The sequence below is a fragment of the Balaenoptera ricei genome, chromosome 1, assembly GCF_028023285.1.
Source record: "Balaenoptera ricei isolate mBalRic1 chromosome 1, mBalRic1.hap2, whole genome shotgun sequence".
NCBI lineage: Eukaryota > Metazoa > Chordata > Mammalia > Artiodactyla > Balaenopteridae > Balaenoptera > Balaenoptera ricei.
In genome coordinates, this window is record NC_082639.1 from 36,334,228 (window position 1) to 36,556,242 (window position 222,015).

At 46.8% G+C, this 222,015-nt stretch overlaps 3 protein-coding genes and 1 pseudogene across 12 annotated transcripts; 2 read left to right on the forward strand and 2 right to left on the reverse strand.

Moving 5' to 3' along the window:
* The first annotated feature begins 8,480 nt into the window (after positions 1–8,480).
* KLF17 (KLF transcription factor 17) lies at positions 8,481–9,922 on the forward strand. The gene is made up of 2 exons (XM_059897820.1): positions 8,481–9,345; positions 9,675–9,922. The coding sequence occupies exons 1-2, from the start codon at positions 8,499–8,501 to the stop codon at positions 9,920–9,922; spliced, it is 1,095 nt and encodes a 364-aa protein (XP_059753803.1). The 5' UTR covers positions 8,481–8,498.
* Positions 9,923–72,678: 62,756 nt separating this feature from the next.
* Positions 72,679–73,451, reverse strand: LOC132350213 (transcription initiation factor TFIID subunit 9-like; annotated as a pseudogene).
* Positions 73,452–81,449: 7,998 nt separating this feature from the next.
* DMAP1 (DNA methyltransferase 1 associated protein 1) lies at positions 81,450–90,337 on the forward strand. Its single transcript, XM_059921080.1, has 10 exons — positions 81,450–81,843; positions 82,391–82,482; positions 82,741–82,936; positions 88,069–88,227; positions 88,355–88,522; positions 88,811–88,996; positions 89,126–89,197; positions 89,479–89,551; positions 89,691–89,986; positions 90,225–90,337. Exons 1-10 carry the CDS (start codon positions 81,739–81,741, stop codon positions 90,282–90,284), a joined length of 1,407 nt encoding a protein of 468 aa, XP_059777063.1. The 5' UTR covers positions 81,450–81,738; the 3' UTR covers positions 90,285–90,337.
* A 422-nt stretch (positions 90,338–90,759) lies between these two features.
* Positions 90,760–221,684, reverse strand: ERI3 (ERI1 exoribonuclease family member 3). 10 transcript variants are annotated; one of them, XM_059921135.1, is made up of 11 exons: positions 221,660–221,684; positions 218,788–218,863; positions 206,895–207,166; positions 186,042–186,158; positions 179,530–179,589; positions 178,981–179,070; positions 175,173–175,264; positions 151,752–151,824; positions 130,606–130,758; positions 115,987–116,086; positions 90,760–91,285 (listed from the first exon to the last, which is right to left on the reverse strand). In XM_059921135.1, exons 3-11 carry the CDS (start codon positions 207,147–207,149, stop codon positions 91,203–91,205), a joined length of 1,023 nt encoding a protein of 340 aa, XP_059777118.1. In that variant the 5' UTR covers positions 207,150–207,166; positions 218,788–218,863; positions 221,660–221,684; the 3' UTR covers positions 90,760–91,202. The 10 variants fall into 10 exon arrangements, with proteins under 10 accessions (XP_059777118.1, XP_059777108.1, XP_059777147.1 ...); XM_059921125.1 differs by having other exon boundaries at positions 206,895–207,172; XM_059921164.1 differs by lacking the exon at positions 221,660–221,684 and adding an exon at positions 221,292–221,633 and having other exon boundaries at positions 206,895–207,172.
* Between the last annotated feature and the right edge of the window lie 331 nt (positions 221,685–222,015).

Below are 222,015 nucleotides of genomic sequence, written 5' to 3' on the forward strand. Positions count from 1 at the left end.
CTCCACATCTTGCCAACACTTTTTTAAAAAATAATAATCATTTTCGTGGGTGTGAAGTGATATTTCATTGTGGCTTTGATTTGCCTTTCCCTAATGGTTAATGATGTTGAGCATCTATGTCTTTGGAGAAAAGTCTATTTAAGTCCTTTGCCCATTTTTGAATTGGGTTTTTATGGTAAATTTTAGGAGTTCTCTATATAGTTTAGATATTAATCCCTTACCAGATATGCGATTTGCAAGTGTTTTCTCCCATTCTGTGTGTTGCCTTTACACTCTGTTGGTAGTGTCTTTTGATGCACAAAAGTTTTAAATGTTGATGAAGTCAATTTTGTCTATTTTTTCTTTTGTTACCTGTGCCTTATAGTAAGTTTTGAATCAGGAAGTGTGAATTTTCCAATTTTGTTCTTCCTTTTCAGGACTGCTTTTGGCTATTTGGGATTCCATATGAATTTCAGGGTGGATTTTTCTAGTTTTGCAAAAAATGAATTTTGATAGGGATTGCATTGAAACTGGATATTGCTTTGGGCAGATTATTTCTTCCCATTTTAAAAAAGTGTCTTTAATTTCCTTCAGCAGTGTTTTATAGTTTTCAGTGATATAGTTTCAGTTAAACTCTGGTTATTTCTGAGTGATTATTTTTGATGCTATTGTAAATTGAGTTGTTTTCCTATTTTCCTTTTTGGATTGTTCATTGCAGTGTATAGAAACACAATGGATTTTTGTGTCTTGAATTTGTATCCTGCTACTTTGCTTAATTTGTTTATTAGTTCTAACAGATCTGTGGGTCTGTGTATGTAATCTTTAGGATTTTCTACATATGAGTGTATCATCTGGGAACAGAGACAGTTTTACTTCTTTTCCAATTTGGATGCCTTGTACTTGTTTTTCTTGCCTAGTTGCTCTGGCTAGAACTTCCAATGCAATGTGAATAGAAGTTGTGGAGGCAGGCATCCTTGTCTTTTTTCTGATCTTAGAGGAAAAGCATTCAGTCTTTCACCATTGAGTGTGACGTTAGCAGTGGGTTTTTCATAAATGTCCTTTATCATGTTGGAAATTTCTTTCCATTCCTATGTTTTTTAGTGTTTTTTTTTTTAATCATGAAAAGGTATTGGATTTTTCAAATGCTTTTTTCTGCATCAATTGAGATGACGTGTTTTTTCACCTTTATTTTTCTTATGTAGTATGTTACATTGATTGATTTTTTTTTACATCTTTTTTTTTGTTTTTTGTTTTTTTTTTTTTGTTTTAAACATCTTTATTGAAGTATAGTTGCTTTACAATGGTGTGTTAGTTTCTGCTTTATAACAAAGTGAATCAGTTATACATATACATATGTTCCCATATCTCTTCCCTCTTGCATCTCCGTCCCTCCCACCCTCCCTATCCCACCCCTCTAGGTGGTCACAAAGCACCTAGCTGATCTCCCTGTGCTATGCGACTGCTTCCCACTAGCTATCTATTTTACATTTGGTAATGTATATATGTCCATGACACTCTCTCACCCTGTCACATCTCATCCCTCCCCCTCCCCATATCCTCAAGTCCATTCTCTAGTAGGTCTGTGTCTTTATTCCCGTCTTGCCAGTAGGTTCTTCATGACCTTTTTTTTTTTTTTTTTCCTTAGATTCCATATATATGTGTGATTTTTGTAGTTGAATCAGCCTTGCATTCCTGGGATAAATCCTACTTGGTCATGTTGTATAATCTGCTTAATATGCTGGTGGATCTGGTTTGCTTATTTTTTTTTTTTTTAAGGATTTTTGCATCTATATTCATAAAAGATGTTGGTCTATAGTTTTCTTTACTTGTGATGTCTTTGTCTGGCTTTGGTATCAGGGCAATGCCCAGCTCATGGAATGGATTAGGGAGTGTTCCCTTCTCTTCGATTTTTTGTTAGAATTCAAGAAGCATTGACATTCTTCTTTTAAGAGTTTAGTAGGATTCAACATGAAGCCATCAAGTAAAGAAACTTTCTCTGTCCTGGAAGCTTTCGATTACTGATTCAGTCTCCTTACTAGTTGTGGGTCTATTCAGATTTTCTATTTTTTCATGATTCAGTGTTGGTAGATATTGTTTTTCAATGATTTTATCCATTTCATTTAGGTTATCCAATTTGTTGGCATGCAACTGTTCATAGTACTCTCTTATAATTCTTTTCATTTCTATAGAATTGGTAGTAATGTCTTCACTTTCATTTCTGCTGTTAGTAATTTGAGTCCTCTTTTTCTTGGTCAGTCTAGCTAAAGGTTTGGCAATTTAGTTAATCTTTCCAAAGAACCAACTTTTGGTTTCATTAATATTTCTCTAATATTTCCTTCTGCTAACTTTGGGTTAGTTTGGTTTTTTTTCCTAGTTCCTTAAGGTGTAAAGCTAGGTCGTTGGTTTGAGATCTTTTTAAATTATAAGCATTTACAGTTATAAATTCCCTCAGCCCTACTTTTGCTGTACCTGGTAAGTTTTTTAATGTTGTTTTCATTTTCATTTGTCTCAAGTATTTTCTAATTTCCCTTGTGATTTCTTTTTTGACCTATTGGTTGTTTTATTATTTTTTTTTTGAGCTATTGGTTGTTTAAGAGTATGTTGTTTAATTCCACAGATTTGGAGATTTTCCAGCTTTCCTGCCATTATTGATTTTTAACTATCTTTCAAAATCTCTTAAGCCTTAATTTGTGACCTAACATATGATCTATTCTGGAGAAGAATGTACCATGTGCACTTGAGAAGAATGTGTATCCTGGTATTGTTGAGTACAGTGTTCTGTATATGTTTGTTATATCTAGTTGGTTTATGTGTTGTTCAAGTTCTCTGTTTCCCTACTTATCTTCTGTGTGGTTGTTCTAATCTTTATTTAAAGTGGGGTATTGACATCTCCAACTCTTACTTAGAACTGTTTATCTGTCCCTTCAATTCTGTCAGTTTTGGCTTCAGATATTTTGATGGTCTATTATTATGTGTAAATGTTTATAATTGTTTATCTTTTTGCTGTATTGAACCTTTTATTAATATATAATATCTTTTGTCTCTTGCAACTTTTTTTGATTTAAAGTCTGTTATGTTTGATAGCCACTACTATAGCCACGCCCACTCTTTTGTTTACTATTTCCATGGAATATCTTTTCACTTTCAGCCTATTTTTGTCTCTGGATCTAAAGTAATCTCTTGTAAACAACATATAATTAGATAATGTTTCTTTTACTCCATTCTTCCAATCTCTGTCTTGATTGAAGAGTTTAAACCATTTATATTTGAAGTAATTAATGATAAGGAGAGACTTCTGTCATTTTGCTCTTTGTTTTCAATATGGCTTTTAGCTTTTCTTGTCCCTTGTTTTCTGTATTATATCTTTTGTGTTTAGTTGATTTGGTTTTTTTGTAGTGAAACATTATTTCCCTTCTCATTTCCTTTTGTATATATTCTATAACTATTTTCTTTGTGTTTACTATGGGGATTACATTTAACATTCCCAAATTATAATATTCTAATTTGAATTTATACCACTTTAATAAGATAAAAAAATTCCCCATCCAGTTCTGTCCCCACTCCATTTCAGTTATTAATGTCACAAAATTACATCTTTATGCATTGAGTGTCCAAAAATATAGACTAATAATAGTTTTTTTAAATGCATTAGTGTCTAAGAAAACTGTTTTCCTTCATTCTCACACTCACACACTTAGGACATCATATATGTGGGTTTTCTGCACCAAGAAACTCTGACACTAACTGCTTGGAATTAGTGCCCAATTCCACGGGTTAAGGGCTTAATCCCACAGACTGCCCCCTACCCCCTGCTTCAGACGCCAATCATAAGTCCAGGTTGTCACCTGGGCTTCTGACCAACTAGCTGTAAATCGGGGCCAGTTTCTATGACCTCCTCCCCAGATTTGATAATTTTCTAGAGCAGCTCACAGAACCCAGGAAAAGTTTACTTACTATTGCTGATTTATTACAAATGATATTTTAAAGAATACAATTGAACAGCCAGATAAAGAGATACATAGGGGGTGAGGTATGGGAAAGGGGCACAGAGCTTCCATTCCATCTCTGGGCACAGTACCCTCCTAGCACCTCCATGTGTTCAACAACCCAGAAGCTCTCTGAACTCTGTACTTTGGGGATTTTTAGGGAGGCTTTATCATGTAGACATGATCAATTATTTTTTTTTTTTAACTTTGGGTTTGTTTATTTATTTATTTATTTATTTATTTATTTATTTATTTATGGCTGTGTTGGGTCTTCGTTTCTGTGCGAGGGCTTTCTCTAGTTGCAGCAAGTGGGGGCCACTCTTCATCGCGGTGCACGGGCCTCTCATTATCACGGCCTCTCTTGTTGCAGAGCACAGGCTCCAGACACGCAGGCTCAGTAATTGTGGCTCACGGGTCTAGTTGCTGATAATCTTATTTGGGAATCCCATATATGTGATGAGTTACTTCTTTCTTGCTGCCCTCAAGATTCTTTTTGTCTTTGGACAGTTTTGATTATAATGTGTCTCAGTGTGGATTTCTTTGATTTTATCCTATTTGAAGTTCATTGAGCTCCTTGGAGGTCTATATTCATGTCTTTCATCACATTTGAGATGTTTTCACCCACTATTTTTTCAAGCAATCTCTGCCCCTTTCTCTCTCTCTTCTAGGACTCCCACAATGCATATGTTGGTCTGCTTGAAGTTGCCCCACAGGTCATTTAAGCACTCTGTTCAGTTTTCTTCAATCTTTTTTCTTCTTGTTCCTTAGCTTGACAACTTCAATTGTCCTTTCTTCATATTAGCTGATTCTTCTGTCTACTCAATCTGCTTTTGAATCCCTCTAGTCAGTTTTTCATTTTAGTTATTATATTTTTCAGCTCCAGAATTTCTTTTTTTTGAAAATAAATTTATTTATTTATTTATTTTTGGCTGCATTCAGTCTTCATTGCTACACGCGGGCTTTCTCTAGTTGTGGCGAGTGGGGGTTACTCTTTGTTGTGGTGTGCTGACTTCTCATTGCGGTGGCTTCTCTTGTCGTGGAGCACAGGATCTAGGCGCACAGGCTTCAGTAGTTGTGGCACATAGGCTCAGTAGTTGTGGCTTGCGGGCTGTAGAGTGCAGGCTCAGCAGTTGTGGTGCACAGGTTTAGTTGCTCTGCAGCATGTGGGATCTTCCCAGACCAGGGCTCGAACCCGTGTCCCCTGCATTGGCAGGCGGATTCTTAACCACTGTGCCACCAGGGAAGCCCCCAGAATTTCTTTTTAGTTTCTTTTTAGGTTTTCTATCTCTTTATTAAAATTTCCATTTTGTTCATACATCATTTTTGTGACTTTGTCCACATCTTCTTTTAGCTGTTTGAGCATCTTTAAGACAGACAGTTGTTTTAAATTCTTTGTGAAGTAAGTTCATCATTTGGTCTTTCTTAGACATTTCTGTTTATTTTTTTCCCCCTTGAATGGGCCATACATTCCTGTCTTTTTATGACTTGTGATTTTTTTGTTGTTGTTGAAAACTGGACACTTGAATCTTATAATGTAGAAACTCTGGAAATCCAATTCTTCCTCTTCCTCAGGGTTTGCTGTTTTTGTTTTTTGTTTGTTTATAGCTTATTTAAATTGATGTATGTTGTCTCTGTGCCAGCATCAGCCTGAGAGGTAAACTTAAGGTTTTCTTAGATCTTTTATGAGCCTGCATCTTTTCTTGGGTATGTGTGGTGACTTTCCAAATTTTCTAGTATATGTGATTGCTTTTGAATATACTAGTTCTTAAATGTCTGGTTCCCAAAAGGTGAAAAAGGATAAATGAAGGGGGAAAGAAACAGGCACCAGGGACTTGCATGGCAGTCCAGTGGTTAAGACTCCGTGCTTCCACTTCAGGGGGCATGTGTTCCATCCCTAGTCAGGGGACTAAGATCCCACATGCCATGCAGCACAGCCAAAAAAAGAGAGAGAGAGAGAGAGAAACAGGTGCTAGTCCTTTTAAATACCCTGGAAGTCCTGTCATTTGGAGGAGGAGAGGTTTGTGACAATGGTAGTGGGAGATGCGACAATGGCTTCCCACCTCTCTCTGCTCATCATGATCAGAAGCAGCAATTAGTGATAACACAGATTACTCAATATTTGGAGCACAAGGTTTTCATTGCCCACTCTGGCTCCCACAGGTCCAGAAATGTGTGCACAGCTTCCTGGTATGGGACCCGGGGTGTCTTGGGATAGCCACTACCTACTTAAGAGCTGAAACCGACTGAAATTAACTGCAGTTTACCTTCCAAGCCTTCCCTTGGAAGTTACAAGCATTTAATTGACTCCATTGTTCCAAAGTAATTACAAAAGGCAAATTCTGCAGGTGTAATTGTTATCTTGGTGGGGACGTGGATTCCTGGTGCTTCCTACTCTATCATATTCCCTGGTGTCACTTCCTGTGTCCTTTTGACACAGTCCTAATAATCCTGGGAAGTTCCCTTATTTTCTGGCACAATAAGATGCACCAGGCTCACTTATTCATTCCTTCTTCCAGACTTGGAGTCAGGAAATACTCCAGGGATGATTCTTCCTTTTAGTAAGGAATGGAATTAAAGGCCAAAATCCGAGCATGAGGGGTTTGTGTTTGTATAAAATATTTCCTATTTAAATATAGCATTATTTTTTTTAATATAGCATTATTTTTATTTCTGATTTTTATAATTTCACTTATGCTGAAAATCCTGATTTCTCACAGTATTGTTTTAAAACCATTTAATTATGAAAAATAGCACTCAAACAGAAAAGTGAATATAAGTACACAGCTTAATGGATTATTACAAAATAAAGACCTTTGAAGCATTGTTAGCACTGCAGAAGCCCCTACAATTTCCCTTATTGCCTCCTTCCCTCCCCTCTAATATTACTCATGGCCTATTGTCTGGACATAACTTCTTTGAATTCCTCTATTTCTGCCCTTTGGTGTTCCTGTAATTGGTAAAAGCCGCAATTGCTTTCTTAAGTTTTGCTTTCTTTTCTTTTTTTTAAATTTGTGTTTGAATGTTGTTAAATTTTTCCTTGATCTTTTTTTAAAATAAATTTATTTATTTATTTGTCTATTTATTTATTTTTGGCTGCGTAGGGTCTTCGTTGCTGTGCTGTCTCTAGTTGTGGTGAGCAGGGGCTACTCTTCGTTGCAGTGCGCGGGCTTCTCATTGCTGTGGCTTCTCTTGTTGCGGAGCACAGGCTCTAGGCACACGGGCTTCAGTAGTTGTGGCACTCAGGCTCAGTAGTTGTGGCTTGTGGGCTGTAGAGTGCAGGCTCAGTAGTTGTGGTGCATGGGCTTAGTTGCTCAGCGGCATGTGGGATCTTTGATGTTTTAGTATCTTCTATGGATACTGTATTTTACTCATGTTTTGGTTTTCATATTTAAATGGATTGGTCTTTTCTGGATCCTCTCAGATGGGAAATTATAGGGTAGTGTTCCCAGTTTCTCAGCTCAAGAACTCTCTCTCTACTGCTACAGTAATTGACAACTTTAAAAAATATGATTCTTGGATCCTGTCCTGTTTCAAGAAGTTCTACCACCAATCTCTTCTTTTTTCCCTTGACTTCCAAGACAATCCCCCACCCTTTTTAAAAGTATGCCTTTTTCTTTACCTCCTCCAATGCTTGATCTCACACCTGCCCACAGCATTCCCACTCAGGTGAGAGCTTCTTCAGTAGGTAAATATTTGTGAATGGTTTCTAAGTTTTGCCAAAGCCAAGACTAACTGAACCCTCCATTCTTCTTACCTTTATGGCTTTCTGAACCTGTTCTCCTGGTTTGGGATGATCTTTCACCCTCACACTTAAACATAATCTGGAATTTGAGGGTTTTCTCAGTTTTGCTGAAAGTACAGGTTGTAGAATGTTTTATTTGCTCTTTGTGCTTTTTTTTTTTTTTTTTTAATATTTTATTTATTTTATTTATTTATTTATTTATGGCTGTGTTGGCTCTTCGTTTCTGTGTGAGGGCTTTCTCCAGTTGCGGCAAGTGGGGGCCATTCTTCATCGCGGTGCGCGGGCCTCTCACTATCGCGGCCTCTCTTGTTGCGGAGCACAGGCTCCAGACGCGCAGGCTCAGTAATTGTGGCTCACGGGCCCAGTGGCTCCGCGGCATGTGGGATCTTCCCAGACCAGGGCGCGAACCCGTGTCCCCTGCATTGGCAGGCAGATTCTCAACCACTGCGCCACCAGGGAAGCCCTCTTTGTGCTTTTTTTGAAATAAAACCAAAAACATGCACTGCTCGGCACGTGGGATCTTAGTTCCCCAACCAGGGATGGAACCTGCACCCCATGCAGTGGAAGCACAGAGTCTTAACCACTGGACAGCCAGGAAAATCCCCCAGGCTTGCATTTTAGAAAGCCCAAACTGGAGAATGGCCTGGTGATAATAGGATATTTAGGCAAGAGATGATAGAGGCCTGGATTAAGGTGGCGTCTGGAAATGGGGAGAAGGGACATGTGGAACTGGAATTTGAGCTATGGTGAATTTCACCTGACATTTTTTTTCTAAGGATACTGAGAAGTCAATGTCCATCTTGGACGTGTCTTCATCTCCCGGAAGCAGTGGAGTGCACACCTCTTGGAACCATGGCCCATCAGGCATTCAACACATCCCTCAGTGCATAGAGCTGGAGACGATCTCCTTGGTCTCTGCTGAGGCACCCAGGCAGAACGCCAGTGAAATGGGGCCACACTTCAGTATGTTGCTGCCTGATCACGGTGTGAGCTACTGCCCCCAAGTGACTTTCACTCCTTCCCAGATGATTTACACTGAGGGAATGTCTCCTTCCCAGACAGGAATGATGATGTTCAAGGGGCCCCAGGCGATGCCCTTAGGAGAGCCCGGTATTCCAGGGATGGCCACGACCTTTGGTGGGAATCTGAGGATGTCCCCCAATGGGCCGCCAGTCTCACCTGCCAGTGGAATCCCAATGATGTCCCACGTCCGAATGCGAACAATGCCTTATTCTGACCTCCCAACAGTAACTTCTAATGGAGGCCCTTTAACACCTAAAACATTATTGGATCCAACCATGCCTTCCACTGAGGCCCTGGAAATGCTCCGCTCTTTGGATCAGATGGTGCCCCCTAGAAACCCCCACAACTATGGGATGCCCCCAGCTGGATCGCCATTATTGCTGGCTTTGGAATCCCAGGGCTCTTTTGTGAGCCAGCCAGTCTCCCAGGAAGACCCCTTCCTACCTAAGCAGCCCTTACCTGCTCCACGGAGAGCGGAGCAGTACTCCGGGGCCCAGGAAAGGGCTCCTAGGAGGAGATCCCCAGTTTCAAGGCCTTACCGCTGCGACTATGAGAACTGTGAAAAAGCTTATACTAAGCGCTCCCACCTCGTGAGTCACCAACGCAAACACACAGGTAAATGAGGTGTCAGACGGGTGGGGTGGGTGGAGAAATCTCTGGGCTTTAGATTTGTGGGGGACCCCTGGTTTGTAATGGTTTGGGATTAGCCCATCATCCTTCAAGCTTGGGATCAAGCTCTGTTGGCCCCACCAGCTTGCTTTCCCACAGTCCAGTATGACTGTGCCAAGATGGAGACTGCTGATGTGCTGTCTCCTCACCACTGTCCTGTGTTTTTCCTTTTGCTTCCTCAACGTTGACTGCTCTGCTTCATAAAGTCAGACCCCTTCCTTCCTACCCGCTGGCCTATTCCTCTAAATTCCTTCTCTCCCTTGTCATTCCCCCAGGTGAAAGGCCCTATAAATGCATGTGGGAAGCCTGTACTTGGTCCTTCTTCCGTTCTGATGAACTTAGAAGACATACTCGGATACACACCAAATACCGACCACATAAATGTGACCAGTGCGGCCGACAGTTCATGAGATCTGACCATCTCAGGCAACACCAAAGGACTCATATGCGGGTGCCAACATCCCCAGACCCGCTGGCTGACAGTGGACATATGGCTGGTCCTCCTCCTGCTCCTGGTCTTTAGGTCAGTCTGCTCTTCCCCTCATTTTGGCTTCTCTGCCCAGATACTGCCTGCGTCTGACCAGCTAGTCTCTTTGGTAGGTGTAGGTTTAGATGAAGACAGAAAGATTATAAGACAGTGTGGAAGCCCATATGAGCTCTGGACCTAGTCGGGGCCCCTCAAAAACTATCTTGGATGTCCTCACATCTCTGGGGCTACATACTTTTGTGCCAAGTTCAGCCACATGGCAAGGTGGAGCAAAGTAGCGATTGGGAGCTTTATAAAAAGCTCTTTATCTTACATCACTCCCAGCTTGAAACCCTTTAGCGACTCTCCTTTGCCTGCTACATAAAATCAAAGTTCCTTATCTTGGTCTTTGACAGTTTCCAGAGACAGACTATGTTCAAATCCTGAATTTACCACTTACTAGCCATGTGACTTTGGGAAGGGTCTTTGATCATTATGCCAGGTTCCCTCTTCTGGTAAAAGAAAAACAGTATTGGACTGTTGTGAACACATCTTATGTACAAAATCAGATTCTGTCCGGCACTCACCAACCTCATGCCTAGAGTTTGTCTCCTCCCATCATTTCCAGACTTGGGTGGAATGCCCCCACAAGACATGGGATCTGGCACCTCAAGTAGCCACTAGGAACCCAGGAATGTGGAAGAGTTAGTGCTCCTGGGGTAACATTTGACTAATGGGAGATGGGAGAAATCCAGGCCAATAAATTCCCTCTTCTTCCCTCCCTTCCCTGAACTGGTCTGGTGCAAGACACCATTTCTCCCAATGGGGAGACCTCCCAAGTAGCCAGCGGACACACCTTCTGTGCCTCTTCCAAGCTTGTCATGAAGCAGACTCAACCTGCTATCACCTGGCATTGCCTCCCATTCTCTTGCGTCGAGTCCCTTTTCTCACTCTCAATGCCCTGTATTTGCATCACCCGAATAAAACACCGGTACTTAGTTCTTGTTCTAGGCTCTGTTTTCTAGGTAACTTGGGGTTGGAAGACATTAGACTGGGGCAGAGAAGGATGAACCGCACTGTAACCTTCCCTCTTCCCCCCACCAAGCCCAGGTACCTGGACTACTAAATATCAGCTATTAAAAGGCCTGTTCTGTCCTGCCCCTCTCCTAGGATTGAGGACCTAATGACTCCCCTGGAAACTCAGCCACAGGTAGTTCAGAACCTCATTCCTGGATTTCTCAGCCAGCTGTTTTACTGACCAGCAAACTAATAGAAAGGAACTTGCCTAAGTTCTCAAGTGGCAGAGTTGGGATCCCAACCAGGATCTGTCCACTTCAGAAGTAGATCTCTTACCTTAGAGATAATGTCTTCTACAGGTGTCTCCTGGGCCCAGTCTGGTGCCCAGCACTATCAGATGATGGCCACAGCGAAATGAATCACATCTGGTTCCTGTGGCCCAGGGACCATCTTGGTCTAGGGGTTGAGAGGTCCACCTTGGTGCAGTGGCCATGGAGAGGAGGAGCACCTGAAGGGGAAGGTCAGAATTTCTGGAGGAGGTGACCCTTGAGCTCAGTAAGCAAGGGTATGTAACATCTAGTAATCCCTTAATGTTGAAATAAACTGAGCAGATGAATCAAGAGAAAAGAGAATTCCAGGCAGAGAGAAGCTGGATCTGGCAATTGCTCCCAGGAGAGTCAGCCTGCAGACTTCCATTCATTCGACAAATGTTCTTCAACCCATGATACAGAGAACACCATGGCTGTCGGGACAACTCATGGTGAGGGGCACGGAGACAACGAAAGTGTGTGTCAGGGAAGAAAGACTTCTCAAGGAGGTGCCTGAGTCAGACCTAACGGGTTTATGGGGGTTAGCTGGACCTCCCATTTCCGGGACATCTACCTTTAGTCATGCCTTGTGCTGGACACTAAGCACTCAGAGAGCATGACAGTGCCTTGCTGCAGGGCAGAAAGATCACAACAAAAATTCTGAAAGTGCTCAATGCTGCCAAGGAGAAGAGCCAAACCTCTGTGGACTCAAACTTATTCTGGGTGTCTGGGGGAGTCTCATGGCCTTGGCTGTGACTGCCTGCCCCTCCCACCTCCACCCTAACCCTGTCCTGCAGGGCCACCTTGGTCCATTTCCTTAGTGGCCCCAGCATACCTGGGCCTGGCATCCCAGTGGCTTCCACCCAAATTGTGAGCCAGGGGAGTGGATATGATTAAAAAATGGGGGCAGGGGGCTCTCTTTTGTGACCCAATTACTGGCCCCAGGGACAGCAGTCTGAAGTACCCAAAGTCTCTTTCATTCCCACCTGAGCACTAGGTCCCTTCTACGGAGTGGGGGCATCTTAGGCTCAATGGGCCAGGGCTGGTCTCTGTCCGCCACCCATCTTGCTCACACGCAGCCCTGCTGGTAGGGTCAGCAGGCCAGGTTGCTTGTTGGGATGCAAGAGGGGTCTGTTGGTGACCCATCACTTTCACCGAGGAATGGAAGTGGGTAGGAGCCAGAGTGGGCAAGGGTGCGCCATGTATGCTGCAGTGGCAGGCAAAACAGGCCCCCACCCCTTGGAGGTCACAAACTAGTGGAGGAGGGACATAGGAAATGTACAGCACGCTGTGAGGACAAATATATCTATCTGGAGTTTACTATAGTAGGCCAAAGGAGTTAGGAAGGCATTTCTTAGGAAGAGTAATTTGAGCTCAGAGTTAAGGATTACCTAGGAGTTAGGCAGATAAAGGAGGTGAGGAAAGTCAGTCTATCCTTTATCCAGTGATTACCCTATGGCAGGCATGGCTAAACATTTCCCGTGTTATCTTGGTTTCAACACAAGGCAGGATAATGGGTGGGTAAGACATTGTGGGCTCTCAAGACTAGAAGATTTTAATTCTGCCTTTGCCATAAGTGACTGTGTGGCCTTGGGCAAATTAGTTATCTCTGCTTCAGATAGCAGTGGGGCCAGATTAGTAGATTCAAGCTCAAGAGAGATAGGATTAGTCCCATTCAAAAATGGTTTCTTTGACTTGTTTAAGGGAGAGGGAGGTGTTTTGGTATTCCAGGTGGGAGTGGAAGGTGGCTTGGACCAGGTTATGGAAGTAGAGGTGGAGGATAGTAGATTTAGGAGAGACAATTAACCCTAATCCAATGAATTAATCCAGTTAATTCATTGGATTAGGTCCGTGAGGGAGTAGTCAGGATGACACCCAGGTTTCTGGCTTGTGTGATAAATAAGGAGAACCAGATGAAATTCATTAACTTATTTATTTTTATTGTGATATCTAATGTGTGCAAAAAATCTTTTGTATATGTACAGCTTAATAATAAAAACACTTATTTGCCTTTTATAACACTTGAGAAGAACTTTGAGTTCCCTTCTCATCACATTCCTTGTCCTCAGCAGAGGTAACCACTATCTTGAATTTTTAATCTTGTCTTTGCTTTTCTTTGTTGTTTTTACCCTATATGTATCTATTCTTTTTTTTTTTTTAATTATTTATCTATTTATTTATTTATGGCTGTGTTGGGTCTTTGTTTCTGTGCAAGGGCTTTTCTCTAGTTGCGGCAAGCGGGGGCCACTCTTCATCACGGTGCGCGGGCCTCTCACTATTGCGGCCTCTCTTGTTGCGAAGCACAGGCTCCAGACGCGCAGGCTCAGTGGTTGTGGCTCACGGACCTAGTTGCTCTGTGGCATGTGGGATCTTCCCAGACCAGGGCTCGAACCCGTGTCCCCTGCATTGGCAGGCAGATTCTCAACCACTGTGCCACCAGGGAAGCCCCTATGTATCTATTCTTAAGCATATAATGATTGGTTTTATGTGGTTTTGAATTTTGTGTTTATTCTATTTGGGGTTTGTTGAACTCGTCAATCTGTAGTTTTATAGTCTTAATAAAATTTGGAAAAATTTTGGCCACGTTTTGTCAATTTTTTGTCCCCACCCCTTCTCCTTCTGACACACCATCTGTGCATATAAACAGAGCTCTTGATATTGTCCCATAGATCACTAATACTCAATATTTCTCTATCATTTTTTCCCCTGCTTCATTTTAGATGTCTTCAAGCTAACTGATCTTTTCTTCTGCAGATTAGAATTTGCTATCAGTTCCATCCAGTATGTTTTTCACATACCTATTTTTTTTTCTTCTTCTTCTTTTGGCTGCGCTGCACAGCTTGCAGGATCTTACTTCCCCCACCAGGGATTGAACCCGCACCCTTGGCAGTGAAAGCACGGAGTCCTAACCACCCGACCGCCAGGGAATTCCCTCAAATACTGTATTTTTCATTTCTAGAAATTCGATCTGGATCTTTTAAAATATCTTCCATTTCTCTTCTTAACATTCTCATGTTTGCCTCTACTTTCTTGAACATATGAAGCATAGATACAGTAGCTGTTTTAATGCCTTCAGATGTTAATTTCCGTTGTGTCTGTCCTTTCTGAGTCTGTATCAGTAGATTGATGTTTCTTCAGGTGACTGTCCTTATTTTTCTACTTCTTTGAATGGCTGATAATTTTTTACTGGGTGCCAGACAATTGTGAATTTACATTGTTGGTTGCTGGATTTTGTTTTATTCCTTTAAGTGGTGTTGGCTTTTATTTCTGGCTTGCATTCTACTTGGAATTAGTTGGATCTCTTTGAGGCTTACTTCCCCGCCCCTCGCCCCCAACTTAGGGAATTTTTATTTGTATGAGGCCTACTTTTAACCTTTTCTAGGACAGGCCCAGAGCTGCCTTTTTTTTCTAATTTGCCCCACTGCTAAGGCAATATCCCAAGGATTCTACCTTATCTGTATGTTATGTCTTTGCATTCTGGCTAGTGGAAACAAACTATTTCCAGCCCTGTGTGGGCTACAGGAATTGTTCTGCCTACTTTTTTTCAGTGATCTTTTTCTTAGTCTTGGGTAATTTCTTCTCGTGATTGATCAGTACTCAGAGACTCAAGGATACACCTTTCCAGCTCTCAAGCACTCTCTGCAAAACTCTTATCCTTTCAGGTACTCTGCCTGACAAACTCTAGATATCTTGGCCTTCCTAAACTTTAGTTTCTGTCTCCTCAGCTCAGACTTCCATGCTCTGTTTCGGTTTCCCTCCCTTGTCTCTGGGGTCACAGTCCTGTGCTGTCTATTGTACTTGGAGAAAACCACTGCTTCATATTTGATCTGATCATCTAGACAAAATCCAGTGTCTGTCGCTCCATCTTTAAAATGCATTCAAGTGGAATCATATTTTAATGAAGTCTGAATTTATTTTTTTCTCACATTTATGCTTTTGAGATTTAATCTATGACCTGCATGCAGATGGAGTTTATTTTCACTGTTGTGCAGAATTTTATTATCTGAATATATAATCTGTCTATTCTACTGGGTCATTTCCAGTTGTTTTTTTTTTGTTGTTGTTGTTATTAAGAACAGTGCTGCCCTGAATATTCCTGCCTAAATGCTTGCATTTATGATAAATCTCTCTTTGAGGCATTTCCAAAGGGTGGTTGTTAACTCATTAGTGGGTTGTGAGTGGACTAGAGAAACATAGTACGATTAAAGGGCAAGGTTGGCAAGGGCTGAGCTTGGTGACAATTTATTGAAGAGTCAGTCTATCCTGTTATGGAACTTTCTCCTGTGGCATCAGTTGCTTGCATAGTTGAGAAGAGAAGGAGTTGGTTAGAGTCAGCAGCAGTTGGAGCTTTGTCCGTTGAGTGCCACAGCAAGACAAAGGGACAAAGGAGTTTAGGAAAATGGCAGGAGAATCAAGGGGCCCTGGAAGCTAAGACGGGTTTGGGTAGGGGGAATGTCAAGTCTAGAGGACGCTGAGGAACAGACACAGTAGAGCTACCAACAGGTTCTAATGAGGTCACATAACTAGTAGATTAGCAATTGTTGAGTGAGGCTGGAAAGAGAAATGGTGGTGGAGATTAGGATGTTGAATAGGTATTTTTGCTGTTAGAATGATGATGAGATCCAGGATGTGGCCAAAGAAGTGGATGGCTGGGGTGGACTAGAGGTGAAGGTTTTTGGAAATGTAGAGAATTCAGGGTGTTATCTGGGTCATCCTTGGATGGTGCCAAGGACTATGGCTAAACCTTGGGTAAAGAAGGAGTACTCAAGGCAGGTGACAAATTCTAGGAGTGAGTGAAAGTGACCAGGGAGGTGAGTGGAAAATAGTGACCAGGAAAAGGATAAGGTATCCAAGGAAACAGGGTTTTGGTGGGGAAGTAGAATAATGATTTTTAAGTAGCACTGTGGTGAGAGATTCAAAGGTAGGTAGGATGGAGAGAATGAGAGGTCTCCATAAGACAGAGATGTAGCAAGGTGTGAAGGCAAGCAGAAGAGGGAGCTTCTTGGCAGAGGTGGAGGAGGTAGTGGAGTTCTGGATTCTGGAGCAGGAGTTCCAGAGTGTACGGGGGGGTACACTACTACAGTGGGGTAGTTTGGGAGCGAGCTTGGGAGAAGGATGGAAAATAAGACCTAGAAATGGGGAAGGCTTTCCAAAGATCTTTTGGACATTGACCCTGCACAGTGTTGGAACCCTCATTTTATTCATTCTCATTCATCATCAAAAATGTACTGGGTGTCTACTGGGTGCCCAGGGGCCTTGCTGTTTAGGAATACAGTGACCAAGGGGTCAACTGGATCTTAGCTCCTCCTGGAGATCTTAGTGGAGGAAAGGCTGACCCAGAGAGAGATGATTACAATTGCATTTGGGAAGCCCATCTTGGTTGCCTTGTATGGAGGATGGATGGAAGATTCTGGGCTGAAGAGTAGACAACTACTTATGGGGAAGGCAGCAGACAGTGGTCTGCACAGTCAAGTAGATTGTTAGTAGCAGTATTTGGGATGAAGTAGTTGAGCTGAGAAGAATTTCTCGTGTCTTCATTCTATAGGTCCCCTCCCAGCCCCCAGCCATAATCCCTGCTGGTGGGCTGTGCTGGCAACATACCCAGTGCCCTGTGCATATGATGATGATTGTGTTTTTTCAAGAAAGTGCTGGAGGCGGCTGCCTGGCTTGGGGTTCTGGGGCTGCAGCTAATGTCCTCCTGAACGCAACTTCCCTGGCCCAGCTGGGGTCCAGAGGAGGACACCCCCTCCTATGTCTGGGCCAGTGTAGAATTCAGCCACCCTCTACAGACTGGAGAAACAGTTCTTTTTTTTTTTGAAAGTAGTTAACATGCAGCTATTTATTTTGAAATTAATTAATTAATTATTTATTTTATTTACGGCTGTGTTAGGTCTTCGTTTCTGTGCGAGGGCTTTCTCTAGTTGCGGCAAGTGGGGACCACTCTTCATCGCAGAGCACGGGCCTTTCACTGTCGCAGCCTCTCTTGTTGGGGAGCACAGGCTCCAGACGCGCAGGCTCAGTAATTGTGGCTCACTGGCCTAGTTGCTCTGCGGCATGTGGGATCTTCCCAGACCAGGGCTCGAACCCGTGTGCCCTGCATTGGCAGGCAGATTCTCAACCACTGCGCCACCAGGGAAGCCCGGAGAAACAGTTCTTAAAGAGAATCTTACATTCTGGAGAAACAGGGGCATGGAAGCTGTCTTTATTTTAATTTTTATTATTTTTAAAATTTATTTTATTTATTTATTTGGCTGCATTGTGTCTTCATTGCTGCACGTGGGCTTTCTCTAGTTGCGGCAAGTGGGGGCTACTCTTTGTTGCAGTACGCCGGCTTCTCATTATGGTGGCTTCTCTTGTTGTGGAGCACAGGCTCTAGGCGCACAGGCTTCAGTAGTTGTGGCACACGGGCTCAGTAGTTGTGGCCCGTGGACTCTAGAGCGCAGGCTCAGTAGTTGTGGCGCACGGGCTTAGTTGCTCTGCGGCATGTGGGATCTTCCCAGACCAGGGATTGAACCCGTGCCCCCTGCGTTGGCTGATGGATTCTTAAACACTGCACCGCCAGGGAAGTCCCTGGAAGCTGCCTTTAGAATGAAGCCTTGGATGGTTGCAGAAAAGATGGGATGGGGGAGGGATAGGAGGGATGGCATGTCAAAAGGCTCTTAGAAAATACTGGTACATCTATTCCACTCCTACATATAAGATAGCAAGGAAATAATGCCCCTTTTCAATGTCTCTCCTCTGGCTTTCAGGTGTTCATTCATTCATTCATTCATTCAGTTCTCACTTGGTGAGAACCTCGGTCTATGAATCTTACTTGTACTGAGTGTTGAGTGCTGAGATAAAAGATAAGCCCTCTAACTTTCAGTTATTCTCTTCTCTCTTTCCTTTCCTTCCTCCTTTTCCTTTGCCTGCTTCATTAAAATCATCTTAAATAGATAATATGTACATATAGTACACAATCCAAAAGGTAGAACATATTGTTCAGTGACAAGTCCTCCTGCCACTCTTGAACTTCTCTCCTTGGAAGTGATGCTACTGTTTGTTATGTGCTTCCAGAACTATCTCTAATATGTAAATAGCATGGTATTCACACCATTGGGTCTCTTGCTGCTTTCACTTATCAGTACATCTTGAAGGCTGTTTTATGTCAGCAAATATAGAGCTACCAGAATCTTTTAAATTGATGCATATAACTCCGTCATATGGATGTACTGTATTTATTTCATCAACCTTCTATTGAAGGCCATTCAGTTCATTTGCTATTATCAAAGCTATAATCTTGAGAAAGTTGTTTTTCTTTTAATAGATGAGTTTATTTCCATTGCAGTTATAAATATTTAATCTTATTGATTTATTTTATTGCCTTTTGGGGGGCAGTTAAATAACTATTTTAGAGAAGTTTTGGAAAAATTGGGTTGATAGTACAGAGAGTTCTCATGTACTCCATACCCAATTCCCTTTATTATTAACATCTTACATTAGGATGGTGTATTTGTTACAATTAATAAACCAATATTGATACATTTTTATTAACTTAAGTCTATACTTTATTTAGATTTCCTTAGTTTTTACCTAATGTCCTCTTTCTGTTCCAGGATTCCATCCAGGATAGTACCTTATATTTAGTAATCATGTTTTCTTACTGCCTTTAGAATGAAGGCTCCTCTTGGCTGTGATAATTTCTCACTTTCCTTTTTTTTTTGATGACCTTCACAGTTTTGAGGAGTACTGGTCAGATATTTTGTAGAAAGTCTCTCAGTGGATTCGTCTGATGTTTTTCTCAAGATTTGGTTGGAGATATTTCCAGCACATCATATCATAGGTACTACATACTATTCACATGACTTATCATTGTTGATGTTAAGCTTGATTGCTTGGCTGTGGTTGTGTTTGTTAAGTTTCTCCACTGTAAAGTTGCTCCCCCCTCCCACCTTCTTTTTTTTTTTTAATTTTTAAATTTATTTTATTTTTGGCTGTGTTGGGTCTTCGTTGCGGTGCGTGAGCTTCTCATTGCGGTGGCTTCTCTTGTTGCGGAGCACAGGCTCTAGGCATGCAGGCTTCAGTAGTTGTGGCACACAGGCTCAGTAGTTGTGGCTCGTGGGTTCTAGAACTCAGGCTCAGTAGTTGTGGTGCACGGGCTTAGTTGCTCCGCGGCATGTGAGATCTTCCCAGACCAGGGCTTGAACCTGTGTCCCCTGCATTGGCAGGCAGGTTCTTAACCACTGGGCCACCAGGGAAGCTCCCTCCCACCTTCTATACTGTACTCTTTGGAAGGAAGTCACTATGTGCAGCCCACAATTAAGGAGTAGGGACTTGTGTTCCACCTCCCTGAAGGTGAAGTTTCTATGTAAATTATTTGGAATTCTTCTGCTTGAGAGATTTGTCTGTTATTCCCCCCTATTCATTTATTCATTGAATAATTAATTTGTATCTGAATAATATAATAATAATTCACATAACAAAATTCATCTTTTTAAAGTGTATATTCAGCATTTAAAAAATATATTCATGAAGTTGTGCAATCATTACCACTAATTCCAAGATGTTTTCATCACCCCAGAAAGAAACCCCATACCCACTAATAGTCACCTCCACATTCCCCCCCTTTCTCTACCCCTGGGCAGCCACTCATCTACTCTTGTGTCCTGGATTTGCCTATTCTGGGCCTTTCATGTTAATGAAATCATACTATATGTTGTCTTTTGTGACTGGCTTCTTTCACTTAGCTAAATGTTTTCAAGTTTCATCCACGCTGTAGCATGAATTAGGACTTCATTCCTTTTATGGATGAAGAATATTCCATTGTATGGATATGGCACACTTTGTTTATCCATTCATCAGTTGATGGACACTTGGGTTCTTTCCACTTTTTATTATTATTAATAATGCTGCTATGAACATTCATATACAGGTTTTTGTGTGGACATATGTTTTCAATTCTCTTAGTGTGAAAATGCTGAGTCACATGGTAACTAGTTTAACGTTTTGAGAAACTGCCAAACTATTTCTAAAGTGACCGTACCATTTTACACTCCCACTGGCAATGCATGAGGGTTCCAATTTCTCCATTTCATTAACACTTGTTATTTTCCATCTTTTTGATTATAGTCATCCTAGTGGGTGTGAAATCATATCTCACTGTGGTTTTAATTTGCATTTCCCTAATGACTAATAAAGTTGAATGTCTTTTCATGCACTTATTGGCATTTGTATATCTCTCTTGTATTTTTCTTACAAATATAGCTAATTGGCCATTTGTATTCTCTCTTTGGAGAAATGTCTTTTCAAATTGCTTGTTCATTTTTAAATTGGGTTATTTGTCTTTTTATTGGTGAATTGTAAGAGTTTTTATGTTCTGGATACTAGACCCTTATCAGATATATGATTTGCAAATACTTTCTCCCACTCTGTGAGTGGAATTTTCATATTCTTGATGGGGTCCTTTGAAGTACAAAAGTTTAAAATTTTTTTTTTATTTTATTTTTTTTATTTTTGGCTGTGTTGGGTCTTCATTGCTGCGCGCGGGCTTTCTCTAGTTGCGGTGAGCGGGGGCTACTCTTTGTTGCGGTGTGCAGGCTTCTCATTGCGGTGGCTTCTCTTATTGTGGAGCACGGGCTCTAGGGTGCGTGGGCTTCAGTAGTTGTGGCACGCGGGCTCAGTAGTTGTGGCGCACGGGCTTAGTTGCTCCGCGGCATGTGGGATCTTCCTGGACCAGGGCTCGAACCCGTGTCCCCTGCGTTGGCAGGAGGATTCGTAACCACTGCGCCACCAGGGAAGGCCAAAAGTTTTAAATTTTGATGAAGTTCAGTTCATTTATTTTTAATTTGGTTGCTTGTGCTTTTGGTGTCATATTTAAGAAACGATTGCCTAATTCATGGTCATAAATTTATTCCCTTATGTTTTCTTCTAGGAGTTTTCTAGTTTTAGCTCCTATATTTAGGTCTTTGATCGCTTTGAGTTAATTTTTGTCTATGCTGTGACTCCTTTCTTCTGCATGTGGATATCCCGTTGTTTTTGTATTATATTCTCCATTTGCTAAGACATCATTTTCATACTCTTTAAAGTTCTTTGGACATATTTAAATTAGCTGATTTGAATTTTTGTTCAGTAAGTCCAATGTCTGGGGTTCCTTAGGGACAGTTTCTATCGACTATCTTTTCCCTGTGTATGGGCCATACTTTTTTGTTTCTTTGCATGTCTCATCATTTTTTGTGTTGTTGAAAACTTGACATTTTAAAAATAATGTGGCAACTCTAGAAATCCAATTCTCCCCCTCCCCAGTGTTGGTTGTTGTATTTGTGGTTGTTATCTGCTTAGTGACTTTTCTGAAATAATTCTACAGAGATTGGATTTTTTGTTGTGTGTGACCAAAGTTTCTGCTTAGCTACTTTAATGGTCAGCTAATGATTGGACAGATATTTCTTTAGATGCCTGGAACCAATAAGTCTTACAGTCTTTGCCATGTGGCTCTGTGTGCACACTGGGGTAGTACATCTTTAATATTCAGCCAGGCACTTGACAACTCCATATTAGCTTTCACTTCCTGCTTGCACAAAACCTCAAAGTTAACCAGAGATGAGAAACTAAGACCGTCTCTTTCCTGAGCATGCATAGAGGCCTGGGCATGAGCCCAGCCCTATGTATGTGTGTGACCTTCTAGAATCCCAGTTATATGTTGGAGCTTTCCAGAGTCTCCTATGGATATCTTATTCCCCAGCTTTTCCATTTAACCTTTTTGGTTTGTTTGCTCCCAACTGTTATCTACTGCCTCAGGCAAGTGTGGTGTTCAACAATTGCCTATGGTCGTTTTGATAAACATCCCTGGAGAAAAGGCTGTTTGCACTGGGCAAGCTCTGAGGTTGGCCAAATATAGTCAGCCTTGCAAGTGGGTTCTTCCAGGGGACCACCAGACAGGTCAAATAATGACAGTTTTCTGGAAACAGTGCTTTACAGTAACTCCAGCCTTGTTCTGTCCCCTGCAGTGGCTGCCAGGCTGCTAGTTTTCACCGTGACTGCAGGCTGTTAGTTTTCAAGGCTACCATGGAGCTGGGGTGGACGGAAATAGGACAAGTTGAAATGTCACAGAGTTCGCTGTTCTTACTGGTATCAGCCATTTTTCTTGAATAAATTCTCCCCAGATAGCTGCAAGCCTTTAACTAATCTCCTGAATTATAAAATTGCTGAATTCTAACAATTTTTTCCAAGGTTCTCATTGCTTTTATGGAGGAGAGAATTTTTAGAGGTCTTTACCGCACCATTTTCACTGACTTCACTCTTTCATTGTAGTTTTATAATTTTTTTAAAAAATTTATTTATTTTAGGCTTCGTTGGGTCTTCATTGCTGCGTGCGGGGGCTTCTCATTGTGGTAGCTTCTCTTGCTGCAGAGCACGGGCTTCAGTAGTTGTAGCTCGAAGGCTCTAGAGCGCAGGCTCAGTAGTTGTGACTCGCGGGCTTAGTTGCTCCGCGGCATGTGGGATCTTCCCGGACCAGGGCTCGAACCCGAGTCCCCTGCATTGGCAGGCGGATTCTTAACCACTGCGCCACCAGGGAAGCCCCATTGTAGTTTTAATTTCTGCCTTTCAAATAATGAATAACAACTAGATTTCTTTTCATATTTTTATGGGCAATTGAAGTATTTTTTAGTGTGAATTATCTGTTCATGATTTTGTCTATTTTTTCCTCTCAGTTTTGGTGTATTTTCACCTCATTTTTAGAGTTTGCCAGTTGCCTTTTGATTTTATCTATCTACCTATCTATCTATCATCTACCTATCTATATATCATCTATCAATAATCTATCTATCTTTCTATATTTTGCCATGTGAAAGATTTTTGTTTTCACGCAATCAATTTTACTAACTCTCTTCTTTTATTGCATCTGGATTTGGGTCATACTTAGAACACTATGTCTAAATTCTGGTTATAGAGGAATTCACCTATTTCTTTTTCTAGTAATTGTATGGTTGCATATTTTACTTTTAGATTCCTGACCCATTTGAGTTTACTTTTACCTATGGAATGAGCTACAGATCTAATTTCAACTTTTGCTAGTAGGTTAAGCAGCTATCCCAGCACAATTTCTTTTTTTTTTTTCCGATCAAGGACCACACATTTCATTTAGTTATTAATATCATCATGTTTCATTCCTTTGTTGCTATTTGTTTTTTATGTAGGTATTTGCTTCTTTTGTACCCTTTTTGACTTAATTTATTTTTATTTATTTATTTATTTTTAAATTTTTTTTAGTCAGTCATCAATTTTATACACATCACTGTATACATGTCAATCCCAATCGCTCAATTCAGCACACCACCATGCCCACCCCATCGCAGTTTTCCCCCCTTGGTGTCCATACGTTTGTTCTCTACATCTGTGTCTCAACTTCTGCCCTGCAACCTGGTTCATCTGTACCATTTTTCTAGGCTCCACATACATGCGTTAATATATGATATTTGTTTTTCTCTTTCTGACTTACTTCATTCTGTATGACAGTCTCTAGATCCATCCACGTCTCAACAAATGACTCAATTTCGTTCCTTTTTATGGCTGAGTAATATTCCATTGTATATATGTACCACATCTTCTTTATCCATTCGTCTGTCGATGGGTATTTAGGTTGCTTCCATGACCTGGCTATTGTAAATAGTGCTGCAGTGAACATTGGGACCAGCACAATTTCTTAAAGATCATCTTTCTTCCAGTGATTTGTCACTTTTATACTTATTTCCCATATGTCCTTCTGTCTGTTTATGAGCTTTCTATTTTATCCCACTGATCTATCTGTGTCTTCATTCACCGCCTCCACATTAGTATTTGTTGACCTTGCAGCCAGAGCACAGCCTGGTGATCATCCTCCTGCAGCCCTGTCAATGCAGACACTGCACACTGCAGGCCTCCCACCCACACCAGTGTCCTCAGTCCCTCTGCTAACTCTCAAGGTTGTCTCCTCTAACCCTCCCAGCACCACAGCCCTCCCACCATGGGCACTGTGTGTTCTGTGCCTCGGGCCCACACTAGCACCTCCATTCCCGCTCATGCACCCAGCCCCTGTCTACAGCTGACCTGCACCCTGGAGGGTTCCTTCCTGCTTGAGCAGTGACTGTGGTCCAGCTCTGCTTCCGCAATGACTACAAACCTGCAAACTTCTTTGCCATCCACCTTCTGCAACTATACCTTCTTCAGTGAGATCAGAACCCCAACGTCAGAGAGAGGGCTCATCTTCCATGCTTGTCCTTACTCCTGAGCCTGTCCTCTTTCAGCCCTAGGGTCCCATATAATGTTCCCTTACATCTGAGAGTTACTCTTTTATCACAGTTTATTCATTCTGTTTAATGAATGTTTAAATCACTGTGTTTTCTGTCTCCTGATTGGACTCTGAATGATGCAATCACAGAGCATGTTTGCTGTGGTGCAAAAGGAGAATGCAATTAGTATCCCATACTGTAACAGTATCATTGCCTACTGCACACTGCCATGTCTACTAGTGAGTTTATTACATTATAAATAAATATGGAATTGGGGGTTTTAATTCTTTATATAATGGGAAATGCTTGGTGGATTAGTATATGAGTGTTTTAGTGAAATTTGAGGAAATTGGCTGAGATTTTCAGTGGGGTGGGAATGTGTTACTATTTTGCATATTTAAGTCAGTGTCTAAAAATTCACTGTCCAGGGCTTCCCTGGTGGCATAGTGGTTAAGAATCTGCCTGCCAATGCAGGGAACAGAGGTTCGAGCCCTGGTCTGGGAAGATCCCACATGCCACGGAGCAACTAAGCCCGTGCGCCACAGCTACTGAGCCTGTGCTCTACAGCCTGCGAGCCACAACTACCAAGCCCATGTGCCACAACTACTGAAGCCCGTGCGCCTAAAGCCCGTGCTCTGCAACAAGAGAAGCCACTGCAATGAGAAGCCCACGCACCGCAACAAAGAGTAGCCCCCGCTCGTCACAACTAGAGAAAGCCCGCATGCAGCAACAAAGACCAAAGGCAGCCAAAAATAATAAATAAATAAATTTAAAAAGAAATTCACTGTCCAGCAGATTAAATTTGGATAATAAGGGACGGTTGTATTATCTTTTCTCTTTCAGTTGGTTGCACTTGACACAAGACCCAAGTGCACTCTCATATCTCTTTGGTCTCCTTCCCACCCCAGTGTGTTGATAAGGCATTGAAATTTTCTTTGGCAGTTGTTAAGGATTTCTTTTCCTTTCCTTTCTTTTCATTTTTTTTTGGTCCAAGCAATAACACAAATGAATCTTAGAAATATCATTTTGAGTTGAGAATAAATCAGGTTCAGAACACTATGAGGAGCGTAATGTCATTTACATGAAGCACAAAATAAGAAAAACTATACATTTTTTGAATACATACATTTGTGATAAATTGATACAAGGAAAATCAGGGGACTTTATACATACAAAATTCAGAGTAGTTGTTAATTCTAGAGGCTAGACAGATGGTTGGATGGGGGAGAACACAAGTAGGTACAAAAGTATCAATAATATTCCAACTCTGAAACTGCGTGAGGAATCAGGTTCCAGTCTAAATCCTGTGTACGATTTTTCAGGGCTGACCATAAGGCTTTGCCTGACGGGTCTCCTGGGGGAAGCTGCCCTCCCCACGCCAGGCAGCCTGGCACAGCCAGGCCATTGCAGTTTTCTGAAGGGAGCTGCAAGGATCCCAGGGCCACTTGGACCAGATAAGCTGATGCATACTTGTGTTTCTTGCCTGGTCACCTCCATCCAGAGGCCTCCTTACCAGGGGTCTTGGTGAGGCATTTTTCTTCACTATGACTCAGTACTTTTCCAGTCTTAGCCCTTCCTCCTCTTCCTCCCCCAGATCCCCCAAGTGCATGAAAAGACAGGAAGTGTTTGTTTGAGGATCCTTGGCAGTGAGATCATTCCTGTCAGCCTGCATTATCTGACCCTTGCCTTGTGCTGTTCCAAGCGGGTGTCAAGCCAAACAATCAATAAACAATCTAAAATAAGGAATAGAAGAGAGTGTTATTCTAGCCATACTGAGGACTAGCCTTGGAGTGCAGTCTCCACCAAGGAAGAAAATGCTGCAGAGATGCATGACTTTCAGCACAGCTTCATATCTTCTCAGGACAAGAACGTACATCAAACATGACAAGGGTACATTCCTTCAAGGTTTCAGAAGAAACAGATTAGAGTGCATCAATACATGGCGAGTCAGGGGCTTCCCTGGTGGCGCAGTGGTTGAGAATCTGCCTGCTAATGCAGGGGACACGGGTTCGAGTCCTGGTCTGGGAAGATCCCACATGCCACGGAGCAGCTGGGCCCGTGAGCCACAACTACTGAGCCTGCGCGTCTGGAGCCTGTGCCCCGCGACGGGAGGGGCCGCGATAGTGAAAAGGCCCGCGCACCGCGATGAAGAGCGGTTCCCGCACCGCGATGAAGAGTGGCCCCCACTTGCCTCAACTAGAGAAAGCCCTCGCATGAACCGAAGACCCAACACAGCCAAAAATAAAATAAATAAATAAATAAATAAAGTAGCTATAAAAAAGAAAAAGTGCTTTAAAAAAAAAAAAAAAAAAAAAAAAAACATGGCGAGTCAGTATGGCCTTGGCATTTGGGAAAGAAATCTTCCAAGGAGTACTAACATTGGTGTCATAGGAAGGGAAGCATTGATTCTTATCCTCAAAGTAGACATTCTTTTTACTTCTAGATAATGCATTCTTCTATAGTTAAAGCAGATGTACAATGGTTGTTTGACAGGCCAAAAGCCAGGATGTTCTAGTTCACATAAAGTTTAGGCCAAACTTTGTATAAGCCAGAATTTCCTCATACCCCAACATGTGAAAATCTTTTCCCTTGTGGAAAACGGAGCATTAAGGAGCCAGCACCTCTTCATTTCACCTCTTGCTTGCAGTGACACAGTAAGTGAGGTTGGACTTTTACCTGCAATTTGGCTTGTTGTCTTAACCATCTTGGCACCTGGCAACTCAACAAACTGATGCAGCCAGCAGGGTGGCCAATCTAGCCCTAAGCCTATCTGGAAGAACAAAAAGGCTGAGGGTCCCCTGGGCACTCCATAGCCATGCAAATGGGCCTTGGGAGTGCTAGTGAATTATTTATGGAAACTTTTAGTTCTGAGAGGAACCATTGGTCTTCAACTCCCTGGCTGAGTTTCCTCATGGGTCAAATTAGAAATCCAACAGAGGGACTCCAGGAAAGCTAGGGTAGCAAGCAGTTCCCTGGCCACTGCTCATGGTCCTGCAGCAACGGGACCAACAGCTGTCAGAGACACTGCGTTGCATGCAGTAACTCTTGTTGGATCCAAGCAGGTTCCTGGTGCCAACAGAGGCCCTGCAACCCAGTGCGTTATTGAGATTCATACTGTCTGCAAAAGAGTATGGAGTCCTTCAGGATTGCTTTCTCCAGTAGCTCAAAGAGACCTAGAGACTTGGTTAGTTTGCCTCCACCATAACAAAGATCATCTTGTTAAACTTCATGATGGAGAGTCTGTTTGTGGGGTGCATTGCTACAGACCCTCTCTTTCAAAGTGCCCTGATGGTGTCCATTTTGGCTGGGGAGGAAGAGGAAGAGGGAAGGGAGAGGGGGCCCAACCATCTGAGACCTCCTTCCTCTACTGGGTACTCCCTCAGGTTTGGTTCACCCGTGACAGGTCCCTTGTTTAGACCACACCTGCAGAGGATATAGCCTCCCTGCACGCCATCCTTGTGGCCCCATGGGGACCTACAATGAGGGATTGAGGACAGTAGATGGTAAGACTTAGCCAGACTCAAATTTCCAGGTTTGTAGATGCTGCTTGAGTTGGCCCTGGTCATCAGGCTGTTACACCCTGTTGTGAAGTCAGGTCACTTGGTCCATGACACAGTTCAAATCTTAACTGACCAGTTCCTAGATATGGAAAAAGTGGCCACTGGCAAAATAGCAAAGACTGAGCGAGAGAGATAACGGATGTTAGAGTAATGACCTGGCGCCCTCTCCTGGGCAAACTGGGCTAAGGACTTCCTAGAAAGTTCTCTGAACTTGATTCTTAGCTGGCAGTCTCAAAGGCAACTGATAGGCCAAGGAAATCAGGACCAAATGCTGGGCCATGGGACACCTGATGGGGCTCCTGGGGAGCCTGGAAATGAAGAATACTGCCACTTTTACCTGGACCTCTTGGCATTCAAAAATAAATAAGACTAAAAAAATTAACAAGACTACGGGCCATGCTAAGGTCCCTCTGTCCCCACAGGGGACTGGAGGCCCTAAGCCAAGGTCAAGTTTCAACAAGGATGTGAGGGAGAATTGCACTTCTTGACTTTTTTTTAAAAACTGAAGTATAGTTGATTTACAATGTTGTGTTCGTTTCTGGTGAACAGCAAAGTTATTCAGATATCTATATGTGTATCTGTATCATCTGTATCTATGTTCTTTTTCAGATTCCTTTCCATTATAGGTTATTACAAGGTATTGAATATAGTTCCCTATGCTATACAGTAGGTCCTTGGTGTTTATTTGTTTTATATATAGTAGTGCGTATCTGCTAATCCCAAGCTCCTAATTTATCCCTCCCCAACACTTTCCCCTTTGGTAACCATAGTTTGTTTTCTATGTCTGTGAGTCTGTCTCTGTTTTGTAAATAAGTTCATTTGTATCATTTTTTTAGATGCCACATATAAGTGATATCATATGATATTTGTCTTTCTCTGTCTGACTTACTTCACTTAGTATGATAATCTCTAGTTCCATCCATGTAGCTGCAAATGGCATTATTTCATTCCTTTTTGTGGCTGAGTAGTATTCCATTGTATACATATACCACATCTTCCTTATCCATTCATCTGTCGATGCACACTTAGATTGCTTCCATGTCTTGGATATTGTAAATATGCACTTCTTGGCCTTTAACTGCTGGTACACAAGTGACTGTGATCCCTGAAATCCTTGCTCCAGGATGAGGGGGAATAGATAAAGCTCTCCAGTTTGGGGTTTGAGGTTTCTATCACTGGGAGTCTTGCCAAAACTGAGCTATGGGTAATTCCTTGTGGGTCCCTATAAACCTCCTTTGCCATGGCTCAGTACTGAACATATTATTGGTATAGATGGATTGTCTGTGTGTACTCCTACCTGCCTTTGCCCCAAATCCCTGATAAGAACTGCAAAATTTTAGTGGGTGGATGACTCATGAACCTACCCAATTTCCTACCAGTGCTGAGTAGCATGGTTTATCCAAAATAATATGGGCTGATTGAGCAAAAAAAGAAATAGCCACCCACGTTGCCAATCTCAAGGAAGTCAAAGTTCTCCATGAGAGAACTCTACATTCAATAGCCCCACCTGGACCATGCTCAAGGCCTTGGGTATCTGGAGACTCACCATTGCTTATAGGAGGCTCAATGCGATAGCTCCAGAGAGGTACATGATATTGTGTCACAGAGGTTATTGCCCAAGCTGAGGGAACTTGGTATGCTGCAATTGTTACTGAAAATGCTTTTTTAAGAATCCCCTCTCTACCCAGATGATAAAAATCAATTTGCCTTCATAAGGAAAGGGTTGCAGTATACCTTTAATATCTTACTTCCAGGCTACCTAATTCTCCAGCTATCGGTGATGAATGTGATTTGGAAAAAGTCCTGCTCCTGGAGGGAGCACTGGCCTTTGTTATATTGATGACATTCTCCTGGTGGACCTAGACAAGGGCACCACCTAACAAGGACTGGACCCCCAGTTGACTCACATGCAGCCACATAGCTGGGCCACTGACACAAGCAAGGCACAGGGACCTAGTATCCAGTGAAATTCCTCGGCATTATCTGGGAATGGGCATGGTATCTCATTCCAGACATGACAAACATAAAAGAGGTCCAGTGACTTGTTGGGGTCCTTAGCTACTGATGCCCTCATATAATCCATGTGGGGATCTTGAGGGATCTAGTATCTGGGACCTGTGTGAGGTGAGAGTGGGTGGGTCAAGTTGATCTTCAAATGTTGCAGGGCAAACTGAAGCCCTGGGATTTGTAGTCTGCTTCTTTTTTAAGTCTTGGTCTGGAAAGTGCTTTTCAGAGGGGCCCCCCTTGGAAATGAGCAGTGGGACAAATCACATCCTGGGTTTTACCCACACACTTTTCCAGGGGGAATATTATACAAGCTGGCATTTGGATGGGAGCCCAAGCCACACCTGAGAGGACAGGGCCTGCAAGAGCTGGGAGAAGGACCTAGCAGCAGGCGAAGATGGCTAAACTCCTCAGGAGCAGGTGTCCAGCCATGCCCAGGCCAAGAGAAGCAGACCCCAGGTCACTGCAGCTGCAGACATGTCAGCAGAAGCCATGATGGAAAGACCCTGAGGCCCCATGGAGAGGAAATGTCCTGCCCCTGGCAGCCAGCACTTGACTCCTCCTCCTCCAATACCACCACCCCGTGTCCTGACGGCATATAGAGAAGGCAGAGGGGGAAAGAGACACTTTGTCCGAGAGAAAAACAGCCAAGACAAGAGATTCAACTTTTTAATAGATTAAGTTCATCCAAATGAGTTTCATTTAATCTGAGGCCACTTGACACTGGAAGTGACCAAGTGTCCCTCCCAACTCCATTGAAATGAACCTCCAAAGAAACATGAGCTCAGATATGAAATGCTACATTCTTTATACATCTGAACTATGCTATGCTTACATTGCAATCATCTACATATAAACATCTTTACATGTACACATAGAAGTAAATACACAAGCAGCGATCTACAAGGATTCATACATAGCACACTGAAAACATTCACCACGTACAGGAAAGTGAATGAAGAGTGCTTCTGATTCTATTGAAATGCATACATGCATTCTTTATATGTTTCAGAAAAAAATAAATGAAAACCTTAAAAGTTTACAACTAATATTAAGCATCTACTATGTGCTGGCACACTGCTAGGTACTGAGCACCGAGCAAAGTTTTGCAGGGAGAATCTTTCAGCTCAACTCATTTTCTCAAAGGCTGATAGGTGTGTCATCATGGAAGAAATTTATCTGTGGACTCTCTGATGCTGCTTTAAGTGATCGGATCGTGCAAAGCTCCTGTTGCATTTAGTACACAGGTAGGGCCGCTCCCTGGTGTGCTTCCTCATGTGTCTGTTGAGCTCATCCAAACGGGAGAATGCCCACGTGCATCCCTTCACGTTGCATTTGTAGGGCTTCTCTCCTAGACCCAAGAAAGAAAGGAAGACTTGTCATGCTTCAGGGTAACATGGGACAGGGAAGTTGGAAATGAATGGAGAAGAAAAGGGAATTGGGCATGTTGCAGTGGGACAGGGAGAGACAGACAGGAGACTGGAAGGGGTGCATGGGAAAGGAAGAGAAGGAGGGCAGGATGGGCTAGAAGGCTGAGAGGAAAACTGTACAGGAGGGAGAGGAAAAGAAAAAGAAAACCAGGAGGGGAAGACGAAGGTCAGTGGTGGGTAAAGAAGGTTGAGGGAGAGGGGTTATCTGTTGGACCTATAGGAGTCATGAAGAGAAGTCCCAGGAGAGGTAAAGTCAAGACCATCCTAAGAGGTCAAACAAATCCCTCCACTTCTTCCATCATCCCAGGCATTCAATACCAGAAAAGGCTGCAGCCAGGTTGCCTCTGGCCCAGAACTAGAGTCTGTTCTTAGGACTGCTTTATATACCCTTCCAGATTTGCCAGCATTTTCTAGGGTCTTCTGGGTCCTAGACTTAGAGGGAGGTGGCAACAATCTCAAATGACCCCAAAGTCTTATAAAGGCAGAGATCTTTAGTCATTTTCCTGACACCCTTATACTTCAGTCTTCACTCACCAGTGTGTAGGCGCTCATGGATTCGCAGGTGGGAAGATTTTGAATATGATTTCCCACAGTCCTGGTATGTACAGATGTAGGGTTTCAAAATGTCAGAATTCTTCTGCAATGGACATCTCTGAATCTTGAGATTCCACTTCTGCTTTTCTAGGGGTTGTCCTTGGATCAAATGGGAACTAGAAATGTACAGAAATCTAGGATATGGCAATGATGATGAGGAATGTGGCACCATATGGACTTCATGGGGGGTGTTCTCATCATTGAGTGTCTTCATCGGACACCTATAGAGGGTTTGGTCCCCACTGAAGCTCATCTGGCCTCCACTGTGGGTCTGGTACACATGGATGGTTTTCATCTGACTTCCAGAGACAGCCTGGTCCCCAGGGAAGGTCATCTGGGCTCCACTGAGAATCTGGTATTCACTGGGGCTCTTCATCTGACCCCAATAGAGGGTCTGATCCCCACTGAAGGTCATCTGGCCTCCACTGAGGTTCTGGTCATCATCGAGGATCTTCATCTGGGTACCCTTAATGGGGATTGTCATCTTGTTTGCATTAACGGTTGTCACTTTACAATCAGTGATGAACGCCTTTGTGGTGTCAGTGACATCCATCAACTGGGATGCTGCTGCAGCGTTTCTCTCATCAAAGGAGGTCACCTTGGGGTCAAAAAGAAAGGCACTTTAGGTTCCCAGGGGGCAAATCAAGGGATTTAACATGGGTTGTTGTTAGATATGGACAAAAACTGTCCCAGGGATGTTAGAACATGCATAAATCATCATTGTGGGCATCAAAGCATTCATCACCTGGTTCTGCATTGACTCCTTTTGGCCGTCCTCATCACGGGCAGTCAGAGGTACATAGAGCTCTGGCTCTGGTGCAGCTGGGGTTCTTGCCTCATGTATCTCATTGATGTCCTGGAAAAACTCATCAATGTCCTCAAGTGTCGGAAAGAAAGAAGTCATGGAAGCCTCTTTGCTGTTGCCTGATAACTGAACTAGATATTCAGCTGTGGGATTCTGCAAAAAAAGTTAGAAGTCAGATGTCTTACCCAGCTCAAATCCTAACTCCACACGCCCTTCCTCTCCATCCCTGCTGACCCAGTCCTAGTCTAGCCCACCATCATTGCTTGCCTAAAAGCCTGCAATTGCCTCTTAATTGGCCTCTGTGAATCTGTAGTTGATTCCATCCGGTGTGCCCTCCATAAAGAGTAATATTTCTAAAATGAAAAGTCTTCCTATGCTACTCCTACCTATCAGTGGAGGTGGGATTCTAGATGAATGGAAACACCCCACTATCCCCTGCAGCGAGCTTGCCCCATAGACTTTTTAAAAATTGATGAACACTTGATGTAAACTATTATGTGTTATAGGTGTACTATATAGTGATTCACAATAGTTAAATGTTATACTCAATTTTTAGTTATTATAAAATATTGGCTATATTCCTTGTTTTGTACAATATATCCTTGTAGCTTGTTGTATACATAAGAGTTTGTACCTCTTAATCCCTTGTCTCTATATTGCCCCACCCCAACAGAGACTTTTCCACAGATGCCCCATCTTCCAGAAATCTACCAGAGATTTGGTGAATTTAATGAACTTCCAAACATATTATCTCATTTTATTCCAACCATGACCCCAGAAACAGGAGCCATGATAAAACCCTATTAAAGAAGAATTCACAGACGTCCAAAGAGGTGAAATGACATGGCCCAAGTAGAAGATTCTTAACTTGAATTGGACCTGTCTTGCTCTTGGTGCTCACAGACCTGATCCTCTGTGGATATTTCCCCCAGAGACCTCCTGGAGTTCCCCCTGGCATTCTAGCTTCCTGAGAACCATCCTGGAAAGCATCAGCCTCCAGGAATCATTCCAAGAAGAAGCTTCATTACAGGCAGAGGCTAATGTGCACATGGCCAAAGTCTATACTTCTGTTCTCATTGGCCATCCTTATGCTTCTAGGTTTCCTATACATCTGGTAGAAAGCTTACAATTAACTCCCCAAAGCCATCATGTCAGTGGCCTTACATCTTTTCACCCCGTGTGCCTCCTTGCAGCTCTTGTCCTGCTTTAGCCAGACCAGTCTGCTCAGTTTTGCCATATCCCTGTCCTGTCCTTTGCTCAGCCTGTCTCTCTCAGTAAAGTGTCTTAGTGACTATAGCCTGTCTTATCAAATATGACATCCATTCCTATCCCTGCCACCAAAGACTGGTCTCTCTGTCCTGTCCTGAATCTCAGAGCAGAGAGACAGCTAGGATAATTCCCCCAGGTTATATTAAAAATTTATGACTGTACAGCCATTGACTATGGTAGACTGAGGGCACTCCGAAGTCATCTTCTTCTACAAAAAAATCCATAGAAGTGATAGATGCCCTTAAATTTAATTGTTATCTATAATCACACTTGGAAATAAGTGGAATTTTCCAAGCCACAGTGTAGCAGAAGCCACTGTCACTTGGAGGTGTGGAAAAGGGTACCTCCATGAGGCCAATGTCACTGGGGAGACAATCCTCCAAGAAGGGCCATCAAAACCTAGGGATTCTCTGAGATGAAGCCTCACTGGAAGTCAACCTCTAATAACATCATACTAGGGCACTTCTTTTACTATCATTCCCACTCTTGAAATAGTGTCATGCCTGTCTTCTCCCCTTCCCCTACCACTGGACTGAAAACTCAAGACTAGAGAACTCTACTTCCACCTTATCAGGGTCTGACAGATCCAGCTGGGCAGACCTCAGAGAAAAGGAACCCAAAGAAAGACTTCTGATTTCTACTCCTCCAGCTCTAGGTCTGCATCCAGCCTCTAAAATCTCAGGATGTGTTTCGGGTGTCAGTGACATCTGTCATCTGGGATGTTACTTGGGTTTACTCTCATCAAAAGAGGTCACCTTGGGGTCAAAAAATGTCTCACTTAAGGTTTACAGGGGGCAAATCAAGGGCTTTAACATGGGGTGATCTTAGTTCTGGATAAGAACTGTCCCAGGGATGTTAAAACATGCAGAAATCATCACTGTGAGCCTCAAAAAATTCATCACCTGCTTCTGGATTGACTCCTTTTGGCTGTCCTCATCATGGGCAGTCAGAGGCACATAGAGCTCTGGCTCTGGTGCAGCTGGGGATCTTGCCTCATGTGTCCCATTGATGTCCTGGAGAAATGCCTCAATTTCCTCAATTGTCTGAAGGTAAGAGTCCCTCGACACCCCTTTGCTGTTGCCTGATAACTGAACTAGATCTTCAGTTGTGGGATTCTGCAAAAAAAGAAGTTCATGTGTCGTAACCAGCTCAAATCCCAATTTCACACATGCTTCCTCTCCATCCCTGCTGACCCAATCCTAGTCTAGCCCATCATCATTTCTTGCCCAAAGTTTGCAATTGCCTCTTAAGTGGCCTCTGTGAATCTGGAGTTGACTCCATATAGGGTAACCTCCAAAGGCCATCAGAGTAATATTTCTAAAATGAAAATTCTTCCTATGCAACTCCTGTCTATAAGTGAAGGTGGGAATCTCGATGAATGCATGAAAGCCCCACCATCTCCTGCAGAGATCTTGCCCCACAGACCTTTTTTAAATTGATGTATACTTAATGTATAGTATTATATGTTACAGGTATACAATAGAGTGATTCGTAATAAAGGTTATACTCAAATTTTAGTTATTATAAATAATTTTTATATTCCTTGTTTTATACAATATTTATTTGTAGCTTGTTGTATACATAAGAGTTTGTACTTCTTAATCCTCTATCTCTATATTGCCTGCCCCCACCCAGAGACTTTTCCAAAGATGTCCCATCTCCCAGACATCCTACTGGAGATTTGGTTAAATTAATGAACTTCCAAACATATTATCTCATTTTATTCCCACCATGACCCCAGAAACAGGAGCAATCCTTAATCCCTATTAAAGAAGAGTAAATAGGGGTCCAAAAAGGTGAAGTGACATGGCTTAAGTAGAAGACTTTTAACTTGAATTGGACCTATCTCACTCTGGGTGCTCACAGACCTGAACCACTGTGGACATTTCCCCCAGAAATGTACAGGGTTGTCCCTGGCATTCTAGCTTCCTGAGAACCATCCTGGAAAGCATCAGCCTCCAGGAACCATTCCAAGAAGAAGCCTCATTACAGGCAGCAGCCTAATGTGCACACGGCCAAAGTCTATACTTCTATTCGAAGTAGCTACCCCTATACTTCTAGGTTTCTTATACATCTGGTAGAAAGCTTACAATTAACTCCCCAAAGCCATCATGTCAGTAGCCTCATATCTTTTCACCCTGTGTGCTTCCTTGCAGCTCTTGTCCTGCTTTAGCCAGACCAGTCTGCTCAGTTTTGCCATATCCCTGTCCTGTCCTTTGCTCAGCCTGTCTCTCTCAGTAAAGTGTCTTAGTGACTATAGCCTGTCTTATCAAATATGACATCCATTCCTATCCCTGCCACCAAAGACTGGTCTCTCTGTCCTGTCCTGAATCTCAGAGCAGAGAGACAGCTAGGATAATTCCCCCAGGTTATATTAAAAATTTATGACTGTACAGCCATTGACTATGGTAGACTGAGGGCACTCCGAAGTCATCTTCTTCTACAAAAAAATCCATAGAAGTGATAGATGCCCTTAAATTTAATTGTTATCTATAATCACACTTGGAAATAAGTGGAATTTTCCAAGCCACGGTGTAGCAGAAGCCACTGTCACTTGGAGGTGTGGAAATGGGTACCCTCATGAGGCCAATGTCACTGTGGAGATACTCCAACAAAAAGGACCATCAAAACCTAGGGATTCTTGGGACTTCCCTGATGGGGCAGTGGTTAAGACTTCCCACTCCCAATGCTGGGGGCCTGGGTTTGATCCCTGGTCAGGAAACTAGATCCCACATGCATGCAGCAACTAAGAGTTCCCATGCCACAAATAAGGAGCCTGTGAGCCACAATTAAGGAGGCTGCCGGCCATAACTAAGACCCAGCACAAGCAAATAAATAAATAAATAAATATTTAAAAATATAAAAGCGCCACTTCAAAAAAAAAAAAAAACAACCTAGGGATTCTCTGAGATGAAGCCTCATTGGAAGTCAACCTCTAATAACATCATATTAGGGCACTTCCTTTCCTCTCATTTCCACTCTTGAAATACTGTTATGCCTGTCTATGCCCCTTCCCCCACCACTGGACTGAAAGCTCCTCAAGACTACAGAACTCTACTTCATCCTTAGCAGGGTGTGACAGATCCAGTTGGGAAGACCTCATGGAAAAAGGACCCAGTAAAGGACTTCTGATTTCCACTCCCCCAGTTCTAGGTCTGCAACCAGCCTTTAAAATCTCAGGATGTGTTTGGGGTGTCAGTAACATCTGTCATCTGGGATGTTACTGTGGGTTTGCTCTCATCAAAAGAGGTCACCTTGGGGTCAAAAAGGGTCTTGCTTAGGTTTCCAAGGGCAAATCAAGGGCTCTAACATGGGGTGATCTTAGTTCTGGATAAGAACTGTCCAGGGACGTTAGAACATGTAGAAATCATCACTGTGGGCTTCAAAGGATACATCACCTGGTTCTGGATTGACTCCTTTTGGCTGTTCTCATCATGGTCAGTCAGAGGTACATAGAGCTCTGGCTCTGGTGCAGCTGGAGTTCCTGCCTTATATTTCTCATTGAGGTATTGATAAAATGCCTCAATTTCTTCAATTGCTTGAAGGTAAGAGTCCCCTGAAGCCTCTTTGCCATTGCCTGATAACTGAACTTGGTCTTCATTTGTGAGATCCTGCAAAAAAAAGTTAGAATTTCATGTGCCTTACCTAGCTCAAATCCCAATTCCACACACCATGCTTCTCCATACCTATTGACCCAATCCTAGTCTAGTCCACCATCATTGCTTGCCTAAAAGCCTGCAACTGCCTCTTAATTGGCCTCTGTGAATTTGGGGTTGACTCCATCTTGTGTACCCTCCAAAGACAGTCAGGGTAATATTTCTAAAATATGAACTTTCCCTATGGTACTCTCATCTGTCAGTGGAGGTGGTATCTCGATAGATGCATGAATACCACACCATCCCCTGCAGAGATCTTGCCTCACAGACTTTTAAAAATTGTAATATAGTTGATGTTTAAGGTTTCAGGACACACGTAGGATGAAAGTGAAAAGATGACAAAATACATTCCATGCAAATGGAAACCAAAAGAGAGCAGGGTAGCTATACTGTATCAGAAAAGTTGATTAATCAAAAGCTGTTACATGAGAAAAAGAAGGTCATTATATAAGAAAAGGGAACAATTAATCAAGAGGATATAACAATTGTAAATTAATGGACTCAACATAAGAACACATAAATATGTTAAACAAATACTAACAGTTCTGAAGCCAGAAATAGACAGCAGCACAACAGTAGCTGGGGACTTCATTTCCCACTTTCAACAATAGATAGATCATTCAGACAGAAGATCAATATAGAAATATTGGACTTGAACTGCACATTAGATCAAATGAACCTAACAGACATATATACTACATTCCATCCAACAGCACAAGAATACACATTCTTCTCAGGTACACATAGAACATTCTCCAGGATAAATCATGATCATATGTTACATCACAAAAACAGTTTTAAAAATTTAATAAGATTAAGGTCATATCCAGTATCTTTTCTTACCAAAATGGTGTGAAAGTAGAAATCAAAAAAGAGAAAGGTTGGAAAATTCACAAATATGTGGAAATTAAACAGCACACTGCTGAGCAATCAATGGGTCAAAGAAGAAATCAAAAGAAAAGAAAATATTTTGAGACAAATGAAAATGGAAACACAAAATACCAAAACTTATGAGAGGCAGCAAAAGCAGTTCTAGAAAAGAAGTTTATAACAATTATGTGCTCACATTAAGAAACAAGAAAGATCTCAAATAAGCAATCAAAGTTCACATCTCAAGGAACTAGAAGAGAACAAATTACACCCAATGTTAGTGGAAGAAAAGAAGAAATGACAGAGACCATAGCAGAAATAAATGAAATAGAGACTAGAAAAATAATAGAAAAGGTTAATGACACAAAGAGCTGGATTTTGAAAAGACAAGCAAAATTGACGAAGCTTTAGCTAGACTATAGGTGAAAGAAAGAGAACAGTCTAACAAATAAAATCAAATATGAAAGAGGAAGGAGTATAACAGAGACTGCAGAAATATAAAGATCGTAAGAGATTACTATTAACAATTTTATGCCCCCAAATTGGATAGCCTAAAAATAATGGGTTAATTCCTAGAAACATACCACCTACCAAGACTGAACCATAAGGAGATGGAAATCTGAAGAGACGTATATCAGTCATCAAAAATCTTTCCAACAAGATTCCAACAGTGAAAGTGACTTCACTGATCAAGTCTACCAAAGCTTTAAAGAATTAATGTCCATCCTTCTCACATTCTTCCCAATAATTGAAGAGGAAGGATTAGTTCCAAATTCATTATGAGGCCAGCGTTATCCTGCCACCAAAGCTTATAAGAACACTACAAGAAAATAAAATTATAGGCCAGGGACTTCCCTGGTGGAGCAGTGGTTAAGAATCTGCCTGTCAATGCAGGGGACACGAGTTTGAGCCCTGGTCTGGGAAGATCCCATTTGCCGTGGAGCAACTAAGCCCGTGCGCCACAACTACCGAGCCTGCACTCTAGAGCCCGCGAGCCACAACTACTGAAGCCTGCACACCTAGAGCCATGCTCTGCAACAAGAGAAGCCACCGCAATGTGAAGTCTGTGCACCACAACGAAGAGTAGCCCCCGCTCACCACAACTAGAGATAGCCCACTCACAGCAATGAAGACCCAACCAAAAAGAAATATAAACAAATAAACAAAAAAATAATAAAATAAAATTATAGGTCAGTATTCCTGATGAACATAGATGTAAAAATCTTCAACAATACTCTAGCAAACCAAATTCAGAGCACATTAAATGGATTATACACCATCCTTAAATGGGGTTTTTCCTTGGGTTACAGGGATGTTCAATACACACAAATCAATAAATGTGTCTAATGAATTAATAAATGAAGTATGAAACTTATGTGGTTATTTTAGTAGCTGCAGACAAAACACTTGACAAAATTCAACACCTTTTCATGACAAAATCTACAAATTAGGTGTTGAAAAGCTGAAGATTTTTCTCTAAGTTTCAGAACAAGACAAAGGTGCCAGCTGTCACTTCTATTCAGCATAGTACTGGAATTCCTAGCCTGAGCAATTAATTAATAAAAGGAAATAAAAGGCATCCTAATCAGAAAGGGAGAAGCAAAAATGTCTGTTTGCAGATGTCATGATCTTATATACAGAAAACTCTAAAGGCTCCACAAAAACATGCCTAGAATAAGTGAATTCAGCAAAGTTGCAGGATACAAAGTCAACATACAAGAATCAGTAGTGTTTCTATACATAAACAACTCTCAGTAAGAGAAATTAAAAAAACAATCCCACTTGCAATAGCATCAAAACAATAAGGTACTTAGTAATATATTTAACCATAGAGGTGAAACACCTGAACAGTGAAAATTATATTGATGAAATTGAAGAAGACACAAATAGATGGAAAGATATCCCCTATTCTTAGATTGAAAGAGTTAATATTGTTAAAATGAGCAATTACCCAAATTGATCTAAAGATTCAAAGGAATTCTTATCAAAATTCCAATGGCATTTTTCACAAAAATAGAAAAAACAATTCTAAAGTTCAACTCAATCCACCAAAGACCGAAATTACAAAAGCAATCTGAGAAAGAAAAGAAAAAAGCTGGAGGCATAACACTTCCTGATTTCAAACTATATTATAAAACTATAGTAATCAAAATAGTATGGTACTGGCTGAAAAACAGACACATAGACTAATGGACCAGAATAGAGAGCCAGAAATAAATCTATGCATCTTTGACCAGGGTGCCAAGAAAACACAATGTAGAAAAGATAGTCGCTGCAATAAAGGGTGTTGGCAAAACTAGATACACACAGGTTTAAGAATGAAAGTGGATCCCCATCTTATAGAACTCACAAAAATTAACTTGAAATATACTAAAGAATTAAATATAAAACTTGAAACCATGAAGATTCTAGAAGAAAACATAGGGGAAAAATTTCCTTGACAGTGGTCTTGGTATTGATTATTTTGGATTTGACACCAAAAGCATGTGCAACAAAAGCCAAAATAAACAAGTGGGACTCCATCAAACTGAAGTTTCTGCACAGCAAAGGAAACAAGCAACAAAGTCAAAAAGCAGCCTGTGGATGGGAGAAAATCTCTGCAAACCATCTATCTGATAAGGGGTTCATATCTAAATATATACGGAACTCATACCACTCCATAGCAAAAAACAATCTGACTTAGAAATGGGCAAAGGACCTTCACAGACATTTTTGCAAAGGCATACAGATGGCCAATAGGTACACAAAAAAGTGCTGATCATCACTAATCATCAGGGAAATGCAAACAGAAACCACAGTAAAATAGCACCTCATAACTGTTAGAATACCTATTATCAAAAAGACAAGATATAAAACTGGGGGAGGATTTGGAGAAAAGGGAACCCTCATGCACTGCTGTTGGGAATGTAAATTGGCACAGCTGTTATGGAAAACAGTATGGAAGTTCCTGAAAAATTACATACTAGAACTACCATATGATCCAGCTATTCCACTTCTGGGTGTTCAAAGGAAATGAAATCCGTATCTCGAAAAGAGCTCCACACTCAGAGGTTCAATGCAGCCCTAGTCGCCATAGCCAAGATATGGAAACAACCCAAGTGTCTGTCCATGGGATGAAAGATAAAGAAAATGTGCTATTCAGGTATCCAGAGCTTTTGGACAGTTCGCATTATGCCACTTTGCTTTTATGGAACACCTACATTAATATCTGTTTTCAATAACCAAAAAAAACAAAAAACAAAAAACAAAAACAAAAAACCCAGAAGAGGATTTGCACTTTTACAAAAACAGGTGAAAGTGAAAACAGTGCTAATCATTTTTTTTTTTTTGGCCACGTCGTGTGGCATGTAGAATCTTAGTTAACCGACCAGGGATCAAACCCGCACCCTCTGCATTGGAAACGCAGACTCTTAACCACTGGACCACCAGGGAAGTCCCTCAACATTTGTTTTGCAGTGAACGTGAACAGAGTCAACGCACACCCAGAACAGGGAGAGTGGCAGCTCCTCCCAGGGGGACTACACTCAGCACCTCCTCAGCAAGCCGCCATACCCTTGAACTCTGTCTGTGAGCACCTGGGCTTTATCTCCATTTGTTTTGCCCATCCTTTAGCAAGAAGCGTCCTGAGGTATTTGCCTCATTGCTTTATGCCATTTCAGCTTACAAAAAGTTTCATAGGAATGCTCTGCTTTCTGAGAACAGAGAACATTATTCGGCCATCAAAAAGAAGGAAATCCTGACATTTGTGGCTACGTGGATGAACCTAGAGAGCATGGCATTATTCTATGTGAAATAAGTCAGAAAAAAACATAAACTTTATGTTATTATTTTTATGTAGAATGAGGAAAAAGAGTAGAATTCATAGAATCAGAGAGAAGAGTGGGAGCTCTTGGTCAAAGAGTACACAAGTCATAAGAGGAATAAGTTCTGAGGATCTAATGTACAGCATGGTGATGATAGTTAATAATGCTGTATTGGATACTAGAAATTTGGTAAGAGAGTAGATCTTAAGCATCGTCACCCAAAACAGAAAGGTAACCACGTCAGGTGATGATTGTGTTAACCACTTTGAGTGTGGTAATCATTTCACAACATATACATACATCAAATCAGCATGTTGTACACTTTAAATTTATGTGAGTTTGTCAATTATACCTCAATAAAGCTGGGTAAATAAAAATAAAATGTTTTCAAGGAAGGGAGAAATCGGTGCCCCCTGCCACGGGCTATATAACTCGTTCTCTTGATTGTCTAACTAATTTCTACCAGAGTCCACCCAGGCCCCTCCACACATGGCCACCCATTTTGCACATCCTTCCATCCTTTCCACACAGGTTGCAGCTGCCCAGTACCAGGTAGTGATCTGGGGACTGGGGGGGGGGGGGGGGTACCATCTAGGCAGCAGCCTTGCCCTCAAGGGGCCTTCGGGGACAGCAGCCAACTGGACAGGTCCCAACACTATCTCTTCTTCAGGAACTCGACTGTCTGCACGAGGGCACCCCCTGGACAGTGCAGACACGCAGGGGTGCTCAGTAAAGAAGGCCTCAAAGAAATTAATGTTTTGAATGTTTGGGTTCCTCTTCCACAAGAGTGTACCCCCTGCTAGGACTCACGGCTGTCCACCTGGGAGTTGCTGACCTTCCACCTCACTACCCAGACTTTGGCTGCTCTGTTTGAAGGGGCAGACTCACCATCAGTGGATCCATTGTGTGGCCGGGGACCTCAGCGTCGTGGGCCAAGAGTTGCCAAGACTGGGCTACAAGCTGAAGTAGCTGACCTCTTATATAGTCTCGGGGGCCAGATGTACTGGCGTCCCAGACCAGCATTCTTTGGTTGGCCACGCCCTCTGGGCGGATCCCAGCGCACCCAAATCAGACACTTGGGAATTCTCGACCTTTCAGGTTACCTACCTAATTGGGTTACCCACAAGGCACCTCGGGACGTTTTTACAGACATTTCCCAGGTGTTCAAATTGTGGTGGGGGGGGGGGGAGGGCGGGGGCGGAGGCGGGGGGGCGGGACGATTTACACAATTAGCCCATTTCATCCTCACCACAGTAGTATGAGGTGGAATTTATAACTGTCAACATAAGATGCAGAAAGTGAGGCTCAGAGAGGTTAAGCAGTTTGCTGGAGATCACACACAGAGTCAGTCATAGGTTCTAGATTTGAACTCAGAGGGCTTAGCGTTTGTAATCTGGGTCCTTGAACACATCAGAGGTGTCAGCCCAGGATCCAATCACCACTGAGTTCTGCAGATTCCATCTCTTGGCTGTAAACATAATCAGAAATACTTTCAGGGTGAAATCCTGGATTTGATGAGATCACCTAGAAATGATTTCCATCTCCCTTCTCCCACCCCCAAGTCCCACGGAGACTGTTTCATCCCAGCAGAGTGATACACCTCTGGGGTCGCATGAGTGACTTCTGACCCACTTCCAACTCTGCTCCAGGTCGTGTCTGGTCCCCATGGCCTATGGCTCGTCCATGACCAACAAGCCTCGGGGCTTTAACCATTTGTAGACCCGCCCGAGGGGAGCCCCGACAGCCTCCGGTCTCTAAAAATTTTAAAGCAAGGTGCTCATGCCCCTTCACCTGGGCCCCGACCTGGGTTGAGGGGTGAGGCGAGCGGGGCGGAAGGAGCCTGACGGGGTCCTTGGACGGACTCCCAGATCCTGGCTTCTGCTCTTGGCCGCTGGAAAGGCTGTCCTCGTCGGCATCTCCAGTCGTCTTGCTCTCTGCTCACTCAGAGGCAGTTGCTCTCATTTATAATCCAGACCATTTTCTCGATCAAACCCCTTCATCCCCAGGCAACCACTGTTGTGTTTTCTCTCACTATTCCACATATGTAAATGACAACGTATAGTGTTTCTATGTGCATTTAGACTCATATACCTGGCATTACTCAGCACTTACTCTTTTTTTTTTTTTCTATAAATTTATTTATTTAATTTATTTTTGGTTGCGTTGGGTCTTCATTGCTGCGGGCGGGCTTTCTCTAGTTGTGGTGAGCTGGGGCTGCTCTTCGTTGTGGTGTGCGGGTTTCTCATTGCAGTGGCTTCTCTTGTTGCAGAGCATGGGCTCTAGGCACGCGGGCCTCAGTAGTCGTGGCACACAGGCTCAGTAGTTGTGGCTCGTGGGCTCTAGGGCTCAGTAATTGTGGCGCACGGGCCCAGCCGCTCCGCGGCACGCGAGATCTTCCCGGACCAGGAATCAAACCCATGTCCCCTGCATTGGCAGGCGGGTTCCCAACCACTGTGCCACCAGGGAAGTCCAGCACTTCTTAAATTTGCCTTTTCTCCCTGGACCTTATGTCTTCATATCTATTCCTGTGGATAGACAGTGTAGTCTTTTTAGAGCAGCTTTTTTTCCTTTGTGTGAGTAGAGGAATGAGATGCCATCCCAGAAAATTCGGGGTCCTCAGGAGGGACTGGCTTTTCTGATTCTGAAGCAAGGCATGTGCGGGAAGCGCCTGGTGTGAGCACACCCTCAGGGCAAAGGAAAGCTGTTTCCTTTCCAGGTTACCTTTGGATAAGTTGGGAAATTCCCTTTGATTAAGGACTGAAGGCCCACCCACTTTCATAGATAAAACAAAGGGCGCAAGCCTCTCAAATCCAGTGTCACTGACGGAATTTGCATTGATTGATAAAAGAAATACAGTAAATAGTTTGAAGAAATGAGTAGTTTCAACCTTAAGGTGGTTTTGTATTTGAAAAAATAGGGCTGCCAAGTGGGAAAAGTAAAACTTTGGTTAAATGGTAAAGGTTACACTCATAAAAATTTAGAACGTCATGTGAATAACCAGGTAAACTACTAAGTTTTTGGCCAAAGTTTAAACAGTATCCTTCTAATGTAATTCCTTTTTCTAAACAGTTTGTTTGATGAGAAAGAGAAAAGCTACCTGTGGCTGTTGACTCGAGGGTCCCTGCTGAATTGAAGACAATGAACACATGCAAGTTGACATCAGGTCAACAATTCATAGTCATAAAAGGGGTTTTAAGAAACACTTTTGCATTAAGACTTTTCACTGAGATTTAGAAGGTAAACTAAATCCAGGAAATTAAAATTTCATCAAAGTAATTTTATATACCTAATCATGGCATACTCTTTGATGAATTAAATTTTGGGGGGAGTCTGGGGCTTCAAAGATGGCTATATGACTTCTTGATTTTACCACTGTGAGAAATAAACATGCAAATAGGTCATTTTAATTTATGTAGGATTTGGATTTGGTTTAAATAAATAAGCTAAATTAAAAGAATCTCCTAAATTCTTAAATTGCCTATAAGCTGTATAGTTTATTATTATTTACACTAATATTTAAGGATTCTAAGTGTAAACATGGTTGTCCAATTAAATTGAATCATAATTTAAATAACTAACATCTTTATAAATTTTGTCCTTATAAATCTCAGGCAAAAATGAAAATTATGTGAGCCTATGGAATTAGGCTAACTAAACTAACTGGGACATGTTTTCAGGGGTCTTGTTTCTCTGTCAGATTCTTATTATTAACAGTGATGGTATTATTCTTCAATGATAAATTAATTATGTCATGTGAAATTGCTAACTGACTTTAGGATCTTGGACTAATCCAATATTAAGATAATAGTAGTCATTGTTTACCTGGAAGCCTCCAAAGAAGTTCAGAGAGGGAGAGAAAATAAAATTCTTAATTGCCATACGATCTTCAAGTGAATTTTTAACCTATGTATTCTTGACCATATATGTCTTCTTCATAATGCTCAAACTAAGATGGAAAGTCATTCCACGTCTTTTAATCCTTCTTCCAAAATAGTGCGTCTTTTCATTAGATTTAGGGTTTATCAGAATCATCTGGGAAAGACCACAAATTACAAATGCTGGTGAGAATGTGGAGAAAAGGGAACCCTTGTACATTTTTTGTGGGGATGTAAATTGGTACAGCCACTGTGGAAAACAGTATGGAGGTTCCTCAAAAACTAAAAATAGAACCACCATATGACCCAGCAATTCCATTTCTGGGTATATATCTGAAGAAAATGAAAACTATAGTTTGAAAAGATACAGGCACCCCAATGTTCATAGCAGTATTATTTACAATAGCCTTGACTGTCTTGATATGGAAGGAACCCAAGAGTCCATCAACAGATGAATAGGTAGGAGATGTGGTATATAAATGTCTATCTCTCTCTCTCTCTCTCTCTCTCTCTCTCTCTCTCTCTCTATATATATATATATATATATATATATACAATGGAACACTACTCAACCATAAAAAAAAAATGAAATTTTGCCTTTTGCAACAACATGATGGACTTAGAGGGTATTATGCTTAGTGAAAGAAGTCAGACAGAAAAAGTGAAATATTGTATGATATCACTTATGTGTGGAATCTAAAAATTAAAACAAACTAGTGAATATAACAAAAAAGGAACAGACTCACAGATATAGAGAACAAACTAGTGGTTACCAGTGGAGAGAGGGAAGGGGAAAGGGGCAAGAGAGGGATAGGGGTTAAGAGGTGCAAACTACTATGTGTAAAATAGCTACAAGGATATATACACAGAATAGAGCCAGTTTCTTATACTAACTATAAATGGATATAACTTTTAAAAATTGTGAATCACTACGTTGTACATCTGAACTTACATAGTATTGTAAATCAACTATACCTCAATAAAAACAAAAACAACAAATAAGAGTCACCTGCCGAGCTTGTTAAAATACAGATTTCTGGGCCCCACCTCTGGAGATTCTGATTCATTCGGTCTGGAATAGGACTGGAGAATTGGAACTTAGCAATCTCTGAGGTGATGCTGCTTCTGCAGGTCAGTGGACTATTTCATGGAACTCTGCCCCAGAACTAGAGTGATTAGATTAATTTTTTAAAAAGTAGAGTTTAGGGCTTCCCTGGTGGCACAGTGGTTGGGAGTCTGCCTACCAATGCAGGGGACACGGGTTCGAGCCCTGGTCTGGGAGGATCCCACATGCCGCGGAGCAACTAGGCCCGTGAGCCACAGTTGCTGAGCCTGCGCGTCTGGAGCCTGTGGTCCGCAACAAGAGAGGCCGCGATAGTGAGAGGCCCGCGCACCGCGATGAAGAGTGGCCCCCGCTTGCCGCAACTAGAGAAAGCCCTCGCACGGAGACGAGGACCCAGCACAGCCATAAGTAAATGGATAAATGAATAAAATTAAAAAAAAAAAAAAAAGACCTTCCAATTGTTTAACTCATGCTCACAAAGGAGAATCTCCCTTTCAACTGGATAAGTCAGGCCCACACAAGAGAGTCTCCCAAACTTAAAAAGACAACTGATTAAAGACTTTGATTACATCTGCAAAATCCCTTCCCACCAGCAACTAGATTCGTTCCATTAAAAAAAAAAAAAAAAGTAGACTTTAAAGCTTTGAATAATACCATCAATTAAACATTGTTGATGTAAACTATTGTTGGATGTAACTATATAAACACATGTAGATGTACATACTTAACTATCAATGTACATATAATAAAGTTAGCAAAATAAGAAGTATATAAAAGAGAGACACTGGTAGCTCAGAGAAAATGGAATTGGGCTCTGGGTACATGATCTGTGCTTAAAACTAGGTGGTTTTCTCTTATCTCTTCTCCCCCTTAACATTGTTTTCACTGCATCCCTCAAGTTTCATATTTTCATTATTATGCAAATGAAAACAGTGTTTTTTCATTCCCATTTATTTCTAAATATTTTCTTATTTCTATTGACCCATTGGTTGGTTAAAAGTGTAGTGTTTAATTCACACAATTTTGTGAATTTTCCAGTTTTCCTTTTGTTATTGATTTTAGCTTCATTTTATTGTAATCAGAGAAAATACTTGTTATCCTTATATATCTTTTTAAAAATCTATTGAGAATTGAATTGTGGTATAATATATCATCTGTATTAGAGAATGTCTCATTTGCAGGTGAGAAGAATGTCTATTCTGTTGTTGGGTAGAACGTTCTCTTGTTAAAACCAGTTGGTTTTTTGTGTTGTTCAAGTTCTTACTTATCTTCTATCTGGTTGTATCCATTATGGAGAGTGGGGTGTTGACACCTCCAAGTATTATTGTAGGACTGTTTCTTCCTTCACTTTCTTCAGTTTTTGCTTTATATACTTTGGTGGCTTGTTATTATGTCTGTAAACGTTTGTAATTGTATTATCTTCTTGCTGTATTGAACCTTTTATTAATGTATAATATCATTCTTTGTCTATTGTAAACTGTTTTGATTTAAAGTCTGTTTTATCTGTTACAACTTAGCAACTCCTACTCTCTTTTGGCTACTATTTGCATGGACTATCTTTTCCATTTTTTCACTTTCAACCTATTTGTGTCCTTGGATCTAAACTGAGTCTCTTATAGACAGCATCTAGTTAGATCATGTTTTTTACTTCACTGTACTAATCTCTGTCTTTGGAGAGTTTAATCCCTGACAAGGAGGGATTCACTTCTACTGTTTTGCTATCTGTTTTCTTCTATATGCCTCATAGCTTTATTTGTCCCTCACTTCCCATATTACTATCTCCTTTTGCATTTAGTTGATTTTTTGCATGTTTTAATTTCTTTCTTGTTTCCTTTTGCATATATTGTATAGCCATTTACTTGTGCCTACCGTGGGGACTATGTCTAACATCTTAAAGTTTTAACACCCTAATTTGAAATTATACCAGCTTAACTTCAAAAACATACGAAAACTTTGCTCCTCTGAATCTCCATCCCTACCCCCTTTCAGGAAGGGATAATGGGAACAATATTCCCTGCATTCTGGCATGTTTAAAATTGCTTTCTTGCTGCCTCGATATTACAGGTAAACTGTTCCACACTTTCTTTACCTGGGTAGTTGCTATATTACTGTTTTCTTGTATTGAATGTTTATGTCACGAGCGTAATGCCAAACTGATTTTTTTCCTTTGTGAAATAACTTGGTCTTTCTGCTTGCAGTCCCTAAGAATTTTTTTTATTTTTAAAGTCTAATAATTCTATGAGGATATGTCTCAGAGTTGATTGTACTGAGTCAATTTCTCTAGGTAAATGTGGTACCTTTTAAATATATACAGATGGATCCCATTTAACTTCAAAATATTTTCTTGAATTAGAATTTTAAAGATTAGCTGCTTTCCCCTGTTCAGATTTTCTTTCTCAGAGACTCCAATTATACATTGGTTGACTCTTCCTTGTCTGTTTTCTGTATCTATCACTTTCTTCCTGATTTTTAAAAAATCTCTTTCTTTATTTTTGAAACACTTTCTTGGTTCTTTTCATTTCTGTTCTCTATATCCTTTATTGTATTTTCAGTTTATTTATTTTCTCTTGGACACCCTGTAATTTAGTCTTTCTTTCTGAGATAATTCTGTCTTTTTCAATCTCTTTCCTGAGTTAATAAGTAAGCTACAGTTTACATGATCCTCTGGTTTGGTCCATTTCTGTATTTTTGCATCTTTGTTTCTTGTGATCCCCTCCTCCCCATATTTACAATTGTTTAAGTATTTGAAATTCTGGTTGGATTCTTGTTTTGTAATTTTCCTCTGCTAAATGACAGGAAGTTTTCAGTGTGTTTTCATGTGATAAAAATAGTTGATTCTCATTCTGGTTTTTTTTTTTTTTTTTTTTTTTTTGAGGTGCCTGTTTATTTATTTATTTTTTAAAATTTTATTTATTTATTTATTTATTTATTTATTTATTTATTTATTTAGCTTCATTGGGTCTTTATTGCTGCACGTGGACTTTCTCTAGTTGTGGTGAGTGGGGGCTACTCTTTGTTGCGGTGTGGGGGCTTCTCATTGTGGTGGCTTCTCTCATTGCAGAGCACGGGCTCTAGGCACACGGGCTTCAGTAGCTGTGGCACACGGGCTCAGTAGTTGTGGTTCGTGGGCTCTAGAGCGTAGGCTCAGTAGTTGTGGTGCACAGGCTTAGTTGCTTCGCGGCATGTGGGATCTTCCCGGACCAGGGCTCGAACCCATGTCCCCTGCATTGGCAGGTGGATTCTTAACCACTGTGCCACCAGGGAAGTCCCTGATTCTTATTCTTAACAATCATTTTATCTCTGCATGTATGCTTTATTTTTATGTTTTTATTTTTTTATGTTCATGTTTAGAATGTATTGGGTTTTTCTGGACAATATATTTGAAGAAGGAATTTCTGGAGGGCAAGGAATGAAGGTGTAGGCATTTTTACCAATTTTCGGTTCAAGGGCTCCCTTTCTGTTGCCAAAATGTAGAGCTGTTTCTTTAATACACGGTACCTTTATTTCTGGTTTTCTCTGATCCTTAGATCTTATCTATTTAAGTAGAATCTTTATTATAAGCTACTTCTTTCCTTCTCTTCACATCTACTGAGGCCTCTTCTAGACACTGCTGTCTTCTAGGGTGACTCTCTTTTTCTCCCTTAGAATTGGTACCTTTCAAACACTTTACAACTTTGGTCACAGGCACTTTTGAGCCACTTCCTTTTGAATCTTCTATTGTTAGTGTTCTGACACATCAGTCTCCGACCTGCTCTCAGTAGTTCCCTTCAGGACGGATTCCTCTCTGTCTGAGGATGAACCCTTGTTCTGCCACTGCTAGGACCTATCCACATTCTCACTCTTGCATGCAACTCCTTCTGCCCTCCCACACCTATGTGGGCTCAAGCACAAATTCTGCTAGTCCCTGGTGTTTCTCTCCCTCACTTTCTATTAAATTGGAATGTGTAGTCTCTTCTGTCTCAGAGTTAGACTATGAGGATAAGTTCTGAGTATTTTTATTTATTCTCAATTCTCTGTTTGATTTTTAGGAGGAGGTGTGGGAGGTATCAGATCTAGGCAACATCCACTATCATACTATAAGATTCTACAGGTTATGGGCTTCAGAGTTTTCTTCCCTTGTCAGAACTGAAATTAAGCTGCCATGTCAGAGGGCTTTTCCAGACTTCGGACAAACCACCGTGGACCTTTGATCTATGTTAGAGGGAAAGCTGTTGGCAAGAAATACATTGCTTTTCCTCATCAATAGGAAACTACCTATTCTGGAGGAGAATCACATGTACAATATATCAGTTTTTTAAAAGTTCAGGATGGGATATATGATTATATTTCTATTCTGAGTGTATCTTTTAAAATTGTGGGTGAATTGGGTCTGATTATTTGAAGCTTGTTCCAAATGTTTGAATCTCTCTTTTCTTCATTTTCTTTAGAAGAAATGTGGAAATCTATAAAAAATCAAATGATTTATATTAGTCAGCTATTATTTTAATAATAGCTCATTATAAACAACCCCCAAAATCTCAGTGGTTCACAACAGCATACAGGCTTACCTTTGTTTCATCATGCTTCATTTTATTGTACTTCACAGATACTGTGCTTTTTACAAATTGAAGGTTTGTGGCAACCCTGTGTTGAGCAAACCTATCAGCCCCATTTTCCCAACAGTATTTGCTCACTTTGTGTCTCTGTGTCACAGTTTGGTAACCCTTGCAATATTTCAAACATTTTCATTATTATTATATTAGTTATGATGATCTGTGATCAGTGATTTTTGATGTTACTGTTACAAAAAGATTACTACTCATGGATGGCTCAGGTGATGGTTAGCATATTTTAGCCATAAAATATTTTTTAATTAAACAAAGTACATTGCTTTTTTAGACATAACGCTATTGCACACTTAATAGACTCCAGTATAGTGTAAATATAACCTTTATATGCACTTGGAAACCAAAAAAATTTGTGTGACTTGCTTTATTATGATACTCGCTTTATTGTGGTGGTCTGGAGTCGAGCCCAAAATATCTCTGAGGTATGCCTGTACATTTCTTTTTCTTGTTTATAAATCTGTAGGTCAGCTGGGGCATCTGCTTCACTTTGGATTGGCTGGGCTTGTCTGTAGGCCATGACCTTTGCTCAGGTCTGCTCCTCATGTTTTCTTTCTGGGGCCCACCTTGAAGAGGCAGTGGCTACCTGGACATTCTCTTCTTATGTTGGATCATAGGAGTGTAAGAGTGGAGAGTGGGAAAACATGCACTGTTTCTCTGGGAGATTGGGATTGACATATATACACTAATACGTATAAAATAGATAACTAATGAGAACCTGCTGTATAGCACAGGGAACTCCACTTCGCTGTACAGTAGAAACTAATACAACATTATAAAACAACTATACCCCAATTAAAAAAAAATGCACTGTTTCTCAAATTCTCAGCTAAAAACTTCAGTTACTTTTGCTCACATGTCACTGGCCAAAGCAAACCATGTGGCCAAGCCCAACATCAGTGCGGAAGACAGTTATGGCTCTGCCTCCTTTAGTGGGAGGTACTGCAAAATACATGACAGACCTCATGCACGTATAACTTTTGTACAGGAAGAGAGTGAAGAACTGGAAGCATTGATCCAATCTATTACAGAAGCCAAATAAGGAAGTGGACAAAAACTTACGTGACAGAAAAAAGGCATTTTATCCGTGGATATTAGATACTGTGCTAAGCTTAAGCTAATCTCTCAACCCAGTTGGACAATGGAAGCAGCATATGTAATAAAATAGGAAGAAATATTCTCCAATAATAAAATCCTCACAGGGGGGCTTCCTGGCTTAAAAACTCTATACCTTGACTGGGATACTCACCAGAGCTTGGCTCTGGGGAAAGGGGGCCTGTTGTCTTAGAAGAAGGTCTTCTTAAACTCTCTAGATTGCCTGAGAATTTAATGAAACCTGCAACTCCTTGAGTGCATGAGATCTTTTCTTTTCTTCCTGGACGAAAGTATGAATTGGTTGAGAGATGGAGACTGGAGATTTTAGGAGGATTCTGGAACCCCAAAACTGAATATCACTTTTTGAAAAAAAAAGTTTTATTTTGAAATCATTTCAAACTTACAGAAAAGTTGCAGGAATAGCACAAAGGACTCATATATCCATCCAGATTCCCCAGTTGTTGATATCCTTACTGTTATTCTCTCTCTCTCTGTATGTATAGATATAGATATATTGATATTTGTTTTTTCCTGAACCATTTAAAAGTAAGTTGCACACAATGCTTCATTAATACATCCACAGCACCCCTTAATACTTCAATGTTGATTTCCTCAATGCAAGGGTACTAGCCTACATAACCACACTATAACCAACCAACAGATCAGAAAATAAACATTGGAGCAATTTGACTGTGTAATCTATATGCTCCACTCACATTTTGCCTATTATCCTGATGTCTTTTATAGGTCCAAGATCCAATCCAGAATCATGCATTTAGTTGTTACGTCTCTTTATTCTCCTTCAATATGCAACAGCTCTTTGGTCTTTTTTGCTTTTCATCATCTTGGCATTTGTTAAAGAGTGAAGACCAGTTACTTTGTAGAACGTCCCTCGATTTGGGTTTGTATGATGTTTTAAATGATTAGATTCAGATCATATACTTTGGGCAGGAATACCTGAGAAGTGGTGCTTTGTTCTTCTCATATCAGGAGGCACGTGATGTTGATTTGTCCCATTATTGTTGATGCAAACTTTTAATCACTTGGTTAAGATGGTGTCTTCCAGATTTGTCCACTGTAAAAGTAATTAACAGGTATGTTGTCCTTATTAATTTAACTGACAAGTATCTTGTACTTATACATTTAATAAGTAATTAATAAATATTTTGTGAGGACACAATTTGAGATTATGTAAATACCTGTTTTCCCATCAAACTTTCCCCTATTAGTTTTATCATTCATTAATGATTTTTGCATAAATCAATTATTGTTATGATGATGGATAAATGATAATTTTCTACTTCTACCCTTCCTTCTACATTTATTAGTTGGCATTCTACTATAAGAAAGAGCTTTCAATTCTCCCTCATTTATTTATTTATATGAGTATGGGCTCATGGATCTCTATTTTATTTGATGAGTTAAAATTCAATATTACCATTATATACTCTGATGCTCAAATTGTCCCTAATTTGTCCAGTGGTAGTACCTGTATCCTTTTCTCAAGTTCCTTTTGACATATTCCCATAGTTCTTTGACCATCTCCTTATTTTCTGACACCATAAGATATCCTAGGCTCTTATTTTATCCAGTCCTGGAATCAGCCTTTTCTGTAAGAAGCCCTGTTTCCTTTTATGGAAAAATAGTATTTAGATTTGGATGCTAGGTATCCTCGTTGCCATGGGGTACCATTGCTACTAGACCTTCTCAATGGGCAGAGCTAGGACATATACATACACACTCACAAATACATCTATATTTGCTTTTTGTATCTATCTACTAAAAATCATGAGTTCTCACTGATACCTCCAATTCCAATACAATCCTACAGAATTATTCTAGACTATCCTCTTTCCATATTTGTAACTCCCTCAATACTGAGGAACCTGGTTCCCAATATTCTCAGTGTATTTACTTACTTGCCTATATGTAAGAAATCTTCTGGCCACACTGGTAGCCTGCTCAGCCCTGATCCCACTGACCTCTGGCTACTCTGGCTGAACCAGCAAATTCCTTGGTCCTGGTCCTGACAACCATGCCTACTGCACCGCTTTACTCCTTGGCTTCAACCCCACAGACGATGCCAGCTGCACCAATCAGATCTTCAGCTCCTGCCTTGCTAACTGTGTTGGCCATGCTGCCAAACATGTGACCCTGCCCGCCAGATCTTGGGCTTGTTTTATACAGAGGGACAGAGCTAGCAGTAGCCTTTATTACTGCTTACTGCCAATGGTTGAATATAGATTCAAGTCAATCTCTTCTGATAGTGCTTCTGACAGTAGCAGAAAGCTGCCCATAATTTTTAGAGCAAAAGAATAGAATCATAGCTTTACAAATTGAAAAAAACCGAAATGCTGGAAGGGGACAGAGGAATTACAAAGGAAGGGGAGGAAGAGCTTTTAACAAAGATCCTGAGTGGAAAAGTTTTCATTTCTGCAGGCAAATAGATCTCTGGAAAAAATAAGTACCTATACTGACTTCCGAACAGAAGTAATTCCTTGGGCCCACCTCCTCAGCGGGCTCAGAATCAAGTTGCATCCCCGAATCTGTACTCCTCTTATGGGAGCCTAAGAATTAGAAGGGCATTTCCACATGGCAGAGCCCCTAGGTCACACGGAACTTTGCATCTTCCACACACTCGGGTGTCACCCAAGTCAAGGGCTTGTCCCCACGTTCAGTTAGGATAAGTTGTGGCATATTCCTCTCTCTTTAAAAATGTTTAATGCTGTGGGGATTTCTAATCAAAGTGTGACTTCTTTTACTTCTCTCCCTGCAAATGTTACCTTAGGGCCATTCTGCCTTTTTAATTAAATCCTTCCTTTCCTGTCAACCTGATGTAGACCTGATGGAGAGAGTTTCTGGAGGACACCCCACTCCTCCCAGGAAAGGAGCAGGGAGTCAGGTGGACTTGTAAGACTCCCAGGCACTTCCAGCCCTCTGTATAGTGAGGCCAAGTTATAGGGTCCAATGCCCAAGGCAATTCATGCTTTGCTGCAAGTGTAAGCTTTGAGCAGCAAAGCATGCAGAAGCTTGGGGAAGGGTGCACAGAGCAGATAAAGGGGAACTGAGAGCATCTGGGTAGGGTCCTGCAGTGATCACTTCTTGTACATAAATCTATTCTCAAAGTGAAATGGAACAGGACCCTATGGTCTATGCCTCCCATGTCCTCTGCCTGTTTTTGTCTGTGGAAAAACTTTAGCCAAAGAATAAGTTTAATCAGAGAAGTGAGAAAATGCAGAAACACAGGAAAAGAGTCAAAGGAGACCAAATAATAATAATCTAGTCATTAAACAAAGTCAAGGACCTTTAGTTCCTCCTCAAGGGCTATAGATAATCTTCTGAGCCGTATCCTGTGAGCTGTCTTATAGATACTGAAACCCCTACCAGGTGGAAGAAGTTAACTACATGAAGACCAGACTGTAGCCATGACATAAGCTGCCACAATTCCGAGAACTGGCCTCAGGGAAATTGGAACAAACCGACCCTGGAACTGAAGACTAACTGTACTTAAGATGACCATTGGTCTGATGACCAATTGATCAGACCATTGGTCTTGATGACCAATTTCAAGATGACTGTCAGAGCTGCATGTAGCTCCCTCCCTCAGTCTATAAGAGCTCTTGCCCCCTGATTGTCAGTGGGGGGAGTCGGCCTTTGGACAGTCGTCTGCCCTCTCCACCGGTTGCTGGCATCCAAAATAAAGCAAATTTTCCTTTCCACCAACCTTGCCTCTTTATTGGCTTTTCAGCGGCGAGCAGCCGGACCCCACTTTCGGTTACAGAAGTACCTGCTATGAGCTGAATTGTGTCCCCTTTAAATTAATATATTGAATTCCTAATCTCCAGTTACTTCAGAATGTGACTGTGTTTGGAGATAGGATCTTCAAAGAGGTAAGGAAGTTAAAATGAGGTGATTAGGGTGGGTCCTAATCTGGGTATTAGTTACTAATATGAGTGGTATCTTTATAAGAAGAGGAAATTTGGACACAGACATGCAGAGGGAAGACCTTGTGAAGACACAAGGAGAAGACAGCCATCTATAGGCCAAGGAGAGCAGTCTCAGAAGAAATTAACACTGCCAACATCTTGATCTCGGACTTCTAGCCTCTAGAACCGTGAGAAAATAAATTTCTGTTTTATAACCCACTCAGTCTGTAGTATTTTGTTACATCAGCCCAAGCAAACTAGTATAGTATCTTCTGCATCTGGAAGCAGGTCTCCTTTCTGTAATTATATCACTTTTAAAACAAGCTATTTTTCAAACAAGAGTTTTTCTGCACCTGGATACCTGTAGGGAGGCCACAAAGTTAGTAAAAATACCTATCTTTTAATTCAAGATCTCCGCTCCATTAATGAAGCATACTGCCTTTGTTTCCAGTTGCCCCTAATCCAGCCACAACACTGTCTGCTAAATATTTCACACTCACAGCCTTGCGTTCTACCTTTTTCTCTGTTCCAATCTACAGAGAAAACATTCCAAGGCCTATCCATTTTTCTAAATGATTTAGAAGGGTTTAAATAATATTATGTTTCCTGGGACTTCCCTGGCAGTCCAGTGGTTGGGACTCTTTCCTTCCACAGCCGGGGGCCCGGGCTTGATCCCTGGTCTGGGAACTAAAACCCCGCAAGCCACGCGGCACAGACAGAAAAAGAAAAAAGAAAAAAACTATTATGTTTCCTGGTTGTTTAGTCTCATTTGACATAGTGATGATCTATTGCTATTCTGTCCTTCAGTAGGTGCCTGCAAACAGAACAAGCATCTGTCCTGTGTGGCCTAAAAAAGCCACTATACTTTTGTGAAAAATGTTACAGTTATGGTACTCTGGGTCCACTACCTAGAACATAATATCTGTGCAGGGGAACAGCATCTTTCCAACAACTGAGAAAAAGCTATTTTCAAGGACTCCAGACATACTGCAGTTTCACAGATGTACTCTTTATTGGGCATGATTGGAAGTTTTCTCTTTTCCTTTCATGCATAGGAATAAGATAAACCTAGGCTAATGGGATTCCATATTCAAAATGTGTCGGGTGTCTTTTTTTTGCATTTAAATGAACATGATTCATACGTATGAGATACCATAACAGCATAAGGCACTTAACAAGCCTTGGGCAGTAGTGCTGCTAGAGACGTGGTGAGCAGGGGAAACAAATCCAGATCAGAATAAGTGTCTATTCCAATGGGGGTCAAATCACTACTGTGTTGTGATGTAATCAATCTGCTTCCAGGTGCTTGACTGCCCCCAAGTGCAGGGAGTTAAGAGTTAGTGACTCTTGCTGGTAAATTGGGCCTCAGTAATGGCAATAAACATGTCAAAGTAAGGGGAAGTCCATGTCATTGAACCCATTTAATTTATGAATCCATTGAGCAAGTAGGGAGTGACTAGGGAGGGAGGCTGACTGACACCCACAGAACAGGTCATCTTGTTTACCAGGTTATGGGGAGTCTCCTCCATTCTGAAGATGAATAAATACTCTCACAGTCTAGACACAAGATGAGAGTAAGATGAATAAATACTCTCATAGTCTAGACACATTTTAAGAGGGTCTTAAATCCATCTACATACCTCTTCTCCAATCTTCCTTGTCATCAATTTTCTTATTTTGCTCCTTCCAAGTCCCTGACCATACAGTTAACAACTTGCCACTTTTTTATGTGGCCCTGTGAGGTCTTACCTCAGAACATCTTCCCTAACAAGGAGAGTAGACAACAAGCTGTGCTACTTAAGTTCTACCCACTAGAAGGATTCCCTTCTCTGCAGTCCATCAGGGACACTCCGAATGTAATACAGGACACAGTAGTATACTTCTGGCCACTGCCAGTGTCCTGTGCTGAGTATTCTGTAAAAAAGCTAAACGTTTTTTCTCTTGGCTCATTGATCATAGGAAACTCTTTGTGAGGTCATTGGCATTGGCTGAGGGATGGATGGCATGTGATGAGAGTAGACATACTATGAATGTAAGCAGTCAGCTCATGCAACTTACATGTATATTCAGACTTAGGCCTGGTCTTATAAGACCACTTCCACTTGATGGATGATGTGCCCTCTATTTTATGGTTTGGGATCCGTTGGGGTTGTATAGTCACCAAGTATTTCATGGCTTAGTGTTTTTATACTTTCCTGGAGTCCAGGAGCAAGCCAGGTGCTAGTTCCCAAAAGAGCCATTTGCTGAAGATAACATGCTTTCTAAATGTGCTCTATTTATTAGCGTAAAGTTAGCTTCATCTGGTGATTTCAAATGATAGTCCTTTTAGACTTAATGTACTTTTGTTTCTATCACATCAATCTCAAATCAAAGGCCACCAGCCCCCATGTTTACTTTGCTCTAACTAGTCAAATAGGAGATTACTTCATGCCTCCATTTTTTCCCCATCTGCCCCCGCTGGTTAAAAAAATAAAAAAACAAGAAGAAGAAAAGGAAGGATGGAGTGTTAGAGAGCCCTTTGGGAAAATTTTCTATATTGGATCCTGGATCCCATAAAACTGCCATATAACTATTTATCCTTCTCATGGGAAGCATATGGGATTAACAGACTGTGACAATGGTCTTTTATTCTTCCATAATATTTTAACTTCTATCTGTTAAAAGGTTTTCAAGACCAAAGAAAGCAACTTAAAGAAAGTAATTTATGTTATAAAACTTTTATTTGATCTAACAGTTGATCTTGCTCTTTTGAGTTCAATGGCTTCACCTGGGGAGACATATGAGTGAGAGAATTCATACCTTTTTATTATGGAAAATTTCAAACATACATAAAGTAGAAAGAATGGTATAAGAAGCCTCCGAGCACCTATCATCCAGCTTCAACAATTATCAATATTCTATTCCTGTTACTTATACTCTAGCCTACCCACCACTACTTTGTTTTTTTCTTTTGCTGGAATATTTTAAAACAATCCAAGACATATCATTTCACTTTGTAAATTCTTCATTAAAAATCTCTAACATAAACAGACTAATTTTATAACCATAACATAACCACAATTTCATTATCACACCCAACAAAATTAACTATTAATTCCTTAATATCATCTAATAATCAGTCCATGTTCAGTTTTCCCCAATTGTCTCAAAATGCCTTTTTACAGTTGCTTTATTTAAATCAGGATCTAAACAAGAGCTACATATTGCATTTGGTTGGTAGGTCTCATCTCTTTCTCTCTCTCTCTCTCTCTTTTTAAGTTAAATACAGTCTTTTCTATTGAAGCAATTTATGTTTTTTCTAGTTCCCGAAATAGACATCAGGTTTCTAAACAGAAGGAAAAAGCCTTAGCCAAAGAGCCACATATTAGATATTCAGACTGGTCTAAGAATACTAATAAATTGAGTAAATGAACTTGAATAGATTAAGAGTGCACATTCAGAACAGAATTGTACCTTTTGGTCAGAAATATATGAACCAAAGGCAAAAATCTGCTAAGATTAAGGTCATTTTAAAAATATATATATAACACAAGGTATTTTTTCCTTCATTTTGCATTCATCTTGATATCATATAAAGTGCATTGCCAAGCTAAAATATGAGCTTCCTAATTTTAAAAAAATGGCATAGAAATTTCGCTTTGTTTTATGGTCTTCCTTATACCTATTAACGGCACTTTGTTTTTGCCCTCACATTCTTAGTGTAAGAGATTACTGCAACAATCATAGGACTCTAAGGCAAAAGCTTGGGTACAAAGCATGACAACTGTGAGGGTGATGGTTGTAGTGAGGAATTATTGCTTTTATCTTTTGTAGTTAAGTTTGTTTTTTAACTGTGTGTATATTTTATTATATCAAAACTATAAAACAAGGTACATTGAGAGAGATACATCCCTATCCTTTTCCTTATAGGTAATCATTTTTATTTATTAGGTTTTGGTTTATGCACTTTAAAATTTTGAAAATAGAAATATATATATATATACATACATATACATATATATACTTTTTTTCCATTCTTACACAGAAAGTATAATACTATACATACTCTTCTGCATGTTGCTGTTTTCACTTTTATCCTGGAGATCACTCTTTAGCAATATATAGAGGTATTCTTCTTTTTACATTTGACTAATATTCCAGTGCATGTATGTGCCATTGTTTATTCACCTATCCTTTACAGATAGACATGTGGGCTGTTTACAGTCTTTTATTATTACAAAATGTGTTGCAATAAATAGCCTTGAGTACTCATCACTTCAAGTTTTTACCATTTAATCTTAGCTACGTATACCTAGAAGGTATGTTGCTTGGGCAAAGAATAAATGCACACATAGATTTGCTAGCTCTTGTCAAATCCCCCTCCACGGTTGTACCATTTTTCACCCCCATCAGCAATACATTAAAGTACCTGTCTCTCCACAGTCTCACCAACTCAGTGTGTTGTCAAGTTTGAGATTTTTGTAAATCTGATAAATAAGTAATGGTATCTCATTTTAGTTTTAATATGCATTTTTCTTACTATACAAGTAGTATATCAAAGTTAAGCATCTTTTCATATACTTAAGAGCTATTTGCATTTATTTTTCTATAACTTTCTCATATACTACTGGGTTGTTAGACTAGGATTTGAATTTCTTTTCAATATTTAGAAAAATTTTGTATATTAGGGATATTGACCTTTTGTGATATTAGTTACAATTTTGTCTTGGTTTTTATTTAACTTTTACATTGCTCATGGTATTTCAGGCATGCAATTTTTAAATTTTTAAAAATTTTAGGTAGATAAATTTACCCATCTTTCCTTTATTAAATCCAGATATGGTATCATAGTTAGGAAAGTCCTCTTCATTCCCAAGTTGTAAAAAACTTGTTTTCTTCTAGTATTTGTATGACTTTATATTTTTACATTAGATATGTGACCCACTTGGAATTTATCCAAGTGCAAGGTGTGAGGAATGGATCCAATTTTATCTTTTTTTTTTTTCCAGTTGTGCCAGGTCTTAGTTGTGGCAGGCAGGCTCCTTAGTTGCGGCAGGTGGGCTCCTTAGTTGTGGCATGCAAACTCATAGTTGTAGTATGCATGTGGGACCAAGTTCGCTGACCAGGGATCAAACCCATGCCCCCTGCATTGGGAGTGCAGAGTCTTAACCACTGCACCACCAGGGAAGTCCCAGGATCCAATTTTATCTTTATCCACTTGGCTATCAGTTGTTCCAACACCATTTGTTTATCAAACACTAAATTTCCATATGACTTTGGAGTCTATCTTTGAATTTTATATCCTGTTCTATTAGCCACATGTCTGTTTATGCACCAATACCATAATGTTTTAATAAGAGAGTTTTTTTTAATTGAAGTATAGTTGATTTACAATGTTGTGTTAGTTTCTGGTGTACAGTAAAGTGATTCAGATATATCTGAATGGTTTATCATGGTTTATTACAGGATATTGAATATAGTTCCCTGTGCTATACAGTGGGACCTTGTTGTTTACCTATTTTATATATAGTAGTTTGTATCTGCTAATCCCAAACTCCTAATTTAACCCTCTCCCACCTCCTTTCCCCTTTGGTCACCCTAAGTTTGTTTTCTATGTCTGTGAGTCTGTTTCTGTTTCATAGATAAGTTCATTTGTGCCATATTTTAGACTCCACATGTAAGTGATATCATACAGTATTTGTCTTTCTCTTTCTGACTTACTTCACTTAGTATGATAATCTCTAGATCCATCCAGGTTGCTGCAAATGGCATTATTTCATTCAATAAGAGAGTTTTTAATAAATGTTTCAATGTGAGGTAGGGCTAGTCCACCATTTCTCTACTTTTTTAGGAGATTTCTGGCTAGTCTTGTATTTATTTTCCAAAATAACCTTATAATCAACTTGTCTGGCTCCAGAAAAAAAAAAAAATAACCTGAGGATATTTTTACTGGGATCACATTAAGTTTACAAACTTTTAACTTGGCAAGTATTGATATCTTTCTGATATTGATTCTTCTGATCAATAACATGGTATGTTTTCCCATTTGTTCAAACCTACTTTTTGTCCTGTAAGAATGTTTTATAGTTTTCCTCATGTAAGTTTTACACAATTCTAAATTTGTGCCTGTATTTTGTTTTGTTTTGCTTTTGCTATTGTAAATGGAATCAGGGCTCTCCTCTTCCTTTATTTCTTCCAAGTGGTTATGATACCATGCACCTCAGCTAGGGACTCGAACCCACGTGCTAGGACTCGAACCTGGCCAAAACCCTGATTGGGACTTGAACCCATGCAGCTGGGACTCGAATGCAGCCAAAACCCATGGTCTTCCAACTGAGATCACACACCTTGTTTCAGGACTTAATGAAGCTCAGGTTCTTGATGTCTCATTGCAGAAAGAATTCAGTGAGAGACAAAGTGACAGGTAAGAAGTGGGTTTATTTAGAGGGAAACACTCCACAGACAGAGTGTGGGCCATCTCAGAAGGTGAGAAAGGGACCAGGGTATGTATGGGGTGGTCAGTTTTTATAGGGGTGGGTAATTTCATAGGCTAATGATGGGAGGAGTATTCCAGCTATTTCAGGAAGGGGCAGGGATTTCCAGGAATTGGGCCACCGCCCACTTTTTGATCGTTATGGTCGGCCTTGGAACTGTCATGGCGCCTGTGGGTGTGTCATTTAGCTTGCTGATGTGTTACAGTGATGTGTTACAATGATGTGTTATACTGAGGCTCAAGGTCTAGTGGAAGTCGACTTGTCTGCCATCTTGGACCCATTTGGTTCTAATCAGTTTATGTCATGTCCTCGGGCTATGTCATTCTTTCAAAGGTTGTGCCCTGCCCCCTTCCCTCCTGTTTCAGTTACAAAGCTCTTTATTTCTGTATGTTAATTTTATATCCTGCTACTTGACAAAATACATTTACTCTTCATAGGAGGTTTTCCATTTATTATAAGTTACCTAGAACTATATTATTTGCACATGGATGTGACTTTATGTCTTCTTTTTCAATTCTTATGCCTCTAATTGTTTTCTCTTGTATTAAAAAAGTGGACATCTTTGTCTTCTTTCTGATTTTTGCAATGAGTTCCAACACTAATTGTCTGATACCAGCTGTGTGTCCTGCAATTCAATTCAATTCTGACACCAACTACTTGCAGTTAGTGAAGATCCCACAGGTTAAGGTTTTCAGTCCCACAAGGCTGTCCCCACATCAGGTCCTAGGTGTCCCCAAGCCACCCACACTTCTGCCTGGCTGGATACAAATTTGGAGCTTCCCACAACATCTTCAGGTGGAAAATTCACTAGAACCACTCACAGAACTCAGGAAAGTGCTATATTTACAATTACCATTTTATTACAAAGGATACTAATGAACAGCCAGATGAAGAGATACTATCCCCTAAGGCTATTAAGGCATTCACCAGCTGGGGAAGCTCCCTTAGCCTCCTGGCCCAGGGTTTTTAAACCATTGGCTTGGTGACTGAACTCAGTCTCCAGTCCCTATCCCCTTCCCCTAGGTTGAGGGTGGGGCTGAGAGTCCTAATGCTCTAATCACTGGTTTGGTTCCTCTGGCCCCAGGCCCCATCCTGAAGCTACCAAAGCCCTCCCCCCATGAATCATCACCATGAAACTCCTTATTAGCATAAACTTGAATTTATAAAGTATTAAATATATCAACTCAAGAGTTGAGTTTATAAACTCAAGTATCAAGGGGCTTGTTATAAATAACAAGACACTTTTATCACTCAGGAAATTCCAAGGGTTTTTGAAGGTCTGTGCCAGGAATCTGGGAGAAAAAAAAAATTTTTTTTTTTAAATTATATCACCAGTAGGAAAGCCTCTAGTGTTTGCCCACTAATTAATTAAGATGCTGAATTTGGGGTCAAGCTTTGTAAGGGAAGTATCCCTCAATTTCTTTTTACTGAGTCTTTAATATGAATGGGCTTTGAATTTTGTCAAATGCCTTTTCAGCATCTATGGAGATTATCAGATCATTTTCTCCTTAGGTGTATAAATTTGATACATTATGTGAACAGGTATCCTAGTGTTAAATGATCTTCATATTCCTGAAATAAACCCCACTTGGTTATATATATTTATTTAATGTGCTATTGAGGTATGTTTACTAATATTTTACCGTTTTTATTCATTTACTTGTTATACTTGCTCCACAAAAAGAAATTAGAAGTGTTTCTTCATCTCCTATGCTCTAGAATTGTTTAAGTAACATTCAGGTTTTTTCTTTCTTTAATCCCCGTTAAAGCCATTTAGTGTAAATCCCTCTTAAAGCCATTTGGGCCTGATGCAATTTTTGTTGGGTTTCTGTTTTGCAAATTTGTATTTCTACAGAATTCTGTCTGTTTAGATTTTATATCTCTATGAGGGTCAATTTTGATAAATTATAATTTTCTAGAAAATTATCTATTTCATCAAGATTTTCATATTTATTTGCATAAAATTATACAAATTCATAGGCTCTGTTTTGATGGCCATGTCTGGCTTGCATTTAGTTTGTATGTTTATACTTTATTTAAAAAATTAAGTTATTTAATAGTTTGTGCACATTGTTAGTGTTTTCAAATAAGCCTTTTGATTTCTGTATTGCTTTTACTCTATCTCTATTTTTTTAATTCATTAATTTTTCACTCTTATCAATTCCTTCCTTATGCTTTCCTTTGGTTTTCTTTGATCTTTTTCTATCTTTGTGACATCAATGTTTCATTTATTTTTCTTTCATATTCATTGATATCAGTATTTAGTGTATGAATTTTCCTCTGATAACTTTTGTTGCTGTAGATCATTTATTCAGATGTAATATTTTTACTATTAGCAGTAGTATTTTCAAGAGTTCTGAATTTTTTATTTTTCCTTCATTGCAGGAATCATTTAAAAGTATGTGCATTAAAATTTTTTCCAAGTGGCAGAAACTTTATTATTATTTCTAATTTCTTACATTGTAATCAGAGAGTTCTATTATTTGCATTTAAAATTTTTTTACATTAATTTATTTTATTATTTTTTAATTGAAGTATAGTTGATTTACAATATTATATTAGTTTCAGGTATATGGCATAGTGATTCAGTATTTTTATAGATTATACTCCATTAAAAGTTATTTCAAGGTAATGGCTATAATTTCCTGTACTGTATAATATATACTTGTTGCTTATCTGTTTTATACATAGTAGTTTGTATCTCTTAATCTCATACCCCTATCTTGCCCCTCCTCCTTCCCCTCCCCACAGTGGTAACAACTGGTAGTTTGTTTTCTATATCCATGAGTCTGTTTCTGTTGCTATATACATTCATTTTTTATTGTTTTTTAGATTCCACATATCATACAGTATTTATCTTTCTCTGTCTGACGTATTCCATGAAGCATAATATTCTCTAGATCCATCCATGTTGCTGCAAATGGCAGAATTTCATTCTTTTTTATGGCTGAGTAATAGTCCATTGTACATATGTACCACATCTTCTTTATCCATTTGTCTATTAATGGGTACTGGGTTGCTTCCTTATCTTGGCTATTGTAAATAGTGCTGCTATGAACATTGGGGTGCATGTATATTTTCGAATTAGTGTTTTTGTTTTTTCCAGATATATACCCAAGAGTGGAATTGCTGAATCATACGGTAGCTCTATTTTTAGTTTTTTGAGGAACCACCATACTGTTTTCCATAGTGGCTGCACCAATTTACATTCCCACTAACAGTACACAGGTGTTCTTTTTTCTCCACATCCTCTCTGATATTTATTATTTGTAGACTGTTTGATGACAGGTATGAGGTGATATCTCACAGTTGTTTTGATTTTCATTTCTCTAATAATGATTGATGTTTATTGCCAGTTTTCTTTGTGTCCTAAGATATCCATTTTTAGGAACATTCCATGTGCACTTCAAAAGGAAGTGTATTCTCTAATATTGATATTCAGAGTTTGACATATATTTGTAAGAGTTACCATACCGATTATGTTCTTTAGGTCAGTGCTACTCAAAGTAGCCAGTCTACTATATCACTAAGCACAAAATAGTTCAGCTGATTTTTTTTTTTTGTAGCAAGACTTTCCAGATGAAGGAAGTGGTTCATCGATTTATATTCTGGAGTAAGCTTCTTATCTCACTGCATCTGGTAACCACAGTTCATGAACTTGCACCAGTCTGTAACCACATTTTCAGTAGCACTGGATTAGGTTTCCTAAATCCTTATTCATATTTCATCCACTTGCTTTGTCTTGGAATGAAAGTAATGTATCAAACTTTTCTCTTGTTAATGTGTTTCTATTTTGTCTGCATCTGCTGTAGTTTTTACTTTGTGGAAGCTGACTGCTGTGTTATTGAGTATATAGCTCCATTGTTAAAACCATTAACATTTTAAAAAGTCCTCCTTTTTCTTTTTAAAGCTTTTTGTTCAGAATTCTACCTTGACAGATACCAACAGCATGACCCTTGCTGTTTTTGTGTTTTACATCTTGCTTGGTATGTATTTATCCATTCTTTTATTTTTCTTTAGACTTTTTAAAAAATAAATTTATTTATTTGATTTATTTATTTTTGGCTGTGTTGGGTCTTTGATGCTGCACACGGGCTTTCCTAGTTGCAATGAGCGGGGGCTACTCCTCATTGCTGTGCATGGGCTACTCATTGCGGTGGCTTCTCTTGGTTAAGAGCACAGGCTCTAGGCGCGTGGGCCTCAGTAGCTGTGGCACGTGGGCTTCAGTAGTTGTGGCTCATGGGCTCTAGAGTGCAGGCTCAGTGGTTGTGGCGCACGGGCTTAATTGCTCTGCAGCATGTGGGATCCTCCCAGACCAGGGCTCGAAACCGTGTCCCGTGCATAGGCAGGCGGATTCTTAACCACTGCGCCACCAGGGAAGCCCCCATTCTTTTATTTTTAAGCTTTCTAATCTCTTTCTTTTAGGTGTGTTTATAGGTAACATGGGGTTAGACTTTGATTTGTCTGACAATTTGAAAATCTTTTCATTTAATATGTGAGTAAGCCTCATTTATATTATTGATAAAAACAATTTTTTTCAATTATAAAATATTTCACCATATGGTCATCTCTCTCTCTCTCTCTCTTTCTCTGTCTCTCTGTCTCTCTTTCTCTGTCTCTCTATCTCTCTCTCTCTTTTAAAAAATATTTCTCTTGATTTGGAGAGGAGACAAGATGGCAGAGTAGAAGGACCCTGAGCTCACCTCCTCTCACAAGCACACCAAAATCACAACTAACTGCAGAACAACCATTGATAAAAAAGACTGGAACCTACCCAAAAAAAAGACATTATACATCCAAAGACATAAAGAAGAAGCCCAACAAGATGGTAGGAGGGATGTACTCACCATATAATCAAATCCCATACCTCCTGGGTGGGCAGCCCACAAACTGGAGAATAATTATATTGCAGAAGTTCTCCCACAGGAGTGAGAGTTCTGAGCCCCATATCAGGCTCCCCAGCCTGGGGGTCTGTCATTGGGAGGAGGAGTCCCCCAGAGAGTTTGGCTTTGAAGGCCAGTGGGGCTTGAGTACAGGAGCTCCACAGGACTGGGGGAAACAGAGACTCCACTTTTGGAGGTGCACACAAGATGTCACACACACCGTGACCCAGGGCAAAAGCAGTGCCTTCTGACCTGGGCCAGACCTACCTGCTGGTCTTGGGGTGTGTCCTGGGGAGGCAGAGGATGGCTATTGCTCTCTCTGGGGTCATAAAAGCTGGTGGCAGAAATATCAGGGAGTGTTCATCTACTTGAACTCTTGTTGGAGGCAGACATCTTGCTTGGGTCATTAGCACTAAGACCTGGCCCTACCCAACAGCCTGTAGGCTCCAGTTCCTCAGACCAAACAACCAACAGGGTGGGAACACAACCCCACCCATCAACAGACAGGCTGCCTAAAGACTTCCTGAGCCCACAGCCACCTCTAGACACATCCCTTGGCATGGCCTTGCCAACCAGAGGGCCAAGACCCAGCTCCACCCACCAGTGGGCAGACACTGGCCCCTCCCACAAGGAAGCCTGCACAAGTCTCTAGACCAGCCTCACCCACCAGAAGACAGACACCAGAAGCAAGAAAACTATGATCCTGCAGCCTGTGCAACTCAGTCTGCAAATGCAGGTCAGAACCTACCCTGGGGCCAGCTGGTCCCTGGCCCTTGGGTGACAAGCAGAGACACATAGGACATCCCCTACGGAGGGCCACTTCTCCAAGGTTGAGAAACATAACTAACCTTCCACATACATAAAAATACAAATAGAAATTTAGACAAAATGAGATGGCAGAGGAGTATGTTCCAGACAAAGGAACAAGATAAAACCCCAGAACAGCTAAGTGACATGGAGACAGGAAATCTACCTGAGAAAGAGTTCAGGGGTAGTGATTGTAAAAATAATCAAAGGACTTGGGAAAAGAATAGAGGCACAGAGTGAGAAGTTACAAGAAGTTTTTAACAAAGAGTTAGAAAATGTAAAGAACAACCAAACAGAGTTGAAGAATACAATAACTGAAATGAAAAATACACTAGAAGGAATCAATACAGAATAAATGAAGCAGAAGAACAGATAAGTGAGCTGGAAGACAGAGTGGTGGAAATCACTTCCATGGAACAGAACAAAAAACAAACAAACAAAAAGAATGAAAAGAAATGAGGACAGGGCTTCCCTGGTGGTGCAGTGGTTAAGAATCTGCCTGCCAATGCAGGGGACATGAGTTCAAGCCCTGGTCTGGGAAGATCCCACATGCCACAGAGCAAATAAGTCCGTGTGCCACAACTACTGAGCCTGTGCTCTAGAGCCCATGAGCCACGACTACTGAAGCCCACACACCACAACTACTGAAGCCCACGCACCTAGAGCCCATGCTCTGCAACAAGAGAAGCCACCGCAATGAGAAGCCTGCGCACCGCAATGAAGAGTAGCCCCTGCTTGGCGCAACTAGAGAAAACCCACGTGCAGCAACGAAGACCCAACACAGCCAAAAATAAAATAAATAAATTTATAAAAAGAAAAGAAAAGAAAAGAAGTGAGGACAGGGACTTCCCCAGCAGTCCAGTGGTGAAGACTCCTCCTTCCAATGCAGGGGGTGAGGGTTCAATCCCTGGTCGGGGAACTAAGATCCCACATGCCATGTACTATGGCCAAAAATTTAAAAAGGAAAAAAAAAAAAAAAGAAATGAGGACAGTTTAATACTTCTGGGACAACATCAAACACACCAACATTTGCATTATATCAGTCCCAGAAGGAGAAGAGAGAGAGAAAGTGCCTGAGAAAATATTTGAAGAGATGATAGCTGAAAACTTCCTTAACATGGGAAAGGAAACAGTCACTCAAGTCCAGGAAGCGCAGAGAGTGCCATACAAGATTAATCCAAGGAGGAACACGCTGAGATACATAGTAATCAAATTGACCAAAATTAAAGATAAAGAGAAAATATTAAAAGCAACAAGGGAAAAGCAACAAATAACATACAAGGGACTCCCCATAAGGTTATCAGCTGATTTTTCAGCAGAAACTCTGCAGGCCAGAAGGGAGTGGCATGATATGTTTAAAGTGACAAAAGGCAAAAACCTACAACCAAGAATACTCTACCCATCAAGGCTTTCAGTTTTTAAATTTATTTATTTATTTATTTATTTATTTGGTTGCGCCAGGTCTTAGGTGCGGCTCACAGGCTCCTTAGTTGCAGCTCATGGGCTCCTTAGTTGTTGCTCGCTGGCTCCTTAGTTGTGGCATGTGGGCTCTTAGTTGTGACATGTGAACTCTTAGTTGTGGCATGCGAACTCTTAGTTGTGGCATGTGAACTCTTAGTTGTGGCATGTGAGATCTAGTTCCCTGACCAGGGATCAAACCCAGGCCCCCTGCTTCAGGAGCACAGAGTCTTAACCACTGTGCCACCAGAGAAGTCCCTCATTCAGATTTTGACAGGTCTCAGGACTGTTCGGACAATTTAAAAATCTTTCCTTCAAGCAGAGGACAGGAACAGTATGAGTAATATCTGTATAGTACTTGGCAATGGCTTTGATAGGGAAAGAAGAAAATAACCTCTTTTGATCAGTTTCTATCTTTGTGTAAGATTTCAATTTCCATTCTATTGTGTAATATAAAATCAAAGCATGTCCTCTTGTTTATAGAAGGGGGCATTCTCAGACTCTGGAATGGGGTCTGCTGTATGAAGTCATTACTCCCTTTTTCTAATTCTCTCTTTCATTTTTACACAAAACAATTTTGAGTGATAGCAATGGTCCCTGCCTTGTTCCTGACTTTAATGGCAGTGCATTTAATGTTTAGCCATTTAATATGATGTTTGCTCTTTGTTTCTCAGAAAAAGAAAATAAACAACTCTTTATCATAGTTAAGAAATATCCTTTGTCTCTTGTTTTACTTAGTGTTTTTTACCAGAAACTGTTCTTGAATATTCTTAGCTGCTGTATAATTGTACAGTTTTCAACTTGATTTTATCAATGTGATTAATTAGGTTGATGGATTTCCTAATTTTGAACTATCTGTAAGGGCCTGAGATAAATTCTATTTTTAGGTTTACTCTTAGGTGGTTAGTAGTTTTTCTTGCTATTGTGAATGAAATCTTATTTTCTATTACATTTTCTAATTGGTTATTGCTGGTATATAGGAAAGCTATTGATTTTTTTTAGGTTGCTTTTGTATGTGGTCACCTTGCTGAATTCTCTTATTAATTCTAATAGTTTATCAATTGATTTTCTTAGGTTTTCATATGTAAGCGATAGTGTCATTTGCAAATAATCACAGTTTGCCTCTTCTTTTCTAACGTTTATACCTCTTAGTGCTTTCCTTCTCATTTTGAATTAGAGAAAATAAGTGATATCATTTTAAATAGTAGTGGTGATAAAGGTCATTCTTGTCTTGTTTCTGACTTCGATTGGAAGGTGTCTATTGCTTCACCATTAAGTATGGCATTTGCCGTAGGTTTTTATCATTGTTTTATTGAAAACAAACAATGTGGGACTTCCCTGGTGGCGCAGTGGTTAAGAATCCACCTGCCAATGCAGGGAACATGGGTTCAATCCCTGGTCCAGGAAGATTCCCACATGCTGCGGAGCAACTAAGCCCGTGTGCCACCACAACTACTGAGCCTGCGCTCTAGAACCCGTGAGCCACAACTACTGAGCCAGTGCGCCTAGTGTTCCACAACAAGAGAAGCCACCACAATGAGAAGCCCGCACACCACAACGAAGAGTAGCCCTTGCTTGCCACAACTAGAGAAAGCCCACGCAACAACGAAGACCCCATGCAGCCATAAATAAATAAATAAATTTTAAAAAAACAAAAAAAACCAATGTATCAAATTAAGGCTGTTCTTTTCCTAGATGCTAGGACATTTTTTTTCTTTTATATCATTAATGGGTATTGAATTTATTAAGGCATTCATTTAAAATGTTTTTATTTATTAATATAATAGGTTAAATTGATATATAATCTAATGCTGAACCATTCTTCTTTCTGTCCTTCTTTCTTTCTTTCATGAGTGACAATTTATTTTTTACACTGAAAGGCTGCTGAAAAACAATTACTAGTCCTATTAAAGAAAATCCAACATCTTAATTGAAAAGTATGGTGACTGTATTTACTCATTAACTACTACTGAAGTTTTCTAAAACAACTTGAAAACATCATGTGCGTATTTAATTTCAGTACAATGGATTCAAGATCAAATATACCTGTTACACGTATTAAGGCTGGATTACAGATGTTCATCGTCATCACCATCATCATCGTCATCACCTTCACATTTTCTTTTAATGTGTTTGATGATTCATGGGCAGTATTTTGTGATGGCACCATGTTAGTGGTAATAAGAATGTTTTTGGACCCTATTAATGATGGATTAATCCGACATTCTGAACTGCTGCTGTTGCAGGAATTGATGCTTTTACAGCTGGGACTATGAAGTGAGCATCTGTACTATAAACCTTTGCTCTGTGAGGGACATTGGAGTCCCTACCTTAGTTGAAACGGACATGATTTTTGTGGTTGGTGTGCCTGGAGTGGGAATTCTTGGTCTGCTACTAACTGAACCAACACTTAACTGTGGAACCGTTACTCTTCCTGCAGAGCAGATGCCTTTTTTTGTAAAGATTTAAGTTTATAGTTTGGACTGTCAAGCAATATCTATCAAGTGGCAATCTAGGGGCTGAATATGGCTTGACCAATGGCAAAAGAGTTTGATTTCTTTGCCTTCAATGTCTAATAAAAAATCTCTTGGGGAGGAGAGGTAAAAGATTGGTTAGTGCAACACTGGATTGCCAATCGCACATTATCTGCATCAACAGTAGCTTTCTTAGCGTGGCTTGAATAAATTTTCACATTATCTAAAACTGTGGTCACAAATTGAAAGGCGAACTCCAACATCTGATTTATAACTCTTGCCTCATAGTCTGTAATCTCCATGTCCTTCAGGATTTGTGCCATCATCTGTGTATCTTTCAGCATGCTCTTGGGAGAAGGCATCTTGCCAGAATCCGTGATATCTAATGATCAGACTCCTTGAGCTAAATCACCCACATGAATGTATTTCAGTTTTGATGCAAGTCCTTTGCCTGGTTTTGATGCAAGTCCTTTGCCTAGTGTGGTTTTTCCAACCCCTGGTTTACCTTGCCTGCTCCACCCTCCAGCTCCACCTTGCCATACACCCTGACTGGTGAACAGCATGTTGGGCCTTTTCTTATTTTCTTAAATAGATTATATAAGGTGAAAATTATGTATCCTTCAAATGTGTTTCTCTCTTTATTAGGCTCTGATATTGTGCTACTTTCATGAGCTGAGAAAAATTTCAACTTCTTATATGCTCTGAAGTCAACTTATTTAAATGATGAATAATCTGTCCCTTGAAGTTCGACTAGAACCACCTATTTATAACTCTCAGCCTGTTACTTTTTAACATTGTAGCTCAATGACAATATTTTTATTTTTTCTATGGTTGTTGTTCCATTTGGTTTCCTAATTCTTTTTGGAACAATTTTGGCTACTTTTTTCTTTTTTTTACTGGAAAACATAACTCAGAACTATGAGCTTTAACTGATAAAGAAATCGGTATCAGAACAGGCATGAATTTGGTATTTATTTTTGGGCAGTGAAAATCCAGCTAATATCAAAGGTAGCCTTTGGCCTGCTGCCCATAGATTATCATCTGCAATCAATTATCACCTGAATGAAAGATGCGTTGAAGGCAAAACGTTGGGGAACCAAGTGGTCTCTGCCACAGAACAGTATGGAGGGCAGATGGGATCTGTGAACTACTGTAAAGAGGGGTTTCTTTCTGGACAGAATGAAGAAAAAGAATGTGAAGCTTAATACCCTAAAAGTTTGGCTCAAGACAAGTCCCAAAACCATTGGCTTTCTATGTCTATGATAAAAATAATTTATCTTTTGCAGTCGCGGGGCTGATAGTAACTGAAGATCAAATCCAAAGTGTTATACTGAGAATTACTGTAGTACGATATCAGTAAAATTCACAGCCTTGGGACTTCCCTGGTGGTCCAGTGGTTAAGATTCCGTGCTCCCAATGCAGGGGGCCTGGGTTCGATCCCTGGCCAGGGAACTAGATCCTGCATGCCACAACTAAAGATTCTGCATGCTGCAACGAAGAATCCGCAAGTGGGAATGAAGATCCCGCGTGCCATAGCTAAGACCCGGCAGCCAAATAAATACATAAATATTAAAACAAAACAAAAAACTCATAGCCTTGCCAGGTCTCGTATTTGAAAGTCAGAACGTTGACCAGAAAAGAAAGCAGTCAGATGACTCAGAGCATCCAAAATCCTACCCCCTTGAGCCTCCCTGGCCAGCAGAAGTGGCTCCTCGAGGCTAATGGGTGACTTCTGACAATCCTTGTCAGCAGGAGGAAATAGTGACATAGTTCTGTGACAGCCTTCTGTTGATCCCTTCTGGTAAATCAAGGTAAATAAGGTAAACTCTATGAAAATACATGTGAGTGATGCTTCTGGAGAGCCAGTGTTCTAGGGAGCATCACATTGTCCCTTCCTAAGTACAAGTTGCTTTGCCTTACAACCTCCTACCATATGAAAGAGACAGAATACCATATTTTACTGATTCACATTTAAGAAAATAATTTATTAAGGTAAAATTCACATAACATAAAATTAATCATTTTAAAATGAACAATTCAGTGGCATTTAGTACATTCATGATTCCAACATTCTAACATCTCTGAAATGGAATTCATCTTACAATCAATGGTATACTATGGTTTAATTGATAGTGTTTTATAAAATTTTTCATAGTGGAATATAAATAAAGGTGCACCTTTCAGTTGATGGTGTCTTAGAGTAGCTGAATTTGGGCACTTGGTGGTTTTCTTGGATTTTTGAGGGAGCATACATCATATTTGGGTGTCTTGCAACCCACTCATTTACTGAGTGACCTGAAAGACTGTCAGCTTTGAGAGGAATCCAGAGCAAAGGAAATTGTCCAGGTGGTCTAGGCTGCAATGTAAGTAGATAGGCCGCTTGGTCTCCATGACCCACCAGATCCCAATCATGTTTTGGTCATCTTGCTGAGGGAGTCTATAGCAAGCCCAGAAGCAGCAGTGCAGAAGTGAAGAAAGCCATGCCCTGTCTGATAAGTAACTGATCTCCTCTGAGAAATAGCTTTATCTTACTACTGGTTCCTGACAGAAACTGAATGCTTGTCCATGGGACAACCAGGACAAGTGGTCTTGCAAACTGAACTGCCCAATATAACCTGCGAACTATTTGATCCACTCTAAAGCCTGTAGTGTCCAAAAGCATTCATCATCAGGTAGAAAGGATACAAATGAGACCAGGCTTAAGCATGTTTTCCTTTACCACCCATTGCTGAATGAATACTTATGGTCTCAACAGGCAGAGACTGTTTGAATGGATAAAGAAAAGCAAAACCCAAATATCTGCTGTACATAAGAGATGTACTCTAAAAGATGAAAGAAAATGGAAGGAAAAAGATATACCATGCAAACAGTAAGCTTGTGAAGGCTGGAGTGGCTATAATATCAGATAAAGTATACTTCAAGACCAAGACTATTACTAGAGATAAAGATAGATATTTCATAATGATAAAAGGATCAATTCACCAGGAAGAAATAATAATTAAAAATGTGTAATAACAGAGCTTATGACCTAATAACAGAGCTTCAAAATATGTGGAGCAAAAATTGACAGAATTAAAAGAAGAAATACACAATTCCACAATCATAGCTGGAGATGAAAAAAAAAATCTTCAGCAATAGACTAAGGGACATAAAAAATCAATAAAGACATAGATTATGTGAACGATACCATCAATCATCTTGCCTTAACTGAAATTTATAAAACTCTGTACCACGACTGCAGGATAAACATTCTTTTCAAATACACACAATATGTTCACCAATGGACCACATGCTGGGCCATAAAACAATCCTCAATAAATTTGAAAGGATTGACTAGAAAAATGGTACAGATGAACCGGTTTGCAAGGCAGAAATAGAGACACAGATGTAGAGAACAAACGTATGGACACCAAGGGGGGAAGAGGGGGTGGGGAGTGGTGGTGGGATGAATTGGGAGATTGTGATTGACATATATACACTAATATGTATAAAATAGACAACTAATAAGAACCTGCTGTATAAAAAAATAAAATTAAATTAAAAAAAAAAGAATTTGAAAGGATTGAAATCATATAGAATATGTTTGTTCTATGACCACAATAAAATTAAATTCGATATCAATAATCATAAGATACCTAGAAAACTCCCAGATATTTGGAAATTAAGCAACATAGTTCTAAACAATCCATGGATCAAAGAAGCAATTGCAAGGGAAGTTAGAATGATAATGAAAATGTAAAATGATTAGTAGGATGCAGCTAAAGCAGTCATTAGGGTGAAAATTATAGCTCTAAGTATTTGTAATTGAAAATAAGAACGGTCTAAATACCCCTTATATTTTATCGTGGAATGCTGACTTGCATCCCCAACTTTATGGTCCAGCGGATTAGATAATTCTCAGTTCGCGCTGGGTGGTTTCACCGCGTCTCATGGACAAGTGTTCAGTTTCTACCAGGGTCGCTGTAAGCCAAAGACTGCTTTTCAAGTAGTGGACAGTGGTTTGCGGGTGGGATCAGAGCCTTACTTCAGAATCCTAGGTGCCCATGCTGTAATTCTCCAGTTGGGGTTGCCAGAAGGTATATGTAAGTTTTTTGTCACAAAATACTTCCAAAACCATTGGGTCTGTTGGATAATCAGGCCCAACTGGTGACACAGCTTGCACTGCAACCTGGACCTACCTTCTGGAGAACCCCCTTTGGAGCCAGGTTCCTCTCTAAACTTATAGGTTACTGGTAAGTGAGTCAGAGCAGCACGCCCCAAAATAGTACACATCGCCTCCAAACCCAAAGAGGGCCACCAAGCTTTTAACTCTTTCTTTGAGGTGAGTGGTATAAGCTGTGGCATCTTGTTTCTTACTTTAATTTTTATTTATTTATTTAGTTTAGAAAAGCAAAAGAACTGACTTGCAAAGAAGTTTGTAAGATACTCCAAGACTTTGGAAGGACTGGCTCAAAGAAAAATACAACGTGTATTTAAAAGAAAAAAAAAAGTTGTCTTAGTTTGAGCTGCTCTAACAAATACTATAGGCTGAGTGACTTAAACAGTAGAAACTTATTTCTCAGAGTTCTGGCTGCTGGAAAGACTGAACTAAAAAAAAAAAAAAAAGCCAAATGGCATAAAATAGACCACAGGTGAGAGCGAGCATGAGGGAAGGGGACAGGAGTCCACTCAGGAAAGCTGGTAATTGTCGACGTGGAACTGGCAGGGGAAGGAGAAGGGAGATGCCTGCAAGAGAACGAATTCCAAAAAAGCTGAAATGGTGTGGGGAGAGAACTCCCACAAACCCTGGAATACATGGGCAGTGAGTTTGACAACAGCAATCTTTTCCTTTGCGGAGGATGGAGGTGGAGTCTCCACTCAGGCGCAAACTCTGGAGACTCAGCGCTGGGGCTGGGGATGGGGGCGGGGCTCCCGAGAGCACTAAGGGAGGCGCTCCCCTCCGGAAGGCACCTGGCACTGTCCCGGTTGGTGCCACATGTGTCTTCCAGCTATTCCCAGAGGAGGTCTTCATCTTTCTTTGGCCCCCAGAACTGGCCGGGGACCACACAGGCCTTGTCGATGCCACTGTCCTCCAGCTCCTTGCCCTCAACTTTGCCAATCCCGCGCACCCCACTGGCTTTCCCCCCAGGGGTGCAGGATGCTTTGGAGAGGTTGTCATCTTGATCAGGCCTCATTGGCAGCTCCAGTTCCCACCTACCTGTTTCTTTTTATTGAGGTACAACTTTCACACGATTAAGTGCACAGTTCTTAATGTACCAGCTGAAGGCAATGATCACTTTTCCTTCTGGACTGCTGAGGCCTCTATGGCACAGGGCCTGGCATGTAGTGGCATATCTAAGTGGCTTGTGGTAAGTACTAAACAATTATTTGTTGAATGAACTAATGAACAAAATCGAATCAATGTACATTCCCACCAACAGTAGACTGGTGCCTATGTCATCCATATCCTTGTCAAAAATAGGTATCACAGTTATGTTCAAGTTTTACCTATATGATAGGCATAAAATGATTTCTCATTATAGCTTTCAATTTTTCAGCTCTTTGAATCCCAGTGAGGTGGAATGCTTATCTGTATGGTTACTGGCTGTTGCACTTCTTCTGTGACTTTCCTAATCATGTTCTTTGCGCATTTCAAAAAGTGGGAAATTTGTCCTATTAGTTGGAAAATGTTCTTCATAATTAACCTGAGCAAGACCAGGTCAGACTGAGCGGTTCTAGATCTTGATCACACCACACACAGACCACCTTCCCTTTCCCCCAGTTTCTAAGGAGCCCTGCAAATAGGGCACATGCTGGGAGAGACCAGAGGATGAGGAGACCCAGTGCCACGCTTAAGGAGTTAATAGTCTTGGTGAGGAGAGGGGAGGAGGGGAGAGGGGGAGGGCAGAGGGGGAAAGGAAGGAGAGAGCCAGGCCAGGCACTCAGGAGCTCCAATCCACTCTTTCTGGGCGCAGCTGTGAACAGAGAGGGTGAGGAGGGAGGAGCTTCTGCGACTCTTTTTTATTCTGCATCCTACTGCCACGGCCAACCAGTCCCCAGTTCCAGCTAACTCTACCACTGCCTCTCACCAGGTTCTCCTGCCTCCAGCTTTATCCTCCCCACTGGCAAGCCACCAGTCATCTTTCTAAAAGATGAATCTGACTCTTTTCAGCCTTCTTCCTAACTCTCCTCCCCATGCCACCGCCACACACCCTTCAATGGCTTCACATTGCTCTCAGGATTGAATAAAAACTCTGTTAAAGTCAACTTTGCAGCCCCAGAGCACCCTAGCCTGAAGTCCCTCTCCCAGGCCCCTCAATAGGACACTGCAATGCAAGAGTCTCTTCAGAAGTGATGCTGGGTTCCTGAAGAGGGTCAGCTGGGTGGGCACCGCAGAATAAGCTCCTCTCGGGGCTGGCAGGGAGACCCGTTGTCACCTGCAGTCTGGTAGAGGAAAGGTAGCAGTGGCTCCCCAGAAGGGTCAAGAGAGAGGCATTCCTCTCTCGTCCTCTTTTCCCCAACCCCTGGACTCAGTTTCCCGAAGGAATGAGCAGCTCTGGACCCGTCATTCTGGGGGATTTCTTAATGGCAGCAGCTAAGGTGGCACTCCAGGATGGGGACAGAACCAGGCCATGGCCAAGACAGAATGACAAATGATTAACCTTAGGGTAAACCCCTTATCATGGCCCCCAGTGCCTACCTCTGATCTTAAGTCTTCCTATTCTCCCCTCCTCACCCAACAGCCACCACACTGGCCTTTTTTCTTTATGTCCTTTCAACACATAGTTCTTGTGTGTTGACTTTGCACTTGTTATTTCTCATGTCTGAAACTCTCCTTCCCCAGGTATTCTGTGGCTGTTTCCATCATTTAAGCCTCAGCTCTGATTTCGGCTCCCTGGAGAAAACTTCCCTGAGGTTCCATATAGTCCCCTATCCTATTACCCTATTTTATTTTTTTCACAGTGCTTGTCACCATCAAACTTACACTGTTTTATTGTTCATATGCTAGTTACAAGCCCCATTGGGAAATATTTGTATCTCATTCACTCACTGCATCCCCAGAGCCTAGAATAATGCCTTACACATACACATATTTATGTACCATGATCCTTGCCCTCACAGAAATGATTCTATCAAGAGAGACATATCTTAAACAAATAATTATGCAACACAGTAACTACAGGCAGAGTCAAGGGTTTTGAGGCAGAGGTGCAGGACCCTCTCCCACTTCTCGCTCCAAGGACCATTCCCTTACCCGGTGGGCAATTTCTGCTGCAAGACCCTGGCTTCCCCTGGAAACTGTTTAGAGCTCAGAGGATTCACCCAGGAATTAGGCCTCAGGAACAGGGCAAGGTTTGTACCTCTAGGCCCAGTTCTTCAAACTTTCGGGGTCTAGCTAGGCTTGTGGCTGCAGCAGCTATGTCCCCATACGCCCCCAAGCCAGAATAAGTTACAACATTGATAGCTCACTTGTGTGGGCTGTCTGCTCCTCCAGGCCCCGCTTGGATTTTTGACAGGCCCCTGGCTTGGGGTCTGGTCTCCTTAATACCTTACAAGCTCTACTCCATCCCCCATGCTCAATGCCCAGTGTCCTCCATGTCTACAGGCTACTTTGCAGAGGCTGAAGTTGGGAGCTGCTTCCCCTGTCCCTTCTGTGCTTCCTCAGGACCTCCTGTTCTAGAAATCTCTCTCTCTCCAGGGAGATCAGCAAGTTTCTTCCTTTGAGGGATACTTCTTCCAGCTGCTACCTGTTTGGGGCTGTGTTCTTGGACTTCTTTGGAACCCACACTAGTGCAGTTAGCTCCCAGACTAGTGAAGTTCCAGGAAGCTGGGCTCCAGGAAAGCCCCATGAGGCCCCGACCCCCACACACCCCCATCAGAGGAGGTGCAAGTGAGGGTCCAGACCTCACTCCATCTTGGCAGCCACCCGGGGAAGCTCTGCCTTGTCCAGTTGATCTCTTCATCTCGAACGCGTAGCACAGTATCTGGTACATACTTAGCACTTAATGAACAGGGGCAATTAATACCACTAATTTATTTAATGAAAAAAGGCACCGTGCAAATGTTTTACATGGATTATTGGCACTTCACTTATGCAGGTACCATGACAATTTCCATTTTAAAGTGAAGAAACGAGTTCAGAGAAATTAAGCGACTTCCAAGGTCACAAAGCTGTGCACTCTCTCTTCATTGCGCGACGGAGCAACGCAGAGGGAAAATGCCAGAAGGCAGGCAGCCCAGGAAACGGGCGGGCTCCTGGGAGCCAAGGAGTGCAGCATTCTCTGCGCGGTCAGTAGTTTTCACACTGGGTTACCAGCCGGCTCGGTTTCCGCTAAGCACAGACCGGAAGTGTTCCTGACGGCCACATTTCTAACGCGCACGACCGGAAGTTTCTGTTTGAGGTTTTGCGGGGATAGGGGAGTCGCTGGGCCGCAGCCCGGAGGGCTAGGTGCGGAGGCGCTGGGGCTTAGGAGACAGCTGGGGCCGTTAGGGAGACCCAGGCGGCGGGACACTGGCGGGGCCCCGACCTGACCCTGAGCCACTCTCGTCCTCGCGGCCCGCCTCTTCACCCCGCCCCCACTTGGGGCTGAAGTGGCTCCGCCCCCCGATCTGAGCCTGGTCGCTCCTCAGGCACTGACTATTGACCTCGGGGCGCTCCCCCATCTCTCGGGCGCGATGGCTACGGGCGCGGATGTGCGGGACATTCTAGAGCTCGGGGGTCCAGAGGGGGATGCAGCCTCCGGGACCATCAGCAAGAAGGACATTATCAATCCGGACAAGGTAGCAGTGGTGCCTGAGAGCGCTGGGTAGCGGTAGTGAAGTGGTGGGTAGGAGTGACAACGGAAGACGGCTCGGGGAGAGATGAGGTGCCACACTTCTTGTGAGATGGGCGGTAAAAGATGTGAAATAACGGGATAGAGGATATGTGTCACCTTGGTGAGATGGGATGGAGGAGGTGGGACCCCGTGGAAAATGGTGGGGACCAAGAGGGTGCGACATTTGTAAGACAGGACCTAGAGAGTGTGACACTTGTGGGATATTGGGGGGACATCAACTCGGTGTGACACGCTGAGAGATGCTGGAAAAGTATCTTCTGCTCTGACAGGTAGGGCTCTGAGGTACGGGTGTGGAGGGGAATGACCTGCTCAAACCCAGGTGCCCCTTGAGTGGGTTTCTGTACCTTCATAGTGTGTCATTATGTGTCACAGTGTGTATGTGTGTCATTGTACCTGTAGATGCTGGTTTGTTCAGGGATTGAGCTGGGCTAAAGAATTTTCAGGGAAGGGAGTCTAGCCTGTGGTTCCTCTCCTGTGGTTTCCCTCCCCAGAAAAAGTCCAAGAAGTCCTCTGAGACACTGACCTTCAAGAGGCCCGAGGGCATGCACCGGGAGGTCTATGCACTGCTCTACTCTGACAAGAAGCAAGTATTAGAATCCCAGATCCCCCAGGCTTTGGTCCCTGACCAACCTGCATGTCCCTAACTCCTAATTTTCCCAGCCAGTTTTCTCCCCACCTCCCTTCTCCACACAGGGCTTCTGCTTGCTTAGGATGTGGGAGCTCGGATGTCTCACTCCGGGACGTGACTTCCTTGCTCTATGGTAGATCAGCAGCCTGGGTCCAAAGGCTCTCTACGCACCTTCTGACTGTAATCTCTCACCTCCTTAAACCCTGCTGCCAGGGATGCGCCCCCACTGCTACCCAGTGACACTGGTCAAGGCTACCGGACCGTGAAGGCCAAGTTGGGCTCCAAGAAGGTGCGGCCGTGGAAGTGGATGCCATTCACCAACCCAGCCCGCAAGGATGGAGCCATGTTCTTCCACTGGCGACGGGCAGCCGAGGAGGGCAAGGACTACCCCTTCGCCAGGTTCAATAAGGTGAGCCACCACCATTGGGACGTAGGCCAAGGTTGCCCACCTACTCTGAGCCACTTGCCTGAGCACTCCAGTCTCCTAGTTGGCTCCAGAGGCCCCCTCAGGCCAGGTCATTAACAATGGTTACCCGCTCAGTCATTGGTGCAAATACCTCTGTGGGTCTTCACTGCCCATGGGATCCTGTCCTCTCCTAGACCTGCTCTGATTTTTGGTGTGTTGCCTTAGCCTTTCATTTCTCACTGTTCTTCAGAGCTGTGTCCTAGGTGCTCTACTCTTCTCTCTACTTTCTCCCTAGTGTGTCTCATTTACCCTGTGACCTCAGTTACCCTCTGTGTGCCATTAACCCCAATTCAGTATCTCCAGTCCAGAGCAGCAGTCCACATATATCCAGTCATTTGCTTACCTCTCTCCCTGAAGGCCCCACGGGTACTTCAGATCAAGTGGATACCCTTGAGCAGAACTCATAATCTTCCCTCTGTTCCCCACCCCCAAACCTGTTCCTCACATAAGTGAATGACACCACTATCCACCCAATTGCCCAAACCAGAAATTTGGGAATCATCCTTGACTTAGCTTCTCCCTTAGCTCTCATATTATTTCAGTCAACAATGGGACAAAGAAGGTAGGGGAAGACAGATAACAAACATGTAAGCAAATAAATTGGATTCTTTCAGATAGGAGCCATCAATAAAATGAAACCAGGATATGAAATGAGATAAAGAGTGAACTTGTAGGTGTAGGGGAGGCCTAATAGATAGGGTGGTCAGGGAGGGCCTCTCTGAGAAGCTGGCATTTGAGTTAGACTTCAGTGATACATCTAGTCATTGAGTCCTGCTGACTCTGTTTCTATAATAAATCACATCTGCCTGTGTTCTTCATTCTCTATACCCTAATCCAAGCTGAATTATCTCTGGTCTAGATTACTGAGGCTCAGATGGAGCAAGGCCTTAACACAGACTCACCCAGCCAGTGAGAAGCAGAGCTGGGCTGGGCTAGGATTCCCTAGGCTGTTGTTTAAGCCACTCACGATACGGCCCCACAGTCCCTGCAGCTTGGAGCAGCCTAGACTTCAAGTCTGCAAGCACTGGGGGCTTGAACCCAGGACTCCCAAGTCCTGACTTCTTTCCCCTCAGCCAGTATACCCACCTGCACCTGGACACCTCCCCCTGGATGGCTCACAGGCCTCTCAGACTCAGTACGTCCAGGTGTGACCCATCATTCTCCCCCATGCCCCCAAACTGATTTTCCTCCTTAGGCCCCTCACCACCATCCTTAGGCCCCTCAGGTCCAGTGGAGGGAGAGGCTGGAGATGTAAGACTGAGAAGGGATAACCAAGAGGTAAGAGATTTGAGGTGGGGGTGGGAAGGTTGGATGAGATAATTTGAGGTGAAGACAAAAGAGTGTTCATTTTTTTTTTTTTTTTTAAGAATTTTTTTTTTAAGGCATTGTTTACTTTGTTTATTTATTTATTTTTGGCTGCGTTGGGTCTTCGTTTCTGTGCGAGGGCTTTCTCTAGTTGTGGCAAGCGGGGGCCACTCTTCATCGCGGTGCGCGGGCCTCTCACCATCGCGGCCCCTCCCGTTGCGGGGCACAGGCTCCAGACGCGCAGGCTCAGTAATTGTGGCTCACGGGCCTAGTTGCTCCGTGGCATGTGGGATCTTCCCAGACCAGGGCTCGAACCCGTGTCCCCTGCATTGGCAGGCAGATTCTCAACCACTGCGCCACCAGGGAAGCCCAAGAGTGTTCATTTTGTATTTAGTAAATACTACTCCATGCCAAGTCAAGCCCGAGGCAGTGAGGACACAAACATGAATCAGACACAATATCCGCCCTCTAGAAACTCTCCATGTTGTTGGGGAGCTGGGGGGAGGCACAGGCAATTACAGTTTGGTGGGATACATGCCATACTGGGAGGAACTGAAGGTCATGGAAACTTCCTGGAGAAGTTAGAGCTTGAGTTGAGTTTTTTTTAATTGAAGTATAGTTGATTTACAGTGTTGTGTTACTGGTGTACAGCAAAGTGATTTAGTTATACGTGTGTGTGTGTGTGTGTGTGTTTATGTATTCTTTTTCTTACTCTTTTCCATTATAGGTTAATACAAGATATTGAATATAGTTCCCTGAGCTATACAGTAGGACCTTGTTTATCTGTTTTATATATTGTAGTTTGTATCTGCTGATCCCAAACTCCTAATTTATCCCTCTCCCCCTTCCCCTTTGGTAACCGTAAGTTTGTTTTCTATGTCTGAGTCTGTTTCTGTTTTGTAAATAAGTTCATTTGTATTATATTTTAGATTCCTCATATAAGTGATATCGTATGATATTTGTCTTTCTCTGTCTTACTTCACTTAGTATGATAATCTCTAGGTCCATCCATGTTGCTGAAAATGGCATTATTTCATTATTTTTTTATGGCTGAGTAATATTCCATTGTATATATATACCACATCTTCTTTATCCATTCATCTGTCGATGGGCATTTAGGTTGCTTCCGTGTCTTGGCTACTGTGAATAGTGTTGCTATAAACATAAGGGTGCATATATTTTTGCAAATTAGAGTTTTCTCCGGATATATGCCCAGGAGTGGGATTGCTGGGTCATATGATATTGATTTGAGTCTCAAAGTATGTTACCAGGTGATAGTAGAAAAGGAGTGCAATGACTTGTTCAGGCAGAGGGGACATCATGAGCAAAGGCATAAATGAAAAATCAGTCATATGTGTGGGATGCTGTGGGCATTTCCCTGTTGATGGAACCTAAAGTCCAAGGTAGGATATGGTGGGAGATGAGACCTGAGAGGGCAGCAAGCAGGGCTGGGTCAGGCAGGGCTTGGCAGCCAGGCTCAGGAATTTGGGCTTTGCTCTGATGTCTTTAGGGAGCCACTGGCAAATTTTAAGTAGAGAGGTGTCGGGATCAGATTTGAGTTTTAGAAAGATCGTGGTAACTGGGTGGAGAATGAAGTTGAAGTAAAGGGAACTAACAATCTTCCCTCCAATACTGCTCTTTCCTGGGGTCCCGCTTTCAGTCTGTGGCTCCCCAGCCGCTTTCTTGCTCAAGCCAGAAACATAGGAGTTACCTATGACAGCATCTTCTCTCACTCCCACAGCCAGTTGTCACGTCCTATGGTGTTTAATCTAAAGCTTCTCAAGTCCGTGCCCTTTTCTCTGCCTTCCACTGGTGCTGCTTTATTTCAGGCCTCTTCACTTCCCACCTGGATTATTTCATAAACCTGCCAGCTGGTCTCCCAGGCTCATGTTTCACCCCCTGTCTTCACTGTTGCCAGGGTGGTCTTTGTAGAAGAGAATCATGACCATCTCACTCCTCTCTTTAAAACTAACCTTATTGACTCCCATCACCCACAGGATGAATTCCAGACTCCTTAGCAGTCACACAAGGCTTGCAGCAGCTTGCCTCTGTCAACTCTCCAGGCTCTCTTCAGGCCTCTCCCTATCTCGCCCTTTTCTTGTTTCCCTTAGTGTCCCTGACTGCCAAGCCTGCACACATTAGGCCATTTCTCTCTCATCGCTGTTTATGTGGCCCCCCTGCTTAGGAGTCTCTCCAGCACCTTCCCTCACTGGTTCAGTTCTACTTAACCTTAAGACTGAACCAGGCTCCATTTACCTCTTCCCTGACAACCCTTGTCCCAGGCTGCATCACGTGTCACTCATTACACCCTAGGCATACCTTTGTCATCAAATTCGCTGCACTTTACTAAATTTTCAGCTGGACTGTGAGCTCTGAGAAGGCAAGGCCCCTGTCTGTCTTATTCAGCATTGTGTCCCCAGCATAGGGCTAGCAGGCCCATGATAAATATTTGTTGAATGAATGACCATCTCCCTTGCTTGACGGTGAACTTCTTTTTATTTTAAGTAGCAGTGTTCAGAGAGGTCACATCTTGGCTGCAGATGGAGAATTGCTTGGAAGAGGATTAAATGGAGGCAGAGAGGCCAGTGGGGAGGCTGTTTCTCTATCCAGGCAAGGGGTAGTGGTGGTCTGGACAGGGTTGTGGCAGAGGAGATACAGAATTGGGAGGTAAAGTCCACACATGTGGGAAAGGGGAGGGGTCAAGGGTAAAGGTAGGATTTAAAGATGCCTGCTAGGTTTCCGCTTGGGTGATGGTTACATTGACTAAGATCCGGACTGGGGGAGATAGGAGTTTGAGGGAGGGCGATGAGCTCAGTACTGAACATATTAGGATTTGTTTGTTTTTTTTTAAAATTGAGGTATAATTATTATATATCATACATATATTAGCTTCAGGTTACAACATAATGATCCAGTATTTGTACATATTGTGAAATGACCACCACAGTAAGCCTAGTTAACACGTATCACCTGAACATATTCAGTTTGAGATGTATACAGAATCTCCAGTAGGAGATGTCCAAGAGGCAGCTGGACATAAGGGTTTTGAGAGCAGGTTCAGAGCCAATGTGGTCTTTGATGGAGAAACTTCCCTGGTCCAGCCTAGCATTGTCTCTTTCCTGGGGTCTCTGACTGATAGACGCAGCTGGTGGTGGTGCTGTTTGTCCCTGAGGGAGGTCTGGGGGACGGGACATGGGGGAGGGGAGCCAGGGGCCTGGGTGTTGGGGTCGGGGGTGTATACTGCGAGTAGGATTCAGGTGCCTTTTCCTTAGAGATGTGACCTTGGCCAGCTCTGGGGGAGCTGCAAGTCTCACTGTCACCACTGGGTGGCAGGAGTGCTTCAGACAAGTGTGCCATGACTAGGGCTCCTGGGCCTTTCTCCAGAATTTAGCCATCTGCCTTACTCCAAAGTTGACCTTTGGACTCCACAGAAGCACTTACACCTGGGCCCCTCACCTTAACCATCGGGTCAGGAGCATGTGTCCTGCTACCGAGGCTCTGGAGCCAAAGGCATGATGAAGTTGGTCCTGGAGTGGATTCAGAGGCAGGCGACAGTCCTAGAGCCTGCCAGGGCCTTTGGTCAAGCAGAGAGTTTCTTTTCTTGCTCTGGAAACATCATCTCCAGGTGCCCTGTGTAGGGTCCCAGGCAGAGGATTTGCTTTTGTCCAGCCCAGGGATTGACAATAAACAGGAGGGTCTGTGGTCACGCTGCTGGAACCTGCGGGACGTGCCGTGACGTGGGCGTGCCCCCTGTCCCTCCGTGCTTGTAGACGGTGCAGGTGCCCGTGTATTCAGAGCAGGAGTACCAGCTCTATCTTCATGACGACGCTTGGACAAAGGCAGAAACCGACCACCTCTTTGACCTTAGCCGCCGCTTTGACCTACGTTTTGTTGTTATCCACGACCGGTATGACCACCAGCAGTTCAAGGTGAGCTGGTATGGTGCATTTGCATGTGGGCCCAACCCCCGGGCATGTCAGGCCCACTACCTTCATGATCTCCTTTCCACATGCCTCTGAGTGTTCATCCTCCCTCTCTCTGTATCTTTATCCTCAGAAGCGTTCTGTGGAGGACTTGAAGGAGCGCTACTACCACATCTGTGCCAAGCTTGCCAACGTGCGGGCCGTGCCAGGCACAGACCTCAAGATACCAGTGTTTGATGCTGGGCACGAGCGACGGCGGAAGGAACAGCTGGAGCGTCTCTATAACCGGACCCCAGAGCAGGTCAGCCCGAATCCCACAAACTCTGCTCCATGCTGTGAAACCCCTTGACCGTTGCCTCCCTCCTCCATACCCTCAACTCCCTCACCCCAGCTCCCCTTCTTCCCCATCTTCCCGCCCCCATCCAGTCCCGCCTCTCACCGGCCATCCTCCCTGCTCTGTAGCCCTCACCGCCCTCACGATCCCCTGCTGCTCAGGTTCCCTCACAGACAGCCCGGCACCCCTCCGTCTCCCCGTCTCCTCTCACCGCCCCATGACCCTCACAGGCGTCTCAGCGTCTCTCTTTCCCAGGTGGCGGAGGAGGAGTACCTGCTGCAGGAGCTGCGCAAGATCGAGGCCCGGAAGAAGGAGCGGGAGAAGCGCAGCCAGGACCTGCAGAAGCTGATAACGGCGGCGGACACCACTGCCGAGCAGCGGCGCACGGAACGCAAGGCCCCCAAGAAGAAGCTCCCCCAGAAAAAGGAGGCTGAGAAGCCGGTGTGGAGACCAAGTCAGCCCAGCTCAGGGTGGAGGGCTCGGAGAGCACGCGGAACCGGCAGGGGGCTGGGACTAACACTGGGCCCTCTCCCCGTGACACCCTGGTCTCTGTAACTCCTTCTCCCCCAGGCCGTTCCCGAGACTGCAGGCATCAAGTTCCCAGACTTCAAGTCCGCAGGCGTCACGCTGCGGAGCCAGCGGGTACGTGAGTCACCTCCTTCACTGTGTCTGGGCCCTGGGCTCTGCGGCCTGAATGCTGGAGGCCATGGGGCCGGAGCAGGTGGAGGCGGACGTACCGGGATCTCAGGGATGGCAGGCTGAGCTCACAGCTTTCACTCTATTCCGCTTACTGGCTGTTTCCTTCTGTGACCCAGAGCTGCCTCTAGGGGTTAACTTCTCTTCCACTCCCCCCACTGCTTTTAGTCTCCTTCATTCTAAACTGCTTGTGGGGGGAGAGGGCTTAGCTGCCTGGGTCATTGCAGATGAAGCTGCCAAGCTCTGTGGGACAGAAGAAGATCAAGGCCTTGGAACAGATGCTGCTGGAGCTGGGTGTGGGTGAGTGCGGGGGCCAGCCCCTCAGGACGTCCCCACCGAGGCTGCGGATGAAGGCCGGGCGGTGGGGGGGCAGTTCCGGCTGCCGGCCTCCCACCGCACCCCAGCTCTGGCCCTGTGCCTTCCACCCACCTGCCCACAGAGCTGAGCCCGACGCCCACGGAGGAGCTGGTGCACATGTTCAACGAGCTGCGGAGTGACCTGGTGCTGCTCTACGAGCTCAAGCAGGCATGCGCCAACTGCGAGTACGAGCTGCAGATGCTGCGGCACCGGCACGAGGCGCTGGCCCGGGCCGGTGTGCTGGGGGGCCCCACCACACCGGCATCGGGCCCGGCCCCGGCCCCGGCGGAGCCGGCGGTGCCTGAACCCGGTCTCGGCCCGGACCCCAGCAAGGACGCCATCATTGACGTGGTGGGCGCACCCCTCACGCCCAATTCGGTAAGAGGCCAGGAGAGCGCGAGCTGGCCCTGCTAGTGAGCACACGCAGGTGCGTACGCAGGCCCCACCCCCTCTAGTGCCTGCAACAGGAGTCGTCACTCTGAGGGGTTCTGAGAATGAGGGAGTGGGTGGTCGGTCAGGGGGCATCACCTTCCTGACTCAGAGCGTGAAACATGTGCACCCAGCCTGAATCTGGCCCTGGGGGCCATTGACCTCAGCACCTTCTGTGTCTCCTCAGAGGAAGCGACGGGAATCGGCCTCCAGCTCCTCTTCTGTGAAGAAAGCCAAGAAGCCGTGAGGGGCCACACGGGGCGTGGGATGGTGCTGTGTAAATAGAGCTGCTGAGTTGGACTGGGCTGCTTCCTTTTCCTTCCCACCACTTCTCATGCCCCTGGCTGGGAGGGTGGGCAGGAGGGGGGTCACCATAGCCACTCCATGGGGATGGCGCTGGGGCTTGCCTGCACTGAGGCCCTTAGCAGCCCTTTAACCACTGACCAGCTTTGCCCAAACACCTGTATCTGGGAACACCCGTGGTTCTGCACTCAGGTTGGTTCACACACAGCAATGACCGTAGATACCGGCTGCTTGGAACACAGCCTTGTGCTCAGACAGTCCCCAGGGCCCTGTGCATATTCGCTGTGGGTCCCCTAGGTGCTCCAGAGACTGCCAGCTCTACTGGTGGCCTTGAGCACAGGGCAGCCTGGCATATGCTCTAACCCCTGCACATCCAGTGTCAGGCACGGCACTGCCTGGTCCACACACACACCCAGGGCCTCGTTTCCCCGACTTTATTCAGTGGCACGTTCACAGCGGGGATGGGGGTAGACACAAGGTGGGGCCTGATCTGTCCTGGAGCCCTGGGGGCACCACACACCATGCACTACAGATGGGAGGGGGCACAGGGGGGCTTGGTGGCCCCAGCAAGAAGCCTGTACTGGGAGGAGACAGTGAGGAGGAGGTCCCCCAGCCCAGGCCCACAATGGGAGGGCCTGATACTGGGCTGAGGTTGAGGGGAGGGGGTAGGGGGCACAAAGTGTCTGTTCCAGAGGAGCCAAGTGGCCAAGCCTTACCCAGGACACAAGCCCACAGGGCGGGCTGGGGGACACTCTGGACGTAGAGCTGTGCCACTCTCCCTTTGCCCCTCTGGTGAGGGAGAGGAGGGTTTTGGGCTGGGCCAAGCAGCTACCCTGTCCTGCCCCATCCCATCCTCGGCCAGTCAGAACGGCTTTGACGTCTGCTTGAAGATGAAGCCTCGGTATGCGAGTGTCTTCATGATGTTGGCAATGTTCTTGCAGTCATCTAAAAAGAGGAAGAGAAGACATTTAGATGGGCCCCAGAGCCTTCCCCTGTGGGCCCAGAGGTACACAGGTGGGGGTGGGAGGCAGGTTCAGATTCAGGAGCCATAGGCTCTAAACCGGTGGGTCCTATCCCCAGGTGGCAGCAACTCCAGCTTCAGGTTGGGCCGGGTGATGCTGGGCCAGCAAGAAGCCTGGTCTCAATGCTTCTGAGTTCCATAATTCATGCTGGAAATTGGCCAGCGTGTCCCTCCCTGGCCCCAGCGGTGATGTATGGGCACCGTCGCAGTAAGAAAAAGGCACAGTAAATGTGTAATTTCTCCCTTGACGGCCCCCGGCCGCTGGGCGATCCTTCTTTTTGCCGCGGCGTGGGGACGGCCCGTCCGCCACACTCCGTCTTCCCGCCACCCGTCTTGATGTCTCCATTTCATTACTGTGCGGCCATTCATCACGCCCACGGCCAGGGTGACTTTGCCGGCACTTGCATGTGTGTGGGAGATGTGGCCCAGGCCATAATCACTGGTGACAAGGCACAAGCCTCGGCACTTCCAGGCCAGGGTCCCAGGCTCACGTGCTCCAGCAGCTACCGCCTGGGCGCCTGCTCCTGTGCAGCCCAGGCCAGTGGAGAGGGGCCAGGTCTGTGGTCCTCTTAACACCCTGGCCGGCAGCCTTCTACCAGACACGCCTGTGTAGCTCAGCCCAAGCCCTGCCTCTCCCACCCCGGCAGGCTTCAGCCCTGTCTCTGGCCATATCTCAGATTAAAGACATCTGCGCCTGCCAGACCCTGTCACAGCAGTATTGACTGCCGTGAGAAACTCCATGGTGAAAACTGTCCTACACCCAGGTGGCCACAGGAACAGGTACTCCTGGAGCCTCAGTATCATGGTCATGGGCCCCGACTCCCTCACCTGCCTCTTCTTCCATCCCCCTCCCACCTCCCATAGGTGCTCTGCTCCTGTGCCATAACCAGGACCTCAGCTGCCACCGCCCTCGTGGGGTCGATGCCGTGGTGGCAGAAGTATCGTTCGTCGATGTCATAATCAGGTGTGGCGGTGGTAAGGTCAAGGTGGGGTCAGGAGGCCCCTGCGTCTGTCAAGGACCAACCCCTTGTGCTGAGCTCCCAGCCTGCCCTTGCCAGGACCTTAGACCAGGAAAGGGGACCCACCAGAGCTAGAAAAAGACTGTGGGGTGGGAGGAGTCTGGTCAGGCCAGGCCCTGTTATCATCAGCCAGACACCAGCTCTGCAGACCCGGCGCACGGCAGACGAGCTCTCTGGGTCAGGTCAGACAAGTCACACGGGGTCCTGTCTCTCAGCTCTATATGAATGTAGCTACGGTGGATGTGGGCATGGACAGGTGACCCAGGACCCAGGCACAGGGACACCTTGTTCCTCTAGGCGCTTGGGAAGCCATGAAGGCTGGTCTGAGGCGGAACAGTGAGAAGACAGATGGGTGGGTAGTGGCGGCCATGGCAACTCCAGACATGACCCATCCCCATGGTTTATGGGCCGGACACGCGCCCCGCTCAGCTGAGGCCCCGTCATTTGTCTCCCTTAGTGTGTACGCCTGTGCTGTGGGGGTAGAGGGTGGAGGGAGGGGGCTGTGACGGGAGGAGCTAGGCAGTCAACAGGAAGGGGAATGGGGCAGGAATGGCTGTGCAGGAGGGGTGGGCCCCAGGAGTGGGGAGGGTTTATGACAGGGTCCAGGGGCTGTCACGGCACCATTGAAAGGGCTACGATAGGTGATTTTCTTCCCAAATAAATCTGGCCTTGTCAGGGCCCCTCCGATCCTTGCTGTCTCCGGCACTCTGGGGACCGTGGCCGCTGTGCATATTAAGGATAAGTCCCCTCGTTATCTGCAATTACCCAGCGGCCACACACCTCATTTCTTCCAGCAGAAAAGAAAATTAGTTTTCTATTGACTTCATCTGGCTCCTCCCTCATTGCTGGACAAATTGCTCAATCTACCTCCCCTGGCCCAAGTGAATGTGCCCAGCTCCTCCCCCCAGGCCACCAGCCATCCAGTGGGGGAGCACTGACTTCCCACCTGTGCCTCGTCTGGAGCTGGGCAAAGGTCCATGTGCCCCAGTCTCGCCCCTGACCTCTCCCCACTCTACACACCAGATGGCTTCATCCACATCCTGGGCTTCTGAAAATTGCTGTCTCCAGTCTGGGCCTCTCTCCTGAGCTCCAGACCACAGATCCAAACGCCTCTGGAACACCTCTTCCTAGGTATCTATACAAACTCAAAACATCCAGCAGTGAACTAATTTTCTCCCCCAAGCTCCTTCTCTCCCCTGTGTTCTCCATCCCAGTGAATGGCACTCCCAAATGTCCCAGAAGAAACCTGATTCAAGCTTGACATCCTGCCTTCCCCCCAAATCCAATCAAGCGTGAGCTGCAGGCTTTATCTTCTTCTCTGTCTCATCATCTACTTCCCTTCATTCTGGCACCACTTCCCAGTCCAGACCCCATCATCTCCTGCTCTTACAACAGCAGCTGGTCCTCTTTCTTTTCCCTTTTATCCATTCTCTTACAGCCAAAGTGATCTTTCTCACACAAATCTGATCACATTCTTTTCTCTTTAAATCCCTTCAGTGGCTCCCCTGCCCTCACTTTCAAGTCTACACACTCCTTATTATGACTTCAAGTTAAAGGCCCTGCAAAAACAGATCCCTGCTATCTCTGGTCTCACCCCCGTCACTCTCTACCCCCAACGCCCGGATTCCAACCTCAAGGAACCACTTATGTTTTCTGAAAATGACAAAGTGGGTTTCGGAGTCAGACCTGTTTGTAGTCTTAACTTCGCCCACTGGCTGTGTGCCCTGCGGCAAGTGCCGAGTTTCTCCAAACTTCAGGTTCACTAGGGGTGACAACAGATACTACCTCAGTGTTACTGGGAGGACTGAACAGTGATACACCCACATGTCTGCACATGCTGTATGTTTGGAATACCTCCTCTCTTCTTGAAGGGAAGGCAAGGATGCTAGTTTTCTGGATGACCCAATGGTGAGAAGGTGTATACTGTACAATCTGTGGCACAGATGACACAGGGGCCAGCACACTTGGTGAAACCACTTGTCACTCGCACCACAAACTCTGACTACTGACCCTGTCCACTGGGGATTCTGGAGTCTTAACTTGTTGCAACTGGTCCACCACAATGAAGAGAGACCCAGACTGGGGAAGACAGCCCTGAAAGCCGACCTAAGAGTCAGTGCAACCCACTGATCAGCACAGAGACAAATCTGGGCTTTTAATAGACCATAAGTTCAGAGAGAGCACCGGGTGAGCCTCCCAGAAAGTCCTCTGCTCGAAGCTCTGGGGCCTCCTGGGTCAGCAGCCCCACCTTGTGGCACGTCATTGAGCTACTGAGGCCAGCCTGAGGCTGTTCTGGGGTCGGGGGCAGGGAGCCTTGTGCCCACAATGGAGGCCTCCAAGAGTAGGTCTTCCTCACCTCCAAATTCTAGAAGACTAACCTGTTTTTATGTTCCTGCAGGAACATCAACTTGTGACAAGACTGCCCTCTTCTTTTGGGGGGCATTAATATTCCTAATGTTGGAATTAATTCTTAATGTTTTTATGTTGCCAAGGCTGTAATGGAGGGGTCGGCTGCATAAACCCCTCAGAGAGGTGAGTGGGGCCAGCACCTAACAAAGGATGAGCTTGCTGGCTGGCTCCAAGGGTAGTCAAATATCTGCTTGGCAAAATAGCTGCTAGTGGAAGGGTGGCTCAGATCGCTTAGGACAGCCAGTGAGAACACACACAGGGCAACCACCTGAGGCTGACACGCTCCAGTTGGCTGCACTTGTCTGGGAATTGAACGGTAGAGGACGGGATGCAGAGCCTGGGCCAGGGCCACCCTCAGGAGGGAACGGACCCAAGGAAGCTCTTGGAAGGCCGTCTATTCATGCACTCATTCATTCAGCAAATACACACTGACACCTTCTGTGTGCCGGCTGCGCAGGGCCATGCTGGGCCACAGGGCTGCAGACTCTGCAGCTCCCTGCCCTTGAGGAGCTCAGAGACTGCATCTATAAGTGGTGCAGTGTGAACAGTGCTATGAGAGAAGGAGGCACAAAAAAGGGCACTTTGTTCAGTCCAAGGATCAGGAAAGGGTTCCTGGGAGGACGAAGTTAAACATGCAGAGAGGGCCGGCCAGCAAGTTGGGGTTGAGGTGGGGAGGAGTTCTCAGCATACGGAACAGCACAGGCACATTTCTGGAGGGGAAATGTGGCGTGTCCCCCACAAATTTAAGTTGAGCAGGTTGGGGATGATGAAGAATAAGAGGCAGGGGAGCGGCGAGACGAAGGCGGCGAGGTCAGCAGTGGCCGCCTAGAACAAACCCTGCAGAGCCCCGAATGCCAGACTAAGGAGCTTATAATTTCATTGTTCTGGGAATGATGGGGAGACTCACATGGTTGAGGAGGAGCATGACAGGACCCGATTTGTGTTTCAGAATTATCTTTCAAGGATTAGAGGTATTAACGCGGAAGGCAGAGACAGCAACTAGCAGACTCTACTATGTATTTCTGGTCCAGGCCAGAAATGGTGGCCCAGAACTAGGCCAGTGGCGGTGGAAATGGAGGTGGAGATATACTGGTGATGTGGAGAAGCAGACGGAGGCAAGAGATTTTTAGGAAATAGAATGAGCAAGACTTAATGAGGGGGCTGGGAGGGCTGGAGGAGGGACGCGTCTAGGATCTGAGTGCCACTCACTGAGATGAGGCAAACCAGAGAAGGTGCAGGTTTGGGGCAGTGATGAACGTACCTTCGGATGTATTAAGTCTTGAGATTTCTATGAGACACCTAAACTTATCAGGCATTTCTTTTACGGCTTCTGGGCTATATATCTTGCTTAAACAGGCCTTCTCTATCCCAGTGTTATTAGAAAACTATCATGTATTTTCTTTGAATACTTTTTCTATTTAACGTTTTAATCTGTCTGGAATTTACTTTTGTATGTGGTGAGAAGTAGAAGATCTAACTTTATTTTTCCCCTAGTGGATAGCCAGTTGTCCTGTCACCATTGATCAAACTGTCCACACCTGCCCCATGCTTTTGAAACGATGCCTCTATCTTATATACCATCCCCACACATGGATCTGTCGGAGACAGGAAAGAGAATGAACGTGAAATGATCAAAGAAGCAAACCAGATTGAGAGGACACCTGGAGCAGCAGGGTGACAAGCCGCTGACCTTACAGGGCTGTGAGGCAATGTGGCCTAAAGGAAGACATAGACACAACCTGAGGCCTCCTGCCTAAAAAGCTCAGCCTGGCAACACACCTTATGAGTGATCTCCAGGTGCTGGTGAGGAACGGGGCTGGAGCCCACGGAGCAAAGATGGGTGGAGAGAACAGCACAAGGAGCAGGAACCATGACAAGGAAAAGAGAGCAAGAACCTGGCGCATGTCGACATTCTAGAACCTCATCTTGTTTCTACCTCTTTCTGTCTGTCTGTTAGGACACCTTGGCAGCAGTGTGCCTGAGTGCAAAGTGTCAGTGGGCCTGCCGGATCAAATACGTCCCCAGCCCCACATGGGACACACTTATACTAAAAAGATTATTTGCTGTTTATCTGTTTAAATTCTAATTTAACTGATGTTCCTATGTTTTTATTGCTAAATCGGCAACTCGGTGCTGGGGGCCCGCATCTCAAGCCATGGCTGGGTGCAATTCAGGGCACAACAGCAAATAGGAACTCAGAAGAAAGGAAGCCAAGGCAGGGAATTTAGGACTAAACCAGCAGAGGGCCCCTGTATATCCTTAGATTCTGGGTTCGAATCCAACCTCCATCACTTAGTAACTGTGTGAACTTGAGCAAATTACTGTACTTTATTTAACCTCTGTTTTTGGATTCTTCTTCTCTAAAATGGGAATAATAATGATAATTATAGCAACTACTTCCCTCAAAGGGTTGTTAAAAAGATGAAATGAGTTTTTATTTGTGAAGTGCTTAAAACAGTGGCTGGGTTAGTTATTATTAGTAGTATTGGTGTCGTTATTCCAATAATATCCAATAATAATATTGTTATTCCAACAGAAATACCTTGATATCCCCCAACCCCTGCTCCTTGTCCCAGATATGACCCACAGAGTCCCCTGGGCCCCCAGACAGGGTGACCTTGGCCCACCCGACACACCCTCCAGACATAGATTCCCTTCTCCCCACCGACACGGCTCCCACGGCTCCTTCCCCCTCCCCCCAGGTGGGGCCGTTATAGCCTCAACTCCAAAGTGACCCCTTCTTCCAGCCCCTCCCCGCATCCCCCCTCCACCCCACCGAGGTGCCTGGAGGTGCCACAGGGCTGATGGTGAAGGATGACGGTGGTTCCACAATAAGGGGAAAAGGCAATTTCATCTTGATTAGCAGGCGATTTCTCTCTCCGTAATAAGCGCGCTCCAAATAATTAGCGTGTTTTACGTAATAATGAAATTACAGAAATGCAGTCCACTTATTCAAACAACTCACCATTACCATATTTTTAAATATTAGACTTAATTAGAGTTTATCACTTCGGAGAAGTATGTGGACCGAAGATGTTTTTAAAAAAATCCTCATAAAGTGTTTATTAAGCGCTGGTAAAGCTGGGATAATGATGTGTTTGGAAATTAAGGCAATCAAACACTTACCGCCGCTTCTGGAGGCCGGGCATGGAAATGAGGCCATTACACGCCCATTACCCGCCAGCTCACAGCCACTTGGGGGGCGGGGAGAGGATGCGCCTGGCCGAGAGGGCACAGTGCCCAGAAACACCTGTGCCAACAGCCCACAACAGCCTGACCAGTAAGCACAGCATCACTTACAGGACATCTGGCCACCAGGAGCCCAACTCAAACCTGGCCAGGCAAATGACTGGACAGGTCCCAAATGCCAAAGAAGACACCCAAGACTAACCCAGGTCCAGACTCCCAGGACTGGCAGGACATATCAACTTCATTTAAACCCCAGCGCAGAGTGGGGACAGGAGCCAGACTGGGCAGCCAGAGAGGACAATGAGAAGAGGCGGAGGCTGAGGAAGCTACAGACCCGAGTGTCCACTCCCAATTCTGGGCCACACAGGAAGGGGCAGCTAGAGTGGTGGAGAAGGGTCTAAGAGGAAGCTGGGGAACTGAGCTGGGAGCCAAAGATGCAGAGGAGCCAGGGGCCAGGCTCAGGAACACACCTGGGGACAGACTCGGATTGGGGAAAGTAGGCAAGAAGGGTGGCGGGAGAGGGGCTGGTGGCTCCAGGCCCCATTTATCCCGGTGAATAACTAATTCCAGAATTTATAGTGCTGGGTTTTTGTTCTGTGGCCATTTATATCTGCGAGGGGAGGAAATGAAGAGGCAGCGCGGATGCCACATCTTTCTGTGTTATTGCTTGTCTGCCATTTGCAAATCATTATTAATTGCGGGCCCTGGTGGCGGGCTGGGCGGGGGCCGGGCTGGGTACATCCACATAGCTCTTCATCAAGGACCCCAGCCGCTGCCCCAGAGAGCCAATTACCCCGCCCTGATTGGGATCAGATAAAGAGGGAATTTTTACAAATTAGGGAATAAATAGAATTTCCACACAGGGCGCGGGCAGGACCTGAGAGGCTGTAATGAAAAACCATCCGTCACCATCAGCGCGGGCTGGGCACATAGCCGCGGCACTCCCTCCCTTTGTGGGCCCACCCTCATGCTCAGGGGCCTGGACGTACAGGTCTAAGGACACCCCAACCCCTCCAAGGCCTGGAAGCAGGGAGAGGAGTTCCCAGTGGGGCGCGTGTATGCCCTCTGGGCCCCAGCTCTGACACTGTCCCTAGTGCCTCTCCCTCAGGGTCTTGACAAGGAGGAGACTGAGGCAGTCCTGAGGACGACCAGAGTTGGGGACCACGGGGCAAAGACCACATCCACGCCCCTCCAGCTATGGCAGCCCTAGGGCAGAGCCCCGGCCCGTGGACCACTCACTCTGGGTTCCCATTAGCGCTCCTCCCCTTGGATCATTAAATATGTATATCTTATTACACGCCTTGTTAGAGTATCGAGCTCTATTGACTGATGATAAATCCTGAGCCTCATCCTGGCCATAAATTTATCTGGAGATGATGAAGACTCAATAATCTAGTCAGGCAGATAATATCATCGGGCCTTAAAAAAGATCATTACATTATATGTCAGAATTAAAAGTGAAATACGCCGTAGTAACAGGGCGGCTGCTCTGGCCATTACAACGGGTGCCCGCCTCCCCCAACTCGTCCCCAGCCAAGGCCCCATCCAGGTAGAGGGGCCAAGAGCCTTGCCCTTCTTTTGGCTCTGGACGCCACAGATAAAAGTGCCTGATAATCTAAGGCAAAGTGAACGGGACCTGGACTGGGAGGGGAGAGGGGAGAGGGGAGAGGGGAAGAGGTGGCTACTGAGAACAGCTGAGCACCTCTGCCGTACTTGGCAGACACTTCTGCCCCAACCGAGCTCCCACCTGACCCTGTCCCTAGGGGTCTCCTGTGGGACTGTCTTCTGGGGGTCCTTGAGTGGCTCCAACAGGAAGGTGACAGGGCTTCACACCCTTCCAGAGTGGCCTGACCAATCAGGGCAGATTCTTTCCAAAATGGAGACACAGGGATAGGGAGAGGTTAGGCTACTTGTGTGTATGCCCCAGGCACCTATGACCTGGCCCCAGACCCATGTGCCAGCAGCATATCTGAGGCCTTTCCTGTGAGCATGTGCTATCAATCCAGACCACGGCCACCTCCTTCCCGAGAGGCTGTCACAGCCTCTACATCCTGTCCTTTGAGAAACTTGCCGCCAGCCTCTTGTTCTTTGACCTCAGCACTAACAACCGTCTCCGTTATATCTTATTTTCACCCATTTCCACAGTCACACCCTCCACCTTGTTAACATCCTCACTGTGCTACCTTTGAAATGTTAAATTCAAATATTCCCAGTTATTGACGATAATATGCTTTTTCTTTCCTCTCACTGGAACCTCGAAACCGTTTACATCCCTAGTATCTCCAGATACATCCCCCTCCTGTGTTCACCTTTTTCCCCGTCCACTTTTGACTGCTTACCCAACAGCCACTCCCCTTCTGCGAAGCTGGCAGAGCCCGCTCCTCCCTCCCTGACCCAGAGAAACCTCCGTGGTCTGAGCCATTTGTGCGGATCCTACCCCCTTGCCAGCCATGGGTTTAGGAGGGGCCAAGTGTTCTGGCTACTGGGATATGATGGTAAGTTTGCTCAAAGACCTTCAAGGAAAATTTCTTCACTCTTACGAAGAGAACCATGAGGGGAAAATAGTCCTGTATATTCTGCTGGATGTTTTCACGTCTGCACATAATGTCTGGGACTGCAGAAGCCATATTCCAACCTTGAGGGGAGTTAGCCTGTGAAGAACATGCTGAAGATAAAAGAACAGAACAATGGAAAAAAATCTGGGTCCTTGATGACATTGCTGAGATGCTGAATTAACCAACCCTAGGATCACCTTACCTCTTCTGTGAGGGAATAAACCCTCTTATTATTTAAGATTTAAATTGGGTTTTCTTTTTCTTGTAGCCAAAAGCTTACTAACATACAGAATGTAAAGGCAGGAAAGAGAATGACCAAACAAATGAAGGGAGGCAAAGGGCAATGAGGACACTATTTCAGGCTAGGAAGCTGGTAACCCTTGTTATGCTCTCTTAAAACATTTGCTCAGGGCTTCCCGGGTGGCGCAGTGGTTAAGAATCCGCCTGCCAATGCAGGGGACACGGGTTTGAGCCCTGGACCGGGAAGACCCCACATGCCGCGGAGCAACTAAGCCCATGCGCCACAACTACTGAGCCCGCGTGCCACAACTACTGAAGCCTGCGTGCCTAGAGCCCGTGCTCCGCAACAAGAGAAGCCACCGCACTGAGAAGCCTGTGCACCGCAACGAAGAGTAGCCCCCGCTCACCGCAACTAGAGAAAGCCTGCAAGCAGCAACAAAGACCCAAAGCAGCCAAAAATAAATAAATTTATAAAACAAACAAACAAACAAAAAAACCATTTGCTCAAATTGTCTCCTGCTGTATCTCAGGACATAGGCCATGTTACCATAAAGGCTAAAAGAGTCAAGCTTAGGTGGGAACCCAGGTGAAAACAGAGGGAAGAAAATACAACTTTACTGAGAAAGGATTTTATGTCTCTGACTTGCAATTTAAGTTGACTTTTTCAAAGTCCCATGGCAACACAAAATCACAAGACTCAAGGCTTCTTTCTCCCCTGCCCTTCTGAGCATGTCGTTTCCAATTTCCAGGTTATCTTATGGTCCAAAATGGCTGCTGAAGCTCCAATTATCACATCCACATTTTAGGAAAGAGGAAGAAGGAAAAAGCAAGAATAATGTACTTTCCAGCTAAGTCATTTCCCTTTCAGTACTGTTCCTGGAGGACCCACACACTTTTCCTTTTATCTCACTAGCCAGAACTCAGAGACATAACCATATCCAGCTGTATGAGAAACTAAAAAAAAAAGTAGTCTTTTAACTGGGTACACCCTGCTGCCCCTAATTATCCAGGGGCTCTATTTAGTGAGAAAGAAGGTCAATGGCTATTGGGTACATACCAAGCAGTTTCTGTCCTAGCAACATAACTGATACACCTCGCTTTGGAGCTTGGATTCCATGGTCCACCATCTTAGTCCTTTCTTGCCAATCGTCTCAACTCTCTTGCTCCTCTTTTCTCCCATCACCCTTGCCTGGAAAAACCCAAACTCTGCCTTCTCCATGCTTACACCTGAGCTGAGTGTGACTAGAGAAAACTGAAACCTTACAGATTCACGCAACTCATAAAATCACAGTCATCAACCTCAACTGGGTGTATAAAACCGCCCCATTTCCTATGTGCCTGATCAGTGCGCATGCTCTCTCTCCCTTTCTCCCTAGTTCAATTTCCAACTTTCTCTACTTTCCACAACTCTCAAACTCCCTACCCCCAACATCGCCCTGACCCTCTCAGCCACACAACCTCATCTCCTACTTCACAGGAAACACAGAAGCCACACCCCTGCACCTGTGCCAGTCCTCGCCTTTCATCCTGATAAAAAAGAGGAACTGTCCTGATGTCACTTCTGAAGCCCATCCCCCCACTCCACCTGGTTTCTGGAGTCTAACTCGACTGCCTTTTCAGGGGTCTTACTTTGTGAGTAACCCCCTTTCTCTCTGATATAGCTTCAGTTGCTTTTTCTGCACTGGTTCCTTCATGAAAACATGTAAATATATTAAATCTCTCTCATCTTTAAAAACAAGCTCCCTTTAATTCCTTTTCCCTTTTCCCATGTGGCTAAGACCCAATCTTTCCTCCCTTTCGTAGCCAAAGGTCTCATTTCCTCCTCTCCCACCCTGCAATCTGATTTCCCCCAGCAGCGCCTTACCAAACTGCTTTCTCTAACAATCCTTATGGCCTCATGGGGCTGAAGTCCAATGGAAGCTTTTCAGGTTTAGATCAACCCAGTGGACTGACTCATGCCTTGAAACTCTTCCCTCGGTTTCAGTGACACCACCTTTTCTCCACTACCCTCCTCCAGCTCCCCTGTCCGTGCCTGCCTTTTCTCCTGACTACCCCCTAAGAGGTGGGTGTTGCTCAGAGTGGTCGTTGGCCTTCTTCCCTTTTTACTCTCTGCACTCTCCCTGGGCAAACTTATCCACCCCTAAGCTTTATTTACCATATATTTCCCCATAGTTTCTAAACCTGTATTCCTACTACCACCACCCTGGTCCAGGGCACCACCCTCCCTCATCCAGGTGACGTTAGTGCCCCTGCCAATCTCCTCTATAGCGTCCTTCTAAGCCACAAATCTGGTCATTTCACTGCCTGTCTTAAACCCCTTCAATGATCCTGGAACTGAAAAAGGACATCAGTAGAAATGCTGGTGAAACTGAAGTAAGGCCTTTCGTTTAGTTAACAGTGAAGTAATACCAATGTTAATGGCCTGGTGGTGATAGTTGTACTATGATTGGGTAAGATGTTAACACTAGGGAAAGCTGGGTAAGAAAGGCTTCTGCAAAAGTAAAATGAGTTCCAAGTAAAAAGTTTAAGAGTTAATAATTAAAACGACAACCATCACCACCACTTCCAACGGTGCCTCACTGCTCTCAGGATAGCATCCAAACTTCTACATTAAGTTCTGGGGATCTGCCCAGGTGTCCCCCTCTGGCCTCATCCTTCCCACTCTCCTGTTGGACCACGGAGTTCTGGCGCTCCTCCCTCACGTGTTTTTTCATGGGCTCTTCCTTCTGCCTGGGAAGCTCCTCCCCCACTGCTCAGCTGGAGCGCCCCCTCGTCTATCCTGAGGGATGGAGGCGTGCTGTGGTTTCCTGAGGTGCCTTACCTGCGCCCCCATGCAGGCGTTAGGAACCCCTTCTGTGTGTTCCCACAGCACCCATGTTCCTCCATGTGACTGCCTCTGTCACTCCCTGCTGGACCACAAACCCTTTGGGGGCACTAAGTTTACCTCAACAGAGGCCCTCGGTAAATATGTATTAAGTGTAGGGAAGGAAGGACTGGAGGAAAAGAAAGAGCGAAGGGTGGAGGGACAAATCACAGGTGAGCCTACTCCAGCCATGACATCTGCCACCTGAAGCCCAGACAGGCCCAGGCCCTGAAAATCAGTCACGGTCCTTCCTCGGATTCCAACGTGCCGGCGGCTTCGGCCCCTTCCCCACCTCCATCCTTCTTAGTACCTTCATTTCCTCAGGACCTGCTGTGCCGGGAGACTGGCTGGGACCTGAGCTCTCAAGTGACCTGGCCAGCCTGTCCTGAACCAAGACATCTGGGGGCGCTGGGGCTCCGTACTCCCCGCCAATGATGCCCTGGAGAAGGGCCTGGCGATGCCTGGGGACTCTGGGAGGGGGGGCTGCCCTCCCTAAGCCCAGTCCCACCTGGTAAATATTTCATCCTCAAGCTGCTCAGCTAATCCCTATTAATTTCAATACTGATGCCTTGCCTGGCTCAGCTCCCAATGCATTATTTATCCCCTTTGTTTGTTTGTCGCTAACAGGTGGGCCCCAGCGGAGGCGCTGACTGGGGACAAGCCCACTCCATCACAGTGTGGCTGTGAATTAATCATGAGGACTAATGGGAACCACCTCAGCTCCAGGCACTTCCCTAGCCCCCTCCCCCTGCCCTGACACCCAGGGGTGGGCCGGGCCATCTCAGCTCAATTTAACTCAATTCAGAACAACACATTTTACTCACCATCTACCCACAAGAGTCAGACACTATGTTATGCTTTGGGGATACAAGCTGAACAAAACAGACATAAATTCCTGCCCTCAGGGAACTTACAATCTAGTGGGGGAGAGAGGCACTAAACAACCTCTTAATGAGGACTGTGACGGGATGCTCCAAAGGCGCAGTGCACAGAGGAGGGGCGCTGACCAAGGCTACGAGTCAGGGAAGCTTCCCTGAAAAGCAAACTGAGCTGTGCTCTGCAGGAGGAGCGGGACTTGATTAGGCCAAGGGTGGGAATGGGGGCTCCCAAGGAAAATAAAGCCACGTGGGAAGGCCCTGAGGTGATCGAAGGCATGGCAGGTTCCAGAGAATGAGGGAGGGCATTGTGCTGCCGCGCACGGGGCACGAGGAGAGAGGCTTGAGAAGGGAGCGCTCTTCTCCCTGAATGACCAGCATCTGTCCTGGCGGATTAGCACAGAGTCCTCCTGAACACCCGGACACAAGCACACACTCACACCACCTCTGCCGACTTGAGCAGCATCTGATGGCCTGACCTTGCACCTGCGACACCGGAGAGGCGGTCAAGATTATGAACCTTCAACTGCACAGATCAGGAAACTCAGGCAAGTGTCTGGCCTGGAGGCTTCTGAGGGGGCCAGTGTGGGCCTTAGCACCCTGAAGCTTAGGTGTGCCCGTGGCAGGCCAGGGCTGGGGACACCGACCGGCCTCGGCCACAATGCTCACATCACCCCCCAGGAAGGAACCTGCCTCACCTCTGAAAACCCAGCACTGGACGGGGCACCCACGAGACGCCAGCAAACACCTGCTGAGTGAATGACCGCACAAGAGCGAATCTCTCTCTGGGGAGATCCTTCCCCAGAGATCTAAACAGACGGAACGAGCTAACCTGTACGCAGGATGTTACAGTACTTTCATAGTAAGCCTCACAGTACGCCTGAGAGGTGGGAGCCATCATCAGCCCCATTTTAAAGAGGAAGAAACAGAGGCCCTGGACGGTGAATGACTTACCCAGGACCACACAACCTGAAGTGATGGGCCGTAACCAGGATGAGGTCAGCCTGGCTCCAGGCTCCTGGCTCCCGCATATCCATAGATCTAACCCCTCTGTGGGGGCATTTCCCCAGGGATCTCCCTTGGTGACTCCAGGGACCCTAGTTCTTGAAGACAATCCTAGAAGGCACCTTGTTTATGAACCAAGTGTAGCTCTGCCAGGGCAGAGACCTCATTGTGCGCATGATCAGGGGTGTGTAATTCTATTCAAAGTGGCCACTTTGAAAATCCATGTGTCTCCAGGCTCTCCGTCCATCATGGTGTCAAGTCCTGGAGCAGAGGCATCCGTCAGCGCCTCCCAACGCCATGGGCTGTGTGCCCGCAGCCTGATCCCGCCCATGCGCCTGTCCTTGGCTTGGGGCTGCTCTGGCAGCACTAACCCCGCCCTGTGAGAAGGCTCAGGCTAGCCTGCTTGCTTGGCCCAGCCTTACCCCTGCCTTCAGGCTAGCCTGACTGCCGGGCCCCACCCCTGCCCCAAATGCCTCCTCTGCCCTACCGGGTCTCTGTTCTCTTGGAGCTGGGCAGCCAGCGTGGAGGCAGCCTCGATAACTCGCTAACGTGCTGCCCATGCTGTTCTTAAAAATTTATGACTGTGCAACATGAAAAATCCGGCTGAGGAGCCGTCATTAGCGGCGCTGCCTCCCTCCCCCACCAGGGCCGCCCTCGTAAATTGAGATTTATGGCTGCAGCAGGCGGGGCGGGGGCGCGTGCAGACGGCGAGGATGCTGTGGCGGAGACAGGCAGAGGCCGACGAGGCCGCGATGGGGCCGGGGGCTCCCCCCTGCGGCAGCTACGGTTCATCGCAGTCTGCGGAGATACCTACCGAGAGTAACGTCTGGCCTGGGGTGCCAGCCTAGCGTGGATGCTGATTCCGTTTAGCAGTCGGACTGCAGGGGGAGGAGCCAGTCCTATGCCAATCACTGGCTCCTTGAGGTGTAGGGCCAGATCCTGAAGTCCAGGGGCAAGCGAGCAAGGGCCTTTTAGTAGGATGACTTGGGGAGGGGGAAGGTTGGACCTAGGGAGGAAGGATCATCCTTGCTGGGGTCACAGGGCCTGGGCCCCCCAGAGCCAGCTTCTCCAACCAGAAGCATCTAGCTTGGGCTGTGACTGTGGTATCCCAACCAGAGAATTGAAGGGGAGGGAGGGAGGAAGGAGGATGCCAGGACCCTTCCCTTCCCTCTCCTTTCTCTGGTAAGAAGGGCCAGTGGAGAGGATGTTAAAGGCAGGAGGGCAAGGACTGGATCAGTCACAGAGCCTCCCCTGACAGAGGCCAGGCTGGGGCTGAAGAGGGGAGGAGGTGAGCCCATGAGCCTGCTGCCCACCCACCCCCCGCAGGCCCTCCCGATTACCTCCCCTCTGCCTCCCCCCTGCTCACTTAGCCCTGTCAGCCAGGCCATTATGAAATTGGGGTTTCATTTACAGACTAATTAAACATTACAGCTTGTTCACAATTACAACGCGGGGATGAGGGAGTAACTAATTACGGAAGAAATGAGCTAACATTTATCTCTGCTCCCACCCTCCCTCTACCCACTGCCCCCCCCCCCCAATCTGGCTTCCTCCCACTCTCTGGTCAGTACCAGCTCTCAAGGCTTATTACCTAGGATGGGGGACTGGAAGGGTACCCACCCACCGTAGACACCAGGTTGGGCTGCGGTTCCCAGCTACCCCAGGGGAGGGGCTTAGCTCCCAGAGCCCTGCCACAGAGACAGTCAGGGCTTTTGTGCAAGACCCTGTGGGTGTAAGGACCCTGTGATGGTACGTGTGGCCCTCATATGGGGGGTGGGGACCTGCCCTGGTGTATGACTGTGACAGCACTGTGGAGCCATGCGGCTCTATGTATCTTTATCTTGTGGGGCAAGGTTCTGGTGTGACTGCTGCAGACAAAGATTGTGTGACGGGGTATGAGCATGAATGATCCATGCCCTAACCCCCAACCCCCAGGGCAGAGTAGGAAAGAACCAGGCAGCTGCAGGAGGTGATGGTCTAAGCGGGCCTGGGATGTGGCCCCGGCAGCCCCAGGACCAAATCCCCACTGGGCAACCTTATTCACTCCCTCAGAAGCAAGAGAGGCAGCAGGGTTACCCTGCCCTAGGGCTCATCTCGTCCCTGTCCTCGGGCTGGCCTTGGCTTCTGGCCAGATGCCCCCTCGGGGCCCAAGGAGCCTCCTGGGGGCCTGGGGTGCCCCCTGTGGGCAGGAGTCCTGGGGTCTGGCTGGCCTGCTGCAGAGTTTAATAATAGTAACAGTGAGAGTAAGCGTTTCCATCCCTCCTGCCTTTGGGCAGAAGAAGAAAGGAAAGAGGAGGGAGAGGAGGGAGTGGAGGGAGCGGGCTGAAGGGAGGCTTTGAGGCCTCAGAACTCACATCAAACGGCCGGATCTGGGCCTAATTGTCTGACCCCTGCCCCTGCCTTCAATCAGCTCTGCGGCTCCCTGCCCGCCCCTCGCCTAACTAGCAGCCATGTTCTCCTCATTAGGACAAGCTCCCCTTGCACACATGTCCCCGGACATGTCCCCAGCACTCCCAGCTCCCAACCCTGCCTGGTGGGAGGGTACAGCGGGGACCCAGTTTTGGCGGGGCTCCTGGGACAGCTATTCCCTCAGCCACAGCTGGCTGGCCTGAGCGGCTCAGCACCTCTCCCTGAGCTGCAGGGTCCTGGATGCCACGTGCTGTGACATATCCCTGGGCTGGCTCAGCCGCTGGGTGCATTCTGTCCTCTGTGTCCTTCTTGCTACAGCCCAACTTTCTCAGACACACAGCTCCTGAGGGCAAGATGCATTTGAATCCTGTCCCCTTCGGGCTGGTTCAGCTGTTTCTGCCCGGTAGGGGGTCTGGTCTGGGTCAGGGTCTGTGTTCAGAGGTTAGGAGCTGAAGGAACTTGTCTGCCTACTGTGCAAGGGTGGTTCCCTTAAACAGATCCAGGCATGGCGATGTGTGAGTGTCTGCGGCTGGTGGCATGGCAGTGAGGCAGGAGAGCTTGGTGGTTAAGAGCTCTGACCCTAGAGAGATGTGTGTTTAAATTCTAGCTCTCCTGCTTCCTTGCCCTGCTGCCTTGGGTGCATGACAACCTTCTTGAGCCTCAGTTTCCTTATATACAGTAGAGGTGACAGCCCCAATCTCACAGGGTTTGGGAATTCAATGAGATTACAGACATAAAGTCCTCTGTAGTACATCTGGCACTCAGCAAATCTTGTGGAAGGATACAGGTGTGGATGGCGGATTCAGACCAGACCAAACAAACAAATTCCTTTCTCCACAGGCCACAGGCCTCGCTTTGTCCAGCTGGGTCAATAGTGTCAAGGACAGAAGGAGCTGTGAAGAAGGGTCCAGAGCCCTGCAGAAAAAAAGAGCAGCTCCCAGGGGACCCAGCTGATACCAGGGGCAGAAGCACCAATGCTGGAACCAAAACTTGGGGGCAGGAATGTCACACAGCAGTTTCAGGTGGGAGGGGCAGGGGCCCAGCTTAAGGACTGTCAGGTGGCTTGAGGTCAGATGAGGTAGGTTAGTAAGGCTGGTCCGTGAGGTATGGATCGTCCCTTGAGTACTGTGGGCTTGGAAGGAGGGGCTGTTGTGAACACCACTGGAGTGGAGGCTGACTGGACTGCTCTAGGTGTTAATTCTCAGGGTACCAGACCTGTACAGGATCGGGGGAAGCGCTGGCCTGGTCTGGGCCCTGACATTGTCTCTCACCTTAAACCAGTGGTAATGACTTGCAAATATTGATGAAAACACGAACTACAGAGACTGTGTTTTTCGGGGAGTGAAGGTGGGGAGAGGGGATAAGGAGGAAAATAAACTGAAATGAAGTCCAGTTATCTCCCATCTGTGGCTGCTCCTAATCCCCCAGCCCAAAGGAATCCAATGCAGCCCCTTATCTGCCCTGTCAATCACTCCATCACCGCCCAGTGCTTGGTGGGCACCGCACGCCCTCGCACACACTCAAGCACATGCTCACACATGCACACACACGCACACACTCACTCCGACTCTTGCTCCAACACTCCTGCCCACCCCCAGCCCATTACTCCTCTGAGCAGGAGCAGCCAGCACGCAGGTCCTGCCAGATGGATGCAATTTGCATAATATCAGCAGCGGAGGCTGCAAGATCACCAGGGGTCAGGGCGCTGACATCCCCGCACAGTCTATCTGCAAGTGCTAATTTGGCCAGCATTGATCTGTCTTTCTGATTTCTTTGTCATTTACGTCTGCGATGGTTTGACAGGAGATACAGAGAGAGACAAGGGGAGGCCAAGCCAGGCCTGGGGCTAGGAAGGTAGGGAAACAAAGATTGTACTTCCCAGTGCATCTCACACACACAGACATACACCAGAACCTCCTCCATCTACCTGTCACTACACTCATCCATCCGTCCATCCATTTTTCCATCTGTGGTTGCTCCTGAAGACTAGAGCCTGGTATCTGGCAAGGACCAGTTCCTCAGATGTCCTTGGACTCCAAGGGTGCCAGCTCAGGGGGGAAGGCGTGAGCAGCCCTGAGCACTAATGCAGGCAGGCCAGTGGAGGCCCTGTCAATGCCTGGAGACTTATCCCTCCTTGTGGCTGGCCATCCCCTGGCTCCTCACTTTCTCTGGGACACACTAGAAAGAACTGGATGGGGCGGAGAGGCGGGAGGTGGTGTAGGGGAGTGGTAGTGCTGGGGAAACAAGCACACTCCAGCTGTCTCTGACGCCTCCTCATAAGGCAGCTGTGCTGACTCCTCCCCTCCCAGCCCTGAAGATGGCCAAAGCAGGGGGGAGGGGGCGAGGCACCCCTCTGCCTCTCTGGGACAGGGCTATCATGTCTGCAGAAGCCTCATATCAACTCTTCACCACCCTCAGGTCACCCAAAGCCCAGACTGGGCTCTGACTGATTCTAAAGGCCCCTAGCTCAGCCAGGAAGCCCAAGATCAGATCGGGTCTACATCCTACCTGCTGGACCCTTGGCCAGAGTCCCCACATTCTCCCCTGCCTTGGGAGGAGGGTTCACCACAGGGATGGGGACGCTGCCTGGGCAGGAGATGTCATGGGGGAGGGGAGGGGAGGAGAAGATGGGAATTCTGGGAAGGAAGAGCCCACTGCAGAGAGGTGGGCATGGTCACTCTGTCAAGGGAGGCAGAGGGGCTTAAGCCTTCCAAGGGTGCCCCCCAGTGGCTCTGTCTTCGCCCCACCTCTTTCCCTCGCCACGGCAGCAGGAGCAGGTGATCAGAAGGAACTCCCTGCTGGGCAAGAGGGGGGCTGGCATTTGGTGTGTGCTAATCCCTGGCCGAGGTCTTCAGAGGGACCGGGGAACTTCAAGGAGGGAAAGGCAGAGCTGTACTGCAGACGAGCTCATTAGCCAGCACCCCACCCCCCCACGAGGAGGAGGGCGGGCAGCCCAGGGAGCGCGGCAGCGGAGGCGGCAGAGAAAAGGCTGTCACTGTCCTTTCTTCCTTTTGGTACAAGCATCTCCCTGAACCAACGATTCTCCTGCAGTGACACCTCTCACGGGCGCTAATGAGATCCATGTCACAGAGCTAATGTGCTCTGACTGGACTCTGATAGACACCCCACTCCTTCAGGGGAGCCCACAGGCCAGCACTGCCCCCCAGGGCCAAGCCCCACCTGCCACCTGCCGGCCCGCTCTCTTGCCAAACTGTGCTGGGCAGCAAGCTCCTGAGAGAGCCCACCCGGTGTCGGGCCATCCCGTCTCACCTGGAGCCTTTGGGGCCCCCAGTCCCTGAGCAGAGAGGGTAAGCAACCAGGGCAGGACCACCTAGCTGGGCACCAGGGAAGGTTCCGACTGTTCTCCCCGCCTGTGACACCAGCAGTCTGTGGGGCCTCTGTGTCCCAACAACAGGGGAAATCTGACATTTCCTGTGCAGACTTCCAAAAAGAAGGAAGGGAAGGAGGCCCAGGCCCCGCCCTTAGAGAGGTCAAGTACGTAGGGCCTGATCATTACGTATAACTGGGGTCCAGGGATGTATTCTGTGCGCTCACAGTGGGAGGGCCAGGCAAGATCCCCAGAGGAGGGGGCCCCTGGAATATGGGCAGGATTTTCCTGGGCCACGAGGTGGAGAGCAAACAGAAATCACAGTGCAGAACTAACTGTCGGGGTCAGGAGGAGGCTGGAAGCCAAGTGTTAGGGCCCTGGCTCCAAGGGCGACTGTAGCAGGGTGAAGGGTGGAGATGCCCCCGCCCCTTTCTTCCTCAGGTGCTGCTACCGAAGATTGTCAAGACCTGTGTGTTTTACACAACACTGAGGGAAATGCAGAACGTGAGCTTGTTTTCTTCCTCACCATCTCTGCTGGCAGCACAAAGCCCAAGACCAAAAAGGTGCTCCTAGTTCAGCACGGTGGTGAGAACACAGGCTTTGTGATCAGGTGGACCTGGGTTTGAATCCTGGCTCCTGTGTGACCTCAAGCAAGTCACTGAACTAAGCCTGAGCCTCCCAATCTGTAAAATGGGAACGATAATGCCTGCCTTCATGAGAATGTGAAAATTAAATTAGCGCCCCCAGGTAATGTGAGTGCCGTGCTGACCACTTGCTGAAATGAAAGAAGGCCCACTCAGCAGTCCCCTCTGGAGGCTGCCCTGCCTCAGAAGCCGCCCGAGCCAAGAGCGTTGACGGAGCCCGCTGACCCAGCCAGTCAGCAGTCCTACAAACGTGCAGTCCCCTCACCTACAACCTGCTCCATGCCACCCTGCTCACCAGGCTCCCAAGGGCAAATCCGCCCCCCCAGGAGGAGGCGTCCCTCCCTGACCACGAGCCCACTCGGACAGCCCCCGAGCCCCCTCTCTGCCTGGAGCTCCATCCCTGAACCCTACTTCTTCCTCAGTCCCCAGGGCCAAGCCCTCACCCCATCCTGGCGACCGTACCTGTGAGCTGGGTGGGGGCAGGGCCCTGTGGCTGTCATCTCCCAACGCACGTTCAGCACCTGCCACAGCTCCTGACACACAGTAGATGCAAAGCAGACGTCCACCACCTCCCTCCCCATGGCCACTGCCGGCCCTGAACTAACCACCACCTCTCCCGCATGCCTTTATTACACACACACACCCCCCACGCCCGTGGCCTCCCCTTCTGTGATTTCTCCTCACTAGTCCTCCCTATACAAACTCTCAGATGGCGCTGACTGGAACCCAACTCTGACCAGGTCGCTCCTCTACCCAAACACCCTGCGGCTCCCACTCAAACAGCTCAGCCGGGCGCACCGATCCCAGCGGGCCCCTCCCTTCCACAGCCTAGGCCCCTGCCCTGCCCGGCAGCCCACGCCTCCAGCACGCCTGCCCCCTTACTCTGTCAGCGCCTCCTCCACCCCAATGCTCAGCAGGAGTCCCCGCCAGGTAGGCCCCACAGGCTTCCCCTGCCACACATACCTTAGAAGGAGACTCAGAAGATCCCTCCAGGGCCCAGGGTCCTCGGTGATCTGCACACCCCACCACTGCCCCCCACGGCATTGTGGGAGAAGCCAGCAGCTCCTGGAGAGGGCCAGGCTGTGGGGTCCGCAGAGCCCTTCCCCAGCGTCACCAGTGCCGCCTCACCTCCCAGCAAGATACATACCACTCCCCACTTCGGGCTGGCAGCTCCTCACACAGTTAATTAGCACCATGTCACTGAGGACCAGCCTGAGTGGCCAGTGACAGGAGCTGACCCCTGACCCCAGGGCTGGGAAACAGTCCACATCAAACTCTTACAGCGCGACCCTTTTAGCACGCACAGTAACTCGGGGCACCGCCAGCTGAAGCTCATTAAAGCTGTCTCTTTGGCGCGAGGGCCATTAACCTCACCGCTCAAAACCCGCACCTCCCCTCCCCGCCTCTCCCAGCCCAATTAATGCCCTGCATCCCCCCCACTTCCTTCCAAGCACCCTCACCCACACCTCAGAGCCAGCCAGGAGCTGGCAGGGCAGCCCTCTTCATTCACAGATACAAGGACCAAGTGCCAGGAGCCCCCAGTGCCCTGGGGAGACCCTGGCATGGGCAGAGCGACAGAGGAGGCAGCTCCTTGAGCAGCCACTGTGTGCTCAGACCGCACAGGCCCTTCACACAGGGGACCTCGCTGAGCTTTCCCAACAGCCCGGAGAGGCAGGTAGCATTGGCCCTTGTCTAAGGTCACGGGGCCTGAACTGCTTCTGGCTCCAAAGCCCTGACTTCATTGTCACTCGTAGCCTTGGGCTGTCCCCTGGGGCCCACCCAGATGGAAAAACCTTCTTCTCTGAAGAAAGAGGGAATACTTCAGGGGTCCCACCCCAGAGTCAACATGGGTGAACCAACAAGAATGACATCACTGAGTCCCAGGAGGCAGCAGAAAGTGGGAACAAGGAACCCCTTCCTCTCACAAACACCCCCAGGACAGATACACAGAAGCAGGGCACCCAACTCAAGGCTGCGTGGGGTGCATTAACGCAGTCCTGCCAGCCCCTCCCACCAGGCAGACTCAGTTTCTGGCAGCTCCTCCTTCCCTGGGCCAATGCAAGTCTTCTCAGTGGCCTTGGTTCTCTGGTCCCTCCCTTTCCCGTCACACTTGCACTGATTCATCCACTCACTCACTCACTAACTGTCCATTCATCTACCATAGCATTTGTTGAGCACCTACTTAGAACTAGTGTGTACAGCACCAACTGCCTCACTGATTCTGGATCAGAGCTCTGATCCTGTCCTTATCTCACTCACGAACTTCCTGTCTCCTCAGAACCTCACAAAAAGCCACACCCTCTAACCTGGCATTCAAGGCTGGCTTATTCCCTATTTATTTTCTAGCCGTTTGCTAACCCAAATGTCCCACTCCAGTCACGGCAAACTACTTGCAGACGTCCAAAATTATCCTCTCAGCATGTCAGGCTTCCTCCTGCCCTTGGGCTTTTGTACACACAGTTTCCCCAAAGTGGAAAACCCTTCCTCCATCTGCCTGCCTAGCAAACTCCTATTCATCCTTCAGGGATCCCCTGACTCAAGTCTCATCTTCTCTAGGAAACTTTCTGCTGACCTCCAAGGCCTATCAGCTTGCTAGGTTTGGGGTCTCCTCTAGGCTGTACAAAATAACTCCTGTGGGAGGGAACAGCAGTGGTTGTGGGGTACTCCCAATTCCCCAGGCCCGTTGACCACTTTCTCTTTCCCCCTGGACCCCAGGAGAGCCTTGGGGGCCAATAAGAATGATATGGGGCATCCCTGAAGTCAGTGAAATGTAAATGAAGAAGTAGAAGCCACTTGGCAACTGAGGACAGGGGAAACCTCCCCTGGGGCAGCCCAGGAGTTTCTATCACCACCCTGAGTACCCTGGGTGGCAACTGCCCAGTTCAGTCTCTGTCTCCTCCCAGGATGTGAGCTCCCTGAGGACAGGAACATCCACTCAGCATGCCCAGCTCTACTAGGCACCTGTGATGTCCGCAGACAGGATTAGGGGCCAGTCTGTAGCAGGTGACTGGACCCTTTCGGTGTTACCTTGCCAGTCCCCTCCCCCTCATACCTCCCCAAAGGTACACAGGTTATGATAATGTCGTAGCACCACCCAGGGACACCCCTGCTCCTCCCCACTTGGAACAAAGCCTATGCCTGTCAAGTACTCTGCTTGAAAGCATTTGTATGCACATGTGTGCAGATGCACACACAAAATAAGATACACAGAAATGAACAAACACACTTTCTGATGGATACACATACAGGCTGATGGTTGCTTCCATACACGGACAGGTGCCCCCAGGAAAATGTATATAGATACACTGTTACACATACACACATACACGCATCCCTCAAAAAAGATACACATACAGGGACACATATAAACCCCTAGACAAACACAGAGACATGCAGCTGAAGGTGCCATTCACACACACATACACTCACAGACACATATCCACAATGATATATAAGAAGCTAGCAGAGCCTCCAATGCCTAGAACCAGCCCCCTCCCATGCAGGAATCCCCCTGAGGGTGCACCCCCATCTGGTACCCCAAGTGGCCCCTCCCAACCCAGGCACCGCTCAATGGAGGCTGCTGCTCCTACGGGGGAGTTCAATACCCTGTGGACAGAGCCATCGGTCAGAAGGACCCTGACTAATTAAAAGCTGGTGAGGTTTAAATAATTCATCTCCTTAACTCCCATTGATCGCCCAGTTTAGTGGCCACAGACTTGAAACAATATTAAACAGCCTTCTCTAGCTCCACGGGGGTTGGGTAAGCTGACATGTGCCCACCCCTCTGAGGACATCACCCATCAGAGATGCAGCCAAGGGCAGGATCCCTTGGCCTGAATCCAAGGCCACCTGTGACCCACCCAAAGCCCAGACCCCAGCCTCCTCTTGAATATTGTTTTGAGAGATCCTTTCCAATGGTCAGATTCCACTACTCCCCTCACTCCACCCCCATTCCCTGCTCCCCCCAGCCAGGGGGAGCACCTGGCTGGAGCATTGAATGAGCCATGGAACCCCTCTGTGTGCCAGGGGACTGGGGCATGTGGGCAGGGGATGGACCGAGTTGCCAGAGGGATATGTGGAGGGACTGACCAATGCCGCTGTGGGGCCGGCCTATGTGTTGCAGGCTGAGGCCCTTGTTCATGTCTAGAAGTCCATTCTTGGGCCAGCAGCCCATGGCGAAGCTGTAAGCCTGGAAGACAGGAGGCAAGAGTGGTTACCAGAGGCCCTGACCCCTGACCCAATCCCATCACTCACCAACACCCCCAGCCCCCCATGTCTTCCCAGCAAGGGCTTACTCTCATCATGCCACTTCATGAGAGTCCCCTTGCTGGGTCCCCTTTCCACCAGGGCCCCCTCCAGAAAACCCCTTCCTTCTCCACAGCTCCCTTTCTCCTGGGCGTCTCCCCATCAGAGGCCCCCGGCTCCCATGGGGTGCCCCTCACCAGGCTCCTTTCTACAGCTCCCATTTACTAAGATTCTCCTGATCAGGACCCCTCCTCTCATAGGGCATCCGCTTCACCCCACGCCCCCCCTTTCCAGAGTCCCCGGCCCTCTGCTGGGCCCCCTCCCCACAGCATTACTGGTCACAAAGACTGCTGTCGGAAGGGACTTGGAGACCAATATATCCAGACTTCACTCCACAGACAGGAAAACTGAAGCCAGAGACCAGGGCGCCAACTACCTGCCTGTGGTCAAGTTGCTTTTGACCTGGAGGCAGGCCAGACTGCGGAGCTGTGCCACATGGGGGCTCAGCTGAGGAGGGGTAAGCTCACCTGGCTGACTCAGGCAGCTGTGAGGGGAGCATGTGAAGTGTGTGTGTGTGTGTGTGTGTGTGTGTGTGTGTGTGTGGTGGGGAGCAGATCTCGCTGAAGGTCAAGTGCTCACTTATGCATATTCAAAGCGGCCACCCATCGATCTGTACTTAATTGTTTTCCTGGGGTTGGGGAAGGAAGTGCTGGGGGTATCGATCTGCTCAGGCCCCCAGCACTCCATTGTCCCCCTCTGTCCCCTGGCCGCCACCCACCTCCATGGTGGGGGGGCGGGGCACACGTCAGGCCAGGGACAGCACCTTCTCTTACATCCCTTACAGGCTCCATGACCAGATGTCACAGATGAGGAAACTGAGGCCAAGAAGAGACTTATAAGGGTTAGAATGTTATTAAGTGGCCCAACAGGGATTTAATTCCTGTTCAGCCTGCTAGCAAGTCCCAGGCTTCTACCAGTGGGCTTGCGAGGCTAGTTGACTCTTCAAACATTGCCCATCTCCTCACCTTAGAAGTCCCCAAACACCAGGCTGTCCTCCCAGGGGCAGGAAGGTGACAGCGTGTGGGACAGTGGTCAGTGGGAATGAAGCTTGGGTGAGTTTCCAGAAGCTGGATGGTGAGTCCACTGGTGAAACTAAGGTGACTGCTAGCCATGGTCAGGTAGGCACTGCAGAGCCCCCACCCACCACTGGGCCCAGGAGGTCCCCATCCCACTATAGACTGCCTCCCAGTGGAAGAGTGCCCAGCACGGGGTCAAAAACGGAGGACAGGAGGCTGGACACACAGGCTGTGCCAGGACCGAGGGGCTGGGCAGAGGTCTAGTACCCTTCCTTCCCAGCTGCAGGAACCAAAGCCTCAGCCCCTTGGGCACTGGGAGGCTAGGAGCCAGTGTACTTCAACCTCAGCCCCCTCCAAAGCCACTTTCCTTGACCACAGAGGTACCAGCCACAGCCCAACTTCCCAGCGAACCCTCCCACCCTTCCCCAGGCCACAGCTGTACCCACAAATCGGGGGCTGAGCGTGAGGCTCAAGGACAGGGGAGAGGACGCTGGCTTGGAGCCAGGGCAGAGCTGGGACACAGGCAGCAAGGAGAACAGCCAGTGGGCGGTGCACAGCTGGAGGAGCTGCTGAGCATGGTCAGGGCCGCGGCTGGAGCGCAGTGGGCCAGAGAGCAGTGGCGGGCTGGCTTTCAAGTACTTTAAAATCACTTACAAAGGGCGGATTAAACGATCAGAAATTCCATTTAATAGGACAAATAAAGAAATAACAATCTACTCTATCAGCCTGGAGAAGGTGAGCTGGATGGGTTTTTTTCCCCCTCTAAAAAGGAAAAAGGGAAGGAAGGGGGAAAAAAAGAAGGATAATGTGTGTTTACTCAAGCAAAGAAAAAAATATTTAAGTGATGTCGGGGAGAAGATTGCAGTAACTAGTGAAGAATAACATCGTCTACTTTGCTGTCAAATCACACCCGAATTTCAGTAATAGATTCTCGGCTGACACTCAATTCAATTCGAAGGTGATCCTGCTTTATCCCAGCCCATCAAATATTAAACACTTGCATTAGCAGGTGCTGCCGCTTCCCGGCTTAAAGCGGCGGGCGGGCGGCAGGGCTGCGGAGGCCCCTCTGCTCCGCTTGCGGGCTTGGGGACAGGGCAGCTCAGCGTTATCTGCACGTCGTCCTGAGTCTTATCGCAGCTAAGCGGGAAGACCACTTCAGATAACATTAGGCGCTTGCCCCGATGCGTCACCATGATTAGATTATTATTATAATTATGACTCCCCAAGATCTTCTGCAGACGGGGATGTGCGGAAGCGGGGTGGAGGGCAGCAGAGACCAGGAGGGCCAGACTGGGCCTGGCTGGTCCAGGGCAAGCGGGGACCCACGGGGGGAAAACAGGGGTACGAGGCAAGGCGGCAGCCCGGTCCCGCCTGATGAATGCCTTTCAGGAAGGGCAGTCTAGCTTGTCAGAGCCGAGGCGAGATGAATTGGCGTCTCCACCACGGCCGCGGGTGTCATGCCGCAGTTTCGTATTCCCAGATAAGGCGTGATAACCAATTGCTGCCGTGACATGGCCTCATCCAGCACTTCCTCAGGGGGGCATGGGCGGGGGGAGGGGAAGGCACGTGCACATGGGTCTGCCAAGCTCCTAATAAGAGGGATTTAATTTTTACAAATGCTGCTTCCAGCGGGGCCTTCACATACCAGCCAAAGTCCAAAATGATATTAAAAACGGTTAATTAAAACTGCTCTCCTTCAGCCTGGGCTCTCCCCCTGCTGCCCCTGCTGAGAACCCTGGCATATCTCCTCCAGGTACTGCCATGCACCTCTGCAGAGCTGAACCTTCAGACGTGACCACCTGCCTCGTGGAACCCCCCCTAGGCACAGTACCAGGGCACAGCCCCACAAGCTCCCCTCAACTCCTGCTATCCCGGGTACCCCTCAGGCACAGCCAGCAGAGAGCCACCCAGAGAACACAGGGTCCTGTCACAATTTGTGCTCCTATCAATGTGTGGTCTGCATCTTGCACCTGCTGCCCCTGTGAGCCCGTACCCACATGCCCACCACCCACAGCACTCCATTCTAAAGTCCCTCCCCTACTCCCCCCAACCCCAGATATATACACCATCGAGCACGAGTACACACACCCACCAAACTCTCCCTCAGGTGACTCAGCCCATCCTTCCATTCCCTACTCCCTTCAGGCATCCTCCCTAAGAGATTACATCCATCTGTGAATCTTAGCAGAGCCTTCCCAGGAGTCCAGCTCAGGGCAAGGTGATGTGGGCTATATCTCAGAGATTCTGGCTGAGAAGTCAAGGCTGGGACCAGAGAACCATCAGAGCAGGAGAACTGGGGAGGCTGTCCCCTGTGGGTTGCCCACAAGCACAATGGAGAAAGACAGGCCCATGAGGGGTTGGAGATGGCTAGGAGAGCTTCCTGGAGGAAGTGGTACTGGAGGCACCAGGAAGAAGACACAGCAAGGACAAAGGAGAATAACAGGAGCAAGCTTGATGAGAACAGGCAAAGGCTGGGGTGTGGCTGGGGCAGCCAACGTGGGTGGAAGGAGAAAATATCTTGAGGGCTGCCTCCCAGCTCTGTGCAACACTGGCCGCTGTCATCAGTCAAGGGGCCCTAATATTGTCTACCCCCTTTCTCCCACCTACTTCCTATCCCCACTCCCTCCCTCTCTTCTGCCAGCCTTTGGGGTGTGGGGTAAGGGACCCAAAAGCTTTCTGACCCTGATCAGTGCTGGGCAGAAATTTAAGAGCCAAAGCCTGTGCCTGGGCCCCTTTCCCATTCTGGTTCCAAATTCTCTGGGTGCCACTTCTCTAGCTGCACCTTTCCCAGCTACCAGGGCCCAACCTGCCCACCTGTGGCTTCCTGGCCAGAGGGTGGGGCAGGTGGAAGGATGACAGAGGAGTCCTATCCAGGGCAGGTAGAGTCGGGGTGAAAGATGCTGGGCCTCCCAAACCACCCACCCCAGCCCTGTGCCAGGCAGGCACACACACTTTCCTTCCCCTGGGCTGCTGTAATTTCCATGCGCAGGGAAGCAGGTGCCGAGCTGTTCCCGGCTGGCTCTCCCCTCTCGCGGCTCTGCCCGCCTTGGCTGCTGCCCCATTAGCTTAGTGGCCAGCCATCTGCGACGGGCCCGCCGCGCAGCCCTGCTGTAGGCGCAGCGGGTGGCCCCCTGTGTAACAGGGAGCTTTGCCATTAGCGCCTTTAATATTCTGACACCTCAGCACAGCCTGCTATTACATGCAAACGCTGATCGCCCTGTGAAATTACATTGCTGGGTCCGCGAAATGGAATCGTGTATAATCAGCCTCCTCCATGCACTGTCAGTCCCATCACAAACACTGCGCCCGGCGGCTTACGGGGGCTTAGCAGCTGCGACAAGTGTATTGGGTTTAATAGATGAAGTAGCCCTCATCGGCAGCAGCATCAGATCCTTCAAAGAGGAAAGAAGAGGCATCGACAGCTGCTAGGGTGTCTCTGCCCACCCATTTGCTACCTTACCAGGGCCCTGAGAGTTGGGTGGACACAGAGTGGGCAGGGCAGTGGCTGGGTCTAGAACCCAGCTCAGACCGCAAAGAGAAGCACAAACTGCTCTGCAACTTCCAGAAAACCCAGAGCCTGCAAGCTGGCAGCAGCACATCTGACCCATCCATCCTCCCCACGAGGTTACCCTGTGGGCCTAAGGCTGAAGGGCCATTTCCCAAGAGGAGGAACCAAATCAAATCACCTGCCTTTCCCATAAACACCCAACAGGCAAAGATATAGAGGTGATACTCTGGAGGATGGGGGGAGAGAGAGTCTGACAGACATAACTACTACCTAACCTTTTCTTTAACTGGCCAACACATCTATAGTTGGTGAACCAAGTACCAAGGCAATAAGTATACATGAGGATGGCGTACCCAGCAGCCCAGGCCTCATAGAAAGGCAGTGTGTTCAGGCTCAGGCACTGGTTCCCAATTCTGCCAATTATTAGCACCATAACTTTGGATGAGTTATTAAACCTCTCTGAGCCTCAACTTCCTGTACTATAAGATGGGATGATAGTTCTTTCTCCCCGGTATACCTGAGGTCACTCAGGAACACCCACTCCCACTGCCACCTCCAAATATTCTTGGTGCCATCACCCAAAATGCAGATTGCCTTTGAGAATGCTGGTCCCTCTCCCTTTTCCAGGTTCAGCTTAACACCGATCACGGCAGACTGTATTTTCCAGTGACTGTCATAACATTATCTTCCATCTCACACATGCTTTTCTTGCAATATGACTCTGATAAACCCGCCATCAAGAGGGGGAGTCTAGGACTTCCCTAGTGACACAGTGGTTAAGAATCCGCCTGCCAATGCAGGGGACACGGGTTCGAGCCCTGGTCTGGGAAGATCCCACATGCCGCGGAGCAACTAAGCCCGTGCGCCACACTACTGAGCCTGCGCTCTAGAGCCCACGAGCCACAACTACTGAGCCCATGTGCCACAACTACTGAAGCCCGTGCTCCACAACAAGAGAAGCCACCGCAATGAGAAGCCCACGCACCGCAATGAAGAGTAGCCCCCGCTCGCCGCAACTAGAGAAAGCCTGCGCACAGCAACAAAGACCCAACACAACCAAAAATAAACAATAAATAAATTAATTAATTTTTAAAAAAATCATTAGAAAAGGGGGGGAGTCTATACCTCTCCCTTTGAAATGGGGTGGGCTTTTTTTTTTTTTTTTTTTTTTTTTTACTATTTCAACCAAAACTGTAATGCAGAAGTAATGCGATGTGATTTCAAGGCTATTTCAGAAATGCTGAGGAAGCTTCCTCCTCACTCGCTGGAACATTTTCCCTGGAACCCTGAGCTGCTTGTAAGTGGTAAGACTGCTCCAAGGCAGCCATGCTGTGAGGAAGCCCAAACTAGTCCACAAGGAGAGACCACATGAAGAAGCCATGAGACTAGGTGAAGAAAGAGAGATGCCCAGCCAGCCCCCAGCTGCTCCACCCACACACTGTGCCAGCTCCGGTCACTGACCACAAATACATGAGAGAACCTGGGCCAGAACTACCTAACTGAGCCTTTCCTGAATTCCTGACTCATAGAAACCACGAGAGATAATAAAACAGCTGTCGTTGTTTTAAGTCACTAAGTTTTGGGTGATTAGTTATGCAGCAGTTCTGGAAAACTAATGCCTACTCACTTCTGGATACACTGTGTCAATACTTTCAACTTCCTCTTTCTGGCTGCTTCTAGACAATTCTTCCTCTCTCTCTGGAACCTCATTCCAAATCATCATCACTCTGGGTAACTTCAGTATCTACAGGATAAACCCACTCATGCATCTAGCCTCTTGATTTCTCAGCTCCCTGTGCTCTAATGACCTTCTCCTCTACCAATTTCAGCCATCTGTCCCTGGGGCCACACCCTGGGCCTTATTACCCAGCACTGCTCTCCCTCTGGAATCATACAATGACAGATTCCACTCTGATCGCAGCCTCTGTCCTTCCAGCTTTTGAACCCTCTCTCCCTCTACTCTTGCTTTTTTTCCTCGTCTGTCAATCCCCTTCTAGCCCTTTTCTACCAAACCTAGACCTCTTGAATCTATGACTTCAACCAGCCCAATCTTCAACTTCCCTGCCCATTTATCCTAGTATATCTTCCCTAAGAAACCCCAACATGACTCTGTTTCACCACACATGCACTTGAGCTCAGTGATGCTGGAAAGAAGTCACTGTTCTGTATAGAAAGTGGCCACTATAGATCCAAGATCACTATCTTAGCAACCCTCAATGGTATCCAACCACCCTACTCCCCTCCTACTTTCACAAAGAAAATAAAAGCTGCTAGGCAGAACTCTTCCAACTGCATGCCCTTCATATACAAATGCATCTGTATCCTTCCCCACCTGCTCGTGCACCAATGCTGTTCTAATGGAAAAGACACCTCACTTCCAGTCTAAGGGCAAGCCCACACTTGTGCTGTACATCTCACTCTTTTTCCACCTCCTCAGGCCCTGTTTCATCTAGTATCCCCTTTCTTTCTAAATTCTGAACCTCCCCATTTCTGCTGGCTCCTTTCCGTTAGCATTCAAGCGTATGCTTGAATCTCTATCATCTTTACATAACTTTTTGTGTCTTAGTTTCCTTTTTGTAAAATGGGGGTAAAAACAGTTCCTACCCCATAGAGTTGATGTGAATGAGTTATTGCATGCACAGTGCTTAAAACGATGCCTGGCTCTTTGAAAGTTATGTAAGTATTAGATAATTATTTTGAAAGTCTTCCATTCATTCCACATCCTCATCCAGCTACTGCCTGTTCTCCTGTTAACAACCAAACTTCTCAAGGCTGTCTCCACTCACCTCCCCAACAGCCCTTAACCCCTGCAGTCTGGTTGCCAGCCTTATCATGTCACTTAGCTCCAGTGAAGGTCAACAGTCCTCACCATGCTGCCCACGTCTATGGACAGTTTCAGGCTCTTGCTGCCTTTGCCACCCTGCAGCCTGCTTCACATCTTTGAAATCCTTCTCCTTTGATTTTTCTCAACACCCTACTCTTTGAGTTTTCCCCTCTCTCTGACATCTTCCTCACAGTCTCCTGTAGAGCCTCATTCATCTGGTCATGTGTGGGCTTATGCATGTCCCCTTCCTGTTTCTGTCTGTGCTCTACCACTCTCCCTGGGTGATTTCTTAAACTCCCTGGTCTTCAACCTCTCCAACTTGCAAATTGGTATTTTTTGCCACTACTTGAGTGTCAAACATATATAGTCTGTTGCCTACCGGGCACTTCCACCTGGATTCCACTCAGGCACTTCATTCTCAGTAGGTTTAAAACCAATTTCAACATCTCCTCTCCAAAGTGCTCCTTCTCCTGGGCTCCCAAGTCCCAGTGAAAACCCTTACCACCTACCTGGTCTACCAGAAATGTGGGGGTCAGCCTTGCTTCCTTCTTCTTCCTTACCTCTCACCAAGTCCTGAGATTGCTGTTTCATGCCCCCAAGACTCTACTCGAGCAATTCCTTCAGCCTACCTAGTATGCCCTCTGCCTTCTCCCACTTTTTTCCCCTAATGAACACATACTCTTCTTTCAACACCCAATTCAAAAGTATCTTCCATCACCAGGCCTTTCCTGACTTGTCCCTTCCTTAAACCCACCCAGACTCTGAATAGCATCTGTATTATTAGATTTGTTTACAAATCGGTTACCCCATGATGCTGGGAGACTCTCAGGGTGGGGCTTTGTCTGCTCTCTCTGAACGGCCTCCTTTGAGGGAAGGGCAGGAAAGCATCTCTCTGGATATAATTCCGCCAGGCAGAAGGGCCTGGTTTTCAGAGTTGCTGCTCCTGCCAATCCTATTCAGTCTCCTTCAGGAACCACTGTGATCCTGCCCAGCAGAACAGCAATCCCACCCGACCCCCAGCCATCCTTGGAACTGGGGGCTCAGCTGCCTGGGTTAGGAAAGAAAGGGAGAGTGGCCCTGTCTCCCTTCTCCTTTTCTGAACTCTTTGGTCTTATGGGTGGTCTTGACTCCATTCTTTGGGCCAGCAGAGACCTGGCCAGCATGGCTATAGCAGCAAAAGGATGGACACTCCCATCAGGTGACACAAACCCATCCTTCCTACCTCCAGCTGGTAGTTCTCCATGTTCACAGTGTTCCTTGGCTTCCAACATACTTCAGGGGCACCAGAGCTGCTGCCGCCTCTGTCCATCAACAGCACTTGAGTGGAATAATTATTTTCTCTGTGTACTTAACCTTCCTGCTCACTGCCTACAACAGGACAGCTGCCTCTAGTGCACGGGACCATCACCACAGCAAAGGCAGGGGCTGTGCTACAGGTCCAGGACCCACAACATTTGGAAGACAGCTGCCAGCGCAGTTTGATCCCTTGGGTACTGAGTCTATTTTTAGGTAGAGCAATCTTCCTCATGTTCCCAGAGCCCTTGCTTCACTGCTGAGTCAGAGTGGACTTGGGGACACTGAGGTCTCTGGGGAGAGAACCAGATAAGGAGCAGGATCCTGAGCTGTGCCGCCTGAGCCTCCACAGAAGAGGCTGGCCTGTCTGGGGCTCCACATGCACCGCCACAGAGTCAAGGCAGCACGTCAGTCTGAGCCAGCTGCCCAGAGTGAGAGCTACATTGTGGGTTTTCTTTGTTTTCATTACAATTTCTTCTCCCATTGCTTCTTTTGAGCCAGCCCTTTCCTCCCCGGGGTGCTGGGGATTGAATGAAACACCACCCCCGGCTCCAATAAGTGTATTTCAATTACATCTGTCACTGCATAACGATATAATGATATATCATGTGATATTAAATCCATGGTAATCATATCAGGGATTTTTTTTAATCGTGCACTAATCGCATTATTACATCTCTATAATTAACAACAGGAGGTATGGAAATTCAGTTAAGGCAGAAGGCTCAAGGTACTCCCCCCACCCCACCCCCGCCCTAGCTCCCCCAGATTAGGGCCCGATTAGGAGATGGGAACTGCAGGGCACTAGCAAGAATGGGCCAAAGCTCCCACCTCCCAGTACCTCAGCCATGGGCAGAGCCTTCAGCATCTGGGGCTGGCAGACATAGGCCAGACTGAGACCAGGGTGCTGTCTGTCTTGTGGCTGCTCAGGAAAGAGCGTGGGGCAGAGGCCACACAGAGAGGGCCAACAACAAGGCAGGTGAAGAGGCCAGGATGTTGGGTGTGCCCAGAGAGAAGTCTGGCAGACCCGGGCCTGCCAGGCCTCCTGCCATTGCAGAGCCAAATCTTCTCCATGGGGAGGGGTGTTTGTTACCTTTCCTTCATACCAGCAAGGCCCTCAAAGGTGCTTGTAGGGCACAAGGCAAGTTCCTGTCTCATGGCCTCCTAGACCAGAATTCCTCCTACTATTGCTACACATACTCCCTCCCTTGACCTAGCCCTTTGTGTTGGCAGCTCTTAACATCACCAAGTCCAGCAGCTGTGATGTCTCTGCCTCTCAATCCTATCATCCCTGAGCTGAACAGACCCAATTCTTCTTGAGGCCATTCCTCCCCAATTCTCCCTCTGAAGTTTGGCCCTGACTACTGCATGACAAGTGGATTTCTGATAACCACTGGAGCCATTCTCCCATCCCCCCAGATGGTCCAAGTTCTTATGTCCTCCCACCCAGGCCTATATGGAGAAGGGAGGGGCTTGGGACTGCAGCCTGAACTATGTCAAATGACCCTGTCTCTCCCACCCCCTTCCTGATACTGAGCTGTCAGGACTAATCCCCTCAGGGGTGTCAGAAAACAGTCTGCAAAGCAGAATTTTGTGTTTTAAGTCCAAAGCTTTGAACTTAGCATGTAACTAGTCCTCAGTGAGGGGCAGGCATTTTGCTAAGTTTGACTCTCAGAAGTTGGACAGGCCTGAAGATGAAAGAGAAAAATCATGTCCTTTTTCCTAATAAAAAGGAGACACTAATAGCAGTCAGCACTTAGGCAAAGCACTTTAAGTTTCTAAAGTCCTTTCCAAATTAAAATATAAGCCTTTACTGAGCATGTGACACCACCACCACGGCCACCCAGCCCTCACAAACGAAGGCAGGTACATGCTGGCACCCAGCACACACACCTTCACTTCTTTCTCCCTAGGAAAATGGAAAGGGTGCTCAAACCTTCATCCCAGACCTCCCTCCCTCTTTGTTGGCTTGCTCATGTAACACACACTTAATGAGCAAATCCATGTGCCAAGCTCTGTGCCCGGTGCTGGGGATAAAGCACACTAGGCCGCTCGCTGCCTTCCAAGCTAGGGACGTGCCTGGCGGTCCAGTGCTGAAGCCTTCGCCTTCCAATGCAGGAGGTGCGGGTCCGATCCCTGGCTGGGGCGCTAAGATCCCACATGCCTCACGGCCAAAACACCAAAACATAAAACAGAAGCAATATTGTAACAAATTCAATAAAGACTTAAAAAAAAGAAAAAAGGAGCTTCCAAACTAGAAGGAGAGACATGTCAACTCAAACATGGTGGGGGACTGATATCCTACAAGAGCCCCAAGGGAGAAACCAGCCTTAGAGGGGGAATAACTGAGAAGGACCAAGATGGCTTTCAATGGGACATCCAAGGTGGGGTGGCTGCGGAAGGTGGATATGCAGGCCAGGAGCTCAGTTCCATGGTCTGAGCTGAAACAAGAAAGTCCTAGGAAAGCACATGGGGGGCGCAGGAAACTGCAGGAGTGGATAAGCTCACCCAGGAAGAGAATAAGCCTTTAGGGTCAATGAGGCCCTTCTCTTCTCTGATGTTTGGACAGAAACAACGAAGGCTGAGAGATGGGACGGCTGAACACTAGAGCCTCCAGAGCTAAGGCCCAAAGAGACTTCTCTCTGGGCACACCCAACATCCTGGCCTCTTCACCAGGATTGTCATCTCCACCTTCACTTTACCCGGATGTGACACGATGAAACAGTGTGGACTTCAGGCTCACACCGACTTAGTCACAACAAACATTACTATGAGAGCCTATTATATGCCAGGCCATATGTGTACTTGTAGCAATACAGACACAGTACTGTCCTCAGAGAGCTTCCAGTCTATTAGAGAAAGCCCATGTTAAATAAATAGCAACATAAATAATCATTAAGTTATCATAAGGGCTCAAAGAAGAAAGGCAGGCTGTTTATAGGATGGAAGAGAGGAATCTGACCTAGCTGGGGAACTCAGGACAGGTCAGCAGAAACTGACTGACAGGAAGGCAACAGGGGAATGACACGTGCTGAGGCCTTTAGGCAAACAGCACTTGGAAGGAATCAAGTCAATGCTAGTGTCCCTGGAGCACAGAAAGCCAGCAAGAGATGAGGCTAATGAGGAAGGCAGGAAAATCCAGGGCCTCATAGGACACGATGAGGGTTTTGTACTGTTTCCTAAGGCGATGGGAAGCCATCCAAGTATCTACCACTGCCATGCTATGCGATCTTGGGTGCTCCACCAGCATCAAAAGTTAGTTCCTTTGCACACCTACCCATCCCTATTCCCAAGGGTAGACAGGCCTGGGAACCGGGGACCATTTTTTTTATCTAGAAGGAGAGAAAGAAACTGCAAGAGAGCAACTGACCTCATTGGTTCATTGTAAGATTCACACACTTACTGAAGGCCTGCCCGACCCTGGCAACTCAACTGAATCACACGCAGACCCTGTCCTTGTGGAACTCACAGTCCTTTGCAAGGAAACAGATGTCAGTAAGTGCCTGGTCACTGCGATAGAGAGTGGTTAGAGAGAACTGCAGTAGAGACAGAAAGGAGGACAGTGCTCAGGCCCGAGGCATCTGGAGCCCGGCGTGGGGAGTGCTGCTCCTAGTCCTCTCCTCACCGCACAACCCGCAGCAGGCTGGGACAGACAGCACTTCCCACAGAGACTGCAGATCGGGCGGCGGGCAGGCGTGTGAGGAGGACCCTGAGCAGCAGTGAACCTAAGCCAGGAGCTTCCGGTCGCAAAGATGAAGGGTGAAAGGCTGTGACTAAAGCCACTAAGGAGAGAAGAGGGAAAGGTTCACTGTATCGTCCAAGGATAAGGGAAGGGGCACCTTTAGAACACGGAACAGGACTGGAATAGAAAATCATTTCAGGAAATGGCAACTCCAGTCTCCAGGCCTGTTTCCTCTTTGGAAAACACGGGGCTGGGGGGTGGGGGAGAGGGATAAATTAGAAGTTTGGGATTAACAGATACACACTACTATATATAAAATAGATAAACAACAAGGACCTACTGTTTAGCACAGGGAACTATATTTACTATCTGGTAATAACCTATAAAGGAAAAGAATCTGAAAAAGAATACATATATATATATATATATATATATATATATATATATATAAAACCGAATCACCTTGCTGAACACCTGAAACAAACACAACACTGTAAATCAACTATACTTTAAAAACTTAAAGGTGGGGGCAGGTTGCTTAATTACTTGATTTCTTAGGTCCCTTCCTGGTCTGAAATTCACCAGTTCTGAGGCTCTTCAGCCTCCCAGAAGAGTCAGGCTTATTGCCATCCCCCAATCTTTGCTTATGCTTTTTTCCCACCTGGAACACTGGCCTTCCTCTACCCTCTCCAAATCCTGTCTGCCAGGACACCACCTTCAGGAAGTCCTTCCTGATTTTTCTTCCTCCCTCCTCCACGTGCCACCCTGACCTCCACAGTTCTCCCAACAGCACTTTGCTTAATAACCTATTACATATGGTCTGGTACTCTTGCTTGACTAGTCTAGGGACTGTCTCATCACTTCCAACCTCTGACATCCATTTCAGGGGCAGGAGGGAAGCTCCACCCACACAGGCCCTAGAAGCAGACAGAAGTCTGGGTCCCCACTCCCTCTGCCCACAGTCCTTTGAGAACTCAACAGGCCTCCGCTTGAAAAGGGTGCTGAAAGCAATGATGTCTCCAAGTGCGATGGGAGATATTTGTGTCTGCTTTACCCTTGGCTTTTTGCTCTGGTTCAGGTAGGAGCGGGGTGGGCTGGCTGGCAGATCTGAGAGCGCGGCACGCCCCAGCGGGCAGGGCGCACAGCGCGGAGGAAGGCGCGAGTCAGTCTGGAGTGCTCCCCATTTATCAAGCTCACGCAGGCCGCCAGCCGAGCGAGTCTTTCTATCATTACACCTCTCAAAATCCGATTCATACCACTAATCCTGCCTTCATTCTCCCAGATTAATAACATCTCTTTCAACCTTCACAGTGTGATAAATAGACAAAGAGAGAACAAAAGGAGAGACAGAAGAGAGAGAAAGAGCTGGAGCAAGTCCCCATAATAGAGAGAGCTGAGAAAGAGGAGAGGGAAAAAAGGAGAGCGAGCGAGAGCAGGCAGCGGCCAGAGACTGCAGCGGTCTCAGAGAGCCACGAGGAGAGCGGCGGCAGCGCCCCGCTATGCGCTGTGCTCTGTCCCCAAGAGAAAGAAAGGCTCGTTAACAGCTCCTTCCTGCCTGCACTTTTGTTCAAATTCTTTTCTTCCCTTCCAATCCTGCTTTAGGTCAAATTCCAGTGAAAATGAGTCTCCTGGCTTCCCGGTCTCCTCCCAGCCTCCCTACCAGGCCCAGGGAACCAATCGGGCCCCTGGCGGCAGGGCTGGGTCTGGGCATGAGACAGGGCTGGGCAGGGGCTTAGAAAGGGGCGGAGCGAGCTGGCCTAAAGCTTTGCCAGAACTGTTCCCTTAGCACAAACCCCTGCCCCTTCCCTGCTCTTTAGGCAGAAGAGGAGAGGGAACAGAGCAGAGAGGGGGCTTGGGGCCCATCCCCGAAGGCTCTGTCCTGCACATCTTTCCAACCTAAGGCCCTAGCTGGTCCAATCCAAGGCCCCCAGCTGCTAGCAGCTCAGCTAGATGGTGAAAGTAGGCACCTCTCAAGCTTGCTAAAACCAAGGTGTGGCCCATACCTCCAAATTCTGATGGAGAAGTGTACCAGGGACAATAAACCCCACTGGGCCCCAGCCCTAGCCCTAACACAACTGACCTGCGATGCTTCTTGTTCTCCCTGCCCACGTGCTTGCCCAGACTTGTCTCCACGGCATACTTCCCATCCTCCTCTCAGACTCAGTTCAAGGGGCCCCCTCTGGATGCCCGGCTGAGCTCTCCCAGGAGGATTCAGCACTCCCTCTTCAGGGCTCTGGAAGGCAACAGCATTCACATTACCCTGTAGTGACTATCTGTCTCCCTCACTCCACTGGCAGTCTGTCTTCTGAGTTCTCTAGTCCCAGGTCCAAGCTGCCCATGGCGCTTCCATTCTTTCTCGACTTTGCCCGAACTAGGTCTAGCAGAAGACTAAGCCAAACAAGGCTCGACCCTCCCTCTGGACTGCAAAGTATTCCTAGGCAACTGGCAAGCCTAGCTCAGAGGCAGAGGCAGAAGCACTCCGCATGGGGAAGCTCTCTCGGCCCTGTGCACCCACTCCCTTCACAGTCCATCAGAGTGGAGGGAGGCGGGGCTGCACCAAGCTCCCTGGACCACTCTCTTCTTCAGCAGACCCTCATGGCGGGAGGTGGGGTGCACGTATGCAGAAGGAACGTCTGCCCTGCCCAATCCAGTCTAGTAGGAAGAGCCTTCCAAGAAAGTCAAGGCTTCTCCAAGGACAGAGTCTGGTAGTAGACAGGAAAGACCCAAAGCAGACCCTCAGTAGAAAGCTGGTGGCCTTGTGATCTGTTGAGAGGCAGATCCCTCCTAGGGAATATCTTGCAGACACCTGCCAGATACTTTCCTCCAAAAAGTCTCCCTCTACCCTCTGCCCCAAAACACAGCCCTCCTTTTGGATCAAAATGGCTGCCACCTACTCCCACCATTCACTCCTGGGGGCCCCATCACCTCCAGTCCCAACTCTCAGGTTTGCCCAGTTATATCTCTGCCTGGGGAAAGTCCAGAGAAAAGGAGGCTTCATAGGGCCAAGTCAAAGAGCAAAGTAGGGATCATATCCCATCCACCAAAAATCCAGAAGTTCTGTTAACCTTCCCTCAGCCCCATATCAGAAGGACTGTCCACACTGTCACCTGCTCTACCAGGCCTCCAGGATCAGACACCTACGATAGAGAAGGCTGAAATAGTGACAGTGACTGAAATTTGTCCACGGGTCCAAGTGACCCAAGGAGGTGGGGGGCTGAAGAGGGAGGGCAAGAAGGAGAGAGAATGATACAGTCTCACTGAAGGAGAATGGTCCTCCCTACAACCAACCTAGCCCACCGGTACCCTGGGCTCCAGGACAGGCTAGGTCCAGCTGGCACACAGAACCACACTGCCTCCGAGGCCAAGGCCACAGCAGAGCTCCAGAAGCATGGAGCCCAGAGGCCCTTCCTTTGCTAAGAGCCCACACTGCTGGCAGATCAGGGAGCCTCAGCCAGTCAAGCCTGCAGCCTTCTAGACACAGGCAGCCAGCAGGCCCAGACACCCCTAAACTTGCTCTAATCAGCTTCCCCAGGGGCTCAGAAAGATGCCCCACCCCTGACAGTGGGACAGTCCCAGGCCCTAGGAAGAGAAGTCACGGTGGCCCCTCTATCCTCTACCTTTACCCAATACACAGTCTCAGGGCCTCCCCCAAGGTATGCCTCCACCAGGCCATCCAACTCAGGGGTGAACCTCATCCCCTCAGGAGGCTTGGCCCCTGCAGCAGAGAGAGTCAACCTAGACCTCAGTAAGGGACCTGTCGGAGGTCAGATAGAAGAAAGTCAGCCAGACACAACAGGATCTCTGGCAGGTCGAGAAGCCAGACCCGAGTGATGCTCTCCCCGCAAACCAGACTTTAAAAGCTCACTCTCTGAGTGCCTGGTTCTAGAGCCCACTCTTCGAGGCAGCCGGTGGCACAGAGCAGGGAAGAAGTTGGGTCCTAATGTGTAAAAAGCTCCAGCAAAGCAAAATCATTTACTCTTCAGTGCGACTGCTCAGCAGAGCTAATAAATCTTGCATGAGCAGGGCCGATTCTAATTTCCTAATATGAAAAGGCATTTGGATTGAGAGAGAGGGGGAGATAAAAGTGATTGAATCTCCAATAGTCCAGGTTACTGACAAGAAACATCCTGCTCAGCCCTGAGAGAAGGATGGCAGCGCCCGGCCGCCTGCACACACCCATCCGTTCTGCCCCCTTCTTGGCGCGATACATCTCAGTCTCTTCTATTGACAGGACGTGGCTTTAAACACAGTTACACAAGTTATCATTTCTGCCTTCTGATCAATCTGAATTTTCAGGACAATTACCCTCTTAATCAATGATTGCTATCAGCAGCCCTGCGCCTGGACGGATTTCTCAGCAAGGTAATCATGCCGCCAGGCTGGACGGCGCGTGCATAGGCAATGAAGCTCCGGGTGGGGTCTCCTCCCTCCCTCCGGAGCCCCCATATCCCAGTGCCACTGCCAGCATCGAGGACAAGGACGGCAAAGTGTGAAGGCCACTTCAAGGAGTGATGAGAGTAGAAGGAAGGGAGGGGAGGGGCCCAGCCACCCCGCAGCCTTCCAGACCACCTGATTACGGAAGAAACCTCTTAAAACCCTAGATTTACTGCCCACCACGCTGATGCATCTCCACATGCCCTCCTGCCATCGTTCCTACCTCCTAATTAGCCTAATAAAGCCCAATTCTAATTATGGGCTCAAACTATTAGGGTGATCACCAAGTGCAAAGAAAAGAGAAATATTGGTTTTACTAATCTCTTAGAGGCTGCTGGTTCTAGAAATTCCTTTTCTTCCACAGACTTGGTTCATATGGGCTACTGACTGGAAGGGCAGGGGCAGCCTCTCCTCCTCCTCAGAGGTCCAGGCATCTGGAGCTTTCACAAAGCCAGCCTGGCCTAGAGCCAGGAGGCCACCCAGCCCCACACTCCCTCCAGGGTCCTCCCACAGATGCAGCCCTCTGTGCATAAAACAAGGCAGGGCCCCTCCTCAGGAGAAGAGGGGAGGGTGGATTTGGTCTCTGCCTCAGCGTCAAGTTAGCCAGAGGTTGTATCTGCCATCATGGGGGCAACTCAGTTTCTCAGATCACCTGTTGTTGGGTGAAGGACTTAACACGAGAAAGGCCAACAGTGGAATGAAAAGGACATGGTCCAGGACACTGACGCATCAACTTATGCTTCAGCATGGGTGGCAGATATGTATGTATATACAGTTATACCCAAGCAGAGTGGGTTATGGGATTAAAACAGGTCCCCACAATTTGCTATTACATCTTGAGGGAGAAAGAGAATTAGAGAGCATGGATGTATTCACTTACTGACATTTACTGAGTGCTAACCATAGGCTAAGTGTTGGGGATACAGCAGGGAACAGTATAGAAATGACCCTTATTCTCAGGAGCTCACAATCTACTAGGAGACAGACAAGCATCTTTCTGTCTGCAAAACAAAAACAATAAAACAAACTTGTAACACGAATGTTCATAGCAGCATTATTTAATAGCCATAAAGTAGAAACAGCTTAAATGTCCATCAACTGATGAGCACATAAATAAAATGTGGGGACTTCCCTGGTGGTGCAGGGGTTAAGAACCCACCTGCTAATGCAGGGGACACGGGTTCGAGCACTGGTCAGGGAAGATCCCACATGCTGCGGAGCAACTAAGCCCACAAGCCACAACTACTGAGCCTGTGCTCTAGAGTCCACGAGCCACAACTACTGAGCCCGCACACCACAACTACTGAAGCCCGTGAGCCTAGAGCCCGTGCTCCACACCAAGAGAAGCCACCGCAATGAGAAGCCCGCGAACCGCAACAAAGAGTAGCCCCCGCTTGCTGCAACTAGAGAAAGCCCGGAGAAAGCCCGCGCACAGCAACGAAGACCCAACGCAGCCAAAAATAAATAAAAATAAAATAAATAAAATTTTAAAAAATGTGGTATATCCATACAATGGAATATTATTCACAATAAAGAGAAATGAAGTGCTGATTCATGGTACAACATGGATGAACCCTGAAAATTATGCTAAGTGAAAGAAGCCAGAAACAGAAGGCCACATATAAGAAATTCCCAGAATTGCCAGAATAGGCAAATTTATAGAGATGAAAGTAGATTAGTGGTTGTTTAGGGCTGGGGTGTTTGAGGGGAAATGGGAAGTGACTGCTGTGTTTTAGGGGTAACAAAAATGTTCTAAACTTAGATGGTGATGATGGTTGCACAACCCTGTAAAGATACCAAGAAACAATGAATTGAAACACTTTAAATGGGTGAATTGTATGGTGTGTGAATTATATCTCAATAAAGCTTTTTTTACACATACAGTATGACAGAAGAAGTGCAGGCTCACCAGCAGTGAACAGAGCCAGGGAAAGCTCTAGCACGGTGCCGGCCTGCTCTGCAGGCACTTGACACAGGTGTCTGAAGAGAGAGGAAGTTCCCAGTGGGAAAGGGGGAAAGTCTTCACAGGGGACATAAAGGAGTTAGGTCTTGAAGGATAAGCAGGAGCTCACTGGGCAGGAATAAAGCAAAGGACATTCCATGCAAATGGAACCAATGTGAATAAGGTCTGGAAGTGGACAGTCACACAGGCTATCTTGGTATAGTTGGAGAGGTACTTTGGGGGTCTCAAAGGACAGGCCAGAGAGCTTGTACTTCATTCAGTAGACATCAAGATTTTTCAAGCAGAGAAGTTAGATGATCAGTACAGGATAGCTTGGGGTTTGATGGTTCATGTATGGGAAATAACACGCCACAGTTGCAAGGACATGGTTTTGGAGTCAGATATCCAGGATTTAAAATCCTTAAATTCCTCTTCCAATAAACTCAAATAACTAACAAGGGTTGGGATTTTGCTATTTTGCTCACTATTTTATCCCCATTGCTTGGCAGACTGCCTGGCCCAGTAGGTGCTCAATAGCCATTTACTGAATGAAAATAAAATGAATGAATGAATGGCTATGTTGAATTCAATCCCATTTGACAAATGTTTATTGAACACCTACTGTGAAGCTGGCACTCTGGTTACATAGTGTGAGCTCTTCAACGGTAGGGCCCCTGTCTGATCTCTGACCTCTGCCTCAGCGCCTTACACAGTTTCTGTTTGGCACAGGGCAGGTGCTGAAATCAATATTAATTCCCTTCCCTGTCCTGGTCTAGGAGGTTTCCCTAAGAGCCAGTGAATCTTGGAGAGGAGTAGCCTGAACACTTCACTGTGGTTGGTGAGAAAAGGGAAGCTGAAGCTGTAGGGGTGGAAGGCTTCAGGAGCAGGGGGTGGTGCCCACGGTGTTTGTCCCAAAGCCAGCCATGGTGCGCCAGGAGGCGATCCGAGTCATCAAAGCCAGTAAAGAACTGAGCAGGGATCAGACTGTTCCCACAGCGCATTCTCAGAACCCTCTGCAGACTGCCCTGGACCAGGCCTCCACGCAGGGAACCTAGCACAGGTAGGGTGGAAACAGAGACTCAGGACTTGCAGGTGGAGAAGGAGGGGAAGATCTGGGCCTTATCTCCTGAGCACCCTGTCTTGAGCCTGGACAGCTGCCATTTCCACATCTCCCCTCTGGTCGGCAGGGCCCTTCAGCTCATGGCTGACCACAGTAAGAAGGGGGCTCCTCAGTCTCTCAGCCCCCAATTCCTGTAGGCCTCCCCTCCCCTCCCTTTCCTTCCCTCCCTCTCCTTCCTGCAGAGCTTCCCTCGAGCCATAAATATAAAATAAAACACAAACACCCACAGTCCAGGAGGAGGGCGTCAGACAGATAATGGGCATTTTATATCTTTTTATGACACTCCCCATAGGCAGCTCGGCAATCACAGCGCAATAAAGGCAGGCATGCAGCTTGCATAGTTAAACAACTGCCGGGTAATTAGGCACAGCAAACACACCACCGGGGAGGCCTCAGGGCTGCCCTGGGATCTGCCTGCAGCCTGCCCCCCTGCTTGCAGACAAGTAGGGGCCAAGCCCAAGCCTAGCACAGTTAAGACCTGGTTGTGGGGCTGAGGACAGACCACTGGCTGCTGCCATATGCACACTTGGGCTCATGCCTGTGCACGCTCACAAGCACACCTGCCCACACCCACACACAAGCACTTCCTGAGCAGCTAGCCTGGACCTCATCTCCCCAGGAAGGCCACTCCTCTTTTCCAAGTAGGGTAGCCGAGGGTCTCTCAAGGGCCCTGCTTTAATGCCCTTGAAGAGGTCACAGGCCTGGCTGCAGCAGGGGCTCACTCATCCAGGTAGCCCTGAGCTTACCGAGTTGCACAGGCAAGGGGACACATGAGCATATGGTCATGATTACACTGACTCTTTCTCTTGTAAATTCCAACTCAGTACAGAGGTGAATTCGAAATAAATTATTTTTTAAAAATACACTCACACATACCGTACACATATTCCTATCACCGCACTTATTACCTCTACTGTATTTTCCCCCATCTACCTTGACCCACCCATCTTCCTTGCCAGATGCGGAGCTCTGTACAGGTGGAGACCAGACCTGATTCATCTCCAAGTCTACATGCCCTGATGCACAGGGCTTCGTGGAGGAATGGTGTTAAGTGAGATGTTAACTGAGATGTGCTGGCCCAGGCAGAGCACAGGTCACTTGCTACCTGGGGCCTAGGTCCAGGCTGACCTAAGCCCAACCAACAGAGAGAGAAGCCCTCACCAGCGCTGAGGCAGCTGCACTGTGAGTCCACACAATGCCCATTCCTCCTCTAGTGACCCAGCCAAATTCAAAGTTTCAGGGAACTGATGGCTAATTAATGGAACAGAATAGACAAAACCCGGCTCCAACCCCACTTGAAGACTGAGACAAAAGATCCCATCTCTAGGAGCCACCAGATCAGCTCTGAGGAGTCAGCCAGGAAAAATTAAAGCACTCAACCCTAAAACACTCTTCCCTCAAGAGAGCTGACTGCAGGCCAGGTGAGCTCACAGAAAGACCTTGGTTGACCCAGCACAGTCCCATATGAATGTGAACACACATCCAGCTACTTTTCCTGGTCTCTATCTGGCCGTCACTCCATGTCTGCCAAGACAATCAACAAGGGGGTCAAAGGCCAGAGGAAGGCCCTGGGCTGCACCCCACCTTTAGGGTACTGAGAGGACCCCCCTTCACCCCCTGTAGAAGCAGGGAGACAAGCTTCTCCTCAGCCCATATTCTTATGGAAAAGCCCAAAGCCTCAATGGCATTCAGCTCCAGTCCAGGTCACCCCAAACTGTGACAGACACCATCTGTCCAAACTCCTCCCCAACACCTGAGCCCCCAGCTCTCCTAACTTGATGCCAGGCAATGCCTTGCCTTCCCTGGACCTGCAACTTTTCCCAACGCGGTAAAGGGGTAGCCCCAAGGCTAGAGATCAAAATAAGTAAGGGTCAAAGAGGGACTTCTCTTTCCCTCCTTGCATCCATCACACATTTTGCTGGGAGCAGAAAGAGGAAACCTCAGGTACAACGAATGATCTCAGAATGGCAAAGGCAGAAGAGACCACAAGAAAGATCACCTCACTCAACTCCCTTATTTGTTAGATGAGGAAACTGAGGCCTTAGAAAGGGCAAGTGACCCAACACCAGAGCCCATGCCTTTATCTTCCAGCTTCAAGTTCAGTCCAGGGTTCTTTGTATTGCACCATGCTGTCCTCTAGAGACAAGGCCCGCATCTGCACACCTCCAGGTGGAGTCAGACCACAGAGCCCACACCAACACCCTCCCCATATTCCCATGTGTGGGCACATGCACACACCTGAGTATGCACAGACACAAGCCTCCCCGCAGGGAGAGATACGAGATACACATCTTTAAACACATATAGACATGCATGTTCACATGGGCGCACTCTCTTACACACAGACAGATTCCCATTAAATAGATGTCACTCCCAAGAGAACTGGAGCATGAGGCCAATCCCTGTCCTTCCCCAACCACTGCCTCCCTGGCCATACAACTAGTAATGGCCGGTGTGTGTTTGCCCAGGCCGCCAGCCCAGGCCAGACCAGAGGAACTGCCTTCAGGTAGTATCTGCTATGGGACAAGTGACAAGAAGGAAGCCATGGAAGGCGAGAACCTGGATTTATATCCTGGTCATGTGGCCTTGGGCAAGCTTCTTAATGCCTCTGAGTCTCTATTTCAGCACCCATAAAATAGGGACAATAGCCCTTGCCTTGCTGAGTAGCTGCGAGGACTAAACATGGTAATAATGTGTGGAAAGCGCCTAGCATAGAAGTTGACCCCAGCTGGGGCTCAATATGTTGGTGCTCTATTGCTGATACCTACAGACATGGTCAAACCTGCCTTTCCAGAGTGGTCTGCATGGAATGTGCGAGATGGGAGGCAGGGCTGTACCTCCTCCCTTCAAGGAGGCCCTTTGCCCTTTTCTCTCCTTTTCTGTAACTCCTCCCAGTTTCCAGGGTCCAGAGTAGCAACAACAACAACTTAAAGAAAAAAAAAAAGGGAAGAAAGAAAAAAACAAAACAAAACAGAACCTGGGAGAAGGCAGAGTAACTAAGGGTTCCCTTGGCTCCCTCAGACTTCACACTGAACGCTGATAAGTCCACCTCTTCCCTACACTGCCCTCAGCTCTTCTATAGTATCTATGCCTCTAAGAGCCTCTTGAGGTCCCCTCTGCTTGCCTCGTTCTGTGGATTCAGAGAAGCAGCAAATCTGGTCCCTTTCCTCAAGTGGCTTATTGTCCTGCACAGGGAGAGACCAGGCCACAAAATAACCAAAAGGCACGGACCATGGGCCGCTGGCCCCTAGCCCCTGGCCCCTAGCCCCTGGCCCAAGGGTGAGAGTATGGGCTCTGCAGTCTGGATGCTGAGGCTTAAATCCAGGCTCCAAACACACCCAGGACAGAAGAAGCACTCTCCCCTGCTCCAGAGCGAGCTCAGAATTCACTTCCTCAAGGACACAAGAGAAAGACAGAGGCAGCTCATGGTGGGACCAGGATGAAGAGGTTGTGTCATTTGACAGGACACAGACTCTGAACAGCAGCCAGCGAGAGGCACACAGACCCAGGGCGGGTCTCGCTGTAAAGACCTGCCACGGAGGGCACTGCAGGCAACTCCAGGGTAGAGGTCGATTTTGTAGCAGCTGCAGGGAACCTTACCGAGGAAGAAAGAATCCCAGCTGCCTTGAGCTGATTCCTCACCCGCTCCCCTCCCCCTTGTGGCCACACTCACCAGGGATACAGAGCAAGGCAGCATCTCTCCCCGGCTGAGGCGGTGCCAGACCACCCACCCCCACACCAAGTACCAGCACTTTTCTAAAAGCGTGACAAACAGGACCTTCACTCTGTAATTTCCTACATGTTACTGTAAGGATACTGAGGTCTTCTGGCCAAGTATTCTCAGACTGTCCACAGACAATAATGCTACAGGTCATGGTGGCCTCTTTCCCTCCCTGCTATCCACCAGGCCCACAGGCTCTTCCTTCCCTCACCTGGACATAAACATGGCAGTTTTCTGGAGCCACTGCCCCATTCTTAGAAGGCAGCTTAGGTTGGCTCCACCCTAGACATCAGGAAATGGCTCTTTACCACGCTCACTTGCTTTTGCTTTCTCTGCTTTTCCTCCGCTAAAAGGCATACACACGGCTGGACCACATCAGTAGCTTACAAAACCTGAAAACTACTGTTTGTAGTTTCCCAATGCAACAAGCTCCTTCCCCTCCAGGCCTTTGTTCACACGGCTCCCTCTGCCTGGAATGCCCTTTCCATTCGACTCCTAAAAACTCCCTCATCTTCGAAGGCTCACCTCAACAGTTTCCTCAGTGAAACTTTGTTGACTGTCTCTCCCACACCCCAGGTGAAATGACTCCTCCTTTGCCCTGGAGGCAACAGGGCAAATCAGTTACAGGCATGGTCCCTAGATTCAGGCGCGTAACTCCACCACTCACTAGCTCTTGAACCTTGTGGAAGGTACTTAGCCTCTGTACCTTAGTTTCCTCATCTGTAAGTTGGCTAATAATAGTACTTATCTCAGAGTTGTTTAGGATTGAGCTAATTTATAAAAAGGCATTTACAGAAGCACCTGTTTATTATTATTAATTATCTCTACTTTACAAACGAGGAAACTGGGGTTCTGAGAAGGTAAGTGGCTTGTCCAAGGTCATAACGCAGCGAGGTGGCAGAGCCAGGAACTGCCCGAAGGTGAGGGTGACTCCATACGCTATTGGACAGCCAGGCACGCTGATGGCGGCAGGAATCTAGGACGTGAGAGGATGGGCTCTGTTCCTCAGTGTCGGCTGAGGGTAAGCTAGTCCCGGGGTGGCATTTGGCTCCTCCTCCCTGGTGCTCACTTGCATTCTGCTGGAGGAACCCCCTTTTCCTAGCTCCTGCCCACAAAGGCTTATATGTCTATCTTGAGCTCCTGTCTCCTTTCCCCTTGTAGCCTAGTCGTCTTGTCTCCAGTGGTCAGCGCAAGGACAAGGGAGCAGCAGAGGCACAGTGCTGTCACTTCATGCCCAGGACAACTCTCGGAGTGGGTACTCTTTTTCCTGTTTTACAGAGGTTGATACTGAGGCTGAAAGAAGTTAAGTGAATTTCCTAAAACATCACAGCTAGTAAGTGCAGAATCAAGATTCTAAATCAAGCCTACTGGACTTCAGAGTCTATGTGTCAGATATTGGCACCTTTTATAGGTTCAGAGAGGTTAAGGAACTTGCCCCAGATCACACAGCTAGTTGGTAGCAGTATCATACGTTTGAGCCAGACTCATCTGGCTCCAAAACTCTTTCTCTTGCACCAGTGGTCTCTAGCCTGTGAGCCACATCCCCAGGGCCATATCACATCAAGCATCATCTGAAGACTAAGTGAAGGGGAAGTGTCACATACAGCCATACCATTTGTCTAGGATTATGCAGCTAGTATTGTAATTAAGAAAATACAAGTTCATTTAAAAGCCAATCAAATTCATTGTAGCTTTTTTTATTATGTACTTTCATCACTATACACACAAAATATAAGTTCCACCAAGTGCTCAAGGGGGAAGGGAATGTCTGATAAGTTTTCTGATATTACTAAGAGCTCCATGTGCTGTCTGCCTACCTCCCTAAGAGCTCTCCAAAACCACACTTAGTACCTTTCTCAAGGTACCTTCCTGATCCTTAGTCACAAACTCACAATAGAGAAGTGCCTTTTGTGTGGAATAACTGTCTAAAGGTCATTAGCAGGAACAGGAGGCACAATCCTTTCCAGGTCTTGAGTCCCATGAATAAGAAGTAATGCAGTCTCCAGCAAAGAGGACCCAAGTCCTGAGCTGTGGAAGGAAGGAAGGAAGGAAGGGGTCAGGGAAGTGAGTTCCTGTCTTTCCTATCCTGGCCTCCAACTCCTTCCCAGTCCACCTGCCTAGGATACATGGTCTGGGGAAAAGAACACCTATGTGGTTTCAAATCCTAGCTTTACCTCTTCCTGGCTATGTGCCCTTAGACAAATTACTTACCTTCTCTAAGTCTATTTTTCTGGGAAATCTGGTAGGGAAATAGGCATCTGGACTCTGGAGCTCATTAGTCCAGCCTTATACTCAGCATGGGTTCAGTGAATGCTTGTTGATACCCGGTGTGTGCCAGGCCCAGTGCTTAGCACAGGACATACAGAGATGGGTGGTAAGCAGGCCTCAAGGAGCTCACAGTCTAGTAGGAAGCACAAACATGTAAGCAGATGATTACAAGACCACATGATATACTCATTACAAAGTACTGAAGCCATACTAAGGAAGTGATTAACTATGTCTACCAGAAGTGGGGGAACACCAGAGAGGGCTTCACAGAAGAGGGTTTTGAAGGATGAACAGGAGTTTTTCCAACACATTAAAAGGGGAAAGGTGAGGTAAGCAAAGGGAACAGAATGAGCAAAGGGAAGTGAAAGTGCCCTGTCTATTTGAAGAGCAGCAAGAAGTTTGATATGGCTGGAATGTTAGAGAGACAGGAGATATGAAGATAGGGATGCTGCAATGAGCTAGATCCTCCAGGCCTTGGGTACCGTGCTCAAGAGGAAGGATGGGCCACAGCCTCCCACACCTACCCTCTTGGCTCCGGTGCTGTTCCTGTCAAAACAAGCACACTGAATCACACCCTTTCCTGTGCCTTTGATTTAAGAGTTCCTCTCCTGGCCCTGACAGTAAGGCATTTCTGTCCCACAGATTATAACTCACTCTGGGCTATTATTCAGCTTCCCAGCCCTGGCCCTGCTGCAGTTAGTCCAAACATAATATCCTTCATGCATATATTATCTGTCTCCCTATTATCTGGAATCATTTCGGAATTAAATTTCAGTCCTGCAATATTGGCTTCAGGAGCGGCACGCTTTATGGGCTAGTCAAAGGTTAGAATACCAATCAAAATAACAGTGCCGATGCAGCGAGACATTTTAATATTCCAAAACCCGGTAATTGTAAAAGGACATAATATTTTTTCCCTGATTACCCCAAAGGCAACACATGTTAACAAGGCGAGGGAAGGAGTGAAAGAAATTTCAGAGTTCAGATAGCTGTAAGACATATTTAAAGGAAAAGCCCAGGCAGGGCACTACACCATGGGGGCAGGGAGATGAGAAGAAAGAAGACAGTCTCTCTAGCTCCAGCTGCCCCGACTCCAAATATAGCACTGGTCCCTCTGCTACCTCTGGACTATGCCCCAAGAGCTCATTCCCAAGGGCAGATGTTACAGAGGATGGGATGAAAGGAGAAAGAGCTCAGGATGTGGAGTCTTGAGGCCCAGGTTCTAGTTTCAGCTCTTCAATCCAAAGCCTCCAGCCCCCAAGCTGGCCCCTCCCAGGGCTTCAGCATCAAATCCAGCGGCAAACCCTCAGGGCTGCTCTCCCACTCGGCCTCTCCTTGTCCGGTGCCTGTGCCTCTGCCTCTCCCACATTTATACCTGGTGCTTTTGTGTCCTGTTCTCTTTGCACATATTTCTTCCCAAAGACAGTTAGAGGCTCTCATCTACCTGGCCTCAGAGCTGGCTCCCCTCAAGATGGCAGCCCACGTGCCCACTGCCCCACAGACAACGCTCTGTACTTTGGTTGATGCCAAAGACCTGCGCCACAGCCCCAGTCTCGTCCTGACCACTGAGTGGTCCAGAAGCATCTGTCTCAGTGCAAGCCCTCCTCCCTCCAAAATAACACAAAACAAACACCTGGCAGGGCCCCTACATCTTCAAACCTCTCTTGGTTTTCATTTTTGTTTTGTTCTTGTTTTTTCCAAATAGCCCCAATCAAGGGGCTCTGCGGCAGGCACCATGCAGCCACCACTGTAGGAAGAGTCCCAGCCTCTGTCAGGCTGCCTATCACTTGAGCAGCTCTATCCCCACAGCTCCAAAAGAGTGACCTGACCAGCAGAGTTCCAGACCCTTTCAGTCCAGACGGCTTCCCAGCTAGCTCAGCCCACTCGCTGGAGCCTCCAATCTGCACCATCCCGACCTGCTGACCTGTCTATGGCCCCCAGCAAAGAACTTCATTAAGGCCGAGAATTTATTCCTCCATAAGCCCTTAATTTATTACTGCGCTGATTGGGACTCTGAACGCTCCAAGGTCAGGAAAAGTCGTACTCAGTCGTAGACACCAACCCTCCCTTCAGCAGTTTCTCCTGCTGTCTGCTCCCAGGGGAGGGGGAGACAGAAATGCTTCTTGGAGGGACCCAAGAAGGTCTCCTCTCCCTCTTTCACAGCTGGTCCCAACCCCATCATCCCCTTCAGGGCACGCAGATATTGTAGCAGGGCATATAGCACAGATGGCAGAGGAAAAGTGGAACAGCAATCTTCACACCCTGGTTCATCTGGGTCTGTCAAATTCTAGGTGACCTCCAACCCTACAACTTCTGAGCATGACTGGCTGAGCCCTGTCTGCCAGGACTGACTCAGAATCCTCCAAAGGCTGCTGCCTGCCTGCTTCCCCAAAAGCCCATCCAAACAGGCCCAGACACCAGAGGGAATTCCAGACCATTTGTGAGTGTATGTGCACGTACTTGCATGGCTTGGTCTGACTGTCCGTGAATCGTGTATGTGGAGGCATGCATTTATACATACATTTATACCTATGTGTCCTGCGTATGCAGTGAATATATACATACTATGTGTGCATGTGTATATCCACATACTCACATCCTTTTGGACCTACCCATTTCTTGACCTCTTATTTACCCTAACATTCTCTTCCACCTAATCTTAGCTACCCACCCCCATGGGCACACCTTGGAGCCTGCCAACACTTAGAACTGCCCCATCTCTGAAATCACTAATTCAGATATGCTACTTTCCAACCATAATCTCTTATCCTTTCATCTGGCATGCTCAGCTATAGCCGGCATACCTGTTCCCCATCTTACTGGGACCTATCTACTTTTTCCATATCCGTCAGGCCCCCTGCTGTCTTCATTTCCCTCAACATCCAGCTTAAATCCCACAGTCCATCTTGGCAACCACTGTCTTGACAATATCTTCAACTCCTTTGTTCCTTTCATCACGCCCCTTGGGAAAATCTCTACTGTGTATGAATCTAAATGTCTGCTTTCTGCATGCCCACAGCCAGGCAGCTGAGCTTTGCTAAAGGAAAGCCACACGACTGAACAGAGAGGTTCCACTGTGAATTAATGTCACCAACATCAACTGGACCCGCACCACTGCCTAGAAATCCGACTATACTTCTCAAGTAAGCTCATATTGCTATTCTTTACTAAAACTACAGCAATCCTTTTCCACTTTCTGCAAACCTTCCCAGCCCTCCCCTATTAGTTATCAGCAAATGACTGATCTACTTCACAGAGAAAAACAAAAGCCTCGTATGGGAACTACTACTTGTCATCACCAAGTGCACAAGCCTACCTGCATCTGTCTGCATCCATCTTCCTCTCCTTACCCCATAATGACAGAAGAGGGGACCGTCCTCCTGAAGACAGCCAGTGTCAAGAACCTGAGTTTTCCATACCATCTCCTGTCACCTTCTCAGAGACCTCTCTCACTCCTATATTTCGACACTTCCTTGTCTAATATACAAACGAGCACGTATATCTTTCACCTTAAAACACAAAACCTGCCTCAACTACACAGCTGCCCCACCACAGCCCTTACCCTTTCTCTCTCCTTCAAAACCACATTTCTGAAAAAGTTTAAATTTCTCTGTCTCCTCATTTACTCCCCAATTCACTCCAACTTGGCTCCTATCCCTATCATGCCATCAGGAGGTTTTACCAGAGTCACCAAGGTCCCTGAGCCCAGGTCTGGCACTCATATTTCAGTCTTTACGTTATGTGGCTCCCTCTGAGCAGACCAGTCCTTTTCTTTGGAAGACACTCTTGGTGTCTATGGCATCACACTCTCCTGGTCTACCTCTTCTTCTACCATTTTTTTTTACCCTCTCTTTTTTACTGTTTACTCTCTTGAGCACAGAGTCAGGCAAAACTAAATTTAAGTTCTAGCTCTGCCATGTACCAAAGTAAGACACTGAGCAAATTTCATCATCACCCTGTGCCTCAGTTTTCTAAACCTTAAAATGCAAAAAATAATAGTAACTACTGTGCAGGGCTGTGAAGATTAGATAATGCGTTAGATAATGAGTGCAGTGTCTGGCACAGCACTGTCCAATGCAAACATAACGTGAGCCACATAAGCAATTTATGAATTGAATGCCCAGCTCAAGTAAAAAAGAAACAGATGAAATTAATTTTAAGAATATGTTTTATTTAATTTGGTATATCCAAAGATTACCATCTCAATAGGGACTCAGTATAAAAAAATTATTAATGAGGTATTTTGTATTTTTTCATATTAAGTGTGTAATTTACACTCATGACACATCTCAATTGAGATGTTAAATCTTCATCAGAGATACCTTATCTGTATTGAGACTTTAAACAATTAACAGTTGAAAATGCAGATTTACCAATCCAGTGTGTTCTAAATATACTGAAAAGTTCTTCTTGTAAGTTTTTAACTTACATTTAAATTAATTAAAATTAAATAAAATTTAGAATTTGTTCGTCAGTCATATCAGCTACATTTCAAGCACTCTATTGCTACAGGTGGCTAGTGGCAACTATATTGGACACAACAGGTCTAGCACACTAAATGCAATCATTAAATAAGAAATATTACTATTACTACTAGTGACCACTCCTCCTCCTTCTCTAGTTCTGACTCTTCCTCCTCTATGTATCAAACATTGGTGTTTCCCAGTGTTCTGTCCTAGGCTCTCTTTTCTTCTCATCTTATTCACTCCATTCCCATGGCTTCAATTATCATTCACATACCAATAATGCCCCCTAATCTGTATCTCTTATCCTGACCTTATCCCTGAGCCCCAGACCTATATATTCAAATACGTTCTCAACAGCTTCACAAGAATGTCTCAAAGGCATCTAAACTCAACATGTCCCACACTGAATTCACCTTCTCTTCCAATCCCCAAACTTCTCCTCCTTCTATTATCTCAGTAAATGCATTCCAACTCTCCCAGTTGCTCACATCATAAACCTTGGGAGTCATGATGGTCTCCGCCTTCATCCTCAACCCTCACAGCCAATCAGTCACCATTTCCCATCTATTGTACAGTCAATTCTGCTGTAACACTCATTTTGAAAGAGCAAATTTGTTCCAGCGCAACTGAAGTATTAGGGAACGATTTAGCATAACGCACATTGTGCATTTGTGTGAGACTTTGTCCTTAAGCAATACAAGATAAACACAGGAAGTTACACCCAGCTGAACAGAGCTGTGTACGAATAAACAAAATGACACATGCGCACACCTCAAACATATACCAGCTACCTGGATCACCACATGTGCTACAAGACACAACCATCTGATTACAATCTCTGATTTCAGAGAATTCTCTTTCCGCCACTTTACAATAACTCACAAGCTACAACCCTTCTCATGCCCATTTCCACAAGCAAACTTCAAGTTTTTTTCAAGGTAAAATGCCATATTTATCGTAGCATTTATGTATTTCTTAACCATTTAATACATGTAAAATCATGCTACCCATAATTTTTATTTTATTAGATTCCCAACTTTTCTCATGTGTCGCTGATGAAGTTTCTGAGTACTGTGCACCTAACCCCATTTTTATTGCACAACTTTCCATAGCACGGTGATCTGGGGGGAGGTATATGTTGCATCACAGCAGACTGACTGTACCATTTAACACTCCAGATTCAGTCCATTTCTCTGCATTTCCACTGCTAACAATTTAATCCCGGTAGCTATCATCTTTCACTTGGAATGGTCCAATTCTCTGGTTCTCAACCAGGGACGGTACCTCCCCACTCCTGCACCATCCAGGCCACCGGAAAAGTATGTGTCTGTCGAGGGGGAGGTGGCATTTTTAGTTGTCACAGTGACTTGGAGAGGTGCACTACTGGCTTCAATGAACAGGGACTGGGGATGCTGCGAGTTCAGTGATGTTGCCCATGTGATGATGTGCCCCATCCCAACATGCCAACTATAGCCCCATTAAGAAAAACCAGTACTGGTCCCCTATATCTACTCCTAGCTCTCTCTACACTGCAGCCAGAGAGACTTTTTTCAAAATGCAAATCAGATGATGCTCTCCTATGTTCAATACCTTTTAATTGCTTCCCCTCACCCTAAGGATAAAGATCAAAATCTAAAGTCTGGTCTACAGACTCCCCTCCAGTTTCATCTTATGTCAGCCTTCTCTCTTCCCCACTTTCACTGTGCTTCAGGTAGTCATTCATTCAACAAATAATGATTAAACATCTACTGTGTGCCAGGAACTATCCAAAGTGATGAAGACAGAAGAGTAAACAGAAGAGACAAAAGTTCTTTGGCCCTCATGGAACTTACATTCTAGTTTCATGAAGCTGCCAGGCTTCTCTTCACCCCAGGGCCTTGCCACTTGTGGTTTTCTGCTTAGCCAATTCCTGCTCATCCCCCAGGTCTCAGCTTAGACTCCCTTCCTTCCTCCACCCCACTAAGTCAGGTCCCCTTGTGATGTGATTCCATGACTCTGAACTTTTTAGTGTTACAACACAATTGAAATTGTTTGTTTAACATCCATCTCTTCTGTTATATCCCCAGGGCCCAGCACAGTACCTGGAACACAGAAGGTGCTCAAAAATATTTTGCTTATTGATGCAGATGTGTATGTTTATATATGTGCATGTACCCTTACATTTTATGAATATGTATATATAAACACATATGTGTCTGTGTATATTTTCAGATATTTCTGCAGATGAATATGTGTATACACATATATGCAAGTATGGATACATACATACAATTTTGGGTATGCTCGCTTAAGTGTATTCATTCACATGAGTACATGTGTATATTTGTGTGTGTGTGTGTGTGTGTGTGTGTGTGTGTGTGTACTCTTCTGGCCCCTCAGTGACAGCTCTGACCTCCTGGAGGCTGCTGGAAGCAGGGCCCCAAGTCCTCTCTAGGCTGACAGTTCAATAAGAGTATAGATCATTCAATGACATTCCAAATGTCAGCAAACACCGGCTTGCTCCTCTCTGCTACAGGGAAAGTAGGTGGAGACAGGCGACGTGGAAACCTGGCCCTAGAAAAGTTGTCCTTCCCTGACGCAGCCCACACCGCCTCTGGACAGGAGAGGGCAGCTGAAAGATAACATTCTGCCTCTTCTCAGACTGGAGGCCTTAGTCAGTCAGTGCAGACTGTGACCTCAGTCCCAGGTGCTCACTCAGCACGTCTAGGCGGCCAAGCAGACCAGGACACTCCCCATTCTTTTCATGGGGCAAAGCCCTGCTGGGGGGTTGAGGAGAGGAGAGGAAGGGAAGGGGGTAGGACAAAGTAAGATCAAGGACGGGAGAGGAGTCTGCAGACAGCCAGGGCCTGGGTCCCACCTGGGGACAGAAGGCAGGAGTGAGGCTTTTACATGGTACTCCCACAACCCTGGCAATGGCCTCTCCGGCTTAGCTTTCATCATTGCTCTTTTTAAGGGTGCAGGAATCTTTGTGCAGCCTGCACTAAGTCATGCAGTATAAAGATCAGAAAGATTGCCATGTGCCTGGACCTCTGGGGCCCTGCAGCCTCCCTGTCTTGCATGGCTGCTGGCAAGGACTGGAGTTCGGTCATCTTTCCTTCTGGACCCTTAAGCACAGCTGGAACACGATGTGGCTGTAGGGCAGAGAGGAAGGGGTGAGACCCCTGGTTTTTCTTAGACCTGCTCAGTCGACCTCCCAAGAGGCGATGACGGAGTCCTCAGTTTCCCCTGGTACCCACTCTCCGCTCCATGGCTCAGCACAGTCTGGCAGACACGCAAGCTGAGCAGGCTCGGCAGCAGCCTCCACTGCCAGCAGCACCCAGGTAGTCCCGAGTAGCAATGTTATCACACGGCTCGGCTGCTTTCCCGCCTCTCTGCCAAGGAAGCTAGAGGCAGGGAGTCATCCATACACCAAAAAGTCTAGTGAACTTCACAGAGCAATTGTTCATGGTCAGCGCCTGCCTCGCTTGGTGGGGCCTTCACATTGCATTTGCCGAGGCCAGCAAGCAGCCTCAGATGCACTCTGACAGCTGGCACGCCGTCTTCCAGGAGCACAGGCCTGGCCACACCCGCACGCGTAGCCCTGCCAAGGCCCGCGTGAGAGGGCCTCTCTGGAGCCAGCTCTCAGAGATCAGCCAGCCAGCCAGCAATCGTTCACTGAGCACACACTCTGCACCTAGCCTTGATCTGGCCACCGGGGACACAGAGAGGAGCCAGACTCAGTCTTTGTGCTTCGGATGGACACGTCTGCAAGGAAACACACGGACTCAGTTTCAACCCTCAAAGATCACTGATATCCAGAGTGTCAAGGAGCCTCAAGGCAAGAGTTCGACTGCAAAGCTTCTCAGTGGAGATGAGACCTGAGCTGAATCGTCAAGGAGAGGGAATAAGCCCGATGAAGATGACTGGGGGCGCTTCAGAGGGAAGGCCATAGGCCAAGGCCTGAAGGCAGGACAGAGCCTGGCCTCCTCAGCCAAAGCTGGGAGGTAGTAAGCAGCTGTTGTTCAGCTGCAAGGGAGATCATCGGGAGAGGTGGGGAGGGGTCAAAGCACAGACAAGCCAGAGGGCAAAGGACCCGTACACCAGGGAAAAGCAAAGGAGTTCACAAACACTGTCACAGAGAGTGGCCACCCTGAGACGTATGGAATAAAGTCCAAGGTCATTGTCTTCCAATGCTCCTCCAAATGCTCACTTAGCTCCAGCCCTCACACACACCAAAGGCATGCTGCTCCCCCTGCCCCGAAGTCCCCTCTCCTCCTCAGATCCAAATCCCACCTCCCTTGAATGCCCAGTTCAAGACCCAAATCCCCACGATACCAGCCTGAGCCTCCAACGACCTCTCCCTTTTCTGAGCCCCCTGGGAGCCACTACTCTGACCTCTGGTGTGTTCTCCCTTTTCTGAGCTTCCTGGGAGTCGCTGAACGGCATGGGGTTCCTGTGGCTGCCCCAGGTCGGTTGCCCTTACATCACAGGGATTAATAGGAGTCAGTCTCCCTAGCGGCCTGGGCCTCCTAGAGCCAGGATCCTATCAGAGCAGGGGTCTGCAGAGTCTATTCCTGCACCTCCCTTCTTGTGCTTACCTAGGAAGGACAGCACATACTAGGAAAGTACAGTTTTCTGGGTGATTCATTCTCTGCCAGGCCCACTTTCCTAGCTACACAGGGTCCCTCCTGGCCAACAGCCTCAGCGCCCACTCCCCAGGTGCTTAGTGCTACATGAATGCCAGTCTCTTCCCCCATGCTCAAAGGGAAGTGGGCTCTAGTGTCCACAGCCCTTCTCACATGAGCAAGCTCGGCTGGGGCTAGACAGGACCAAAGCCCACCTGAACCAACTCTGCCTCCCAACCCAAAGGAGTTACCAGGGCCAGTCAGGAGGCTCAGAGGCCACACTCATGATCACTCATGATACTTTCCCAGAGGCTCAGCTAGGACCACCTCCCTCCCAGAGGCAATGCAGCTCAGCCCAGAGGTGGAGCACCAAGCAAGAACCTGGAAACTACCCTTAATCGGGACTTCTCTGCACATCTGGGTTAACACCAAGGAGGGCAGTGTCAAACTCCACCCAGCAGCCTGGTCCCCCAAGCAGCTCCCCACTCCCAGAAATAACCACAACTTTCCAGCACACATTAGCTAGGGAAGGGTATTAAGAAAAGAGAAGAAAAGAAAAGAGATGAGAACAACAAGATGAAAACAGCAATGAGAAAAGAAAGCAAGAGAGGGGGGTGGTCTGAGGCAAAGGAGAACCAGAGGAAGCATGGAGCGGGACTCAGACACAGTACCTTTTTCAGATTAATCCACTGCTTGAAGTAATCTGCCACTGGCAAGCCCAAGTACTGGCACTGGCCCGGGAGCCTGAAGAAAGGGAGGAGAGAACAAGTTGAGCACCCATGTCCCAAGTACGGAGTCTTAAAACAGGAAATCCAATAGAGTCTATAAGACAAAGTGACCTCAAAGGCTAACCCACTAGCCATGGGTCCTACCCCACCCAAGAAAGGCACCCCACCTCCAGCGCTCTGGACACTGGGCTCCAGATGCAGCCCTCAGATCCAACTGTGAGAACCTGGAGACTCTATTCAAAATGATATCAGCTGCACTGCTTTCTGATGGCCTACAACACACTAAGTGTCTTACATTCTCACGTTAATTCAGAGAGATGCTGTGAGGTGGGTAGATCTGTATATATTATAGATGAGGAAAAGATTCAGAGGGGTTACCTAAGATTCCACAGGTAAAACATGATAGTGCCAAGAACTGAACCTAGGTCTGTCTCACTCCAAAGCCTATGTTCTTTCCAGTGCACCAGGATGTTGTCGTCATCTTGTTACACAGAGAGGCAGAGATGTAAGACAGGAGGAGAGAGAGGAAGAGCATGTGATTTAGAGTTAGTTGGGCAGGGGCTTCAGCTCACATTTAAGTCTCAAGCAATAGGCTTTCTGTGATAGAGAAGAGACCATACAGAGGGCTAAAAAGAAGTCAGAATCTAAACCAAGAACCTGTTCTTGTTTTTTCTTTAAATTATAATTTATAAATTATCTCCCCTTCCAGCTGATGATGCCATTTCGCCCACACAAATCCATTCAGCCAAACACTTACTGTTGTTTTACAATAACCGTCAGTCACTTAGGCCTCAAAAAGTAAGACTTAACTCCTGCACATAAGGGGCTCACAGTTTGTTCAATGGATGGATAATAAAAGAAATAGATAAAAAGCCTTAAGTTGGGACTTCCCTGGTGGCGCAGTGGTTAAGAATCCGCCTGCCAATGCAGGGGACACAGGTTCGAGCCCTGGTCCGGGAAGATCCCACATGCCACGGAGCAGCTAAGCCCACGTGCCACAACTACTGAGTCTGCGCTCTACAGCCCGTGAGCCACAACTACTGAAGCCTGCGCGCCTTGAGCCCGTGCTCCGCAACAAGAGAAGCCACCGCAGTGAGAAGCCCGTGCACCATAACGAAGAGTAGCCCCCACTCGCCACAACTAGAGAAAGCCCACACGCAGCAACGAAGACCCAAGGCAGCCAAAAATAAATACTTTAAAAAAAGCCTTAAGTTGCAGTATTGGGGTACATGGAAGGATGGTGGAAGATACTAGAAATATCAGCTGGGGAAGATCATGGAGTTTTCTTGCTAAGAGGAGCTTGGCCACAGGCAATAGAGAGCCTCAGAAGAGTTGTGATTTACAAAGATTGTTCTGGGGGCAACAAAAACAATACACTAAAAAAGCCAAGTAGTAGCCAGGAGACTAGACAGTAGCCGAAGAGACAGCGAGCCAGCGAGCCAGCAACAGAAAAAGATATAAAGGAAGCCTTGGTGACCAAATGGGACGTGGGGCCCAATGAGAGAAAGCAGTAGAACCCAATTCAGAGGTGTGTGGCTTGGCTCGCTTCATGCTACTCACTGAGACAGATACAAAGACAAAGTTAGGGGCGCAGAGAGCATATCTAATAGATGAAGCGGACCAGCATTTAGTCAATTTCATTATTGTTTTTAAATTTTCTTCATACAGTGTCTCCCTAAACCAGGGTACACTGCTCCCACTGCCTCGCCCCTACCTCCCCACCGGATGAAGGCATGAGTTTGGGAATGCAGTTTTAGATATACACCTGACGTGTGCTAAGTGCTCAACATCTATTGAGTCTGAGATGCCTAGGAGACATTTGGCAGTGGGAACGATGTCTAAGAGGCAGATGGATATCCAGTTTTAAAGACAGGTCGGGACTGGAGATATAAATTGCTAAGTCATTAATGTAATTTAAGTAAAATTAAAGCCATGAGAGTAGACGAGATCACCTGGGAAGACTGTGGAATGAGATGAGCAGAGGGCCCAGGCTAATGTCTCATAAGTTTTGTTGAGCTAAAATGAAACCAGGCCACCCCCACCAGACCATCACCACAGACAAGGAACTCACTACTACACACAGCAGTCAGCTCTAATTTTAGACTCCTTCAATTCTCAGAACATCCTTCCTTAATACTAAACTAAAATCTGTCCCTTGTAACTTCTACCCATGAGTCTGAGAAATGTCTTTAGAAACTACAGAGAATGAGACTTCTATCTCTTCCTTGCAGAACCCTCCCAAGATCTGAGAGCCTAGGGAGCTTCCTCAGAGTTCCCTTCTCCAGGTCGCACAGCCTCAGCTCCTTTGAGAATTCTGTAGGAGATAATGTACCATGAGTCGGGACTCACCCAACCCACCGCCATGTCCAGAGGGCAAGGCTCCTGGACCTTTTTCAGGGTATCAGATAGCCAAGGTCACACATGCTCTTTGGACCCCACTTCACATCACCTGTGGTCAACCTAAATGATGATGAAAGCAGGTTTACCCTTTCCGGAATATTTATAACTGATTTTTGAGCTTAAAAAGCAGGTCATTAGTGTCAAATGCCAGAGTGGTCAAGCAAGATGGAGCTGAGAAAAACCCAATGAATTTGGCATCGGTGGGCTGGTGGGGACAGAAGAGAAGGCAGCAGGCGATGTGTTGAAGAGTGAGAAGAGATAAGAAAGTGGAGATCACAAGCACAAACTCCTTTTTTAAGAGGCTTGGCAAAAAGAATCCAGTCGAAATGACTTGTTTCTACCCTAGAAAGTGTTAGGGCAGTCAGCCTTCCATCCATTACTCTTCAATTATTTGACAGACACTAGTTGGAAGTCAGTGCCCATGTTTCAGGTGGTAGAGTTAAGGATTTACTTTTCTAAGACCTGAGACACCTTTCCAAGGGAAGGTTCCTCTCAACACCCAGGTGGCACAGTGACACTAACTACAACCAGTCAATTTCCTGGGAGGGAAATTCTGGCTGGGGCCAAGATGATGAAGGGGTATCCAGGTAGGATGTCCCCATGTGGGAACCAAGGACCAAGGTTATAAGGAAATGAGGCAAGATTTTGAAAGATGAAAAGTAGCTTTAGGAACTAGAATGTGGTTGCCTAAGAAGCAGAACTGTAATGTCTGGATAATTTTCTTATTCCCTTCAATTTTTCTTTCATGTTCCTTATCCTTGGTATTTGTGAAATGCTTGCTCAGGTCAGCTATTTTTGAAAAATCATATTAAGACCTGTGAGTGAAGGGGGCCACCAGAAGCAGCAGAATCTACAACGGAGCAGGTTAGGGGACTGGCCAGCAAAAGGCAAGGGTCCTGGGTCACCTATCATACCCTCCCTTAGCCAAGCCCAGCACCCTCTGATTCTTTTAGTTGACACAGGCCAGGAGTGCTTTTGGCTGGCTGGTCCTGGGAGAGGGAAGGCTCCCTCTTCAGCAGGATTTCAAAGGCAGATGTCAGCTGTAGGCTTCTCTACCCAGGTAGGAAGTGTCTAGCTCAGTAGGATCCTGCCTGTTTCTCTTGGTGGAGGACCTATACCAGAGTGGTCACACTGAGGACAGACTAGACAGATTGTCAGGCTGGAGACTCAGCTTCAGATACGGCTCAGCAGCATCCAGAGTGCTGCCTGGGCCCCCTGGCTGACTGAAACAGAGGGAGGCGCGACCATCATTCTCACTCGGGGCCCTGGTCACTTGCAGGTACACATGCTGTTTGCAGACTCACAGGCATTCAGGTTGTTGAGTCCTCCAGCTAATGGGAGGTCCTAGCTATGTGACTTCAAGACACAAGCAGTACAGTTATAGCAGGACCCAGGCCCATCTTCACAAGAGACACAGAGCCATATGCCAGAACTTGAACTCCCAGGTGCCTCGTGGGAAGACAGTTACACATTTCTATGACAGAACCCTAGCCCAGCTTAGAGAGCACCAACAGAAACCCTGTGAGGAAGGTAGGTTAGAGTAGTTGTCACCCCTTCATAAAAGAGGAAACTGATACCCAGAGAAGAAAAAGGATTTGCTTAATCAGACAACAAGCCAAGGGCAGAACTAGAAATGGGATCTAAGTCTTCTGACTACACAAGGCATCAATCATATAGATGCAGTCTTTGCAGTCCCTGGGAAGGCAAGGTCTGGGGCTTTAGAGGGGCAGGCAGCATGGTGGTCAGTGCTCAAGGTCACACCTGGGTCCACGGTTCTTAGGAGCCTAAGGCTAGGGTCAGTGGGTACCTGTGGGTACATGGTTCCACCAATTTGGAAAAGAAAAAGGCAAAAGTCACCCTGGCACAAAGGGCCTGAATGCTGTGAGTTCCTACCAGATACTGATCCCAGGAAAAGAGCCACTGGCAGTGGGCCCTGGACTAGCCTACGGGCATGAACGTGCAGGCAGGTTTATGGTGCCCAGGTCTCCAGGCAGCTGGGATCACTGGGCACAGAGCTCCTCAACTGCCCAAACATCATCTGGCCATGCTTATTACTGCTGCCCAATGAAATTTTATGCACCAAGTCCACAGGTGTGATTTCCCCTTCTTTATGAGGGTCCGAATGACATCACTGATGGCCAATAGAAAAGAGCCAATTATGTCCAGGCCGTAAAAAGGAATGGGATTTTTTTTCAACCAAATCAAAACTTCCTTCAGCTTCGTGAATGCAAGGGGCCCTCTTTAAGGAAGCCCCCCCCCACCACCACCAACCCCAGTCCTGCCTGTGGGCTCTAAACCAAGGGATATGATTGCTTTCCAAATACTATGGGGCCTAGGGCCAGAGAGGGGCTCTGCCTTTGGCATTTACCATGTGGCCCTGCTCTTATCACACTGGCCCCTTAGGGTCATCAGAACCCACTGTGAAACCCTCTTGCTGATGCTTGACTGGCTCCCTGCTGCTCCATCCAGAGGGGCGTTAGAAAAGATATTACTCCTGCTAAATAACAAAAAGAAAGCAAAGAAAGCCCTCTCCTACTTAGAAAGAAGAGAACAGTATGGGAGGAATAGGGGTGTAAGAAACAGGCCCCCGCCCATACAGCACAGAGCAAAAGGAGCCCCTCATCCAGCCCTACCACCTGCAGCCCAGCACTTGGGCTAGGTCCAGACAGCCCTGATGGCAAACAGGTGTGACCAGCTCAGCACCAGCCAAGGCAGGGGACTAGCTCATTAAGGGAACGTCACCCTTGCTAATGGGTATGGGCGGGACGAAGCCACTGTTAGCAAGAGCTCAGCTTTGAAGACTGGGTGAAGCAGAGCTGGGGGACCCTGCTAGAACTACTAGGCTTGAGTCGATGGGGCCAGCAGCATCCATGGAGGTCTGACAAACAGACTGGCAGACACCAAGAGCCAGGACCAGCAGGAGAGAAGGCACCCGTTCTGGCAGAGGTCATGGACACTCTTCCTTCTGTGCTTTTTTCTCTGCAAGTCTTAGCGACAACTCTAAATTGCGGAGATGCAGGTCACTCTCAAGCCCTTAAAGAGGAGAAAGTCAGCTGAATCGGAGGCCAAATTTGATCCCTCTCTGCCTCTCTGGAAAAACTGTGGGACCCAGATCTTGGAGTGATGTAGGCTGTCAGTCCTGGTACTCAAAAGCACGTACTGCTCACCTGCAAGGGCAAACTATTTTGTCCCACCTGATATGCAGAAAATGGGGAGTGTTGAGGTGCAGAGGCAAAGAGCAGGGAGAAAGGCCCTGTCTTCTTCAAAGTCACCTTGGAGCACGGAGGCATGGAAGGCCCAGCCTGGGGAAGATGGAAGCAGCAGACCCAGCCGACCAGGCAGATGGGAGCTCCTGCCGAGGGGTCACCTATGAGGGGGGTTGGACTTGTTTCCATGAGGGGCTCCACACTTGCTCATTCTGATACAAACCTTCCCAAAGAATGCTGTCACTGGCTGTCCTGCATCTCAGAACCACCACATCTCCTAGGCTTGTCTCCAACTCCCAGGGCTGAGCCTCAGGAAAGGTCCCCTTCCCCTGGGTCCCAGTCTGGGAGTCCTACTAGTCAGAGCCTCCCCAGTCAGCATGACGTGATTCTGCATCCAGCTCCGGCAGGCTACCCCAGCCGAGGCAGCACTTAGCTGGGGACGCAGCTCTTTGTCTCTCCTATTTCCGTTCCCCTACCCAGAGGAGATAAACAGACCCTGGGTGATAAACGGCCCGCCTTTCACGATCACTTTTCCTCAAGTTGAGGAGAGTAGCTGGTGATGGATGGGCTGGAATTTGGTTATCAGGAAGGGCTGTCAGCCAGAGGTGCCTATCTCCTCCCCCACTACGCAGGGCATCATTACGCTGTGGCATCGAGGTAAAATATGAGCAAGGGGAGGGAAGGAAGGAAGAGGGGAAGGCTGGGCTTCTACACGGAGCCAACTGAGCTACAATGAGAGCAGGCACGGGGCTGGGACGTTAGTTATCTGCCTGTGACACCTTTTATCTCTGCACAAATTGGTCCTTCCACCTCCACTGCATCCTCTTATACAAACACAGGCAGGCACAATGTGTCACCACTGCAATCACGTAGCAATTTAACCCGAATTAGTGAGGGGGTCAAACAAGGAAATAGGGGTTTCTCATTTCAACAGGTTCCTTAGTCTCTGCTCTGAACCACCACACTATGGGGAGGAGGGTGGAGAGAGGCAGACTCATAATTGAATTCACTCACTTGGCCACTGCTGATGTATAAAAAATTAATGCTCAAGTCTCGTACTTATCAAAGCCAGTCAGTTTCCATCTCACCTGCAAGACGCACCATGGCAGGAGATACAGCCTGGTTGCCCCCGGCGGGCCGAACACTCAGTGCTTTCCACCAGGGCAGGGCTGGCAAGGACAGGAAGGGAGAGAAAGGCACTGCCCTGCACCAGCAAACCCTACTAGAAGCCTACAGGATAGTGTGTAGGGTGTGGGGGAAGGATGAGGGCAATGGGTGTTACAGGAGGTGAGCACATCAAAGATGATCCTGGACAGTTCAAGAATACACTTCAATCTACAGAGAGAAAAGGCATTCTGGCTCCACCCTCCACCAGGAGATGGCCAGTAACCCCTCTCTGTCCCACAGACACACATACACAGACACAGCTGTGCTGAAATTGAGGAAGCCAATGGGAGCACTGACAGCACTGACAAGGCTAAAAGAGCAGGGAGTGGAGGAGTCAGGTCTGTTCCCAAATCACTTCCCCCATGCAGACCCTGGAGCTAGAACAGCCCCTGATGGGGGTGGGGGGAAGGAGAGCACAGTAGAAGCCCCACCAGGCACATGGCTCTGCCGCACTAAGAGACAACCTGGTCAAGTGAACATGTGTCCTTGGGCAAGTTACATCACCTCCATGCCCTGCTCTGTGAAGGTTAAACGAGCCGGCCAAGGGAAACATATTTTATAAATAAGCACTTATAGAAGGGATTCTGGCTGTAAGGAGGTCAGCTGAGACCAAACCTGCCTTTGCAGATGCTTCCAGGCCACCTGCATTGAGAAGACAGTGCCTTGGTCAGGAAAAGAATTCTAGAGAAGTTTCCTGGGGATGACAGAGTAGGGAGGTCCCAGAACCATTCAACAGTTGCCAAAATGAATTCCAAGAAGCTTGGGGGCGAGGGGAGGAGCTGTGGATAGAGAAGCACCTTGGTACTCACTCTCCAAATCCAAAAAATCAGCACGCAAACAAGAGGGAACAAAAGCCAAGGCCCCAGTCTGAGACACAAAGTGGGAGAACTTTCTACCTGAATTGATACCACGGGTATCACTGAGACCCAGGACCCTCAAGGAGTAGAGGCCAATCAAACCTGATTCCTATACTCAGGGAGCCTTCAGGACTACCTAGAAGATAACCACAGCATGAACTATAATGATCGCTCCAGGAGAGAGTACAGCAAAAGGGTCATCTCATTCCTGGGGATGGGAGGGCAATGCTGAGGAACACTTACAGAGACTGAGCTTCAATTCCCTTTGCTATCTCACACACACACACACACACTCCCTCTCTCTCTCCCTCTCCCTCTCTCTCTCTCTCTCTCTCTCTCTCTCCCCCCCTCCCTCCCTCTCTCTGTCCCTGCACTCTCCTCCTGCCCACAGCCTTGGGAGAACGCACTGCCGACTTCTCAGCCCACTTTGCCCCCACACTTGCCCCTATCCTCTGGGACGGCTGCAGGTTACAATTCCAACCACCGGCTTCAGAAAGATGATACACTTGCTGGAGCCTGCAAAGGGTCAGGAGAGAGTACTGTTTGAAATACCAGCGTGACAGCTGGCTCCTTGTCTGTCTCTTCCTCCCCCATCCCCCTCCCCAAACTTGTCATGGTACAAGAAGTCTATAAGCAGCCCATCAGCTTTAAATATCAGTGTGCGTGAAGCAGGAGCACGAGAGCGAGGGAGCGGGAAGCAGACAGCGAGCGCCTCTGTCGCCACTGCCTGTCAGGGAACACTAATGAATTTCACCACCAGCAGCCATGCCTCAGATGGGGGTGAGGTGGGGGTGGGGAGTTTTCTAGGGAGAACACTCACAGTATTAAAACATCTCTTCCCAAAGCCCTGTTAATAAATGTCACTGCAGAGCCAAGAACTACGCCCCGCCACTAGGACTCAAGGCAAGGGAGGGGTTGGGACGAGCCCTGAGGTCCTCCCAAACAGGAAGGGGAGTGCAAGTATGAGGCTGGAGGGAGCCAGCTGAGCCCCCCAATTAAGAGGGTGACCACTATCACCCGTGCTCATCTCATAATGAGATGAGCCTTGGGATGCTTGGTTGAGAGGACAAGGAGGACAAGAAGGAAAGGCCTCGCGCTGGGAGAGAGTACCAGCGGTACCGCCCCAGCCAGACTCACTCCCCGCCCCACTTCCCATCAACTTCAGCCAGCTCACTACACTTGAGGCCCCAGGTACCAGGGGCTCCAGGCCATCTTTCCAGATCTAGGGGAGGTGGGGTGAGGAAACTCAGGCACCAGTCCCAACAGGAAGCTACTTCCCCAACAGATGTCAGAAGCCAGAGCTTATTATACTCTCCATTTCACAGATGAGGAAATGGAGGTTGAGAGTGGTAATGTGACTTTCCCAAGGCCCTACAACTAGTAGGTAGTGGAGCCAGGACTCAAACCCAGGTCTCTTTCAATCCTAAAGGTCCTGTTCTTTCCACAATACCACACAGCTTCTCTGAGGAGGGGCTGATCACCTCACTGGCTCCTGTGTGTCCTCTATTGCCAGGCCCTGCCCTGCCCCTCCACCCCCTCCCACTGGTACACATGCACCTCCGGCCTGGCATGGGCCACAGCTGCCACGTAGCACAGGGCTGGGCCTCAGGCCAGGGTGAACCCAGCCTGGCAGAGAAAGCCCTGGGCCTGAGCCAGGCCGTCACCCGGGAGTCTCCACAGCCCAGAGGGCATGGCTGCAGGCACAAGCCTTCCCTCGGGTGCTCTCCGCACAGCTCTGATCAGCATGTCTGATCTGGCAGCGACCTGCTGTGCAGGGGGCAAATGACATTTAATTTCCTCTTGGTTTCCCTATGGTACAGACGAAAGGCCGTCACCTGCGTCTGGGTCTGGCAGCACAGCTGGAGGTGTTCCCAGACATGCTGCTCTGGAGAGTTCCCAAACAGAAACCAGAACACAAGCGGGTGCAGAGGGACTCCCCGTAGGCCAAGCTGCCCGTACTCCCAGAGAAAACCAACCTCAAATCCCCATCGGCAAGCAGATGCTTGAAGCCTCCAAAAGGCACCGTATATGTACAGAGCACCTCCCTGCTCCACTGCTTTGTGGCCCACCTGCCACCTATCTCTACTCCCATTTCTCCCACACGGAGCCCACAGAAATAACCACACAAAGCACACAAGAGCCACAAACACCCTGGGGAACAGTCTAACGTGCACCTCCCCCGTGCCACAAAATCAAATACTGTGTATCTCGCCAGCCCGCCTCTGGTGAAACAATAAGACTAGTGCCTCTTCGGAGTTCCTCCCGCTGCAATTCTTCCAGGGAAAGGGCACAGTGCCCCACCTGTTGTGGCTGCGAAAAGTGCTGGAGCGGCCACCAGGACCGGCCAGCCCTCTTTCCCAGGCGGAATGGCAGAGGCCCCAGCAGGCAGCAGGGAGGAGGGTCCGGGGAGGAGGGTGAGCAGGTGACAGGAGGTTTCCAGGGTACCCTGGTCAGTGTCTTGGCTGGTGAGCTATTCTCTTTTTGGCTCAGGCACTCCGTAGCAGTTTGAGTGGTCTCTAAGATACCTCATTCATTCCCCACCAGAGTCTCCACCTGGCCTATGGCCATCTTGACCCTTTGCCTGGGCTGCCTTTGTGTGGCCTACAATGCCCTCTGGAGGCTCTGCGGAGAGCATCCTGCAAGCATTCGGGATCTGGGATGCGGTCTGACCTCTGCTTCCAGGACACAGCTGTTCCCCTGACCCCTGGCTGATCTCCTCTGCCCTAATCCCAGCTCCTCCCCTGACCCCTTCAGGAGGTGTAACACCTAGCCTACACAGTCACACTTCTGGTGGGCATTTTAAACTGTGCTCCATGGAGCTCTAGGGTTCTAGGAGGGACGTCGGGCTACTTTGTGGACTGGGGGAGGAGGAGGGAGAATGGGCAGGGCCTTGCCCCAGCTTCAACCAGAAGAGCTCAGCTTTTATGTTTTGTAATATTGGGCTTTCTTTAACATTTTATTTTTTTAAAGTTTCCTGCTAAAAATACTACCCATTCAGTCTCTCTACTATGCTGCTCTGGGTTCTCATGGCATTCGTTCTGTATCTTCTTTGCAGTGTTCTCATGCTCTACTGTACTTATTACTTAGCTTGCAATTAGTTTTGCACGTGCTGCTCCTTCTGCCCTGATCACCTGGCAGTCCCCACAGTCCCCAGCACAGTACTTACTGGGCCCCGAGCAACTCTCAACAGGGGCTAACTTCAGGCTCCTGCTGGAATATTCTTCCAGGATACACAGTGGTTAGTGCCTTCGATGGCAGTTTCCAATGGTATTTCTCGGAAGAGAAGAGCTGAAGTGGGTGGTAACTGACATTTACAGGGAGGTCCTAGTGAAGACGTGTGGCACGTGCCACTCTTAAATCACCAAATGCAGCACACCTGCTACCATCATCAATCATCTAAATCAACCTCCGGGGGACCAAGAAGACTTTTGCATCTGGCCAATCTCTGAGCAAAATGCAGTATATTCCAACAGGAAATACCACTCACTAGACGTTTCTAAACCATGAATGTGGGACCATGGGAACATAGGATGATGCTCCTCAGCCAAGTACTCAAGGGTCTGTCCCCTTGCAGAGGAGTCACGAGTCCCACAGTTCTGCTTATCCGACTGGAGATGGGGGAAGCCCCTTGGCCCGTCAACCAGACCTGCCGTCTGGGCCTCCTTCTCCAGCCAGCTTTGGGGAGGTGGCAGCAGGGGGGCAGGGGACTGTGCTCCTCCTAGCTAAAGCCGCTTGTTAATAGGCCCTAGATTCCCTTATCCCCGGGGAAAGGGAGGTAGCAATGAGCCCTCTCCCTCCCTCCACACACCCCCACCCCACAGATGCCTCCCAGCAGGGCCAGGGAGGGGAGCCATTAGTGTGTGCCTCAGCAGACAATGGGGAGGAGAAGCCTCCAGAGCAAAGGACAACTGCAGCAATTAGAATGCAGGGAGGTTCAGAAGCTATTTAACTGGGTGACCCTGAGGTCGCTGCATCTGACTCCCATCCCTGGATAAATATTGTATGAGAGGGGAGGGGGGCAAGCGAGGGAGCCATCGGAGCGCTGCCCCTCCTTCCACTCCTTTCCCCACCCAACCCGGCTGCCTCCAGACACACACACCAAGAACCTTATTTACAGCCCTGACAGTCAGAGCACTCACTCTGCTAACCAAGAGGGAATGGACAGAGTCGACTCACCCAAAACTGACTCTGGCAATCGAGGAAGAATCCAGGGCTGTCGGGGAAGGGAGCTGAGCCAACACTGAAACGCAAGGCTTCCCCCAGATTCTGGGTCCAGCTGGCACAAATACTCTCTATCACCCCAAAACCACCAGCAGGCGAAGCTGGTCCCAACTGGCAGCGAGTAAATCAAAAATGGACCATCCTTCCACCTTTTGGGGGTCCTGTAACGGAAAAACTCCTGGATCTTACCACTACCCAGGTGTTCCTTAGCAAAGACAGGAGTCCTAGCTACCTGCCCAGAGGAAGCGGGAAGAGCCACATGCCACTTACCCAGCAGGTCCCTTAGCTGACCTAGTGGGGAAAGCCCACGAGCAGGAAAGTCAGACAGAGCAGCAAGGGGTCAGGGTGGGGGAAGAAGAGGAGAGCGTCTGAGCACAGGCTGCTCCTCAGCCCCCTCGTGCCGCTCCTCCAGCCCTGCTCTAATGCACCCTGACATGCCTCTGAAGACAGAGAGCTGTTTGCAGTCAGCACCGTGATTTGTTAGTAATTATTTCCATGGTGTCACATTGCTGTCACTCTGTTAACAAAGAGACAGGCTGCCTCGGGCTGCCTGCAAGAAAGAATCGCAGAGAAAAAGGCCTGTCAGGCTCCCGGGATTCTCTGGGCTGGCTGGCTTTCTTCCCCAAATCAACATCCTTGCAGGCTTTGGAAGAAACAGTTTTACAGAACTATCAAGTCTGAGGCGTGTCACCCATTAGCCAGGGACACTGAGAATTTACCCCACCCGCTCACAGGTGCCCTTCCCAAAGGGCGACAGAACTAAGCCCCCAGAGCCCACAGATCATTCAGGCACGGGCCACTATGCCAGCTGCAGCCTTAAGTTCCCTGGCCTTCACCTTCCAAGACCCCTGTTTCCTGACCCTTCCTGCTCACTGGGGTGTTCACAGCCTCTCATGTGCTCTTAGGAGCCTGAGGATAGAAACCTATTTCAGAAGCAGCCGCCCCACTGGCATGGATGGTGGTTAGGGAGTATACGATGGCAGGGCATCTTCCCTCCTTGAATCTGCCAATCACCGTTCAAGACCAAAGCTGCTCAGGTACCAACACCTCTGTAGCCCCCAGGTGCCTGAGCACCTGCGAGGAGATCCTCTCTGAGCTGCCTGGATCAGGACAGAATCCGCACTAGGAGAGCTGGTGGTTTGCTTTAGCACAAAGTAATGTCTCCATTACCCTGGCTGGGAATTAGAGGACAGATTGGCAAGCGCTGACAAAACAGAGGTCACTCACCTTACAGGCATGGAAAGTTGGAGATTAATTCTCTCCTCTCACAGAGGGAATCAGACTCCTGGATAGTGGAAGAAAGCACCAATCTTGAAAAACCCTTTCACTGCCAAGCAGCAGCAGCAGAGAAGGGAGACGAAAGCCCACGAAAGCCCTGGAGAGGCCCTGTCAAGGTGGCAAGAGCCACTGCCACCAAGCTCCTACAAAATCCCAGGAGACAGAGGAGCCTAGGCAAGACTAAGATTCTTCTGGTATCAGGGTCCAAAAGACAGAGGGCAGGGCTGGCTGCATGCACTGAAATGTAAACCCCATGAAGACAGGATATTTTGGAAGTTTTATCTCTTTGTTCACTGCTAAATCCTCAATACCTGGAACAGTGTAAAACATATAACGGGCATTCAATAAACATCTGCTGAAAGAATAAATAAAATGGGTCACTAGGGCTCAAAGGCCACTTCCACAGGCCTGGGGTCAGTCTCTCTCTATCACAGGGGTTTAGAAAAGAGGGAGGCCAGTGCAGATTCCACAAGAGACAGGGAAGACCACATGTCTGAAGGACTGGAATTAGATTTTAAAGGATGAGGGAAATTAGGACAAGCTGATAGGTCTAGGGAGATGCTCGTATCAGATTGAACATTCACATACTTATTCGACAAACATAAACTGAAAGACTAAAGAAGGTATGTAGTCCAACAGAAAGGGAACAGATAAACTGCAGTACAGTAATACAGTGGAGTCCTACCCAGCAATAAAAAGGCTGAACTACCGATACATACAACAACACGGATGAATCTCTCATATGCTATGTTGAGCAAAGGAAGTCCGACTCACAAGAGTACATCTCGTTTGATTCCATTTATACGAAAGTCAGTAAGAGGCAAATGATCCAAAAGTAGCAGAAGTCAGAGTAGTGGTTACCTGGCAGAAGGAGGGCATTACTGACTGGGAAAGGGCACAAGGGAACTTTCTGGGATGACGGAAAAGGTTCTTCGTCTTGATCTGGGTGGTGACTACACAGGTGTATACTTGTATAACAATATATTGAGCTGTCCATTTCTCGTTTGTATACTGTATGCACCCTACTGTACCTATTTCATACCTCCATTTCTAAAAAGATAAATTTTTTTTAAAAAAGCTGGGTCTCAAAAGTCACACAAAGAATGTTAAAAAAAAAAAACACAAAAATATCTCACCCAAAGGAAAATATTTTCCAGCATCAACAGTGGCTCTTTCTCCCTGGAGTTCAGGACACAAACCCTCCAGAGGAAAGAGAAGCCCAAACAAATGGCCAAGGCCTGGGAAGGTCCAAAAATGTTCAAAACACAAAGCAGTGCAGCCTGAGTCTTAGGAGGAGGACATCATGAGCTGGCGGGAGGCCGCATGCGGCCTCTACTCCAGACCACATGAGCTCCAGGGAAGCAGAGCTGGTGCCCCTGGTCAAGCCGTGCCCTGCTGGTTCTGAGGCTCTCTGAAGCAGCCTGTCAGATTCTCCCATGCAGCGTAGAACCAGACTTCCAGACACTGCCCAGAAGAGCCACAAACATAAAACCAATCTGTCTTCCTGACAAGCCAGTCGGAGACTGGCTGAGCTACCCCAACTCTGGGCGATGGTCAAGGTCCGAGTGCCTACAGCCCCTCCTGCCAGCAAGGAAGAGGCAGTAAGAGCCTCATGGATGGTCAAGGGGCACTCCACCTGTCAGACCGGGGACCAGAAACCAGGCGGCAACACTCACCTCAGGACCAATTAAGCAGTAAAGAGCCATCTAGTCAGCAGCTCCGCAGCAGGCCAAAGCAGGAGGCTGCCACCACCATAAACATCTCAACGCCTGGTCAGTCACTACATAAACATCTCCATCTTTTATCAGGGTTTTAACTGAGCAAAACTTCCATTCCAGGGATTCCTATAATCACTAAAGCGCTTTAGACCCTCTGACACCTTCCAGGGGGTGAGGAGATGAGGCTGCCACTGGGGCCCCACCCTTCAGCCTAGAAATGCCCAGAAAGTGGAACACCAGAGGCTCTGTCTGCCTGTGACGGGCCGTGCTCGCAGACCCGACGACAGGACTTCTCTCTCCCCGAGTGCCCCTGCAGGCCCAAGGTCCTTCCAGGGCACACCAGCTTCCGTGGACTCAGGCTTTGAAGGAAGGCCTCAGGCTGTGCCACCCACTGACCTGCAGCTCCAGGACCACATGCAGAAGAGCGGGAAGGGAGCGCAGACCGGGAGCCGGGAGCCAGGAGCCTGCTCGGGCTCCAAAGAAGCCTGCTCCTGCCCTGAGGCCTGCCCAAAGGAAATGGATAATCCCCAGCCAAGCCTGCCATCAGGCGCCCCTTTCCTGCCAGGTCCAGGCCCCAGGACAGGTGCAGGAAGGGGCCCTCCTGCATCTGCGACGAGGCTGGCCCCAGAGGCCGTGAGCCCTCAGGTGGAGGCGGGGCACCCCTCGCTCCTCCGCGCCCAGGAACTCGGGGCCCAAGGAGCTGTCAGGCTAACGAGGCTACCCCACCACCGCTCCATCTGAGCGTGGCAGGCTGCGCCGCACCACTGGCTTCAGGTGGCTCTCCTTTAATTAATGGCATCCCAGGCTCTGCAGGGAGCTTCACCCCACAATGAATGGCCCTCTCTCATTAGAGGCAGGCCTGCCATGATGTATTCAGGGCGAGGGCCAGGACTCATTTCCCTGTCTGTGGGTTGGGGATGGGAGGGAGGGGAGAGGCAGCAGGGAGAGATTTATATCGAGTGACTTGGATTAGCTGCAGCTGAAACATGACCCCATCAACGCAAGCTGCCTTCTTGGGGCTAACCCCATGTACCTCTGCTGACGAGAGGGCTCTAGGGAAGCCGAAGGGAGGGCAGAAGGTCTGGTTCTCGTTCTCTCTGGGCTTAGGCTGCAGCTCAAAGGCCCAGAATTCCTATACAACCTCCAGAACCCTCTCCCCACCCCGTCCGCACACACTTTGTGTGCACTGGGAGCCTACCCTGACTCTGAGCTGATCTCATCCACTGAGAACCTCTTCATGGCCAGGAAGCTGACCCATTGGCCTCACAGCTATGGGACCGAGGCCCTGACCATGGCAGTCGGCTGTTTCTCCTGCTTTCTGTAGGAAATACCCTCACTCCCTACCTCAGAGGAGGACTCCACAACATGGTAAGGCCCCGTGTCTGCTGCTGTGTGGGCAGGATGCCACGGGACATCTCAGACCTCAGGCTACCCAGCGCTAGGTAAAAGGCAGGCATCGGTCTGACACGGAAACATGCTGGCGGCCATCACCTCACCGTGGTGACCCATTAGGCTGAACCCTACATCCAGGGTGGGGAGATCCTGTGCAATATGACTCTCCTTCCCTCCCCCTGGCGCCACTTCACAGGGATCATCAGACTGTGCAGGGTGGTCTGGGGTCTTCAAGGCAAAAAGGAAAGTGCGGCCTTCAGTGGTCCACGTTTCCAATGTACTTCTCACAGACCTGGAAAGAAGGCCACCCTGCACTCCGCTAGCCACACAAGTGATTTTAGGCCATGGAGCTGGGTAGGTTCAGGCCGGCAGCAAACGGCACACAGGCCTACAAACTCCCCCTGCAAATCCCACTAAACTTGATGTTCAGTTTTGCTTGTGCTTAGGAGAAGAATCCTACTCAGAGCCTGCCCTCTTTCCATCCTCAGCCCTCTTAGGACGCCAATTCACTAAGAGAGCTGGAGGGTGGGCCCTCACCTGCTGCTGCCAGCTAGTCAGAAGGTTGCTTTGAAGGCCTGCTGTGTCCCAAGGAGGCCAGGGCAGAATGCTTATCATCTGTACACACCGGCTCCATGTCACCCACACTTCTCCCGGTCCTCGTGGTGGAGCATTCATGTACCCTTCCTTCCCTACTCAGAAAGAGATGTAGCTCAGTTCTGCTTTGCTAAGCCCTATTTGGCAATGTGTCTAAACACATGCAAACTTAATTAGTTCAGGAGGGGAGCCCAAGCGCTTGCAGTGACAGATAAAAGTATCAGGAAATGAGACAAGTCAGGACTGCCAGGGAGTTCTTACTCAAGCCCCTTCCCCCAGCAGGCTGCTAATCAAAGGTGATACAGCTCAGTGCTGAGACCAACTGGCAAACCCATGGACAAGAGACACGTTTTCATGAGCTTAAAGACACGACGAGATGCCCCACGTGCTTCCAAACATACTACAGGATAGAGGTGTCCAAAGTGATATTGGCAGTGGTTTCCTTAAAACAGATCTGAGGATTCATTCATCTGTAGCTCAGCAAAGAGGTTCTCAGACAGCCCCAAGTCATCCCCCACCACACCTCCTGGCCAACCACGTCCCCATAGCAAAATGATCATAAGAGTCCAGACCTCCGCCAACACCAGACCAGGTACCAGAAGCCGAGGGTGTCAGAGAACATCCCGAGGCTCTGCCATTCAGTTGCGAACAAAGGAGAGGAGGAAGGGCGTTCCCACCAACCACAAAGCCATGGGCCGTGAAGGAAGATAGAAGCAGACCGTCAGATGGCAGAGCGGTCAAACGCATGGCTTCTAGAATTCAAATCCCTGCCACAAATTGGTTGTGTGCCCTCGACAAATTACTTATCTCTCTGGGCCCCAGTTTCCTCATTTGTTAAAAAAAAAAGTTACAAAAATAATGTTTTTCATTGGATTGTAGTAAGGGTTAAATGAGATTAATGTATAAATAGCACAGCAGGACTCCTGGGATGTAGTAAGTGCTCAATAAGTGCTGGCTATCTTTATTACCTGATGTAACTTTTCCAGAGCAGTCCCAGCCCTCAGTCCTGGGGGCACAAATGCCTCAGAGAAAGCCCTTCACACTGCGCCTAGGACCAAACTCCTCCTCCCTCGCCCAGGCCCCCCTACGCCATCTCACCCAGTACCCACCGTGGAGGGCCCAACACCCAGTGCTGGCAGGGGCAACCCAGGAGCTTCTTGGCACTAGCAGAACGGTCCTCTAACCCCTCACACTCAGGCTGGTGCAGGAGGGCCCGAGGTTTCCTCTTCCATTCCATTCTCCCTGAACCTACCCACTATGACCCTCTGCCATTCTTCCTGAGCAGGGTATTCCACAGGCCCACTCCATAACTTAGTTGTCATTTATTCAACACACATTTATTGAACAACTACTACATGTCAAGCATTGTCCTAGGGTTGTACTGGTGCCCACAATCTAGGGAAAGAGACAGACAAGCTGAGGCAGCTACAGCACACTTTCACGTATCAATAAGCACATGTGCTCCAAGAACACACAGGAAGCCACCTGGAGAAAGACGTTAGAAGGGATCCTTAGGAATTGGCCAGTTAGAGCATCTGGCTGGGGTGGGGACTGAATACATAGACAGCATCAAGAGATGAGGCTAGAGTAATAAACAAGAGCCTTGAAAGCTCCAATAAACAGTGTGACTTTGCCTGGAGGGCAAGGGGAAGCCTTGAAGGCTGCTAAGCGGGTGTGATGTAATCTGCTACAATCAGGAGAAAGGAACAGAAGAAGCAAGACAGTCAGAGAGACCAGTGAGAAAGAACACTTTCATAGGAATCCAAGAAGAATATGGTGACCTGAACTAGGGCAGTGGTAGTGGGTTTGGAAAGAAGGCAAAGACTGAGAAACCTCTGGGACAAAGGATCAATAGGATTTGGCAATTAATTTGTTATGGCTAAAGGGAGGAACCAAGGGTGATTCTCAGGTTTCTGACATAACTACTGAGTAGATGGTACCAGTCAGTCATTATTTAAGAGAATGCTGGAGGACAAGGTGTTGGGAGAAAAGTAACACCTGAGCTTTAAGGGGTCTGTGTATATCTAGGTAAGAGAAAGAATAGGAGCTGGATATGAAGGCTTGGAGTTCAGATGGCAGATGGAGCCGATTCCTTTTCTCCAGTGGGATCACTGCTGCCATGTCAGTTCCCACTTCTCAGATGGAGGAAAAGATGAGAAGACAGCATACAGAGAATAACTGAAGCTGGGGAATAGATTAGATCACCCTGGTAAGTGTGAGTGTGTCGGATAAAAAGAAAAGACAGCTAGGAGAGAGGTCGAAGAAATACCAATATTTAAGAAACACCAAATTTAAGAAAAAAGGAAAGAAGAATCTGCCAAAAGGACTGTGAAGGAAAAGTCAGAGAAACAGGAGACATAAGTAGAAATGAAGAGTGCTTCAAGAAGGATGAAGTGGTCAGCTCTGCTGAATGATGCCAAGAGGGCCCAGTCTGACCCCCATCAAGCATGTCACCGGCTCAGCATTTCAGCCTTCATCTACATGCCCCACGAGACAGTCCCTGCCCCACAATGCTCCCCAGGTGGGTGCTTCCACCGCCATGGGATTTCACCCCAGGTGACAGCAGTCTCTGCTCTTCCACAGTCTTGGCTGCATGACCCTCAGTAGTCCCCATTGAGTGCATGCCCCCAAATCAAGCAGTGAGTAGGGTAATATGAGCAAGTGTCTTTTTTTTTCAATCAGAGACATCATGTTTGTTTGTACTTGAAACAACAAGAAGGGAGACCTATGTAGTCTGGAAAGGGTTCAGTCATCTGAAAAAAAAAAAAAGAGTGTGAATTCAGGTGTGACTTTTACACAGATGCTTCCACCTGCCTCCTGATTGGTCTTCTTCATGATGAATAAAGAACAAAATAACACAAAAAACTTCATGTCAGAGTACTGAAGTAATTGGAATAGATCTCATTTCCTTTGGCTGGACAGCATAGTATTAAGTGCTTTCCCCCAGTTGGCACTCTTATAAATTATCATTCTTTTTTCAGAAAGCTTTCTACCCAGGTGGCTGAGTTTTTTGTTGCAAAATTAGTTCAGATGGTCTCACACAAAATAATGTTAAGTGTTGAGCAAGTATCTCTTGATCGCCAGACTTTCACCAACAGAGGGGTGTGGTATGCACACCTCACAAGGAAAGCAAGGAAAACACTCAAGTCAAATGCCAGCCCCGCATTCACAGTCGACCTCCAATGGCAGGAAAACTCGCTATTCCAAAGCTGAGGGGGAGGGGGAGGAGGACCCTCTCAGCAGACCTTGAGCAGACCCCTGGGCCCTGCTTCCCCACAGCGGTGTCTGATGATCCTGCCCCTCTCCTCCAAAGGGCCTCTTCCCAGACGGCACCAAGGACCAGGTCCAACCTCATATCAGCTCTTCCTTGTCCCCCACTCCCAGCCCACACCCCCGTCCTCCTGATCTCAGACCCACAGGTCACTGGAAAAGCCTTTGGTCTAGCTTCTCAGCTACCTGTGCTATTCAGCTGGTAAACACAGGTCTCCAAGCTACAGGTGAAAAGCTGAGTTCCTCAAGGGCAGCACCTGTGCCAGTGTCACTCCTCACTCCGCATCCGCCCTATCCTCCCACCATGCCGAAGGTAGAAGCCCTTTACAGAGACAATACAGAGAGCCTGGGTAAGTGGAAAAGAGAGAAAATTGGTGAAAACACTAAACTCTACAAGGAGCTTCAAGAAATACCAGGTAAGGCAAAGGAAAGGTAGGTCAGGTAGGAAAGGCAAGCTGACCAAGAGCCAAAACCACGAGTGTCGTTTCTTAAACAGGTTTAGAAGGAAAATTAAATCTGCACCCCCTAAATTAAAACCCACCATAGCAGGATCTGTGATGATAGCATCAAAGCCCATGTAAAACTGAGTGTCAACGCATTCAGACTGACCAAAGATGGACACAAAATGATTTTGTCAGGATGGGAGCAGATTTCTTTTCTCCAGTGGGATTTCCGCTGCCACTTCAGTCCCCGTTTCTCAGTGCCTCACTAATCAGGCCCTTTCCAACATAAGTGGTGTGAAGTTGGTTGGAGGGAGAGGGGGGCTGGGAGAGAGAGGAAGGACAGCAATGAGAGGGAACCATGGCTCTGAGAGACTAGAGTGGGAAATGAAAATATTTGCCAAGTTCCTTAGACTTAGTTAAATCTGAAAATGGATGTCAAAATAAGAAGTGAGCCACATACTAACAAGTTGTGGGTGTCAGTTTAACACCACCCTTGTCAGGCTCATCAGCAGGCTTTACCAGGCGTGTGAGAAGGTGATGGTTCCGACGACAGCCATCTGACGAGAGGCTCCAGGAACATGGAAAAGCTGTGCGCTGTCACGCAGCACTACTTAGATTTCCTCTCTGGCTGTTTTTATTTTGTTACACATTTAATTAAGAGCCTTCCCAGCAGTTATGTGGGGTCCTGCTTCTAAAAGGCAGACACAGAGCTCTCCTCCCCCAGCCACCCGCCACCTGCCACCTCCCTGCTCACTGGCTTTCACAGCTTCGCTGGTCTTCCCAAGCCAGACCCAAACCAGCCACCAAAGTCCGCAGGAATCATCTCTTTTGGAAGCTATGTGGCCTTAAGAATTCAATTCTGCCTACCTCTGAGTCTGCCAATTTGAGCCTCGGTTTTTAATTGTGCTTTGTTTTTTTCATCTATAAAAGGGAGACACCACCTCCTACCCGAGAAGGCAGTTAGGAGGACTGAGTGAAATATAGTATGTGCTCATTAACATCTGATTTCCTTTTATGTGTGATTTGATTCCCCAACCCTATCCCTCTTCTTGATTACACCAGTTCTCGTGAAGATGCAAAGCAGCCTCCTGAGTCACCAAAATCTGTCCAGGGCCTACCGTGCCAAGGCCTGAACTGGTGCTGCAGGCCAGCGCAGGCCAGACCCAAGGAAGACAGCATCTCCTCTCCTTCTCATGCAGAAACCAACCCGACGGTCCCCAACATCACGCACAGGAAAGCTTTCATATACACATATAAGTACACACCACTCACAGCTATCACAGAAGATGCTGAAACTGGGTGTTTGGGACATGAACACACCAAAGAGAGAAAGCCACTGGGAGAGTGGGAGTCTCAGAAGGCTACCTGGAGAAACTGGGCCTCTGGTCTGGGCCACAAGAGCCCCAGAACTCTGGGTGTCAGCCTGAATCCCGCCCCACCCCAGATAGCTTCTCCTGTGCTGGAGCTCCTCGTTAAGCCCCTTCCCACTTCGAGCGCTCAAAGCTGCCCAGGATGCCGTAACAGAGCAACAGCCTTCCTCCTCCTCACCTTCTCCGCGGAACCCTCCCCGGACTCAGCTCTGCCTCCAGGCCCAGCCACTGTAATTTCCCTGACAACGAGCGACAACGGGAGCTCCGGAGCGTGTGGTGTGCAGTCAGCGTGCACACGACCTAGGTGCTGAGGGAGACAGGTGCACAGGCGCTTATGTGATCCAGGCCTGCCCTTCCTCCCGCCTCACCTAGAGGGTTGGGTCCAAGAGCAGGCTGGACAGCCACCTGCGTGCAGAACTTCACCTCAATGCCCAGCATCCAAAAGGCATAAAAAGGATCTTGGTGAGAAAGTAATGCCTGAATTTGTAGGAAATGTCACTCTAGAGCCACGACTCCCCACCCCGGCCAATACCCTACCCTATGTTCAAAAGCTCACACACACACACACACACACACACACACAGAGTGCTTGCTGCCACCTTCAGTCACAAAGAACACAGAGGTATCGATTCTATCAATCCTCAGCAAACAGTGCCCCACCACCTCCACCCCGCTTTAGTTCCCTGGGGGCTCTCTGAAGCCAGGTATCCAGGAGGATAGCCAAGAGGCAGAAGTGTCAACCCAGCAAAGGAACCAGTTCTGTCTTCCATAACTGGGACAGGATCAGGAGACAAAGGAGAAAAAGCAGTGACGACAAAGGAGGAAAGAGGAGGCTGGCGACCTGGGCAGCTTCCTAGAAGCATCCCTCTCTCATCCCCACACTGGGCTCTCCGTGGGACCGTCAGGGCCTCGTATCCCAGATAAGAGCCTAGCCTAGTATAATGGTTAAGAGAATGGACCCTGGAGCCAGGTTGCCTGGGTCTGAATTCTGGCTCTGTGTGTTCTTGGGCAAGTTACTTAACCTCTCTGTGCCTTAAGGTCTTCAGCTATAAAATAAGAATAACAAGAATCCCTAGGGTTAGTAAATGAGTTACTATTTCCAAAGCATTTGGAACAGTAAATACTATGTATTTGGTTTAGAAAAAAATTTAAGACCCTCTTTTACCTCCTTCTTTTCAGGGCAATAACATGTAGCTCCACAACAGGAAGGGCTGCCCTGGCAAAAGCAAGAAGGCAACAGCAGTACTAGTAGGGTACTTGGCTTGTCCACTCCTGGTTCTAGAGGCAGAAGGCAGGGGTCCCAGCCCTCATCTTGCCCTACTGACCCCAAAATCCAGGGACTCCCTGACCCAGGTGCCCTGAGGCTTGGACATTTGAGCCTGAGAAAAGCAAAACCTGGTCCCGCAGATTCCAAGCCCTGCCAGCAAAGGAGTCCTGCTCATACTCACATGACTTTTAAGTCCCAGTCTCCACAGGTGACAAAAATTGACTTGACGTTTGGATCTAAGAGGCCTTCCTTCGCCATCCACTCATCGACCCTCTGAAAAGTACACAACAAGAACAGATGAGATTTTCCTTTTTTTTTTCTGAGTCTGTGAAGAGCCACACAGTGAAACGCAGATAAGCTGCTTGTAATCAGAGCAGGAGAAAACTGTAATCTTATCCCTCCACTCTGGGCTCTCAGTCTTGGCTCAGAACTTTGGAGGCCCTTGCAGGACAATCCCTGCAGGCAGATCCCACAGCCCAAGTGGTGGGGGGCAGGGAGCCCCTCCACTCCCCCAGTGCCTGGCAGCCCACCCTGGACAGGATAAGGACAGATCCCAGGAGGTCAGTCCACGTACCTCTGGTCCTCAGACAAAGGCACAGCCTAGCACAGACACAGGCTGTCCTGGGCCACGAGAACAGGCTGGGAGGAGGCCCCATGCAGGGAACTCCAATCCACACGTTCATTCGCTCATTTCTTCATTCCACCCTCCCACCAAATGTCTACTAACCAAATTTATTAATTTGGTTATTCCCCAAATGAAGGTGAAGTTAATTTTCACCATGAGTCTAGCAGAAGAGGCTCCTCTGCCGGGCTGTAGGCCCACCTTGACAACTGGGATAGCACTGCCTGCTCCAGTCGCTAGAAGCTCATAAACTGGCCCCAGACTTTGTATTTCTCCTCTCCTGGTTGGGGATTCGAATTCAGCGGAATCTTTTGAAGGCTGAGCTCAGTTCCTAGACAGGGAAAGAAACTACTCCAAAACACACTTTAAGTCTTTCTTCCCCTTCATCCCTTTGATCCATTTTATTATTTGCCTCACACTGGAAGTACAAATACTAAAATCAGTATATACCGAGAAAATTATCATAAAGAATTCATGAAGCATTGCCTGTTTTTCAGAAGATCCCAGGCATGGGGCAAGCGTGCAGCAGATTACACTGTTGCTCCGCTCACACAGGAGGATTATTTTTAAAGGCTATATTGCGTAGTCGTTAGAAACGTGGGATTGAAAGTCAGACACATCTGGGTTCTAACCTTGGCTCTTCCATATCCTGGCTGTGTCACTGATGGGAAGTCATTTAAAAGTCATATAACCCCTCTGAACTTCAGTTTCCGTCATCTATAAAACGAGGTAGGATGACTAACCTTACAGGGTTGTTTTGAGAATTATATGTGATAATGTATTAAGTGCCTACCTAAAAATAGACAGTAGGCTGGGAAGGGGAGAAAGACAGATCATCTTAATACAATATAATAGAGGCAGCAATGCAGAAGTACCCAGGATGCCATCAGACCAAGAAGAGGCAGAGGCTAGCCCTAACTTTTACAGGGAAAGGAGTCAGAAAGGCTTCATAAAGATGACTGAACTAAGGGCTTGATGACAAAACTAAGAGTTTGCTTGACAGCATGGAACGCAGGAAAGGACACTCCAGGCAGAGGCAGAGGCTTAGGCACAGACATTTTGTATCTGATTAGCAATTGTCTGTTTAATGTCTGCCTTCCCCACCAGACTATCAGCATCACAAAGGCAGGGACTCTTAGCTGTCTCATTCACCGTCTTAATCCCTAACCCAGCACAGTGTCTTCTTGATTAAAATGTGAGTAAGAAATAATGTGACTGGAGTCCGCTGTGATTGAAAGGAAGGGCAGGAACTGAGGCTGGGGAACTAGGTTAGGCCAGACTGTGAAGGGCCTTGGGTGCCCAGCAGGTAATGGAGACCCCATGGTAATCCTGGGCTCCCTGGAACCGCAGAGATTCTGGAGGCCTGGCCCATGCTGAAGCAGTGCTGGAACAGGGCCCAGGATCCCATCTAGGTCCACGGCTACAGCAGCCCTATCTCCTGGGGCATCAGGGCCGCTCCTCAGTACCGGACTCTGCAGACCCTCTTCACAGTCTGCACACCAGAGAATCCTCCTCAGCCCGAGGGTCTCCCCAGCAGCTAAATTCTGGACCTGCCACTGCTGAATGGTTTGTCTCCCCAGTCACTCTAGCCCAAACCCTTGCACGACACACACACACATGCACGCACACATGCATCCCTTCCCCAGGGTCACCTAAAGAAAATAAGGCAAACTTTACATAAGAAAAGAGGTAAGGCAAACCTGGAGGTCCCTAAGTCAGCTAATCTCGCTCCAGTTCACTGGCCTTAAATCCCCAAGGTAAGTGCCCCACCTGCTAGGGGGCTCCCCAACGCCCCAATTCCTGCACAGTGGTCCTGGAAAAGAGAGCAGGACAGGACAGGACAGGACTGTCAGGAGGCAATGCCCAGCAAGACCAGGGCTTCACCATGAGAAGCACTTACTGCCTCTTGGAAGCTTAGGGCCGAGGCCATTCACTCATGCAGCAGATATTTAGTGAGCAGCTTCTGCTACGAGCCTGTCCAGGAAAGTGATGCTTTTGGAATCAGGCCTGTCCTTTTCCTTCCCTTCCTGTTTGAATGGATAAAGGGTTGGAGGGACCACCAAGACAAGCCCCAATCAGCCAGCCCTCCTGGCTATTGAAGGTCTAGAGGAATGCAGACTGAGCCCTGCTTAGAACAAATGTGTCAGGCAAACATCTAACTGGCCATCTGCTCAGGGCCTTGCTTAGGACAAGAACTAGCTCTTCAGCTCTATAACCAACTCAGGGCTAATGGGAAAGAGTAGAGCCCGGTCTGGTCTCCTTGTCCTGCCGGAGACTTCCTATCTAGGCCAGTGCCAGGAATCTCCCCCTCTTCACCCCCAAAGTACGCTGAAACAGCAGAAAGTAGCTTCCTGGGTGAGACTCAGAATCCTCTGAGCGTCCTGCTCCAGAGCTGGCCTGGGGTCAGCAGGAGGAAGCCTTCTGAAGAACAATCTCTCCCTCAACCAGCGCCACCATGGAGAAAACTCCATAACCTCAATAGCCCTGGTTTGGTGCTGGCCCAGAATAAGCATCTTCCTCCTGGGATCCCAGCCAGAGACACTCCAGGGAAAAGCTGCCTGCCTCCCTGGCCTCGCTCTGGGATGCTGGCTGGGAGATAGGGAAGGAAGGGTCCCCTCTTTCTCCTTGAGTCTGGGCTTGGAGGGAGCAGTCCAGGCTGAGGACCCCCCTTAGTCATAGGGGTGAATCTCCCCACCCAAAAACGAGGGTCAGTGGGGCTGGGAGACACCTCAGAGCCCATCTTCTCCCAACCCCACAAGAGCCTGACCAGCCACAGAGCCTGGGCCTGCACGCTCCCTGGGACAGGGTGCACACTCGGCCACTGGGTGAGCCTAGACCTCTCTCTCTGGCCCTAGTTCCATCCTGAGGAGCCCCAGGAAATTCAGTCTGCATTTCTCTCTCCCATGGGACAGGCCTCTAGGCTCAAGAAAGAGATCTTCCTCCCTCTCCACCACCCTGCTCCCTCCAGGTGGACCTCCGATGCAGATGCGCTCTGCTATCCTCCAGACACTCTGCTCTCTCCTGTGATAGGGGCTGAGCTTTGGGTTTATTGCTCTTAAAGATAAATAAAGCACCTAAGGAGAGCCACAGGCTTTTCCTCTTCTCTCCTCCTGCTAGAGAAGGGAGTGGGAGGGGGACCTTTCTCCCTCTCTGAAAACCCAGGCCCGCGGGGGTGGGAGACGAGCGGAGGCCAAGCACCGCTGCCTGTCTCCCTCAGGCTGGAGCACAAGCGGCAGCATCTTAACCTTTTCCAGCTCCCGGAGGAGAACATCCCAGAAGTGTGGTCTCTGCCAAGGGTTCTAAAGCCTTTAATTTGATTTTCCTCACATAGGCAATTGTTGTAATTATTCTGATTAGGAATCATTACCCAGCGCAGCCTCTGCACCCCTGACAGGCACGATGCATCCAGCGGCAAGCTGCAGTGGGGCAGGCGGGCCGGCCGCACCTCCTGGAGGAGCTGACAGCAAACAAAAGCCATCGATGGGGAGTTCTGCGTGAGTTAATGAAGTGCTCACATGCCACAGGAAGCCAACACTAAAGCTAAACAAAAACACCTCCAGTCCCCGGGGCCAGCCCGCAGTGCTGCAGCTTGGCTCCCCTACTCCCAGCCGCCCAGCGCGGGCTGCCCGAGCCGCCAGAGCCGCCAGCCAGCACAGCCATGGGCCGGGAGCTGGCGGGGCCTCCACCAACCCCCGGTGGCACTCGGACATCTTGTCAGTAACCCTGATGGGAACAGCTGGAGATGACAGATCAATGGTTCAATACTCTCAACAGCATGTCACTGATGTGACAGCAAATGTTATTCTAATCAAGCCATAATCATAGTCAAATTACACGGCTACGTTCTCATGAGGGGAGGGAGAGGAAGGCAGCAGGAAGGGGTCAGAGGTCAGGAATTAAAGGTCACTCAACCTACCTCCAGCACTTGCTGCAGGCTTGGCTGACCATCCACCATGGCTTGAATAATCCCGGTGAGCTGAAAGAAAAGAGAAATAGCCGATGGGTGGGAAAACCAGGGCGCAGGGACTCAAAGCTGGACTGGATCCTTTCCTTTCTGTTTTTCTCCTTCTACCGTAAAAGACTCTGACCTGCACAGCTGTAGGCTCCGAACCTGACAGAAGCCTTGGGAATCAAGTTTCCCCACAAGTTCCTGCCCCGAGATGGGGGAACACATCCACATACGGACCACGGAGTGGGTCTCAGACCTGTTTCAGCTTTCATTTTGCAGAAAATTTGATTTTATGTGTCTTTTGAATTCAATAGGCTCAATAACTCCCCCCGAATTACAGTGAATTCACCTCCAAGCTTCTCAGAAGTTCCTGCAGAACTCGGGGAATGCTCACACGGGACCAGCACACTTGGTTCCAAGTCCACCCCTTCTCTGAGCGCCGGTGTCCAGCACTTCCCCCTCTGAAACCAGCAATGGGCCGGGGGAGCCCCCCAGGCATCCACCCTTCACCCCGCATACCTGGGCCCTCAATACCAGCTAGCCAAGCAGGAAACAGGCACCTTTAGCAGACAAAAAAGCCTACGAACCTAGTCTAGAGAATTTCTGACTCAAGGGCCTCCGCTCCACCCAGGTCAGGCCTGAGTTCAAACCAGCTTGTTGCTTTGTTTTGTTTTGAAGTGGAGAATATCCCTCAAGCGCAGACTAGATAGGCTGCCTGGAAGGCTTGTGGCAGGAGGCCCCCTGCACAGACGCGGGGCCAGCTGGAAATCACGGTGGCCAACATGCCCCCAGCCACTTCCAGACAGAGTAGCATCTCAGGCCTGCTTGGAAACTTTTTTTTTTTTTTTTAAGTGCGGGGGGTGGGGATTAAACTCCAATTAAACTATAATTACATTTAATGAATACCAAATACCCAACTCACAGAAACCGCTGGCTCTAAGAGGGAAGGTTATTTTCTCATAGCGACTTACATGGAATGGTAATACACACCTTTTAGGGAAGAAATTTTCATTTTAAGAACGCTGAGTTCCTCTAGGTGGGTTTCTGTAGTTCATCAAGTCATTATTAGGTGGTATTTTAAGGAAGTGTAAGGACACAGCCACTCTATTTTATATTCCAGAAACTGTTTTTATATTAATCTGTATTTTAATTGGGTAACAGCTGCTGCCTACAGACTTCCCATGGTCTAAAAGGAAAATAAATTAGAAAGATTAACTACACTGTTGTTTCGCGAGGCTTTAACCCACAGCATGCCCACCCGGCTGGCACCTCCACACCCTTTCCTTGCTTGGGAGACCAAAGAACTGCCCAGCAGAGGGAGGGCCTGAGCCAAAGAGAAGAAAAGGTGGTCGGTCCCCTGAGGGCTGGGGGTGGGGATGGGGAAGAGCCCAGGGTCTGCAGCTTTCATCTTGGAGTGCTAAGACTCCTCCTTTTATTTAGTCAACATCTACTCCTGGAGAGGCTGGGGCCCATTCTGGGAAGCGGGGATCCAGCAGTGAAGAAAAGCGTGGAAACCCTGCCCTTGTGGAATCTGCGTTCTTCTTGGCAGCCCCGTCCTGGCCCAGTCCAGCCAGCACCCAGAGCCTGTCGGCCTTCCCGACCCACACACTGAGCAGGAAGAGCCCTGTGTTTTGTCTCATGCAGGGGCCAGAGTCCAGAGTAGGCCTGTTGCCAACTCCAGGTCCAATAGCCAGATGACTGGCTGGCACCCATGCACCCACCACTGCCCTTTCTCGCCCAGCTTCTCTCCTGCTCAGTTCTCCCAGGGCCGAGTCACATCCCCAAGCCTGGAGCTGGGGCTTTGGGTCAGGACTATCCTGGAAAAGAGGGCCCACAGCCATTCTTCTTGGAAAGCCCCAGGGTCTGTGTACAGTCTCATGTCCAGTCTGAGTTTCCTGGGGCAAGGTTAGGTCTACTCCTTCTCTTGGCTCCCACCAAGGGTCACTCAGATGAACACTGAAGGGCTTCCAGAAAGTCTCGCTTACACAGGAAACCAATGGCACCCTTACCAAGAACCCTCCCTCCGTGGAGATGGGACTTAGGTCAGCACTTGTGTACAAGGTGCACAAGCACCTTCCCTGGGCCCCAGGAAAAGCACTACACTGAAAAGAAAAACTGGAGCACTGCTCTGCATGGTCTCTCACCACAGACTAGGCCTACCTCTTCCCACCCTGGGGTGTGGTGAGGGTGGGAGCCTCCCAGATCCTGGGGCTCTCTCACACTCCTCTCCAGGGCTCAGCAATCCCAGAATCATCAGCCTGGGAGGAGCCTAGTGAGCTCAGCTCCCTCCCTCTCCATGCTTCCCAGACCGCCATGTCCAGCAGGACATGGCTTACGGCTTACAGCTGAAGGACTTGAACTCAACCCCCAGAGATACAGGGGCTGGAGATCCTTTCAGGGGCAGGCCTCACTCCCCCGCATTAATGCCTCCAACAATGGACCACATCTTATCAGCTCTGCCAAGGCACTGGATGAAGAGGGGGTGAAATCTTAAAAGTCAGTCCCTGTACCTGATACTGACGACCTATAAGACTTGTACCACAAACTGTGAGGAAGAGAGACAATATAATAAAATAAATACTGGGAAGTTATACCTTATGCCTAACCTAAATCTTTCATGCTGCTGTTTAAGCCCATTCCCACTTGGGTTAATATATGTTTGTAAAAAGCTTTCACAGCCTCACAATGAAAGGTACTAGAGCAAAGCCAAGTATTTATTAAGCTGAGAACCAGGGCTCACAGGCTAAACAGAGCTCAGAGACCTTAACCACTTAAAGCAGGAGAGGTGAGAGGAAGAATTAATGTATGCTCTGTGGCTCCTTTCACTGAGGGATTACAGATTAACTCCCGCTTCTCCAGACTCAGAAACCACAAGGCGAGGGGCTTTTGACCCTGACTGATAACATGGCTGGTTACTGAGATCCCCTCCCGCACAAGGGCTTTGTCCAGGAACGAGCTGGCTTCCTCATAAAGACTGGCAACTACACGAAGCAGCCCAGGACACTCGGTGCCAATAGCATGTCAGCATCCAGTGCTTTCTCCCTTCACAGTTTATCTCCAGCACAATCGTATTCTGACACCAAGACAGTTTGTTGATTACATAAGCACTTGTCTCTGGTGTGCAATCTGATAATCAGACCCACTCTTTCTCCTCAGACAAAGAGACCAATAAATCTCACCCTTTACAAGTACAGGTGCAAGACAAAGCCCTTTACTGGCAGTTAGCAAAATGGGTATTTTTCCTAGTTTTTTTTTCACAATGACAACAACAACAAAAAAGACTGCACATGGTCAGCCCAGCTGCTAGAGACAGAGATCTGATGAGTTGGAGCAGATTCTAGAGGTGGTAGGGAAAGGAAAGAAACACATCCCATCCTATCTCTGTCAGAACCATGTCTCCAGACCAACTATCAACTGGAACTAAGAAAGGACCTCAAGAAAGCTAACAACATGTTCATTACACAGAGCAGTAAGAGTGTCTACATGTGGGCTGCAGACTCACTCAAGGCAGAATCCCTCTTCCTGCTGCCCAGCACTGAGCCTGTCTCTCTCCCAACACAAGCATGTGCTTGTGCGTGTACACACATGGCCAGGGTTCTTAAAACACTTCTTGTGCAAGAGAGAAAATCCTACCAGAGGAGCTGCTTAGGAAAATCTGGAGGTTTTTGTTCCTCACACTTACTAATAAAAGTTTCCTTCTGGCCATAATGACCTCCCTCCCGACCCGCAAAGGCAACTACCACCAGATTGGATGAGGTCTGAGAATGACAGCCCCGTCCCGTGTCCATGCCTCTCTTTGCATTACAATCCATCTAGTATGAAGGTGGGGCAATATTTAGATGATCTGAGGTTTTACAAAGAAGACTTTACTTACTCAAAAGAGCAAGTCAGCAGTACAGCTACTCTGAGGGGAGGCAAGGTGTGGTTGAAAAACTCCTTGACAATATTCATTCAAGGAACATGTATTTTTACTTGGTGCCAGGCCCTAAAGATGGGACCGAGATGGATCAGATCTAGTTTCTGCCCTCAAGAAACTCACAATCTAGTGGGGAGATGGACAAATGACTGCAGTATAATGTATCTGATTGGTGCTACGCTGGGGTGAGCACAGCCCAGCCTGGGCTCAAGGAAGGCTTCCCAGAGAAGGTGACCCTGAGCAGGGTGCTGGAGGACAAGTAGGAGGGTGGGCGCAACACAGAGGCAGAAAGACCATCGCGTGCAGAGGCAGACCGAGGGAAGTGAGGGGGAGACGAAGCAGGGAGATCTGAGGCTGGATGCAAAGGCAGGGACCAGGCCAGGGAGAGTTCTGAGCTCTGGAAGCCTGAGACAAAATGGCAGAATCCATACCTACAGCACAGCCACAGCCTCACTTCAGAGCAGGCTTCGTAATGAGGATCCCACACCATCAAGCCTACTACCCTCCAAATTATGTATGTGTGTCCTTGGGTGAAACTTTCTACAAAAAGGAAACATCTTTCATCAAAGTCTCACAATCGGGACTTCCCTGGTGGCGCAGTGGTTAAGAATCCGCCTGCCAATGCAGGAGACACAGGTTCGAGCCCTGGTCCGGGAATATCTCACATGCCGCAGAGCAACTAAGTCCGTGCGCCACAACTACTGAGCCTACACTCTAGAGCCCGCGAGCCACAACTACTGAGCCCATGTGCCACAACTACTGAAGCCCGCACACCTAGAGCCCGTGCTCTGCAACAAGAGAAGCCACCGCAACGCCCCGCTTGCTGCAACTAAAGAAAGCCCGCACACAGCAACAAAGACCCAACGCAGCCAAAAATAAATAAATAAATAAATTAATTAATTAATTAAAAAAAAAAAAAGTCTCACAATCCCTCCTCCCCTTCCCCAAAGAGAAGCAGCAGCAGCCCTGCTCTGAAAAAAAAACCCTTTTCCCAATATTCTCAATCATCCATTCCTGCCCAGGGCTGAGTTCCAGCAGTGCTCTGTTCCATTCCTAAACAAGTAGCAACTTCCCCAAATTTAGGCCTGCCTGTCTATGCCAGGCAGCGAGCTGGAACTGGAGCCCCCAAGGGGGAGGCCACAGAGGAGGAGGAAGAAAAGGATAAGAGGACATTACACTTTCAGGCCAGTGGAGGGCTCAGGTATCTGGCTGGTTTAAGGAAAGTCTTCCCTTCCCTTCCCATAAGGAAGGGGATCTTCATCATCATTAAAATGATGATTTTTTTCAAAAGGGGCAAACAGGACAGATTAGCACCCCCTAGTGGTATAGGTAATTCCCAGGGGAAAGAGGGGGAAAAACAGTTGACCCCAGAGGAAGCAAGAGCCTCAACATCATTGGTTGGAACAACAAAAGGCTTGAGAGACTAGACACCTTGGCAGATGGATGCCTACAACAAAAGGCCCACCTGGGTCACTGGCATCCAGCCCTGGGAGACCCTTAAGACTCATATTTGGGCTAAGTCAGTCTCAGAGCCCACTGAGCACCCCCAGCAGTGCAGGCAGGCCCTTCCCCAGCCCCTTCCACACCAAAGGGATTGCTTTGGGATTACTCAAGAACTTCTTTCCTCCTGTTTCGTTCATATGGAGAAAGTAGGTCTCTAAATGAAGGCACAAAGTCTCTAATGTACTCTCACCCCAAATGCTTAAGATTCCAAAAACGCTCATGTTTTCCCATCACCTCTGCCACACACACTTGACCGGTGATTCCACCACACAGCCTGTGGCTACCACAGAGTAAATAACATGATGCACCACAGGGAAAAGCAGCCATAGAAGGCCTCTCCATACAGTCCTGGGAGTCAAACTCTTCAGGGGCACCTCCTCTCTGCCGATGGCTCTTTGAGTCTCCAGCAAGCATCAAGATCTCAGTTAGTCCCAGTTTCACAATCTGTGAAATGGGGCCATACTGACCTGTTGGCAAGGTGGCCGGGTACAGAACCAGCCTAGGATAAGGATAAGGACATTTCAGCCTCAGCCAGGCTGTCCTCATACCCAACTTGGACTGCTCTTGTCTTTCCTCAGTGATAGCGCTGTGCTTCCCACAAATTCAGCCAATGCTTCACACAGGACCACTTTGCTCAAGCACAGAAAAACATCACCAGAAAGTTAAGAAAGCCTGAACATAACCTCTGCTTCCAAGAAGCTGAAATCTTCACCTCTTGCCAAGGGCCCTAAGGGAAATGGAGCTGAAAAGAAGCTGAACCCCAGAGGCACCATCCTGCTCCTAAACTCCAAGTGCCTGGTCACCAAGAAGGGGAGGGATGACAAGGAAGGGAAGATGTTGGGGAAGCTGGGACAGATTGTGCCACTGCTCTCCCTGGGTCCCCTAATGACCACACTGGTCCAAGGGGAGTGGCAGGTTTTGTAAAAAGCTGACTGGGTCCAATGCACACCTGCCTTAACCACTGAAAAGACCTAAGCTTTCCCTAAGCAGCCCGTATAGAGCACCAGTGATCCCCAAGCTCCCGTCCCAGCAACCCCTGCTGCCCAGCCAGGGCCCTTACCTCTGTACAGAAGGGAGTAAGCTGTGGATGGACTACGGGCTGGACATACATGTGAAAGGTAGACTCAATCTCCATGGTCCGGCCATTTAGCTTCAGGATGGGGAACTCGATGATTTCCTGGAACGGCAAAGGCACAGAAAAGGAGGAATGAGTTTTTTTAACTAACCATTTCAAATAACTCAGAATCAAGAATGGGGGAGTGTTTTGGACTCATTAGCTCCTGCCAGGCCAAACCCAAGACTGAGTGAGATGGTGCCAGCTCAGTTATAATCCTAACCCTCCCGCTGGTAACATCCTCACAGGTTCCAGGGACTCGACACATATACCATTCCCACTGTCTCTGGAAAGGGGAGGGAAGACAGTGGGAACATCTGCCCTGATTTCCCCAACTGGTTCTCTAGCAGAGGCTTGCTCACTCGAGCTCCTAAAAGTAGGACCCCCTTCCTCTTGCCCAGGTCCCTGCGCTGGAATGGGCCTGGGTCTCCAGTCACATAAATAACCAGCCATCAGACTAATGCACAGACTTCCATATATGAAGTTTAAACAGAGCCGATGAGTTTCATTAGTTTTTACAAAAGGAAAAAAAAAAAGATAAATAATAAATAAAGCCAAAGGGGCCAAAGGGGATACTGAAGAGAAGGAGAAAACTGAATAAGAGTAATAAGAGTTAGTGCCCTCCCACCTTTCTTTCAGGCAGTACGCCCACCCCTCAGCTTCTCCCCCTGCCCCCCCCCCAACCCAATCACTTAGCCAGCCCTTCCCAGTCCACTGGAATGTAATGGAAGAGAAGGAGGAGGAGTGACAATTTGTTTGGTGTCTCTAAGATTAATTTGTCTCCGTTATTTAATAGAGATGCACAGCACCAAGGTCCTGGTGTGCAAACAGGCTTGCAGCACGCCGGCCGTGCAGCCTGCCTCATACATCGCTGCTGGGAAGGAAGGAACACGCCAGAGGGGGGAGAGGGCCGGAGAGAGCACGCACATGCTGGAGAGAAGAGGGAAAGCCAGGAGAGAGAATAAAAAAAATGAGTGCTTTTTAATATTCAAAAACAGTTTGCAAAATTTAATCAAAGCAGAGGAAAAGCTAACATTTTTACCACTTTGACATTTTTATTAGCGCTTTCATAAATTTTTAAAACATGAATGGAATTAGTTTACAACACAAAAAAACTGCCCTGAAAACATCTGGAAGAGACAAATAGGAAATAATAAAAATAAATAAATAAAAACAAAATCCTCCGAGTAAAATTAGCATGTGAAAAAGGCCTCCACTGCAGAGAGAGGAGGGGGGTTTTGCCCACTCAGTGGCCACCACAGTCAGCCCCAGTGGCATCCCTACCCCAGGTCCCCCGTTCTGGAGCGGACCTTTCCAGTATCACTAAAATCAAGGCAAATTGGTTCTCTCCAGGGACAGCCCGAAGAAGCAACACAGAAGCCGTTGACACCCGACTGCACTCAGGAAATGGATGAGCGGGGAGACAGAAGGAGAAACAGCCCACCTCCCTGATATTCCACGGCAGCCTGACGTCTCCCCACCAAACATACCTGCTCTGTTGGCCTCATTTTTAAAGCATCTTTATCCAACACATCACAGCAGGACTGAAGAACAAATCAAGGCAGCCAGATTTCATGACTGAGAAATTCAAAGGTTCTGGTTGACTGGTCTCCCCGGAGTGCCCCCAAAGATGGGGAAGCTGACAGGAGCCCCCAGAGATAGGAAGGGCGGAAAGACTGCAAGACGGAGGCAGAAGGGAACAGAGAGGAAGCCCAGACTGCTGCTTAAACTAGGTGATGCTTCTCCTCCCACCGCACTAGGAAGTAGGCCAGAGAGGAGAGTTTGGCTCTGAAAAACAGAACTGAGGCACACACACACAAAATACACACTGGTTCCCCAATGTGTATTTTGAAATCAGATACCCAAAATTTCCAAGTGCTAACTCTGAGGTGGGGCTCATCTGAGTCAGGCTCATTTCTGATATACCCTTCCTCTACCGCTAAGTAGGAGAAACACTTCCCCAACAGAAAGACCTCCGTAGCCTGGTGAGTTTGGCTGCCCTGGCGTCTAAGGAAACAAATACAGCCAGCTCCTCACTAACAATGTTAGCTGGGCCCGCAATGAAATTTAACCTGTGACACAACTGTACTTTTCATTTAAACTTTCATTTGGAGAGAAGCAGTGTTTGGAGACCTGCAGTTTGTCCTGCTAATAAAGACAAGTGTTGGGACCTTTAAGGATGCCATTCATCTCTGGCTTTTATTAAATTCAATTTTCTTAAGTCCACGATACATTATGAAATTAGGAGTTGACATTCCTCTTGGAAACAAAAATATCTATCAAACATAAATAGAAAAAAACCCCTCTATTACCAAGAATTTATGGCTTAAAGTTGATCTCTTTCCACTTTTTTACAAGCACATGGTTTTAGAGATCTGAAATGTTATTATAGATCTAGAATTTTATTAGTATTTATTGTAAAATAGTAAGCGCTTCAGCTCCCACTCTGACCAGCACCAAGTCAGCATCCCCAACAGATACTCTTAAAACTTGGCCTTTGGGTTTCCCTGCTGCAGCTCAATCTTTCCTGCTGCTGGCTTCCTCACCCCTGGGGAAATGGAGCCAACCTAAGTGCTCGCACTAAGTATGACCCTCCCAGAGAGGGGGAACAAGCCAGCCTCGGCTCCATGTGAAGAGGAGTGACCCCTGAAATGCCTGGGGGCCAGAACACAGCAAATTGGACCTGTCCTGAACACCTCTCCAATGTTGCATGCCCATCAGCCAAGCCTTCCCTCCAAGACCAAGAACAGGGCCAATCTCAGAACATGACTTTGCAGGGGCCCTTCCTCAGCACCACCATCAGCTGTTTTAACAATGACCTTACACACTGGCATATTCTTTTGAGCCACTGAGGATGGAAAAGAGGAACTTTTGATAGATGACCCTTTGGGGAGTCAGAAGAGTAAGGACCTCACTTAGATACTTCTAAACTTCCCATATTGCCCAGACAAGGCCAGAGCCTCAAAACACTGGCCCCAACAGCCCATTCATAGGAGAGGAGCCCCAATCTGTACCAGATGACAAAACTCTGCAGCCAATACACCTTGGGTATGCCAAACACTTCAACAGTTTTCAGCTGATAATGAATCAGGGCAGGAACCCCAAAGCTCTAAGCTGATCACATTAAATCCACCCAAGAGCTTGTGCAGATGTGCCCTAAGTGCCAGCTTCTAGGGACAGGTGCTCGGATCATGAAACTGTTATTTCTGCCCTTCCTCCTTTGCCCTCCTTCTATTTCCTCATTCCCCTGGGAAGAAGTTTTTTTAAAGGAACATTTGAGCGTCTGCTTGTGTAAAGGTGGCACCATGAGGGAAAGAAGAACTGGTTTGTATTTACCAGCCCTCTTTCCCAACCCTAATAATAATTTCTCAATTCCTTACTTTTGTATGACATTTGCATTCAGTTAAACTACCTGAGCATCTACTCTGTGTAGGACACTGGACAGGTGTTGGAGTGGGATTCAGAGATAAGATGTAGTCTGCTTTGGAGAAGTACACGAACTAGAGGGCAGAAAAGATACGTGAGCAAGTGATGAACAATGCACTATGATAAATATCTTAGTGGAACGACATACCCAGTGTTATGCTTTTTATTACAGTGTGCTTTCAAATGTATTTTCTTATTTTACCCTTTTTAATCCTGGAAGATAAGTCATATCGTCATCACCATCAGGTCATAAACCAATACTATTAAGCACCTACTACCTACCAGGCAGGGGCTGGGTGTGGACACAGAGGCAAATACAATGAGATGTGGCTCCTCTGTCTGAGGTGCTCAGAGTCTGGGCACGGGGTAGAGAGGAGCTGGCCCCAAGACCCTCAGAGACACACACAAAATGGAATCATTTCATTCCTTCCATTTATTGTTAACTATGTGGCAGACACTCTGCTAAACGCTCAATAGGAATGACCGCACTGAATCTACCTAACAACTCATGAGATGGGAATCACTATTATCCCTATTTTACAGAACAACTAAGGCCCAAAAAGCAGTTGTCACTTACTCAAGGTTACACTGCTAGTAAGGGACAGAGTTGGGACTCCAAATAGGGAAAATGAGACTTAAAGAGAGTAGGACCAACAGCTTTCAAAATCTGAAGGGTCAAGAAAGATCTGATTCTTTTAGTCTGAAAGGCTGTCTTTAAGGAGCTCAGACTCCTATCTCCCAGGAAGAAAGGCTGTTCTCGCGTTACAAGAGCAATGAATGTGGACCATCCTGGCAGAAAGTCCTGCAGGATTGCTACTGAAGAGCCTCCACTACGGCTGCAGGGACACAGATGACGCTGAGCTCTGGGCTCAGAGAGGGCAGAACTGTGAGCCTTCAGTCTGCATCTCTAGCACCCAGACCTCATTCTCTGCTTTTGGTGAGTAAACACATGAAGGGGCTGATAAATAAATAGCAAGACAGAAGCCAAGCGCACAGCTCTAACAGAAAATTCTCTGTTTTCCCAGAGTTCTCCACAGGACCAGAGAGGTGAAGTGATGGTTGGTGGTAGAGCCAGGATTCAAATGCAGATATATATCGCTCCAAAGTATTGATACTTTCTACTTTCTGCCTCTCATCTCTAAGTGGTCTCCCATCCTCCCTCAACGGCTACAAACCACCAACATCCCCGTTTTCTGTTTGCCTGGGACCGCAGTTTCCTGGAGCAGGAATTTGCTAAAATTGGGATAGCTTGGTCACCCTACACCATCCACCGCTACCTGCACTACTAGGTTGTCCAAGGGTAGAGCACCATAACCACAAAAAGCTGGTCTGCTGATGGTTGATGGGAAGTGGCCACAACTTGATAACTAAGCGCAAAAGCCTTGGAACTTGGATTTTTCAAAGTATCCATGGTTCTAAACCTATTGTATCTGCTGTCTCAATCAATAAAATGCTAGCTGCAAATTTGTTTTGAAAGGGAAGGGAAGACAGAGATTAAAAGGAAGCACCAAGCAAATATTCTTTTACCTTTTTAAGTGAGTAGAAGTTTCAGTTGGAGCAGAGATTTCAGATGCAGCTACTTTCTAAAATTGCTTAAGTAGGAACCCCAGTAATTCTCTTGATAAACTGAGGACAAAACTGCAACAGCATTTCAAATGAAATTTCACACGCAGGATCAGTAGACTACAAGAAATAAATGTGTAGGTCTCTTTCGGTGTATTCAGACTCCCTTAAGCTAAAGTGTCTGCAGTGATAAGATTACATTCGAAGATACAACAACAACAACAAAAGGATTTTAAGCAGAAGGGACTTGGGTTAGGCATTTCTTGACAATGGGCCAGAGGGTTTAACAGTGTAGCATTCTTAAAGACCTTTTCTCCAAAGCACAGATTCTTCTTTGCCTGAGCCGATGTTTCTACGGTCCTGTCTAAAATGGGCAGATCATTCTTCATGGCTCCCCTCTCTCAGCCTAGGAACTGACATTCCCTCAATTTAGAGACCGTAACAACTAAACTATCCCTTCTCTACATCCACTGACTCTTAGTCCAAAAACTGTGCACCCCTGCAGAGAAAGGTTTGATAAAATCCAAAAGCAACATTATTACACGGCAAGGCAGAAAAAGCAGTACCTGGTGAAAACATGGGTTTTATCCAGACAATGATTTTTGGATAAAAGTTCCATGCAAAGGCAGGCCCTTTCTCCAAGGGATCAAAGAGGCTCTTGGCCACAGGGAAGAGGGGAAGTTGAGAGGGAGAAGTGAGGGCTGCACTGGGCAACGGAGGGAACATGGTTTGCTTAACAGTTTCTCCTTTGGAAAAAAAAAAAAAAAAAAGACATTTTATGCACAAGGAGCTTATTTCTTAAACAAACACTCGTGGTTTTGATTTACACCACAGCCTGCTCCTAAATAATTTATGGCGGGTTAAATTTATTGCCGAGCCCTGGCTGGCTGCAAATTCGAATTGCCAAATAATTAGATTTTAGGGCAAAGCTTATAAATTACCCGTCGATTTGTCCGGACTTGTTTGTCAGTTGCTTTGTGCTTCGGGTCATCTTTGGCATTTGGCTGTTTGGGTTTTAATTGCTGATTTACACTTTGACAGATGAGAGCTGATGCTCGAAGTTTCAGGACAAGGAAGGGTAAAAATTGGAGCTTTAAAAGGCTGATTTTTCACCTACGTGTCCGTCATCACCCATTCCCATAGACCCCAGAGCAATTAAAATGTAGAAAAGAGGCTGAAAATAGACACTGCTATTCTTTATTGGGGGGGGGGGGTGCAGAGTGAATTATAATTTACTTTTACTGAAATCTGAATTTTAAAAAAATATATAATACCAATAAATGAAGGAGACCAAAAGTCTTAGAAACTGCATCCTCACCCAGGGGTGTACGAGCCTGCGTCTACCTCTACACGCACATGACTCTGAATCAGCCTCAGTTCAAACACTTCTAGATACTCAACTGTAAATAACTTCTGATATTAGTGGCCTCTGTGAAGCTGACCCTTCAGGGCAGCAAACAACCAAATGATTTCTTTGTAGCTATCTGTTTACATACATTTGTCATGGAATTTAGTTAAACAAATCTCAGGTTCTGGGCAGGAGAGGTTCCCCAGAGGCAGCACTATAGGAGGGCAGGGAAGTGGAAGGGTGCGAAGTCCAACTTACCATCCCAGTGGAAGGAAAAAATCTCTTTGGATAGTGCTGCGTTCCCATCGACATGCTGATAGAGGGCCTGCAGGCTCCCTTTGTGCTCCCCAGAGAAGCAGGGCCTGCCTCCCAGCCACCTGCTGTATCCCAAAAGCTCACCATGAGGCCATGAGTCAAAATAATACTAGTAGTAATTCTATTAACAAGAGCTGATCCATATAGCTATTACATGCCAGGCACTGTTCTAAGCTCTTACATTTTATCCTCCCAATAGTCCTATAAGATTGATACTATTATTAATCCCATTTTGCCAATAAGGCAACTGAGGCATAAAGAGTACAAGTAACTTGCTCAAGGCGAGTCATACTGCTAGTAGGTGGTAGAGACCAGACTCAGATCCAGAGGGTCCAGTCCAGTGGTTAGGAGTCCATTGCTTCTCATTAGAACAGCCTCTACCTGAGTTCCCCCTCACTTTGGAGGTTGAGAGTCCACATTCTGGGACCAGGGCACATGCAGCCAAAGCCTGTTCAGTTAATCACTCAATAGGGTGGGGAAAGTTATGTTAACATGCTCAGGATCACAAGATGAATCAGAGGCTTGGTTTGACAAAGATCATTTTTCCAATCAGTGCACCTACTGCACTGAAGATCCACTAGCTGGGGGTGAAGAGATGGGGGTGAGTAACAGGTGATCAAGACAGACCAGGCCCACTCAGGCAGACAGCGGGTTCTGGTCAGGCAACCTGGAGAGGAGCCCAGAGAGGCTGGCTGGGCTTTAGGAAGCCTTGCTCAGTAGTCCCCATCCACAGCCCCAGGGGCTGCTGGTCTCTTCACAGAAGACTGAATCCCCCTGGGATGCTTCATAGATTCCCTGCTCTCTGTGTGTACCTGACGGCTAGAAGCCAGGACAGGGAAACAACTGTGCTGCCATGACGGCAGATTTTCAAAATCACTGACCAGTAAGCGAGCAACAAAGACTGACATCTTGCCCACACTGCCTGAACACTTCTCTCTCACACTGGCTCATCGGAACCCACATCTCTGTAAGAAAGGCAGGTATCACTGCCCGATTTTATACACGAGAAAGCTAAGGTGGTCAGTGGTTTAAAGCATGGTCCCTTATGGGCAGCATCCCATCTCCTGGGAACTTATGAGAAATGCAGATTCCTGGCCTCCACCCCAGACTTTCTGAATCAGAAACCCTGAGGGTGGGCACAGCAGCGTGTTTTAAAAGGCTTCCAGCTGATACTGATACTTGCTGAAGCTTGAGAACCACTGGTCTAGAGTAGAGCAGTGCTTCTCAGACTTCAAATTACCTGAAGATCTTGTCAAATTACAGATTCCATTTAGCGCTGGAGTAGGGCCTGATATTCTGCGTTTCTAACAAGCTCCCAGGGATGCATCCCTGGGGATACTGTTGGTTCTCGGACCACACTTTGAATAGCAAAGGTGTAATCTAGAACATCTGTGTGACTAGCGCCTTATCACAGAGATACTGACGAGTGAGAATCAGAGCACAAGGTTCTCAGCTCTTCTCTCAGAACAAACCCTTGCTTGGCCTACTTTCAAGCCCCTTGAGTGAGCCCTTTAGATCTGCCAACCACTCCCGGCTCCTGCCATCAGACATTTCATTCTCCTGGCCGCCAAGATCCAGGGGAGGAAAAGCTGGCATCCCACATCCCAGAACTTTGTAGAGCAAGTTGACACATCTCTGTTAGGAAGCCAGCAAGAGGTCTTCCTGCCACGGCAATGCCTGCTCCCTTTAAGAATGCGGTCAAGACCCAGGGCATCAGCTACCCAACAGAGCGCTCGTCATACTATTCTCTCCAAAAAAACACCTTCCTTCTGTACAAATGAACCAAAAAGCAGGATTGGATACCTAGGTCTCCTAGGAAGAGCTCTCATTACAGACATAAGCCAGGAGCTATTTTTCTGCCCCTGGTCCTGAGAAAGGCCTAACACTGGCCATGGATGCAGAGCGGGATCACAGCAATTCCTACGATATCCTGAGGCCCCAAGCTGGAGATGCCTCACCACACTCCACACCATCGCCATGAACTTCCTTTAAGGCCTTCCCCCAGCACTGTCCCTCTAGTCATGTTACCTCTCTAGTGAAAGCAGACCTTATCAAAATGGCATGTTTCCTCCCACTCATCAGTCCCAGCCTCCTCCATCCCCAACTAACTACCAATCCCTTTCAGCTGAGCAGTTGGCCTTTCATTCACATCTGCGAGTGCTGGGGGTGGGGTGGGGGTGGACAGTGAAAAATACAGAGTCCCTGGACTCCATTTCAGACATCGCAATCTCAAACCATGGCCCTCAGTTTGTATCACACTTGTGGAGAGCAAGATTCCAAGTTTTTCAGCCAGTTATCGTCCTATCTACCCAACCATCACCACCTACCTCCCAAAGGCCAATGGCCAAACAGTTCATCAAACAGACCCTAGAAGAGTAACGGCCTACATCACCACTAAGGAGCTGACCTATGTCAGGTGTACCCAACATGGACCTTCAGTGCAGAGCACTTCACTTACGACAACCATAGGTTTCGCTCTTCACTGCTTACCAAATCTCTTAGCACCACTGACTACCAGAGCCCACAAGTACCCAAAAAAGCTATGAGCTACTTAAGAGCACAGTTCTCAAGCTTGTTTCTTTCCCAGCACATCTAAGGGCTACAACACATAACTCCTCTCCATTCCCACCATCACCATCTTAGTCCAACCCACTAACCCACTTTCAAGTAATGCCTCCTAACCAGTTTCCCTCTGCCCATGTTTAACCCCTTGAACACTTTTCCCTCCATTCCCATGAACTCTGGCTTATGATATCTATTTCTGTTTCATCTCTTCCACTCAACAATACATTCACACTTCCTTTTCTGGGACGCCAATTTTGCCCCCAACCTTACCGTGGACTCTGCACTTCCTCTCCTTTCAGCAACATCGGCATCTTCCAGTGAGAGCCTCTGCCAGCATTTAGCCTTCAGACGAGCCCTTGGCTGGAAGGGCCTCCCCAGCACTAGACCATAGCACTGGAACAGAAGTGGAGCCCATACAACAGACGTTTGCTACCACAGACCAAGATCTCCCACTGGCCAGCTACAGGCAGGGGCAGGGCCTAAACAGCAGCCCGTTCCAAGGCACCTTCACTTCAGCTTAGGAGCTTCCCTGATGTTTGACTCCCCCTCCGGAGTCTACCTCCCTCCTTTCTGATTCTCCCAGCACCTAATCGGGCTTTGCCTGTGGTAGCACTCAACACACACAAACCTCTGCCTGTCCTAGCCTGCTCACCCTTCTGCTGCAGACCTGCCAGCCTGGGGGGCTAGTGTCAATCTGGGAACACTCTTGTTTCAGGCTTTTAGGCAATGACTCAGTTTTCACAGCTAGGGCTCAAACCTCATCACATAAACGCATGACTGTGGGGGCTTTTTAAGGATTGTGAACACCCAGGATAAGGGAATAAAAAATAATCATTCCAATGGCATCTTAATCAAAATGATGCAGGATCCTTTTTCCCAACAAGACACAGAGATGGAGGAAGCATCTCCTAACATCAGTTTCCTCATGTCAGACAACTGATTTCAGTCTACAAAGTAAGAAATGTAATCAACAGAGGGGAGAGGAAAAACAAAACAGGATGGGGGCAGAAGTGAAGCCCACGGACCAACCCTAAACGCTCCTCTGGATTGCACTCCCCCTCCTCCCTTCCCGACCTAACTGGTTTTCTTTCTGTGGCTGTGTTACCTGTTGCTGCTGCTCCGAGGGAGAGCTTGTCCCCACCTCCCACCCCCTCTGGTCACCTCCACTGTAGCAAATCTCTTCTCATCCAGGCTCTCCTGCCTCTTCATTAATCCTTCCCTCCTTCCTTCTGTTTCTCAATGTTAGTCAGCAGGCCGTTTATCTGTTTGAAGGGTATAAACCTCCCTGATCTACGGAAGGAGGTCTTCCCAAGGGATGCCTAGCAGATCCAGATCCAAACTGCCAGTACTTGGCAGGCGGAGCGGTTGTCATATCATTCCCTAGCCCTTGCCTCTCCCTGGAGACCTCGAAGCCCAGCCCAGTGCTACCTTCAGGGGCAGCTCCCTGACAACGCCTCAGGCCCTCAGCTCACATATTTCTATCTTGATCCTCACCCTTTTGGCCCACACGTTACTGGCTAAAATTCTCTTAAACCTCTTGCAGCCTCTGTACTCTCACTTGCAGCATCCCAATAAGATGTTCTACTTGAACGTGAGAAATACCATATCACCGATATAGACAATCCTACTAGCCAAACAGTGAAATAATTTGCTGGGTTCTGAGAATTCCCCGGTGGTCCAGGGGTTAGGATTTGGCGCTTTCACTGCTGTGGGCCCGGGTTCGATCCCTGGTCTGGGAACTAAGATCCTGCAAGACGCTCGGCATGGCAAAAAAAAAAAAAAAAAAAAAAAAAAAATTGCCGGGTTCAAAGTCTTCATTCTCCCTCTTCCTCATTTTCAACGTTCGCACAAACAAGCTTGCAATGCAGGTCAGGTTTTTCAGACTTCATTCAGTTGGTCCTGGCTTACTCTGTGAGTGCCTTCTTTCATTCCTGCTGCAGCAGTTCTGAGAGCCCTCCAGCCCACTTGGCCCTCTCTGCCTCCTGACTTTCCCTTAACATGAAGCTGTGCAACCCCTCCCCCACCCGTGAGCAGGGCTGACCAGTCCCCTCCTCTACGCGCCCACTGTACTGAGTACTCACCCAGGCCACGGTACTTATCACGCTGCTTCACAGCAGTTACGCGGCTGTCTACCCTCCTCGACTACGAGCTCCTTGAGGGTAGGGATCATTTCTTGTCTTTATGCCCCAGCATCTAACATAGAGCTTGAAGTTGTTATCCAAAGAGTAAGAGGAGGCCTTTTCGTTGCCTCTAAGGTGGCTACCATGAAGTCCTCCCCATTCCTTTACTGACCTGGTTGGTTTTGTCATGTCCAACAAAAACCTTAAAAGGCAGCTCAGTGTCACTGTTAGTTTAACAGTCCCTAATTTCATTCACCATTTATCAATGGCCCTATTCTTTAGAGCTCTTCCCCACCACCAACCTTAGCTCCGTGTCTAACAAAATCTGCATTCCAACAGCTGTCTCAGCCCTGGAGAGGCCACCGGACAATAAGAGGCTGGGGGAAATGTCTTCTGATTTGCACTAAATTACGTGGTGACTTTGTTACCAGTGACCCAGCGCTCCCCAAGGAAAGTTCCTTGGTCCCACCCCAAGGCAACTCCATAGCCTAACTACACACTATGGCAGCTTAAAGGTGTAAACCCTGGGGAAGGGAGAGAAGCAGACTGAATAGAGCAAATAAACCCACTTCAATCGTACCCCTGCTGTGCCAAACACACGCGGCAGCAACACCATGCACGAGTGCTCCGCTCCCCGAGATGTATATTTTACTTTTACATTGCTGTGTCTGCTCCAAATAAAGAAAGGCCGTTCGGCTTTCACACGAAGTTACAACAGGGTCAAGTTCCGGACACGGCAAATGGGGCAAATGCTTGTCCCACTCAGGGAGCACTAGTTGGGAGCCACAGTGAGAGCCAGGGGAGGCCCATCCCTATGAGGGACCACCAGGAAACTGCAGCCTGTGGAGGGGGGCTCAGGAAGGGGTGGGGGAGGCACCACATTTATGGAAGCAGCAACAAAAAGGACAAAAGGGCCTAGTGGGCTGCCCCATGCCCACCCATCACTGGCCACCACTAGAGGAATTCACTTACAGTGACCCTGAAAGAAGAGATGTGTTAAAGCAGAGATAAGAAAGGCAATAATTGGTCTGATGGGCAGGGGAAAAATTATTCCAGGAGTCGAGAGCCTATGCAAGAACACTTACGGCTCACACAGTCATCATAACTCAGCCCCCTCAAGCATTTTGTGCTCTGCTTATGGTGTTAACTTTAATGTCTTAACATATAACACCATCCACACTAACACAAAATACTACACACGCCAGATGAGGCTGAGTTATAGTTGCTGTGAGAAGCATAACTTTGAATTTCCTGATTTTGGTGCATTTAATCTCAACCATAATGTTACATTAACGTCAGTTTTGCATTTCATTTCCCAGTTTAGAAGAATAGCGTCAGCGCCTTTGCCTGTCTGTACAGAAAAAGGGGCGGGGCTGACTGGGGCCACAGGCAGACGGACCACCACCCAACAACTGGGTCCTCCGCTAAAAAGCCTGACCCGACCCCTCCCCCTTGGAGGAACCTGGACCAGGACAAGTGAATGGGGAGGGAAGGGTGAGTTCTTTCTCTAGGGAATGGCCTTTCCATCCACTTGCAAAGAACAGGAACCAAGAGCAGAGGGGAAGAAGCCAAATATGGAGCAAGAGCAATGTTTGTGTATCAGGTGGGGGGAGAGTAGGGGGTAGGGGGCTCCTGCCTCTCAGCCTTGAAGGGAGGAGAAGGGAATCAATATAGTGTGATTTGTAGGGATCTTAACCAATTTCCTGTGAAGTTTTCCAAAATGTCTCTCTCACAAAAGACTAATAATGAGGAGCCAGCTTCAAGTCATACTGAAATCCTCCAAATGCCTCTCTTCTATTTTATCCCTTCTCCTGTCACCATCAACCCTCCCCCCACCCTGCCCTCCCAAAATAACCCGGCATCTGGACAATTTTCTATAAAAAAGAAAACGCCTTTACTCATAGTTCTAACTCAAAATGCAGATGGAGTCTCTTCGAGGTTTCCTTAAAAAAAAAAAAAAAAAGCCCCTGTGGACAAAGACCAAACACTAGAAAACCTCAACCCCAAAGGTCATTTTTCTCCAAAGTTGTGGGCACTTAAATACAGATGAGACGGAAAACAGTCACCGGGGCTGCTGCAGAGCAGTGAGAAAAAGGCTGTACCTCGGAGCCTGGTGGACGAACTCAGGGAGGGAGGGGAGGCGGCAGCCAGGACATGTGCTCCCAGACAGGAGCGCCGGGCCGCCCCTCCCTGGCCATCTGGACAGCTGAGGTTACTTCCTCCTCCCCGCATGCTGTGGCCTACACCTCATTTTCCTCACTTACATTTGCTTTGGTCTTTTCTGAACACTGAGGTGGTGAGAGAACTTGCCCCCAGGTTAAAGCTGCACAATTAAAGTTCCCACCAAAGCTTTCAGGCTGCTCCCTGGGCTTCGGGGTCACAGCCACCAGCGTTCGATGCACATCCACACCAAAATGAGCAACATGAACTCCTGCTGGCGAGGACAAAGCAGCCACGATTCTCCGAACCAGATAAAAACCTACTTCCATATCAAGAAACAATTCCTAAAGCAAGAAAGGAACTGTATTCCTCACATTTTGAGTCTCTAAAACATTTTAATCCACCTAAGTTAACATTTAAGTGAAAAAATATTTTCAAACGAAAAACAGTCTCATATTCAACCAATACCTATCATGTTAATCTGAATCAAAATGTATAAAACAAAATGAGTGCAAATACCAGAAAGGTGAAAGCCTGTTACTGGCAAACCAACCACTCCAGTTTCAGTGAGCTGAACAGAGTACAAAAATAAACAGCAAAAATTATGACAAATGGGAAATACCAGATGTTTTACCATGTTTACAACCAATATTGTTACTCAAGTACAACAAAGCTTGCACCAGTCAGTTTGCATGGTGGCATTCCTTTTGGACAGTCCCAACAAGCTGACTCAGGGATTTCTGAATACCAGACACAGATGAGAGAAATGCACCCTATGCCGAGCCTCCAGAGAGGCCCTGGCCCAAAACTTGCTCCTGCCTCCTATGCAACTGAGGGGTATGACACACTCCCAAAAGAATCAGAAGTGCGCTGTGTTCAAGTGTGCAACCCTTGGGAGCCAGGCAGCAGGGGAGCCGGGGTGGTTCTGATTCACAGTCCAAGCACATCCCCAGGAGGCACACAGACCTTGTCCACAAAGTATCTCTGTCAAGTGGACAGCCATCAAGAGGTTCTGAGAGAGCTAGGTAGGGCTGATCTAACCTGCACACCATATTCTAGTCCTTTTACTGTCTCTTCTAGAAGTTCATTCTCATCCCAAATCTCAATCTTTCCTGCTTCCACTTATATTCTCTTTTTGTCCTTATTAAAATGAAGAGCAAGTTATCATCATACTCCTTGGAACAACTCCTTCCAAGTCTGGACAAGAAATCAGTCACTAAAACCATATTCAATTTCTCTTCTTTCTAAGTCTTATTTTTGTGCCTCTAATAATTTTTGTTCCTCCTTTTTTATTTTTTATTGGAGTAAAATTGCTTTACAATGTTGTGTTAGTTTCTGCTGTACAATGAAGTGAATCAGCTATATGTATACCTATATCCCCTCCCTCTTGGACCTCCCTCCCCCCCTTCCCCCCCAATCTAAGTCATCACAGAGCACCAAGCTGAGGTCCCTAATTTTTGTTCCTCTTATCCTGAGCTTTTCCAATTTCTCCACTGCCCTTGTTTTTTTTTTTTTTTTTTTTATTGAAGAATCCTTGCATCCCTGGGATAAATCCCACTTGATTATGGTGTATGAGCCTTTTAATGTGTTGTTGGATTCTGTTTGCTAGTATTTTGTTGAGGATTTTTGCATCTATATTCATCAGTGAAATTGGTTTCTAATTTTCTTTTAAGTAGTATCTTTGTCTGGTTTTGGTATCAGGGTGACGGTGGCCTCAAAGAATGAGTTTGGGAGTGCTCCTTCCTCTGCAATTTTTTGGAAGAGTTTGAGAAGAATGGGTGTTAGCTCTTCTCTAAGTGTTTGATATAATTCACCTGTGAAGCCAACTGGTCCTGGACTTTTGTTTGTTGGAAGATTTTTAATCACAGTTTCAATTTCATTACTTGTGATTGGCCAGTTCATATTTTCTATTTCTTCCTGGTTCAGTCTAGGAAGGTTACACCTTTCTAAGAAATTGTCCATTTCTTCCAGGTTGTCCATTTTATTGGCATAGAGTTGCTTGCACTGGTCTCTTAGGTTGCTTTGTATTTCTGCGGTGTCCATTGTATCTTCTCCTTTTTCATTTCTAATTTTATTGATTTGAGTCCTCTCCCTCTTTTTCTTGATGAGTCTGGCTAATGGTTTATCAATTTTGTTTATCTTCCCAAAGAATCAGCTTTTAGTTTTATTGATCTTTGTTATTGTTTTCTTTGTTTTTATTTATTTCTGCTCTGATCTTTATGATTTCCTTCCTTCTACTAACTTAGGGTTTTGTTTGTTCTCCTTTTTCTAGTTCCTTTAGGTGTAAAATTAGATTGAGATTTTTCTTTTTTCTTGAGGTAGGCTTGTACTGCTATAAACTTCCCTCTTAGAACTGCTTTTGCTGCATCCCATAGGTTTTGGATCGTCGTGTTTCCATTGTCTTTTGTCTCTAGGTATTTTTTGATTTCCTCTTTGATTTCTTCGGTGATCTCTTGGTTATTTAGTAACGTATTGTTTAGCCTCCATGTGTTTGTGCTTTTTATGTTTTTTCCCCTGTAATTCATTTCTAATCTCATAGCGTTGTGGTCAGAAAAGATGCTTGATATGATTTCAATTTTCTGAAATTTACTGAGGCTTGATTTGTGACCCAAGATGTGATCTATCCTGGAGAATGTTCCATGCGCACTTGAGAAGAAAGTGTAATCTGCTGTTTTTGGATGGAATGTCCTATAAATATAAATTAAATCTATCTGGTCTATTGTGTCATTTAAAGCTTCTGTTTCCTTATTAATTTTCTGTTTGGATGATCTGTCCATTGGTGTAAGTGAGGTGTTAAAGTCCCCCACTATTATTGTGTTACTGTCGATTTCCTCTTTTATAGCTGTTAGCAGTTGCCTTATGTATTGAGGTGCTCCTATGTTGGGTGAATATATATTTATAATTGTTACATCTTCTTCTTGGATTGATCCCTTGATCAATATGTAGTGTTCTTCCTTGTCTCTTGTAACATTCTTTATTTTAAAGTCATTTTATCTGATATGAGTATAGCTACTCCAGCTTTCTTTTGATTTCCATTTGCATGGAATATCTTTTTCCACGCCCTCTCTTTCAGTCTGTAGGTGTCCCTAGGTCTAAAGTGGGTCTCTTGTAGACAGCATATATATGGGTCTTGTTTTTGTATCCATTCAGCAAGCCTGTGTCTTTTGGTTGGAGCATTTAATCCATTCACGTTTAAGGTAATTATCGATATGTATGTTCCTACGACCATTTTCTTAATTGTTTTGGGTTTGTTTTTGTAAGTCTTCTTCTTCTCTTGTGTTTCCCACTTAGAGAAGTTCCTTTAGCATTTGTTGTAGAGCTGGTTTGGTGGTGCTGAATTCTCTTAGCTTTTGCTTGTCTGTAAAGCTTTTGATTTCTCCATCAAATCTGAATGAGATCCTTGCTGGGTAGAGTAATCTTGGTTGTAGGTTCTTCCCTTTCATCACTTTAATTATATCATGCCACTCCCTTCTGGCTTGTAGAGTTTCTGCTGAGAAATCAGCTGTTAACCTTATGGGAGTTCCCTTGTATGTTATTTGTTGTTTTTCCCTTGCTGCTTTCAATAAGTTTTCTTTGTCTTTAATTTTTGCCAATTTGATTACTATGTGTCTCGGCGTGTTTCTCCTTGGGTTTATCCTGTATGGGACTCGCTGCGCTTCCTGGACTTGGGTGGCTATTTCCTTTCCCATGTTAGGGAAGTTTTCTACTATAATCTCTTCAAATATTTTCTCTGGTCCTTTCTCTCTCTCTTCTCCTTCTGGGACCCCTATAATGCGAATGTTGTTGCATTTAATGTCGTCCCAGAGGTCTCTTAGGCTGTCTTCATTTCTTTTCATTCTTTTTTCTTTAGTCTGTTCTGCAGCAGTGAATTCCACCATTCTGTCTTCCAGGTCACTTATCCGTTCTTCTGCCTCAGTTATTCTGCTATTGATTCCTTCTAGTGTACTTTTCATTTCAGTTATTGTATTGTTCATCTCTGTTTGTTTGCTCTTTAATTCTTCTAGGTCTTTGTTAAACATTTCTTGCATCTTCTCGATCTTTTCCTCCATTCTTATTCCGAGGTCCTGGATCATCTTCACCATCATTATTCTGAATTCTTTTTCTGGAAGGTTGCCTATCTCCACTTCATTTAGTTGTTTTTCTGGGGTTTTATCTTGTTCCTTCATCTGGTATATAGCCCTCTGCCTTTTCATCTTGTCTTTCTGTGAATGTGGCTTTTGTTCCACAGGCTGCAGGATTGTAGTTTTTCTTGCTTCTGCTGTCTGCTCTCTGGCGGTTGAGGCTATCTAAGAGGCTTGATGGGAGGCTCTGGTGGTGGGCAGAGCTCCACTGCCCTTGTTGACCAAAAGATCTAAACAATACAGAGGCTATGATGAGAACCTGACCTATGAGGACCTCAGTGGAAGGACACTATCCTATCTGGGACCGACAACTTCTCCAATCCATCCTCCAACCTTTCTCTGAATCCTTTCAGGACCCTGCTACATGCAAACTTTAGGGAAGGTTTTTTTTTTAAAAGAAAGTGGGGTTGTGGGGGGAGCTTTAAGCTGCCAATAACAATAAGTCTCAAGTCACTTCTAAGCTGCCCATCCCTTTCCTGAGAGTGGTCCAGGGGGTAGTTCAACAACAGAGCTGTCTGGCCCCAAACTCACCTTCTTACCTGTTGATCACAGCATTGTAAAGGCTTAATGAAGTAGAGATGCATTACATTTATCACTTGCCCTAGATCCACTCAAATCCATCACTATGTCACAGCAAGGAGTTAGATTGATCTGACAGGATTTGCTCTTCTTCACAAACCCATGTAAGTTATTACTCAGTACCCTATGCTCTTCTAGCTGTTTGCTGATTGATTATCTGACGATCAGGTCAAGTATCTTCTTTGGAATCACAGTAAACTAACGGGTCTATAATTTCCAAGATCATTCGTATTTGCCTTTTAAAGATAAGCAAGACAGCAAATGCTTCTTCCTGAGTTCTCTAAAGTAACAGCTAATGCTTTGCTAATAATGAACCAGGACAGCCAATTCCTTAAGTGCCCTTGGAATCACATCATCAGGGTTCATTGATTCTGGAGATAATCTTTAATCAGGCTCAGACCCTGGTAAAAAGCAGGAAGCCCAACCTCAGTCTAGGTCTAAAAGGCCCTGGTGCCTAAGTCTGGGAAGGAAGTTGGTGATACAAGTGATTTAAATCTGTACTGCATTATATCTTCAGCATTGCAATAGATAAATAAAAAGAACAAAAAATTAAAAGAACAATGCCCTTGAAAGAGAGATGAAAGGTGATACTAACAGACCAAACTGAGACATGAATCGAGTTTCACCTTCAGTAACATTGGCAGGACCCTCTGTAGGACATGAGAACAGAGCTACATAATTATCTCAGCTTATAATCTAACTGAAAAGTTCAGAAACAAATATACATAGGCATGTGCCAGGAAGCAGAAAGCAGGAAATGTCATCAAGAAGGTGTCAAGCAATCATGAGGCTTCAGAAGAAGGATGAATCCTATGCAGTAGCAACGTGTTAGGTTTTAGACTCAGGTCCTACTAAGGCTTACTCAGCAACTGAAATCATCAGCAAGGGAAATAATATGGCATATTGGGGTATGGCTCCCTGATTCTCAACCCAAGAGAATCTACATAACCAAAACTCCCACCCACCACCCAGGTACACCCACCACAGAATCTCCAGTAGTTTGGGGAGGTGGAGAAGACGACCCTACAGCACAGGTAGGAGCAAGAGGCTGAGAAAGAAAGTGTGGCTCAGGCTGCCCCCAAGCCGTCTTCCCTTTCATGCGAAGTTCCTTCCCCTAGGAAGCTCTCCTCATCCAGCGCCTGTCTTCCCAAGCCTCAGCAGGCCTGATTCCAATCCTCCCCCAAAGGCAGACCACTACTTTGAGAATAGGAAACAAACAGGAAAGGAGAAAGGGAAAGGTAAAAGGGTTGTGGTATCTGCTTTATGGAAAATAATCTACTCTCCTAAAGATAGAACCCCTCCCTGGAAAAAAAACCAACCATGAGAAATGAACCCAGTTTACCTCTGAATGGACCTCCCTGTCTCCCAAGTGCCTGCTGCTACAATCCTCTTCTCCTCCTCTTACTACTGAAAGCTACTCCCAGACACACATGTCTACAAACCCCCAAATTACCCACCTGATAATCCAGCCCTACAGGGAAGAGTTCCAGTCCTAGAGTCAGGCATACCCAAGGCCCCCACACTACAATGCACTGCCACATTGGCCCCCAATCAGGCCCCCAAAGCAAACACCAAGCAATCTAATATCACCTAGCACACGTGTCTCTCTGCTGCTAATCCAAGCTTCTTAGCAGCACTACCTCAAAAGGTAAAAGATCTCCGAACACAGTTGGTAACTAAGAAAAAAATGCAAGCAAAGAAATTTTCCTTTCCAACAGACCAGCAATGATTGTTCAGGTTATCTAATGCTGCATAACAAATCATCCCAAAACTTAGTGGCTTAAAACATCAATAATCATTTATTATCTCCCACAGCTTTGATGAGCCAGGAATTCAGGAGTGGCTCAGCTGGTCAGTCTGGCTCGGGGTCTCTCCTGAGGTTGAAGTCTGATGTCCACTGGGGCTGTAGTTATCTGAAGGCTTGACTGGGGGTAGCAGAGTCACCTCCAAGACAGCGCCAAGAAACATGACCAGCAAGTTGGTACTGGCTTTTAGCTAAGAGCCTCAGTTCCGGTACACATGTGCCTCTCGCCAGAGCTGCTTGAGTGTCCTCAAAGCATGGTGGCTGGCTTCTTCCATAGCAACTGATCCAAAAGGGCAAGTTGGACTGTGACGCTTTTTATGACTTAGCCTCAGAAGTCACGCAATGTCTCTTGCACTCTACTCTGTTGGTTATACAGGGCTAGCTCTCATTCATTGTAGGAGGGGCGAACTACCAAAGGTGGGAATATCAGGACGTAAGGATCGTTGGGGGCCATTCTGGAGGCTAACACAGTATTCCTTAAAAGAACATGCAGCAGTAGCAGGAGAAGGCAGGAGGGAAGGGAAAGGAGAGAGGAAGGATGGGACAGAAGGAAACATTTTGATTCCCAAAGGCTGAGACCAGAGAGAAACAGTGTGCCCAGTTCTCTACAAAGACCTCTCAGGTCTACCTTACCCTAGGATGCCTGAGTCAAGTCCTGCTTCTTAGGCAGGAACTCCAGATGAGTAGCTAAAAGCCAAGAAGACATGAGAAAGTTCCTCTGGGTCCCAGAAAGCAAGTCTATCCTCCCTCCCTCCTTGCCCACCCCACCTTTTGCTGAAGCAATGATGCAACAGTTACCTGAGGATGAATCTGCGGCTTGTCACACGTGGCCTCAAAGTCCAGCACTAAAAAGTAGTGATACCTCTGGGGAGGGAAGGACATCATTGCCGCCATGGATGCGCCAAAGCTGTGGGCCGCCAGCTTTCTGGTGGATATGGAGCAGAACTCCGGAACACCACAGGGAGAAAATAAGTGGGAGCCCAGCACTTTTCTTGCTCTTGAAAGTAAATATGAAGAAAATCGAGCTGCTCCAGTCTGTAAAGGTGCTAGCATTGAACATCCAGAAGCATCTAAAACTTAGGCGAGGAAAGTTTAAAAGAAAAAAAAAAAAGAAAGAAAGAAAGAAAAAGAAAAAAAAAAAAAAAAAAAAAGAACAGAGAGTCTGGGTTACTCCCTCCCACCGTGGCCCTGTTCCACCTGGTCTTCAGGAATAGTCACAGAACATGAACCACTCCCCAGTGTTTCTGTGCCCCTTTTCTAAATCCCAGTATTTGTTATTGAAGTTCAAGACCCTTAATACTGGCCCCCACAGCATTATGACAGCTCTGAGTCTCCCAGACCATTCTCAAAACAAGATGCAGCACTGGCCTTGATCTTTAAGTGGAGCTCTAAAGTTCAAAAGAGAGAGAGAGAAATTCTGTGTTCACTTCTCAGGTGGCAACAGTTAACATTAAAGCTAAGTTTCCCAAAGTAACCCGGGGTGCCCCGGTTGCACAATCAGTCTTGGGAGCTAAGTAGACCCAGACAGACAGCAGGAAATGCCCAGGACTCTCTCCTCAGCTCCATTCCCAGCCATTGTCCCTGGCTTTCCTGTCTGTATCTTGATGTCTCCACATGCCCTCCTTCCTTCTCCCAACGGGAAAGGAGCAGAGCCCATCACAGGGAGCTTGCTCACCATACTCTGGTGATTCCCCAGCCCCCAGCCAGTAAGTGGCACCTGGGGGAATGAACGAAGCCTGCAGAGCACAGCTGCCAACAGCCTCGGGCCTTCCTCCACTGCCTTTAGACTAACTCTCTACTAGAGGCCTTGAATGACTGCAGGACTTTTTTTAAATAGGGAAGAAAAAGAGAAAACCCAGATGTGGTGGTAATGGGAGCATTGCTAAAAGTCTAGTAAAGTTTTCTGAGTGTACACGTGCAAAAAAAAAAAAAATCCAAATCACTTTTCAAGTTTTCCCTTTAAATTTGCAGAATGTCTGCTCCTTGGAGGACTAACGAAATATAAAAATCAAAGCCTAAGTTTTACTCACAAATAACTCAAGCTTCCTTAAAAAAAAAAAGAAACAGGAATAAAGCAGAAATGTTGTGTTTTTCCCATTTCATACCCAACACTCAAATTCCCTCAACTTTAATCCTCAAAGTCAAACAAGAAATCATGCTGCTCAATACGGAAATGGCCATAGTTTAAGCTTTCTGAAGCCCCAGTCTGACGGAGCCAAAAGCTTGCCTCTGAAAGACTGCAGTGGGCACTCACTCCCTCCTGTAGCGTGGAGGAGGCTAGCAGCCTGGGAAGTCCAGAGCACACTAGAGGCAACAAGGTCACTACCACCTGAGCGGACATGGATCATGCCAAGTATCACTTCTCACCCCAGCTCTCGCGGGACTCAAGGAATGACCTACAGTAACTTGCCTGCATATTTATTAGGATACATGCTGGTGTGGGTCCTCAATTTCCCTATTCCTATAGTGAGGTTCCATGTGGAACAAAGACCAAGAAGTATTTTAAGTTCTTCATGATTCTAGCACAAGCGTAGTGCTTGTTTTCACCGTGGCCTACAGCCTCTCCAAAAATGCAGCCAAACTCCGTAGCCTGGGATAGACAAAGGCTGGCTTGAGTTTCATTATGGAATCCCTTGGAAAGGCAAACGGGCCAACATCCTTTTGAAAGCCGGAATCCAAAATAACTCTTCACGTCACCCACTCCTGAACAGTACTGGAAGCCTTGCTGACACAGGAGACACCAGTCTGCTCAGATTACACATTCTAGTTTGAATCCAAAGTCCCTCAGGGCCTTAGAACTTTTCTCTAACCTCTCAAAGTCAGGTCATGCATAAGGACTTCTGAAAGTCTTAATGTTTTCCAATGTGTATATATAGTGTATAAAGTGTTTTTAGTCAATCAGACTCCATCTGCCAAATACTACAGGCAATTAAGCAACATGATTAAGGAGGGCTTCTGGGTTTGAATCCTGGTTTTACCACTTATTTGCCATGGCACCTTGGGCAAGCTCTGTTCTTCAATTCCTCACCTGTAAAATGACAATAGCAGCTCCTACTCCTTAAGCGAGAGTGAAATGAGAGGACATATGTAAAGCACTAAGAGCAGGGTCTGGCACATAGGGCTCAATAAATATAAGCTTACTATTATTACTACTACTATCCTATTGGGCTATGCCCACCTGGCCAAGCCTGGACCCCCATACTTTGGGCCTATAAATCCAATGCATAAGGCAACCTCACAGAGTAACATAAATGTCTCCTGCACCCCCAGATTGCTCTAGACCCCCCATACTACATACTGTATATGCCCTATCCCCTCCCATGGACAACACACTGATGGCCAGAGGTCCTCACGCCTGCAGGCCTTGCTTTCTTATCTGATTTCACCCACATAAAAAAGCTTCTCTCTTGTAAAAAGTCTTGAGAGCAGACATTAGGAGACCAGGCCTCCACATATCAGCAGTCACTGGGTTCCATACTTCCCTTACATTTAAAAAAACCAAGTTCAACTCAAGTCAAGAAACAGAGGGCAGCTCTTCTCCCCTTCCTGAAAAATTCAATCTGATAGCTTTAGAGCCATTAATTGTGGCAGAGGAAAGTAGGGTCTACATCAGTTGAAGTGGGAGGAGCAGAAGGGTCTGGGAGGGAGTATCAGAGCCCAAGCTGGGTGAGGAGGCATCCATACAGAGGCAGGAAGGTGTGATGCAGCATGCCACAGCCCTAGTGGGGTATGAAGGGCACCGCTGGCGGAGAAGGAGCGGCAGCCTGATGTGGGGATTCACAGGCAGGGTGAAAGAGTACCCAAGGGGGGAAAGGGCAGTGGCCACAACGGGAGATTAGTTACATACAGAGGGATTGATCAAAAAAGGGCATATATTAAGGGTAATGGGACCAGGTTTCTCACTGTTAGAGGATGGAATTAAAACATGGAAAGGGAAAAACATCTGTGGTGTCGAATTGGAATTGGTGTGTGAACTCATGGTTTCTGATATATATATAATATATAAAATAAAGCTAGGGCTTCCCTGGTGGCGCAGTGGTTAAGAATCCACCTGCCTGGGGACATGGGTTTGAGCCCTGGTCCGGGAAGATCCCACATGCCGCAGAGCAACTAAGCCCGTGCGCCACAAACTACTGAGCCTGCGCTCTAGAGCCTGTGAGCCACAACTACTGAGCCCGCATGCCACAAGTGCTCAGGCCTGCGCGCCTAGAGCCCGTGCTCCGCAACAGGAGAAGCCACCGTAATGAGAAGCCTGCGCACCGCAATGAAGAGTAGCCCCTGCTCGCCACAACTAGAGAAAGCCTGCACTCAGCAAGAAAGACCCAATGCAGCCAAAAATAAATAAATAAATAAATAAATTTAAATGAATAAAGCTAGATGTACATATGAAGATGAGTATATATCTATACACAAATATATAGACACATGTATATATATTTTCTAGCTCTGCTTACTGAAGGGCCAGGGAGCAGCAACACTCTGATAGCAATGTGCACATCTAGCACCTAGCTGCCTTCTAAACAACATCCTCCACTGAAAGAACTAGAGCTCTTTGGAGAACTGGCTGATTCCAGGGCTGTGGCAGAGAAAGTACAAGATGAGCCTAGAACATCCTGTTGTGCCAGAAAGCAAGGAAATGCTCAAAAGGACGCAGAAACCAGCTTGAAGGGGCTCCCACTGGCAAGTAAATAATGATATTAATGGATTATAATGCACTGAATAAAAAAAGGAAACCATGAGGCCATAAAGATAAAAATAAATACATAAATAAGTAAATAAATTTTAAAAACTAAAGTTTGGTAAGGGATTTCACATAGTTTCAAAGTATCTCCCCACAGAATGCTTATTAATTATAACAGGGAATAAGTTTACAATGGAGAAGCCTGGAAGACATCACCTTAATCAAGTGAGCAAAATGAACATCATCAATAATGGGATTAATCAAAATCTTGCATCACATGATAGGATGCAATGAGAAAAACAAAGCATCAGTTCTGTGATACTCCTGTCGAAGATGCATAACCTGAATCTAATCATGAGAAAATATCAGACAAACCCTGAATGAGGGACAGTATACACAATAACCAGCCTGTAATCTTCAAAAGTATCAAGATCATGAATCTCAAGGAACGTTTACTGAGAAAAGTCTATAGGAGATGAGAGACTTGGTAACTAAATGTAATGCACGATTCTGAACTGGATCATTTTGCTGCAAAGAGCATTACTGGGACAACTGGCAAAACTTGAATGGGGTTTGAGGATTAGATGGAGGTAACATATGAATGTTAATTTTGATGGTTGTGTTATGGTTAGGTAGGAGAATGTCCTTGCACATAGGAAATGCACGCAAAGTATTTAGGGCGATGGGGTGTTAGGTAGGCAACTTAACTCACAAATGGTTCAGGAAAAAAATTCTTTGTACCCTACTTCCAACTTTTATGTAAATTTGGCCTATTTCAAACTTTAAAAAAAAATTTTTTTTAACCACATGCAATGTTGTTTAAAAAAAAAAAAAGAAACAGAGAACAGTATGTGAGGGAGCCATCTCCCCGTACTGCCACAGAGGGTAGGCTGCACGCTCTCCTCTGGCAGCCCCCAAAGCACGGAGTCTCCATCCTAAGTGCCCCTGCCCAGTGCCCCCTCACTGGGCATCTCTGCCACCTCTAGAGCCTGCTCGGGAAATATCCCTGCACTCCCTGCAGAGGCGCTCCACTTGCCTGCCTACCCTCTGACGTCTTAGAGATTGCCCCTTTCTGCTGATGTCATTACATTTTAGTCACTAGTTTGCAGAATATAAGTCTACAACTTATATCATCAGCCAGGACTCTGAGAATCTAGTTGAGGGGCAGAACTCAAAAGGAACAGTTTATGATTCTGTGTATGTCTATCTCCTCACCAGCTTTCACCAGAGACGAAGATTTACACACATTTATTCTGACACCCATTTCCTTCTCCTAGCAAATTAAAGGTAGTAAGTAGCCTATGGCAAAGAGGAAAACGAATGATTCTCTCCTCAAAATAAAGGGACCAGTCACCCAGTGGGGCAGGGGAGAGGAAAACAGGGACTGCCACAGGGCCAGCCCGATTTGGAGGAGCAGGCCTGCACCACAGCCCCCGGAGGATGTGCACAGTATTTACACAACAGACACAATGGCTCCTCTGCAGCCATTACTGTCGGTCAGGTAAATAACGCATGTGCCAAAACACACATTTAATGAGGGAAATAATATGCCTTTATAAAAAGCCTCAATTTCTATTTACCTGAGAGACCAGGGAAGCACCAAATCACCAGATTAGTGGACCCACAGAGGAGTCATTCTGGCGTCTTAGGTAAATAGACATTTTATAGCCTTCCATTACTGGAGGGGGGAAGGAAGGGCGAAGGGAGGGGGCCATCCTTTAATATCCACATACAGGCCAGGGGAGTCTGGGGGAGAGAAAAGAAGAGAAGCCCATCATGAAATATGGGGTCCTCTCCCACCGCATCTCCCCATCCACATATACTTGGGATCTCTGGGGAGGGTATGGGTTTATACCATCCCTGGGTTCAATCCACTCCATAAAAAGCCAGACTGGGGAGTTCCCTGGAGGTCCAGTGGTTCGGACTCGGTGCTTTCACTGCCGCGGGCCTGGGTTCAATCCCTGGTCAGGGAACTAATATCCTGCAAGCCTCGTTGTGCGGCCAAAAACAAACAAACAAACAAACAAAAGCGAGACTGGGAGGCAGGGGTGCATTCCAGAGAAACTTCAAGGCACTGAGGCAGGTTCTGGGTCCACACTAGAAGCACATGGGACAGCCACAGAGTACCCAGTTCCCAGTCTCGGGGAAGTCCCTGTTCCAATCTGACCTGCAGTAGCACAAGTGCTCAGACACCTAAGCCACAGAGGCATCCACAGAGAACACAGTAACATCTGTCTGCAACTCGTTCAGTCACAGGCCCTGTCTCAGGCGGCTAAAAATAACCTGGGAAAAATATAAATAAACTGCATGCCTTCAAAAGTCATAATTTTCAATCTAATGAATGCATTCTTAACTGCCAGAGCACTTTCTGTGAAAATCATAGACTGTCAAAGGTGAAAGAAAACCTAAGAGAAGACGTAGTCCAGCAAGCCAGGGAAAATGAGCCCCAGAAAGAGAAAAGGACAGTCCAAGGTTCACAGAGCAAGTAAGGGTAAGAAGAGAACCCATGGCTCCCGACCCCCAGTTCAGAGCCTCCAGCCACTGCCCCAACACAAGGAGCAGACACCAGCATTTGTCCCCCAAGCTTTTCTGTAGCCTCACAAGTGGAGGCCAGGGGCCTGAGGGCTCGGCCTAAGGCAGAACAAAGCTTGACACCCCTACAAAAGCTTAGAACCTCTACACAACTTCCTGATGGCCCCAAAGTGGAATGCAAGCAGGAACTCTAAAGCTGGGTCCTCACCTCAACAAAACACTCTTCTCCTCTCTACACCCCATCACCCCCTAGACCTGTAGCTTCAGCTGCTTCTGCTCCAAGACAGGGCTAGGGAGAACTTGTCCAACATCAGAAGCAGCTGCTAATCCCAAACTATCAGAAGAGCTAAAGTCACTAAAGACCTTCAGGAATACCAAATTCTGAGGGCAACATCACAGGCCGTAGGAGGCTCGCTCTCCCCTTCAATTAGCCTGTCTCAGCAACTCAAGGCAGCACAGAAAAAGAAGTACCTGTTTGTGATTTGCCTGCTGTTTACTAACCCATCAGCCACATTCAGTAGCTTGGGCAAACTCCTTCAAGGGGCCAAGGATGGGAAACATCTCTTTGCAAAGACCTGCACGTCAGTTGTGACCCCACACACGAGAGGGAGCAAAGGCTAGTTTCCTAACACATGGTAAATAGGATAGAAATGGAGGAAGGGCAGGGTATGGTATGGTACTCTCATCCCTGTAAGCTCCTCCCACACTTGTAGACAGCATCTGACCCCAGAGGGGAGGTACACAGAACCTGCTATACCCCTGCTTCCGAAAGGGAGAACTGGAGCAGAAACAAGGAGTCATACAGCTAGTTGTTAAAATGCCGTATTAGACAAGCACAGGTTCAAATCCTGCCTCCACCACATGCTCTTTGTAATAATAGCTGTAACAAAAATGCCTATCTCTTAGGGGTTCAATTAGACCATACAATATGTACAAAGTGCTTTGCACAATAGTAAGTTCTCAGCAAAAGGGAGCTATTGCTAATACATGAGAAAGAGGAAAGTGAAACACTATTTTGTGAAAATCTACTACAAGCCAGGCACTGTAGTTGTGACTTACATATTTCATCTCATTTAAGCCTCCCAACCATCAAGCAAAATAGGTAACAGTATTCCCATTTTACACATGAGAACACTAAGGCTCAGAGGCACTCAGCTCTTCAGGGCCCTGTTCTCCTCTCCCACATTTAAGGGCCCACTTTCTCCACTTGGCTGATTCTCCCATCAGCCATAGAGCTAACAATGCATATCAACTATAGTTTTTCTTTTGAGCTAAGGTATGACTTTAACTAAAATGAACTCAACCATAGCAATAATTAAGTCTGTCCAAATCACTCAAATTTGTTTCTAATAAGAAAAACAAATTGCAGCCTGGGTACAAAAGCGGAAACAGGGGGACTTCCCTGGTGGCACAGTGGTTAAGACCCTGTGCTCCCAATGCAGGGGCCCAAGTTCCATCCCTGGTCAGGGAACTAGATCCCACATGCATGCTGCAACTAAGAGTTCGCATGCCACAACTAAGGAGCCCGCATGCAGCAACTAAGGAGCCCATGTGCCGCAACTAAGGAGCCAGCGAGCCACAACTAAGGAGCCCAACTGCCACAAATCTTCCCCTTTTAGTAGCTTTCTCTGACACCTCATCAGAAAGTTAATTGCTTAAGTGATCCAGTAGCACAGTTTAACTTTTGTCTCACTATATTGTAAGATTTTAGTTATCTGTTTCTCCTCTTAGCAGTAATTTTCAGCAAGTCGGGTGAGAAGGATGGAAGATAGCAGGTGTAGGGGTGTATGTGTGTGTAAAAAGGCATATTTGAAGAGATCATTTCTTTTTTTCTTTGGCCGCGCAGCATGTGGGACCTTAGTTCCCCAACCAGGGATCAAACCCATGCCCGCTACAGTGGACACAGGGAGCCTCAACCACTGGACCGCCAGGGAAGTCCCTGAAGAGATCATTTTCTGTACTTGTTTTTTGTCAGACCCTTGAATCCAGTTTAAAATTTCAAGCAGCATTAAAGAAAAGTATAAGATTAGCTTTTTCCATCTAAGGAGTATATGAGTTTAAAAAGTCTGAGGAACACTGAGCTAAACATAGATCCTTAAGGTCAAGGACCACATTTTATTCATTTCTGTATCCCCAGCACAGGGCCAGGCACAAAGTAAGTGTGAGGCAATGTCTGCTGAATGAATTATGATGTCAACTGCTCTGGAATCAGAACATGGCAGAACAGAGCAGGGCCTAAGAAGCAGGAAAAGCTTCTTTTCTTTCTTTCTCTCTCCTTCTTCCTACCCACCTCCCCCCAATTCTGTCCTCCCCAGTTAGAGACAGAGAGTGAGCAAGCATTGCCTTGGTGCCAGAATACTATTAAAAGGATTAATTTAGGGACCGGTGTTTGGACTGTCACATCCAATCACTACCCACAGATCTACAGCTTCCCAAATCAGGCTCATGCAAAGAGGAATCAATTGCAAGGACACAGAGGGTCTGAACAGGCATACTAATGGCTTCCTGAGGTGCCAGCGGCCAGCTCTGACACTCCCATAAATTATCCGCCTTTTGATTTTACCTGTAGCTGTGGGGCACAAGGCACAATTTTGAACATATCAAAGCAATCTCTCGTCACCCAAGGCTCCCCCAAGAATGTCCCCAAAGGAGGATGGACTAAAAACAATGACCCAAAGGGAATCTGCTTCCCAGCAGGCCTGTTCCTAGCAGTCATCAATTAAAACCCAACAGGACCAAGTGGATAAAGGGACCCAGATCAAGACTAGGAGATATGGATAAGACATGCATCAGACTGCAGTTCTGTAATGACTATACATCTCTCACTCAAAGGAAGAGAAATCACAGCAATAAACTCACACAATTTCATCTGGGGGCAACTCTGAACCAGCTCTAACAGTACCTCGCAGCATGACCTCGGACAACACACTTAACCTTCCTGGGCCTCAGTTTCCTCACATGCATAGCAGGGACAATAATGCTGACCACCTGACCCGCTTCCCCGAGTGGTGATGAAAAGTAATAAAAAGCATTCAAGAGGCACTTTACAAAGCCACAAGGGTTGCAACATTAATAAACGACCCCGACAGACCAGGAAAATGACTGGTCACACTTCGGTGAATTTCTTTCGGGTAGCTGCTCACTCAGTTCACTTCACTGATGGTGCTGGGACTAAGGTCCACCCTGAAGAAAGTTCTGGAATTCCGAATGGGACTCCTGCTGTCTGAAGATTTTCCATTATGAAGAGCAGCATCTTGCTTTAGTTATAATTTCCTCCTGTTTGCTGGCTGCCTCTGCCAGGTGCTAGGTTTCTATCACATGGCCACAATGACAATTGGGAGCACCCCAAATGTACTAAGCCAAAGGCCAAGTCACCCAATTGCTACCTGCTTTTTAAAAAATTGTGTAAAATATTGTTAGTAACAAAAGTTAAGGACACCTTGCTAAGAGTTTTACATCTCATTAAATCCTTTAACCAACCTATTAAGTTCCATTTTACAGACAGAAAAGCTAAACTCAGAGAGGTAAGTCATTTGCCCAAGGTCACATAAGCACTGTTATCAGAAACCTCTAGCAATGCACACCGGAGCTTGCAGGAAGAGGAAGACAATTCATCAGACACTCAACAAATACTTTACTTGATCCCTGTACCTGACACATACCATCATACTCAACTAGGAGACACTCTCAAAACCAGAATAAGATCATCAGTTTCTTAGAAGCAAGCAAAGAAGAAGACTAAGTAGGACATACAGAGAATGAGGCAATTCCCTGGGAAGCTTAGGAAAATGGGTCCCCCTCCGTGTGTACAGTTCAAGAAATTCAAAGCAACTAACATTAAGCTATGAGACCAAAGACCAAAATCTCTCCCCAGCTACATTTATTCACTACTACTTTCAATAGAAAAGAGTTCCCTCAAACTTCTCATTCACTCCACACCAACTTGTCCTTCCCACATCTTTTCTAGTCTGTGAAATAGGAGCTGGTATCACCAACAATTTCTCTGGTAGACATCCTTTAAGCTCAAGTAGATGGCCAGGAAATTAGCAAAGAGAACCAGTATACACAAAGATGCAAAGATTCAGGTATACTCAATTTTTAATTGTCAAAACACTGCCTCAAAGGTGAAAATGTTACCCATGTAACTGCCACAGCCTCCTTACTGGTCTCTCTGTCTCAGGTACTATCCCCTTCAATCCATTCTTAACACTGAACATTGAAATTAAAGCAAACTTTCTAAAACACAAATCTAGTATCAGTCCACTTCTTAAAACCTTTCAATGGCTTCTCACGGCTTTTATGATGGTCTGATCCAGTGGTTGGTCCACAGGCCAAATCCAGCTGCCACCTGTTTTTATAAAGTTTACTGGAACACAGCCATGCTCACTCATTCTCCTACTATGGCTGCTTTCATGCTATAGCAGCAGAGTAAACAGTTGTGACACAAACCCATAAAGACTAAATATTTACTATCTGGTCCTTTACAGTAAAAGTTTGCTGACCTAGTCTAACCTTTTTTTCTACCCACCATTTAATCCTAAGAGTTTATAAGGCCCTGGCTTCTGCTTCCCTTTCCTCCTTAATTTCTCAGTGTATTCTCCTGTCTCCTGCCCACTGAGTACTTTATGTTTCAATCACACTGAACTTCAGTTTCTCAAACTCAACAAAGCTCTGACCTTCACACTTGGTTCTTCACATCTTCATCTAATTCTAGCTGAGTAGTTTACTTCCTCTGAAAAGCCTTCCCTGAACCCACCAGTCTGGGCTGGAGATCCTTCTAAGTACTCTCAAGCACATATACTTACCTCGTTACAGCACTCTCAGAGGTCTTGTGACTGCTTCAATACTATCTGTCTCGCCCATGAACTTGTAAGCTCTTTGGTGTCAGGGATAGCAGCTGTCTTGCTCACCACCACAATCCCACCACCAAGCAAAATGCCTGGACCTCAGTTATTCAACAAACAGCATCTGACATCCTGGATATCAATCGTCAGAGTCTACCTTTTTAGCCAGCCCCGATCCTCGTAAAACGGAGACAGACTGGGATTAACCATCCACCCAAAGGTGACCCACAACCCAAATTTGATAAATGTATGTGACCAAGATCCCAAAGGCCTTGGTCAAATGCATTTATCAGAAGCCAAATAAATGTGATCCTTCCTATTGTCTTAAGATGTGTATTTCTCAGGATAAAGGATTATTCCGGCTCTATTCAACCTTCCTGAACTTCAAGTAGGTGCTCATGTAATGCCCACTGAGAAATCATGGCAGAACTTGAAAGTATGGATATCCCACCTTCAACTCTCACCACTTTATAGACTTCGGGTAAGTTTCAGTAGTCTTTTAGCATATGGTATCTTGTCAGAAAAAGCTACAGAAAAGTACAGTCTGCACCAGTCCCCACTCCCCACCCTCCAAGCCCAAATACTCATAAGGAAGAAGTCAAGCCAAACCTTGACCATGCAACAGGATTCTCACCTCTCCTTACTTCGAAGATGCCAAGACTGGCCGCTGGGGATGCTGAAGGTTCTGTGAGAGCTGGAAAGCCCCAATGCTGTGGATAAATACAGATCTCTGCAACAAGTCTATTTCAATACTGTCTGAAACAACTTAAAGATCACACTATACTTCAAACTCCTAAACTCAAACTACTTTGGGATAACAGTTATCTATGTGGAAGCACAGTGCCAGTACAGAGCTTTCAGAAGCTACTAGTACTACAGTTGACCTTTGAACAACACAGGTTTGAACTGCGCAGGTCCACTTCTTATGTGCAGATGTTTCTCAATAAATATATTGGGAGATTTTTTTGGAGATTTGTGACAATTTGAAAAAACCTGCAGATAAACCACATAGCCTAGAAATACCAAAAAAAATTAAGAAAAAGTTAGGATGTCATGAATGCATTAAATATAAGTAGATATACACATAACATACAAAATATGTGTTAATCAACTGCTTATGTTATCAGTAAGGCTTCTGGTCAACGCTATTAGTAGTTAAGTTTTTGGGGAGTCAAAAGTTATAAGCAGATTTTCAACTGTGTGGGGAGTCGGTTACCCTAACCTCTGCGTTTTTCAATGGTCAACAATATATACTTTTGCAATGATGAATTTCATCTTCTCTAGTGGCATACTTTTCTTCCTAAGGAGGTTTATCTCCTAGAAATACTAAACATTTACAATATCTGAGCTTGGACTGAGAGAGATGGCCATGAAGTCGTGGCTCTCTGGATAATCCCGAATCCTAGTCTAGCCAAGGAGGGGACACTAGTAAAGGCTGACAATATTCAAAACTCAGGAACTGAAGCAGGGATTGGGGGAAACACTGGTTGCCACAAAGCCACAGGCCATACTGCAAATGACCACACAGACCAGGAAACACTTGCAGGATATATCCAGGTCTGCCTCAAGTTCTAAAAAAGTCAAGGTAATCAAACCCCAAATCAAATCATCAATGGACACCTATCATATTTATCACTTAATTCAGATTTTCCATACTCCGGTTTCTCTTCAGATAACTTAAATCTTGCACCTTTTACTCATCAGATCTTCCAAAGGATTAGAAGTTGCAGAGGTGCCCTTCTAAGCTAGCAACGCCCTTGCACAAAGAAACACCTAGGTTTGGAACCAATCTATTCCTGTCTACCACTCTACACATTTAACACTTTATTCTACTCAGATCCCCTGGGAAAATGCCACTCACCAACCTACCCCACCACAAAGAAAACACTTTTCAAAATGAAAGGGAATAAAAGCACTTTTATTTGGAAATTTCAAGTTGCAAGGAGAGCTCTCAGCCAAGCTTTGTGACCTAGCTAGCCGATTATTTACAGGATCTTTGGGCAGGAATTGTTAATGAGCTTTTAATTTGGAGTGCTTAAGTTGCCAAAGTGCTCTGAGCTCCAGTGAAGCACCACAGAATCCATAAAGGAAACCTTATCAATCACTTCCCGGCAGCTACTTCCCCCAACCCCCCTCCACGAAAGGCAGCCAAGTGGGTTTCTAACCAAGATCACAGACACACACATTAGTGGAGTCACACTCCAAGTCCCTGTTTATAAATTGGCTTTCAAATGCTAGGGGATTCAGGTATAATATACTTAAGCTCCAGGCATGAACCCACCAAAACAAGGCATGCTGTGTATGATAAAGTCAGAATAAAGCAGAATTTGATGAAGCCAATTTCTGATAGAAACTCTACAATCAAAAATCATTCAGCCAATCACAACCTACTATCGTTCAAATAGTGTACGGTCTTTAGCCAATGGGATTCCTGGTTTTTTGCCCTTCGCCTGGGAGACTGATAAAATGTCTGACAAGAACTAACACCAGAGAAGTGGCCAGAGACCTAGGGCAGAGGGAATGATGGGTACTATCAGTTTGCAAAATCCAGCCCTAAGGACAGAATCCAAACACCCAATGAGAAGCCACGTTCAGCATCTTCCAAGTCAACAAGGAGCAGTTATATTTTGCAAGAACTCGCAATCAAGCCCCAATCCAAGTTCATGCCTTTTTGTTTTAAGAAAACACCTGTTGCTGGAGCATTTGCAGGAAAAGCAAACAGAAAGCTAGCCAAGTTAGGCCCCTTATTCAATCCTTCCACCGTAACTACGACCACCGCTACAGATTTACAAAAAGAAGTAAACTGCTAAGCTTGTGTGTCTGTGTGTGTGTTGGGGAGCGGGTAAAGGGAATGTTCTCTCTACCATCTCCTTGCTAGTTTTCAATCCTCTTTGGTCAAAGCTCTCTTCCTCCTCCTAAGTAATCCCAGGTAGGAAGTCAGCATGCTTAATCACCTCACCCAGCCTGTCTTTCAAAGCCCTGCCCCTCTCCCTCTCCGCCAAAACGTTTCTCAGTAGACCATGCATCCAGGGTGAGCACATGGGCCAGCACCCCAGGCTGCACAAACTGCGCGCCGCGACCCTCACCCCGCATGCATTACCAGGGCCCAATATGGGGGGGCCTCGCCGCATCACCCACCCCGGGGTGTTGCCCCCAACTCGGGCCCATCCAAGTCCAGGGGATTGTAAGGGGAGGAGCAGGGGGCCAGGAGACCAGCCCTCCTTCCCAGGGCCGCCCCCGCCCCCCGTCAGCAGCGGGAGAGGCTGTCGCCATGGCAACGCCCCCTCCTCGGGGCCAGCGCGGCAGGCTCCCTCCAGGTGCAGGCCCCGACTTCTCCCTCGGCCTGAGCAGGCGCTCAGGGCAGTTTACGGCGGCGGGCGCGGCCCGCGCCGACTGCGGCGCCGGCCAGGCAGAGGCAGGGCCAGCTCCGCCCGCTCCCCACCGCCCGTTCCCGGCCGCCTCAACAGCGGCAGCCAGCACCACGAGTCCACAACACACCGACTCACCTCCGCGCACTCTGACCCCGGCCGACGCGGCGGACGGGCGGGCGCGACGGCCAACCGCTGAGCCCGCCGCCGGCTCCTCCGACCAATGGGCTGCACGGGGGCGGGGCTTCTTCTCCCCAAAGGCTCGCTCTCCCGCCGACATGCGCGCGAAGGTGCGCCAAGATGGTGACTCCCCACCGCAGGCCTTATGGGACTTGTAGTGTCGAGGTTGCACGTATTTAGAAGAAAGTGAAGGGGGGCCTCACTTCTGAGCTGTGAAAGAAATTTTTTACAAAAGGAAACTTTCTAAGGCCTAGAGAAACCCAGGTCCCCCACTTCCGTTTTCCCACCTTCCAATATACTCATGAGGTGAGTAT

Excerpts from the sequence above, each read along its gene's own strand:
- KLF17 (XM_059897820.1), top strand. The coding sequence starts at position 8,499 with ATGTCCATCTTGGACGTGTCTTCATCTCCCGGAAGCAGTGGAGTGCAC. Across the intron at positions 9,346-9,674 it reads TCACCAACGCAAACACACAG|GTGAAAGGCCCTATAAATGC; the intron begins GTAAATGAGGTG and ends TCATTCCCCCAG.
- DMAP1 (XM_059921080.1), top strand. The coding sequence starts at position 81,739 with ATGGCTACGGGCGCGGATGTGCGGGACATTCTAGAGCTCGGGGGTCCA. Across the intron at positions 82,483-82,740 it reads CTGCTCTACTCTGACAAGAA|GGATGCGCCCCCACTGCTAC; the intron begins GCAAGTATTAGA and ends CCCTGCTGCCAG. Across the intron at positions 89,987-90,224 it reads CACCCCTCACGCCCAATTCG|AGGAAGCGACGGGAATCGGC; the intron begins GTAAGAGGCCAG and ends GTGTCTCCTCAG.
- ERI3 (XM_059921164.1), bottom strand. The coding sequence starts at position 221,426 with ATGGCGACAGCCTCTCCCGCTGCTGACGGGGGGCGGGGGCGGCCCTGG. Across the intron at positions 218,864-221,291 it reads GTTGGGGGCAACACCCCGGG|CATTGGGGCTTTCCAGCTCT; the intron begins GTGGGTGATGCG and ends ATTTATCCACAG. Across the intron at positions 130,759-151,751 it reads AGTGGATTAATCTGAAAAAG|AGCCCTGAAGAGGGAGTGCT; the intron begins GTACTGTGTCTG and ends GTTGCCTTCCAG.